The sequence below is a fragment of the Hypanus sabinus genome, assembly GCF_030144855.1.
Source record: "Hypanus sabinus isolate sHypSab1 chromosome X2 unlocalized genomic scaffold, sHypSab1.hap1 SUPER_X2_unloc_28, whole genome shotgun sequence".
Taxonomy (NCBI): Eukaryota; Metazoa; Chordata; class Chondrichthyes; order Myliobatiformes; family Dasyatidae; genus Hypanus; species Hypanus sabinus.
Window position 1 is genome coordinate 8016 of NW_026778999.1, and position 286933 is coordinate 294948.

The window sequence follows — 286933 nt, forward strand, 5'->3', positions numbered from 1 at the left end:
ATATGGTGAAGAAGAATCACAGGATTGTGTACTGCATACATTTTCTGATAATAAAAATAATGAAATGAAGGAATGAAAGAATGATACAAACATGGATTTTTATACTGTCTTGTGTGTGTGAGAGAGAGAGAGAGAGAGAGAGAGAGAGAGAGAGAGAGAGTGAGAGTGAGAGTGAGAGTGAGAGAGAGAGAGAGAGAGAGAGAGAGAGAGAGAGAGAGAGAGAGAGAGAGAGAGAGAGAGAGAGAGAGAGAGAGAGAGAGAGAGAGAGAGAGAGAGAGAGAGAGAGAGAGAGAGAGAGAGAGAGAGAGAGAGAGAGAGAGAGAGAGAGAGAGAGAGAGAGAGAGAGAGAGAGAGAGAGAGAGAGAGAGAGAGAGAGAGAGAGAGAGAGAGTGAGTTTCGTTGTGTTTCCTTATTTGTTTTCCATGTAATTGATATTAAAGACACCCGAATTCCACACTGGCAATGTGAAATCCTGGTTGAGCAGATGGAAATCCGTGCATCTGTATTCGGAGATAGATGCCTACATTTCAGGAGAATATTACTCGTTGGTGTACCGTTACGTTTGGGAATTTGAAATTAACTATTTTGTTAAGACTGGAATAATTTGAGAGCAATCCTAAAAATTGCTTAACTAACAAGATATTTTTCTTTTATAGAACAGAAAAGATGTTCAAGACTTTTGACATCTTGGTTAGAGTCCCCCAAACACAAACTAATCCAAGAGTTCATACTCTCGAGGAGAATGATAACAGTAGGTGATTCAATACAATTTGACAAGCTACAATGACATAATTTACTTCAGTATTATGTTTCTCAAATGGCTCCATTGAAGTACATATTTAGAGTGGGAGAATATTGAATTGATAAGAAACCACTGAAGGTTCAGTCACCTTTGTTGGGACAAACTAATTCACATAAACAGTCCACACATTGCACTAGTTAATTATTCAATCGCAATCTGTCACCACGGGGATTGCATCTGCCTGACGTAATTGGTTTGTAAATAATTTTAAAACAGCTATTTTTAAATGTGTTATAATGTGTCCCTGTGGAGTCGCTAAATGGTATTAAAAACCGCAGGCATGGGCTGCCTTTACATTTCATTCCAAGAGATCGCCTGTAGGACAGTGCGGACAGGTCACTGGACAGAGAAAATGCCTGCATTGTTGGATAGGTACTGTAGTGTGGAGAAAATATTGTACGTGTTCATCGCCGTCATTGGAGTTCCTGGTGAGTGAGCAGAGCAATTCATGTTTGGTATTTCTGTGTGTTAACCATGTGAATCTGACAAGCTTCTAACTTGATGATCATTGTAGAAATATCCGTTAGAGATTTTGATCCTGTCAGTTCAACACTCTGACTTTTCATATTTAAGGACAAGCGGAACTAAACTCCTGTCTCTCATCAAACTCACGGGATCGACTCGAACGTTGTTCTTACCTTCAATGACACCTTGTCCGGAGTTGTCCCAGTGTGGGGTCAGGCAGCTCTCCCGCAAGCTGTGACTGGGATGGGTTTACATTGTAAAGTTCACTGTTTCTGAGTTATTGATCAGAGAGAACCCCTGGTCCTGTGTTTCATATCTCCCTGTGGAGTCTGTCACAGTCGGATCCCACTGCCTGTCGGTCAATAATTGGGTCTGATCATCTGAACCAGTGCCAACGGATCTGCTGACGAGAGTTATCGAATTGAACTGCGCTGTGGAATTAATCCATTAACGGAGCCGCTCAGCCTCAGGTTGCTCAGTTGTTCCTGCTTTCCTTCTGAGACGCGTCGTAAATTTTCACCAGGACACCTCTTCGTCCTGGAGAAAAGTCTCGGCCCAATACCAAAGTTTGTTCAATTCCATGTACAGAATGCTGCCTGACCTGCTGAGTCCCTCCAGTGTTTTGTGTGTGTTCCTCTCCTCTGCATGCCTTATCGGCCCCATCATTTACGAGTTTCCAGGGGCCAGGTCAGTCACGATTAAATCAGTGATACCGGCCAGGTCAGGGACAGGAATCGGGATCAGCACCGACCTATGTTGTTCATGAAGATCGCTTTTATCGCCGACGATTGTCCACACATTGTCTCATCTCCACACTGAAGAAGGCAGGTCAGAGACAGTGTGACCAGTGTCCCAGGTTAGGTTAGCAGCCGTGCACTGACTCCACAACGCCTGGTCTTCAGCTGAAACCCGATCCCTTGAGGAATGCGTTCAGTAATGCCCTCTGTCTGTTATCTCTCTCTCCCTCACTCTCTCTGCTCCCTCGCCCTCCCACCTCCCCTCTCCCTGTCTCCCTCCCCCTCACCCTCCTCTTCTCCCCCTTTCCCACACGCAGTGAATTTATTGGCGATTGTGATCCTGTCTCGGGGAAAGTGCGGCCTCTCTACCTGCACCACTCGCTACCTGGTGGCCATGGCAGCGGCGGATCTACTGACCATTTTCACCGCGGTCATTCTGGGGCGAATCAAATCCTATTACTTCAGGTGGAGTTTTCTGAGCATCACTCCTGTGTACAGTGTTATCGATGTACTGAGCTTCACAGCCACACACTGTTCTGTCTGGTTCACCGTCGCTTTCACCTTTGACCGGTTTGTCGCCATTTGCTGTCAGAAGCTGAAAACAAAATATTGCACCGGGAAAACTGCGGCTGTGGTTCTAACAACAATCGGCGCACTGTTCTATCTGGAAAATGTTCCCCGATACTTCACACGGCAACCCGGGGTGTTCATCGACAATGTACCGTGGTTCTGTGATCTCAGGGACAATGTTTTCACTGACCCCGGGTGGATAGGATATGACTGGGTCGATACGATTTTAGTTCCATTCCTCCCTTTCGCTGGGATCCTGCTGCTCAACGCTCTGACAGTCAGACACATTTTAGTGGCCAGTCGGGTCCGTAAGGGGCTGAAGGGTCAGAGCAAGGGGGAGAACTGCAGTGACCCGGAGATGGAGAACAGGAGGAGGTCTGTGATTTTACTCTTCACCATCTCCGGCAGCTTCATCCTCCTGTGGATGACAACTGTTGTAAATTTCATATATTATCAGGTCTCAGGGGAAGGATTCAGTTTCAATGATTCTGAATGGATCTTTATCTACGTCGGGGTTTTGCTGAGTGATTTCAGCTGCTGCACCAACACGTTTATTTACGCGGTGACTCAGTCAAAATTCAGGGAACAGATAATTAGGACGGTGAAATATTCTGTCCCCTCGGTGCTTCATTTTATTAATAAAGCTGCGTCCTGAGCCCAAGCCGGACGCGACCACAATTTCTCCAGTCCGGAGGCAAACTTCTCACATTCACCGCCTGATCTCGCAGTTGTTATTCCGGGGCCGACTGACCGACTGACCAGCAGGTCTGGGACATTAGGATAGTGTGTTTCTGGGGAGGGGCAAAGCACTGTCCTGGTCTCGCCAGATGTCAGTCAACGAACTACTCTGAAATGCCAGCCATCCATTGGTCTGGGAATATGTCCATTTATCCCTATTCCCGCCCTCCAACCTCACAGACCGACTTTCCCACAAGACAGCTGGTGTTCTAGTCTGATGCTGGTAGGATAATCACATGTCAAACACACCAGTTTCCGCCTTCCGCTTGATTGATTGGCTAACGTGCATATAAATAGGGCGGGTATTGGATACATTGTGGTTGGCACTCCAAATTAATCCACGTTCCCGCCACTAACTGGACGGGAATATTGTGTAGAGGATAGGGAAATAAAACCCTTGCTGCTTCTTTGTTCTAATGAAAACTGAATTACACTCCAAAAATCCTACAGATTGTACCACGTGAAGCCCAATAGAGAGAATCAAATTAAACTCATTCCCACGACTGAAATGAAAGATATCCGCCCCCAACGATTGTAATGAAATCTGTATTTCATTTCTGTCTACCTGATCACCTTCACCCTGAAATAGTGTGTTTTCAAGTGCTTCATAATGACAAGAACTACATGACCCAGTATGGAGTTTTCCAACACGACATAAGGAATAATTCGTTATCGTCGGGCTAATTCAGGTCGTATCAATATAATTCCTTCCCTTCTTGTTTTTACCCGGTTCTCCCATGAACGGAACACAGGTGTTCTCTAAAGGTGCCTCCCCTTGTGCCCAGTATCCCACTAGATTTACCATAAGCCCCTAATTCTTAACCCTGCAAACTTCTGATTTGCAAAGTGGAAGGTCTTTATCTACAGTTGAATCTTCAACAGCTTTTGCAGCGAAATAGTCAACCCGTTCATTCACACCCAATTCTGAATGGACGCCCAATCCAAGTGAACCACAACATTCGACAAATGAACCACAATTGCTCACATCCGCAAATCGGTGTGTACCCCGTATATGGCAAATTACATCAGCAAATTACTGTGCATCCCATATTGGCCGACGCATTCCGTAATCTGTGTACATCCCAAATCCATGTTCAACCCCAAATCTGTGTGCCCCTCCAAATGCGCAAGCAACCCGCAAATCAGTGTGAACACCCAAATCCGTGTGCACCCACAAATCTGCGCACATTCTGAAACAGGAGCGCACTCCATAATCATTTTGCACACCAACCAGGTGAAAGCTCCACATGCAGATCATCTAATCCCAAAGCATCATTTTCAAACAGTACACAAAACGGCTGACTCGATAATAAGCACTCGCACGCAACCCACAATTCTTGTGTAAATCCAAATCCGCTGGCGTACGCTGATCCCATATTCGACAACACAGAAATAAGAGAGCACCACAAAATCTATGTGCAACCGTTGAAAGGACCAAGTACAGGGGTTATAAACGTATCGGAAATTAAAACCCGTCACAACTCCAAATCCGCAGTCTCCAAAAAATCTGTGAGAACACCGAAATCGGTAAACATCGCCATAAAGCCCGAAAGTAATGAAAATCTGTGCCAGCCCCAAATCAGTGCGCACCCCAAACACCTCACATGCATAATATCTTGTCTCAGAGCAAGAATCATTTCAAACAGTTTAGAAAATGGCTGTATCAACATTAAAAAAAAATCCCCAGCCACCCAGTTGTTTGTTTGCACCTCCAGATCGGCCGAAACCCCAAATCTGGATGCAACCTTAAATCCGTGTGCAGTCCTACCTCCGACAGCACAACCCTAAATCTGCGTGCACCCCCAAATCCAAATCCCCCCACCCAAAGCCGTGTGCCCTCCATAGTTGCCGACAAACCGCTAAATCTGGTCCCCAGGTAAGTGCGCCCCCACATGTTCGGGAATACAGCCATGAACTCGTGCGCATCCCTAAACGCATGCGCACCACCAAGGACCACGATGGTCGTTCCAAATCAGTCCCCACAACAGACCTGCTGACAACCCCATATGTGCATGAGATTATCTCAGAACAAAAAATGAGTCGCATTGAAAATCTGCCTCGACGTAAAAAATCCGAACCCAGTCCAAAACCCGTGTGGAAATCTTGATGTGCAAGACCATCACGTGCTGCCACGTATGCACCCCGATATTTGCAAGCGGACATCACTAAATCCGCGTGTGTTCCCATGTTCGACAACGCACACTAAATCTGCGAACATTTGGGTGCGCACCCTCAAATATGTGCACATCACCAAGAGGGCACCACAAACCCGCTAAAAATCTGACACGCACATTAGAATGGTTTCAAGCAGTTCTCAGAATAGCCTCCACCACCTTCAAAAAGCTGTGTACATTCATTATCAACGTACAGGAAACAACCTTTATATTTGTTACTCAACCAAATCTACCGACACCCCTAAATTCATTTACATGCACGTCCTGAACTGGGGCTCTGCCAGCGAGATGTTTCCTGAGACGCCCGGGCAGAAAGGGGGCGCTTCACGCAAAAATTAGAGTTTCTGACATTGAGATAGTCTGTGAAGCCGATCTATTGACTTACATCCTGACCTTGGCAAAGTTGGATGCCAAAGTTCATCGTTGGTTCGTCGCGTTGTCTGCCTATGATTTCAGCCTGAAGTACCGGCCGGGCGGCCGGAACATTGATCCAGTTGTTTTCTCCCATGTGTGCATGAAGGTCTGGAAATGGACTGAGAGTGGATGGGCGTTCCCGAGCCTGGATCTAAAGCAAAGTGCCTGTTTTCCATCACGGGGCAGGTTTGAGCGGTGGGTCATTTGGGAACTTCTGGTTGCGCCATTCCACAAGCCTGACCACTCTGGATGCAAAGCAGTTCTCTGAGCTGCTTCCAGAGGGAGTGACCTCCGCTCAGCGAGATGACCCTTGTGTAATCACCATTTGGTCGGCTGCTGCGGAAGCGGATATGGCCCAAGCTGAAATGAAGAAACACCCTGCAGTATCTCTACTGCGGAGAGACTGGCCGAAACGGCAGTTGAGGAACCAGATTCTATGCCGGGTCACGTCTGCTCCAGAAAGCTCTCCGCGTTCCCAGTTGATTCTGTCTGGGAAGTATCGAGGATTGTATTGAAGTCATTTGATGATAGTTCAGGTTATTTGGGGGTTGAAAAGATCTAGGGATTGGATCGTTTCTACTGACCCCGAATGAAAACTATGGTCGAAGAGAACTGTAAACCGTGACTGCGTAAAGACTGTGTAACCCGCGCATTCGATGTGTTCGGAGGAAGACGCTGCCTACAAGGCCCATTCCGTTATCTCATTTGCAGAGAGTGGGGCCACTTGTTCTGGTGTGTATGGATTTCCTATCAATAGAGTCTGGTTGCAGCAACACAGCGATCTTGTTTATTACTGAACACCACACCGGATGTGCTCAAACCTTCCATACAAAGGATCAGAGGGCATCGACCATGGTCAGTGTTATGCTCATTCTGGCCGCCCCAGACGGATACATAGCGATCAGGCCCAATTAAGGAGGTAGTAGCAAGATGGGGAATTACCCGAAGGAACAATGACAGTACCCTTCCCCTCAACGGAAGCCTCGAGGCAAGATCCTCCATGATTGTCCAGATGGTCCCGGTGAAAGTGTTGGATGAGGGAAGTGTCCAAGATAAAGGAACTGGAAACCTAGGAACACTGGGCCCAGTTTCACATCTAGTAGCCGCCGGATGGTTAGCAATGATCCGGGATCGTGTAGGGGTTTCAGTCGGAGGACACAAGGGGCTGACGGAAAGTGGATTTAACTGGGAAACGTGCATAGATCTTGGTAGTTTAAGTCGGACCGCTGTGGGGTTGATGATACTTTAGACTTCTAAAGGTTCCAGGAAGCGAGGGGCGAGTTTCTTCTGCTCGATTTTGAGAGGGATGTCTTTGGATGAAAGCCACACCATCTGCCCAGGTCGATACTCAGGCGTAGGAGTCCGGTATCGATCGGCAATCGTCCCATTGCGATCAGCTGATCTGGGCAGGGTCGTGCGTGTGTCCTCCCAAAGTCGCGGCACCTATAGATATGGGCCTGAACAGACGGCTCTTCTTGCTCGGGAACAGCGGGGGTCGGTGCCCAAAGGAGCACGCGAAGGGAGATCTTCCGAAGGCCGCATTAACCAGAGAGTCGCATTAACCCACGCGAGGTGGTCACTCCTGGTAGATTGGTTGTTGGTTTTTATACAACGTAGCGTCGCCTTCAAGTTTGACATGACCATGGTTCCTGCCTTGGACCAGATTGTCATTGCACTCTTTCCTCCTACTTTGCCCAGAAAAGACCCAAGGCTTGAGCTTCAACACTCCGGCCTTCGCGATCTGCTCCACATTTGCCGTAATGGATTTTAGCTGGTCAAGGTTGTCGTGGGATGTGAGAATGTCATTGACGTATCTGTCGTGTTGGAGCACCTGCCGGTCCTCCTTGAGGTGGGTGAAAGGAGGGAGGTTAGCAGTTTCGCGCATTGCTAGCTGCGCAATGCCCCCTGCTGGTTTGTCTCCGATGTTCACTCTTGTGATCGCATATTCTCCCAGCTCCTCGTCTTCGGAGTCTCGCCAGAGGAATCTATGCAGGTGCACTTCCCGGTCTTCCAACCAAATCGAATTGTACATCTTTTTAATGTCACCCAGAGCAGCGTATATTCCAGCCCTAAATCCGAGTCGGACAGATCGAATCTGGTTGAGGACATCTGGACCTTTCATTAGCAGGTCGTCCAAGCTCACGCCTCTGAACGTTTGGCTGCTGTTCCACACGAGTCTCACTGGGGTCGTGACAGAGGGCGGGATCGGAGCAATAAGGTGACTGGAACTGGCCCGTTCCAGTTGAACACCGTGTCCTCGGACAATTTCATTTCAACCCTTCGACCAACCATGTCGCTCACTTGAGCAGTGTAGGCAGCTTTCCACTCGGTTCTTTGGCTCGTCGCTTTTCCGTCCGGAGAAACGTAGCCTCGACTGTTCTTTTATTGTTTGGCAAGGAAGCTGGATCTTCTAACCAAGGATACCTGGCGTGGCAATGTGGTTCCTTGCTGTGGCGGTCACTTGTGACGTAGGTGAAGCCTCTTCTTACAACTTCAGGTTCCCTCTCTTCAGCAAGAGTCATTCATTCCTTTGCCGCCCGGCTGGCAGTTTCCGCAGCGGCAACCCCGGCATCTTGGCTCGGATGCTGCGCCAATACGATCCCACTTCCTCCACTCCAGGAAGTCCCGGTTGGTGGTTGAAGTACCTGACTCCTGGAGCTTGATGCCATCCTGTCTGTTTGGTGGAAGTTGCTCTGAGACTCTGCTGGTGAGCTCTTCGTACTGGAGAGCAGCCGCTCTCATTGACCTTGCAAACCGTGACTTGGACATGGGGACCGACACAGACAGCTCCTCAAAGAGGTCAGGATGTGCTCCTCTGGCCATCTTCCCCAGGGGTCCGTCCCACAGCACGAGGTCCCCAACAGCTCTGACTCTCTGAGACGCCAGCTGTCCTTCTCTATGGCTTATTAGTAAATCTATTTCTCTGGGTCGCACAAGTTCATCAGGCGGTATGTCTGGGAAGAATGTCTGCAGTTGCTTCGGAGTCACATGTTTGTGGATGTTTGTGGAGTCTAGACAATAACAAACCGATTGCTGTGATTTGAGAGTGACCTTGGGAGTGACGTTTAGAAGGTACCGCTTTGTCTCGACCTGAAACTTCATCCCCGCAACCCCATGGACGACGAGAGTGATTTCCTCACTCCTGAGGTTCAGTCTACTTGCAGCCTTCTGGGTTGTATAATTGCTGTCTGAAGCCAAGTCAATTAACGTCCCGATTTTTTTTCCAGCATTAGCTGTGACTTCGAGAAGCATCATATTCACTGGCATCTCTTACAATCCACTTTCCACCGGAAAGCCCGGCTTATCTTTCACAGTGCTGAAGGCTCAGGATGCGGTGTTTGAAAATACATCACAACACTGTTTGGCCAATTCCGGTGCAAGTTTGCTGAAGAACTCCTCTTGATCCTCTCTATATTTCTTCCTGCCTTTATCTTCCTCTGGACCGAATCTGCTCTTTTTATGACCTGCGCTGCTTTTCTTCATTTCAGCATTGGGGCACAGATAGTAATGATGCTCGGGAGTACGCTCATCCTTGCAGTCTTGGTCTTTACACAGACAGGCGGGTTTGCAGTATGAACAGTCATCATGAACCTCGAGACACCTCTTGCATGCCGCCACCTTTCTTACTGCAGCCTTTTTCTCTCGTAGCTTTGGCGCTCGAAACCGTTTGCAAAAGTGGAGCTTCCTTTTGTGCTTTCCATCACCGCAGACGACACACCGTGCATGGTCGTCGCCCGACTTGGTAGACTTGGCTCTGGCATGTCTTGGCTCAGCCCTGGTTCCTCTTCTACACGGCTCTTCAACCCTCAGTTGCTCGAGCAGCTCATATACGCTCTCTTGCTCTTTGAGGAATCCCAAGAGACTGTTAAACCGATTATCTGGTGCCACAGCATTCCCCCTGTCAGCGACATAGACCAGCCATTCCTTTTTGAGAGTTTCTGTAAGTTTACTTTCAATTGAACTTGTCACCAGCGGATTTTTGATAGCACCCGTGTCTCCAAGGCCACTCAAGTCTTGACGTGCCTTCTCCACTGTTTGAATTAATTCCAATATTTTCCGTGGCTGACGATTTCTGGCATTTTCTGTATCTCCTCCACAATTTCAAAAGCAATGCTCGTTCGATTCCCATAGCGGTTTTCGAGAACACGGAAGATGTCATCTGCAGTGTGAGAAGTAGAGAAGCGAAGGTCTCTTCTGATTTTGTGGTCAAGACTGTCCGGTGGTTGAATCTCTATCACCTCTCTTGGACAGGTCGGCTCTCCCTGCCTCTGGAGTGCTTCCCAGCCCTTTCTCCATCTGTGAAAATCATGTTTTCTCCCAGTAAACTTGGAAAGGGCCGTCGGTTTCAGTCTGATGGCTGGCGTGGGAAAATAGGAGGAAAGGCCCAACGCCGTTGGGGTTAGTCTTTCAGCATACTCCTTTCTTTCTTGGAAAACTCCTTGGGGATGTGGAGTTCGAGCCCCTTTAGGCGACTCAGAAGGTGCTTCCGATCACCTGGCGGGATCCATCATTTCCACCGACCATGCACCTCCTTCGCTGTCTGTACCAGTCCTTGCAGGTGGTTAAGCATGAAGTCATACGCCTCCTGGTGGACATCGGGTTGTACAACAGCGACGTTTTCAGATTCATCCTCTCCAGCTCAACATTTCCAAAGTTGTTCCAAAGAGTCTCCTGGATTAGGCTTCTGATCTCCTTCAGTTTCAACTCACACTCATTTGCCGTCTTTGCCAGGTCGGCTTTTTGCTGTTCAGTGAACACGGCTACTATCTCTGCGTTCAGCTCCGCCTCCCGTTCCGCAATGAATCCGGCCTCCACATCATCATTGGGTTCCATGACTTTCTCGGCTTCTGTTGTGAGTTTATTGAAACTGACTCTGAGATCCTCTTCAGACATGTTTTGATCGACCCTGGTAATACTGTTGGCCAGACGAGAAAGTAATCATTTTGCTGTCGTTCGCTTTACCTCGAGTTGTTCAACTGATTTCCCAATAGCCTGATCAGCCATGTTTGATTCCGCCTACAGGCTGTTCACAGGTGAAAGGGCAAGTACAACTTTTTAATGGTGCTTTGATGTTGTTTTATCTTAATATAATTTTCTTCCTTTTTAAGGATTCCAAGTTATTGCTCCTACTGCTCCAGCTCAAGGCTCCCAGATTTCTGTTTCCTGGTCCTCCAGTTTCCCGGTCAAAAAGGTTTTTTTCCGCCACTGTCAAGCAGCATTTTCACTGTAAAGCAGTGTTTTCACCGTCAACACACACAAAACGCTGGTGGAACGCAGCAGGCCTGGCAGCAACTATAAGGAGAAGCGTTGTGTGTGTTGCTTAAATTTCCAGCATCTGGGGATTTCCTCGAGTTTGCCTTTTCACTGTCAACCAGTTTTTCACTGTCAAGTCGGAGTTCTTGTTCTGTTGTTTGAACATGTGCAGCCTCCCCACTTGAAAGAGATTGAATGCGCCTACCTAAAGGTTTTTAACCGGATTCCACTCAATGACCAAACAACTTTTCCTTATATTTTTCGCAACTGCGGCAGTTTTATAGTTCCGTTTGTACTTAGTCATAAGTCATAAAAAATATCATAAGTAATCAGTCATAAGTTGTAATTAGGTTAAGGTTAAGGTGAAGGTGAAAAACTGGCTGCCTCTCGGATTTTGAAGACGAATTCGGACCTGCACCTCGGTTTCTCTACTGAACCGTTATGGATGGCCTCCGACCGGGCGAACTCTCTCGAAGGTTCGCGAGCTCTTAAGCCCCACGTCATCTCCAAGAAGCGCCTGCGCGCGGTGGGCCCCGTATCGGAGTTACCTCAAACGCAGTGACAGCGGTGCTCTTCTCCATGAAACGGGCTCAAGTTATTTAAAGTTCGGCATCTTACCGCAGATTCCAACGCTGCTCTCGGACTGCCGGCGTGATGATGCAGGGTCCGCCAAACTGTTTCAGGCAGTAGGTTATGTCTGGTCTATCAGTAAATTCTTGTTCTTGCTTTTAACCATATAAATATTATTTTCTTTTGCCTCTGGGTCCCAATGCTTTCTAGCAACTCAAGTTTGACTTGACACTCACCTTACTCCCCACCGCTTCGCCATCTCACCACAATACCACAAGTCATAGGAACTGAAATACTCATTCTGTCCATTGAGTCTTCTCCACCATTCGATCACGACTGTTGGATTATCCCTCTAAATCCCATTCTGCTGCCTTTGCCCCGTCACCTTTGACACTCTTATTAATCAACAACCCACCATTTATTTACTTAAAGCCCATTACTCCGCTGGGTTTAGGACAGCAATGAAGAGGTTCACCAGGATGTTGTCTGGATTAGAGACATGAGCTGCTGTGTAAGGAGAGTTCGGACAAACTTGGGCTGCTTCTCTGACGTGGAGGAGGCTCAGGGTGACCTGATACGGCTTGATAAGATTAAAAGAGATATAGATAGAGTAGATAGCTGCCATTTTAAATATTCGGGTCAAAATACCCGATACCAGACAGCATGCATTTAAGTAGATGAGGGGCCTGTGGAATTTTTTGCCAGTGACGGCACAGATGCCAAGTCATTATTTAAAGCAGAGGTTGATCGGTGCTTGATTAGTAAAGGCATCAAAGGTCATGGGGAGAGGGCAGGGAATGGGGTTGAGAAGGGAAATAAAAGACATTCGGACAGACTCATTTAGGGGCTCTTGTCTGGCACGGAGCAGTGGGGCTGAACACCGGTTCGTTTTCCACTCTCGGACCTTCACTGAGACCATTTCCCATCAGTACATGTTTTACCAACAGTACATTTCAATGTTCAAGTTCAATGTAAATTCGTTATCAAAACGTGTTAAGCAGAAGTTATCGAACAATTCCTTTTCTTGTTGGCAAGGTAACTCAATGCTCACCCCCAGCCTGGGGGAGGGAATGGGACCAATTCCAGAGGGGGAGGGTTGGGTGAGTGTGAGACTTTGTGAAGGAGTCCTAACTCCATCCTCCTCATTCCCATTCCCCTTCTCACTCCCCTCCCTCCCACTCCACTGATGTGTTTGTGAGAGACAGAGAGACCTGTGTGCCCAGTCACATTCCGTTAGTGATGTGCTGTCCCTACTCACACTCCTCACTCCTCTGTACACAGCAATCCTCACAAGCTCAAATGATCCAAAAATCTTATCCCCTCCCTCCTGAACCAACTCTTTAGCAACGTGTTAAACTGTATAATCTTCTGATCCCTGCCACATCACACTGATGGCAGTCCTGAAATCACTGGCCTGGAGGAGCTGCCCTTTCAATTAGCAACTCACTCCCTCAACTCCCTTTACAGAACCTCGTTACTCTACCAGACCATATCATTGTTACCCACATGGACCGCGACCTTCACTGTCCACCCTCCTGAGGAATGCTGAGCACTCAACCTGAGATGACCCAGATGCCAGCATGCAGGAGGGAACACACCATCCTGGAATTTCATTCTCACCTACAGTACATCCTGTCAGTTCCCTGAGCTAACAAGCCACGTATCAACACAGCTCGCCTCTTCTCCTCCCTTCCCTTCTCAGTCTCAGAGTCATGCTCAGTGCCAGAGACCCTATTGCTGTGACTTTTCTTTGCCAGGTCATCCCACCATCCCCGACTGTACCTAAAGTGATACCTGTGTTGTTCAGAGGGATGGGCACAGGGGGAAACAGAGAGTCCAGTTTCTTCCTCACTGTCACCCAGTTCCCTGTGCCGTGCACCTTGGGTGCAAATACCTCTCAAATGTCCTACCTATCACCCCTTCAGCCTCCTGAATGATCTGGAGTTCATCCAGTTCCAGCTGCAACTCCGTAATGTGGATTGTTCGGAGCTGAAGCTGGATGCCCTTCTCACAGGTGTAGTTATCAGGGACACAGGAGGGTCCCCGGCCTTCCCACATCCCACAAAGCAGCTTTCCAGCACCCTGCCTGTCATCTCCACTGTTTCAACTAAGAAAATGTAAAGGGGCAAAAATAATTCTACCTCCATCATGATTTTGCCTTCTCTGACTGACTGCTCTCCCCACTGAATTAAAGAATTAAAGCCTCAAAGTCTCCGCTCCAACTCTGTCCACTCCATCAGTGACCGCTCCACTTGCTCCTGCTAATAAAGGTTTCCTTGATAATCCATCCTGACTGTGGAGTGGCCACTGTTGAAAGCTCAAAAATAACCTGCCCTGAACCACTGCCTTTAATACACCATTGGTGAACCTGAGTGAATTGCGTCCTCTCAAGCTTCTGATCTCTCCAATTCACGTTGGGTCAAAGCTCGGTACGGGGACACAAGGATGAATGACTGATTGAAACCCATCCCAGTCAGAGCAGGTGACCACCCTCACCACAGTGTGAACCCACCACTGTCTCTGCAGTGTGGATCAGTGTGTGAATGCCTTCCCACAGTCTGAGCAGGTGACCACCCTCCCCACAGTGTGAACCCACCACTGTCTCTGCAGTGTGGATCAGTGTGTGAATGCCTTCCCACACTCTGAGCAGTTGATGTTCAGTCAGTTGAGATGTCTGAGCGAATTCATTCCCACAATCAGAACAGGTGACTGGCATCGCCCAGTGTGAACTCGCTGATGGACTTTGAAGCCTGATGACCGAGTGAATCCCTTTCCACAATCTGAGCAGGTGAACGGTTTCTCCCCAGTGTGAGTTCGGCAGTGCCTCACCAGGTTGGATGACGCAGTGAACCCCTTCCCACATTCACAGCACGTGAATGGCTTCTCCCCAGTGTGAATTCAGCAGTGCTTCACAAGGGAGTATGAATCAGCGAATCCCTTCCTACATTCAGAGCAGCTGAACGGTTTCTCCCCAGTGTGAATTCGCTGATGTACATTCAGATGAGACGACTGAGTGAATCCCTTCCCACATTCAGAGCATGTGAATGGCTTCTCCCCAGTGTAAATTCGGCAGTGCTTCACAAGGTGGGATGAGTCAGTGAATCCCTTCCCACATTCAGAGCATGTGAATGGCTTCTCCCCAGTGTGAATTCGGCAGTGCTTCACAAGGTGGGATGAGTCAGTGAATCCCTTCCCACATTCACAGCACGTGAATGGCTTCTCCCCAGTGTGAATACGGCAGTGCTTCACAAGGGAGAATGAATCAGTGAATCCCTTCCCACATTCAGAGCATGTGAATGGCTTCTCCCCAGTGTGAATTCGGCAGTGCTTCACAAGGTGGGATGAATCAGTGAATCCCTTCCCACATTCAGAGCAGCTGAACGGTTTCTCCACAGTGTGAATTCGCTGATGTACTTTCAGATGAGTTGATTGGGTGAACCCCTTGCCACATTGAAAGCAGCTGAACGGTTTCTCCCCAGTGTGAACTCGCTGATGTTCAGTCAGTTGAGATGACCGAGCAAATCCTTTCCCACATTCAGAGCAAGTGAACGGCCTCTCCCCAGTGTGAACTCGGTAGTGTCTCACAAGTTTGGATGAGTCACTGAATCCCTTCCCACATTCAGAGCAAGTGAATGGCCTCTCCCCGGTGTGAACTCGCTGGTGTCTCTGTAGTGTGGATGAACGAGTGAATCCCTTCCCACAGTCTAAGCAGGTGAACAACATCTTTTCAGTGTGAACTCACTGGTGTTCATTCAGTTGAGATGATTCAGTGAATCCTTTCGCACACAGAGCAGGTGATTGGCCTCTCCCCGTTATGAACTTGCTGGTGTCACTGTGGCATGGTTTAGTGTGTGAATACCTTCCCACCATGTAAACAGGTTACTGTCTTCTCACTGGGGAATTTTCAGATGTATATTTAGCACCGACGACAGAATGAATTGCTTCCTGCTGTCAGAACAGGTGGAGCATCTCACTGTGGTGTGAACTTGCTGATGTATCTTCAGGCTGGTTGACTGAGTAGTTCCCCTCCCTCACACAGAGCAGGTGAATGGCCTCTCCCCACTGTGAACTCACTGGCGAGTCTGCGGGTAGGCTGTGAGTGAATCCCCTCCCTCACACAGAGCAGGTGAATGGCCTCTCCTCACTGTGAACTCACTGGCGAGTCTGTGGGTAGGCTGTGAGTGAATCCCCTCCCTCACACAGAGCAGGTGAATGGCCTCTCCCCACTGTGAACTCACTGGCGTGTCTGTGGGTAGGCTGTGAGTGAATCCCCTCCCTCACACAGAGCAGGTGAATGGCCTCTCCCCACTGTGAACTCACTGGCGTGTCTGTGGGTAGGCTGTGAGTGAATCCCTTCCCTCACACAGAGCAGGTGAATGGCCTCTCCCCACTGTGAACTCACTGGCGTGTCTGTGGGTAGGCTGTCAGTGAATCCCCTCCCACACTGAGAGAAGGAGAATGATATCTCACTGCGATCAATCATCTGGCAATTCAGACAGTCAGATGTTTGAATCCCTTCTACAATCAATGGGTTGAAGAACTGATCTCCAGTGAGCAAATGCTGGTGTGTTCTCAGCACCCCGGTTCCTGTGGATAACACTGAGTTACAACAGAAAACTTCATTTCAGACACAAAACACATTTCCAGCTGGGATGAGATAATTCTTCATCTCCAAGGATTGACAATAGATGTGTCCGTCTTGCAAAGAAAATATTTGGCCAATCCTTATATATCCGTAAATAGACAGCCCATGCACAAGTGTTCTGCCATTTCAAACCTGTAAAAATATTTGAAAGGACATCAATAGGTGAAGGACAGTTTTTCAGGTGAGATTTTGGTCTGTGGTGAGAACATAAGAAAAAGGAGCAGGAGAACATCATCTGGCCCGTCTCCACCAACCTGCCTTTTCCCCATCGCCCTTCATTCCCCTTCTTTGCAAACATCTATCCAACCTCGTCTCAAATGCATTTACTGAGGTAGCCTCCACTGCTTTATTGGGCGGAGAAATCTATAGATTCCCAACTCTTGGGGGAAATCTTCATCTCCATCCCAAATGCCCCGAAAGTTAAAGTGATGTCCTCTAGTTCTACTCTCAACTACCAGTGGAAACAACTTTTCTACCTCTACCTTAACTATCTGAATCATAATTTTGCATGTTTCTATAAGATCATCTCTCAATGTGAGCTCTGGCATCAGAATATCACCCAGTTCATCTCATGTTGAGATATACCACAGGTGACTGTGGGAAGCAGATGGAGTTCAACCTGGTGGTTCATTTCGGTAGGTCCAATTTGAAGACAGAATACAATATTAATGATAGGACTCTTGGCAGTTTCGAGGAGCAGCTAGATCGTGGGATCTGTGTCAATAGTTCATGCAAAGCTGCTACGCAGCTGGACAATGTTTTTAAGAAGGCCTTCATCAGCCATGGGACTGAATTCAAAAGTGGTGAGGTACTACTACAGATATAAAAGGCCTTCGTTAGGCCCTACTTTTAGCACTGTGTTCAATTCTGATTACCTCACTACAGGAAAAAACACTCTAAATAGGGTGCAGAGGAGTTTGACAAGGATGTTGCTTGAATTGGAGAGCATGCCTTACAGGAGTAGGCTGAGTAAACTTTGGAGCGATGGAAGATGAGAGGGGACCTGAGAGAGTTGTATAAGATGATGAGAGGCATTGATCGTGTGGATAGCCAGAGGTTTCTCCCCAGGGCTGAACGAGCCAACATGAGGGGGCATAGTTTTAAGGTGCTTGGAAGTAGGTACAAGGGGGATACCAGAGGTAAGCTTTTTTTTCACTCTCTTTTCACACAGAGAGTGTCAGGTACATGGAATGCACTGCCAGCGACGGTGGAAAAGGTGGATACAATAAGGGTCTTTTCAGAGACTGTTCAGTAGGTACGTGGAGCTGGGAATAATAGAGGGATATTTGGTAGTGAAACTCTAGGCAGATTCTAGATGTTGGTTATATCGTCGGCATGAGGTTGTCATCCGAAGGGCCTGTAATGAATTGCAGACTTATGTTTCTGTGTTTCTATGTGAACTCCCCATCTTCTAACAAGGCATGGATCAAGTATCTTGACTGACCAACAAAATCTCTGATTGTATTCCTGTCTGTATGAGAAAGGGCTCTACTTCTGCCTTCAATCAACCTATGACTTGGCTCAGTCTGTCTCTGTCCTTTGGTATTATTTCAAGTTCATGTTCCACAACACGACAAAGTGAACTTGTTACTACATGTCTGATCCTGGAGATTTTCTAATTACTGGGATCCCCTCCCCCCAGCTGAGTGACAGTGATGAACCCATCGATGGCAATGCCAATGACTATGAAGGGGTGGGCAGTAGTTACTCTCATTGGAGTGTGGCACTTTTGTGATGTGAAAGCTACAAGTCACCTGTCATCGAGGACAAAGGTGTTTCATATCGTTATTTACCCAGAGAGAACTAAAGCTGACCGGTGGATTTTTTATGCTATACAATAGTAATTGACATTCTCACTGACTGGGAGGTAGACTCTTTAGAGAGTAACTGGACACTAAATTTTTGTTCCGAGGTTCTGATCCTCGGATTTGCATGGCTGGAAGTCGCTGCGTTAGGGACAATCTCTATGGGGACAACGCTGGCCTGTCAACCATGGCTGCCTCCTTACCCAGAAGACACCACGGCGGAGAAACCTGTCCATCAGCCATCGAAGGACCCAGCGATGCGCATGCGCCGGAGAAATGGCGGCGCCGCCAGCTCTCAACCGCCGTAAACTCCCCGTGGCTCGGGTAAATCGTGGGGCTGAGAGAGACGGAAAGGACTGGGACTGTCCTGAGGTGCGGGACCAGTGTGGACGGAGCTTATAGTAATTTTCCTTTAATCGCGGTTCAGACGCCGGTGATTAAGCTCCCACCCGCGGCCCCGCTCCTACCTGCGTCCGATCCCCGAGAGCCTCTCGTCTGCTCAGCGCATGCGCAACGTTCATGACGGGCTGTGCCGCCCACGCATGCGCATTTGTTTAAACCGGATAAAAAATCTGCAGACGCGGAAATCCAAAGCAACACCTGGAGGAACTCAGGGGGGCAGAAAGCAACTATGGAGAGGAGAGAACAGTCGGCGTTTCAGACCCACACCCTTCTTCAGGACTGGAAAGGAAGGGAGGGAGTCAGAATGTGGGGGGAGATGAAGTGATCGGGTAAACCGGGAGACGGGGAGAGTAAAGAGCTGAGAAGTTAATGAGTGAGAGAGATAAAGGGCTGGAAAATAATAATATTTTATTGACCCTGAGTGGGAAATTCATTCCGTTACAGCAGCAACATTTAGAAATACACTTAACAGTGAGCAGACTTTACTAATAAGAAAGTAGAGAATAGTAATATATACAGTAATACTGTACCAATGTGCAATAATATTGCATAAAATAATAATGCAGGGATTATTGAACTAAGATGTGTGTTCACCTATCGCAGAAAGATGAACTCTTGCATTTGGTAAGAAACAATTTCTCTAACTATGCTTGAGAGGGCGGGAATGAGTGAGTCTGTTGGAAAGAGGGATGGGGACTCTGCTGCCTGTCGGGTAAGTCAAGGAGAGGATATGACCGATTGTCCATAATCGGTAAGTTTATCAAAGAATGGATCCAGGTCTCCTGATGAGTTTATTTTGTCTTTTTGCACCGATGCTGCTCCCCCAACATAAAGCAGCAAAGAAGACTGCACTCGCTACAACAGACTTGTAAACGATCTGCACCAACCTGCCTCACACATTCAAGCATCTCGGCTTCATAGAAGACAAAGTCTACTCATCCCCTTCTTGAAAACAACCTTTCTGTTGGTTTTTCAGTCATGTCTTTACCCGAGGTGAACACCCAACTAATTGTCCTCCACCACAGTGACCTCTTCTCCCAGAATGTGTACAGGACTCATCACTGTCCTCTTCCCCCTAAAATCAATCACCATTTCCCTGGTTTCGGCCACATTCAGGAGCAGATGATTCCTCCCTCACTATTCCACAATCCTGTCCACCAGTCCTCTGTATCCCGACTCCTGCCCATCTCTAATGCACCCAACTACCGCAGAGTCATCAAAGAACTTCTGCAACTGGCCAGACTCAGAGTTGGACTGAAAGTCTGAGGAGTACAGTGTGTACAGAAACGGAGACAGGACAGTCCCTTGTGGGGCTCCAGTGACACTCACCTCCACCTCAGGCACAGAACCACCCGGCGGTACAAACTGGTCTCTATCAGTCAGGAAGGCGGTGATCCAGGAGAGAGTGGATTTGTCTGCACCCATTCTTTGCAATTTCTTGCTCAGAAGACTGGATGGATTACACTGAAGGCACTAGAGCGATTTAAAATTATGATTCTCACAATGCCACCAGCATCATTCCGGTAGGGGTAAGCTCGCAGCAACAGGTGGATGATAGATCACAGAAGCAAAGAGAATCTGCAGCACAACACAGGCCCTCCGGCCCACAAAGCTGAGCCCAACATGTCCTAGGCTTGCCCATAGCTCCATGTACCGGTCCAGGAGTCTCTGAAAAGACCCTACCGTTTCCACCTCCACCACGGTCGCCGGCAGCCCATTCCACGCACTCACCACTCTCTGCGTAAAAACACACAGGTCCCTGACATCTCCTCTGTATCTACTTCCAAGCACCTTCAGAATACCTCCATTCGTGCTCGCCAGTTCAGCCCTGGGAAAAAGCCTCTGACTATCCACATGATCAATGCCTCTCATTATCTTGTACACCTCCATCAGGTCACCTCTCATCCTCCGTCGCTCCAAGGAGAAAAGCCAGGTTCACTCAACCGATTCTCATAAGGCATGCTCCCCAATCCAGGCAACATCCTTGTAAATCTCCTCTGCACCCTTTCTATGGTTTTCACATCCTTCCTGTAGTGAGGCGACCAGAAATGAGCAGAGTAATCAGAGTGAGGTCTGACCAGGGTCATATATAGGTGCAACATTACCTCTCAGCTCTTAAACCCATGCACCGCGTGCCTTCTTTACCACAAATACAACCTGTGTAGCAGCTTTGAGTGTCCTGTGAACCCGGACCCCAAGATCCCTCTGATCCTCCACACTACCTAGAGTCTTACCATTGATACTACGTTCTGCCATCATGTTTGACCTACCAGATGAACTACCTCACACTTCTCTGGGTTGAACTTCATCTGCCTCTTCTCAGCCCAGTTTTGCATCCGATCAATGTCCCATTGTAAGCTGTGACATTCCTGGGCGATCTCTACTCTCTTTCTTGGAAAAGGGAACAGCATCTGCATCCCTCCAATCGTCTGAAACGTCTCCCGTCCTCATTGATGATGTAAAGATCATCGCCAGAGGCTCAGCAATCTGCTCCCTCACTTCCCACAGTGTCCTGGGGTACATCCCATTGGGTGCCGGTGGCTTGTCCAACAGATGCTTTCCAAAAGCTCCAGCACATGGGATTGTCCACTCCTGACACACAGTAATCCAGAATGACACACAGAACACAGAAAAAAACGGCGAAACGTAGGAGCTGCAGCAACAAGCTGTCACAAGCGCAGCACCATCTTAGAGTGTGAGTAGCCTGGAGTGTCCCGTCTGACAGTGACTGGTCAGGGTAGGAGACAGCCGGAGAGTCTACATCTGCTGACCCGTCTGACAGTGACTGGTCAGGGTAGGAGACAGCCGGAGAGACGACATCTGCTGACCCGTCTGACAGTGACTGGTCAGGGTAGGAGACAGCCGGAGAGACTACATCTGCTGACCCGTCTGACAGTGACTGGTCAGGGTAGGAGACAGCCGGAGAGACTACATCTGCTGACCCGTCTGACAGTGACTGGTCAGGGTAGGAGACAGCCGGAGAGACTACATCTGCTGACCCGTCTGACAGTGACTGGTCAGGGTAGGAGACAGCCGGAGAGACTACATCTGCTGACCCGTCTGACAGTGACTGGTCAGGGTAGGAGACAGCCGGAGAGAATACATCTGCTGACATGTCTGACAGTGACTGGTCAGGGTAGGAGACAGCCGGAGAGACCACATCTGCTGACCCGTCTGACAGTGACTGGTCAGGGTAGGAGACAGCCGGAGAGACCACATCTGCTGACCCGTCTGACAGTGACTGGTCAGGGTAGGAGACAGCCAGAGAGACTACATCTGCTGACCCGTCTGACAGTGACTGGTCAGGGTAGGAGACAGCCGGAGAGACCACATCTGCTGACCCGTCTGACAGTGACTGGTCAGGGTAGGAGACAGCCAGAGAGACTACATCTGCTGACCCGTCTGACAGTGACTGGTCAGGGTAGGAGACAGCCGGAGAGACCACATCTGCTGACCCGTCTGACAGTGACTGGTCAGGGTAGGAGACAGCCGGAGAGACTACATCTGCTGTCCTGTCTGACAGTGACTGGTCAGGGTAGGAGACAGCCGGAGAGACCACATCTGCTGACCCGTCTGACAGTGACTGGTCAGGGTGGGAGACAGCCGGAGAGACTACATCTGCTGACCCGACTGACAGTGACTGGTCAGGGTAGGAGACAGCCGGAGAGACCACATCTGCTGACCCGTCTGACAGTGACCGCAGGTCAGGGTAGGAGACAGCCGGAGAGACTTCATCTGCTGACCCGTCTGACAGTGACCGCAGTTCAGGGTAGGAGATGTCGTGGTTTCTCCTGCCCCAGAAATGACCAAGAGACGCAGAAGATTCTTCAAGAAGGGTTAAACTTTAATTTGCAAATCAAAGCTGAGACAGTCATTGAGCTAGTCTCTGATTGCCCACCGATCCTTGTACATAACATTTTTATAGCAATCTCTTGGTTTAGTTGCATTAGCATATCCGATCGGTCTACAGTTGCGTATCACAAGTACGTCCACCACTATTGTTTCTACCCATTGATTTAATCATGTTCTAAGCTACATCTCTTCGCTCGCCTCTCATTAACACACCATTGTCTTCTACATTCTTAAGATTTCATTCTCCTACTAAATTGGGTACATGTACTCAGCTCCGATGTCACTATTGGAGTATAAAAGTATAAATTTTGCTGTGTAACCAAAACTATGAAGTCAGTTTTGAAACTTGCTATTTGCTATTCTCCTAGTAGAATGAAATCTTAAGAATGTAGAAGACAATGGTGTGTTAATGAGAAGTAGCTAAAGAGATGTAGATTCGAACATAATTAAGTCACATAATCCTAGGACGACTAATTGCTATGCATGTATCCTAAAAATGCAGAAGACAATGGTGTGTTAATGAGAGGTAGCTAAAGAGATGTAGATTAGAACATTGGTCCGTTCTGAGTTTGCTATTTGCTACACATGTACCCAATTTAGTAGGAGAATGAAATCTTAAGAATGTAGAAGACAATGGTGTGTTAACGAGAGGCAGCTAAGAGATGTAGATTAGAACACGATTGGGTCAATGGGACGTACGTTTAGTACGTGTGAAACTGGACCAGGGGATTGATATAAAAATGCTGTGTCCGGGGATCGGTGGGCAATCAGCGACTAGCTCAATGACTGTCTCAGCTTTGATTTGCAAATTAAAGTTTAACCCTTCTTGAAGAATCTTCTGCGTCTCCTGGTCACTTGTGAGGCACGAAAAACCACGACATCACAAGGATTGTTACAGAAACTCTTTCCCACCAAATGTAATCAGAATACAACCGTTCATTTACTGCAACAGGAGAACACACATCGTAGTTCAATAGTCTCTGCGTTATTATTTAATATATAATTATTGTGTATATTGTAAATCTTTATTTTTAGTAAAGTCTGCACAGTGCTAAGTATGTTTTTAAATGTTGCTGCTGTAACGAAAGAATTCCCCACTCTGGATTAATAGTATTTAATAATAATAATTCTCCACCCCTTTATCACTCTCACCAATCAACTTCTCAGCTCTTCACTCCTCCCCGTCTCCCTGTTTACCCTATCACCTCACCTTCCCCCAGATTCTTACTCCCTCCCTTCCTTTCCAGTCCTGAAGAAGGGTCTCGGTCTGAAACGCCGACTGTTCTCTCCTCTCCATAGTTGCTGCCGGCCCCTTTTAATTTCCTCCAGCATTTCCCCTCTTTTGCTTTGGATTTCCGCATCTGCAGATTTTCTCGTTTGCTCAAATGCGCATGCGCAGAGGTCTGAGGCGGTACTACCTATCGCGCATGCGCTCAGTCGGCGTGAGGCTCACAAGGACCGGCTGCAGGTAGGAGGGGTCTCCGGGAGGGAATTAATCTCCGGTGTCTGAGACGCGATTGAAGGGCTATTACTGTGAGCTCTTGCCGCACTGGTCCTGCATCCCAGGACAGCCCAGGTCCGGTGCCTCTTCCTCAGCCCCACGAACCGTCCCGGGCCTCGGGGAGCTGACGAGCGCTGGAGCCGCCGCCATTTCTGCGGCGCATGCGCATCGCGAGAACGTTCGGTGGCTGACAGACCGGTTTCTCGTTCGTGCGGCCTTCTGGGTAAAGCGGCAGCCATGCGTGACTCTGCCAGCGTTGTCCCTACAGTCGGAGGAAATGAGAGCGAATGTCTCTCTCAAACTCTGCCGAGGTCCAGCTGTATACATGCAAGGATTAGTAATTCGGAACAAAAATATATTTTCTAGTTAATCTTGGATGAAAAGCCTGCCTTCCAATCAATTAAATTGTCAATTAGTGCTGTATGGCAAAAAAAATCCTTCCGTCAGATTTAGTTCCCGCTGGGTAAGTAACCCCTTTGTCCTCGAGGACAAGTGACTTGTGGCTTTCACATCACAAAAGTGCCACATTCCAATGAGAATAACTGCTGCCCTCCCATTCAGGATTGCTGGCATTGACATTAATGGATTCATCACTATCAATCAGCTGGGGTGGGGATCCGAGTAATTAGGTAATCTCTGGGATTCTATATGTTGTGACAAGTGATCTTGGTAGTGTTGTGGAGCATGGCCAGGACTTGAAATAATCCCAAAGGACAGAGACAAATTGAGCCAAGTCATAGGTTGATTGAACGCAGAAACATCCTCATACAGACAGGAATACAGAGAATTTAATGGTCAGCCAGGATAACTGATCCATGCCTTGTTAGAAGATGAGGAGTTCATATAGAGACAGAAATCCACAGTGTAATTACAATTTCCCTACCACATAGCCCATGTACCTATCTAAAAGTCTCTGAAAAGTTCCTATTGTACCCACCCTTTGTGTGAAAAACATACCTCTGACATCACCCTTGTACCTACTTCCAAGCACCATAAAACTATGCCCCCCACCCATCTCAGCCATTTCACTCTTGGGAAAAAGCTTCTTGCTATCCACACGATCAATGCCCCTCATCATCTTATTCACCTCTATCAGGTCACCTCTCATCTTCCTTCGCTCCGAAGTTCACTCAACCTATTCACATGAGGCATATTCTTCAATCCATGCAACATCCTTGTAAATCTCCTCTGCACTCTGTCTATAGTATCCACATCCTTCCTGTATTGAGGGGACCAGAACTGAACACAGTACCAAAGGTGAGGTCTAACTCAGTCCTTATATCTGTAAATCTCCTCTGCCCTCTGTCTATAGTATCAACATCCTTTCTGTATTGAGGGACCAGAACTGAACACGGTACCAAAAGTCAGGTCTAACTCAGTCCTTATTTCTGTAAATCTCCTCTGCCCTCTGTCTCTAGTATCCACGTCCTTCCTGTATTGAGGGGACCAGAACTGAACACAGTACCAAAAGTGAGGTCTAACTAAGGCCTTATATCTGTAAAGTTACCTCTGGCATTTGAACTCGGTCCCATTGTTGATGAAGGCCTTCTTAACAACACTGTCAACCTGCCCAGCAGCTTTGTGTGCACGATTGAGACGGACCCCAAGATCTCACTGATCCTCCACCCTGTCAAGAGTCCTAACATTATTGTTGTATTCTGTCTTCAAATGTCACCTACTGAAAGGAACCACTGGGTTGAACTCCATCTGTCACTTCCCAGCCCAGTTCTGCATCCTATTGATGTCCGGCTGTAACCTCCAGACTATCCACAACAACCCCAACATTTGTGTAATCGACAAACTTACAAACCCACCCTTCTAGAAACATAGGAAACTACAACAAGATACAGGCCTTTCGGCCCACTTAGCCCTCTATTTTACTAAGCTCCATGTACCTATCCAAAAGTCTCTTAAAAGACACTATCATATCTGCCTCCACCACCGGCGCCAGCAGCCCATTCCACTCACTCACCACTCTCTGAGTAAAAGACTTATGACTGACAAACTCCTCTGTTCCTACTCCCCAGCACCTTAGACCTGTGTCCTCTTGTGGCAACCATTTCCGACCTGGGAAAAAGCCTCTGACTATCCACACTATCATGCCTCTCATCATCTTATACACTACTTCCTCATCAAGGTCATTTGTAAAAGTTACAAAGAGGAGGGGTCCCGGAAAAGATCCCTGCTGAACTGCACTGGTCACCGTCCTTCATACAGCATCTACATCCACCCTTTGCCTTCTGTGGGCAAGCCAATTCTGGATCCACAAAGCAAGGTCACCTTGGATCCTTGCCTCATTCATTTCTCAATGAGCTTTGCTTGAGGAACCCTATCAAAAGTCTTACTGAAAGCCACGTCCACTACATCCAATGCTCTACCTTCATCACTGTGCTTTGTTGCATCTTCAAAGAATTCAATCCGGTTCGGAAGGCATGACCTGCCCTTAACAAAGCCATGCTGACTATCCGTGATCGGATTATGTCTCTCCAAATGTTTGAAGTCCTGCCTCCCCGGATCTTCTCCAACCACTTGCCCACCACTGAAGCAAGACTTCATAAGACCATAAGATACAGGAGCAGAAGTAGGCCATTTGGCCCATCGAGACTGCACCGCCATTCAATCATGGGCTGATCCAATTCTTCCAGTCATCCGCATTCCCCTGCTTTCACTCAATACCCTTCGATGCCCTGGCTAATCAAGAAACTATCTATCTCTGCCTTAAAAACACCCAATGACTAGGCCTCCACAGCCACTTGTGGCAACAAATTCCACAGATTTACAACCCTCAGACTAAAGTAATTTCTCCGCATCTCAGTTCCGAAAGGTCGTCCTTCAATCCTGAAGTCGTGCCCTCTTGTCCTAGACTCCCCTACCATGGGAAATAACTTTTCCATATCTCATCTGTTCAGGCCTTTTAATGTTCGGAGTGTTTCTATGAGAACTCCGTCATTCTCCTGAACTCCAGGGAATACAGCTCAAGAGCTGCCGGACGTTCCTCATGCGGTAACTGTTACGAACACAAAAGTCTCAGCAGCAGTGGAATGCCTGGAGTCTGGTTTTGCTGTTAACAAAACGCTATTTTATTAGTAACTACGTCATTTAGTAACTTAAACCAGGTAAATCAAGAGGTAATGCTGTTATGCATATATAGGTATAAATGCATAAATCCCCGAACTTCTTCAAGCTTAGGTGGTAAATGATACAGTCTTACGATGGTGTGGTAAGGAAATTCAATTTGGTCCACGGGATTGAAGTGAGAGAGAGAGAGAGAGATGTGTAATCCAAGTAAACAGATGTTGTCAATCCTCCTCGATGTCCTCCAAATCTTCCAAGTTAGCCAAACGTGACCAGCTTAAGAGCGCCATCTTCAAGTGATAATCTACCAACCCAGGCAAGGGTTAGACACACCGGTAGATTCCACAGGGTTGTCCTCAAACGCACTAATAATCATGGGTCGATTCTTCTAATCGATCCTCAGCCCCATCCTTGTGGGCACTTAAAAATTCAGTGGCAATTACGCCACCAACCTTTGTGCATCTGCGTGTACCACGAAAGAGACAGTTACACTTGTTTAAATGCTGGTGTACTGAACAACAGCTGTGTATCATGTAGTGTTCTCGTTCTTTCCCTCTCTCTCTCTCTCTCCCCTTTCCCCCTCTCTCTCCCCCCTCACTCCCTCTACTTGCACTGAACTTCTCTCTCTCTCTTACAGGCATGATTCTTAAAGGCACAGTCCATAATGAATAAAACTTAAGATTTCATCGCAATAACCATTTCATACCTGGGATCATTCTCGTGAATCTTCGCTGAGCATTCACCCAAAGTGAGGAGCCCAATCCTGTACACAATACTCCAAGTGTGGTCTCCCGAGTGCCTTATAAAGCCACAACATCACATCACTGCTCTTATATCCTATACCTCTAGAATTTTGCCTTATTCACAACCGGCTCAACCTGGAGGTTCACCTTTAGTGCATCTAGCACAAGGATTCCCAAGTCTCTTTGCATTTCTGCATTTTGAATTCTCTCCCCATTGAAATCATAGTCTGTCCATTTATTTCTTCCACCAAAGTGCATGACCACACACTTTCCAACATCGTATTACATTTACCACTTCTTTGCTATTCCCCTAAACTATCTATGTCTCTTTGCAGGCTCTCTGTTTCCTCAACACTACCCGCTCCTCCACCTATCTTTTTATCATCGGCAAATTTAGCCATAAATCCTTTCATATCATAGTCAAAATCATTGACATGTATCGTAAAAAGCAGTGGTCCCAACTCTGACCCCTGTGGAACTCCACTGGTAACAGAAGCCAGCCAGAATAGGATCCCTTTATTCCCACTCTCTGTTTTCTGCCGACCAGCCAATGCTCCACCCACTTTAATAACTTCCCTGTCATACCATGGGCTTTTATCTTGCTCAGCAGCCTCATGTGCAGCACATTGTCAAAGGCCTTCTGAACATCCAAGTACACCACGTCTACTGCATCTCCTTTGTCTACCCTGCTTGTAATTTCCTCAAAGAATTGCAGTAGTTTTGCCAGGCAGGATTTTCCTTTCAAGAAACCATGCTGGCTTTGGCCTATCTTGTCATGCGCCTCCAGGTACTCCATAATCTCATCCCTAACAATCGATTCCATCAACTGCCAACCATTGATGTCATGCTAACAGGTCTATAGTTCCCTTTCTGTTGCCTCTGACCCTTCTTAAATAGCGGAGTAACATTTGCTATTTTCCAGTCATCTGGTACAATGCCAGAATTTATTGATTCTTCAAAGATCATTGTTAATGCCTCCACAATCTTTCCAGCTATTTTCTTCAGAACCGGAGGGTGCATTGCATCAGGTCCTGGAGATTTATCCACCCTCAGACCATTAAACTTCCAGAGCACCTTCTGAGTCGTAATTGTCAGTGCACAAACTTCACTTCCCTGATACCCTTGAATGTCTGCTACGCATTCAGTTCCTCTTACTTCTCAGCAACTCTCATTACAATAAGTCCAGCGATATATTGTATTGGTCCTAAATCTACCCTCGACTCTTTTTACCCTTTATATATATATATATTTAAAAAAGCTTTCAGTATCTTCTTTGATATTAGTCACCAGCTTCCTCTCATAATTCATCTTTTCCTTCCGAATGACCTTCTGAGTTTTCTTTTGCAAGTTTTAAAAAGCTGGTGAAGCTGTCTTCCCACTAGCTCGAACTTCCTTGTTTGCCCTCTCTTTTGCTTTTACTTTGGCTCTGACTTCACTTGTCAGCCACAGTAGTGTCCTTCTTCCCTTTGAAAATTTCTTCTTATTTGGAATATATCTGTCTTGTATTTCCCTCATTATTTGCAGAAAATCCACCCATTCTGCTCTGCTGTCCTTCCTGCAAATGTCCCTTTTCAGTCGACTTCAGCCAGTTCCCCTCCCATCCATTGCAATTTCCTTTATTCCACTGAAATACTGACACATTGGTTTTATTTTTTCCCTCTCAAATTTCAATGTGAATTTGATCATATTGGGATCACCCAGTCCAGCATAGCCGATCCCCTCGTGGGCTCAACAACCAGCTGTTCTAAAAAGAAATCCCTTAGATATTCTACAAATTCTTTCTCTCGAGGTCCTCCCAATTCACTTTCATGTTAAAATTGCCAATGATTATCAATGTTATCATTGCCTTTCTGACAGGCCTTTTCTATCTCCTGCTGTAATTTGTAATCCACATCCCGACTGCTGTATGGAGATCTGTATACAACTGCCATTCCCCTCCCCATTTCGTAACTCAACCCGTAGAGACCCATGACCCCATCATGTGGATAGGGTGGTGAAGAAAGCTTTTGTTATGCTGGCCTTTATAAATAAGAGCATTGAGTTGGGATGTAGTGTTAAAACTGTACATGGCATTCGTAAGGCTGAATTTGGAGTATTGTGAACAGTTCCGGTCACTGAATTATAGGAACGATATCAACAAAATAGAGAGAGTACAGAGAAGATTTACTAGAATGTTACCTGGGTTTCAGCACCTAAGTCATAGGGAAAGGCTGAACAAGTTAGGTCTTTATTCTTTGGAGCATAGAAGGTTGAGGGGGGACTTGATAGAGGTATTTAAAATAATGAGGGGGATATATTGAGTTGACGTGGATAGGCTTTTTCCATTGTGAATAGGGGAGATTCAAACAAGTGGACATGATTTGAGAGTTGGGGGCAAAAGCTTAAGGAGGGAAATTCTTTACTCAGAGAGTGGTAGCTGTATGGAATGAGCTTCCAGTAGAAGTGGTAGAGGTAGGTTCGGTATTGTCATTTAAAGTAAAATTGGATAGGTATATGGACAGGAAAGGAATGGAGGGTTATGGGCTGAGTGCGGGCCAGTGGGACTAGGTGAGTGTAAGCGTTCGCATGGACTAGAAGGGCCGAGATGGCCTGTTTCCGTGCTGTAATTGTTATATGGTTAGACGGTCACACCTTACAATCCTATGTCATCTCTTTCCAATGATTTAATATTTTTTTATCCAGAGAGCCACACCACCCTCTCTGCCCAGTCACCTATCATTCTGATACACCGTGTATTCTTGGACATTCAACTCCCATCGGCAGCCACCTTTTATCCAAGTTTCAGAGATTGACCAATTTGCCAATTTGCAGCTGAATTTCAAGATCGTCCATTTTAATCCTCATGCTCTGTACATTCAAATAACACTCTCAGCCCAGGATTTGTTGCTTTCTATTTTCACTGCCCCACATCTCTGTTGCCCTGTTGCACACTATCTTCGATTTATTTCTGTTTCCCGTTTCCTCAGCCCCATCACTCTGATTCCCATCCCCACGCCAAATCAGTTTAAACCCTCCCTAACAGCTCTATTAAATGTGCTGGCTAGGATATTGGACCCCTTTGGGTTCAGGTGTAACCCGTCCTTTTTGTACAGGTCATACCTCCCCCAGAGGAGATCCCAATGATCCAGGAATCTAAAGCCCTGCCCCCTACACCAGTCCCTCAGCCACACATTAATATACCTAATCATGCTAGTATTGCTCTCACCAGCACGTGGCACAGGCAGCAATCCCGAGGTTACTACCCTAGATGTCCTGCCTTTCAGCTTCCTACCGAACTCCCTGAATTCTCTCCTCACGCCCTCCTCTCTTTGTCTACCTGTGTCATATATACCAACGTGTACCAAGACTTCTGGCTGGTCACCCGCTCCCTTCAGAATACCTTGCACCCGATCTGAGAGATCCCGTACCCTGCCACCTGGGAGGCAACACACCACACACGTATCTCTATCAGGCGTGCAGAACCTCCTGTCCATTCCCCTCACTATTGAATCCTATGACTACTGCATTCCTCAACTTCCTCTTTCCCTTCTGCACCACAGAACCAGGGTCAGTGCCAGAGACCCGATCGTCGTGGTCGTCCTCTGTCAGGTCATCCCCTCAACCGCATCCAAAGTGAGGTAACAATTACTGAGGGAGATGGCCACTGGGGCACTCTCCACTCACTGGTCTATAATTCCTGGGTTCCCTCTACTCCATTCCCTAACAAGGGGACAAGGTCTTCCAATCCTCTGGTACATCTCCCTTCCTGAGTGGTAATACAAAGGTCATCGCCAGAGGCTCAGCAATCTCCTCCCTCGCTTCCTACTGTATATCTCAGGTTGTGTTGCTCCAGCTTGAGTTGAATTGGGTAAAATTGTGATTCCAGCGCTCACATTGAGAGGAGATCTTACAGAAACATGTAAAGTTATGAAAGGGGTAGATAAGCCAGAGGCAGGAAAGTTGCTTCCACTGGTAGGTGAGGCTTAGTTCGAGAGGACATTGCCTCAAGATTAGGGGATGTGGGACGGAGATGAAGAGGAACTGCTTTTCCCTGAGCGTGGTGAATCTGTGGATTTCTCTGCCTAATGAAGCAGTGAAGGCGACCTCAGTAAATGTGTTTGAGATAAGGTCAGATGGATATTGTCCTTCTCCCATTGATGTATTTTGCATTGTTGTTGATCCAGTTGGAGTTGTATCTGTGTCTGAAGGGAAATTTTCTTTTGTAACTCCGTGTTATCCACAGGAACCGGGGTGCTGAGAACACACCAGCATTTGCTCACTGGAGATCAGTTCTTCAACTCATTGATTGTACAAGGGATTCAAACATCTGACTGTCTGAATTGCCAGATGATTGATCGCAGTGAGATATCATTCTCCTTCTCTCAGTGTGGGAAAGGATTCACTCACAGCCTACCCGCAGACACGCCAGTGAGTTCACAGTGGGGAGAGGCCATTCACCTGCTCTGTGTGAGGGAGGGGATTCTCTCACAGCCTACCCGCAGACACGCCAGTGAGTTCACAGTGGGGAGAGGCCATTCACCTGCTCTGTGTGAGGGAGGGGATTCTCTCACAGCCTACCCGCAGACACGCCAGTGAGTTCACAGTGGGGAGAGGCCATTCACCTGCTCTGTGTGAGGGAGGGGATTCACTCACAGCCTACCCGCAGACACGCCAGTGAGTTCACAGTGAGGAGAGGCCATTCACCTGCTCTGTGTGAGGGAGGGGAACTACTCAGTCAACCAGCCTGAAGATACATCAGCAAGTTCACACCACAGTGAGATGCTCCACCTGTTCTGACAGCGGGAAGCAATTCATTCTGTCATTGATGCTGAAGATATATCCAAAAATTCACCAGTGAGGAGACGTTTCTCAGAGTGCAGGAAGGCACTGACACAATCAACCACACTACAGAGACACCAGCAAATTCACATGGTGCCATGGCCTTTCCCCACCTCTGAATGTCGAAACAGATTCATTTAGTCATCTCAAATGAACGAACGTCACCAGTTCACACTGAGAAGATGCCGCTCACCTGCTCAGACTGTGGGAAGGAGTTCACTTCGTCATCTCAACTGAGGGTACATCGGCGAGTTCACACTGGGGAGAGGCCGTTCACCTGCTCAGACTGTGGGAAGGAGTTCACTTCATCATCTCAATTGAAGGTACATCGGCGAGTTCACACTGGGGAGAGGCTGTTCACCTGCTCAGAATGTGGAGAGGCATTCACTCGGTCATCTCACCTACTGAGACACCAGCTGGTTCACACTGGGGAGAAACCGTTCACCTGCTCAGACTGTGGGAAGCGATTCACTTGGTCATCTCACCTACTGAGACACCAGCTGGTTCACACTGGGGAGAAACCGTTCACCTGCTCAGACTGTGGGAAGCGATTCACTTGGTCATCTCACCTACTGAGACATCAGCTGGTTCACACTGGGGAGAAACCGTTCAGCTGCTCAGAATGTGGGAAGGCATTCACTCGGTCATCTCAACTACAGGAACATCAGCAAACTCACACTGGGGAGAAACCGTTCAGCTGCTCAGAATGTGGGAAGGGATTCACTCGGTCATCTGACCTGAAGGTACATCAGCAAGTTCATTCTGGGGTGAGTCCGTTCACCTGCTCTGAATGTGGGAAAGGTTTCATGCACTCATCCAAACTACGGAGACACTTGCTGGTTCACACTGAGGAGAGGCCATTCACCTGCTCTGAGTGTGGGAAGGGATTCACTCAGTCATCCAAACTACAGACACACTGGCTGGTTCACACTGGGGAGAAACCGTTTGCCTGCTCAGTATGTGAGAAGGGATTCACACGGTCATCTCAACTGAAGGAACATCAGCGAGTTCACACTGGGGAGAAACCGTTCACCTGCTCAGACTGTGGGAAGGAGTTCGCTCGTGCATCTCAGCTGAGCGTCCATCAACGATTTCACACTGGGGAGAAACCATTCAGCTGCTCTGAATGTGGGAAGAGATTCACTCTGTCATCTGCCTTGAAAGTACATCAGCGAGTTCACACTGGGGAGAGGCCATTCACCTGCTCGGACTGTGGGAAGCGATTCATTCGGTCATCTCAACTGAACACACATCAGTGCTTTCACACTGGGGAGAAACCGTTCATTTGCTCAGACTGTGGGAAAAGATTCACTCTGTCATTTCGCCTACTGAGGCACCAGTTAGTTCACACTGGGGAGAAACCGTTCATCTGCTCAGACTGTGGAAAGGAGTTCGCTCGATCATCTGGCTTGAAAATACATCAGCGAGTTCACACTGGGGAGAGGCCGTTCACCTGCTCAGACTGTGGAAAGGAGTTTGCTGGGTCATCGGATTTGAAAATACATCTGCGAGTTCACATTGGGGAGAGGCCGTTCACCTGCTCTGTGTGTGGGAAGGGATTCACTCACTCATCCACCCTACAGAGACACCAGCTGGTTCACACTGGGGAGAGGCCATTCACTTGTTCTGAATGTGGGAAGGGATTCACTCAGTCATCCAACCTTTTGTCACACCAGCGAATCCACACTGGGGAGAGGCCATTCACCTGCCCTGAATGTGGGAAGGGATTCACTCGGTCATCCAAGCTACAGAGACACCAGTTAGTTCATACTGGGGAGAAACCATTCACTTTCTCAGATTGTGGGAAGGGATTCACTTAGTCATCTGACTTGAAGCTACATCAGCGAGTTCACACTGGGGACAGACCGTCAGACTATAAGACTTAAGACCAGAATGAGGCTGTTTACCCCATTGAGTCTGTTCTGTCATTTTATCATGGCTGATCCAAATTTGCTCTCCACTCCAATCTCCTGTCTTGTCCCTGTATCACTTCATGCCCGGATCAATCAAGATTCTATCCACCTCTGCCCTAAATGTACATAAAGAATTGGCCTCCACAGCTGCCTGTGGCACGGAATTCCCCAGATTCACCACTCTCAGTCCGTTCTCTGTCATCTCCGTTCTAAAAGGACACCCCTCTATTCTGAAGCTCTGTTCCCTGGTCGCAGACTCTTCCACCACAGGAAGCATCCTTTCCACATCCACTCTATCAAGCCCTTCCACAGTTTGATAAGTTTCCATGAGGTCAGCCCTAATTCCTCTGCTGATCCAGGCTCAGGCCCATTGAACGCTCTTCATATGACAATCCATTCAATCCTGGAATCTGTTTTCGTGAACATACTCTGAACCTTCTCCAGTTTCGGCACGTCCTTTCCAAGATCAGGGGCCCAGACCTGCCCTCCAAGTGAGGCCTCACCAGTGACGACCAACTTCCCGAATTACATCCTCGCTGATAGATTGTAGATCTCTCGAAATGAATGCTGACGTTGCGTTTGCCTTCCACACCACAGACTCGACCTGCAAATTAACCTTCAGGGAATCCTGAACATGGACTCCCCGTGACCCTTTGCACCTCAGTTGTTCGGTATTTTCTGTCCATTTCGAAGAAGTTAACACTTTCATTTCTTCTACCAAAATGCATGAACATACACTTCCCGGCACTGTATCCCATCTGCTGTTTTTTTTTCCCATTCTCTAAATCTATCTCAGTCCTTCTGCACCCTCTCTACCGAAAACTACCTGCCCCTCCTCATGTCTTCATATCGTCTGCAAACCTTGTAACAAAGCCAGCAATTCTGTCTTCCAAACTATTGGAATATTACAAAAATCACCAGTCCGAACACAGAGCCCTGAGGAACACCACTAGTAACTGGCAGCCAACCAGAGATGGCTCCCTTTATTCCCAGTCTTTGCCTCCTACCATTCAGCTTGTCATGGTCCTGTCCATGACGTCTGCGTTCCAGTTCACGGTCCGGTCCATGGACTCTGGACTCTGGGTCTTCAGGCTGTCCATTGTTTCAGTTGGGCTGAATCACAGGCACCTGATTCTCAAATTGGGGCTGGAATATCAGTGGCCCTGGGTTCGAGTGTAGGTGCGGGTTGGTCTTGTCAGTATCCTGTCCTTGCCACTGTGGGGTAGGTCAGGCCGTCTTTGCCATTGCCCTGCGGTTGATTCTGTCCCTCCCTGTCCTCGCCTCCATTGGGTAAGACAGGTCGGCTTTGCCGTTACCCTTCCCTGGACTGTTCCCTTCCCTTCCCTTACATCCCTTCCCCTTCTTTCAGCAACCCACGCCTGAAGCCTTGCCTGCAACCTCGCCTGTGTCATCGCCTGAATCACCATCAAGTTTAACCGCTAGAGTGAGACTGGAGCCTTGTCATGCCAACAGAAGGAACTGTTTATCGATGAGCTTGGAACTGTCTCTTTGTGTCCCCGTGTTAAGTGTCCGTGTATGAGTCCCGGTCCTACGTCCTGTCCCCAAGCCTGACTCTCTGTAAAGCCCCGGCCCTACGTCCTGTCCCCAAGGAGGGGTCCTGACACTATGTAAAGCCCCGGCCCTACGTCCTGTCCCCAAGGAGGGGTCCTGACACTATGTAAAGCCCCGGCCCTACGTCCTGTCCCCAAGGAGGGGTCCTGACTCTGTGTAAATCCCCGGCCCTACGTCCTGTCCCCAAGGAGGGGTCCTCTATGTAAAGCCCTGGCCCTACGTCCTGTCACCAAGGAGGGGTCCTGACTCTATGTAAAGCCCCGGCCCTACGTCCTGTCCCCAAGGAGGGGTCCTGACTCTATGTAAAGCCCCGGCCCTACGTCCTGTCCCCAAGGAGGGGTCCTGGCTCTATGTAAAGCCCCGGCCCTACGTCCTGTCCCCAAGGAGGGGTCCTGACTCTATGTAAAGCCCCGGCCCTACGTCCTGTCTCCAAGGAGGGGTCCTGGCTCTGTGTTCAGTGTTCCAGTGCTCGAGTCCAATGCTCAGTAGGAAGACTGTTTGCCGCTACTCGAGTGGACTGTCGTTGTTTGTCGTTCCGTGTCCAAGTCCAGTCCAAGTCTCAGGCTTCGAGTCAAGTCCAGTCCGGGTCAAAGTCTCCGAGGAGGTTTCCACTCCATGTTCAAGGCTCCGAGGAGTTTCCCAGTCCTGTTACCTTGCCACGTCCAGTCCTCGTCTGGATCCGGAGTCCGAGCCCAAGTCAAGACCCAGGTTCCGGGGCCCTGTCCAGTCTAGTCTCCAGATTCCAGCTGGTGTCCAGCAAGTGATGATAAAAAGCAGCTCTGCTGAGACACAGGCAGACACACCACGGGACACTGAAAGAGCGTTGTGCACCCATGTGAAGGTGGGGGTTTGTAGGATCGATCAGGGGCTCACAGTGTGTGAAAGGTGCGACCGGTGGGGGCTTGTTTGTGTGTCCACCCTTGCCTGCGTGACAGGTCCACCACTGAAGAACGGTCGTACATGGTCATGGTCGATGACTACAACAGGACAGGAAGCCAACGGACAGTTCGATGGTAACGTGTGTGTGTCTCTCTCCCCCCTCCTCCCTCCACCTGAACTGAACTGAACTCTTCACCATCGTAAAACTAACCATTTACATCTAGACTTTGAAAGAGCTAGGTTTTGATTCCTATTTCCACACTTCTGTACATATCATTGCTAACCTGTTTCACATATTTGCATTTTATAGTACTGTATTGCTTAGTTTACTAATAAACACTATTAGCTACAGTAATACCAGACTCCAAAGTGTTTTTCATTTCCGCTGGTTCGGTAACCCGGTCACGGGGTACGTGACAAACCGATGACTTGGCCTCCGAGCCGGCCATGACAATGAATTTCACAGGATCACTGCCTGCAAATCATTGTGGGCAGGTGTTTTCAGGGAAATGCACGGCAGAAATGTCGCAAATGTTCAGGGAACACTGGCATGGCGTTCTGCACAGGTATGTTCCATTGAGGCAGGGAGCACACGGTGGGGTAGAAGAACCACAGTGTACAAAGGATGTAGAAAATTCAGTTAAGAAGAACAGAAAAGCTTACGGAAGCTCCTATAATCTGAGTACAGATGGATTTCTAGAGAATTACAAGGTTACCTGGAAGGAGTGTAAGTGTGAATTAGAGCCAGAAGGGGCCATGAGAAACCCTTGGTGAGCAGGATTAAGGAAAACACGAAGGCATTCTCCAAGTTTGTGAAGAGCAAGAGGATGAGCAATGTGATCACAGGACCAAAAGGATGCGATACCCGAGTTAGATCAGGTAGCGTTGGAACTGAATGAATAGTTTGCTTCAGTATTCACCAGGGAAGGGGACCTTCACAATTGTGGGGATGACTTACAGCGGATTGAAATGCTTGAGCATATAGACATTAAGAAGGAGGACGTGCTGGAGCACTGGAAAGATATAAATTAGACAAGTCGCTGGGGCCAGGTGAGATATACCCCAAGCTACTGTGGGAAGAGAGGGAGAAAATTGCAGAGCCTCCGGCGATGATCTTTGCATTATCAACCAGGACTTGAGAAGTACCAGAGGACTGCAAGTTAGCAAATTCTGTCTTCAAATTTTTACCAACCAAATATTAATGGTGAAACTCTTGGCAGTGTCGAGGATCTGTGTCCAATAGGAGCTCAAAGCTGCTCCGCAGTTTGAACGTGTTGTTAGAAAGGTGTATAGTGTGCTGGACTTCATCAACAGTGGGATTGAATTCCAGAGCCATGAGGCAATGTTCCAGGTATATGAAACCTTAGTTCCACACCACTTGGAGCACTCTGTCATTTCTGGACACCTCACTGCAGGAAGGATGTGGACACTATAGAGAGAGGGCAGAGCACTGTAACAAAGATCTTGCCTGGATTGGACAGCATGCCTAATGAGAGTAGACTGAGTGAACTTGGCCTTTCCTTCTTGGAGCGACGGCGGACGAGAGGTGACCTGACAGAGGTGTATAAGATTATGAGGGGTTTGATAGTGTGGATAGCCAGAGGCTTTTTCCCAGTGTTGAAATGGCTAACATGAGGGGGCATCATTTTAAAGGGCTTGGAAATAGGTACAAGGGGAGATGTTAGAGTTAAGTTTTTCACACAGAAGGGAGCACGGGACGCATTTCCAGTGAAGGTGGTAGAGGCGGATACAATAGGCTCTGTTAAGAGACTCTCATATAGGTACCGGACACGAAGCTTAAAAATAGAGGGCGATAAGGTAGGGAAATTCTGAATTAGGATACATGGTCGGCACAACATTGTGGGCAGAAGCGCCTGTAATGAGCTGAGGATTACTAGGTTCTATGGTCACTCTCCGCTGCTATCAGATTTTTCTTCTCCAGCCCTTGACCTTTACCACCCGCCTGGCTTCAACTATCACATTCTAGATAATCCCTTTCCCCTCTGATTATACTGCACACCATTTGATTCTGGCATTTCCCCCGTCCTTCTCAGTGCTGAAGAAGGGACTCGTCCCGAACCGCTGGCAGTTTATTCTTTTGCACAGATGCTGCCTGAGCTGCTGAGTTCCTTCAGCGTTTTGAGTGAGTGGCTTTGGATTTCCATCATTCACAGACTCTCTCGTGTTCGCTCCAGGATTCACCGTGACCAGGAGATCATATAGGCAAGCGTAAGGGTCGAAACCTTCCGGAAAATCATGCCTGCTCTCGGTAAACGGAAGGCTCATTGACTTGGCAGCATGTCGGAGCGGCGCTACGGGCGGAGATTTCCCGCGACTGAGGGACAATTACTGTGAGATGCCGACGCACCATGGATCCGCATCCCGGGACAGTCCGGGTCCTTTCCCTCTCTCTCGGCCCCACGATCCGGATGAATGAATGGACTTTATTTCTTACATCCTTCTCATACATGAGGAGTAAAATTCTTTTTGTTACAGTAATAATAATAATAAATGAAATAAAAATAATAGTAATGAACAAATAAACCAATTACAATATGCTTATCTTGAATAGATTTTAAAAACGTGCAAAAACAGAAATACATTATGTTAAAAAAGTGAGGTGGTGTCCAAGGGCACAATGTCCATTGAGGAATCGGACGGCAGAAGGGAAGAAGCTGTTGCTGAATCGCCTAGTGTGTGCCTTCAGGCTCCTGTACCTCCTACCTGACAGTGACAGTAAGAAAAGGACATGCCCTGGGTGCTGGATGTACCCAGAAGAAGCCAGAATAAAAATATGGGGAGGGGAAAGAGGCTAGCTGGAAGGTGGCAGGTGGGTGGGAACGGTCAAGGGTTGGAGAAGAAATAATCTGGTCGGTGAGGAGAGTGCACATGAGGGGAGAGAGGAGGAGGGGTCCCGGCGGATGTAATAGGCAGGTGAGAAGTAAGAGTGTGGAATAGAGGAAGACGGGGGTGGGGGTGGGTTTGGTCTATCAGAAGGCGAGATCAATATTCACGCATCAGGTTGGAGTACTCAGACCGAATATAAGATGTCGCACCTCCACCCTGACGGGGGAATTCATCCCGGCACAAGAGGAGGCCATCGATCAACATGTCAGAACAGGGATGGGAATCAGTATTGAAATGTTTGGCACTGGGAGGTTCTGCTCGGGACGGATGGTGCGAAGCTGCCCCACGAATTGTTCCCCTAATTGATGAGCTGATGCTCAGGAGGGAGGAGCAACACCTGATATTCCTGGTTCCCTCCAACCTGATGAGCTGAACCATAGCACCGGTCTTGTCTGGTGAATCCAGAGACCCAAGGGAAGCTGTCTCTCCATCTGAATGATGGTCTTTTTGACCTCCTGAAGACCTGTACTTGAGTAACAGTCATGTTCCGCTGCCCACTTCCCCAGCTGTTCTCCATCTCACTGTAACCTCAGACAACCCTCACTTCCCCCACACACCAGTTCCGGTGCCATCCAGAATCTCACTAATTGTTCGATCTGCATTCCCTTACAAATCATTCACACCCGTGACCAGCACCAGTTCACTGCAAGGTGACAGAAAGAAGTGAGAGTAGAGCTCAGCTCAAACAAATAATACAAGTGAAACAAAGAGCAGGAGAGTGGTGGTGGAGGGGAACTCGTTGGGTCTGGTGTCCAGAAGGAAACGGAGAGCTCTGTGACTTTCCTGGTAGGAGGGGGAGGTGTAAATGGACGGGGTATCCACAGTGATAGTAAGATGATCGTGGCCAGGGAACTTGAAATCATTGAATAATTTCTCCTGTGTTGCTTGGACTTCCAGCATCTGCAGAGTTTCACCTGTTTGTGACCGGGAAATTCCGTTTGTTGTGGACAGAGCAAAGGTACTTGACAAAGTGGACTCCCGATCTACATTGGGCCTCACTGACGTAGCGGAGGCTGAACCAGCAGCATCAGGTAGAGTAGATCAACCTGACAGACTCGCAGGTGAAGTGTTGCCCCACCTGGAAGGACGTATGGAGCTGAGAGGGAAAGAAAATGGGAAAGTGTAGAACTTCCCTCGCTTGCAAGGATATGGTCCAGGAAGGAGATTACTGGGAAGAGACGAATGGAATCATTGTGGAAAGCAGAAAGTGGAGGAGGAAAGTTAAGATGGGAAGGTAGGAAGTTTAGTGAAGATCACCATGAAAATCGGTAGGTTTATTCAAAAAATCAGCCAGTGTGAATGTGTTTTGTGACCCCTGCCACCTGCCACGGTCGGAGTCTTTCTCGGGTCAGCTTTCACCTGAATGCGCCGGGGTGGACGGTGGAAGGTTTTACAGAGATGGCGAGTGGCGTAGGGGTGAGGCGGGTTTACAGAATGGTGATGGGTGATGGGTCAGAAAGGTTTTCACAGATGGTGAGGGCTGCAAGGATCGGAGGTGCTAACAAAAATGGGGAGTGGTGTGAGGGTTGGAAGGGTTTTCAGAGGGGGTGTTAACAGGAATGGAGAGTGGTGTGGGGGTTGGAAGGGTTTTCACAGGGGATGTTAACAGAAATGGGGAGTGGTGTGGGGGTTGGAAGGGTTTTCAGAGGGGGTGTTAACAGAAATGGGGAGTGGTGTAGGGGTTGAAAGGGCTTTCACAGGGGGTGTTAACAGAAATGGGGAGTGGTGTAGGGGTTGAAAGGGTTTTCACAGAGGGTGTTAACAGAAATGGGGAGTGGTGTAGGGGTTGAAAGGGTTTTCACAGGGGGTGTTAACAGAAATGGGGAGTGGTGTAGGGGTTGAAAGGGTTTTCACAGAGGGTGTTAACAGAAATGGGGAGTGGTGTAGGGGTTGAAAGGGTTTTCACAGAGGGTGTTAACAGAAATGGGGAGTGGTGTAGGGGTTGGAAGGGTTTTCACAGGGGGTGTTAACAGAAATGGGGAGTGGTGTGAGGGTTGGAAGGTTTTTCACAGGGGGTGTTAACAGAAATGGGGAGTGGTGTAGGGGTTGGAAGGGTTTTCACAGGGGGTGTTAACAGAAATGTGAAGTGGTGTAGGGGTTGGGAGGGTTTTCACAGAGGGTGTTAACAGAAATGGGGAGTGGTGTAGGGGTTGGAAGGGTTTTCACAGGGGGTGTTAACAGAAATGGGGAGTGGTGTAGGGGTTGGAAGGGTTTTCACAGGGGGTGTTAACAGAAATGGGGAGTGGTGTAGGGGTTGGAAGGGTTTTCACAGGGGTGTTAACAGAAATGGGGAGTGGTGTAGGGGTTGGAAGGGTTTTCACAGGGGTGTTAACAGAAATGGGGAGTGGTGTAGGGGTTGGAAGGGTTTTCACAGGGGTGTTAACAGAAATGGGGAGTGGTGTGAGGGTTGGAAGGGTTTTCAGAGGGGGTGTTAACAGAAATGGGGAGTGGTGTAGGGGTTGGAAGGGTTTTCACAGGGGGTGTTAACAGAAATCGGGAGTGGTGTCGGGGTTGGAAGGGTTTTCACAGGGGGTGTTAACAGAAATGGGGAGTGGTGTAGGGGTTGGAAGGGTTTTCACAGGGGGTGTTAACAGAAATGGGGAGTGGTGTAGGGGTTGGAAGGGTTTTCACAGGGGTGTTAACAGAAATGGGGAGTGGTGTAGGGGTTGGAAGGGTTTTCACAGGGGTGTTAACAGAAATGGGGAGTGGTGTGAGGGTTGGAAGGGTTTTCAGAGGGGGTGTTAACAGAAATGGGGAGTGGTGTAGGGGTTGGAAGGGTTTTCACAGGGGGTGTTAACAGAAATGGGGAGTGGTGTCGGGGTTGGAGGGGTTTTCACAGGGGGTGTTAACAGAAATGGGGAGTGGTGTAGGGGTTGGAAGGGTTTTCACAGAGGGTGTTAACGGAAATGGGGAGTGGTGTAGGGGTTGGAAGGGTTTTCACAGAGGGTGTTAACAGAAATGGGGAGTGGTGTAGGGGTTGGAAGGGTTTTCACAGGGGTGTTAACAGAAATGGGGAGTGGTGTAGGGGTTGGAAGGGTTTTCACAGGGGGTGTTAACAGAAATGGGGAGTGGTGTGAGGGATGGAAGGGTTTTCACAGGGGGTGTTAACAGAAATGGGGAGTGGTGTAGGGGTTGGAAGGGTTTTCTCAGAGGGTGTTAACAGAAATGGGGAGTGGTGTAGGGGTTGGAAGGGTTTTCACAGAGGGTGTTAACAGAAATGGGGAGTGGTGTAGGGGTTGGAAGGGTTTTCACAGGGGGTGTTAACAGAAATGGGGAGTGGTGTAGGGGTTGGAAGGGTTTTCACAGGGGGTGTTAACAGAAATGGGGAGTGGTGTAGGGGTTGGAAGGGTTTTCACAGGGGTGTTAACAGAAATGGGGAGTGGTGTAGGGGTTGGAAGGGTTTTCACAGGGGTGTTAACAGAAATGGGGAGTGGTGTAGGGGTTGGAAGGGTTTTCACAGGGGTGTTAACAGAAATGGGGAGTGGTGTGAGGGTTGGAAGGGTTTTCAGAGGGGGTGTTAACAGAAATGGGGAGTGGTGTAGGGGTTGGAAGGGTTTTCACAGGGGGTGTTAACAGAAATCGGGAGTGGTGTCGGGGTTGGAAGGGTTTTCACAGGGGGTGTTAACAGAAATGGGGAGTGGTGTAGGGGTTGGAAGGGTTTTCACAGGGGGTGTTAACAGAAATGGGGAGTGGTGTAGGGGTTGGAAGGGTTTTCACAGGGGTGTTAACAGAAATGGGGAGTGGTGTAGGGGTTGGAAGGGTTTTCACAGGGGTGTTAACAGAAATGGGGAGTGGTGTGAGGGTTGGAAGGGTTTTCAGAGGGGGTGTTAACAGAAATGGGGAGTGGTGTAGGGGTTGGAAGGGTTTTCACAGGGGGTGTTAACAGAAATGGGGAGTGGTGTCGGGGTTGGAGGGGTTTTCACAGGGGGTGTTAACAGAAATGGGGAGTGGTGTAGGGGTTGGAAGGGTTTTCACAGAGGGTGTTAACAGAAATGGGGAGTGGTGTAGGGGTTGGAAGGGTTTTCACAGAGGGTGTTAACAGAAATGGGGAGTGGTGTAGGGGTTGGAAGGGTTTTCACAGGGGTGTTAACAGAAATGGGGAGTGGTGTAGGGGTTGGAAGGGTTTTCACAGGGGGTGTTAACAGAAATGGGGAGTGGTGTGAGGGATGGAAGGGTTTTCACAGGGGGTGTTAACAGAAATGGGGAGTGGTGTAGGGGTTGGAAGGGTTTTCTCAGAGGGTGTTAACAGAAATGGGGAGTGGTGTAGGGGTTGGAAGGGTTTTCACAGGGGGTGTTAACAGAAATGGGGAGTGGAGTAGGGGTTGCAAGGATTTTCACAGGGGGTGTTAACAGAAATGGGGAGTGGTGTAGGGGTTGGAAGGGTTTTCACAGGGGGTGTTAACAGAAATGGGGAGTGGTGTAGGGGTTGGAAGGGTTTTCTCAGAGGGTGTTAACAGAAATGGGGAGTGGTGTAGGGGTTGGAAGGGTTTTCCCAGAGGGTGTTAACAGAAATGGGGAGTGGTGTAGGGGTTGGAAGGGTTTTCTCAGAGGGTGTTAACAGAAATGGGGAGTGGTGTAGGGGTTGGAAGGGTTTTCACAGGGGGTGTTAACAGAAATGGGGAGTGGTGTAGGGGTTGCAAGGATTTTCACAGGGGGTGTTAACAGAAATGGGGAGTGGTGTAGGGGTTGGAAGGGTTTTCACAGGGGGTGTTAACAGAAATGGGGAGTGGTGTAGGGGTTGGAAGGGATTTCACAGAGGGTGTTAACAGAAATGGGGAGTGGTGTAGGGGTTGGAAGGTTTTCACAGGGGGTGTTAACAGAAATGGGGAGTGGTGTGAGGGTTGGAAGGGTTTTCACAGGGGGTGTTAACAGGAATGGAGAGTGGTGTAGGGGTTGGAAGGGTTTTATCAGAGGGTGTTAACAGAAATGGGGAGTGGTGTAGGGTTTGGAAGGGTTTTCACAGAGGGTGTTAACAGAAATGGGGAGTGGTGTAGGGGTTGGAAGGGTTTTCACAGGGGGTGTTAACAGAAATGGAGAGTGGTGTAGGGGTTGGAAGGGTTTTCACAGGGGGTGTTAACAGAAATGGGGAATGTTGTAGGGGTTGGAAGGGTTTTCACAGGGGGTGTTAACAGAAATGTGGAGTGGTGTAGGGGTTGGAAGGATTTTCACAGAGGGTGTTAACAGAAATGGGGAGTGGTATAGGGGTTGGAAGGGTTTTCACAGAGGGTGTTAACAGAAATGGGGAGTGGTATAGGGGTTGGAAGGGTTTTCACAGAGGGAGTTAACAGAAATGGGGAGTGGTATAGGGGTTGGAAGGGTTTTCACAGAGGGTGTTAACAGAAATGGGGAGTGGTGTAGGGGTTGGAAGGGTTTTCACAGGGGGTGTTAACAGAAATGGGGAGTGGTGTCGGGGTTGGAAGGGTTTTCACAGGGGGTGTTAACAGAAATGGGGAGTGGTGTAGGGGTTGAAAGGGCTTTCACAGGGGGTGTTAACAGAAATGGGGAGTGGTGTGAGGGTTGGAAGGTTTTTCACAGGGGGTGTTAACAGAAATGGGGAGAGGTGTGAGGGTTGGAAGGTTTTTCACAGGGGGTGTTAACAGAAATGGGGAGTGGTGTAGGGGTTGGAAGGGTTTTCACAGAGGGTGTTAACAGAAATGGGGAGTGGTGTTGGGGTTGGAAGGGTTTTCACAGAGGGTGTTAACAGAAATGGGGAGTGGTGTGAGGGTTGGAAGGGTTTTCACAGGGGATGTTAACAGAAATGGGGAGTGGTGTAGGGGTTGGAAGGGTTTTCACAGAGGGTGTTAACAGAAATGGGGAGTGGTGTAGGGGTTGGAAGGGTTTTCACAGGGGTGTTAACAGAAATGGGGAGTGGTGTAGGGGTTGGAAGGGTTTTCTCAGAGGGTTTTAACAGAAATGGGGAGTGGTGTAGGGGTTGGAAGGTTTTCACAGGGGGTGTTAACAGAAATGGGGAGTGGTGTAGGGGTTGGAGGGGTTTTCACAGGGGGTGTTAACAGAAATGGGGAGTGGTGTAGGGGTTGGAAGGGTTTTCACAGGGGGTGTTAACAGAAATGGGGAGTGGTGTAGGGGTTGGAGGGGTTTTCACAGAGGGTGTTAACAGAAATGGGGAGTGGTGTAGGGGTTGGAGGGGTTTTCACAGGGGGTATTAACAGAAATGGGGAGTGGTGTAGGGGTTGGAGGGGTTTTCACAGGGGGTGTTAACAGAAATGGGGAGTGGTGTGAGGGTTGGAAGGGTTTTCTCAGAGGGTGTTAACAGGAATGGAGAGAGGTGTAGGGGTTGGAAGGGTTTTCTCAGAGGGTGTTAACAGAAATGGGGAATGTTGTAGGGTTTGGAAGGGTTTTCACAGGGGGTGTTAACAGAAATTGGTAATGTTGTAGGGTTTGGAAGGGTTTTCACAGGGGGTGTTAACAGAAATGGGGAGTGGTGTAGAGGTTGGAAGGGTTTTCTCAGAGGGTGTTAACAGAAATGGGGAGTGGTGTAGGGGTTGGAAGGGTTTTCACAGGGGGTGTTAACAGGAATGGAGAGTGGTGTAGGGGTTGGAAGGGATTTCACAGGAGGTGTTAACAGAAATGGGGAGTGGTATAGGGGTTGGAAGGATTTCACAGGGGGTGTTAACAGAAATGGGGAGTGGTGTAGGGGTTGGAAGGGTTTTATCAGAGGGTGTTAACAGAAATGGGGAGTGGTGTAGGGGTTGGAGGGGTTTTCACAGGGGGTGTTAACAGAAATGGGGAGTGGTGTGAGGGTTGGAAGGGTTTTCACAGGGGGTGTTAACAGAAATGGGGAGTGGTGTAGGGGTTGGAAGGGTTTTCACAGGGGGTGTTAACAGAAATGGGGAGTGGTGTAGGGGTTGGAAGGGTTTTCACAGGGGGTGTTAACAGAAATGGGGAGTGGTGTAGGGGTTGGAAGGGTTTTCACAGGGGGTGTTAACAGAAATGGGGAGTGGTGTAGGGGTTGGAAGGTTTTCACAGGGGGTGTTAACAGAAATGGGGAGTGGTGTAGGGGTTGGAAGGGTTTTCACAGGGGGTGTTAACAGAAATGGGGAGTGGTGTCGGGGTTGGAAGGGTTTTCACAGGGGGTGTTAACAGAAATGGGGAGTGGTGTAGGGGTTGGAAGGGTTTTCACAGGGGGTGGTAACAGAAATGGGGAGTGGTGTAGGGGTTGGAGGGGTTTTCACAGGGGGTGTTAACAGAAATGGGGAGTGGTGTAGGGGTTGGAGGGGTTTTCACAGGGGCTGTTAACAGAAATTTGGAGTGGTGTGAGGGTTGGAAGGGTTTTCACAGGGTGTTAACAGAAATGGGGAGTGGTATAGGGGTTGGAAGGGTTTTCACAGGGGGTGTTAACAGAAATGGGGAGTGGTGTAGGGGTTGGAAGGGTTTTCACAGGGGGTGTTAACAGAAATGGGGAGTGGTGTAGGGGTTGGAGGGGTTTTCACAGAGGGTGTTAACAGAAATGGGGAGTGGTGTATGGATTGGAAGGGTTTTCACAGGGGGTGTTAACAGAAATGGGGAGTGGTGTGAGGGTTGGAAGGGTTTTCTCAGAGGGTGTTAACAGAAATGGGGAGTGGTGTAGGGGTTGGAAGGGTTTTCACAGAGGGCGTTATCAGAAATGGGGAGTGGTGTAGGGCTTGGAAGGTTTTCACAGAGGGTGTTAACAGAAATGGGGAGTGGTGTGATGGATGGAAGGGTTTTCACAGGGGGTGTTAACAGAAATGGGGAGTGGTGTAGGGGTTGGAAGGGTTTTCTCACAGGGTGTTAACAGAAATGGGGAGTGGTGTAGGGGTTGGAAGGGTTTTCACAGGGGGTGTTAACAGAAATGGGGAGTGGTGTAGGGGTTGGAAGGGTTTTCACAGGGGGTGTTAACAGAAATGGGGAGTGGTGTGAGGGATGGAAGGGTTTTCACAGGGGGTGTTAACAGAAATGGGGAGTGGTGTAGGGGTTGGAAGGGTTTTCACAGGGGGTGTTAACAGAAATGGGGAGTGGTGTAGGGGTTGGAAGGGTTTTCACAGGGGGTGTTAACAGAAATGGGGAGTGGTGTGAGGGATGGAAGGGTTTTCACAGGGGGTGTTAACAGAAATGGGGAGTGGTGTAGGGGTTGGAAGGGTTTTCTCAGAGGGTGTTAACAGAAATGGGGAGTGGTGTAGGGGTTGGAAGGGTTTTCTCAGAGGGTGTTAACAGAAATGGGGAGTGGTGTAGGGGTTGGAAGGGTTTTCCCAGAGGGTGTTAACAGAAATGGGGAGTGGTGTAGGGGTTGGAAGGGTTTTCTCAGAGGGTGTTAACAGAAATGGGGAGTGGTGTAGGGGTTGGAAGGGTTTTCACAGGGGGTGTTAACAGAAATGGGGAGTGGTGTAGGGGTTGCAAGGATTTTCACAGGGGGTGTTAACAGAAATGGGGAGTGGTGTAGGGGTTGGAAGGGTTTTCACAGGGGGTGTTAACAGAAATGGGGAGTGGTGTAGGGGTTGGAAGGGATTTCACAGAGGGTGTTAACAGAAATGGGGAGTGGTGTAGGGGTTGGAAGGTTTTCACAGGGGGTGTTAACAGAAATGGGGAGTGGTGTGAGGGTTGGAAGGGTTTTCACAGGGGGTGTTAACAGGAATGGAGAGTGGTGTAGGGGTTGGAAGGGTTTTATCAGAGGGTGTTAACAGAAATGGGGAGTGGTGTAGGGTTTGGAAGGGTTTTCACAGAGGGTGTTAACAGAAATGGGGAGTGGTGTAGGGGTTGGAAGGGTTTTCACAGGGGGTGTTAACAGAAATGGAGAGTGGTGTAGGGGTTGGAAGGGTTTTCACAGGGGGTGTTAACAGAAATGGGGAATGTTGTAGGGGTTGGAAGGGTTTTCACAGGGGGTGTTAACAGAAATGTGGAGTGGTGTAGGGGTTGGAAGGATTTTCACAGAGGGTGTTAACAGAAATGGGGAGTGGTATAGGGGTTGGAAGGGTTTTCACAGAGGGTGTTAACAGAAATGGGGAGTGGTATAGGGGTTGGAAGGGTTTTCACAGAGGGAGTTAACAGAAATGGGGAGTGGTATAGGGGTTGGAAGGGTTTTCACAGAGGGTGTTAACAGAAATGGGGAGTGGTGTAGGGGTTGGAAGGGTTTTCACAGGGGGTGTTAACAGAAATGGGGAGTGGTGTCGGGGTTGGAAGGGTTTTCACAGGGGGTGTTAACAGAAATGGGGAGTGGTGTAGGGGTTGAAAGGGCTTTCACAGGGGGTGTTAACAGAAATGGGGAGTGGTGTGAGGGTTGGAAGGTTTTTCACAGGGGATGTTAACAGAAATGGGGAGTGGTGTAGGGGTTGGAAGGGTTTTCACAGAGGGTGTTAACAGAAATGGGGAGTGGTGTAGGGGTTGGAAGGGTTTTCACAGGGGTGTTAACAGAAATGGGGAGTGGTGTACGGGTTGGAAGGGTTTTCTCAGAGGGTTTTAACAGAAATGGGGAGTGGTGTAGGGGTTGGAAGGTTTTCACAGGGGGTGTTAACAGAAATGGGGAGTGGTGTAGGGGTTGGAGGGGTTTTCACAGGGGGTGTTAACAGAAATGGGGAATGTTGTAGGGGTTGGAAGGGTTTTCACAGGGGGTGTTAACAGAAATGTGGAGTGGTGTAGGGGTTGGAAGGATTTTCACAGAGGGTGTTAACAGAAATGGGGAGTGGTATAGGGGTTGGAAGGGTTTTCACAGAGGGTGTTAACAGAAATGGGGAGTGGTATAGGGGTTGGAAGGGTTTTCACAGAGGGAGTTAACAGAAATGGGGAGTGGTATAGGGGTTGGAAGGGTTTTCACAGAGGGTGTTAACAGAAATGGGGAGTGGTGTAGGGGTTGGAAGGGTTTTCACAGGGGGTGTTAACAGAAATGGGGAGTGGTGTCGGGGTTGGAAGGGTTTTCACAGGGGGTGTTAACAGAAATGGGGAGTGGTGTAGGGGTTGAAAGGGCTTTCACAGGGGGTGTTAACAGAAATGGGGAGTGGTGTGAGGGTTGGAAGGTTTTTCACAGGGGGTGTTAACAGAAATGGGGAGAGGTGTGAGGGTTGGAAGGTTTTTCACAGGGGGTGTTAACAGAAATGGGGAGTGGTGTAGGGGTTGGAAGGGTTTTCACAGAGGGTGTTAACAGAAATGGGGAGTGGTGTTGGGGTTGGAAGGGTTTTCACAGAGGTTGTTAACAGAAATGGGGAGTGGTGTGAGGGTTGGAAGGGTTTTCACAGGGGATGTTAACAGAAATGGGGAGTGGTGTAGGGGTTGGAAGGGTTTTCACAGAGGGTGTTAACAGAAATGGGGAGTGGTGTAGGGGTTGGAAGGGTTTTCACAGGGGTGTTAACAGAAATGGGGAGTGGTGTACGGGTTGGAAGGGTTTTCTCAGAGGGTTTTAACAGAAATGGGGAGTGGTGTAGGGGTTGGAAGGTTTTCACAGGGGGTGTTAACAGAAATGGGGAGTGGTGTAGGGGTTGGAGGGGTTTTCACAGGGGGTGTTAACAGAAATGGGGAGTGGTGTAGGGGTTGGAAGGGTTTTCACAGGGGGTGTTAACAGAAATGGGGAGTGGTGTAGGGGTTGGAGGGGTTTTCACAGAGGGTGTTAACAGAAATGGGGAGTGGTGTAGGGGTTGGAGGGGTTTTCACAGGGGGTATTAACAGAAATGGGGAGTGGTGTAGGGGTTGGAGGGGTTTTCACAGGGGGTGTTAACAGAAATGGGGAGTGGTGTGAGGGTTGGAAGGGTTTTCTCAGAGGGTGTTAACAGGAATGGAGAGAGGTGTAGGGGTTGGAAGGGTTTTCTCAGAGGGTGTTAACAGAAATGGGGAATGTTGTAGGGTTTGGAAGGGTTTTCACAGGGGGTGTTAACAGGAATGGAGAGTGGTGTAGGGGTTGGAAGGGTTTTATCAGAGGGTGTTAACAGAAATGGGGAGTGGTGTAGGGTTTGGAAGGGTTTTCACAGAGGGTGTTAACAGAAATGGGGAGTGGTGTAGGGGTTGGAAGGGTTTTCACAGGGGGTGTTAACAGAAATGGAGAGTGGTGTAGGGGTTGGAAGGGTTTTCACAGGGGGTGTTAACAGAAATGGGGAATGTTGTAGGGGTTGGAAGGGTTTTCACAGGGGGTGTTAACAGAAATGTGGAGTGGTGTAGGGGTTGGAAGGATTTTCACAGAGGGTGTTAACAGAAATGGGGAGTGGTATAGGGGTTGGAAGGGTTTTCACAGAGGGTGTTAACAGAAATGGGGAGTGGTATAGGGGTTGGAAGGGTTTTCACAGAGGGAGTTAACAGAAATGGGGAGTGGTATAGGGGTTGGAAGGGTTTTCACAGAGGGTGTTAACAGAAATGGGGAGTGGTGTAGGGGTTGGAAGGGTTTTCACAGGGGGTGTTAACAGAAATGGGGAGTGGTGTCGGGGTTGGAAGGGTTTTCACAGGGGGTGTTAACAGAAATGGGGAGTGGTGTAGGGGTTGAAAGGGCTTTCACAGGGGGTGTTAACAGAAATGGGGAGTGGTGTGAGGGTTGGAAGGTTTTTCACAGGGGGTGTTAACAGAAATGGGGAGAGGTGTGAGGGTTGGAAGGTTTTTCACAGGGGGTGTTAACAGAAATGGGGAGTGGTGTAGGGGTTGGAAGGGTTTTCACAGAGGGTGTTAACAGAAATGGGGAGTGGTGTTGGGGTTGGAAGGGTTTTCACAGAGGTTGTTAACAGAAATGGGGAGTGGTGTGAGGGTTGGAAGGGTTTTCACAGGGGATGTTAACAGAAATGGGGAGTGGTGTAGGGGTTGGAAGGGTTTTCACAGAGGGTGTTAACAGAAATGGGGAGTGGTGTAGGGGTTGGAAGGGTTTTCACAGGGGTGTTAACAGAAATGGGGAGTGGTGTACGGGTTGGAAGGGTTTTCTCAGAGGGTTTTAACAGAAATGGGGAGTGGTGTAGGGGTTGGAAGGTTTTCACAGGGGGTGTTAACAGAAATGGGGAGTGGTGTAGGGGTTGGAGGGGTTTTCACAGGGGGTGTTAACAGAAATGGGGAGTGGTGTAGGGGTTGGAAGGGTTTTCACAGGGGGTGTTAACAGAAATGGGGAGTGGTGTAGGGGTTGGAGGGGTTTTCACAGAGGGTGTTAACAGAAATGGGGAGTGGTGTAGGGGTTGGAGGGGTTTTCACAGGGGGTATTAACAGAAATGGGGAGTGGTGTAGGGGTTGGAGGGGTTTTCACAGGGGGTGTTAACAGAAATGGGGAGTGGTGTGAGGGTTGGAAGGGTTTTCTCAGAGGGTGTTAACAGGAATGGAGAGAGGTGTAGGGGTTGAAAGGGTTTTCTCAGAGGGTGTTAACAGAAATGGGGAATGTTGTAGGGTTTGGAAGGGTTTTCACAGGGGGTGTTAACAGAAATGGGTAATGTTGTAGGGTTTGGAAGGGTTTTCACAGGGGGTGTTAACAGAAATGGGGAGTGGTGTAGGGGTTGGAAGGGTTTTCTCAGAGGGTGTTAACAGAAATGGGGAGTGGTGTAGGGGTTGGAAGGGTTTTCACAGGGGGTGTTAACCGGAATGGAGAGTGGTGTAGGGGTTGGAAGGGATTTCACAGGAGGTGTTAACAGAAATGGGGAGTGGTATAGGGGTTGGAAGGATTTCACAGGGGGTGTTAACAGAAATGGGGAGTGGTGTAGGGGTTGGAAGGGTTTTATCAGAGGGTGTTAACAGAAATGGGGAGTGGTGTAGGGGTTGGAGGGGTTTTCACAGGGGGTGTTAACAGAAATGGGGAGTGGTGTGAGGGTTGGAAGGGTTTTCACAGGGGGTGTTAACAGAAATGGGGAGTGGTGTAGGGGTTGGAAGGGTTTTCACAGGGGGTGTTAACAGAAATGGGGAGTGGTGTAGGGGTTGGAAGGGTTTTCACAGGGGGTGTTAACAGAAATGGGGAGTGGTGTAGGGGTTGGAAGGGTTTTCACAGGGGGTGTTAACAGAAATGGGGAGTGGTGTAGGGGTTGGAAGGTTTTCACAGGGGGTGTTAACAGAAATGGGGAGTGGTGTAGGGGTTGGAAGGGTTTTCACAGGGGGTGTTAACAGAAATGGGGAGTGGTGTCGGGGTTGGAAGGGTTTTCACAGGGGGTGTTAACAGAAATGGGGAGTGGTGTAGGGGTTGGAAGGGTTTTCACAGGGGGTGGTAACAGAAATGGGGAGTGGTGTAGGGGTTGGAAGGGTTTTCACAGGGGGTGTTAACAGAAATGGGGAGTGGTGTAGGGGTTGGAAGGTTTTCACAGGGGGTGTTAACAGAAATGGGGAGTGGTGTAGGGGTTGGAAGGGTTTTCACAGGGGGTGTTAACAGAAATGGGGAGTGGTGTCGGGGTTGGAAGGGTTTTCACAGGGGGTGTTAACAGAAATGGGGAGTGGTGTAGGGGTTGGAAGGGTTTTCACAGGGGGTGGTAACAGAAATGGGGAGTGGTGTAGGGGTTGGAGGGGTTTTCACAGGGGGTGTTAACAGAAATGGGGAGTGGTGTAGGGGTTGGAGGGGTTTTCACAGGGGGTGTTAACAGAAATTTGGAGTGGTGTGAGGGTTGGAAGGGTTTTCACAGGGTGTTAACAGAAATGGGGAGTGGTATAGGGGTTGGAAGGGTTTTCACAGGGGGTGTTAACAGAAATGGGGAGTGGTGTAGGGGTTGGAAGGGTTTTCACAGGGGGTGTTAACAGAAATGGGGAGTGGTGTAGGGGTTGGAGGGGTTTTCACAGAGGGTGTTAACAGAAATGGGGAGTGGTGTATGGATTGGAAGGGTTTTCACAGGGGGTGTTAACAGAAATGGGGAGTGGTGTGAGGGTTGGAAGGGTTTTCTCAGAGGGTGTTAACAGAAATGGGGAGTGGTGTAGGGGTTGGAAGGGTTTTCACAGAGGGCGTTATCAGAAATGGGGAGTGGTGTAGGGGTTGGAAGGTTTTCACAGAGGGTGTTAACAGAAATGGGGAGTGGTGTGATGGATGGAAGGGTTTTCACAGGGGGTGTTAACAGAAATGGGGAGTGGTGTAGGGGTTGGAAGGGTTTTCTCACAGGGTGTTAACAGAAATGGGGAGTGGTGTAGGGGTTGGAAGGGTTTTCACAGGGGGTGTTAACAGAAATGGGGAGTGGTGTAGGGGTTGGAAGGGTTTTCACAGGGGGTGTTAACAGAAATGGGGAGTGGTGTGAGGGATGGAAGGGTTTTCACAGGGGGTGTTAACAGAAATGGGGAGTGGTGTAGGGGTTGGAAGGGTTTTCTCAGAGGGTGTTAACAGAAATGGGGAGTGGTGTAGGGGTTGGAAGGGTTTTCACAGGCGGTGTTAACAGAAATGGGGAGTGGTGTTGGGGTTGGAAGGGTTTTCACAGAGGGTGTTAACAGAAATGGGGAGTGGTGTGAGGGTTGGAAGGGTTTTCACAGGGGATGTTAACAGAAATGGGGAGTGGTGTAGGGGTTGGAAGGGTTTTCACAGAGGGTGTTAACAGAAATGGGGAGTGGTGTAGGGGTTGGAAGGGTTTTCACAGGGGTGTTAACAGAAATGGGGAGTGGTGTAGGGGTTGGAAGGGTTTTCTCAGAGGGTTTTAACAGAAATGGGGAGTGGTGTAGGGGTTGGAAGGGTTTCACAGGGGGTGTTAACAGAAATGGGGAGTGGTGTAGGGGTTGGAGGGGTTTTCACAGGGGGTGTTAACAGAAATGGGGAGTGGTGTAGGGGTTGGAAGGGTTTTCACAGGGGGTGTTAACAGAAATGGGGAGTGGTGTAGGGGTTGGAGGGTTTCACAGAGGGTGTTAACAGAAATGGGGAGTGGTGTAGGGGTTGGAGGGGTTTTCACAGGGGGTATTAACAGAAATGGGGAGTGGTGTAGGGGTTGGAGGGGTTTTCACAGGGGGTGTTAACAGAAATGGGGAGTGGTGTGAGGGTTGGAAGGGTTTTCTCAGAGGGTGTTAACAGGAATGGAGAGAGGTGTAGGGGTTGGAAGGGTTTTCTCAGAGGGTGTTAACAGAAATGGGGAATGTTGTAGGGTTTGGAAGGGTTTTCACAGGGGGTGTTAACAGAAATGGGTAATGTTGTAGGGTTTGGAAGGGTTTTCACAGGGGGTGTTAACAGAAATGGGGAGTGGTGTAGGGGTTGGAAGGGTTTTCTCAGAGGGTGTTAACAGAAATGGGGAGTGGTGTAGGGGTTGGAAGGGTTTTCACAGGGGGTGTTAACAGGAATGGAGAGTGGTGTAGGGGTTGGAAGGGATTTCACAGGAGGTGTTAACAGAAATGGGGAGTGGTATAGGGGTTGGAAGGATTTCACAGGGGGTGTTAACAGAAATGGGGAGTGGTGTAGGGGTTGGAAGGGTTTTATCAGAGGGTGTCAACAGAAATGGGGAGTGGTGTAGGGGTTGGAGGGGTTTTCACAGGGGGTGTTAACAGAAATGGGGAGTGGTGTGAGGGTTGGAAGGGTTTTCACAGGGGGTGTTAACAGAAATGGGGAGTGGTGTAGGGGTTGGAGGGGTTTTCACAGAGGGTGTTAACAGAAATGGGGAGTGGTGTATGGATTGGAAGGGTTTTCACAGGGGGTGTTAACAGAAATGGGGAGTGGTGTGAGGGTTGGAAGGGTTTTCTCAGAGGGTGTTAACAGAAATGGGGAGTGGTGTAGGGGTTGGAAGGGTTTTCACAGAGGGCGTTATCAGAAATGGGGAGTGGTGTAGGGGTTGGAAGGTTTTCACAGAGGGTGTTAACAGAAATGGGGAGTGGTGTGATGGATGGAAGGGTTTTCACAGGGGGTGTTAACAGAAATGGGGAGTGGTGTAGGGGTTGGAAGGGTTTTCTCACAGGGTGTTAACAGAAATGGGGAGTGGTGTAGGGGTTGGAAGGGTTTTCACAGGGGGTGTTAACAGAAATGGGGAGTGGTGTAGGGGTTGGAAGGGTTTTCACAGGGGGTGTTAACAGAAATGGGGAGTGGTGTGAGGGATGGAAGGGTTTTCACAGGGGGTGTTAACAGAAATGGGGAGTGGTGTAGGGGTTGGAAGGGTTTTCTCAGAGGGTGTTAACAGAAATGGGGAGTGGTGTAGGGGTTGGAAGGGTTTTCACAGGCGGTGTTAACAGAAATGGGGAGTGGTGTTGGGGTTGGAAGGGTTTTCACAGAGGGTGTTAACAGAAATGGGGAGTGGTGTGAGGGTTGGAAGGGTTTTCACAGGGGATGTTAACAGAAATGGGGAGTGGTGTAGGGGTTGGAAGGGTTTTCACAGAGGGTGTTAACAGAAATGGGGAGTGGTGTAGGGGTTGGAAGGGTTTTCACAGGGGTGTTAACAGAAATGGGGAGTGGTGTAGGGGTTGGAAGGGTTTTCTCAGAGGGTTTTAACAGAAATGGGGAGTGGTGTAGGGGTGGGAAGGTTTTCACAGGGGGTGTTAACAGAAATGGGGAGTGGTGTAGGGGTTGGAGGGGTTTTCACAGGGGGTGTTAACAGAAATGGGGAGTGGTGTAGGGGTTGGAAGGGTTTTCACAGGGGGTGTTAACAGAAATGGGGAGTGGTGTAGGGGTTGGAGGGGTTTTCACAGAGGGTGTTAACAGAAATGGGGAGTGGTGTAGGGGTTGGAGGGGTTTTCACAGGGGGTATTAGCAGAAATGGGGAGTGGTGTAGGGGTTGGAGGGGTTTTCACAGGGGGTGTTAACAGAAATGGGGAGTGGTGTGAGGGTTGGAAGGGTTTTCTCAGAGGGTGTTAACAGGAATGGAGAGAGGTGTAGGGGTTGGAAGGGTTTTCTCAGAGGGTGTTAACAGAAATGGGGAATGTTGTAGGGTTTGGAAGGGTTTTCACAGGGGGTGTTAACAGAAATGGGTAATGTTGTAGGGTTTGGAAGGGTTTTCACAGGGGGTGTTAACAGAAATGGGGAGTGGTGTAGGGGTTGGAAGGGTTTTCTCAGAGGGTGTTAACAGAAATGGGGAGTGGTGTAGGGGTTGGAAGGGTTTTCACAGGGGGTGTTAACAGGAATGGAGAGTGGTGTAGGGGTTGGAAGGGATTTCACAGGAGGTGTTAACAGAAATGGGGAGTGGTATAGGGGTTGGAAGGATTTCACAGGGGGTGTTAACAGAAATGGGGAGTGGTGTAGGGGTTGGAAGGGTTTTATCAGAGGGTGTCAACAGAAATGGGGAGTGGTGTAGGGGTTGGAGGGGTTTTCACAGGGGGTGTTAACAGAAATGGGGAGTGGTGTGAGGGTTGGAAGGGTTTTCACAGGGGGTGTTAACAGAAATGGGGAGTGGTGTAGGGGTTGGAAGGGTTTTCACAGGGGGTGTTAACAGAAATGGGGAGTGGTGTAGGGGTTGGAAGGGTTTTCACAGGGGGTGTTAACAGAAATGGGGAGTGGTGTAGGGGTTGGAAGGGTTTTCACAGGGGGTGTTAACAGAAATGGGGAGTGGTGTAGGGGTTGGAAGGTTTTCACAGGGGGTGTTAACAGAAATGGGGAGTGGTGTAGGGGTTGGAAGGGTTTTCACAGGGGGTGTTAACAGAAATGGGGAGTGGTGTCGGGGTTGGAAGGGTTTTCACAGGGGGTGTTAACAGAAATGGGGAGTGGTGTAGGGGTTGGAAGGGTTTTCACAGGGGGTGGTAACAGAAATGGGGAGTGGTGTAGGGGTTGGAGGGGTTTTCACAGGGGGTGTTAACAGAAATGGGGAGTGGTGTAGGGGTTGGAGGGGTTTTCACAGGGGGTGTTAACAGAAATTTGGAGTGGTGTGAGGGTTGGAAGGGTTTTCACAGGGTGTTAACAGAAATGGGGAGTGGTATAGGGGTTGGAAGGGTTTTCACAGGGGGTGTTAACAGAAATGGGGAGTGGTGTAGGGGTTGGAAGGGTTTTCACAGGGGGTGTTAACAGAAATGGGGAGTGGTGTAGGGGTTGGAGGGGTTTTCACAGAGGGTGTTAACAGAAATGGGGAGTGGTGTATGGATTGGAAGGGTTTTCACAGGGGGTGTTAACAGAAATGGGGAGTGGTGTGAGGGTTGGAAGGGTTTTCTCAGAGGGTGTTAACAGAAATGGGGAGTGGTGTAGGGGTTGGAAGGGTTTTCACAGAGGGCGTTATCAGAAATGGGGAGTGGTGTAGGGGTTGGAAGGTTTTCACAGAGGGTGTTAACAGAAATGGGGAGTGGTGTGATGGATGGAAGGGTTTTCACAGGGGGTGTTAACAGAAATGGGGAGTGGTGTAGGGGTTGGAAGGGTTTTCTCACAGGGTGTTAACAGAAATGGGGAGTGGTGTAGGGGTTGGAAGGGTTTTCACAGGGGGTGTTAACAGAAATGGGGAGTGGTGTAGGGGTTGGAAGGGTTTTCACAGGGGGTGTTAACAGAAATGGGGAGTGATGTGAGGGATGGAAGGGTTTTCACAGGGGGTGTTAACAGAAATGGGGAGTGGTGTAGGGGTTGGAAGGGTTTTCTCAGAGGGTGTTAACAGAAATGGGGAGTGGTGTAGGGGTTGGAAGGGTTTTCACAGGCGGTGTTAACAGAAATGGGGAGTGGTGTAGGGGTTGGAAGGGTTTTCACAGGGGGTGTTAACAGAAATGGGGAGTGGTGTAGGGGTTGGAAGGGTTTTCACAGGGGGTGTTAACAGAAATGGGGAGTGGTGTAGGGGTTGGAAGGGATTTCACAGAGGGTGTTAACAGAAATGGGGAGTGGTGTAGGGGTTGGAAGGTTTTCACAGGGGGTGTTAACAGAAATGGGGAGTGGTGTAGGGGTTGGAGGGGTTTTCACAGGGGGTGTTAACAGAAATGGGGAGTGGTGTGAGGGTTGGAAGGGTTTTCACAGAGGGTGTTAACAGGAATGGAGAGTGGTGTAGGGGTTGGAAGGGTTTTATCAGAGGGTGTTAACAGAAATGGGGAGTGGTGTAGGGTTTGGAAGGGTTTTCACAGAGGGTGTTAACAGAAATGGGGAGTGGTGTAGGGGTTGGAAGGGTTTTCACAGGGGGTGTTAACAGAAATGGAGAGTGGTGTAGGGGTTGGAAGGGTTTTCACAGGGGGTGTTAACAGAAATGGGGAGTGGTGTAGGGGTTGGAAGGGTTTTCACAGGGGGTGTTAACAGAAATGGGGAATGTTGTAGGGGTTGGAAGGGTTTTCACAGGGGGTGTTAACAGAAATGTGGAGTGGTGTAGGGGTTGGAAGGATTTTCACAGAGGGTGTTAACAGAAATGGGGAGTGGTATAGGGGTTGGAAGGGTTTTCACAGAGGGTGTTAACAGAAATGGGGAGTGGTATAGGGGTTGGAAGGGTTTTCACAGAGGGTGTTAACAGAAATGGGGAGTGGTGTAGGGGTTGGAAGGGTTTTCACAGGGGGTGTTAACAGAAATGGGGAGTGGTATAGGGGTTGGAAGGGTTTTCACAGGGGGTGTTAACAGAAATGTGGAGTGGTGTAGGGGTTGGAAGGATTTTCACAGAGGGTGTTAACAGAAATGGGGAGTGGTATAGGGGTTGGAAGGGTTTTCACAGAGGGTGTTAACAGAAATGGGGAGTGGTATAGGGGTTGGAAGGGTTTTCACAGAGGGTGTTAACAGAAATGGGGAGTGGTATAGGGGTTGGAAGGGTTTTCACAGAGGGTGTTAACAGAAATGGGGAGTGGTGTCGGGGTTGGAAGGGTTTTCACAGGGGGTGTTAACAGAAATGGGGAGTGGTGTAGGGGTTGAAAGGGCTTTCATAGGGGGTTTTAACAGAAATGGGGAGTGGTGTGAGGGTTGGAAGGTTTTTCACAGGGGGTGTTAACAGAAATGGGGAGTGGTGTTGGGGTTGGAAGGGTTTTCACAGGGGTGTTAACAGAAATGGGGAGTGGTGTGAGGGTTGGAAGGGTTTTCACAGGGGATGTTAACAGAAATGGGGAGTGGTGTAGGGGTTGAAAGGGCTTTCACAGGGGGTGTTAACAGAAATGGGGAGTGGTGTAGGGGTTGGAAGGGTTTTCACAGGGGGTGTTAACAGAAATGGGGAGTGGTGTAGGAGTTGGAAGGGTTTTCACAGAGGGTGTTAACAAAAATGGGGAGTGGTGTAGGGGTTGGAAGGGTTTTCACAGGGGTGTTAACAGAAATGGGGAGTGGTGTAGGGGTTGAAAGGGCTTTCACAGGGGGTGTTAACAGAAATGGGGAGTGGTGTAGGGGTTGGAAGGGTTTTCACAGGGGGTGTTAACAGAAATGGGGAGTGGTGTGAGGGTTGGAAAGGTTTTCTCAGAGGGTGTTAACAGAAATGGGGAGTGGTGTAGGGGTTGGAAGGGTTTTCACAGAGGGTGTTAACAGAAGTGGGGAGTGGTATAGGGGTTGGAAGGGTTTTCACAGGGGGTGTTAACAGAAATGGGGAGTGGAATAGGGGTTGGAAGGGTTTTCACAGGGGGTGTTAACAGAAATGGGGAGTGGTGTAGGGGTTGGAAGGGTTTTCACAGAGGGTGTTAACAGAAATGGGGAGTGGTGTAGGGGTTGGAAGGGTTTTCACAGGGGGTGTTAACAGAAATGGGGAGTGGTGTAGGGGTTGGAAGTGTTTTCACAGAGGGTGTTAACAGAAATGCGGAGTGGTGTAGGGGTTGGAAGGGTTTTCACAGAGGGTGTTAACAGAAATGGGGAGTGGTGTAGGGGTTGGAGGGGTTTTCACAGAGTGTGTTAACAGAAATGGGGAGTGGTGTATGGATTGGAAGGGTTTTCACAGGGGGTGTTAACAGAAATGGGGAGTGGTGTGAGGGTTGGAAGGGTTTTCTCAGAGGGTGTTAACAGAAATGGGGAGTGGTGTAGGGGTTGGAAGGGTTTTCACAGGGGGTGTTAACAGAAATGGGGAGTGGTGTAGGGGTTGGAAGGGATTTCACAGAGGGTGTTAACAGAAATGGGGAGTGGTGTAGGGGTTGGAAGGTTTTCACAGGGGGTGTTAACAGAAATGGGGAGTGGTGTAGGGGTTGGAGGGGTTTTCACAGGGGGTGTTAACAGAAATGGGGAGTGGTGTGAGGGTTGGAAGGGTTTTCACAGAGGGTGTTAACAGGAATGGAGAGTGGTGTAGGGGTTGGAAGGGTTTTATCAGAGGGTGTTAACAGAAATGGGGAGTGGTGTAGGGTTTGGAAGGGTTTTCACAGAGGGTGTTAACAGAAATGGGGAGTGGTGTAGGGGTTGGAAGGTTTTTCACAGGGGGTGTTAACAGAAATGGAGAGTGGTGTAGGGGTTGGAAGGGTTTTCACAGGGGGTGTTAACAGAAATGGGGAGTGGTGTAGGGGTTGGAAGGGTTTTCACAGGGGGTGTTAACAGAAATGGGGAATGTTGTAGGGGTTGGAAGGGTTTTCACAGGGGGTGTTAACAGAAATGTGGAGTGGTGTAGGGGTTGGAAGGATTTTCACGGAGGGTGTTAACAGAAATGGGGAGTGGTATAGGGGTTGGAAGGGTTTTCACAGAGGGTGTTAACAGAAATGGGGAGTGGTATAGGGGTTGGAAGGGTTTTCACAGAGGGTGTTAACAGAAATGGGGAGTGGTGTAGGGGTTGGAAGGGTTTTCACAGGGGGTGTTAACAGAAATGGGGAGTGGTATAGGGGTTGGAAGGGTTTTCACAGAGGGTGTTAACAGAAATGTGGAGTGGTGTTGGGGTTGGAAGGGTTTTCACAGGGGTGTTAACAGAAATGGGGAGTGGTGTGAGGGTTGGAAGGGTTTTCACAGGGGATGTTAACAGAAATGGGGAGTGGTGTAGGGGTTGAAAGGGCTTTCACAGGGGGTGTTAACAGAAATGGGGAGTGGTGTAGGGGTTGGAAGGGTTTTCACAGGGGTGTTAACAGAAATGGGGAGTGGTGTGAGGGTTGGAAGGGTTTTCACAGGGGATGTTAACAGAAATGGGGAGTGGTGTAGGGGTTGAAAGGGCTTTCACAGGGGGTGTTAACAGAAATGGGGAGTGGTGTAGGGGTTGGAAGGGTTTTCACAGGGGGTGTTAACAGAAATGGGGAGTGGTGTAGGAGTTGGAAGGGTTTTCACAGAGGGTGTAAACAAAAATGGGGAGTGGTGTAGGGGTTGGAAGGGTTTTCACAGGGGTGTTAACAGAAATGGGGAGTGGTGTAGGGGTTGAAAGGGCTTTCACAGGGGGTGTTAACAGAAATGGGGAGTGGTGTAGGGGTTGGAAGGGTTTTCACAGGGGGTGTTAACAGAAATGGGGAGTGGTGTGAGGGTTGGAAGGGTTTTCACAGGGGGTGTTAACAGAAATGGGGAGTGGTGTAGGGTTTGGAAGGGTTTTCACAGAGGGTGTTAACAGAAATGGGGAGCGGTGTAGGGGTTGGAAGGGTTTTCACAGAGGGTGTTAACAGAAATGGGGAGTGGTATAGGGGTTGGAAGTGTTTTCACAGAGGGTGTTAACAGAAATGGGGAGTGGTATAGGGGTTGGAAGGGTTTTCACAGATGGTGTTAACAGAAATGGGGAGTGGTATAGGGGTTGGAAGGGTTTTCACAGAGGGTGTTAACAGAAATGGGGAGTGGTGTATGGATTGGAAGGGTTTTCACAGAGGGTGTTAACAGAAATGGGGAGTGGTATAGGGGTTGGAAGGGTTTTCACAGGGGGTGTTAACAGAAATGTGAAGTGGTGTAGGGGTTGGAAGGGTTTTCACAGAGGGTGTTAACAGAAATGGGGAGTGGTATAGGGGTTGGAAGGGTTTTCACAGGGGGTGTTATCAGAAATGGGGAGTGGTGTAGGGGTTGGAAGGGTTTTCACAGGGGGTGTTAACAGAAATGGGTAGTGGTGTGAGGGATGGAAGGGTTTTCACAGGGGGTGTTAACAGAAATGGGGAGTGGTGTAGGGGTTGGAAGGGTTTTCTCAGAGGGTGTTAACAGAAATGGGGAGTGGTGTAGGGGTTGGAAGGGTTTTCACAGGGGGTGTTAACAGAAATGGGGAGTGGTGTATGGGTTGGAAGGGTTTTCTCAGAGGGTGTTAACAGAAATGGGGAGTGGTGTAGGGGTTGGAAGGGTTTTCACAGGGGGTGTTAACAGAAATGGGGAGTGGTGTAGGGGTTGGAAGGGTTTTCACAGGGGGTGTTAACAGAAATGGGGAGTGGTGTAGGGGTTGGAAGGGTTTTCACAGGGGGTGTTAACAGAAATGGGGAGTGGTGTAGGGGTTGGAAGGGATGTGTTAACAGAAATGGGGAGTGGTGTAGGGGTTGGAAGGTTTTCACAGGGGGTGTTAACAGAAATGGGGAGTGGTGTAGGGGTTGGAGGGGTTTTCACAGGGGGTGTTAACAGAAATGGGGAGTGGTGTGAGGGTTGGAAGGGTTTTCACAGAGGGTGTTAACAGGAATGGAGAGTGGTGTAGGGGTTGTAAGGGTTTTATCAGAGGGTGTTAACAGAAATGGGGAGTGGTGTAGGGTTTGGAAGGGTTTTCACAGGGGGTGTTAACAGAAATGGAGAGTGGTGTAGGGGTTGGAAGGGTTTTCACAGGGGGTGTTAACAGAAATGGGGAATGTTGTAGGGGTTGGAAGGGTTTTCACAGGGGGTGTTAACAGAAATGTGGAGTGGTGTAGGGGTTGGAAGGATTTTCACAGAGGGTGTTAACAGAAATGGGGAGTGGTATAGGGGTTGGAAGGGTTTTCTCAGAGGGTGTTAACAGAAATGGGGAGTGGTGTAGGGGTTGGAAGGGTTTTCACAGGGGGTGTTAACAGAAATGGGGAGTGGTGTAGGGGTTGGAAGGGTTTTCACAGGGGGTGTTAACAGAAATGGGGAATGTTGTAGGGGTTGGAAGGGTTTTCACAGGGGGTGTTAACAGAAATGTGGAGTGGTGTAGGGGTTGGAAGGATTTTCACAGAGGGTGTTAACAGAAATGGGGAGTGGTATAGGGGTTGGAAGGGTTTTCACAGAGGGTGTTAACAGAAATGGGGAGTGGTATAGGGGTTGGAAGGGTTTTCACAGAGGGTGTTAACAGAAATGGGGAGTGGTATAGGGGTTGGAAGGGTTTTCACAGAGGGTGTTAACAGAAATGGGGAGTGGTGTAGGGGTTGGAAGGGTTTTCACAGGGGGTGTTAACAGAAATGGGGAGTGGTATAGGGGTTGGAAGGGTTTTCACAGGGGGTGTTAACAGAAATGTGGAGTGGTGTAGGGGTTGGAAGGATTTTCACAGAGGGTGTTAACAGAAATGGGGAGTGGTATAGGGGTTGGAAGGGTTTTCACAGAGGGTGTTAACAGAAATGGGGAGTGGTATAGGGGTTGGAAGGGTTTTCACAGAGGGTGTTAACAGAAATGGGGAGTGGTATAGGGGTTGGAAGGGTTTTCACAGAGGGTGTTAACAGAAATGGGGAGTGGTGTCGGGGTTGGAAGGGTTTTCACAGGGGGTGTTAACAGAAATGGGGAGTGGTGTAGGGGTTGAAAGGGCTTTCACAGGGGGTGTTAACAGAAATGGGGAGTGGTGTGAGGGTTGGAAGGTTTTTCACAGGGGGTGTTAACAGAAATGGGGAGTGGTGTTGGGGTTGGAAGGGTTTTCACAGAGGGTGTTAACAGAAATGGGGAGTGGTGTAGGGTTGGAAGGGCTTTCACAGGGGGTGTTAACAGAAATGGGGAGTGGTGTAGGGGTTGGAAGGGTTTTCACAGGGGGTGTTAACAGAAATGGGGAGTGGTGTAGGAGTTGGAAGGGTTTTCACAGAGGGTGTTAACAGAAATGGGGAGTGGTGTAGGGGTTGGAAGGGTTTTCACAGGGGTGTTAACAGAAATGGGGAGTGGTGTAGGGGTTGAAAGGGCTTTCACAGGGGGTGTTAACAGAAATGGGGAGTGGTGTAGGGGTTGGAAGGGTTTTCACAGGGGGTGTTAACAGAAATGGGGAGTGGTGTAGGAGTTGGAAGGGTTTTCACAGAGGGTGTTAACAGAAATGGGGAGTGGTGTAGGGGTTGGAAGGGTTTTCTCAGAGGGTTTTAACAGAAATGGGGAGTGGTGTAGGGGTTGGAAGGTTTTCACAGGGGGTGTTAACAGAAATGGGGAGTGGTGTAGGGGTTGGAGGGGTTTTCACAGGGGGTGTTAACAGAAATGGGGAGTGGTGTAGGGGTTGGAAGGGTTTTCACAGGGGGTGTTAACAGAAATGGGGAGTGGTGTAGGGGTTGGAGGGGTTTTCACAGAGGGTGTTAACAGAAATGGGGAGTGGTGTAGGGGTTGGAGGGGTTTTCACAGGGGGTGTTAACAGAAATGGGGAGTGGTGTAGGGGTTGGAGGGGTTTTCACAGGGGGTGTTAACAGAAATGGGTAGTGGTGTGAGGGATGGAAGGGTTTTCACAGGGGGTGTTAACAGAAATGGGGAGTGGTGTAGGGGTTGGAAGGGTTTTCTCAGAGGGTGTTAACAGAAATGGGGAGTGGTGTAGGGGTTGGAAGGGTTTTCACAGGGGGTGTTAACAGAAATGGGGAGTGGTGTATGGGTTGGAAGGGTTTTCTCAGAGGGTGTTAACAGAAATGGGGAGTGGTGTAGGGGTTGGAAGGGTTTTCACAGGGGGTGTTAACAGAAATGGGGAGTGGTGTAGGGGTTGGAAGGGTTTTCACAGGGGGTGTTAACAGAAATGGGGAGTGGTGTAGGGGTTGGAAGGGTTTTCACAGGGGGTGTTAACAGAAATGGGGAGTGGTGTAGGGGTTGGAAGGGATTTCACAGAGGGTGTTAACAGAAATGGGGAGTGGTGTAGGGGTTGGAGGGGTTTTCACAGGGGGTGTTAACAGAAATGGGGAGTGGTGTGAGGGTTGGAAGGGTTTTCACAGAGGGTGTTAACAGGAATGGAGAGTGGTGTAGGGGTTGGAAGGGTTTTATCAGAGGGTGTTAACAGAAATGGGGAGTGGTGTAGGGTTTGGAAGGGTTTTCACAGGGGGTGTTAACAGAAATGGAGAGTGGTGTAGGGGTTGGAAGTGTTTTCACAGGGGGTGTTAACAGAAATGTGGAATGTTGTAGGGGTTGGAAGGGTTTTCACAGGGGGTGTTAACAGAAATGTGGAGTGGTGTAGGGGTTGGAAGGATTTTCACAGAGGGTGTTAACAGAAATGGGGAGTGGTATAGGGGTTGGAAGGGTTTTCTCAGAGGGTGTTAACAGAAATGGGGAGTGGTGTAGGGGTTGGAAGGGTTTTCACAGGGGGTGTTAACAGAAATGGGGAGTGGTGTAGGGGTTGGAAGGGTTTTCACAGGGGGTGTTAACAGAAATGGGGAATGTTGTAGGGGTTGGAAGGGTTTTCACAGGGGGTGTTAACAGAAATGTGGAGTGGTGTAGGGGTTGGAAGGATTTTCACAGAGGGTGTTAACAGAAATGGGGAGTGGTATAGGGGTTGGAAGGGTTTTCACAGAGGGTGTTAACAGAAATGGGGAGTGGTATAGGGGTTGGAAGGGTTTTCACAGAGGGTGTTAACAGCAATGGGGAGTGGTATAGGGGTTGGAAGGGTTTTCACAGAGGGTGTTAACAGAAATGGGGAGTGGTGTAGGGGTTGGAAGGGTTTTCACAGGGGGTGTTAACAGAAATGGGGAGTGGTATAGGGGTTGGAAGGGTTTTCACAGGGGGTGTTAACAGAAATGTGGAGTGGTGTAGGGGTTAGAAGGATTTTCACAGAGGGTGTTAACAGAAATGGGGAGTGGTATAGGGGTTGGAAGGGTTTTCACAGAGGGTGTTAACAGAAATGGGGAGTGGTATAGGGGTTGGAAGGGTTTTCACAGAGGGTGTTAACAGAAATGGGGAGTGGTATAGGGGTTGGAAGGGTTTTCACAGAGGGTTTTAACAGAAATGGGGAGTGGTGTCGGGGTTGGAAGGGTTTTCACAGGGGGTGTTAACAGAAATGGGGAGTGGTGTAGGGGTTGAAAGGGCTTTCACAGGGGGTGTTAACAGAAATGGGGCGTGGTGTGAGGGTTGGAAGGTTTTTCACAGGGGGTGTTAACAGAAATGGGGAGTGGTGTTGGGGTTGGAAGGGTTTTCACAGAGGGTGTTAACAGAAATGGGGAGTGGTGTAGGGTTGGAAGGGCTTTCACAGGGGGTGTTAACAGAAATGGGGAGTGGTGTAGGGGTTGGAAGGGTTTTCACAGGGGGTGTTAACAGAAATGGGGAGTGGTGTAGGAGTTGGAAGGGTTTTCACAGAGGGTGTTAACAGAAATGGGGAGTGGTGTAGGGGTTGGAAGGGTTTTCACAGGGGTGTTAACAGAAATGGGGAGTGGTGTAGGGGTTGAAAGGGCTTTCACAGGGGGTGTTAACAGAAATGGGGAGTGGTGTAGGGGTTGGAAGGGTTTTCACAGGGGGTGTTAACAGAAATGGGGAGTGGTGTAGGAGTTGGAAGGGTTTTCACAGAGGGTGTTAACAGAAATGGGGAGTGGTGTAGGGGTTGGAAGGGTTTTCTCAGAGGGTTTTAACAGAAATGGGGAGTGGTGTAGGGGTTGGAAGGTTTTCACAGGGGGTGTTAACAGAAATGGGGAGTGGTGTAGGGGTTGGAGGGGTTTTCACAGGGGGTGTTAACAGAAATGGGGAGTGGTGTAGGGGTTGGAAGGGTTTTCACAGGGGGTGTTAACAGAAATGGGGAGTGGTGTAGGGGTTGGAGGGGTTTTCACAGAGGGTGTTAACAGAAATAGGGAGTGGTGTAGGGGTTGGAGGGGTTTTCACAGGGGGTGTTAACAGAAATGGGGAGTGGTGTAGGGGTTGGAGGGGTTTTCACAGGGGGTGTTAACAGAAATGGGGAGTGGTGTAGGGGTTGGAAGGGTTTTCTCAGAGGGTGTTAACAGAAATGGGGAATGTTGTAGGGGTTGGAAGGGTTTTCACAGAGGGTGTTAACAGAAATGGAGAGTGGTATAGGGGTTGGAAGGGTTTTCACAGAGGGTGTTAACAGAAATGGGGAGTGGTATAGGGGTTGGAAGGGTTTTCACAGAGGGTGGTAACAGAAATGGGGAGTGGTATAGGGGTTGGAAGGGTTTTCACAGATGGTGTTAACAGAAATGGGGAGTGGTATAGGGGTTGGAAGGGTTTTCACAGGGGGTGTTAACAGAAATGTGAAGTGGTGTAGGGGTTGGAAGGGTTTTCACAGAGGGTGTTAACAGAAATGGGGAGTGGTATAGGGGTTGGAAGGGTTTTCACAGGGGGTGTTAACAGAAATGGGGAGTGGTATAGGGGTTGGAAGGGTTTTCACAGAGGGTGGTAACAGAAATGGGGAGTGGTATAGGGGTTGGAAGGGTTTTCACAGATGGTGTTAACAGAAATGGGGAGTGGTATAGGGGTTGGAAGGGTTTTCACAGGGGGTGTTAACAGAAATGTGAAGTGGTATAGGGGTTGGAAGGGTTTTCACAGAGGGTGTTAACAGAAATGGGGAGTGGTATAGGGGTTGGAAGGGTTTTCACAGAGGGTGGTAACAGAAATGGGGAGTGGTATAGGGGTTGGAAGGGTTTTCACAGATGGTGTTAACAGAAATGGGGAGTGGTGTAGGGGTTGGAAGGGTTTTCTCAGAGGGTGTTAACAGAAATGGGGAATGTTGTAGGGGTTGGAAGGGTTTTCACAGAGGGTGTTAACAGAAATGGAGAGTGGTATAGGGGTTGGAAGGGTTTTCACAGAGGGTGTTAACAGAAATGGGGAGTGGTATAGGGGTTGGAAGGGTTTTCACAGAGGGTGGTAACAGAAATGGGGAGTGGTATAGGGGTTGGAAGGGTTTTCACAGATGGTGTTAACAGAAATGGGGAGTGGTATAGGGGTTGGAAGGGTTTTCACAGGGGGTGTTAACAGAAATGTGAAGTGGTGTAGGGGTTGGAAGGGTTTTCACAGAGGGTGTTAACAGAAATGGGGAGTGGTATAGGGGTTGGAAGGGTTTTCACAGGGGGTGTTATCAGAAATGGGGAGTGGTGTAGGGGTTGGAAGGGTTTTCACAGGGGGTGTTAACAGAAATGGGTAGTGGTGTGAGGGATGGAAGGGTTTTCACAGGGGGTGTTAACAGAAATGGGGAGTGGTGTAGGGGTTGGAAGGGTTTTCTCAGAGGGTGTTAACAGAAATGGGGAGTGGTGTAGGGGTTGGAAGGGTTTTCACAGGGGGTGTTAACAGAAATGGGGAGTGGTGTAGGGGTTGGAAGGGTTTTCACAGAGGGTGTTAACAGAAATGGGGAGTGGTGTAGGGGTTGGAAGGTTTTTCACAGAGGGTGTTAACAGAAATGGGGAGTGGTGTAGGGGTTGGAAGGGTTTTCACAGATGGTGTTAACAGAAATGGGAAGTGGTATAGGGGTTGGAAGGGATTTCACAGGAGGTGTTAACAGAAATGGGGAGTGGTGTAGGGGTTGGAAGGGTTTTCACAGAGGGTGTTAACAGAAATGGGGAGTGGTATAGGGGTTGGAAGGGATTTCACAGGAGGTGTTAACAGAAATGCGGAGTGGTGTAGGGGTTGGAAGGGTTTTCACAGGGGGTGTTAACAGAAATGGGGAGTGGTGTATGGATTGGAAGGGTTTTCACAGAGGGTGTTATCAGAAATGGGGAGTGGTGTGAGGGATGGAAGGGTTTTCACAGGGGGTGTTAACAGAAATGGGGAGTGGTGTAGGGTTTGGAAGGGTTTTCACAGGGGGTGTTAACAGAAATGGGGAGTGGTGTAGGGGTTGGAAGGGTTTTCACAGGGGGTGTTAACAGAAATGGGGAATGTTGTAGGGTTTGGAAGGGTTTTCACAGGGGGTGTTAACAGAAATGGGGAGTGGTGTGAGGGTTGGAAGGGTTTTCTCAGAGGGTGTTAACAGAAATGGAGAGTGGTGTCGGGGTTGGAAGGGTTTTCTCAGAGGATGTTAACAGAAATGGGGAATGGTGTAGGGGTTGGAAGGGTTTTCACAGGGGGTGTTAACAGGAATGGAGAGTGGTGTAGGGGTTGGAAGGGTTTTATCAGAGGGTGTTAACAGAAATGGGGAGTGGTGTAGGGGTTGGAAGGTTTTCACAGGGGGTGTTAACAGAAATGGGGAGTGGTGTAGGGGTTGGAAGGGTTTTCACAGGGGGTGTTAACAGAAATGGGGAGTGGTGTCGGGGTTGGAAGGGTTTTCACAGGGGGTGTTAACAGAAATGGGGAGTGGTGTGAGGGTTGGAAGGGTTTTCACAGGGTGTTAACAGAAATGGGGAGTGGTATAGGGGTTGGAAGGGTTTTCACAGGGGGTGTTAACAGAAATGGGGAGTGGTGTAGGGGTTGGAAGGGTTTTCACAGGGGGTGTTAACAGAAATGGGGAGTGGTGTAGGGGTTGGAAGGGTTTTCACAGAGGGTGTTAACAGAAATGGGGAGTGGTGTAGGGGTTGGAAGGGTTTTCACAGAGGGTGTTAACAGAAATGGGGAGTGGTGTATGGATTGGAAGGGTTTTCACAGAGGGTGTTAACAGAAATGGGGAGTGGTGTATGGATTGGAAGGCTTTTCACAGAGGGTGTTAACAGAAATGGGGAGTGGTGTAGGGGTTGGAAGGGTTTTCACAGAGGGTGTTAACAGAAATGGGGAGTGGTGTAGGGGTTGGAAGGGTTTTCTCAGAGGGTGTTAACAGAAATGGGGAGTGGTGTAGGGGTTGGAAGGTTTTTCACAGAGGGTGTTAACAGAAATGGGGAGTGGTGTGAGGGATGGAAGGGTTTTCACAGGGGGTGTTAACAGAAATGGGGAGTGGTGTAGGGGTTGGAAGGGTTTTCTCAGAGGGTGTTAACAGAAATGGGGAGTGGTGTAGGGGTTGGAAGGTTTTCACAGGGGGTGTTATCAGAAATGGGGAGTGGTGTAGGGGTTGGAGGGGTTTTCACAGGGGGTGTTAACAGAAATGGGGAGTGGTGTAGGGTTTGGAAGGGTTTTCACAGGGGGTGTTAACAGAAATGGGGAGTGGTGTAGGGGTTGGAAGGGTTTTCACAGGGGATGTTAACAGAAATGGGGAATGGTGTAGGGGTTGGAAGGGTTTTCACAGGGGGTGTTAACAGAAATGGGGAGTGGTGTAGGGGTTGGAAGGGTTTTCACAGAGGGTGTTAACAGAAATGGGGAGTGGTATAGGGGTTGGAAGGGTTTTCACAGCGGGTGTTAACAGAAATGGGGAGTGGTATAGGGGTTGGAAGGGTTTTCACAGAGGGTGGTAACAGAAATGGGGAGTGGTATAGGGGTTGGAAGGGTTTTCACAGATGGTGTTAACAGAAATGGGGAGTGGTATAGGGGTTGGAAGGGTTTTCACAGAGGGTGTTAACAGAAATGGGGAGTGGTGTATGGATAGGAAGGGTTTTCACAGAGGGTGTTAACAGAAATGGGGAGTGGTATAGGGGTTGGAAGGGTTTTCACAGCGGGTGTTAACAGAAATGGGGAGTGGTATAGGGGTTGGAAGGGTTTTCACAGAGGGTGGTAACAGAAATGGGGAGTGGTGTAGGGGTTGGAAGGTTTTCACAGGGGGTGTTATCAGAAATGGGGAGTGGTGTAGGGGTTGGAGGGGTTTTCACAGGGGGTGTTAACAGAAATGGGGAGTGGTGTGATGGTTGGAAGGGTTTTCACAGAGGGTGTTAACAGGAATGGAGAGTGGTGTAGGGGTTGGAAGGGTTTTATCAGAGGGTGTTAACAGAAATGGGGAGTGGTGTAGGGGTTGGAAGGGTTTTCTCAGAGGGTGTTAACAGAAATGGGGAGTGGTGTAGGGTTTGGAAGGGTTTTCACAGAGGGTGTTAACAGAAATGGGGAGTGGTGTAGGGTTTGGACGGGTTTTCACAGGGGGTGTTAACAGAAATGGGGAGTGGTGTAGGGTTTGGAAGGGTTTTCACAGGGGGTGTTAACAGAAATGGGGAGTGGTGTAGGGGTTGGAAGGGTTTTCACAGGGGATGTTAACAGAAATGGGGAATGGTGTAGGGGTTGGAAGGGTTTTCACAGGGGGTGTTAACAGAAATGGGGAGTGGTGTAGGGGTTGGAAGGGTTTTCACAGAGGGTGTTAACAGAAATGGGGAGTGGTATAGGGGTTGGAAGGGTTTTCACAGCGGGTGTTAACAGAAATGGGGAGTGGTATAGGGGTTGGAAGGGTTTTCACAGAGGGTGGTAACAGAAATGGGGAGTGGTATAGGGGTTGGAAGGGTTTTCACAGATGGTGTTAACAGAAATGGGGAGTGGTATAGGGGTTGGAAGGGTTTTCACAGAGGGTGTTAACAGAAATGGGGAGTGGTGTATGGATAGGAAGGGTTTTCACAGAGGGTGTTAACAGAAATGGGGAGTGGTATAGGGGTTGGAAGGGTTTTCACAGGGGGTGTTAACAGAAATGTGAAGTGGTGTAGGGGTTGGAAGGGTTTTCACAGAGGGTGTTAACAGAAATGGGGAGTGGTGTATGGATAGGAAGGGTTTTCACAGGGGGTGTTATCAGAAATGGGGAGTGGTGTAGGGGTTGGAAGGGTTTTCACAGGGGGTGTTAACAGAAATGGGTAGTGGTGTGAGGGATGGAAGGGTTTTCACAGGGGGTGTTAACAGAAATGGGGAGTGATGTAGGGGTTGGAAGGGTTTTCTCAGAGGGTGTTAACAGAAATGGGGAGTGGTGTAGGGGTTGGAAGGGTTTTCACAGGGGGTGTTAACAGAAATGGGGAGTGGTATAGGGGTTGGAAGGGATTTCACAGGAGGTGTTAACAGAAATGGGGAGTGGTGTAGGGGTTGGAAGGGTTTTCACAGAGGGTGTTAACAGAAATGGGGTGTGGTATAGGGGTTGGAAGGGATTTCACAGGAGGTGTTAACAGAAATGGGGAGTGGTGTAGGGGTTGGAAGGGTTTTCACAGAGGGTGTTAACTGAAATGGGGAGTGGTATAGGGGTTGGAAGGGATTTCACAGGAGGTGTTAACAGAAATGGGGAGTGGTGTAGGGGTTGGAAGGGTTTTCACAGGGGGTGTTAACAGAAATGGGGAGTGGTGTATGGATTGGAAGGGTTTTCACAGAGGGTGTTATCAGAAATGGGGAGTGGTGTGAGGGATGGAAGGGTTTTCACAGGGGGTGTTAACAGAAATGGGGAGTGGTGTAGGGGTTGGAAGGGTTTTCACAGATGGTGTTAACAGAAATGGGGAGTGGTATAGGGGTGGGAAGGGATTTCACAGGAGGTGTTAACAGAAATGGGGAGTGGTGTAGGGGTTGGAAGGGTTTTCACAGGGGGTGTTAACAGAAATGGGGAGTGGTGTAGGGGTTGGAAGTGTTTTCACAGGGGGTGTTAACAGAAATGGGGAGTGGTGTGAGGGTTGGAAGGGTTTTCACAGGGGGTGTTAACAGAAATGGGGAGTGGAGTAGGGGTTGGAAGGGTTTTCACAGAGGGTGTTAACAGAAATGGGGAGTGGTGGAGGGGTTGGAAGGGTTTTCACAGGGGGTGTTAACAGAAATGGGGAGTGGTGTAGGGGTTGGAAGGGTTTTCACAGGGGGTGTTAACGGAAATGGGGAGTGGTGTAGGAGTTGGAAGGGTTTTCACAGGGTGTTAACAGAAATGGGGAGTGGTGTAGGGGTGGGAAGGGTTTTCACAGGGGGTGTTAACGGAAATGGGGAGTGGTGTAGGAGTTGGAAGGGTTTTCACAGGGGGTGTTAACAGAAATGGGGAGTGGTGTAGGGGTTGGAAGGGTTTTCACAGAGGGCGTTAACAGAAATGGGGAGTGGTGTAGGGATTGGAAGGGTTTTCACAGGGGGTGTTAACAGAAATGGGGAGTGGTGTAGGTGTTGGAAGGGTTTTCACAGGGGGTGTTAACAGAAATGGGGAGTGGTGTAGGGGTTGGAAGGGTTTTCACAGAGGGTGTTAACAGAAATGGGGAGTGGTGTAGGGGTTGGAAGGGTTTTCACAGATGGTGTTAACAGAAATGGGGAGTGGTGTGAGGGTTGGAAGGGATTTCACAGGGGGTGTTAACAGAAATGGGGAGTGGTGTAGGGGTTGGAAGGGTTTTCTCAGAGGGTGTTAACAGAAATGGGGAGTGGTGTAGGGGTTGGAAGGGTTTTCACAGGGGGTGTTAACAGAAATGGGGAGTGGTGTAGGGGTTGGAAGGGTTTTCACAGAGGGTGTTAACAGAAATGGGGAGTGGTGTAGGGGTTGGAAGGGATTTCACAGGGGGTGTTAACAGAAATGGGGAGTGGTGTAGGGGTTGGAAGGGTTTTCACAGGGGGTGTTAACAGAAATGGGGAGTGGTGTAGGGGTTGGAAGGGATTTCACAGAGGGTGTTAACAGAAATGGGGAGAGGTGTAGGGGTTGGAAGGTTTTTCACAGAGGGTGTTAACAGAAATGGGGAGTGGTGTAGGGGTTGGAAGGGTTTTCACAGATGGTGTTAACAGAAATGGGGAGTGGTATAGGGGTTGGAAGGGATTTCACAGGGGATGTTAACAGAAATGGGGAGTGGTGTAGGGGTTGGAAGGGTTTTCACAGGGGGTGTTAACAGAAATGGGGAGTGGTGTAGGGGTTGGAAGGGTTTTCACAGAGGGTGTTAACAGAAATGGGGAGTGGTATAGGGGTTGGAAGGGTTTTCACAGAGGGTGTTAACAGAAATGGGGAGTGGTATAGGGGTTGGAAGGGTTTTCACAGAGGGTGTTAACAGAAATGGGGAGTGGTATAGGGGTTGGAAGGGTTTTCACAGATGGTGTTAACAGAAATGGGGAGTGGTATAGGGGTTGGAAGGGTTTTCACAGAGGGTGTTAACAGAAATGGGGAGTGGTGTATGGATTGGAAGGGTTTTCACAGAGGGTGTTAACAGAAATGGGGAGTGGTATAGGGGTTGGAAGGGTTTTCACAGGGGGTGTTAACAGAAATGTGAAGTGGTGTAGGGGTTGGAAGGGTTTTCACAGAGGGTGTTAACAGAAATGGGGAGTGGTATAGGGGTTGGAAGGGTTTTCACAGGGGGTGTTATCAGAAATGGGGAGTGGTGTAGGGGTTGGAAGGGTTTTCACAGGGGGTGTTAACAGAAATGGGTAGTGGTGTGAGGGATGGAAGGGTTTTCACAGGGGGTGTTAACAGAAATGGGGAGTGGTGTAGGGGTTGGAAGGGTTTTCTCAGAGGGTGTTAACAGAAATGGGGAGTGGTGTAGGGGTTGGAAGGGTTTTCACAGGGGGTGTTAACAGAAATGGGGAGTGGTGTAGGGGTTGGAAGGGTTTTCACAGAGGGTGTTAACAGAAATGGGGAGTGGTGTAGGGGTTGGAAGGTTTTTCACAGAGGGTGTTAACAGAAATGGGGAGTGGTGTAGGGGTTGGAAGGGTTTTCACAGATGGTGTTAACAGAAATGGGAAGTGGTATAGGGGTTGGAAGGGATTTCACAGGAGGTGTTAACAGAAATGGGGAGTGGTGTAGGGGTTGGAAGGGTTTTCACAGAGGGTGTTAACAGAAATGGGGAGTGGTATAGGGGTTGGAAGGGATTTCACAGGATGTGTTAACAGAAATGGGGAGTGGTGTAGGGGTTGGAAGGGTTTTCACAGGGGGTGTTAACAGAAATGGGGAGTGGTGTATGGATTGGAAGGGTTTTCACAGAGGGTGTTATCAGAAATGGGGAGTGGTGTGAGGGATGGAAGGGTTTTCACAGGGGGTGTTAACAGAAATGGGGAGTGGTGTAGGGGTTGGAAGGGTTTTCACAGATGGTGTTAACAGAAATGGGGAGTGGTATAGGGGTTGGAAGGGATTTCACAGGAGGTGTTAACAGAAATGGGGAGTGGTGTAGGGGTTGGAAGGGTTTTCACAGAGGGTGTTAACAGAAATGGGGAGTGGTATAGGGGTTGGAAGGGATTTCACAGGAGGTGTTAACAGAAATGGGGAGTGGTGTAGGGGTTGGAAGGGTTTTCACAGGGGGTGTTAACAGAAATGGGGAGTGGTGTATGGATTGGAAGGGTTTTCACAGAGGGTGTTATCAGAAATGGGGAGTGGTGTGAGGGATGGAAGGGTTTTCACAGGGGGTGTTAACAGAAATGGGGAGTGGTGTAGGGGTTGGAAGGGTTTTCACAGATGGTGTTAACAGAAATGGGGAGTGGTATAGGGGTGGGAAGGGATTTCACAGGAGGTGTTAACAGAAATGGGGAGTGGTGTAGGGGTTGGAAGGGTTTTCACAGGGGGTGTTAACAGAAATGGGGAGTGGTGTATGGATTGGAAGGGTTTTCACAGAGGGTGTTATCAGAAATGGGGAGTGGTGTGAGGGTTGGAAGGGTTTTCACAGAGGGTGTTAACAGAAATGGGGAGTGGTATAGGGGTTGGAAGGGTTTTCACAGATGGTGTTAACAGAAATGGGGAGTGGTGTAGGGGTTGGAAGGGTTTTCACAGGTGGTGTTAACAGAAATGGGGAGTGGTGTAGGGGTTGGAAGTGTTTTCACAGAGGGTGTTAACAGAAATGGGGAGTGGTGTAGCGGTTGGAAGGGTTTTCACAGGGGGTGTTAACAGAAATGGGGAGTGGTGTAGGGGTTGGAAGGGTTTTCACAGGGGGTGTTAACGGAAATGGGGAGTGGTGTAGGAGTTGGAAGGGTTTTCACAGGGGGTGTTAACAGAAATGGGGAGTGGTGTAGGGGTTGGAAGGGTTTTCACCGAGGGTGTTAACAGAAATGGGGAGTGGTGTAGGGATTGGAAGGGTTTTCACAGGGGGTGTTAACAGAAATGGGGAGTGGTGTAGGTGTTGGAAGGGTTTTCACAGGGGGTGTTAACAGAAATGGGGAGTGGTGTAGGGGTTGGAAGGGTTTTCACAGAGGGTGTTAACAGAAATGGGGAGTGGTGTAGGGGTTGGAAGGGTTTTCACAGATGGTGTTAACAGAAATGGGGAGTGGTGTGAGGGTTGGAAGGGATTTCACAGGGGGTGTTAACAGAAATGGGGAGTGGTGTAGGGGTTGGAAGGGTTTTCTCAGAGGGTGTTAACAGAAATGGGGAGTGGTGTAGGGGTTGGAAGGGTTTTCACAGGGGGTGTTAACAGAAATGGGGAGTGGTGTAGGGGTTGGAAGGGTTTTCACAGAGGGTGTTAACAGAAATGGGGAGTGGTGTAGGGGTTGCAAGGGATTTCACAGGGGGTGTTAACAGAAATGGGGAGTGGTGTAGGGGTTGGAAGGGTTTTCACAGGGGGTGTTAACAGAAATGGGGAGTGGTGTAGGGGTTGGAAGGGATTTCACAGAGGGTGTTAACAGAAATGGGGAGTGGTGTAGGGGTTGGAAGGGTTTTCACAGATGGTGTTAACAGAAATGGGGAGTGGTGTAGGGGTTGGAAGGGTTTTCACAGGGGGTGTTATCAGAAATGGGGAGTGGTGTAGGGGTTGGAAGGGTTTTCACAGGGGGTGTTAACAGAAATGGGTAGTGGTGTGAGGGATGGAAGGGTTTTCACAGGGGGTGTTAACAGAAATGGGGAGTGGTGTAGGGGTTGGAAGGGTTTTCTCAGAGGGTGTTAACAGAAATGGGGAGTGGTATAGGGGTGGGAAGGGATTTCACAGGAGGTGTTAACAGAAATGGGGAGTGGTGTAGGGGTTGGAAGGGTTTTCACAGGGGGTGTTAACAGAAATGGGGAGTGGTGTATGGATTGGAAGGGTTTTCACAGAGGGTGTTATCAGAAATGGGGAGTGGTGTGAGGGTTGGAAGGGTTTTCACAGAGGGTGTTAACAGAAATGGGGAGTGGTATAGGGGTTGGAAGGGTTTTCACAGATGGTGTTAACAGAAATGGGGAGTGGTGTAGGGGTTGGAAGGGTTTTCACAGGTGGTGTTAACAGAAATGGGGAGTGGTGTAGGGGTTGGAAGTGTTTTCACAGAGGGTGTTAACAGAAATGGGGAGTGGTGTAGGGGTTGGAAGGGTTTTCACAGGGGGTGTTAACAGAAATGGGGAGTGGTGTAGGGGTTGGAAGGGTTTTCACAGGGGGTGTTAACGGAAATGGGGAGTGGTGTAGGAGTTGGAAGGGTTTTCACAGGGGGTGTTAACAGAAATGGGGAGTGGTGTAGGGGTTGGAAGGGTTTTCACCGAGGGTGTTAACAGAAATGGGGAGTGGTGTAGGGATTGGAAGGGTTTTCACAGGGGGTGTTAACAGAAATGGGGAGTGGTGTAGGTGTTGGAAGGGTTTTCACAGGGGGTGTTAACAGAAATGGGGAGTGGTGTAGGGGTTGGAAGGGTTTTCACAGAGGGTGTTAACAGAAATGGGGAGTGGTGTAGGGGTTGGAAGGGTTTTCACAGATGGTGTTAACAGAAATGGGGAGTGGTGTGAGGGTTGGAAGGGATTTCACAGGGGGTGTTAACAGAAATGGGGAGTGGTGTAGGGGTTGGAAGGGTTTTCTCAGAGGGTGTTAACAGAAATGGGGAGTGGTGTAGGGGTTGGAAGGGTTTTCACAGGGGGTGTTAACAGAAATGGGGAGTGGTGTAGGGGTTGGAAGGGTTTTCACAGAGGGTGTTAACAGAAATGGGGAGTGGTGTAGGGGTTGGAAGGGATTTCACAGGGGGTGTTAACAGAAATGGGGACTGGTGTAGGGGTTGGAAGGGTTTTCACAGGGGGTGTTAACAGAAATGGGGAGTGGTGTAGGGGTTGGAAGGGATTTCACAGGGGGTGTTAACAGAAATGGGGAGTGGTGTAGGGGTTGGAAGGGTTTTCACAGATGGTGTTAACAGAAATGGGGAGTGGTGTAGGGGTTGGAAGGGTTTTCACAGAGGGTGTTAACAGAAATGGGGAGTGGTGTAGGGGTTGGAAGGTTTTTCACAGAGGGTGTTAACAGAAATGGGGAGTGGTATAGGGGTTGGAAGGGTTTTCACAGATGGTGTTAACAGAAATGGGAAGTGGTATAGGGGTTGGAAGGGATTTCACAGGAGGTGTTAACAGAAATGGGGAGTGGTGTAGGGGTTGGAAGGGTTTTCACAGAGGGTGTTAACAGAAATGGGGAGTGGTATAGGGGTTGGAAGGGATTTCACAGGAGGTGTTAACAGAAATGGGGAGTGGTGTAGGGGTTGGAAGGGTTTTCACAGGGGGTGTTAACAGAAATGGGGAGTGGTGTATGGATTGGAAGGGTTTTCACAGAGGGTGTTATCAGAAATGGGGAGTGGTGTGAGGGATGGAAGGGTTTTCACAGGGGGTGTTAACAGAAATGGGGAGTGGTGTAGGGGTTGGAAGGGTTTTCACAGATGGTGTTAACAGAAATGGGGAGTGGTATAGGGGTTGGAAGGGATTTCACAGGAGGTGTTAACAGAAATGGGGAGTGGTGTAGGGGTTGGAAGGGTTTTCACAGAGGGTGTTAACAGAAATGGGGAGTTGTATAGGGGTTGGAAGGGATTTCACAGGAGGTGTTAACAGAAATGGGGAGTGGTGTAGGGGTTGGAAGGGTTTTCACAGGGGGTGTTAACAGAAATGGGGAGTGGTGTATGGATTGGAAGGGTTTTCACAGAGGGTGTTATCAGAAATGGGGAGTGGTGTGAGGGATGGAAGGGTTTTCACAGGGGGTGTTAACAGAAATGGGGAGTGGTGTAGGGGTTGGAAGGGTTTTCACAGATGGTGTTAACAGAAATGGGGAGTGGTATAGGGGTGGGAAGGGATTTCACAGGAGGTGTTAACAGAAATGGGGAGTGGTGTAGGGGTTGGAAGGGTTTTCACAGGGGGTGTTAACAGAAATGGGGAGTGGTGTATGGATTGGAAGGGTTTTCACAGAGGGTGTTATCAGAAATGGGGAGTGGTGTGAGGGTTGGAAGGGTTTTCACAGAGGGTGTTAACAGAAATGGGGAGTGGTATAGGGGTTGGAAGGGTTTTCACAGATGGTGTTAACAGAAATGGGGAGTGGTGTAGGGGTTGGAAGGGTTTTCACAGGTGGTGTTAACAGAAATGGGGAGTGGTGTAGGGGTTGGAAGTGTTTTCACAGAGGGTGTTAACAGAAATGGGGAGTGGTGTAGGGGTTGGAAGGGTTTTCACAGGGGGTGTTAACAGAAATGGGGAGTGGTGTAGGGGTTGGAAGGGTTTTCACAGGGGGTGTTAACGGAAATGGGGAGTGGTGTAGGAGTTGGAAGGGTTTTCACAGGGGGTGTTAACAGAAATGGGGAGTGGTGTAGGGGTTGGAAGGGTTTTCACCGAGGGTGTTAACAGAAATGGGGAGTGGTGTAGGGATTGGAAGGGTTTTCACAGGGGGTGTTAACAGAAATGGGGAGTGGTGTAGGTGTTGGAAGGGTTTTCACAGGGGGTGTTAACAGAAATGGGGAGTGGTGTAGGGGTTGGAAGGGTTTTCACAGAGGGTGTTAACAGAAATGGGGAGTGGTGTAGGGGTTGGAAGGGTTTTCACAGATGGTGTTAACAGAAATGGGGAGTGGTGTGAGGGTTGGAAGGGATTTCACAGGGGGTGTTAACAGAAATGGGGAGTGGTGTAGGGGTTGGAAGGGTTTTCTCAGAGGGTGTTAACAGAAATGGGGAGTGGTGTAGGGGTTGGAAGGGTTTTCACAGGGGGTGTTAACAGAAATGGGGAGTGGTGTAGGGGTTGGAAGGGTTTTCACAGAGGGTGTTAACAGAAATGGGGAGTGGTGTAGGGGTTGGAAGGGATTTCACAGGGGGTGTTAACAGAAATGGGGAGTGGTGTAGGGGTTGGAAGGGTTTTCACAGGGGGTGTTAACAGAAATGGGGAGTGGTGTAGGGGTTGGAAGGGATTTCACAGAGGGTGTTAACAGAAATGGGGAGTGGTGTAGGGGTTGGAAGGGTTTTCACAGATGGTGTTAACAGAAATGGGGAGTGGTATAGGGGTTGGAAGGGATTTCACAGGAGGTGTTAACAGAAATGGGGAGTGGTGTAGGGGTTGGAAGGGTTTTCACAGAGGGTGTTAACAGAAATGGGGAGTGGTATAGGGGTTGGAAGGGTTTTCACAGATGGTGTTAACAGAAATGGGGAGTGGTATAGGGGTTGGAAGGGATTTCACAGGAGGTGTTAACAGAAATGGGGAGTGGTGTAGGGGTTGGAAGGGTTTTCACAGAGGGTGTTAACAGAAATGGGGAGTGGTATAGGGGTTGGAAGGGATTTCACAGGAGGTGTTAACAGAAATGGGGAGTGGTGTAGGGGTTGGAAGGGTTTTCACAGAGGGTGTTAACTGAAATGGGGAGTGGTATAGTGGTTGGAAGGGATTTCACAGGAGGTGTTAACAGAAATGGGGAGTGGTGTAGGGGTTGGAAGGGTTTTCACAGGGGGTGTTAACAGAAATGGGGAGTGGTGTATGGATTGGAAGGGTTTTCACAGAGGGTGTTATCAGAAATGGGGAGTGGTGTGAGGGATGGAAGGGTTTTCACAGGGGGTGTTAACAGAAATGGGGAGTGGTGTAGGGGTTGGAAGGGTTTTCACAGATGGTGTTAACAGAAATGGGGGTGGTATAGGGGTGGGAAGGGATTTCACAGGAGGTGTTAACAGAAATGGGGAGTGGTGTAGGGGTTGGAAGGGTTTTCACAGGGGGTGTTAACAGAAATGGGGAGTGGTGTAGGGGTTGGAAGTGTTTTCACAGGGGGTGTTAACAGAAATGGGGAGTGGTGTGAGGGTTGGAAGGGTTTTCACAGGGGGTGTTAACAGAAATGGGGAGTGGTGTAGGGGTTGGAAGGGTTTTCACAGAGGGTGTTAACAGAAATGGGGAGTGGTGTAGGGGTTGGAAGGGTTTTCACAGGGGGTGTTAACAGAAATGGGGAGTGGTGTAGGGGTTGGAAGGGTTTTCACAGGGGGTGTTAACGGAAATGGGGAGTGGTGTAGGAGTTGGAAGGGTTTTCACAGGGGGTGTTAACAGAAATGGGGAGTGGTGTAGGGGTGGGAAGGGTTTTCACAGGGGGTGTTAACGGAAATGGGGAGTGGTGTAGGAGTTGGAAGGGTTTTCACAGGGGGTGTTAACAGAAATGGGGAGTGGTGTAGGGGTTGGAAGGGTTTTCACAGAGGGCGTTAACAGAAATGGGGAGTGGTGTAGGGATTGGAAGGGTTTTCACAGGGGGTGTTAACAGAAATGGGGAGTGGTGTAGGTGTTGGAAGGGTTTTCACAGGGGGTGTTAACAGAAATGGGGAGTGGTGTAGGGGTTGGAAGGGTTTTCACAGAGGGTGTTAACAGAAATGGGGAGTGGTGTAGGGGTTGGAAGGGTTTTCACAGATGGTGTTAACAGAAATGGGGAGTGGTGTGAGGGTTGGAAGGGATTTCACAGGGGGTGTTAACAGAAATGGGGAGTGGTGTAGGGGTTGGAAGGGTTTTCTCAGAGGGTGTTAACAGAAATGGGGAGTGGTGTAGGGGTTGGAAGGGTTTTCACAGGGGGTGTTAACAGAAATGGGGAGTGGTGTAGGGGTTGGAAGGGTTTTCACAGAGGGTGTTAACAGAAATGGGGAGTGGTGTAGGGGTTGGAAGGGATTTCACAGGGGGTGTTAACAGAAATGGGGAGTGGTGTAGGGGTTGGAAGGGTTTTCACAGGGGGTGTTAACAGAAATGGGGAGTGGTGTAGGGGTTGGAAGGGATTTCACAGAGGGTGTTAACAGAAATGGGGAGAGGTGTAGGGGTTGGAAGGTTTTTCACAGAGGGTGTTAACAGAAATGGGGAGTGGTGTAGGGGTTGGAAGGGTTTTCACAGATGGTGTTAACAGAAATGGGGAGTGGTATAGGGGTTGGAAGGGATTTCACAGGGGATGTTAACAGAAATGGGGAGTGGTGTAGGGGTTGGAAGGGTTTTCACAGGGGGTGTTAACAGAAATGGGGAGTGGTGTAGGGGTTGGAAGGGTTTTCACAGAGGGTGTTAACAGAAATGGGGAGTGGTATAGGGGTTGGAAGGGTTTTCACAGAGGGTGTTAACAGAAATGGGGAGTGGTATAGGGGTTGGAAGGGTTTTCACAGAGGGTGTTAACAGAAATGGGGAGTGGTATAGGGGTTGGAAGGGTTTTCACAGATGGTGTTAACAGAAATGGGGAGTGGTATAGGGGTTGGAAGGGTTTTCACAGAGGGTGTTAACAGAAATGGGGAGTGGTGTATGGATTGGAAGGGTTTTCACAGAGGGTGTTAACAGAAATGGGGAGTGGTATAGGGGTTGGAAGGGTTTTCACAGGGGGTGTTAACAGAAATGTGAAGTGGTGTAGGGGTTGGAAGGGTTTTCACAGAGGGTGTTAACAGAAATGGGGAGTGGTATAGGGGTTGGAAGGGTTTTCACAGGGGGTGTTATCAGAAATGGGGAGTGGTGTAGGGGTTGGAAGGGTTTTCACAGGGGGTGTTAACAGAAATGGGTAGTGGTGTGAGGGATGGAAGGGTTTTCACAGGGGGTGTTAACAGAAATGGGGAGTGGTGTAGGGGTTGGAAGGGTTTTCTCAGAGGGTGTTAACAGAAATGGGGAGTGGTGTAGGGGTTGGAAGGGTTTTCACAGGGGGTGTTAACAGAAATGGGGAGTGGTGTAGGGGTTGGAAGGGTTTTCACAGAGGGTGTTAACAGAAATGGGGAGTGGTGTAGGGGTTGGAAGGTTTTTCACAGAGGGTGTTAACAGAAATGGGGAGTGGTGTAGGGGTTGGAAGGGTTTTCACAGATGGTGTTAACAGAAATGGGGAGTGGTATAGGGGTTGGAAGGGATTTCACAGGAGGTGTTAACAGAAATGGGGAGTGGTGTAGGGGTTGGAAGGGTTTTCACAGGGGGTGTTAACAGAAATGGGGAGTGGTGTATGGATTGGAAGGGTTTTCACAGAGGGTGTTATCAGAAATGGGGAGTGGTGTGAGGGATGGAAGGGTTTTCACAGGGGGTGTTAACAGAAATGGGGAGTGGTGTAGGGGTTGGAAGGGTTTTCACAGATGGTGTTAACAGAAATGGGGAGTGGTATAGGGGTTGGAAGGGATTTCACAGGAGGTGTTAACAGAAATGGGGAGTGGTGTAGGGGTTGGAAGGGTTTTCACAGAGGGTGTTAACAGAAATGGGGAGTGGTATAGGGGTTGGAAGGGATTTCACAGGAGGTGTTAACAGAAATGGGGAGTGGTGTAGGGGTTGGAAGGGTTTTCACAGGGGGTGTTAACAGAAATGGGGAGTGGTGTATGGATTGGAAGGGTTTTCACAGAGGGTGTTATCAGAAATGGGGAGTGGTGTGAGGGATGGAAGGGTTTTCACAGGGGGTGTTAACAGAAATGGGGAGTGGTGTAGGGGTTGGAAGGGTTTTCACAGATGGTGTTAACAGAAATGGGGAGTGGTATAGGGGTGGGAAGGGATTTCACAGGAGGTGTTAACAGAAATGGGGAGTGGTGTAGGGGTTGGAAGGGTTTTCACAGGGGGTGTTAACAGAAATGGGGAGTGGTGTATGGATTGGAAGGGTTTTCACAGAGGGTGTTATCAGAAATGGGGAGTGGTGTGAGGGTTGGAAGGGTTTTCACAGAGGGTGTTAACAGAAATGGGGAGTGGTATAGGGGTTGGAAGGGTTTTCACAGATGGTGTTAACAGAAATGGGGAGTGGTGTAGGGGTTGGAAGGGTTTTCACAGGTGGTGTTAACAGAAATGGGGAGTGGTGTAGGGGTTGGAAGTGTTTTCACAGAGGGTGTTAACAGAAATGGGGAGTGGTATAGGGGTTGGAAGGGTTTTCACAGGGGGTGTTATCAGAAATGGGGAGTGGTGTAGGGGTTGGAAGGGTTTTCACAGGGGGTGTTAACAGAAATGGGTAGTGGTGTGAGGGATGGAAGGGTTTTCACAGGGGGTGTTAACAGAAATGGGGAGTGGTGTAGGGGTTGGAAGGGTTTTCTCAGAGGGTGTTAACAGAAATGGGGAGTGGTGTAGGGGTTGGAAGGGTTTTCACAGGGGGTGTTAACAGAAATGGGGAGTGGTGTAGGGGTTGGAAGGGTTTTCACAGAGGGTGTTAACAGAAATGGGGAGTGGTGTAGGGGTTGGAAGGTTTTTCACAGAGGGTGTTAACAGAAATGGGGAGTGGTGTAGGGGTTGGAAGGGTTTTCACAGATGGTGTTAACAGAAATGGGAAGTGGTATAGGGGTTGGAAGGGATTTCACAGGAGGTGTTAACAGAAATGGGGAGTGGTGTAGGGGTTGGAAGGGTTTTCACAGAGGGTGTTAACAGAAATGGGGAGTGGTATAGGGGTTGGAAGGGATTTCACAGGAGGTGTTAACAGAAATGGGGAGTGGTGTAGGGGTTGGAAGGGTTTTCACAGGGGGTGTTAACAGAAATGGGGAGTGGTGTATGGATTGGAAGGGTTTTCACAGAGGGTGTTATCAGAAATGGGGAGTGGTGTGAGGGATGGAAGGGTTTTCACAGGGGGTGTTAACAGAAATGGGGAGTGGTGTAGGGGTTGGAAGGGTTTTCACAGATGGTGTTAACAGAAATGGGGAGTGGTATAGGGGTTGGAAGGGATTTCACAGGAGGTGTTAACAGAAATGGGGAGTGGTGTAGGGGTTGGAAGGGTTTTCACAGAGGGTGTTAACAGAAATGGGGAGTGGTATAGGGGTTGGAAGGGATTTCACAGGAGGTGTTAACAGAAATGGGGAGTGGTGTAGGGGTTGGAAGGGTTTTCACAGGGGGTGTTAACAGAAATGGGGAGTGGTGTATGGATTGGAAGGGTTTTCACAGAGGGTGTTATCAGAAATGGGGAGTGGTGTGAGGGATGGAAGGGTTTTCACAGGGGGTGTTAACAGAAATGGGGAGTGGTGTAGGGGTTGGAAGGGTTTTCACAGATGGTGTTAACAGAAATGGGGAGTGGTATAGGGGTGGGAAGGGATTTCACAGGAGGTGTTAACAGAAATGGGGAGTGGTGTAGGGGTTGGAAGGGTTTTCACAGGGGGTGTTAACAGAAATGGGGAGTGGTGTATGGATTGGAAGGGTTTTCACAGAGGGTGTTATCAGAAATGGGGAGTGGTGTGAGGGTTGGAAGGGTTTTCACAGAGGGTGTTAACAGAAATGGGGAGTGGTATAGGGGTTGGAAGGGTTTTCACAGATGGTGTTAACAGAAATGGGGAGTGGTGTAGGGGTTGGAAGGGTTTTCACAGGTGGTGTTAACAGAAATGGGGAGTGGTGTAGGGGTTGGAAGTGTTTTCACAGAGGGTGTTAACAGAAATGGGGAGTGGTGTAGGGGTTGGAAGGGTTTTCACAGGGGGTGTTAACAGAAATGGGGAGTGGTGTAGGGGTTGGAAGGGTTTTTACAGGGGGTGTTAACGGAAATGGGGAGTGGTGTAGGAGTTGGAAGGGTTTTCACAGGGGGTGTTAACAGAAATGGGGAGTGGTGTAGGGGTTGGAAGGGTTTTCACCGAGGGTGTTAACAGAAATGGGGAGTGGTGTAGGGATTGGAAGGGTTTTCACAGGGGGTGTTAACAGAAATGGGGAGTGGTGTAGGTGTTGGAAGGGTTTTCACAGGGGGTGTTAACAGAAATGGGGAGTGGTGTAGGGGTTGGAAGGGTTTTCACAGAGGGTGTTAACAGAAATGGGGAGTGGTGTAGGGGTTGGAAGGGTTTTCACAGATGGTGTTAACAGAAATGGGGAGTGGTGTGAGGGTTGGAAGGGATTTCACAGGGGGTGTTAACAGAAATGGGGAGTGGTGTAGGGGTTGGAAGGGTTTTCACAGATGGTGTTAACAGAAATGGGGAGTGGTGTGAGGGTTGGAAGGGATTTCACAGGGGGTGTTAACAGAAATGGGGAGTGGTGTAGGGGTTGGAAGGGTTTTCTCAGAGGGTGTTAACAGAAATGGGGAGTGGTGTAGGGGTTGGAAGGGTTTTCACAGGGGGTGTTAACAGAAATGGGGAGTGGTGTAGGGGTTGGAAGGGTTTTCACAGAGGGTGTTAACAGAAATGGGGAGTGGTGTAGGGGTTGGAAGGGATTTCACAGGGGGTGTTAACAGAAATGGGGAGTGGTGTAGGGGTTGGAAGGGTTTTCACAGGGGGGGTTAACAGAAATGGGGAGTGGTGTAGGGGTTGGAAGGGATTTCACAGAGGGTGTTAACAGAAATGGGGAGTGGTATAGGGGTTGGAAGGGATTTCACAGGAGGTGTTAACAGAAATGGGGAGTGGTGTAGGGGTTGGAAGGGTTTTCACAGGGGGTGTTAACAGAAATGGGGAGTGGTGTATGGATTGGAAGGGTTTTCACAGAGGGTGTTATCAGAAATGGGGAGTGGTGTGAGGGATGGAAGGGTTTTCACAGGGGGTGTTAACAGAAATGGGGAGTGGTGTAGGGGTTGGAAGGGTTTTCACAGATGGTGTTAACAGAAATGGGGAGTGGTATAGGGGTGGGAAGGGATTTCACAGGAGGTGTTAACAGAAATGGGGAGTGGTGTAGGGGTTGGAAGGGTTTTCACAGAGGGTGTTAACAGAAATGGGGAGTGGTATAGGGGTTGGAAGGGATTTCACAGGAGGTGTTAACAGAAATGGGGAGTGGTGTAGGGGTTGGAAGGGTTTTCACAGGGGGTGTTAACAGAAATGGGGAGTGGTGTATGGATTGGAAGGGTTTTCACAGAGGGTGTTATCAGAAATGTGGAGTGGTGTGAGGGATGGAAGGGTTTTCACAGGGGGTGTTAACAGAAATGGGGAGTGGTGTAGGGGTTGGAAGGGTTTTCACAGATGGTGTTAACAGAAATGGGGAGTGGTATAGGGGTTGGAAGGGATTTCACAGGAGGTGTTAACAGAAATGGGGAGTGGTGTAGGGGTTGGAAGGGTTTTCACAGAGGGTGTTAACAGAAATGGGGAGTGGTATAGGGGTTGGAAGGGTTTTCACAGATGGTGTTAACAGAAATGGGGAGTGGTATAGGGGTTGGAAGGGATTTCACAGGAGGTGTTAACAGAAATGGGGAGTGGTGTAGGGGTTGGAAGGGTTTTCACAGAGGGTGTTAACAGAAATGGGGAGTGGTATAGGGGTTGGAAGGGATTTCACAGGAGGTGTTAACAGAAATGGGGAGTGGTGTAGGGGTTGGAAGGGTTTTCACAGAGGGTGTTAACTGAAATGGGGAGTGGTATAGTGGTTGGAAGGGATTTCACAGGAGGTGTTAACAGAAATGGGGAGTGGTGTAGGGGTTGGAAGGGTTTTCACAGGGGGTGTTAACAGAAATGGGGAGTGGTGTATGGATTGGAAGGGTTTTCACAGAGGGTGTTATCAGAAATGGGGAGTGGTGTGAGGGATGGAAGGGTTTTCACAGGGGGTGTTAACAGAAATGGGGAGTGGTGTAGGGGTTGGAAGGGTTTTCACAGATGGTGTTAACAGAAATGGGGGTGGTATAGGGGTGGGAAGGGATTTCACAGGAGGTGTTAACAGAAATGGGGAGTGGTGTAGGGGTTGGAAGGGTTTTCACAGGGGGTGTTAACAGAAATGGGGAGTGGTGTAGGGGTTGGAAGTGTTTTCACAGGGGGTGTTAACAGAAATGGGGAGTGGTGTGAGGGTTGGAAGGGTTTTCACAGGGGGTGTTAACAGAAATGGGGAGTGGTGTAGGGGTTGGAAGGGTTTTCACAGAGGGTGTTAACAGAAATGGGGAGTGGTGTAGGGGTTGGAAGGGTTTTCACAGGGGGTGTTAACAGAAATGGGGAGTGGTGTAGGGGTTGGAAGGGTTTTCACAGGGGGTGTTAACGGAAATGGGGAGTGGTGTAGGAGTTGGAAGGGTTTTCACAGGGGGTGTTAACAGAAATGGGGAGTGGTGTAGGGGTGGGAAGGGTTTTCACAGGGGGTGTTAACGGAAATGGGGAGTGGTGTAGGAGTTGGAAGGGTTTTCACAGGGGGTGTTAACAGAAATGGGGAGTGGTGTAGGGGTTGGAAGGGTTTTCACAGTGGGCGTTAACAGAAATGGGGAGTGGTGTAGGGATTGGAAGGGTTTTCACAGGGGGTGTTAACAGAAATGGGGAGTGGTGTAGGTGTTGGAAGGGTTTTCACAGGGGGTGTTAACAGAAATGGGGAGTGGTGTAGGGGTTGGAAGGGTTTTCACAGAGGGTGTTAACAGAAATGGGGAGTGGTGTAGGGGTTGGAAGGGTTTTCACAGATGGTGTTAACAGAAATGGGGAGTGGTGTGAGGGTTGGAAGGGATTTCACAGGGGGTGTTAACAGAAATGGGGAGTGGTGTAGGGGTTGGAAGGGTTTTCTCAGAGGGTGTTAACAGAAATGGGGAGTGGTGTAGGGGTTGGAAGGGTTTTCACAGGGGGTGTTAACAGAAATGGGGAGTGGTGTAGGGGTTGGAAGGGTTTTCACAGAGGGTGTTAACAGAAATGGGGAGTGGTGTAGGGGTTGGAAGGGATTTCACAGGGGGTGTTAACAGAAATGGGGAGTGGTGTAGGGGTTGGAAGGGTTTTCACAGGGGGTGTTAACAGAAATGGGGAGTGGTGTAGGGGTTGGAAGGGATTTCACAGAGGGTGTTAACAGAAATGGGGAGAGGTGTAGGGGTTGGAAGGTTTTTCACAGAGGGTGTTAACAGAAATGGGGAGTGGTGTAGGGGTTGGAAGGGTTTTCACAGATGGTGTTAACAGAAATGGGGAGTGGTATAGGGGTTGGAAGGGATTTCACAGGGGATGTTAACAGAAATGGGGAGTGGTGTAGGGGTTGGAAGGGTTTTCACAGGGGGTGTTAACAGAAATGGGGAGTGGTGTAGGGGTTGGAAGGGTTTTCACAGAGGGTGTTAACAGAAATGGGGAGTGGTATAGGGGTTGGAAGGGTTTTCACAGAGGGTGTTAACAGAAATGGGGAGTGGTATAGGGGTTGGAAGGGTTTTCACAGAGGGTGTTAACAGAAATGGGGAGTGGTATAGGGGTTGGAAGGGTTTTCACAGATGGTGTTAACAGAAATGGGGAGTGGTATAGGGGTTGGAAGGGTTTTCACAGAGGGTGTTAACAGAAATGGGGAGTGGTGTATGGATTGGAAGGGTTTTCACAGAGGGTGTTAACAGAAATGGGGAGTGGTATAGGGGTTGGAAGGGTTTTCACAGGGGGTGTTAACAGAAATGTGAAGTGGTGTAGGGGTTGGAAGGGTTTTCACAGAGGGTGTTAACAGAAATGGGGAGTGGTATAGGGGTTGGAAGGGTTTTCACAGGGGGTGTTATCAGAAATGGGGAGTGGTGTAGGGGTTGGAAGGGTTTTCACAGGGGGTGTTAACAGAAATGGGTAGTGGTGTGAGGGATGGAAGGGTTTTCACAGGGGGTGTTAACAGAAATGGGGAGTGGTGTAGGGGTTGGAAGGGTTTTCTCAGAGGGTGTTAACAGAAATGGGGAGTGGTGTAGGGGTTGGAAGGGTTTTCACAGGGGGTGTTAACAGAAATGGGGAGTGGTGTAGGGGTTGGAAGGGTTTTCACAGAGGGTGTTAACAGAAATGGGGAGTGGTGTAGGGGTTGGAAGGTTTTTCACAGAGGGTGTTAACAGAAATGGGGAGTGGTGTAGGGGTTGGAAGGGTTTTCACAGATGGTGTTAACAGAAATGGGGAGTGGTATAGGGGTTGGAAGGGATTTCACAGGAGGTGTTAACAGAAATGGGGAGTGGTGTAGGGGTTGGAAGGGTTTTCACAGGGGGTGTTAACAGAAATGGGGAGTGGTGTATGGATTGGAAGGGTTTTCACAGAGGGTGTTATCAGAAATGGGGAGTGGTGTGAGGGATGGAAGGGTTTTCACAGGGGGTGTTAACAGAAATGGGGAGTGGTGTAGGGGTTGGAAGGGTTTTCACAGATGGTGTTAACAGAAATGGGGAGTGGTATAGGGGTTGGAAGGGATTTCACAGGAGGTGTTAACAGAAATGGGGAGTGGTGTAGGGGTTGGAAGGGTTTTCACAGAGGGTGTTAACAGAAATGGGGAGTGGTATAGGGGTTGGAAGGGATTTCACAGGAGGTGTTAACAGAAATGGGGAGTGGTGTAGGGGTTGGAAGGGTTTTCACAGGGGGTGTTAACAGAAATGGGGAGTGGTGTATGGATTGGAAGGGTTTTCACAGAGGGTGTTATCAGAAATGGGGAGTGGTGTGAGGGATGGAAGGGTTTTCACAGGGGGTGTTAACAGAAATGGGGAGTGGTGTAGGGGTTGGAAGGGTTTTCACAGATGGTGTTAACAGAAATGGGGAGTGGTATAGGGGTGGGAAGGGATTTCACAGGAGGTGTTAACAGAAATGGGGAGTGGTGTAGGGGTTGGAAGGGTTTTCACAGGGGGTGTTAACAGAAATGGGGAGTGGTGTATGGATTGGAAGGGTTTTCACAGAGGGTGTTATCAGAAATGGGGAGTGGTGTGAGGGTTGGAAGGGTTTTCACAGAGGGTGTTAACAGAAATGGGGAGTGGTATAGGGGTTGGAAGGGTTTTCACAGATGGTGTTAACAGAAATGGGGAGTGGTGTAGGGGTTGGAAGGGTTTTCACAGGTGGTGTTAACAGAAATGGGGAGTGGTGTAGGGGTTGGAAGTGTTTTCACAGAGGGTGTTAACAGAAATGGGGAGTGGTATAGGGGTTGGAAGGGTTTTCACAGGGGGTGTTATCAGAAATGGGGAGTGGTGTAGGGGTTGGAAGGGTTTTCACAGGGGGTGTTAACAGAAATGGGTAGTGGTGTGAGGGATGGAAGGGTTTTCACAGGGGGTGTTAACAGAAATGGGGAGTGGTGTAGGGGTTGGAAGGGTTTTCTCAGAGGGTGTTAACAGAAATGGGGAGTGGTGTAGGGGTTGGAAGGGTTTTCACAGGGGGTGTTAACAGAAATGGGGAGTGGTGTAGGGGTTGGAAGGGTTTTCACAGAGGGTGTTAACAGAAATGGGGAGTGGTGTAGGGGTTGGAAGGTTTTTCACAGAGGGTGTTAACAGAAATGGGGAGTGGTGTAGGGGTTGGAAGGGTTTTCACAGATGGTGTTAACAGAAATGGGAAGTGGTATAGGGGTTGGAAGGGATTTCACAGGAGGTGTTAACAGAAATGGGGAGTGGTGTAGGGGTTGGAAGGGTTTTCACAGAGGGTGTTAACAGAAATGGGGAGTGGTATAGGGGTTGGAAGGGATTTCACAGGAGGTGTTAACAGAAATGGGGAGTGGTGTAGGGGTTGGAAGGGTTTTCACAGGGGGTGTTAACAGAAATGGGGAGTGGTGTATGGATTGGAAGGGTTTTCACAGAGGGTGTTATCAGAAATGGGGAGTGGTGTGAGGGATGGAAGGGTTTTCACAGGGGGTGTTAACAGAAATGGGGAGTGGTGTAGGGGTTGGAAGGGTTTTCACAGATGGTGTTAACAGAAATGGGGAGTGGTATAGGGGTTGGAAGGGATTTCACAGGAGGTGTTAACAGAAATGGGGAGTGGTGTAGGGGTTGGAAGGGTTTTCACAGAGGGTGTTAACAGAAATGGGGAGTGGTATAGGGGTTGGAAGGGATTTCACAGGAGGTGTTAACAGAAATGGGGAGTGGTGTAGGGGTTGGAAGGGTTTTCACAGGGGGTGTTAACAGAAATGGGGAGTGGTGTATGGATTGGAAGGGTTTTCACAGAGGGTGTTATCAGAAATGGGGAGTGGTGTGAGGGATGGAAGGGTTTTCACAGGGGGTGTTAACAGAAATGGGGAGTGGTGTAGGGGTTGGAAGGGTTTTCACAGATGGTGTTAACAGAAATGGGGAGTGGTATAGGGGTGGGAAGGGATTTCACAGGAGGTGTTAACAGAAATGGGGAGTGGTGTAGGGGTTGGAAGGGTTTTCACAGGGGGTGTTAACAGAAATGGGGAGTGGTGTATGGATTGGAAGGGTTTTCACAGAGGGTGTTATCAGAAATGGGGAGTGGTGTGAGGGTTGGAAGGGTTTTCACAGAGGGTGTTAACAGAAATGGGGAGTGGTATAGGGGTTGGAAGGGTTTTCACAGATGGTGTTAACAGAAATGGGGAGTGGTGTAGGGGTTGGAAGGGTTTTCACAGGTGGTGTTAACAGAAATGGGGAGTGGTGTAGGGGTTGGAAGTGTTTTCACAGAGGGTGTTAACAGAAATGGGGAGTGGTGTAGGGGTTGGAAGGGTTTTCACAGGGGGTGTTAACAGAAATGGGGAGTGGTGTAGGGGTTGGAAGGGTTTTTACAGGGGGTGTTAACGGAAATGGGGAGTGGTGTAGGAGTTGGAAGGGTTTTCACAGGGGGTGTTAACAGAAATGGGGAGTGGTGTAGGGGTTGGAAGGGTTTTCACCGAGGGTGTTAACAGAAATGGGGAGTGGTGTAGGGATTGGAAGGGTTTTCACAGGGGGTGTTAACAGAAATGGGGAGTGGTGTAGGTGTTGGAAGGGTTTTCACAGGGGGTGTTAACAGAAATGGGGAGTGGTGTAGGGGTTGGAAGGGTTTTCACAGAGGGTGTTAACAGAAATGGGGAGTGGTGTAGGGGTTGGAAGGGTTTTCACAGATGGTGTTAACAGAAATGGGGAGTGGTGTGAGGGTTGGAAGGGATTTCACAGGGGGTGTTAACAGAAATGGGGAGTGGTGTAGGGGTTGGAAGGGTTTTCACAGATGGTGTTAACAGAAATGGGGAGTGGTGTGAGGGTTGGAAGGGATTTCACAGGGGGTGTTAACAGAAATGGGGAGTGGTGTAGGGGTTGGAAGGGTTTTCTCAGAGGGTGTTAACAGAAATGGGGAGTGGTGTAGGGGTTGGAAGGGTTTTCACAGGGGGTGTTAACAGAAATGGGGAGTGGTGTAGGGGTTGGAAGGGTTTTCACAGAGGGTGTTAACAGAAATGGGGAGTGGTGTAGGGGTTGGAAGGGATTTCACAGGGGGTGTTAACAGAAATGGGGAGTGGTGTAGGGGTTGGAAGGGTTTTCACAGGGGGGGTTAACAGAAATGGGGAGTGGTGTAGGGGTTGGAAGGGATTTCACAGAGGGTGTTAACAGAAATGGGGAGTGGTATAGGGGTTGGAAGGGATTTCACAGGAGGTGTTAACAGAAATGGGGAGTGGTGTAGGGGTTGGAAGGGTTTTCACAGGGGGTGTTAACAGAAATGGGGAGTGGTGTATGGATTGGAAGGGTTTTCACAGAGGGTGTTATCAGAAATGGGGAGTGGTGTGAGGGATGGAAGGGTTTTCACAGGGGGTGTTAACAGAAATGGGGAGTGGTGTAGGGGTTGGAAGGGTTTTCACAGATGGTGTTAACAGAAATGGGGAGTGGTATAGGGGTGGGAAGGGATTTCACAGGAGGTGTTAACAGAAATGGGGAGTGGTGTAGGGGTTGGAAGGGTTTTCACAGAGGGTGTTAACAGAAATGGGGAGTGGTATAGGGGTTGGAAGGGATTTCACAGGAGGTGTTAACAGAAATGGGGAGTGGTGTAGGGGTTGGAAGGGTTTTCACAGGGGGTGTTAACAGAAATGGGGAGTGGTGTATGGATTGGAAGGGTTTTCACAGAGGGTGTTATCAGAAATGGGGAGTGGTGTGAGGGATGGAAGGGTTTTCACAGGGGGTGTTAACAGAAATGGGGAGTGGTGTAGGGGTTGGAAGGGTTTTCACAGATGGTGTTAACAGAAATGGGGAGTGGTATAGGGGTTGGAAGGGATTTCACAGGAGGTGTTAACAGAAATGGGGAGTGGTGTAGGGGTTGGAAGGGTTTTCACAGAGGGTGTTAACAGAAATGGGGAGTGGTATAGGGGTTGGAAGGGATTTCACAGGAGGTGTTAACAGAAATGGGGAGTGGTGTAGGGGTTGGAAGGGTTTTCACAGGGGGTGTTAACAGAAATGGGGAGTGGTGTATGGATTGGAAGGGTTTTCACAGAGGGTGTTATCAGAAATGGGGAGTGGTGTGAGGGATGGAAGGGTTTTCACAGGGGGTGTTAACAGAAATGGGGAGTGGTGTAGGGGTTGGAAGGGTTTTCACAGATGGTGTTAACAGAAATGGGGAGTGGTATAGGGGTGGGAAGGGATTTCACAGGAGGTGTTAACAGAAATGGGGAGTGGTGTAGGGGTTGGAAGGGTTTTCACAGGGGGTGTTAACAGAAATGGGGAGTGGTGTATGGATTGGAAGGGTTTTCACAGAGGGTGTTATCAGAAATGGGGAGTGGTGTAGGGGTTGGAAGGGTTTTCACAGGGGGTGTTAACAGAAATGGGGAGTGGTGTAGGGGTTGGAAGGGTTTTCACAGGGGGTGTTAACAGAAATGGGGAGTGGTGTAGGGGTTGGAAGGGTTTTCACAGGGGGTGTTAACAGAAATGGGGAGTGGTGTAGGGGTTGGAAGGGTTTTCACAGGGGGTGTTGACGGAAATGGGGAGTGGTGTAGGAGTTGGAAGGGTTTTCACAGGGGGTGTTAACAGAAATGGGGAGTGGTGTAGGGGTTGGAAGGGTTTTCACCGAGGGTGTTAACAGAAATGGGGAGTGGTGTAGGGATTGGAAGGGTTTTCACAGGGGGTGTTAACAGAAATGGGGAGTGGTGTAGGTGTTGGAAGGGTTTTCACAGGGGGTGTTAACAGAAATGGGGAGTGGTGTAGGGGTTGGAAGGGTTTTCACAGAGGGTGTTAACAGAAATGGGGAGTGGTGTAGGGGTTGGAAGGGTTTTCACAGATGGTGTTAACAGAAATGGGGAGTGGTGTGAGGGTTGGAAGGGATTTCACAGGGGGTGTTAACAGAAATGGGGAGTGGTGTAGGGGTTGGAAGGGTTTTCTCAGAGGGTGTTAACAGAAATGGGGAGTGGTGTAGGGGTTGGAAGGGTTTTCACAGGGGGTGTTAACAGAAATGGGGAGTGGTGTAGGGGTTGGAAGGGTTTTCACAGAGGGTGTTAACAGAAATGGGGAGTGGTGTAGGGGTTGGAAGGGATTTCACAGGGGGTGTTAACAGAAATGGGGAGTGGTGTAGGGGTTGGAAGGGTTTTCACAGGGGGTGTTAACAGAAATGGGGAGTGGTGTAGGGGTTGGAAGGGATTTCACAGAGGGTGTTAACAGAAATGGGGAGTGGTGTAGGGGTTGGAAGGGTTTTCACAGATGGTGTTAACAGAAATGGGGAGTGGTATAGGGGTTGGAAGGGATTTCACAGGAGGTGTTAACAGAAATGGGGAGTGGTGTAGGGGTTGGAAGGGTTTTCACAGAGGGTGTTAACAGAAATGGGGAGTGGTATAGGGGTTGGAAGGGTTTTCACAGATGGTGTTAACAGAAATGGGGAGTGGTATAGGGGTTGGAAGGGATTTCACAGGAGGTGTTAACAGAAATGGGGAGTGGTGTAGGGGTTGGAAGGGTTTTCACAGAGGGTGTTAACAGAAATGGGGAGTGGTATAGGGGTTGGAAGGGATTTCACAGGAGGTGTTAACAGAAATGGGGAGTGGTGTAGGGGTTGGAAGGGTTTTCACAGAGGGTGTTAACTGAAATGGGGAGTGGTATAGGGGTTGGAAGGGATTTCACAGGAGGTGTTAACAGAAATGGGGAGTGGTGTAGGGGTTGGAAGGGTTTTCACAGGGGGTGTTAACAGCAATGGGGAGTGGTGTATGGATTGGAAGGGTTTTCACAGAGGGTGTTATCAGAAATGGGGAGTGGTGTGAGGGATGGAAGGGTTTTCACAGGGGGTGTTAACAGAAATGGGGAGTGGTGTAGGGGTTGGAAGGGTTTTCACAGATGGTGTTAACAGAAATGGGGAGTGGTATAGGGGTGGGAAGGGATTTCACAGGAGGTGTTAACAGAAATGGGGAGTGGTGTTTTGGGTTGGAAGGGTTTTCACAGGGGGTGTTAACAGAAATGGGGAGTGGTGTAGGGGTTGGAAGTGTTTTCACAGGGGGTGTTAACAGAAATGGGGAGTGGTGTGAGGGTTGGAAGGGTTTTCACAGGGGGTGTTAACAGAAATGGGGAGTGGTGTAGGGGTTGGAAGGGTTTTCACAGAGGGTGTTAACAGAAATGGGGAGTGGTGTAGGGGTTGGAAGGGTTTTCACAGGGGGTGTTAACAGAAATGGGGAGTGGTGTAGGGGTTGGAAGGGTTTTCACAGGGGGTGTTAACGGAAATGGGGAGTGGTGTAGGAGTTGGAAGGGTTTTCACAGGGGGTGTTAACAGAAATGGGGAGTGGTGTAGGGGTGGGAAGGGATTTCACAGGAGGTGTTAACAGAAATGGGGAGTGGTGTAGGGGTTGGAAGGGTTTTCACAGGGGGTGTTAACAGAAATGGGGAGTGGTGTATGGATTGGAAGGGTTTTCACAGAGGGTGTTATCAGAAATGGGGAGTGGTGTGAGGGTTGGAAGGGTTTTCACAGAGGGTGTTAACAGAAATGGGGAGTGGTATAGGGGTTGGAAGGGTTTTCACAGATGGTGTTAACAGAAATGGGGAGTGGTGTAGGGGTTGGAAGGGTTTTCACAGGGGGTGTTAACAGAAATGGGGAGTGGTGTAGGGGTTGGAAGTGTTTTCACAGAGGGTGTTAACAGAAATGGGGAGTGGTGTAGGGGTTGGAAGGGTTTTCACAGGGGGTGTTAACAGAAATGGGGAGTGGTGTAGGGGTTGGAAGGGTTTTCACAGGGGGTGTTAACGGAAATGGGGAGTGGTGTAGGAGTTGGAAGGGTTTTCACAGGGGGTGTTAACAGAAATGGGGAGTGGTGTAGGGGTTGGAAGGGTTTTCACAGAGGGTGTTAACAGAAATGGGAAGTGGTGTAGGGGTTTGGAAGGGTTTTCACAGGGGGTGTTAACAGAAATGGGGAGTGGTGTAGGAGTTGGAAGGGTTTTCACAGGGGGTGTTAACAGAAATGGGGAGTGGTGTAGGGGTTGGAAGGGTTTTCACAGAGGGTGTTAACAGAAATGGGGAGTGGTGTAGGGGTTTGGAAGGGTTTTCACAGGTGGTGTTAACAGAAATGGGGAGTGGTGTAGGGGTTGGAAGGCTTTTCACAGGGGGTGTTAACAGAAATGGGGTGTGGTGTAGGGGTTGGAAGGGTTTTCTCAGAGGGTGTTAACAGAAATGGCGAGTGTTGTAGGGGTTGGAAGGGTTTTCACAGGGGGTGTTAACAGAAATGGGGAGTGGTGTAGGGGTTGGAAGGGTTTTCACAGAGGGTGTTAACAGAAATGGGGAGTGGTGTAGGGGTTGGAAGGGATTTCACAGAGGGTGTTAACAGAAATGGGGAGAGGTGTAGGGGTTGGAAGGTTTTTCACAGAGGGTGCTAACAGAAATGGGGAGTGGTGTAGGGGTTGGAAGGGTTTTCACAGATGGTGTTAACAGAAATGGGGAGTGGTGTGAGGGTTGGAAGGGATTTCACAGGAGGTGTTAACAGAAATGGGGAGTGGTATAGGGGTTGGAAGGGATTTCACAGGAGGTGTTAACAGAAATGGGGAGTGGTGTAGGGGTTGGAAGGGTTTTCACAGAGGGTGTTAACAGAAATGGGGAGTGGTATAGGGGTTGGAAGGGATTTCACAGGAGGTGTTAACAGAAATGGGGAGTGGTGTAGGGGTTGGAAGGGATTTCACAGGAGGTGTTAACAGAAATGGGGAGTGGTGTAGGGGTTGGAAGGGTTTTCACAGGGGGTGTTAACAGAAATGGGTAGTGGTGTATGGATTGGAAGGGTTTTCACAGAGGGTGTTATCAGAAATGGGGAGTGGTGTGAGGGATGGAAGGGTTTTCACAGGGGGTGTTAACAGAAATGGGGAGTGGTGTAGGGGTTGGAAGGGTTTTCACAGATGGTGTTAACAGAAATGGGGAGTGGTATAGGGGTGGGAAGGGATTTCACAGGAGGTGTTAACAGAAATGGGGAGCGGTGTAGGGGTTGGAAGGTTTTTCACAGGGGGTGTTAACAGAAATGGGGAGTGGTGTAGGGGTTGGAAGGGTTTTCACAGGGGGTGTTAACAGAAATGGGGAGTGGTGTGAGGGTTGGAAGGGTTTTCACAGGGGGTGTTAACAGAAATGGGGAGTGGTGTAGGGGTTGGAAGGGTTTTCACAGAGGGTGTTAACAGAAATGGGGAGTGGTGTAGGGGTTGGAAGGGTTTTCACAGAGGGTGTTAACAGAAATGGGGAGTGGTGTAGGGGTTGGAAGGGTTTTCACAGGGGGTGTTAACAGAAATGGGGAGTGGTGTAGGGGTTGGAAGGGTTTTCACAGGGGGTGTTAACGGAAATGGGGAGTGGTGTAGGAGTTGGAAGGGTTTTCACAGGGGGTGTTAACAGAAATGGGGAGTGGTGTAGGGGTTGGAAGGGTTTTCACAGGGGGTGTTAACAGAAATGGGAAGTGGTGTAGGGGTTGGAAGGGTTTTCACAGGGGGTGTTAACAGAAATGGGGAGTGGTGTAGGGGTTGGAAGGGTTTTCACAGAGGGTGTTAACAGAAATGGGGAGTGGTGTAGGGGTTGGAAGGGTTTTCACAGATGGTGTTAACAGAAATGGGGAGTGGTGTGAGGGTTGGAAGGGATTTCACAGGGGGTGTTAACAGAAATGGGGAGTGGTGTAGGGGTTGGAAGGGTTTTCTCAGAGGGTGTTAACAGAAATGGGGAGTGGTGTAGGGGTTGGAAGGGTTTTCACAGGGGGTGTTAACAGAAATGGGGAGTGGTGTAGGGGTTGGAAGGGTTTTCACAGAGGGTGTTAACAGAAATGGGGAGTGGTGTAGGGGTTGGAAGGGATTTCACAGAGGGTGTTAACAGAAATGGGGAGAGGTGTAGGGGTTGGAAGGTTTTTCACAGAGGGTGTTAACAGAAATGGGGAGTGGTGTAGGGGTTGGAAGGGTTTTCACAGATGGTGTTAACAGAAATGGGGAGTGGTATAGGGGTTGGAAGGGATTTCACAGGAGGTGTTAACAGAAATGGGGAGTGGTGTAGGGGTTGGAAGGGTTTTCACCGAGGGTGTTAACAGAAATGGGGAGTGGTATAGGGGTTGGAAGGGATTTCACAGGAGGTGTTAACAGAAATGGGGAGTGGTGTAGGGGTTGGAAGGGTTTTCACAGAGGGTGTTAACTGAAATGGGGAGTGGTATAGGGGTTGGAAGGGATTTCACAGGAGGTGTTAACAGAAATGGGGAGTGGTGTAGGGGTTGGAAGGGTTTTCACAGGGGGTGTTAACAGAAATGGGGAGTGGTGTATGGATTGGAAGGGTTTTCACAGAGGGTGTTATCAGAAATGGGGAGTGGTGTGAGGGATGGAAGGGTTTTCACAGGGGGTGTTAACAGAAATGGGGAGTGGTGTAGGGGTTGGAAGGGTTTTCACAGATGGTGTTAACAGAAATGGGGAGTGGTATAGGGGTGGGAAGGGATTTCACAGGAGGTGTTAACAGAAATGGGGAGTGGTGTAGGGGTTGGAAGGGTTTTCACAGGGGGTGTTAACAGAAATGGGGAGTGGTGTAGGGGTTGGAAGGGTTTTCACAGGGGGTGTTAACAGAAATGGGGAGTGGTGTAGGGGGTTGGAAGGGTTTTCACAGAGGGTGTTAACAGAAATGGGGAGTGGTGTAGGGGTTGGAAGGGTTTTCACAGGGGGTGTTAACAGAAATGGGGAGTGGTGCAGGGGTTGGAAGGGTTTTCACAGATGGTGTTAACAGAAATGGGGAGTGGTATAGGGGTTGGAAGGGTTTTCACAGGAGGTGTTAACAGAAATGGGGAGTGGTGTAGGGGTTGGAAGGGATTTCACAGAGGGTGTTAACAGAAATGGGGAGAGGTGTAGGGGTTGGAAGGTTTTTCACAGAGGGTGTTAACAGAAATGGGGAGTGGTGTAGGGGTTGGAAGGGTTTTCACAGATGGTGTTAACAGAAATGGGGAGTGGTGTGAGGGTTGGAAGGGATTTCACAGGAGGTGTTAACAGAAATGGGGAGTGGTATAGGGGTTGGAAGGGATTTCACAGGAGGTGTTAACAGAAATGGGGAGTGGTGTAGGGGTTGGAAGGGTTTTCACAGAGGGTGTTAACAGAAATGGGGAGTGGTATAGGGGTTGGAAGGGTTTTCACAGGAGGTGTTAACAGAAATGGGGAGTGGTGTAGGGGTTGGAAGGGTTTTCACAGAGGGTGTTAACAGAAATGGGGAGTGGTATAGGGGTTGGAAGGGATTTCACAGGGGGTGTTAACAGAAATGGGTAGTGGTGTATGGATTGGAAGGGTTTTCACAGAGGGTGTTATCAGAAATGGGGAGTGGTGTGAGGGATGGAAGGGTTTTCACAGATGGTGTTAACAGCAATGGGGAGTGGTGTGAGGGTTGGAAGGGATTTCACAGGAGGTGTTAACAGAAATGGGGAGTGGTATAGGGGTTGGAAGGGATTTCACAGGAGGTGTTAACAGAAATGGGGAGTGGTGTAGGGGTTGGAAGGGTTTTCACAGAGGGTGTTAACAGAAATGGGGAGTGGTATAGGGGTTGGAAGGGATTTCATAGGAGGTGTTAACAGAAATGGGGAGTGGTGTAGGGGTTGGAAGGGATTTCACAGGAGGTGTTAACAGAAATGGGGAGTGGTGTAGGGGTTGGAAGGGTTTTCACAGGGGGTGTTAACAGAAATGGGTAGTGGTGTATGGATTGGAAGGGTTTTCACAGAGGGTGTTATCAGAAATGGGGAGTGGTGTGAGGGATGGAAGGGTTTTCACAGGGGGTGTTAACAGAAATGGGGAGTGGTGTAGGGGTTGGAAGGGTTTTCACAGATGGTGTTAACAGAAATGGGGAGTGGTATAGGGGTGGGAAGGGATTTCACAGGAGGTGTTAACAGAAATGGGGAGCGGTGTAGGGGTTGGAAGGTTTTTCACAGGGGGTGTTAACAGAAATGGGGAGTGGTGTAGGGGTTGGAAGGGTTTTCACAGGGGGTGTTAACAGAAATGGGGAGTGGTGTGAGGGTTGGAAGGGTTTTCACAGGGGGTGTTAACAGAAATGGGGAGTGGTGTAGGGGTTGGAAGGGTTTTCACAGAGGGTGTTAACAGAAATGGGGAGTGGTGTAGGGGTTGGAAGGGTTTTCACAGAGGGTGTTAACAGAAATGGGGAGTGGTGTAGGGGTTGGAAGGGTTTTCACAGGGGGTGTTAACAGAAATGGGGAGTGGTGTAGGGTTTGGAAGGGTTTTCACAGGGGGTGTTAACGGAAATGGGGAGTGGTGTAGGAGTTGGAAGGGTTTTCACAGGGGGTGTTAACAGAAATGGGGAGTGGTGTAGGGGTTGGAAGGGTTTTCACAGGGGGTGTTAACAGAAATGGGGAGTGGTGTAGGGGTTGGAAGGGTTTTCACAGGGGGTGTTAACAGAAATGGGGAGTGGTGTAGGGGTTGGAAGGGTTTTCACAGAGGGTGTTAACAGAAATGGGGAGTGGTGTAGGGGTTGGAAGGGTTTTCACAGATGGTGTTAACAGAAATGGGGAGTGGTGTGAGGGTTGGAAGGGATTTCACAGAGGGTGTTAACAGAAATGGGGAGAGGTGTAGGGGTTGGAAGGTTTTTCACAGAGGGTGTTAACAGAAATGGGGAGTGGTGTAGGGGTTGGAAGGGTTTTCACAGATGGTGTTAACAGAAATGGGGAGTGGTATAGGGGTTGGAAAGGATTTCACAGGAGGTGTTAACAGAAATGGGGAGTGGTGTAGGGGTTGGAAGGGTTTTCACCGAGGGTGTTAACAGAAATGGGGAGTGGTATAGGGGTTGGAAGGGATTTCACAGGAGGTGTTAACAGAAATGGGGAGTGGTGTAGGGGTTGGAAGGGTTTTCACAGAGGGTGTTAACTGAAATGGGGAGTGGTATAGGGGTTGGAAGGGATTTCACAGGAGGTGTTAACAGAAATGGGGAGTGGTGTAGGGGTTGGAAGGGTTTTCACAGGGGGTGTTAACAGAAATGGGGAGTGGTGTATGGATTGGAAGGGTTTTCACAGAGGGTGTTATCAGAAATGGGGAGTGGTGTGAGGGATGGAAGGGTTTTCACAGGGGGTGTTAACAGAAATGGGGAGTGGTGTAGGGGTTGGAAGGGTTTTCACAGATGGTGTTAACAGAAATGGGGAGTGGTATAGGGGTGGGAAGGGATTTCACAGGAGGTGTTAACAGAAATGGGGAGTGGTGTAGGGGTTGGAAGGGTTTTCACAGGGGGTGTTAACAGAAATGGGGAGTGGTGTAGGGGTTGGAAGGGTTTTCACAGGGGGTGTTAACAGAAATGGGGAGTGGTGTAGGGGGTTGGAAGGGTTTTCACAGAGGGTGTTAACAGAAATGGGGAGTGGTGTAGGGGTTGGAAGGGTTTTCACAGGGGGTGTTAACAGAAATGGGGAGTGGTGTAGGGGTTGGAAGGGTTTTCACAGATGGTGTTAACAGAAATGGGGAGTGGTAGAGGGGTTGGAAGGGTTTTCACAGGAGGTGTTAACAGAAATGGGGAGTGGTGTAGGGGTTGGAAGGGATTTCACAGAGGGTGTTAACAGAAATGGGGAGAGGTGTAGGGGTTGGAAGGTTTTTCACAGAGGGTGTTAACAGAAATGGGGAGTGGTGTAGGGGTTGGAAGGGTTTTCACAGATGGTGTTAACAGAAATGGGGAGTGGTGTGAGGGTTGGAAGGGATTTCACAGGAGGTGTTAACAGAAATGGGGAGTGGTATAGGGGTTGGAAGGGATTTCACAGGAGGTGTTAACAGAAATGGGGAGTGGTGTAGGGGTTGGAAGGGTTTTCACAGAGGGTGTTAACAGAAATGGGGAGTGGTATAGGGGTTGGAAGGGTTTTCACAGGAGGTGTTAACAGAAATGGGGAGTGGTGTAGGGGTTGGAAGGGTTTTCACAGAGGGTGTTAACAGAAATGGGGAGTGGTATAGGGGTTGGAAGGGATTTCACAGGGGGTGTTAACAGAAATGGGTAGTGGTGTATGGATTGGAAGGGTTTTCACAGAGGGTGTTATCAGAAATGGGGAGTGGTGTGAGGGATGGAAGGGTTTTCACAGATGGTGTTAACAGAAATGGGGAGTGGTGTGAGGGTTGGAAGGGATTTCACAGGAGGTGTTAACAGAAATGGGGAGTGGTATAGGGGTTGGAAGGGATTTCACAGGAGGTGTTAACAGAAATGGGGAGTGGTGTAGGGGTTGGAAGGGTTTTCACAGAGGGTGTTAACAGAAATGGGGAGTGGTGTAGGGGTTGGAAGGGTTTTCACAGAGGGTGTTAACAGAAATGGGGAGTGGTGTAGGGGTTGGAAGGGTTTTCACAGGGGGTGTTAACAGAAATGGGGAGTGGTGTAGGGGTTGGAAGGGTTTTCACAGGGGGTGTTAACGGAAATGGGGAGTGGTGTAGGAGTTGGAAGGGTTTTCACAGGGGGTGTTAACAGAAATGGGGAGTGGTGTAGGGGTGGGAAGGGATTTCACAGGAGGTGTTAACAGAAATGGGGAGTGGTGTAGGGGTTGGAAGGGTTTTCACAGGGGGTGTTAACAGAAATGGGGAGTGGTGTATGGATTGGAAGGGTTTTCACAGAGGGTGTTATCAGAAATGGGGAGTGGTGTGAGGGTTGGAAGGGTTTTCACAGAGGGTGTTAACAGAAATGGGGAGTGGTATAGGGGTTGGAAGGGTTTTCACAGATGGTGTTAACAGAAATGGGGAGTGGTGTAGGGGTTGGAAGGGTTTTCACAGGGGGTGTTAACAGAAATGGGGAGTGGTGTAGGGGTTGGAAGTGTTTTCACAGAGGGTGTTAACAGAAATGGGGAGTGGTGTAGGGGTTGGAAGGGTTTTCACAGGGGGTGTTAACAGAAATGGGGAGTGGTGTAGGGGTTGGAAGGGTTTTCACAGGGGGTGTTAACGGAAATGGGGAGTGGTGTAGGAGTTGGAAGGGTTTTCACAGGGGGTGTTAACAGAAATGGGGAGTGGTGTAGGGGTTGGAAGGGTTTTCACAGAGGGTGTTAACAGAAATGGGAAGTGGTGTAGGGGTTTGGAAGGGTTTTCACAGGGGGTGTTAACAGAAATGGGGAGTGGTGTAGGAGTTGGAAGGGTTTTCACAGGGGGTTTTAACAGAAATGGGGAGTGGTGTAGGGGTTGGAAGGGTTTTCACAGAGGGTGTTAACAGAAATGGGGAGTGGTGTAGGGGTTTGGAAGGGTTTTCACAGGGGGTGTTAACAGAAATGGGGAGTGGTGTAGGGGTTGGAAGGCTTTTCACAGGGGGTGTTAACAGAAATGGGGTGTGGTGTAGGGGTTGGAAGGGTTTTCTCAGAGGGTGTTAACAGAAATGGCGAGTGGTGTAGGGGTTGGAAGGGTTTTCACAGGGGGTGTTAACAGAAATGGGGAGTGGTGTAGGGGTTGGAAGGGTTTTCACAGAGGGTGTTAACAGAAATGGGGAGTGGTGTAGGGGTTGGAAGGGATTTCACAGAGGGTGTTAACAGAAATGGGGAGAGGTGTAGGGGTTGGAAGGTTTTTCACAGAGGGTGCTAACAGAAATGGGGAGTGGTGTAGGGGTTGGAAGGGTTTTCACAGATGGTGTTAACAGAAATGGGGAGTGGTGTGAGGGTTGGAAGGGATTTCACAGGAGGTGTTAACAGAAATGGGGAGTGGTATAGGGGTTGGAAGGGATTTCACAGGAGGTGTTAACAGAAATGGGGCGTGGTGTAGGGGTTGGAAGGGTTTTCACAGAGGGTGTTAACAGAAATGGGGAGTGGTATAGGGGTTGGAAGGGATTTCACAGGAGGTGTTAACAGAAATGGGGAGTGGTGTAGGGGTTGGAAGGGATTTCACAGGAGGTGTTAACAGAAATGGGGAGTGGTGTAGGGGTTGGAAGGGTTTTCACAGGGGGTGTTAACAGAAATGGGTAGTGGTGTATGGATTGGAAGGGTTTTCACAGAGGGTGTTATCAGAAATGGGGAGTGGTGTGAGGGATGGAAGGGTTTTCACAGGGGGTGTTAACAGAAATGGGGAGTGGTGTAGGGGTTGGAAGGGTTTTCACAGATGGTGTTAACAGAAATGGGGAGTGGTATAGGGGTGGGAAGGGATTTCACAGGAGGTGTTAACAGAAATGGGGAGCGGTGTAGGGGTTGGAAGGTTTTTCACAGGGGGTGTTAACAGAAATGGGGAGTGGTGTAGGGGTTGGAAGGGTTTTCACAGGGGGTGTTAACAGAAATGGGGAGTGGTGTGAGGGTTGGAAGGGTTTTCACAGGGGGTGTTAACAGAAATGGGGAGTGGTGTAGGGGTTGGAAGGGTTTTCACAGAGGGTGTTAACAGAAATGGGGAGTGGTGTAGGGGTTGGAAGGGTTTTCACAGAGGGTGTTAACAGAAATGGGGAGTGGTGTAGGGGTTGGAAGGGTTTTCACAGGGGGTGTTAACAGAAATGGGGAGTGGTGTAGGGGTTGGAAGGGTTTTCACAGGGGGTGTTAACGGAAATGGGGAGTGGTGTAGGAGTTGGAAGGGTTTTCACAGGGGGTGTTAACAGAAATGGGGAGTGGTGTAGGGGTTGGAAGGGTTTTCACAGGGGGTGTTAACAGAAATGGGAAGTGGTGTAGGGGTTGGAAGGGTTTTCACAGGGGGTGTTAACAGAAATGGGGAGTGGTGTAGGGGTTGGAAGGGTTTTCACAGAGGGTGTTAACAGAAATGGGGAGTGGTGTAGGGGTTGGAAGGGTTTTCACAGATGGTGTTAACAGAAATGGGGAGTGGTGTGAGGGTTGGAAGGGATTTCACAGGGGGTGTTAACAGAAATGGGGAGTGGTGTAGGGGTTGTAAGGGTTTTCTCAGAGGGTGTTAACAGAAATGGGGAGTGGTGTAGGGGTTGGAAGGGTTTTCACAGGGGGTGTTAACAGAAATGGGGAGTGGTGTAGGGGTTGGAAGGGTTTTCACAGAGGGTGTTAACAGAAATGGGGAGTGGTGTAGGGGTTGGAAGGGATTTCACAGAGGGTGTTAACAGAAATGGGGAGAGGTGTAGGGGTTGGAAGGTTTTTCACAGAGGGTGTTAACAGAAATGGGGAGTGGTGTAGGGGTTGGAAGGGTTTTCACAGATGGTGTTAACAGAAATGGGGAGTGGTATAGGGGTTGGAAGGGATTTCACAGGAGGTGTTAACAGAAATGGGGAGTGGTGTAGGGGTTGGAAGGGTTTTCACCGAGGGTGTTAACAGAAATGGGGAGTGGTATAGGGGTTGGAAGGGATTTCACAGGAGGTGTTAACAGAAATGGGGAGTGGTGTAGGGGTTGGAAGGGTTTTCACAGAGGGTGTTAACTGAAATGGGGAGTGGTATAGGGGTTGGAAGGGATTTCACAGGAGGTGTTAACAGAAATGGGGAGTGGTGTAGGGGTTGGAAGGGTTTTCACAGGGGGTGTTAACAGAAATGGGGAGTGGTGTATGGATTGGAAGGGTTTTCACAGAGGGTGTTATCAGAAATGGGGAGTGGTGTGAGGGATGGAAGGGTTTTCACAGGGGGTGTTAACAGAAATGGGGAGTGGTGTAGGGGTTGGAAGGGTTTTCACAGATGGTGTTAACAGAAATGGGGAGTGGTATAGGGGTGGGAAGGGATTTCACAGGAGGTGTTAACAGAAATGGGGAGTGGTGTAGGGGTTGGAAGGGTTTTCACAGGGGGTGTTAACAGAAATGGGGAGTGGTGTAGGGGTTGGAAGGGTTTTCACAGGGGGTGTTAACAGAAATGGGGAGTGGTGTAGGGGGTTGGAAGGGTTTTCACAGAGGGTGTTAACAGAAATGGGGAGTGGTGTAGGGGTTGGAAGGGTTTTCACAGGGGGTGTTAACAGAAATGGGGAGTGGTGCAGGGGTTGGAAGGGTTTTCACAGATGGTGTTAACAGAAATGGGGAGTGGTATAGGGGTTGGAAGGGTTTTCACAGGAGGTGTTAACAGAAATGGGGAGTTGTGTAGGGGTTGGAAGGGATTTCACAGAGGGTGTTAACAGAAATGGGGAGAGGTGTAGGGGTTGGAAGGTTTTTCACAGAGGGTGTTAACAGAAATGGGGAGTGGTGTAGGGGTTGGAAGGGTTTTCACAGATGGTGTTAACAGAAATGGGGAGTGGTGTAGGGGTTGGAAGGGTTTTCACAGAGGGTGTTAACAGAAATGGGGAGTGGTATAGGGGTTGGAAGGGATTTCACAGGGGGTGTTAACAGAAATGGGGAGTGGTGTGAGGGTTGGAAGGGATTTCACAGGAGGTGTTAACAGAAATGGGGAGTGGTATAGGGGTTGGAAGGGATTTCACAGGAGGTGTTAACAGAAATGGGGAGTGGTGTAGGGGTTGGAAGGGTTTTCACAGAGGGTGTTAACAGAAATGGGGAGTGGTATAGGGGTTGGAAGGGTTTTCACAGGAGGTGTTAACAGAAATGGGGAGTGGTGTAGGGGTTGGAAGGGTTTTCACAGAGGGTGTTAACAGAAATGGGGAGTGGTATAGGGGTTGGAAGGGATTTCACAGGGGGTGTTAACAGAAATGGGTAGTGGTGTATGGATTGGAAGGGTTTTCACAGAGGGTGTTATCAGAAATGGGGAGTGGTGTGAGGGATGGAAGGGTTTTCACAGGGGGTGTTAACAGAAATGGGGAGTGGTGTAGGGGTTGGAAGGGTTTTCACAGATGGTGTTAACAGAAATGGGGAGTGGTATAGGGGTGGGAAGGGATTTCACAGGAGGTGTTAACAGAAATGGGGAGCGGTGTAGGGGTTGGAAGGTTTTTCACAGGGGGTGTTAACAGAAATGGGGAGTGGTGTAGGGGTTGGAAGGGTTTTCACAGGGGGTGTTAACAGAAATGGGGAGTGGTGTGAGGGTTGGAAGGGTTTTCACAGGGGGTGTTAACAGAAATGGGGAGTGGTGTAGGGGTTGGAAGGGTTTTCACAGAGGGTGTTAACAGAAATGGGGAGTGGTGTAGGGGTTGGAAGGGTTTTCACAGAGGGTGTTAACAGAAATGGGGAGTGGTGTAGGGGTTGGAAGGGTTTTCACAGGGGGTGTTAACAGAAATGGGGAGTGGTGTAGGGTTTGGAAGGGTTTTCACAGGGGGTGTTAACGGAAATGGGGAGTGGTGTAGGAGTTGGAAGGGTTTTCACAGGGGGTGTTAACAGAAATGGGGAGTGGTGTAGGGGTTGGAAGGGTTTTCACAGGGGGTGTTAACAGAAATGGGGAGTGGTGTAGGGGTTGGAAGGGTTTTCGCAGGGGGTGTTAACAGACATGGGGAGTGGTGTAGGGGTTGGAAGGGTTTTCACAGAGGGTGTTAACAGAAATGGGGAGTGGTGTAGGGGTTGGAAGGGTTTTCACAGATGGTGTTAACAGAAATGGGGAGTGGTGTGAGGGTTGGAAGGGATTTCACAGAGGGTGTTAACAGAAATGGGGAGAGGTGTAGGGGTTGGAAGGTTTTTCACAGAGGGTGTTAACAGAAATGGGGAGTGGTGTAGGGGTTGGAAGGGTTTTCACAGATGGTGTTAACAGAAATGGGGAGTGGTATAGGGGTTGGAAGGGATTTCACAGGAGGTGTTAACAGAAATGGGGAGTGGTGTAGGGGTTGGAAGGGTTTTCACCGAGGGTGTTAACAGAAATGGGGAGTGGTATAGGGGTTGGAAGGGATTTCACAGGAGGTGTTAACAGAAATGGGGAGTGGTGTAGGGGTTGGAAGGGTTTTCACAGAGGGTGTTAACTGAAATGGGGAGTGGTATAGGGGTTGGAAGGGATTTCACAGGAGGTGTTAACAGAAATGGGGAGTGGTGTAGGGGTTGGAAGGGTTTTCACAGGGGGTGTTAACAGAAATGGGGAGTGGTGTATGGATTGGAAGGGTTTTCACAGAGGGTGTTATCAGAAATGGGGAGTGGTGTGAGGGATGGAAGGGTTTTCACAGGGGGTGTTAACAGAAATGGGGAGTGGTGTAGGGGTTGGAAGGGTTTTCACAGATGGTGTTAACAGAAATGGGGAGTGGTATAGGGGTGGGAAGGGATTTCACAGGAGGTGTTAACAGAAATGGGGAGTGGTGTAGGGGTTGGAAGGGTTTTCACAGGGGGTGTTAACAGAAATGGGGAGTGGTGTAGGGGTTGGAAGGGTTTTCACAGGGGGTGTTAACAGAAATGGGGAGTGGTGTAGGGGGTTGGAAGGGTTTTCACAGAGGGTGTTAACAGAAATGGGGAGTGGTGTAGGGGTTGGAAGGGTTTTCACAGGGGGTGTTAACAGAAATGGGGAGTGGTGTAGGGGTTGGAAGGGTTTTCACAGATGGTGTTAACAGAAATGGGGAGTGGTAGAGGGGTTGGAAGGGTTTTCACAGGAGGTGTTAACAGAAATGGGGAGTGGTGTAGGGGTTGGAAGGGATTTCACAGAGGGTGTTAACAGAAATGGGGAGAGGTGTAGGGGTTGGAAGGTTTTTCACAGAGGGTGTTAACAGAAATGGGGAGTGGTGTAGGGGTTGGAAGGGTTTTCACAGATGGTGTTAACAGAAATGGGGAGTGGTGTGAGGGTTGGAAGGGATTTCACAGGAGGTGTTAACAGAAATGGGGAGTGGTATAGGGGTTGGAAGGGATTTCACAGGAGGTGTTAACAGAAATGGGGAGTGGTGTAGGGGTTGGAAGGGTTTTCACAGAGGGTGTTAACAGAAATGGGGAGTGGTATAGGGGTTGGAAGGGTTTTCACAGGAGGTGTTAACAGAAATGGGGAGTGGTGTAGGGGTTGGAAGGGTTTTCACAGAGGGTGTTAACAGAAATGGGGAGTGGTATAGGGGTTGGAAGGGATTTCACAGGGGGTGTTAACAGAAATGGGTAGTGGTGTATGGATTGGAAGGGTTTTCACAGAGGGTGTTATCAGAAATGGGGAGTGGTGTGAGGGATGGAAGGGTTTTCACAGATGGTGTTAACAGAAATGGGGAGTGGTGTGAGGGTTGGAAGGGATTTCACAGGAGGTGTTAACAGAAATGGGGAGTGGTATAGGGGTTGGAAGGGATTTCACAGGAGGTGTTAACAGAAATGGGGAGTGGTGTAGGGGTTGGAAGGGTTTTCACAGAGGGTGTTAACAGAAATGGGGAGTGGTATAGGGGTTGGAAGGGATTTCACAGGAGGTGTTAACAGAAATGGGGAGTGGTGTAGGGGTTGGAAGGGATTTCACAGGAGGTGTTAACAGAAATGGGGAGTGGTGTAGGGGTTGGAAGGGTTTTCACAGGGGGTGTTAACAGAAATGGGTAGTGGTGTATGGATTGGAAGGGTTTTCACAGAGGGTGTTATCAGAAATGGGGAGTGGTGTGAGGGATGGAAGGGATTTCACAGGGGGTGTTAACAGAAATGGGGAGTGGTGTAGGGGTTGGAAGGGTTTTCACAGATGGTGTTAACAGAAATGGGGAGTGGTATAGGGGTGGGAAGGGATTTCACAGGAGGTGTTAACAGAAATGGGGAGCGGTGTAGGGGTTGGAAGGTTTTTCACAGGGGGTGTTAACAGAAATGGGGAGTGGTGTAGGGGTTGGAAGGGTTTTCACAGGGGGTGTTAACAGAAATGGGGAGTGGTGTGAGGGTTGGAAGGGTTTTCACAGGGGGTGTTAACAGAAATGGGGAGTGGTGTAGGGGTTGGAAGGGTTTTCACAGAGGGTGTTAACAGAAATGGGGAGTGGTGTAGGGGTTGGAAGGGTTTTCACAGAGGGTGTTAACAGAAATGGGGAGTGGTGTAGGGGTTGGAAGGGTTTTCACAGGGGGTGTTAACAGAAATGGGGAGTGGTGTAGGGGTTGGAAGGGTTTTCACAGGGGGTGTTAACGGAAATGGGGAGTGGTGTAGGAGTTGGAAGGGTTTTCACAGGGGGTGTTAACAGAAATGGGGAGTGGTGTAGGGGTTGGAAGGGTTTTCACAGGGGGTGTTAACAAAAATGGGGAGTGGTGTAGGGGTTGGAAGGGTTTTCACAGGGGGTGTTAACAGAAATGGGGAGTGGTGTGAGGGTTGGAAGGGATTTCACAGGGGGTGTTAACAGAAATGGGGAGTGGTGTAGTGGTTGGAAGGGTTTTCTCAGAGGGTGTTAACAGAAATGGGGAGTGGTGTAGGGGTTGGAAGGGTTTTCACATGGGGTGTTAACAGAAATGGGGAGTGGTGTAGGGGTTGGAAGGGTTTTCACAGAGGGTGTTAACAGAAATGGGGAGTGGTGTAGGGGTTGGAAGGGATTTCACAGAGGGTGTTAACAGAAATGGGGAGAGGTGTAGGGGTTGGAAGGTTTTTCACAGAGGGTGTTAACAGAAATGGGGAGTGGTGTAGGGGTTGGAAGGGTTTTCACAGATGGTGTTAACAGAAATGGGGAGTGGTATAGGGGTTGGAAGGGATTTCACAGGAGGTGTTAACAGAAATGGGGAGTGGTGTAGGGGTTGGAAGGGTTTTCACAGGGGGTGTTAACAGAAATGGGGAGTGGTGTATGGATTGGAAGGGTTTTCACAGAGGGTGTTATCAGAAATGGGGAGTGGTGTGAGGGATGGAAGGGTTTTCACAGGGGGTGTTAACAGAAATGGGGAGTGGTATAGGGGTTGGAAGGGATTTCACAGGAGGTGTTAACAGAAATGGGGAGTGGTGTAGGGGTTGGAAGGGTTTTCACAGAGGGTGTTAACAGAAATGGGGAGTGGTATAGGGGTTGGAAGGGTTTTCACAGGAGGTGTTAACAGAAATGGGGAGTGGTGTAGGGGTTGGAAGGGTTTTCACAGAGGGTGTTAACAGAAATGGGGAGTGGTATAGGGGTTGGAAGGGATTTCACAGGGGGTGTTAACAGAAATGGGTAGTGGTGTATGGATTGGAAGGGTTTTCACAGAGGGTGTTATCAGAAATGGGGAGTGGTGTGAGGGATGGAAGGGTTTTCACAGATGGTGTTAACAGAAATGGGGAGTGGTGTGAGGGTTGGAAGGGATTTCACAGGAGGTGTTAACAGAAATGGGGAGTGGTATAGGGGTTGGAAGGGATTTCACAGGAGGTGTTAACAGAAATGGGGAGTGGTGTAGGGGTTGGAAGGGTTTTCACAGAGGGTGTTAACAGAAATGGGGAGTGGTATAGGGGTTGGAAGGGATTTCACAGGAGGTGTTAACAGAAATGGGGAGTGGTGTAGGGGTTGGAAGGGATTTCACAGGAGGTGTTAACAGAAATGGGGAGTGGTGTAGGGGTTGGAAGGGTTTTCACAGGGGGTGTTAACAGAAATGGGTAGTGGTGTATGGATTGGAAGGGTTTTCACAGAGGGTGTTATCAGAAATGGGGAGTGGTGTGAGGGATGGAAGGGATTTCACAGGGGGTGTTAACAGAAATGGGGAGTGGTGTAGGGGTTGGAAGGGTTTTCACAGATGGTGTTAACAGAAATGGGGAGTGGTATAGGGGTGGGAAGGGATTTCACAGGAGGTGTTAACAGAAATGGGGAGCGGTGTAGGGGTTGGAAGGTTTTTCACAGGGGGTGTTAACAGAAATGGGGAGTGGTGTAGGGGTTGGAAGGGTTTTCACAGGGGGTGTTAACAGAAATGGGGAGTGGTGTAGGGGTTGGAGGGGTTTTCACAGAGGGTGTTAACAGAAATGGGGAGTGGTGTAGGGGTTGGAAGGGTTTTCACAGAGGGTGTTAACAGAAATGGGGAGTGGTGTAGGGGTTGGAAGGGTTTTCACAGGGGGTGTTAACAGAAATGGGGAGTGGTGTAGGGGTTGGAAGGGTTTTCACAGGGGGTGTTAACGGAAATGGGGAGTGGTGTAGGAGTTGGAAGGGTTTTCACAGGGGGTGTTAACAGAAATGGGGAGTGGTGTAGGGGTTGGAAGGGTTTTCACAGGGGGTGTTAACAAAAATGGGGAGTGGTGTAGGGGTTGGAAGGGTTTTCACAGGGGGTGTTAACAGAAATGGGGAGTGGTGTGAGGGTTGGAAGGGATTTCACAGGGGGTGTTAACAGAAATGGGGAGTGGTGTAGTGGTTGGAAGGGTTTTCTCAGAGGGTGTTAACAGAAATGGGGAGTGGTGTAGGGGTTGGAAGGGTTTTCACATGGGGTGTTAACAGAAATGGGGAGTGGTGTAGGGGTTGGAAGGGTTTTCACAGAGGGTGTTAACAGAAATGGGGAGTGGTGTAGGGGTTGGAAGGGATTTCACAGAGGGTGTTAACAGAAATGGGGAGAGGTGTAGGGGTTGGAAGGTTTTTCACAGAGGGTGTTAACAGAAATGGGGAGTGGTGTAGGGGTTGGAAGGGTTTTCACAGATGGTGTTAACAGAAATGGGGAGTGGTATAGGGGTTGGAAGGGATTTCACAGGAGGTGTTAACAGAAATGGGGAGTGGTGTAGGGGTTGGAAGGGTTTTCACCGAGGGTGTTAACAGAAATGGGGAGTGGTATAGGGATTGGAAGGGATTTCACAGGAGGTGTTAACAGAAATGGGGAGTGGTGTAGGGGTTGGAAGGGTTTTCACAGAGGGTGTTAACAGAAATGGGGAGTGGTATAGGGGTTGGAAGGGATTTCACAGGAGGTGTTAACAGAAATGGGGAGTGGTGTAGGGGTTGGAAGGGTTTTCACAGGGGGTGTTAACAGAAATGGGGAGTGGTGTATGGATTGGAAGGGTTTTCACAGAGGGTGTTATCAGAAATGGGGAGTGGTGTGAGGGATGGAAGGGTTTTCACAGGGGGTGTTAACAGAAATGGGGAGTGGTGTAGGGGTTGGAAGGGTTTTCACAGATGGTGTTAACAGAAATGGGGAGTGGTATAGGGGTGGGAAGGGATTTCACAGGAGGTGTTAACAGAAATGGGGAGTGGTGTAGGGGTTGGAAGGGTTTTCACAGGGGGTGTTAACAGAAATGGGGAGTGGTGTAGGGGTTGGAAGGGTTTTCACAGGGGGTGTTAACAGAAATGGGGAGTGGTGTAGGGGGTTGGAAGGGTTTTCACAGAGGGTGTTAACAGAAATGGGGAGTGGTGTAGGGGTTGGAAGGGTTTTCACAGGGGGTGTTAACAGAAATGGGGAGTGGTGTAGGGGTTGGAAGGGTTTTCACAGATGGTGTTAACAGAAATGGGGAGTGGTATAGGGGTTGGAAGGGTTTTCACAGGAGGTGTTAACAGAAATGGGGAGTGGTGTAGGGGTTGGAAGGGATTTCACAGAGGGTGTTAACAGAAATGGGGAGAGGTGTAGGGGTTGGAAGGTTTTTCACAGAGGGTGTTAACAGAAATGGGGAGTGGTGTAGGGGTTGGAAGGGTTTTCACAGATGGTGTTAACAGAAATGGGGAGTGGTGTGAGGGTTGGAAGGGATTTCACAGGAGGTGTTAACAGAAATGGGGAGTGGTATAGGGGTTGGAAGGGATTTCACAGGAGGTGTTAACAGAAATGGGGAGTGGTGTAGGGGTTGGAAGGGTTTTCACAGAGGGTGTTAACAGAAATGGGGAGTGGTATAGGGGTTGGAAGGGTTTTCACAGGAGGTGTTAACAGAAATGGGGAGTGGTGTAGGGGTTGGAAGGGTTTTCACAGAGGGTGTTAACAGAAATGGGGAGTGGTATAGGGGTTGCAAGGGATTTCACAGGAGGTGTTAACAGAAATGGGGAGTGGTGTAGGGGTTGGAAGGGATTTCACAGGAGGTGTTAACAGAAATGGGGAGTGGTGTAGGGGTTGGAAGGGTTTTCACAGGGGGTGTTAACAGAAATGGGGAGTGGTGTATGGATTGGAAGGGTTTTCACAGAGGGTGTTATCAGAAATGGGGAGTGGTGTGAGGGATGGAAGGGTTTTCACAGGGGGTGTTAACAGAAATGGGGAGTGGTGTAGGGGTTGGAAGGGTTTTCACAGATGGTGTTAACAGAAATGGGGAGTGGTATAGGGGTGGGAAGGGATTTCACAGGAGGTGTTAACAGAAATGGGGAGTGGTGTAGGGGTTGGAAGGGTTTTCACAGGGGGTGTTAACAGAAATGGGGAGTGGTGTAGGGGTTGGAAGGGTTTTCACAGGGGGTGTTAACAGAAATGGGGAGTGGTGTAGGGGGTTGGAAGGGTTTTCACAGAGGGTGTTAACAGAAATGGGGAGTGGTGTAGGGGTTGGAAGGGTTTTCACAGGGGGTGTTAACAGAAATGGGGAGTGGTGCAGGGGTTGGAAGGGTTTTCACAGATGGTGTTAACAGAAATGGGGAGTGGTATAGGGGTTGGAAGGGTTTTCACAGGAGGTGTTAACAGAAATGGGGAGTGGTGTAGGGGTTGGAAGGGATTTCACAGAGGGTGTTAACAGAAATGGGGAGAGGTGTAGGGGTTGGAAGGTTTTTCACAGAGGGTGTTAACAGAAATGGGGAGTGGTGTAGGGGTTGGAAGGGTTTTCACAGATGGTGTTAACAGAAATGGGGAGTGGTGTGAGGGTTGGAAGGGATTTCACAGGAGGTGTTAACAGAAATGGGGAGTGGTATAGGGGTTGGAAGGGATTTCACAGGAGGTGTTAACAGAAATGGGGAGTGGTGTAGGGGTTGGAAGGGTTTTCACAGAGGGTGTTAACAGAAATGGGGAGTGGTATAGGGGTTGGAAGGGTTTTCACAGGAGGTGTTAACAGAAATGGGGAGTGGTGTAGGGGTTGGAAGGGTTTTCACAGAGGGTGTTAACAGAAATGGGGAGTGGTATAGGGGTTGGAAGGGATTTCACAGGGGGTGTTAACAGAAATGGGTAGTGGTGTATGGATTGGAAGGGTTTTCACAGAGGGTGTTATCAGAAATGGGGAGTGGTGTGAGGGATGGAAGGGTTTTCACAGATGGTGTTAACAGCAATGGGGAGTGGTGTGAGGGTTGGAAGGGATTTCACAGGAGGTGTTAACAGAAATGGGGAGTGGTATAGGGGTTGGAAGGGATTTCACAGGAGGTGTTAACAGAAATGGGGAGTGGTGTAGGGGTTGGAAGGGTTTTCACAGAGGGTGTTAACAGAAATGGGGAGTGGTATAGGGGTTGGAAGGGATTTCACAGGAGGTGTTAACAGAAATGGGGAGTGGTGTAGGGGTTGGAAGGGATTTCACAGGAGGTGTTAACAGAAATGGGGAGTGGTGTAGGGGTTGGAAGGGTTTTCACAGGGGGTGTTAACAGAAATGGGTAGTGGTGTATGGATTGGAAGGGTTTTCACAGAGGGTGTTATCAGAAATGGGGAGTGGTGTGAGGGATGGAAGGGTTTTCACAGGGGGTGTTAACAGAAATGGGGAGTGGTGTAGGGGTTGGAAGGGTTTTCACAGATGGTGTTAACAGAAATGGGGTGTGGTATAGGGGTGGGAAGGGATTTCACAGGAGGTGTTAACAGAAATGGGGAGCGGTGTAGGGGTTGGAAGGTTTTTCACAGGGGGTGTTAACAGAAATGGGGAGTGGTGTAGGGGTTGGAAGGGTTTTCACAGGGGGTGTTAACAGAAATGGGGAGTGGTGTGAGGGTTGGAAGGGTTTTCACAGGGGGTGTTAACAGAAATGGGGAGTGGTGTAGGGGTTGGAAGGGTTTTCACAGAGGGTGTTAACAGAAATGGGGAGTGGTGTAGGGGTTGGAAGGGTTTTCACAGAGGGTGTTAACAGAAATGGGGAGTGGTGTAGGGGTTGGAAGGGTTTTCACAGGGGGTGTTAACAGAAATGGGGAGTGGTGTAGGGTTTGGAAGGGTTTTCACAGGGGGTGTTAACGGAAATGGGGAGTGGTGTAGGAGTTGGAAGGGTTTTCACAGGGGGTGTTAACAGAAATGGGGAGTGGTGTAGGGGTTGGAAGGGTTTTCACAGGGGGTGTTAACAGAAATGGGGAGTGGTGTAGGGGTTGGAAGGGTTTTCGCAGGGGGTGTTAACAGAAATGGGGAGTGGTGTAGGGGTTGGAAGGGTTTTCACAGAGGGTGTTAACAGAAATGGGGAGTGGTGTAGGGGTTGGAAGGGTTTTCACAGATGGTGTTAACAGAAATGGGGAGTGGTGTGAGGGTTGGAAGGGATTTCACAGAGGGTGTTAACAGAAATGGGGAGAGGTGTAGGGGTTGGAAGGTTTTTCACAGAGGGTGTTAACAGAAATGGGGAGTGGTGTAGGGGTTGGAAGGGTTTTCACAGATGGTGTTAACAGAAATGGGGAGTGGTATAGGGGTTGGAAGGGATTTCACAGGAGGTGTTAACAGAAATGGGGAGTGGTGTAGGGGTTGGAAGGGTTTTCACCGAGGGTGTTAACAGAAATGGGGAGTGGTATAGGGGTTGGAAGGGATTTCACAGGAGGTGTTAACAGAAATGGGGAGTGGTGTAGGGGTTGGAAGGGTTTTCACAGAGGGTGTTAACTGAAATGGGGAGTGGTATAGGGGTTGGAAGGGATTTCACAGGAGGTGTTAACAGAAATGGGGAGTGGTGTAGGGGTTGGAAGGGTTTTCACAGGGGGTGTTAACAGAAATGGGGAGTGGTGTATGGATTGGAAGGGTTTTCACAGAGGGTGTTATCAGAAATGGGGAGTGGTGTGAGGGATGGAAGGGTTTTCACAGGGGGTGTTAACAGAAATGGGGAGTGGTGTAGGGGTTGGAAGGGTTTTCACAGATGGTGTTAACAGAAATGGGGAGTGGTATAGGGGTGGGAAGGGATTTCACAGGAGGTGTTAACAGAAATGGGGAGTGGTGTAGGGGTTGGAAGGGTTTTCACAGGGGGTGTTAACAGAAATGGGGAGTGGTGTAGGGGTTGGAAGGGTTTTCACAGGGGGTGTTAACAGAAATGGGGAGTGGTGTAGGGGGTTGGAAGGGTTTTCACAGAGGGTGTTAACAGAAATGGGGAGTGGTGTAGGGGTTGGAAGGGTTTTCACAGGGGGTGTTAACAGAAATGGGGAGTGGTGTAGGGGTTGGAAGGGTTTTCACAGATGGTGTTAACAGAAATGGGGAGTGGTAGAGGGGTTGGAAGGGTTTTCACAGGAGGTGTTAACAGAAATGGGGAGTGGTGTAGGGGTTGGAAGGGATTTCACAGAGGGTGTTAACAGAAATGGGGAGAGGTGTAGGGGTTGGAAGGTTTTTCACAGAGGGTGTTAACAGAAATGGGGAGTGGTGTAGGGGTTGGAAGGGTTTTCACAGATGGTGTTAACAGAAATGGGGAGTGGTGTGAGGGTTGGAAGGGATTTCACAGGAGGTGTTAACAGAAATGGGGAGTGGTATAGGGGTTGGAAGGGATTTCACAGGAGGTGTTAACAGAAATGGGGAGTGGTGTAGGGGTTGGAAGGGTTTTCACAGAGGGTGTTAACAGAAATGGGGAGTGGTATAGGGGTTGGAAGGGTTTTCACAGGAGGTGTTAACAGAAATGGGGAGTGGTGTAGGGGTTGGAAGGGTTTTCACAGAGGGTGTTAACAGAAATGGGGAGTGGTATAGGGGTTGGAAGGGATTTCACAGGGGGTGTTAACAGAAATGGGTAGTGGTGTATGGATTGGAAGGGTTTTCACAGAGGGTGTTATCAGAAATGGGGAGTGGTGTGAGGGATGGAAGGGTTTTCACAGATGGTGTTAACAGAAATGGGGAGTGGTGTGAGGGTTGGAAGGGATTTCACAGGAGGTGTTAACAGAAATGGGGAGTGGTATAGGGGTTGGAAGGGATTTCACAGGAGGTGTTAACAGAAATGGGGAGTGGTGTAGGGGTTGGAAGGGTTTTCACAGAGGGTGTTAACAGAAATGGGGAGTGGTATAGGGGTTGGAAGGGATTTCACAGGAGGTGTTAACAGAAATGGGGAGTGGTGTAGGGGTTGGAAGGGATTTCACAGGAGGTGTTAACAGAAATGGGGAGTGGTGTAGGGGTTGGAAGGGTTTTCACAGGGGGTGTTAACAGAAATGGGTAGTGGTGTATGGATTGGAAGGGTTTTCACAGAGGGTGTTATCAGAAATGGGGAGTGGTGTGAGGGATGGAAGGGATTTCACAGGGGGTGTTAACAGAAATGGGGAGTGGTGTAGGGGTTGGAAGGGTTTTCACAGATGGTGTTAACAGAAATGGGGAGTGGTATAGGGGTGGGAAGGGATTTCACAGGAGGTGTTAACAGAAATGGGGAGCGGTGTAGGGGTTGGAAGGTTTTTCACAGGGGGTGTTAACAGAAATGGGGAGTGGTGTAGGGGTTGGAAGGGTTTTCACAGGGGGTGTTAACAGAAATGGGGAGTGGTGTGAGGGTTGGAAGGGTTTTCACAGGGGGTGTTAACAGAAATGGGGAGTGGTGTAGGGGTTGGAAGGGTTTTCACAGAGGGTGTTAACAGAAATGGGGAGTGGTGTAGGGGTTGGAAGGGTTTTCACAGAGGGTGTTAACAGAAATGGGGAGTGGTGTAGGGGTTGGAAGGGTTTTCACAGAGGGTGTTAACAGAAATGGGGAGTGGTGTAGGGGTTGGAAGGGTTTTCACAGGGGGTGTTAACAGAAATGGGGAGTGGTGTAGGGGTTGGACGGGTTTTCACAGGGGGTGTTAACGGAAATGGGGAGTGGTGTAGGAGTTGGAAGGGTTTTCACAGGGGGTGTTAACAGAAATGGGGAGTGGTGTAGGGGTTGGAAGGGTTTTCACAGGGGGTGTTAACAAAAATGGGGAGTGGTGTAGGGGTTGGAAGGGTTTTCACAGGGGGTGTTAACAGAAATGGGGAGTGGTGTGAGGGTTGGAAGGGATTTCACAGGGGGTGTTAACAGAAATGGGGAGTGGTGTAGTGGTTGGAAGGGTTTTCTCAGAGGGTGTTAACAGAAATGGGGAGTGGTGTAGGGGTTGGAAGGGTTTTCACATGGGGTGTTAACAGAAATGGGGAGTGGTGTAGGGGTTGGAAGGGTTTTCACAGAGGGTGTTAACAGAAATGGGGAGTGGTGTAGGGGTTGGAAGGGATTTCACAGAGGGTGTTAACAGAAATGGGGAGAGGTGTAGGGGTTGGAAGGTTTTTCACAGAGGGTGTTAACAGAAATGGGGAGTGGTGTAGGGGTTGGAAGGGTTTTCACAGATGGTGTTAACAGAAATGGGGAGTGGTATAGGGGTTGGAAGGGATTTCACAGGAGGTGTTAACAGAAATGGGGAGTGGTGTAGGGGTTGGAAGGGTTTTCACCGAGGGTGTTAACAGAAATGGGGAGTGGTATAGGGATTGGAAGGGATTTCACAGGAGGTGTTAACAGAAATGGGGAGTGGTGTAGGGGTTGGAAGGGTTTTCACAGAGGGTGTTAACAGAAATGGGGAGTGGTATAGGGGTTGGAAGGGATTTCACAGGAGGTGTTAACAGAAATGGGGAGTGGTGTAGGGGTTGGAAGGGTTTTCACAGGGGGTGTTAACAGAAATGGGGAGTGGTGTATGGATTGGAAGGGTTTTCACAGAGGGTGTTATCAGAAATGGGGAGTGGTGTGAGGGATGGAAGGGTTTTCACAGGGGGTGTTAACAGAAATGGGGAGTGGTATAGGGGTTGGAAGGGATTTCACAGGAGGTGTTAACAGAAATGGGGAGTGGTGTAGGGGTTGGAAGGGTTTTCACAGAGGGTGTTAACAGAAATGGGGAGTGGTATAGGGGTTGGAAGGGTTTTCACAGGAGGTGTTAACAGAAATGGGGAGTGGTGTAGGGGTTGGAAGGGTTTTCACAGAGGGTGTTAACAGAAATGGGGAGTGGTATAGGGGTTGGAAGGGATTTCACAGGGGGTGTTAACAGAAATGGGTAGTGGTGTATGGATTGGAAGGGTTTTCACAGAGGGTGTTATCAGAAATGGGGAGTGGTGTGAGGGATGGAAGGGTTTTCACAGATGGTGTTAACAGAAATGGGGAGTGGTGTGAGGGTTGGAAGGGATTTCACAGGAGGTGTTAACAGAAATGGGGAGTGGTATAGGGGTTGGAAGGGATTTCACAGGAGGTGTTAACAGAAATGGGGAGTGGTGTAGGGGTTGGAAGGGTTTTCACAGAGGGTGTTAACAGAAATGGGGAGTGGTATAGGGGTTGGAAGGGATTTCACAGGAGGTGTTAACAGAAATGGGGAGTGGTGTAGGGGTTGGAAGGGATTTCACAGGAGGTGTTAACAGAAATGGGGAGTGGTGTAGGGGTTGGAAGGGTTTTCACAGGGGGTGTTAACAGAAATGGGTAGTGGTGTATGGATTGGAAGGGTTTTCACAGAGGGTGTTATCAGAAATGGGGAGTGGTGTGAGGGATGGAAGGGATTTCACAGGGGGTGTTAACAGAAATGGGGAGTGGTGTAGGGGTTGGAAGGGTTTTCACAGATGGTGTTAACAGAAATGGGGAGTGGTATAGGGGTGGGAAGGGATTTCACAGGAGGTGTTAACAGAAATGGGGAGCGGTGTAGGGGTTGGAAGGTTTTTCACAGGGGGTGTTAACAGAAATGGGGAGTGGTGTAGGGGTTGGAAGGGTTTTCACAGGGGGTGTTAACAGAAATGGGGAGTGGTGTGAGGGTTGGAAGGGTTTTCACAGGGGGTGTTAACAGAAATGGGGAGTGGTGTAGGGGTTGGAAGGGTTTTCACAGAGGGTGTTAACAGAAATGGGGAGTGGTATAGGGGTTGGAAGGGTTTTCACAGAGGGTGTTAACGGAAATGGGGAGTGGTGTAGGGGTTGGAGGGGTTTTCACAGAGGGTGTTAACAGAAATGGGGAGTGGTATAGGGGTTGGAAGGGATTTCACAGGAGGTGTTAACAGAAATGGGGAGTGGTGTAGGGGTTGGAAGGGTTTTCACAGAGGGTGTTAACAGAAATGGGGAGTGGTGTAGGGGTTGGAAGGGTTTTCACAGGGGGTGTTAACAGAAATGGGGAGTGGTGTAGGGGTTGGAAGGGTTTTCACAGGGGGTGTTAACGGAAATGGGGAGTGGTGTAGGAGTTGGAAGGGTTTTCACAGGGGGTGTTAACAGAAATGGGGAGTGGTGTAGGGGTTGGAAGGGTTTTCACAGGGGGTGTTAACAAAAATGGGGAGTGGTGTAGGGGTTGGAAGGGTTTTCACAGGGGGTGTTAACAGAAATGGGGAGTGGTGTGAGGGTTGGAAGGGATTTCACAGGGGGTGTTAACAGAAATGGGGAGTGGTGTAGTGGTTGGAAGGGTTTTCTCAGAGGGTGTTAACAGAAATGGGGAGTGGTGTAGGGGTTGGAAGGGTTTTCACATGGGGTGTTAACAGAAATGGGGAGTGGTATAGGGGTTGGAAGGGTTTTCACAGAGGGTGTTAACAGAAATGGGGAGTGGTGTAGGGGTTGGAAGGGATTTCACAGAGGGTGTTAACAGAAATGGGGAGAGGTGTAGGGGTTGGAAGGTTTTTCACAGAGGGTGTTAACAGAAATGGGGAGTGGTGTAGGGGTTGGAAGGGTTTTCACAGAGGGTGTTAACAGAAATGGGGAGTGGTATAGGGGTTGGAAGGGATTTCACAGGGGGTGTTAACAGAAATGGGTAGTGGTGTATGGATTGGAAGGGTTTTCACAGAGGGTGTTATCAGAAATGGGGAGTGGTGTGAGGGATGGAAGGGTTTTCACAGATGGTGTTAACAGAAATGGGGAGTGGTGTGAGGGTTGGAAGGGATTTCACAGGAGGTGTTAACAGAAATGGGGAGTGGTATAGGGGTTGGAAGGGATTTCACAGGAGGTGTTAACAGAAATGGGGAGTGGTGTAGGGGTTGGAAGGGTTTTCACAGAGGGTGTTAACAGAAATGGGGAGTGGTATAGGGGTTGGAAGGGATTTCACAGGAGGTGTTAACAGAAATGGGGAGTGGTGTAGGGGTTGGAAGGGATTTCACAGGAGGTGTTAACAGAAATGGGGAGTGGTGTAGGGGTTGGAAGGGTTTTCACAGGGGGTGTTAACAGAAATGGGTAGTGGTGTATGGATTGGAAGGGTTTTCACAGAGGGTGTTATCAGAAATGGGGAGTGGTGTGAGGGATGGAAGGGATTTCACAGGGGGTGTTAACAGAAATGGGGAGTGGTGTAGGGGTTGGAAGGGTTTTCACAGATGGTGTTAACAGAAATGGGGAGTGGTATAGGGGTGGGAAGGGATTTCACAGGAGGTGTTAACAGAAATGGGGAGCGGTGTAGGGGTTGGAAGGTTTTTCACAGGGGGTGTTAACAGAAATGGGGAGTGGTGTAGGGGTTGGAAGGGTTTTCACAGGGGGTGTTAACAGAAATGGGGAGTGGTGTGAGGGTTGGAAGGGTTTTCACAGGGGGTGTTAACAGAAATGGGGAGTGGTGTAGGGGTTGGAAGGGTTTTCACAGAGGGTGTTAACAGAAATGGGGAGTGGTGTAGGGGTTGGAAGGGTTTTCACAGAGGGTGTTAACAGAAATGGGGAGTGGTGTAGGGGTTGGAAGGGTTTTCACAGGGGGTGTTAACAGAAATGGGGAGTGGTGTAGGGGTTGGAAGGGTTTTCACAGGGGGTGTTAACGGAAATGGGGAGTGGTGTAGGAGTTGGAAGGGTTTTCACAGGGGGTGTTAACAGAAATGGGGAGTGGTGTAGGGGTTGGAAGGGTTTTCACAGGGGGTGTTAACAAAAATGGGGAGTGGTGTAGGGGTTGGAAGGGTTTTCACAGGGGGTGTTAACAGAAATGGGGAGTGGTGTGAGGGTTGGAAGGGATTTCACAGGGGGTGTTAACAGAAATGGGGAGTGGTGTAGTGGTTGGAAGGGTTTTCTCAGAGGGTGTTAACAGAAATGGGGAGTGGTGTAGGGGTTGGAAGGGTTTTCACATGGGGTGTTAACAGAAATGGGGAGTGGTGTAGGGGTTGGAAGGGTTTTCACAGAGGGTGTTAACAGAAATGGGGAGTGGTGTAGGGGTTGGAAGGGATTTCACAGAGGGTGTTAACAGAAATGGGGAGAGGTGTAGGGGTTGGAAGGTTTTTCACAGAGGGTGTTAACAGAAATGGGGAGTGGTGTAGGGGTTGGAAGGGTTTTCACAGATGGTGTTAACAGAAATGGGGAGTGGTATAGGGGTTGGAAGGGATTTCACAGGAGGTGTTAACAGAAATGGGGAGTGGTGTAGGGGTTGGAAGGGTTTTCACCGAGGGTGTTAACAGAAATGGGGAGTGGTATAGGGATTGGAAGGGATTTCACAGGAGGTGTTAACAGAAATGGGGAGTGGTGTAGGGGTTGGAAGGGTTTTCACAGAGGGTGTTAACAGAAATGGGGAGTGGTATAGGGGTTGGAAGGGATTTCACAGGAGGTGTTAACAGAAATGGGGAGTGGTGTAGGGGTTGGAAGGGTTTTCACAGGGGGTGTTAACAGAAATGGGGAGTGGTGTATGGATTGGAAGGGTTTTCACAGAGGGTGTTATCAGAAATGGGGAGTGGTGTGAGGGATGGAAGGGTTTTCACAGGGGGTGTTAACAGAAATGGGGAGTGGTGTAGGGGTTGGAAGGGTTTTCACAGATGGTGTTAACAGAAATGGGGAGTGGTATAGGGGTGGGAAGGGATTTCACAGGAGGTGTTAACAGAAATGGGGAGTGGTGTAGGGGTTGGAAGGGTTTTCACAGGGGGTGTTAACAGAAATGGGGAGTGGTGTAGGGGTTGGAAGGGTTTTCACAGGGGGTGTTAACAGAAATGGGGAGTGGTGTAGGGGGTTGGAAGTGTTTTCACAGAGGGTGTTAACAGAAATGGGGAGTGGTGTAGGGGTTGGAAGGGTTTTCACAGGGGGTGTTAACAGAAATGGGGAGTGGTGTAGGGGTTGGAAGGGTTTTCACAGATGGTGTTAACAGAAATGGGGAGTGGTATAGGGGTTGGAAGGGTTTTCACAGGAGGTGTTAACAGAAATGGGGAGTGGTGTAGGGGTTGGAAGGGATTTCACAGAGGGTGTTAACAGAAATGGGGAGAGGTGTAGGGGTTGGAAGGTTTTTCACAGAGGGTGTTAACAGAAATGGGGAGTGGTGTAGGGGTTGGAAGGGTTTTCACAGATGGTGTTAACAGAAATGGGGAGTGGTGTGAGGGTTGGAAGGGATTTCACAGGAGGTGTTAACAGAAATGGGGAGTGGTATAGGGGTTGGAAGGGATTTCACAGGAGGTGTTAACAGAAATGGGGAGTGGTGTAGGGGTTGGAAGGGTTTTCACAGAGGGTGTTAACAGAAATGGGGAGTGGTATAGGGGTTGGAAGGGTTTTCACAGGAGGTGTTAACAGAAATGGGGAGTGGTGTAGGGGTTGGAAGGGTTTTCACAGAGGGTGTTAACAGAAATGGGGAGTGGTATAGGGGTTGCAAGGGATTTCACAGGAGGTGTTAACAGAAATGGGGAGTGGTGTAGGGGTTGGAAGGGATTTCACAGGAGGTGTTAACAGAAATGGGGAGTGGTGTAGGGGTTGGAAGGGTTTTCACAGGGGGTGTTAACAGAAATGGGTAGTGGTGTATGGATTGGAAGGGTTTTCACAGAGGGTGTTATCAGAAATGGGGAGTGGTGTGAGGGATGGAAGGGTTTTCACAGATGGTGTTAACAGAAATGGGGAGTGGTGTAGGGGTTGGAAGGGTTTTCTCAGAGGGTGTTAACAGAAATGGGGAGTGGTGTAGGGGTTGGAAGGGTTTTCACAGGGGGTGTTAACAGAAATGGGGAGTGGTGTGAGGGTTGGAAGGGATTTCACAGGAGGTGTTAACAGAAATGGGGAGTGGTATAGGGGTTGGAAGGGATTTCACAGGAGGTGTTAACAGAAATGGGGAGTGGTGTAGGGGTTGGAAGGGTTTTCACAGAGGGTGTTAACAGAAATGGGGAGTGGTATAGGGGTTGGAAGGGATTTCACAGGAGGTGTTAACAGAAATGGGGAGTGGTGTAGGGGTTGGAAGGGATTTCACAGGAGGTGTTAACAGAAATGGGGAGTGGTGTAGGGGTTGGAAGGGTTTTCACAGGGGGTGTTAACAGAAATGGGTAGTGGTGTATGGATTGGAAGGGTTTTCACAGAGGGTGTTATCAGAAATGGGGAGTGGTGTGAGGGATGGAAGGGTTTTCACAGGGGGTGTTAACAGAAATGGGGAGTGGTGTAGGGGTTGGAAGGGTTTTCACAGATGGTGTTAACAGAAATGGGGAGTGGTATAGGGGTGGGAAGGGATTTCACAGGAGGTGTTAACAGAAATGGGGAGTGGTGTAGGGGTTGGAAGGGTTTTCACAGGGGGTGTTAACAGAAATGGGGAGTGGTGTAGGGGTTGGAAGGGTTTTCACAGGGGGTGTTAACAGAAATGGGGAGTGGTGTGAGGGTTGGAAGGGTTTTCACAGGGGGTGTTAACAGAAATGGGGAGTGGTGTAGGGGTTGGAAGGGTTTTCACAGATGGTGTTAACAGAAATGGGGAGTGGTATAGGGGTGGGAAGGGATTTCACAGGAGGTGTTAACAGAAATGGGGAGTGGTGTAGGGGTTGGAAGGGTTTTCACAGGGGGTGTTAACAGAAATGGGGAGTGGTGTAGGGGTTGGAAGGGTTTTCACAGGGGGTGTTAACAGAAATGGGGAGTGGTGTAGGGGGTTGGAAGGGTTTTCACAGAGGGTGTTAACAGAAATGGGGAGTGGTGTAGGGGTTGGAAGGGTTTTCACAGGGGGTGTTAACAGAAATGGGGAGTGGTGTAGGGGTTGGAAGGGTTTTCACAGATGGTGTTAACAGAAATGGGGAGTGGTATAGGGGTTGGAAGGGTTTTCACAGGAGGTGTTAACAGAAATGGGGAGTGGTGTAGGGGTTGGAAGGGATTTCACAGAGGGTGTTAACAGAAATGGGGAGAGGTGTAGGGGTTGGAAGGTTTTTCACAGAGGGTGTTAACAGAAATGGGGAGTGGTGTAGGGGTTGGAAGGGTTTTCACAGATGGTGTTAACAGAAATGGGGAGTGGTGTGAGGGTTGGAAGGGATTTCACAGGAGGTGTTAACAGAAATGGGGAGTGGTATAGGGGTTGGAATGGATTTCACAGGAGGTGTTAACAGAAATGGGGAGTGGTGTAGGGGTTGGAAGGGTTTTCACAGAGGGTGTTAACAGAAATGGGGAGTGGTATAGGGGTTGGAAGGGTTTTCACAGGAGGTGTTAACACAAATGGGGAGTGGTGTAGGGGTTGGAAGGGTTTTCACAGAGGGTGTTAACAGAAATGGGGAGTGGTATAGGGGTTGCAAGGGATTTCACAGGAGGTGTTAACAGAAATGGGGAGTGGTGTAGGGGTTGGAAGGGATTTCACAGGAGGTGTTAACAGAAATGGGGAGTGGTGTAGGGGTTGGAAGGGTTTTCACAGGGGGTGTTAACAGAAATGGGTAGTGGTGTATGGATTGGAAGGGTTTTCACAGAGGGTGTTATCAGAAATGGGGAGTGGTGTGAGGGATGGAAGGGTTTTCACAGATGGTGTTAACAGAAATGGGGAGTGGTGTAGGGGTTGGAAGGGTTTTCTCAGAGGGTGTTAACAGAAATGGGGAGTGGTGTAGGGGTTGGAAGGGTTTTCACAGGGGGTGTTAACAGAAATGGGGAGTGGTGTAGGGGTTGGAAGGGTTTTCTCAGGAGGTGTTAACAGAAATGGGGAGTGGTGTAGGGGTTGGAAGGGTTTTCACAGTTGGTGTTAACAGAAATGGGGAGTGGTGTGAGGGTTGGAAGGGATTTCACAGGAGGTGTTAACAGAAATGGGGAGTGGTGTAGGGGTTGGAAGGGTTTTCACAGAGGGTGTTAACAGAAATGGGGAGTGGTATAGGGGTTGGAAGGGATTTCACAGGAGGTGTTAACAGAAATGGGGAGTGGTGTAGGGGTTGGAAGGGATTTCACAGGAGGTGTTAACAGAAATGGGGAGTGGTGTAGGGGTTGGAAGGGTTTTCACAGGGGGTGTTAACAGAAATGGGTAGTGGTGTATGGATTGGAAGGGTTTTCACAGAGGGTGTTATCAGAAATGGGGAGTGGTGTGAGGGATGGAAGGGTTTTCACAGGGGGTGTTAACAGAAATGGGGAGTGGTGTAGGGGTTGGAAGGGTTTTCACAGATGGTGTTAACAGAAATGGGGAGTGGTATAGGGGTGGGAAGGGATTTCACAGGAGGTGTTAACAGAAATGGGGAGTGGTGTAGGGGTTGGAAGGGTTTTCACAGGGGGTGTTAACAGAAATGGGGAGTGGTGTAGGGGTTGGAAGGGTTTTCACAGGGGGTGTTAACAGAAATGGGGAGTGGTGTGAGGGTTGGAAGGGTTTTCACAGGGGGTGTTAACAGAAATGGGGAGTGGTGTAGGGGTTGGAAGGGTTTTCACAGAGGGTGTTAACAGAAATGGGGAGTGGTGTAGGGGTTGGAAGGGTTTTCACAGAGGGTGTTAACAGAAATGGGGAGTGGTGTAGGGGTTGGAAGGGTTTTCACAGGGGGTGTTAACAGAAATGGGGAGTGGTGTAGGGGTTGGAAGGGTTTTCACAGGGGGTGTTAACGGAAATGGGGAGTGGTGTAGGAGTTGGAAGGGTTTTCACAGGGGGTGTTAACAGAAATGGGGAGTGGTGTAGGGGTTGGAAGGGTTTTCACAGGGGGTGTTAACAGAAATGGGGAGTGGTGTAGGGGTTGGAAGGGTTTTCACAGAGGGTGTTAACAGAAATGGGGAGTGGTGTAGGGGTTGGAAGGGATTTCACAGAGGGTGTTAACAGAAATGGGGAGAGGTGTAGGGGTTGGAAGGTTTTTCACAGAGGGTGTTAACAGAAATGGGGAGTGGTGTAGGGGTTGGAAGGGTTTTCACAGATGGTGTTAACAGAAATGGGGAGTGGTATAGGGGTTGGAAGGGATTTCACAGGAGGTGTTAACAGAAATGGGGAGTGGTGTAGGGGTTGGAAGGGTTTTCACCGAGGGTGTTAACAGAAATGGGGAGTGGTATAGGGATTGGAAGGGATTTCACAGGAGGTGTTAACAGAAATGGGGAGTGGTGTAGGGGTTGGAAGGGTTTTCACAGAGGGTGTTAACAGAAATGGGGAGTGGTATAGGGGTTGGAAGGGATTTCACAGGAGGTGTTAACAGAAATGGGGAGTGGTGTAGGGGTTGGAAGGGTTTTCACAGGGGGTGTTAACAGAAATGGGGAGTGGTGTATGGATTGGAAGGGTTTTCACAGAGGGTGTTATCAGAAATGGGGAGTGGTGTGAGGGATGGAAGGGTTTTCACAGGGGGTGTTAACAGAAATGGGGAGTGGTGTAGGGGTTGGAAGGGTTTTCACAGATGGTGTTAACAGAAATGGGGAGTGGTATAGGGGTGGGAAGGGATTTCACAGGAGGTGTTAACAGAAATGGGGAGTGGTGTACGGGTTGGAAGGGTTTTCACAGGGGGTGTTAACAGAAATGGGGAGTGGTGTAGGGGTTGGAAGGGTTTTCACAGGGGGTGTTAACAGAAATGGGGAGTGGTGTAGGGGGTTGGAAGGGTTTTCACAGAGGGTGTTAACAGAAATGGGGAGTGGTGTAGGGGTTGCAAGGGATTTCACAGGAGGTGTTAACAGAAATGGGGAGTGGTGTAGGGGTTGGAAGGGTTTTCACAGGGGGTGTTAACAGAAATGGGTAGTGGTGTATGGATTGGAAGGGTTTTCACAGAGGGTGTTATCAGAAATGGGGAGTGGTGTGAGGGATGGAAGGGTTTTCACAGATGGTGTTAACAGAAATGGGGAGTGGTGTAGGGGTTGGAAGGGTTTTCTCAGAGGGTGTTAACAGAAATGGGGAGTGGTGTAGGGGTTGGAAGGGTTTTCACAGGGGGTGTTAACAGAAATGGGGAGTGGTGTAGGGGTTGGAAGGGTTTTCTCAGGAGGTGTTAACAGAAATGGGGAGTGGTGTAGGGGTTGGAAGGGTTTTCACAGAGGGTGTTAACAGAAATGGGGAGTGGTGTGAGGGTTGGAAGGGATTTCACAGGAGGTGTTAACAGAAATGGGGAGTGGTGTAGGGGTTGGAAGGGTTTTCACAGAGGGTGTTAACAGAAATGGGGAGTGGTATAGGGGTTGGAAGGGATTTCACAGGAGGTGTTAACAGAAATGGGGAGTGGTGTAGGGGTTGGAAGGGATTTCACAGGAGGTGTTAACAGAAATGGGGAGTGGTGTAGGGGTTGGAAGGGTTTTCACAGGGGGTGTTAACAGAAATGGGTAGTGGTGTATGGATTGGAAGGGTTTTCACAGAGGGTGTTATCAGAAATGGGGAGTGGTGTGAGGGATGGAAGGGTTTTCACAGGGGGTGTTAACAGAAATGGGGAGTGGTGTAGGGGTTGGAAGGGTTTTCACAGATGGTGTTAACAGAAATGGGGAGTGGTATAGGGGTGGGAAGGGATTTCACAGGAGGTGTTAACAGAAATGGGGAGTGGTGTAGGGGTTGGAAGGGTTTTCACAGGGGGTGTTAACAGAAATGGGGAGTGGTGTAGGGGTTGGAAGGGTTTTCACAGGGGGTGTTAACAGAAATGGGGAGTGGTGTGAGGGTTGGAAGGGTTTTCACAGGGGGTGTTAACAGAAATGGGGAGTGGTGTAGGGGTTGGAAGGGTTTTCACAGAGGGTGTTAACAGAAATGGGGAGTGGTGTAGGGGTTGGAAGGGTTTTCACAGAGGGTGTTAACAGAAATGGGGAGTGGTGTAGGGGTTGGAAGGGTTTTCACAGGGGGTGTTAACAGAAATGGGGAGTGGTGTAGGGGTTGGAAGGGTTTTCACAGGGGGTGTTAACGGAAATGGGGAGTGGTGTAGGAGTTGGAAGGGTTTTCACAGGGGGTGTTAACAGAAATGGGGAGTGGTGTAGGGGTTGGAAGGGTTTTCACAGGGGGTGTTAACAGAAATGGGGAGTGGTGTAGGGGTTGGAAGGGTTTTCACAGAGGGTGTTAACAGAAATGGGGAGTGGTGTAGGGGTTGGAAGGGATTTCACAGAGGGTGTTAACAGAAATGGGGAGAGGTGTAGGGGTTGGAAGGTTTTTCACAGAGGGTGTTAACAGAAATGGGGAGTGGTGTAGGGGTTGGAAGGGTTTTCACAGATGGTGTTAACAGAAATGGGGAGTGGTATAGGGGTTGGAAGGGATTTCACAGGAGGTGTTAACAGAAATGGGGAGTGGTGTAGGGGTTGGAAGGGTTTTCACCGAGGGTGTTAACAGAAATGGGGAGTGGTATAGGGATTGGAAGGGATTTCACAGGAGGTGTTAACAGAAATGGGGAGTGGTGTAGGGGTTGGAAGGGTTTTCACAGAGGGTGTTAACAGAAATGGGGAGTGGTATAGGGGTTGGAAGGGATTTCACAGGAGGTGTTAACAGAAATGGGGAGTGGTGTAGGGGTTGGAAGGGTTTTCACAGGGGGTGTTAACAGAAATGGGGAGTGGTGTATGGATTGGAAGGGTTTTCACAGAGGGTGTTATCAGAAATGGGGAGTGGTGTGTGGGATGGAAGGGTTTTCACAGGGGGTGTTAACAGAAATGGGGAGTGGTGTAGGGGTTGGAAGGGTTTTCACAGATGGTGTTAACAGAAATGGGGAGTGGTATAGGGGTGGGAAGGGATTTCACAGGAGGTGTTAACAGAAATGGGGAGTGGTGTACGGGTTGGAAGGGTTTTCACAGGGGGTGTTAACAGAAATGGGGAGTGGTGTAGGGGTTGGAAGGGTTTTCACAGGGGGTGTTAACAGAAATGGGGAGTGGTGTAGGGGGTTGGAAGGGTTTTCACAGAGGGTGTTAACAGAAATGGGGAGTGGTGTAGGGGTTGGAAGGGTTTTCACAGGGGGTGTTAACAGAAATGGGGAGTGGTGTAGGGGTTGGAAGGGTTTTCACAGATGGTGTTAACAGAAATGGGGAGTGGTATAGGGGTTGGAAGGGTTTTCACAGGAGGTGTTAACAGAAATGGGGAGTGGTGTAGGGGTTGGAAGGGATTTCACAGAGGGTGTTAACAGAAATGGGGAGAGGTGTAGGGGTTGGAAGGTTTTTCACAGAGGGTGTTAACAGAAATGGGGAGTGGTGTAGGGGTTGGAAGGGTTTTCACAGATGGTGTTAACAGAAATGGGGAGTGGTGTGAGGGTTGGAAGGGATTTCACAGGAGGTGTTAACAGAAATGGGGAGTGGTATAGGGGTTGGAAGGGATTTCACAGGAGGTGTTAACAGAAATGGGGAGTGGTGTAGGGGTTGGAAGGGTTTTCACAGAGGGTGTTAACAGAAATGGGGAGTGGTATAGGGGTTGGAAGGGTTTTCACAGGAGGTGTTAACAGAAATGGGGAGTGGTGTAGGGGTTGGAAGGGTTTTCACAGAGGGTGTTAACAGAAATGGGGAGTGGTATAGGGGTTGCAAGGGATTTCACAGGAGGTGTTAACAGAAATGGGGAGTGGTGTAGGGGTTGGAAGGGATTTCACAGGAGGTGTTAACAGAAATGGGGAGTGGTGTAGGGGTTGGAAGGGTTTTCACAGGGGGTGTTAACAGAAATGGGTAGTGGTGTATGGATTGGAAGGGTTTTCACAGAGGGTGTTATCAGAAATGGGGAGTGGTGTGAGGGATGGAAGGGTTTTCACAGATGGTGTTAACAGAAATGGGGAGTGGTGTAGGGGTTGGAAGGGTTTTCTCAGAGGGTGTTAACAGAAATGGGGAGTGGTGTAGGGGTTGGAAGGGTTTTCACAGGGGGTGTTAACAGAAATGGGGAGTGGTGTGAGGGTTGGAAGGGATTTCACAGGAGGTGTTAACAGAAATGGGGAGTGGTATAGGGCTTGGAAGGGATTTCACAGGAGGTGTTAACAGAAATGGGGAGTGGTGTAGGGGTTGGAAGGGTTTTCACAGAGGGTGTTAACAGAAATGGGGAGTGGTATAGGGGTTGGAAGGGATTTCACAGGAGGTGTTAACAGAAATGGGGAGTGGTGTAGGGGTTGGAAGGGATTTCACAGGAGGTGTTAACAGAAATGGGGAGTGGTGTAGGGGTTGGAAGGGTTTTCACAGGGGGTGTTAACAGAAATGGGTAGTGGTGTATGGATTGGAAGGGTTTTCACAGAGGGTGTTATCAGAAATGGGGAGTGGTGTGAGGGATGGAAGGGTTTTCACAGGGGGTGTTAACAGAAATGGGGAGTGGTGTAGGGGTTGGAAGGGTTTTCACAGATGGTGTTAACAGAAATGGGGAGTGGTATAGGGGTGGGAAGGGATTTCACAGGAGGTGTTAACAGAAATGGGGAGTGGTGTAGGGGTTGGAAGGGTTTTCACAGGGGGTGTTAACAGAAATGGGGAGTGGTGTAGGGGTTGGAAGGGTTTTCACAGGGGGTGTTAACAGAAATGGGGAGTGGTGTGAGGGTTGGAAGGGTTTTCACAGGGGGTGTTAACAGAAATGGGGAGTGGTGTAGGGGTTGGAAGGGTTTTCACAGAGGGTGTTAACAGAAATGGGGAGTGGTGTAGGGGTTGGAAGGGTTTTCACAGAGGGTGTTAACAGAAATGGGGAGTGGTGTAGGGGTTGGAAGGGTTTTCACAGGGGGTGTTAACAGAAATGGGGAGTGGTGTAGGGGTTGGAAGGGTTTTCACAGGGGGTGTTAACGGAAATGGGGAGTGGTGTAGGAGTTGGAAGGGTTTTCACAGGGGGTGTTAACAGAAATGGGGAGTGGTGTAGGGGTTGGAAGGGTTTTCACAGGGGGTGTTAACAGAAATGGGGAGTGGTGTAGGGGTTGGAAGGGTTTTCACAGGGGGTGTTAACAGAAATGGGGAGTGGTGTAGGGGTTGGAAGGGTTTTCACAGAGGGTGTTAACAGAAATGGGGAGTGGTGTAGGGGTTGGAAGGGTTTTCACAGATGGTGTTAACAGAAATGGGGAGTGGTGTGAGGGTTGGAAGGGATTTCACAGGGGGTGTTAACAGAAATGGGGAGTGGTGTAGGGGTTGGAAGGGTTTTCTCAGAGGGTGTTAACAGAAATGGGGAGTGGTGTAGGGGTTGGAAGGGTTTTCACAGGGGGTTTTAACAGAAATGGGGAGTGGTGTAGGGGTTGGAAGGGTTTTCACAGAGGGTGTTAACAGAAATGGGGAGTGGTGTAGGGGTTGGAAGGGATTTCACAGAGGGTGTTAACAGAAATGGGGAGAGGTGTAGGGGTTGGAAGGTTTTTCACAGAGGGTGTTAACAGAAATGGGGAGTGGTGTAGGGGTTGGAAGGGTTTTCACAGATGGTGTTAACAGAAATGGGGAGTGGTATAGGGGTTGGAAGGGATTTCACAGGAGGTGTTAACAGAAATGGGGAGTGGTGTAGGGGTTGGAAGGGTTTTCACCGAGGGTGTTAACAGAAATGGGCAGTGGTATAGGGGTTGGAAGGGATTTCACAGGAGGTGTTAACAGAAATGGGGAGTGGTGTAGGGGTTGGAAGGGTTTTCACAGAGGGTGTTAACTGAAATGGGGAGTGGTATAGGGGTTGGAAGGGATTTCACAGGAGGTGTTAACAGAAATGGGGAGTGGTGTAGGGGTTGGAAGGGTTTTCACAGGGGGTGTTAACAGAAATGGGGAGTGGTGTATGGATTGGAAGGGTTTTCACAGAGGGTGTTATCAGAAATGGGGAGTGGTGTGAGGGATGGAAGGGTTTTCACAGGGGGTGTTAACAGAAATGGGGAGTGGTGTAGTGGTTGGAAGGGTTTTCACAGATGGTGTTAACAGAAATGGGGAGTGGTATAGGGGTGGGAAGGGATTTCACAGGAGGTGTTAACAGAAATGGGGAGTGGTGTAGGGGTTGGAAGGGTTTTCACAGGGGGTGTTAACAGAAATGGGGAGTGGTGTAGGGGTTGGAAGGGTTTTCACAGGGGGTGTTAACAGAAATGGGGAGTGGTGTAGGGGGTTGGAAGGGTTTTCACAGAGGGTGTTAACAGAAATGGGGAGTGGTGTAGGGGTTGGAAGGGTTTTCACAGGGGGTGTTAACAGAAATGGGGAGTGGTGTAGGGGTTGGAAGGGTTTTCACAGATGGTGTTAACAGAAATGGGGAGTGGTATAGGGGTTGGAAGGGTTTTCACAGGAGGTGTTAACAGAAATGGGGAGTGGTGTAGGGGTTGGAAGGGTTTTCACAGGGGGTGTTAACAGAAATGGGGAGTGGTGTAGGGGTTGGAAGGGTTTTCACAGGGGGTGTTAACAGAAATGGGGAGTGGTGTGAGGGTTGGAAGGGTTTTCACAGGGGGTGTTAACAGAAATGGGGAGTGGTGTAGGGGTTGGAAGGGTTTTCACAGGGGGTGTTAACAGAAATGGGGAGTGGTGTAGGGGTTTGGAAGGGTTTTCACAGGGGGTGTTAACAGAAATGGGGAGTGGTGTTGGGGTTGGAAGGGTTTTCACAGGGGGTGTTAACAGAAATGGGGAGTGGTGTAGGGGTTGGAAGGGTTTTCACAGATGGTGTTAACAGAAATGGGGAGTGGTGTAGGGGTTGGAAGGGTTTTCACAGATGGTGTTAACAGAAATGGGGAGTGGTGTGAGGGTTGGAAGGGATTTCACAGGGGGTGTTAACAGAAATGGGGAGTGGTGTAGGGGTTGGAAGGGTTTTCACAGGGGGTGAGGGGTGTCGGAATGCTTCTCCACCACTGTGGAAATGTACTTCACTTGTTGCACCAAAATGGCCTGTAACCAGCTGGAACCTGTGTTGCATCAGACAGCTTTGCTAATAATGTTCGTGCAACATGGTACCTGAGCACTTGAGTGCAGACCCGCAGCTGTGATTCAGCAGACAACGGAGTGCACCCTGTCCGTGAACTTGAGTCCATCGCAGTGACTGGACTGTCTGTGTTTTGTTTTCGGACAAAGCTATTACCAGCTCTTCTGCATTGCTCATCGTCCCTCTGCAAGTAAATATAAAAGCAGTTATGATCGATCCACTCGGAGTGAATTGTTGTTGGTTGGAAGAAGCAGTGAAAAGCTGCTGAACACCATCTCCTACCTGGACACTCACTCTTACCTGCACCCGCAGCTTCCTCCACATCGCTTCGCCATCCCACCTCTGTACCGCTCGTCGTAGGAACTGAAATACTCATCCCGTCCATCGAGTCTTCTCCACCATTCGAATTTCCCTCTCAACTCCATACTGCTGCTTTCTCCACGTCAGCTCCGACACCTTTATTGATCAACAACCCACCCGGTTCCTTCTCAAAGCCCGTTACGCCGCTGGTGTTCAGGGCAGCAACGAAGAGGTTCACCGGGATGTTGTCTGAGCTGCTGTGGAAGGAGAGTACTGAACCTGTTCACAGCTCTCTGCAGTGTTTCCGGTGCTGGCCAGTGCTGTTGCCGTGACAACACGACTAGTTTCCGCAAAGGATGTGTTCTGTAAAAACAGATGATGGTCGTCCAGGAGGCGCCGATTTTCTTCAGCCTCTGGAAGAAGCAGAGATGCCGCTGAGCTTTCTTGGCGATAGTGTCCTTGTGGCTGGACAAGGACAGGCTGTTAGTGGTGTTCACTCTCAGGAGATTGGAGCTCTCAACCCCCTTATCCTCTGCCGTTGATGTAAACAGGAATGTCTGCATCGCCCCGGCTGACTTCCTGTTGTCAGTAACCAGCTCTACTGTGTTGGTGATATGGAGGGGGTGGGGAGCTGGGAGGCTAAGGGATGATGAGATGTGTGTAGAACGAGGAGAGAGAGAACGGGTAAAGAGCTCGGGGGAAGTTGAGAAGCTGAAGATACTGGGAAAATGGAGAAACAAGACTAAATGGAACCAGACAGGAGAGGAATTTCACTCTCTCCCTCTCCATCTCCCTCTCCCTATCCGTCCCCCTCTCTCTCTCCCCCTCCTCTTTCTCTGTCTCACTCTCTCTCTTTCTCTCTCTCCCCCTCTCTGTCTCCCTCTCACTCTCTCCATCACTCTCTCACTCACTCTCTCTCTCTCTGTCTGTCTGTCTCTCACTCTCTCCACACCCTCTCTCACTTCCTCTCTCTGCCTGTCTGCCTCTCACTCTCAATCTCTCAATCCCTCTCCCTATCTCTGATTGCGAGAGTAACAGAGGGGAGAGGTTTGTGTGTGTGTGAGAGAGAGAGACCGAGAGAGAGTGCAATGAACTGTCGAGGTAAGAGAGGGACAGAGGGAGTGAGAGCGCTTGGGAGAGATGGGTAAGTATGGAGGAAGGGAGAGAGGTGCAGCAAATGGGAAAAGAAAGGGGCGGAGAGGAGGAGGTGTAACGGAGAACAACACACACAAAATGTTGGAGGAACTCAGCAGGTCAGGCAACCTCTATGGAAAATAATAAAGAGTGGATGTGGCGGACCGAGATCAGCAAGATGAGAGGATTCGATCAGTGGGGAGTGGGAACTTCCCGAGGATGCTGCGGGATTGTTTGTTGGATTACAGTAAGTGAGAAGTACAATATATAATGAAAAACACAATCCCAAGTCTAAAACAAAGAGTGAAGGAATTGATGAAAGAACAAGTGATATGAACAATCTACTAAACAAGTGTAAACAGAGCACAGAATCATTGATCTTAGAGAGGGGGTGTAGAGGGGGAGATAGGGGACAGGGGGTGAGGGGGAGAGTGGGGGAGACTGGAGAGGGGTGGAGAAGGGAAAAGGGAAGGGGAGACAGAGGGAAGAGAGGGATGAGAGTGAAAGAAAGAGAACGTGGGGAGAGAGGGTTCAAGAGTAGGAGAATGGGGTATACTGGGGAGGAAAGAGTGAAGCAGAGAAGGGGAAGTGTGGGGAGAGAGTGTGGAAGAGGGGAGGAGAGTGTGAGAGAGAGGAGAGAGTTGAGAGAGGGGTGGGAGCGAGAGAGAAGGGAATGGTAAGAATGAAAGCGAGGTTTGTAGGCAAGAGAGTGAGGAGGGGAGGGACAGAAATGGATGGGTATGGAGTGGGAGGTGCCTCATCTCATCTTGCCCTGATGACGGATGCTGCTTTTCCTTTTGCTAAGGCAGAGGTTGATGGACTTTCGATCGGTCAGGGCATGAAAGGATATGCGGCGAAGGCAGGAAATTGGGGCTGGGAGGAAAAATGGATTGACCAAGTGGCAGAGCAGTTTTGATGGGCCAAATGGCCTAATTCTGCTTCTGTCTCTCATGGTCTTATGGTCCAAGAGCAGCCTCTCATTCAATGAGAGCAAGAGCAATGAACTGGTTCTGGACTTTGGAGGAGGAAACAGGAACCCATGAGGCAATCCTCATCAGGGCTCAAAGGTGGAGACGTTCAGCAACTTTAAATTCCACAGTGTGAACATTTCAGAGGATCTGTCCCGAGCCCGGGACACAAGTGCAATTACAAGAAAGCAGGAACTGTCTGTCCTCAGTAGAATGGCCCAGCACATCATAGTGGATATGGCCCAGTACATCACGGGTAAAACTCTCCTCACAACCGAGCACATCTCTGCGGAGTGCTGTCGCAGGAAATCAGCATCCGTCATCAAGGACCCCCACCACCCAGGCCATGCTCTCTTCTCAATGCTGCCATCAGGAAGAAGGTGCATGAGCCTCAGGAGCCTCAACCCCAGGTTCAGGAACAGTTATTACACTCAACCAACAGGCCCTTTCTTTTTACAATATTTTTACTCAGAGAAAAAAAAGTTACACAGTGTAGTACATAGATACATTTCAACATAACTTGTGTACATTCAAATATTGTAATAAAATTGATCAAAATGTTATAGCATAACACATAAAGGTATACCTCTCTGTAATCAAAAATTTAAAGATAGGTCATACATCATAAAATGACTTTTTTATATATATAAAAAAGTCAACCCCCTACCAACTACTAAAGAAAAAAGCTTATGGATGACAATGGATAATTAGAAAAAAAAACATTTTCATTTAAGAAGAGAAGATAAAAAATATTCATAAAAGTCTGTGCACTGTTAAACTTTACAAATTGGAAAAGTAATTTAGGAAAGGTCCCCAAATATCATAAAAAGATTGTTTCGAATTTAAGACTGAACAGCAGATCTTTTCTAAATTTAAATACGACATAATATCACGTAGCCTTTGAAGATGTGTAGGAGGGGTAGACTCCTTCCATTTAAGCAGGATTGCTCTCCTTGCTAAAAGAGAGGTAAAAACTAAAACCTGTAGGTTAGGAGTATTTAAAGTTATATTTTCATTTGCAATAATACCAAACAAGGCAGTAAGGGGATTTGGGTCAAATTGGACCTAAAAAGTTGAGAGAAGGTATGAAATATTTCCCGCCAAAACTTTCCAATTGGAGGGCAAAACCAAAACATATGAATTAAAGAGGCATCAGCAGAGTTGCATTTATTACAAAGTGGAGAAACATTCGGGTAAAAACTGGAGAGCTTCTATTTAGAAATATAAGCTCGATGAACCACTTTAAATTGTAGAAGAGAATGACGAGCACAGAAAGATGATTTATTAACCCATTTAAAAATTTTATTCCATCTATCATCAGAAATCTGACAATTTAGGTCATCCTCCCAAGCTTTTTTTTATTTTATCTAAAAAGTCTTGTCTAGAATCAATCAACAAGTTATAGATACCTGTAATAGAACCATTAACAAAAGGTTTTAAATTTAAAAGATCGTCCAGTAAATTTTTATCAGGACCTATAGGAAAAGTAGCTAATTGGAAACGTAGAAATTCTCTAATTTGAAGGTATCTATAAAAGTGAGATTTTGGGACTGCAAATTTATTTGACAATTGGTCAAACGATGCAAGAGATCCTGAGATAAACAAGTCCCAAAAACACTTAATAACTAGTTCTTCCCAATCCTTAAAGACTTTGTCAGTCATGGAAGGGATTAAAAAAAATTAAGGAGAATGGGAGATGACAATGAAAAATTCACTGAACCAAACAATTTTCTATGTTGAGACCAGATCCTTAAACTTTGCTATTCCCACAACCAATGGACACAATCAACAGCTCTTCATCTCATGTTCTTGAAGTTTATTTCTGGGTTATTTATTAGTTTTATTTCTTTTGTATTTGAATTTTGTTGTCTTTGGCACATGGTTGTTTTGTTTGTCCTGTTGTGGGCGATCTTTCATTCACCTTATAATGGTTCTTGAGTTTACTGAATTTACAATATAATCAAATCCCAGGATTATACATGGTGACATGCGTATACTTTGATAATAAATTTACTTTGCACATTTTAAATTGGACATTTCAATTTGTAAATAACTCTGAAACACAAGAGCGGGTTGTGAGCTCAGTCTGCTGGGTAAATTATTTCGTTCTGATCTGAATGGTCGGCCCAACATTGTGACCCATCTTTCGAGGCACACCAATTACTGGAAATATTCCTGCATCGAACTGCAAAGCCTCAAATACTCTGTCTCTCTGCTCAAGCGTGCAAACACACACACACATTTAAAAACGTCGACAATCATACCAGGGCCCAAAAATACCAGGGTGACCTGCCTCACCAACTATCGCTCAGAGTCCCTCACTATTGTGATGAAGTGCTTTGAGGGGTTGGTCATGGTCAATCAACTCCTGTCTGTGTGCAGGGACCCACTGCAATTTGCCAATCGCCACAATCTGTCAACAATTCTCACTGGCTCATACTCGGCATTAGATCACCAGGTCAATAGCAATACACAAGTCAGGCTGCTGATTACAGCTCAGCGTTCAACACAATCAGATCCTCAATTGTAATCAACAAGCTCCAAAACCTGGGCCTCTGTACCTCCTTCTGCAACTGGATCCTCACCAGGAGACCCCAGTCTGTGTGGATCAGAAATAACATCTCCTCCTTGCTGACAATCAACACCGGCACACCTCAACGATGCGTGCTCAGTCCACTGCTCTACTCTCTCTACACCACATCTGTGTGTCTAGGCTCATCTATAAACTTGCCGACAACACAACTATTGTTGCTGGAATTTCAGACGGTGACGAGGAGGAGTACAGGAGTGAGATAGATCAGCAAGTTGAGTGGTGTCACAGCAACAATCTTGCACTCAGCATCATGAATTGATTGTGGATTCAGGAAGGGGAAGTCGAGGGAACGCACACCAGACCTCATTGAGGGATCAGAAGTGAAAAGGGTGAGCAGTTTCCATTTCCTGCCTGTCAACATCTCTGAGGAACTATCCTGGGCCCAACATATTGATGCGGTTACAATGAAGGCACAACATCAGCTATATTTCATTCGGAGATTGAGGGGAATCGGTCTGTCACTAAAGACACTTGCAAATTTCTACAGATGTACTGTGGAGAGCATTCTAACTGGTTGCATCACTGCCTGGTGTGGAGAGGCCACTGCACAGGATCGGAAAATGCTGCAGAAAGTTGTAAACTCAGCCAGCTCCTTCATGGGCACTGGACTCCACAGCATCCAGGACACATTCAAAAGATGATGCAACAAGAAGGTGACATCCATCATTCAGGACCCCCATCACCCAGGACATGACCTCTTCTCATTTCTACCATCAAGGAGGATGTACAGGACCCTGGAGACACTCTCACCAGTTCAGGAACAGCTTCTTCCCCACCATCAGATTTCTGAATGGACAATGAACTCAAGAACATTTCCTCAGTATTTTCCCTCCGGCTTTGCACTACGTTTTGAATTTACTTTTATAAATACTTATTGTGATTATACTTCTTATTACTATGTATTGCAATGTACTGCTGTCACAAAGCAACAAATGTCACCACATATGCCGGTGATATTAAACCTGATTCTGATACACAAACACACACAGCTGGGCTCAGACATACAACACTCCCACATTCCTCCCTTTGTGACACCCTGCTTGCTCCGTGGCCCCCGGTATGAAGCTCAAACTGTTGCAACACCTACCCTTTAAATTCATGGCTGAGGCTGTGTTGTGTCTGTTCACTGTTTTGAGTTCGATATTAAATGAAGAGCATTGAATGGGAAGGAAGGTTTGAATAGAAGAATAAAGATCTCCTCTGAAGGTATATGGGGTCCTGGTGAGAGCGTACATGGAACACTGTGCACAGGTCTGGTCTCCCTCCCGGAGTCAGCCTGTGGGATGAAGGGAATGAAGAGAAGTTTTCAGAGATTGATTTGTGGGGTGCGTTAGTGTCCTCAGTGAGATTACACTGACTGAGCCTGTCTCAAAATTGGAGAAATAAGAGGTGGTCTGACTGAGTCTCACAGGGTATTGACAGGGTGGGGCAGGAATGGCGTGTTTCCTCACTGGGTGTTGAATAAGGTCACAGACTCAGAATCCGATGTCATCTGACAGGACTCAGATGAGGAGTGCGGCGAATCTTTGGATCTTTTCCCCACAAGGTTTCTAAATTCACAAGGAATTGAAGGGCTGAGCGAAGATGGGACGTTGCAGGAAAGTGTCGCTGAGGTCAAAAATCAGCCATGATCGGAGTGAAAGGCTGAACTGGCGCAAGGGGCCTGCGGCTGTTTCTTATTTTTTCCAAAGCGCGAGTTTACCTTTGCGCCTTGTTCTCCCTTGGCCTTCAGCCCGTCCGATTGCACGGGGGAGCGGTGAGAGCTCCGGAGATCCATCGGCTGCCGTTGCGGGTCAGATCCGGGCTCCCAGCAGCAGGAAGGGACGGGTCTGGGAGGGAACTCCGGACAACAGGCCCCTGATTCTCGGCAGGAAAAGACCGGACACCCTCCGTGCAGCTGAAACATCTCACGGAATCTCTGCCACGGGAAGGATTCACCCGGCCGGTGTTGCAGCCTTTACCCGAAGTGTCGCTCCCGATCTCCGGCCTCACTCGCTCTCAGCTCCAATCCTCGGACCGATATGCAGCATCCCGCCCACTGACACCCCTCAACCAATAGGAGCAAGACTCTCCCAGCAGTGCCGCTGATTGGCTGTAAGTGTGACTGACGGGCTGCTACCGGGAGCTGGAGATGTCAGTCACAGTTTGTTCTCGGAATCGAAGGAATTTCCCCGAAACTTAAACTCCAGGGTAACTTTTATTATCAGAGCCCGGATAACTCACCACATACAACCCCGAGAAGCATTTTGCTGCGGACACAGAGAAGATCGACAGAATAGTAACTATAACTGGATCAGTGAAAGATCAGCCAGAGTGCGGAAGACAACAAACTGTGCAAATACAAATATAAATAATTAGCAATAAATAACAGGAACATGAAATAACCGCAGCGGCTGCTGACTGATCTCCGGAGCTCACACCGCTCCCCTGTGCAATCCACCGGCAGAAGGCCAAGAGAGAACAAGGCGCAAAGCGGAACTCGTGTTTTATAAAATAAGAAACAGGAGGCGTGGATATTCGGCCCATTGCACCTGTTCTGCCCTTCACTCAGAACATAAAACCATAAGACACAGGAGCAGAATTAAGCCGCCTGGCCCATCGAGTCTGCTCCGCCATTCAATCATGGATGATTCTTTTTCTCTCCTGAACCCCAGTTCCCGGCTTCTCCCCGTAGCCTTTGCTGTCATGTCCAATCAAGAACCTATCATCTCCTCCTTAATGACACCCAACGACCCGGCCTCCACAGCTGCATGTGGCTATGAATTCACCACGCCTTATCTAAACATTTCTCCGCATCTCCGTTTTGAAAGGGCGACCCCTACCCTGAGGCTGTGCAACAAATTCCACAGATTCACCACCTTCTGGCTAATAAAAATTCTTCGCATCTCAGTTCTGAATCGGCGCCCTTCAATCCTCAAGTCACGTCCTCTCGTACTAGACTCCCCCACCATGGGAAACAACTTTGCCACATCCACTCTGTCCATGCCTTTCAACATTCGAAATGTTTCTGTGAGGTTCCCCCTCATTCTAAACTCCACAGAGTTCAGTCCAAGAGCGGTCAAACATTCCTCACATGTTAACCCTCTCATTCCCGGAATCATTCTCGTGAACCTTCTCTGAACCTTCTCCAACGTCAGCACGTCCTTTCTTAAATAAGGAGCCCAAAACTGAACACAGTACTCCAAGTGATGTCATACCAGTTCCTTATAGAGCCTCAACATCACATCCCTGCTCCTATACTCTATTCCTCTGGAAATGAATGCCAACATTGCATTCGCCTTCTTCACCACCGACTCAACCTGGAGGTTAACCTTAAGGGTATCCTGCACGAGCACTCCCAAGTCCCATTGCATCTCAGAACTTTGAATTCTCTCTCCATTTAAATAATAGTCTGCCCGTTTATTTCTTCTACCAACGTGCATGACCATACACTTTTCAACATTGTATTTCATTTGCCACTTCTTTGACCATTCTCCTAATCTATCCAAGTCTCTCTGCAGACTCTCTGTTTCCTCAGCACTACCGTCCCCTCCGCTTATCTTTGTATCATCAGCAAACTTAGCCACAAAGCCATCTATTCCATAATCCAAATCGTTGATATACAACGTAAAAAGAAGCCGCCCCAACACGGACCCCTGTGGAACACCACTGGTAACTGGCAGACAACCAGAATGGGATCCTTTATTCCCACTCTCCGTTTCCTGCCAATCAGCCAACGCTTTATCCACATATGTATCCGCAGTGCCATGGGCTCTTATCTTGTTTAGCAGCCTCATATGCGGCACCTTATCAAAGTCCTTCTGAAAATCCAAATACACAACATCTACTGCATCTCCCTTGTCTAGCCTACTTGTAATCTCCTCAAAAAATTGCACTAGGTTTGTCGGGCAGGATTTTCCTTCAAGGAAACCATGCCGAGTTCTGCCTATCTTGTCATATGCTTCCAGATACTCCGTAACCTCATCCTTGACAATCGACTCCAACAACTTCCCAACCACCGATGTCAATCTAACAGGTCTATGATTTTCTTTTTGCTTCCTTGCCCCCTTCTTAAATAGCGGAGTGACATTTGCAATCTTCCAGTTCTCCGAAACCAGGTCAGAATCTAGTGATTTTTAAAAGATCATTGCTAATGCCTCCGCGATCTCCACAGCTACTTCCTTCAAAACACAGGGGTGCATTCCATCTGGTCCTGGAGATTTATCTACCCTGAGACTATTCAGCATCCTGAGTACTTTCTCTGTCGTAATTGTGACTGCGCACACTTCTCTTCCCTGACACCCTTGAGTGTCCGGTATACTGCTGATATCTTCCTCAGTGAGGACTGATGAAAATACTCATTCAGTTCCTCAGCCATCTCCTTATCTCCCAATACACTTTCTCCAGCATCATTTCCTATCTGTCCTGTATCTGCTCTCACCTGTATTTTTATATACTTGAACAAGTCCTGCTGTTCCTGCCTCAAACCTGTAAATATCCTGTGAGATTGAGCCTGTCCCTTTTACTTCTCTAATTCTGAGACAGGCCCAATGCGATCAGTCTCAGTCAGACCACCTGCGATTTCACTCATTTTGTTACGATGATTTGTTGTGGGAGCATCTCAATGGACGGTAAGTGAGTGTAGTCATCCTGTGTTGTTCCCGAGCCTGATGGTTGAGGGGTAGTAACTGTTCCTGAACCTGGTGGTGGGAGTCCCGAGGCTCTTGTACCTTCTACCTAATTGCAGCAGCGAGAAAAGAGCCTGGCCTGGGTGGTGAGCATCTCTGATGATGGACGCTGCTCTACTCCGACAGCTTTCATGTCGATGTGCTCAGTGGTTGGGAGGATCCATCCGGGATGTACCTGGGCCGAATCCAAAACCTTGTGTCTGTTCATCAACAGAGTGATGAACGACTTTGATCATCGTGCCAAACCTTACCTGGGGAGAGGGAAATTGCTAATGCCTCCGCAAACTCCACAGCTACTTCTTTCAGAACAGGAGGGTGCATTCCATCTGGTCCGGGAGATTTATCTACCCTTAGACTGAGGGAAATGGCAATCGAGATTTCGAGTTCAGACAGTCCAGCTGAAGGATCTCGACCTGAAAGTCGATTTTACATTTCTCTCCACAGATGCTGCCTGACCCGCTCAGTCCCTCGAGTTTGTTACTCGAAATTGCAGCATCTGCAGTCTCCTGTGCCCCTCTTTTCAGAACTTGTCCCTTTCAGTCCGGCCTCAGACTGAACCAGGCTCTTCTCTCCGGATTTATTTCGGTTCTGCTTCTTCTTCAGCCCATCACACCTACCGGGACACAGGCCGTCAACAGCAGCTCGTCAGAGACCCATGTCCAGGGCGAAGGTTACCGGCCCTGTGGATTCTCCTTTCACCGCAGGACTTCAATCGTCTTCCAGGGGAAGGACCTTCCGATCTCAGGGATGAGGCCTTTGGAGGTTCATTTGACATTTCTGTGCACTGCCACTTTTCGGGACCAGGTTGCAAACCCCAGGCCCAGGGCTCCGACAGTCCACGGCCAAATTTTCATTTATGTTCTGATCTGTTTAACGTGTTGCTGATCCCACCCTGCGATGGAAATTACCACCATTACTTCCCATTGAACACAACCAGCAGCAGAATGTTCATTCCCCGAGTCTGCAGCGCGCGCAGTGGACAATCGCGGTACTGCAGGGGATCAGCAACTCCCCGAAAGTGAAAGCATTCTGAATCAGGAAGTGGCGAGAGTTATGGCTTCGAAAGGACTGGTCGAGAGTTGGACCGAGGAGGTAATTTGTCCCATCTGCCTGGATTTCTTCACCGATCCGGTGTCACTGGAGTGTGGACACAACTTCTGTCGCTCTTGTATCACACAGTGTTGGGAAAGGGAGCAGAGAAACTCCTGCCCGGAATGTAGAGAGGTGTTAGCCGACCGCACCCTCAGGGTGAATCGGGCCTTAGCAAATCTGGCTGAAAAAGCTCGAAATCTAAACCTGAATCCGAAAGGGAAGGAAAGTAAACTTCACTGCGAGGAACATGAGGAAGAACTGAAGCTGTTTTGTGAAACGGACAAGACACTGATCTGTGTGATCTGTGCAGTGGCGGAGGAACACAGAGAGCACCGCTTCCGGCCGATTAAAGAAGCTGTTAACATCTACAAGGTAAAACTAACCCGAATTTGATACTCACCCCATCGTCCACTATCCACGACACAAGCCTCCATAAACAACACATCATCCCCCCCACCGTTCGCCATCTCCAATGGGATTCTGCCACGAAGCACATCTTTCGCTTCGTAAAAGGTGTATGTAAAAGCCCACTCCCACCCTCCACCACTGCAACTCTCCGCTCTCTACTTAACTCCCTTTTATCCACTCGCTCCTCCCCACTGATCTCCCTCCCGACACCGATACCTGCAAACGGGACAAGTGCTACACCTGACTCCTACCGACCCCGCCCTCGTCACGATTCATGGCCCCACACAGCCCCAAATCACTCCGTTTCCTCCATGGTCGATTGTCCTCTCGTATTAGATTCCATTTTCTCCAGCTCTTTACCTCTTCCCACCTGTCCCCTCTCAGCTTCTCACTTCATCACCCTCCCCCACGTTCCCCCTCACGTTGTCTCACCCGTCACCTGTCAGCTGGTTCTCATCCCCAAACTTATTATTCTGTCTTCTGTCCCATTCCTTCCCAGTCCTGATGAAGGGTCTCATCCCGAAACACCGACTGTTTATTTCCCCTGAATAGATGCTGCCTGACTCACTGAGTTCCTCCGGCATTTTGTGTGATAATCGGGTTTGATCACCTGTTTCTTTTGATGCATCTTTGTTTCTATTTCCTTCACTCTCGGACTTCCAGGATCAGCTAAAATCTTCCTTAGACTCTCTCACAAAAAAGAAATCAGACTTCCAGGAAAAGGAGCAGCAACAGAAAGAGAAGATTTCCGGAGTTAGGGTGAGGCTTCCTGAGCGGAATTTCTGATATTACTGTCGAGTTTTGCTCCATTTAATGCAGAATAGCCGAGTATCGCAGCTCCAGTGACCTGGGTTCGATCCTGACCTCTGCTGCTGTCTGTGTGGAGTTTGCATGTTCTCCCTGTGGCCATGGCAGTTTCAGACACATTCCAAGGACCTGCTGGATGAATGGTTAATTACAATTAACCCTATGAAGGATGTATGTGGAGGAGGGTGTATGTGAATCAGGTGGGAGTTAAAGGGGAGAATACGTTTCAGGAAAACGTGAGTGAATGGGTATGTTTCAGAGCTAGCATGGACACTAATGGACCAAATGGTCTCCTTAATGTCATCAGGAAATACAACACAGCAATACAGTGAATTAGTCTTCACCTTTCATTCGACAGGAACAGTCACACAGCCTTCAGTCCCACATCACATCCCAGTTTGCTGAACTGCGTCGGATTATCACTGAGAAAGAGCAGAGCTTACTCAGGGATCTCAGGGAAGAAGAGGAGAGGATTCTCAACCCAATGGAGAAAAATCTTCTGGCTCTTCAAGAGAATATAAGGATTATTCAGGAGGAAATCTCAAAGTTAAAGGAACAGATGGATCAAAAAGATGGTGTGATATTTCTCAAGGTGAGGGATTATTTTTCAATTTGTTCCTGTCAAAGGGCACTAAATGAACAGTGGTATATTTGAAATAACCACAGCAGAGCGGCCAATTCTAACAAATCAGTTGCCGCTGCTGGTGTCCTCACACAGAGTGTTAGTCATGTATGACGAGCCTCCAATCACATGGATAATGACCTTCCAAAATGTCAAAGATATGTATTCGATCCTTTATCTGCAACATACAATCATGAAGCAATTAAATCAAGTCGCAAATTAATCAGCAACTAAGTGGTTAACAAACAATATGATATCCATCCGTCCTCAGCACAAAACTGCCCAGAACAAAGCACGAATATGTAACCTATTCCCTTCACTATTACCACACCCCACACGCGTGACTAGTTACCATAACAATCACGTGACACGGAATACAATGCAGACTGGGCTATCAAAGACAGAAAACAGATGTGTTGCTGCTAGACACAGCATTTACAAATGGCAGTAAACTGTTTTTCACCAGACAATTGATACAACTATTCAGGGTTGTTGTTGTCCTAAAATTGGTCTTAAAACAACTCCTGTACATCGTAGGACAGAATGTAATCATTTCTGAAATGATTTACTCTGATTATAACACAGGGCTGCTGATTATCTCATTCAATATCCTCTAAAACTCCCATTAACACCCATATCCAGTCACAGGCTGTGAGTGTGTCTGGTGCGGTGGGTGTGAGGGTCTCTCTGTCAATCTCTGAGAACAAAGAATATGACCCACACATCAAACTTATCTTCTGTATCCGGTTTCAGTCAGATTAGGGAAACTTTCACTGTTTCTTTAATTTTTCAGATAAATTTCACATTAGAAACGTAGAAATATAAACATTGAAAACAATACAGGCCCTTACTGTGCCGAAGATGTCCTCACTTTAGAAACTACCCTGGGTTACCCATAGCCCTCTATCTTTCTGAGCTCCATGTACCTCTCCAGGAGTCTCTTAAAATTCCCTATTGTATCCACATCCACTGCCGTTTCCGGCAGCCCATTCCACGCACTCAGCACTATCTGCGTAAAAATGTTACCCTGACATCTTCTCTGTACATTCTTCCAAGCACATTAAAACTGTGTCCTCTCGTGTTAGCCGCTTCAGCCCTGGGAAAAAAGCCTCTGACTCTGATCAATGCCTCTCACCATCTTAAGCATCACCTCTCATCCTCCATCGCTTCAAGGAGGAAAGGTCGAGTTCACTCGACTTACTCTCATAAGGAACTCTCCCCAATCCAGGAAACATCCTTGTAAATCTCCTCTGCACCCTTTCTATGGCTTCCACATCCTTCCTGTAGTGAGGTGACCAGAACTGAGCACAGTGCACCAAGTGGGGTTTGACCAGGGTCCGATATAGCTGCAACATTACCTCTCGGCTCCATAACTCACTCCCATGATTGATGAAGGCCAATGCACCGTATGCCTTCTTAACCACAGAGTCAATTTGTGTAGCAGATTTGAGTGTCCTATGGACTTGGACCTCAAGATCCCTCTGATCCTCCACACTGCCAAGAGTCTTACCATTAATACCATAGTCTGCCATCATATTTGTCCTACCAAGTGAACCACCTCACACTTATCTGGGTTAAACTCCATCTGCTACTTCTCAGCCCAGTTTTGCATCCTATCAATGTCCTGCTGTAAACTCTGACAGCCCCCCACACTATCCACAACATCCCCAGCATTTGTGTCATCGGCAAATTTACTAACGCATCCCTCCATTTCCTCATCCAGGTCATTTATAAAAATCACAAAGAGAAGGGGTCCCAGAACAGGGCCCTGAGGCAGACCACTGGTCACCAACCTCCATGCAGAACATGACTCGTCTACAACCACACTTTGTCTTCTGTGGGCAAGCCAGTTAGAACCATAGAACACTACGGCACAGTACAGGCCCTTCAACCCTCCATGTTGTGCCGACCTATATAATCCTTTAAAAAAAAGTTCTAAACCCACACTACCCCATAACCCTCCATTTTTCTTTCATCAATATGCCTGTCCAAGGGGCTCTTAAATACCCCTGTTTTAGCCTCCACCACAATCCCTGGAAAGTCATTCCAAGCACTCACAACCCGCAGTGTAAAAAAAAACTTACCCCTGATGTCTCCCCTAAACATTCCTCCCTTAATTTTGTACATATGCCCTCTGGTGTTTGCTATTGGTGCCCTGGGAAACAGGTACTGACCATCCACCCTATCTATGCCTCTCATAAACTTGTAGACGTCTATCAAGTCCGCTCTCATTCTTCTATGCTCCAAAGAGAAAAGTCCCAGCTCTGCTAACCTTGCTTCATACGACTTGTTCTCCAAACCAGGCAACATCCTGGTAAATCTCCTCTGCACCCTCTCCATAGCTTCCACATCCTTGCTATAATGAGGTGACCAGAATTAAACACAATATTCTAAGTGCGGTCTCACCAGAGATTTGTAGAGTTGCAACATGACCTCTCTACTCTTGAACTCAATCGCCCTCTTAATGAAGCCTAGCAAACCATAGGCCTCCTTAACTACCCTATCAACCTGTGCAGCGATCTTGAGGGATGTATGGATTTGAACCCCAAGGTCCCTTTATTCATCCACACTCTTAAGTAACTGACCATTAATCCTGTACTCAAGTCTTCTGGTTTGTCCTTCCAAAATGCATCACCTCACACTTGTCCAGATTGAACTTCATCAGCCATTTTTCTGCCCAGCTCTGCAGCCTGTCTATATCCTCTTGTAACCTTCGACCACCTACAGCTCCATCCACAACTCCTCCAATCTTTGTGTCATCCGTAAACTCATTCACCCATCCTTCCGCCTGTACATCCAAGGCATTTATAAAAATCACAAATAGCAGGGGTCCCAGGACAGATCCCTATGACAGGTGTGGTTGAACAAATCAATGTCCCCTTGGATCCCTTGCTGAAATCCATATACACTATATCTACTGCTCTACCTTCGTCAATGTGTTTTCTCAAGTCCTCAAAAATTCAATCACGGTCGTAAGAAATGACCTGCCTTTGACAAAGCCATGATGACTATTTCTAATCATTTTATGCCTCTCCAAATGTTCATAAATCCTGCCTCTCAGGATCTTCTCCATCAACTCACCAACAGCTGAAGTAACACTAAGTGGTCTATAATATCCTGGGCTATCTTGACTCCCTTTCTTCAATAAGGGAATGACATCCGCATCCTTACAATCCTCTGGAACGTCTCCCCATTGATGATGCAAAGATAATCGCCAGAGGCTCAACAATCTCCTGCCTCACCTCCCACAATTTCCTGGGGTACATCTTGTCAGGTCTCCATCAGAAAGAGGCCGTTCGGTCCATCATTTTCTATCAATTTCCCTGCTTCAGAATTCTCCTCCCACTTACTGACCACACCCAGCCACAGAGCCCCGAACTTGATGGTCCCTCACGTGTTTATCTAGTTTTCCCATTACATTCAATCTCTGCTGTTCCACTTCAACCACTCCTGTGGCAGCGAGTTCCACTTCACTAAATTTCTTATGGGATTTATTAAAATCCATCTGGAATTTCATCTCCCACAATTCTTCCCGTAAAGAGAGGTACATCCCCCGCCCTCCCGCTCACAAATAAATCCATCACTGATCATAAATTCCTACATCTTATCACTCTTGACGTCTTATTCAGATGATAATGCACAGCCTGTCCTGTCTTCCCTGGAAGTTTCATCCTCTCAGTAATGGACTGACATTCAGAAACTTTCCCTGTAATTTACCCCGTGGTTCCGTATTGTCCGTGAGTGCGAGTGATTGTGGGAGTGGGAATTTTCATCACCTGGTAATGATTTGGATGAAATTCAGGATGTGGACAGTAAGTCCAAGTCTAATCAGATTTGTGTTTGATTTATTTCAGGAGGAAGCTCATCGGAACAGGAGGTAGGACATACTCTTTATTGAAAACCTGTATAGTTCAAAGTTTCAGTTTATAACCAGCAGTTTAATATTTACAGGATTAATGATGACGTCCAGGAATTGTCAGTGACAGATGAGGCCCAACCGTTTGAAAAATTCGATCACCCCTATTTGTTGAACACTGCGCTGAGGGAAACAGTTGATGCCATTAATCAAGGTAAAACTTACAAAGGCTCATTTCTCTTTGTTCAATTAAGTTCCAACTTGAAGCAAGGATTGGCTGTGATAATGGACTGAAGGGGAACTGAATATTCCACATGAACCCCACCGACTGGGAGGCATCACTGTCACATGGTCAGCTGGAGATGTCAGACCCCTGAACACACCAGCACAGGGTCACAATACAACCAATACTCGGGACTGGCAGATGAACCACTGTGTCCTGATCCCAGGCACACTGTACTAACACACGAAGACATGAATTTGAATCCTACCACAGGAGCTGGGAATTTAATACTGACGATGATATTGTAGAGAATAAAAGCGGTTATCAGTGTGGTGACCGGGCTTGTCAGGGAAATACACAAGTCCTTTATGTGCGCTGTGAGTGCAGACTCTGACTGACACAGGTCTTCACCCCACCCCGACCTGAACCCACAACTCTCACTGATGTTAGATGGAGAAGTGGGGAGCTGTAGTGACGGGGACTTAATCGTCAGGGGAGCAGATACTGGAGAATCTGTGGATGTGAACGGGACACCCGAATGGTATGTTACCTCCCAGGTGCCAGGGTCAGGGACGTCTCGTATCATGTCCGCAGCATTTCAGAGAGGAAGAGAAAAATTACACAGGACGTAAAAGCAAACTGGTCCTGAAGATAGAATTTAGAGAGCTCAGTATAAAACTGAGAAGCAGTACCTCCAGGGTTGTAATTTCTGGAATGTTGTCTGTGCCACGTGCCGGCGTGGGTAGGAACAGGATGTTTTGGCAGATAAATGTGTGGCTGAGAAGCTGGTGCAGGGGGCAGGGCTTCAGCTTCTTGGATCATTGGGATCTCTTCTGGGGGAAGTATGACCTGTTCAAAAGTGACGGGTTGCACCTGAAACCGAGGGGGAACAATATTCTCTCAGAGAGGTTCGATAGAGCTGTTAGGGAGGGTTTCAACTAATTTGGCGGAGGGGTGGGAACGAGAGTGAAGTGACTCTGGATAGGACTGATGGTAAAAATACAAAGGTAGCATGCAGTCAGTCTGTCAGATAGGGCGGACAGATGCGAGTACAGAATTGCAGCCAGCAGGGTGAGTATCAGTGCATTAGGGACACAGAATCAAAAAGGGTAGCAAATACAGAACTCAAAGTGTTAGATCTCAATGCATGGAGTATAAAAAATAAGGTTACAGATTGTCGGGTGTGATGTTGTAGCCATCGCTGAATCGTGACTGAAGGATGGTTGCAGTTGGGAGCTGAATGACCAAGGTTACACAATGTATCGGTGGTATAGGAAAGTAGGCAGAGGGGTGACATGGCTCTGCTGGTAAATCAGTAGAAAGTTGTGACATAAGATCCGAAGATGTTGAATTCTTGTGGGTTGAGTTATGAAAACTACAAACGTAAAAGGACCCTGATGACAGTTATATACAGTCACCCCAACAGTAGCTGGGATGTGGAGCACAGATTACAACTGGAAATAGAAAAGGCATGTCAAAAGGACAAATGTTATGTTAGTCATGGGAGATTTGAACATGCAGGTGAATTGGGAAAATCAGGTTGGTAATGGATCTCAAGAGAGTGAATTTGTTCAATGCCTAAGAGATGGCTTTTTAGAGCAGTTTGTCCCTGAGCCGGCTGGGAAATCAGCTCTACTGGATTGGGTGTTATGTATTGAACCGGAGGTGATTAGGAAACTCGGCACGAGTTAATCAGTCTGATGGCCTGGTTGAAGAAGCTGTCCCGGAGCCTGTTGCTCCTGGCTTTTATGCTGCGGTACCGTATCCCGGATGGTAGCAACTGGTACAGTTTGTGGTTGGGGTGACTCTGGTCTCCAAAAATCCTTCAGGCCCTTTTTACACACCTGTCTTTGTAAAACAAGCGAGCAAACAATATCAAATTGTTTCGTATTGTAAAAAATAGAGATGAGAGTGGATACAGGCTCGCTAGAAAATGAGGCTGGATATATACTAACGGGGACAAAGAGATGACAGGTGAACTAAATGAGTACTTTGCATCATCTTCACTGTGGAAGACACTAGCACTGTGCCAGTTGTTGAAGGGTTTGAGGGGAGAGAAGCGAGTGCAGTTACTGTTACAAGGGAGAAGGAGCTTCATAGCTCACCTGGACCAAGTGAACTGCACCCTAGTGTTCTGAAAGAGGTTGCAGTAGACATTGTGGAGGCATTTCAAATGATCTTTCAAAAATCATTGGCGCCAAAGGACTGGACAATTGAAAATGTCACTCTACTCTTTTAGTAAGGAGGAAGGCAGCAGAATGGATATTATAGACCAGTTGGCCTCACCTCTGTGGTTGGGAAGAGGTTAGTGTCAATTGTTAAGTCTGAGGTTATGGAATACTTGGTGACACTGGATGATAGGACAAGTCAGCCAGGATTTCTTAAGGGAATATCTTGCCTGACAAACCTGTTGGAATTCTTTGAGGAGATTACAAGTAGGATGGATAAAGGGGATGCAGTGGATGTTGTATATTTGGAATCGCAGAAGGCCGCTGACAAGGTGCCACACATGAAGCTGCTTACCAAGTTAAGAGCTCATGGTATTACAGAATGTTAATGGCTTAGTTAGAGCATTGGCTGACTGGTAGGAAAGAGCAAATGAGAGTAAAGGGATGCTTTTCAGGTTGGCTGCCAGTGACTAATGGTATTCTACAGGGGTCATCATTTTATGATGTATATTCGTATACCACCCTCTCTCTCTCTCTGGGAATGTTATCCTATAGATCCCTCATAAAAACGTTCTGTCCCACTTTCAATCTGAGCTCTCTGGTTCTGTCCTCCCATTTCTCGGAAAAAGACTCACTTTATGAATGTGTTCAGGGGTCATCGCTCAACATCCTACACTCCAGCTAAATAGCCCAAGCTTATCCACTCTCTGCTTTTAACCCAAGCCCCCAGTCCTGGTAACATCCTCCTGAAGCCTCCTGTCCAGTGTAATGACATCCCCCGATAGTCGGGAACCGGAAATGCAGACAATACTCCAAGTGTGGTCTATCATCGACATCAAAGACCTTACTTCAGTTCATGTGGACAGTGTGGAATAGGGTGACGAATACAGGACTGAAGGTGTTGTGTTTGAATGCACCAGTATACGGAATAAGGTAGATGATGTTGTAGCACAGGTAGAGATTGGCAGGGACAACGTTGTTGGCATCACTGAGTTGTGCTGGAAAGGAGATCCTGGCTTGAAGCTCAACACTCAAGGATACACCTTGTATTCAAAGGACAGGCAGGTAGGCAGAGAGGCCGGGGAGGCTCTGTTGGTAAAGAATGAAATGAGATCTTTAGAGAGAGGTGAGATAGTATTGGAAGATGTCGAATCATTATGGGTAAAGTTCAAAAACTGCAAGGGTAAAAAGACCCTGATGAGAGTGATGTACAGGCCTCCAAACAGTAGCCATGAATAGAAATGGGATACAAATTACAGCAGAAAATAGAGAAAAGGACAAGGAGTTAAATTGGGAAATTCATGAAGATGCTGCATTCGAAGAGAAAGAATTTGTACAATGCCTCCATGATGGCTTTTTAGAACTGCTTGTGGTTGAGCCCAATGGGAGAAAGGCAATTCCAGAGTGGGATTTGTATAATGAACCAGATATGATTTGGGAGATTATGGTAAAAGAACATTTAGGAACCAGTGATGATAAAATGATAGAATTCACCCCAGAGTTTGAGAGGGAGATAACGTCAGATGTATCAGTATCAGAGTGGAGTAAAGTTAGTTACGGAGGCATGAGGGAGGAGCTGACCAAAGTAGATTGGAAGGGGACACGAGCAGGGATGATTGCAGAACAACAAAGACTGGAGCTCCAGGGGCAATTTGGATAAATAAAACCCAAAGATGAAGAAGTATTATACAGGGAGGATGAGGTAACCGTGTTTGACAAGGAAAGTCAAAGATAGCATAAAAGCAGAAGAGCAAAAATCAGCCGGATGTTGGAGTATCAAGAAGATTCTGTTCATCAACAGAAAGGAATTACAAAGCCAGAAGGAGTGAAATTGAGATATGAGGGAAAGCTGGCCAACAATACTCAAGAGGACACAAAATGTAAAGAGTAAAAGAGAGGTGAGAGTGGATATTGGACCCCTAGAAAATGACACTAGAGAGGAGAAATGTGAGATAGACATGGCAGAGGTACTTATTTAGTATTATGTGTCACTGTGGAAGATACCAACTGTATGTCAGAAATGTGAGAGTGTCAGGGGACAGAAATGAGTATTGTTGCTGTTACTGAGGAGAAAGTATGTGGGATGATTGAAGGTCTGAAGGTCCTGGACCAGATGGACTACACCCCAGTGTTTGGAAAGAGTTAGCTGAAGGGAATATAGGGACATTAGTGATGATCTTTCAAGAATCACTAGATATTTGGTCATTCAAGATGACTGGAAATTGCAACGGTCACTTCACTCTTTAAGAAGGGAGAGCAGTTGGGGAAATAAAATTATAGGTGGGTTGTCTGGATGTGGTGTGCTTGGGAAGATGTTGGAGTCCAGTGTAAAGGACAAGCTTTCGGGTACATGGAGGCACATGATAAAATAGAGCAAAGACAGCATGCCTTCCCTGAGGGAGAAATCTTGCCTGACAAATCCGTTGGAATTCTTCGAGGAACACAAAGCCAAGAGAGACAAAGAATGATTTGGATGACAGAATTGTTGCCTTTGTGGCAAAGCTTGCAGATGATATGAAGATAGGTGAAGGGGCAAGTAGTGCTGCAGAAGCTCGGAATCTGGGGAAGGACAGAGACAGATCAGGAAAAGGGCAAATACGTGATAGATGGATTATCGAGTAGGGAAGTCGTGCATGCACTTTGGTAGAAAGAATAAATGCATAGACAATTCTGTAAACAGGAGAACATTCAAAAATCTGAAGTGCAAAGGGACTTGGGTGTCCTTGTGCAGGATTCCCGTAAGGTTAACTTGCAATTTGTGTCAGTGGTAAGATCGGCAAACTCAATGTTTGCTTTCATTTTGAGGAGATTAGAATACAAGTGGAAGGATGTAATTCTGAGGTTTTATAAGGCATTGGTCGGACCACACTTGCAGTATTGAGAGCAGTTTCTGGTTGCGTATATCAGAAAAGATGTGCTGGCATCGGAGAGGGTCCAGGAGGTTCACAAGAATGATTCCTGAAATGAAAAAGTTAACATATGATGAGTTAATATGATGTTTCTGACGGTAATATGATGGTTCTGGGCCTGTACTCATGGGAGTTTAGAAGATTGGTTGATTTATTAACCCCCTCAACCCACTCTCCCGCCTCCTCCCGATAAATTTTGAGACTCTGACTGATCAGGAAGTTTACTTACCAACTTCTGCTTTAAAAATCAAACAGGAGAAAATCTGCAGAAGCTGGTAATCCAAGCTACACAGGTCCTGATGAAGGGTCTCGCCGGATCTCTCTGACACCTGTCTGGAGAGAGTTGATGTTGGGAGGATGTGGGTGGGTCGAGAACGGTGAGCACAGCCTCCGACTATAGGGATGTCCATTTAGGACAGAGATGGGGAGGAATTCCTTTATCCACAGGATAGTGAATCTGCCACAGGCAGCTGTGGAGGCCAAATAATTGAGTATATTTAAAGCAGAGTAACACACACAAATTGCTGGGGGAACAGCAGGCCGGGAAGTTTCTATGGAAAAGAGTAAATAGTCAATGGTTCAGACTGAAACACTTCATCAGGACCTGTGTTGCTTAAGGGTTCCTGCAAATTCATCCACCTGTCCTAATGAGGGGCTGCGGGGGATGGGGTTGTGGGAAAATGGACAAAGTTATCCTCATCTGCCATCTTTGCCCCCTCCAGCTTCTCATTCCGTGTACACACACAGTTCACCCACGGGGTTTCCACCCCTCTCCCTCCTGGTTCAATCTGCCATCTATCTCTCCCCTACTGGTTCCCATTGTCACCTCCTTTACTGTCTCAAACCATCACACTCCCCCACTTCACACTCACAAATGAATATGAACATTGAATGACGGGCCTGTTCCTGTGCTCTACTGCTCTATGTTCTCTGTTCCCAGTTTAGAAGAATGAGAGGAGATCTGAGGGAAACATGAAATTCTTCCAGGGGTCAACAGGTTGGAGCCGGGGAGGATGTTTCCCCTATCTGAGGAGTTCAGGGTCAGGGGCCACTGTGTTTGGAATTCTCAGTACCCTTGAGGGGTGAGGGGGTTTGGGGTTCTTAGCCATTCAGTTCGCTGAGCCATCGCCGTACAGCATAGAAATGTGCCCTTCGACCCATCACCTCTGTGCTGACCTATTTACCCATCCACATTCATCCCATTGGCCGGCATTAGGTCAGTCTCCCTCTGTGTCTTGCCTGTTGAAGTGTCTGTCCGAGTGTCTCTGAAACACAGAGGACTGGAGGCCTGTGACCTGCAGAGGTCGGTACTGGGGACACGGTTGTTTGTCATTCATATCAGTGATTTGGATGAGAATGTAAGTGACATAGTAGGTTTGTGAGAGACACTAAAATTCATGGTATAGTTGACAGGGAAGAGGATTATCGCTGTTTACACGTGGCCGTTGATCAACTGTAGAGATGGGTACAGGGAGAATGTTTTAAAATACATCTTGCCAGGGCGGTGGAATAAGAAAGGTTGGAAGGAAAAATGGGCTTTTGTCGAGTCAAAGGTTCGTGTCGGCCACCCGACCGCGCCTGAGACCCAGCGGCCTTTCCCCGGTCCCGGGGCCGCGCTGCCCGAGTCTCCCCCGCCCCCCCATCCCCGGGGCCGCGCTGCCCGAGTCTCCCCCCGATCCCCGGGGCCGCGCTGCCCGAGTCTCCCCCCGATCCCCGGGGCCGCGCTGCCCGAGTCTCCCCCCGATCCCCGGGGCCGCGCTGCCCGAGTCTCCCCCCGATCCCCCGCTGCCCGAGTCTCCCCCCGATCCCCGGGGCCGCGCTGTCCGAGTCTCCCCCCGATCCCCGGGGCCGCGCTGCCCGAGTCTCCCCCCGATCACCGGGGCCGCGCTGTCCGAGTCTCCCCCCGATCCCCGGGGCCGCGCTGTCCGAGTCTCCCCCCGATCCCCGGGGCCGCGCTGTCCGAGTCTCCCCCCGATCCCCGGGGCCGCGCTGTCCGAGTCTCCCCCCGATCCCCGGGGCCGCGCTGCCCGAGTCTCCCCCCGATCACCGGGGTCCCGCTGCCCGAGTCTCCCCCCGATCCCCGGGGCCGCGCTGTCCGAGTCTCCCCCCGATCCCCGGGGCCGCGCTGTCCGAGTCTCCCCCGATCCCCGGGGCCGCGCTGTCCGAGTCTCCCCCCGATCCCCGGGGCCGCGCTGTCCGAGTCTCCCCCCGATCCCCGGGGCCGCGCTGCCCGAGTCTCCCCCCGATCCCCGGGGCCGCGCTGTCCGAGTCTCCCCCCGATCCCCGGGGCCCCGCTGTCCGAGTCTCCCCCCGATCACCGGGGTCCCGCTGCCCGAGTCTCCCCCCGATCCCCGGGGCCGCGCCGTCCGAGTCTCCCCCCGATCCCCGGGGCCGCGCTGTCCGAGTCTCCCCCGATCCCCGGGGTCGCGCTGTCCGAGTCTCCGCCCCGATCCCCGGGGCCGCGCAGTCCGAGTCTCCCCCCGATCCCCGGGGCCCCGCTGTCCGAGTCTCCCCCCGATCCCCGGGGCCGCGCTGTCCGAGTCTCCCCCGGATCCCCGGGGCCCCGCTGTCCGAGTGTCCCCCCCGATCCCCGGGGCCGCGCTGTCCGAGTCTCCCCCCCGATCCCCGGGGTCCCGCTGCCCGAGTCTCCCCCCGATCCCCGGGGCCCCGCTGTCCGTGTCTCTCCCCGATCCCCGGGGCCGCGCTGTCCGAGTCTCCCCCCGATCCCCGGGACCCCGCTGTCCGAGTCTCCCCCCGATACCCGGGGCCGCGCTGTCCGAGTCTCCCCCCCGATCCCCGGGGTCCCGCTGCCCGAGTCTCCCCCCGATCCCCGGGGCCCCGCTGTCCGTGTCTCTCCCCGATCCCCGGGGCCGCGCTGTCCGAGTCTCCCCCCGATCCCCGGGACCCCGCTGTCCGAGTCTCCCCCCGATACCCGGGGCCGCGCTGTCCGAGTCTCCCCCCGATCCCCGAGGCCGCGCTGTCCGAGTCTCCCCCCGATCCCCGGGGCCGCGCTGTCCGAGTCTCCCCCCGATCCCCGGGGCCGCGCTGTCCGAGTCTCCCCCCGATCCCCGGGGCCGCGCTGTCCGAGTCTCCCCCCGATCCCCGGGGCCGCGCTGTCCGAGTCTCCCCCCGATCCCCGGGGCCGCGCTGTCCGAGTCTCCCCCCGATCCCCGGGGCCGCGCTGTCCGAGTCTCCCCCCGATCCCCGGGGTCCCGCTGTCCGAGTCTCCCCCCGATCCCCGGGGCAGCGCTGTCCGAGTCTCCCCCCGATCCCCGGGGCCGCGCTGTCCGAGTCTCCCCCCGATCCCCGGGGTCCCGCTGTCCGAGTCTCCCCCCCGATCCCCGGGGCCGCGCTGTCCGAGTCTCCCCCCGATCCCCGGGGCCGCGCTGTCCGAGTCTCCCCCCCCGATCCCCGGGGCTGCGCTGTCCGAGTCTCCCCCCAATCCCCGGGACCGCGCTGTCCGAGTCTCCCCCCGATCACCGGGGTCCCGCTGTCCGAGTCTCCCCCCGATCCCCGGGGTCCCGCTGTCCGAGTCTCCCCCCGATCCCCGGGGCCCCGCTGTCCGAGTCTCCCCCCGATCCCCGTGGCCGCGCTGTCCGAGTCTCCCCCCGATCCCCGGGGCCGCGCTGTCCGAGTCTCCCCCCGATCCCCGGGGCCCCGCTGTCCGAGTCTCCCCCCGATCCCCGGGGCCGCGCTGCCCGAGTCTCCCCCCGATCCCCGGGACCCCGCTGTCCGAGTCTCCCCCCGATCCCCGGGACCCCGCTGTCCGAGTCTCCCCCCGATCCCCGGGGCCGCGCTGTCCGAGTCTCCCCCCGATCCCCGGGACCGCGCTGTCCGAGTCTCCCCCCCGATCCCCGGGGCCGCGCTGTCCGAGTCTCCCCCGATCCCCGGGGCCGCGCCGTCCGAGTCTCCCCCCGATCCCCGGGGCCCCGCTGTCCGAGTCTCCCCCCGATCCCCGGGGCCGCGCTGTCCGAGACTCCCCCCGATACCCGGGGCCCCGCTGCCCGAGTCTCCCCCGATCCCCGGGGCCGCGCTGTCCGAGTCTCCCCCGATCCCCGGGGCCGCGCTGTCCGAGTCTCCCCCGATCCCCGGGGCCGCGCTGTCCGAGTCTCCCCCCGATCCCCGGGACCGCGCTGTCCGAGTCTCCCCCCGATCCCCGGGACCGCGCTGTCCGAGTCTCCCCCCGATCCCCGGGACCGCGCTGTCCGAGTCTCCCCCCGATCCCCGGGGCCGCGCTGTCCGAGTCTCCCCCCGATCCCCGGGGCCGCGCTGTCCGAGTCTCCCCCCGATCCCCGGGGCCGCGCTGTCCGAGTCTCCCCCCGATCCCCGGGGCCGCGCTGTCCGAGACTCCCCCCGATACCCGGGACCCCGCTGTCCGAGTCTCCCCCGATCCCCGGGGCCCCGCTGTCCGAGTCTCCCCCCGATACCCGGGGCCGCGCTGTCCGAGTCTCCCCCCGATCCCCGGGACCGCGCTGTCCGAGTCTCCCCCCGATCCCCGGGGCCGCGCTGTCCGAGTCTCCCCCCGATCCCCGGGGCCCCGCTGTCCGAGTCTCCCCCGATCCCCGGGGCCCCGCTGTCCGAGTCTCCCCCCGATACCCGGGGCCGCGCTGTCCGAGTCTCCCCCCGATCCCCGGGACCGCGCTGTCCGAGTCTCCCCCCGATCCCCGGGGCCGCGCTGTCCGAGTCTCCCCCCGATCCCCGGGGCCGCGCTGTCCGAGTCTCCCCCCGATCCCCGGGGCCGCGCTGCCCGAGTCTCCCCCCGATCCCCGGGGCCGCGCTGTCCGAGTCTCCCCCGATCCCCGGGGTCGCGCTGTCCGAGTCCGCCCCCCGATCCCCGGGACCGCGCTGTCCGAGTCTCCCCCCGATCCCCGGGGACTCTCTAATTCTCTGCTTCTCCCCCCAGTCTCTGTCACCCTGGATGTGGACACGGCGAATCCGGAGCTCGAGGTGTCTGAGGATCGGAAGAGTGTGAGACGGACCCGGACCTGGAGAGATCTCCCTGACACCAGGAAGAGATTCACAAACCGGTCTTGTGTGCTGGGATCGGAGGGATTCCCATCGGGGAGACATTACTGGGAGGTGGAGGTGACGGGGATTCGGGTCTGGGGTCTGGGAGTCGCCGCAGAGTCTGTGGAGAGGAAGGGAGGGGTCAGACTGAGTCCGGAGACCGGATTCTGGGTCATCGGGCGGGATGGTGACGTGTTATATCGGGATTATGACGTGTCCGGTGGTTCCATCTCCCCCGAGTCCCGTCTCGCTGCCGGTCCCATCCCCGGGAGGGTGGGAGTTTATCTCAGTTACGAGTCCGGGACAGTTTCATTTTACAACGCGGAGACCAAGTCCCATCTCCACACCTTCACTGGGAATAAATTCACGGGGAAACATTATCCTTTCTTCGCGACCTGGGATGAAAACCAGTGGCTGAGAATCTGCTCCGGTTCCGCTCCGGGTCTGTAAACGGGTCGGGTCCCGGGACCGGCGTCAGGAGTAAAGTCCCTGTAAATATAAATGTGCGGAGAGTGCAGCTAAATACGTGGCTAAGGGGATGGTGCAGGAGGGAGGGCTTCATGTTTCTGGACAATTGGGCTTTGTTCCCGGGAAGGTGGGGCTTGTTCCGACGGGACGGTTTGCCCCTAAACTGGGCGGGGGTGGGGGGGGGGAATAACATTCTTGCGGGTAGATTTGCCAGTGCTGCTCCGGGGAATTTAATCTAGATTTGCAGAGGGAGGGGAACCAGAGTGTTAGAGCAGATAGTGAGGTGCAGGAGGATAAGGAACATGAGAGGACTGCATGTAAAAAAGAAATGAAAAAAAAAAGCAGATGATATACATATTTTCAGGTACATCTATTTCAATGCACGGAGTATTGTCGGTAAAACAGATGAGTTTAGGGCTTGGGTTGACACGTGGGATAACGACATTACTGCTATCAGTGAGGGGCAGAACTGGCAGCTTAATGTTCTGGTAAAATTGGAGAACGGCCAATTTTGTGGAAATGAAAAAGGATCTAGGAAGAGTGGATTGGGATAAGTTTTTTTTCTGGCAAGGATGTGTTCAGTAAGTTCACAGGCATAAGAAATTAAATAGAGATTGGGTTGGAAATGTTATAGCAACTTCATTTAATTCAAAATCGAGAGGAGTTGCAATTTCGGTTAATAAATCTTTACCAATTAAAATACAAAATGTAATAATTGATTCTGTGGGGAGATATGTGATTATACATTGTCAAATTTTTTCAGAATTATGGAATTTTATGAACATTTATGCACCAAATGAAAATGATGCAAAATTCATACAAGAAGATTTTTTGAACTTGGCTGACGCAAATGATAAAATATTAATAGGCAGAGATTTTAATTTTTGTTTAGATCCAGTTTTGGAAAGGTCAACTACAGTTGTTACAAAATTAAAAGTAATAAAACTAACTTTATCATTAATGAAAGATTTAAACCTGATTGATATATGGAGGAAAATTAATCCAAGAGAAAGAGATTATTCATTTTATTCAAATAGACATAAAGCTTAGATGGAGATTTAATACAATTTTATTAAAACGTCAAGATTTTTGTGATTTTATGAAAAAACAGATTCAATTTTTTTTGGATACAAATTTACATTCAGTTGAGGGTAAAAATGTATTATAGGAAGCGATGAAAGCATATTTAAGGGGTCAGATTATAAGTTATACATCTAAAATTAAGAAGGAAAATTGGGAAAAGATATAAAGTTAGAAAAAGAATCTCAAAGATATATGACAGAACAAAAACAAAGACAACTTGTTAATAAAAAACTACAATATAATATCGTACATATCGTACAGAAAAAGTAATTATGAGAACTAAACAGAAATATTACGAATTAGGTGAAAGATCACATAAAATTCTTGCTTGGCAGTTGAAAACAGAACAGGCTTTTAAAACAATAAATGCAATTAGAACAAGTGTAAATAAGGTTGCTGATAAACCTTTGGAAATTCATGAAACTTTATTTTTTTTTTATATACTGAACTATATCAATCAGAATCACAAAATAAGATTACTGAGATGGATAAATTTTTATCACAAATAACCCTTCCGAAATTTAATTTGGAAGAACAGAAAGGATTAGATATGCCCTTTACATTAAAAGAGGTTGAAGAAGCTGTAGGATCACTTGAGAGTAACAAATCCCCAGAAGAAGATGGTTTTCCTCCTGAATTTTATAAAAAAAAAATTAAAGATATATTAATTCCTCCCTCTATGGAATTAATATACCAAGTGGAAAGAATGCATAAACTCCCACAATCTTTTTAACAGCGATCATAACTGTATTGCCAAAAAAAGAGATCCTCTAAAACCAACATCATATAGGCCTATTTCTTTGTTGAATACAGATTATAAGATAATAGCAAAAATTTTATCTAATAGAATATCTAAATATTTACCAAAATTAATGCATATGGATCAAACAGATTTTATTACAATCAATGGATAATCTAACCTGGTTACTTAGTATAATTCATCTGGCACAAAAAAGAGAGGAAATGAGTGTGGCATTTGCTTTGGATGCAGAAAAAGCATTTGATAGATTGGAATGGGATTTTTTTGTTTAAGGTATTGGAAAAATATGAGCGAGGAAAATCTTTTATACAATGGATTAAAACCTTAAATACTAATCCTCAAGCTGAAGTAGTTACAAATGCTCAGATTTCAACACCATTTTGCTTAACGAGGTCAACTGGACAAGGCTGCCCGTTATCACCTGCTTTATTTGTATTGGCAAAAGAACCATTAGCTGAATTAATTAGAACAGATTCAGATATTGGCGGTTTTAGAGTTAATCAAGAAGAATATAAAATTAATTTATTTGCTGATGATGTTTTGATTTATTTTACAAACCTATTATAATCTTTGCAAAGATTATCTTTTAAATTGGAAGAATACGGGAAAGTATCAGGGTATAAATTAAATTGGAATAAAAGTGAAATTTTACCCCTTACAAAAGGAAATTATAATCAATGTCGATTAGTAACTCAATTTCGATGGTCAATAAATGGGATAAAATATTTAGGTATCAGAGTTGACAATGATGTAAAAAATTTATATAAACAAAATTATTTGCCATGATTAAAAAAAAATAAAAGAGGATCTTGATAAATGGATGATGTTACCAATAACATTAATAGGTAGAGTTAATGCTGTAAAAATGAATATATTCCATAGATTGCAATATATATTCCAAACTTTACCAATACAATTACCGCAGAAGTTTTTTCAAGAACTAAATAAATATGTAAGGAAATTTCTTTGGAAAGGAAAGATGTCAAGAATATCATTGGAAAAATTGAGATGTAAATTTGATTTAGGAGGGTTACAACTTCCAAATTTTAACAATTATGATAAAGCAATTCAACTTAGATTTATTGCATCTTTTTTTGATGAAAAAAAAACCCGGCATGGATTAGAATAAAATTAGATAAGATAGGAGAAAACATACCAGAAGATTTTACATATAAATGGGAATCCAAATTGATACGGGAAAAAAAAAGAATCTCCTATATTAAGACACTTGAATGATTTATGGAATAAGGTAAATATGGACGATAAGATAAAGAAATCTTTATTAGCAAAAATAAACTTTAATTCAAAATAGGCTTATTCCTTTTACAATGGATAATAAACTTTTACATAATTGGTTCCAAAAGGGGATTAAATATATATGTAATTGTATTGATGTCGTTTGAGCAATGAAAAAATAAATATAAAATATCAAACAACACTCTTTTCTCTTATTTTCAATTAAAGGACAATTACGAGAAAAGCTGGGTCAAACAATGTTGATGCCAAAACTTAGTGAAATAGAAATATTAATTCAAAAAGGAAAAATTTAAAAAATTACATCTTGTATGTACAATTTGATTCAAAAACAGACTGAATCTGGAATTCATAAATCAAGACAAAAATGGGAAACTGATTTGAATGTTAAAATTGTTGGAAAAAGTTGGTCAAGATTATGTTCTGATAGTATGATAAATACAATAAATGTTCAAATTAGATTAATACAATATAATTTTTACATCAATTATATATAACACCACAGAAAATAAATAGATTAAATTCAAATATGTCTGACCAATGCTTTCGATGTAATCAAGAAATTGGTACTTTTTTACATACTACTTGGTCTTGTTTTAAAATTCAACCATTTTCGATATATCTGACTTTTATTGGAACAAAGTACTGGAGTTCAACTCCCAAATAGTCCAATATTATTTTTATTAGGAGATATTGAAGGGACAATACCGAAAATTAAATTGAATATGTATCAGAAAAAAATTATAAATATTGATTGGCAGTAGCTAAAAAAGTTATCGCAATTACTTGGAAATCTGAGTTATATTTAACTATGGATTATTGGAATAATGAAATATATAGTTGTATTCCACTTGAAAAAATTACATATAATCTAAGAAATGAATATGATATATTTTTCAAAATTTGGCTCCCATACCTACAAAAGATAGGATTAAATATATAGGTCCTTTGAAGATAAAATTATAATGTAATTGGGGAAAGTAAGAATAAATATTAAAATTATTTTGAACTCCATGGAGCATGTGGGTATCCTCCAATATCGAGGCAATCTTTTTCTTCTTTATTTCTTTCTTTAGATAAGGGTTAAGGTGGGGATGGGGAGGAGGACAAATATTATTTTTCTTTTTCTTACTAATTTTTCATTACATTTATTCTTTGTAATTTTCTAAAAATTTAATAAATAAATAAAAAGAGCATCTCAGTAATCCAACAGCCCACTCACCTTTGCTACCCTTTATGTTATTTCCTTACGTTTAACACAATTATTACGTGCCTTTTCCAGCTCAAACTGTGAATTGATTTAAAGTCAGTCCCATAATTTAATAGCTTTTATTTGAAAACTATCTACCCTCGCAAAGATTGTACTGAAGACTGCATTTGATTTTTCTTCAGCCTTGTACGCTTCACATTGAAATAGTATGTGTTTCGACGGTTTCATAATGACAAAATGTACACGACACAGAATGAAGTTTTCCAATTAGTTACAAGGCATAATTAAGCATAGTGTGGATATTTCTGTCATGTGAATATCATTCCTTCCCTTGTTTTAAGCCCTTCTTCTATAAACCCAACAGGTTTATGTATTCTGGAAAGGTATCTGTCTTTACGTCCATTATCCTACGTCTTGCCATAAGCCCCTAATTCTTAACACTACCAACCCTTTAGCTTCTAATTTGCTAAGTGGAAGGTCTATATCCACAGCTTAACATTTAACAGCTTTTGGTGCTAAACAGTCAACATCATCATTTCCCTCAACAGTGTGATATGCAGGCCCCATAATGTGCAGACATATAAATCAAACTTTATATATGAAATACCGTTTGACAAGTTTCCAACAGTCAATCTGACCTACTGCCAGAATGACCTGTTTAAGACTCATCAAAACTGAAATGTATTCTGAGCAAATTATAAGGACCAATTTCCTCCATCCACTGTAAGCCTAAACTGTTGGCAAAGAATTCTGCTTTCTATGCTGATAAATGGCTATAAGTCATTTCTTTATCATTACCTGCTATTCAGGCACACAAAAACAGCCACACCAACATCCCCAATTAAATTATCTTTTGATTCATCTGTAAAAATGGTTACTGTATGATAATAACTTTCATTAATATACTGATGACCAACAGACTCTCAGGCAGAACCGAATCCGATCGTGTAAAAAGTAAAATCACCTGAAGTCAATGGAAAAAACAATGTGGGGTTACAGAGAACGCTACCGTGGGACATACTGTGTCATCAAATACACCCATATTCGCAGCATGGTAAGAACCCAGCCACCCAAAACAAAAAACACTCTTCTAGTGATGTTCCCAACCGTCCTCTAGCACAACTTTAACAGGATGATCATTTCCTTGACCCGCAAATTAATCCAGTATGTTGACATCAACTTGAACCTCTGTTACTTTGAGGGCAATTGTCCCATTGCAATCAGTAAAGCCAAAGCAGGAGACAACATTACCGCACCAGAACACAATTAAAAGTCTGTAATTGTATCACATACAAACACTTTTAATTTGAAGATGAAGGTGATCCACAAGCCACACAGACATAATCATGAACAGATCAAATTAAACAAATATAATTGGTCAACAAAGATTTTCATGTTGCACCCAAGAATACCCACATAGATGTCTGAGGAGATTTAAAGCTCCTTTATATTTATCAATTATTTTACTGACAGGTGCTTCCCCATCAGCTTATTATTCATCCACATACTGAGAAATCTTACCACTGACACTTCCTCGAGACATTAATCCCATAAGTTAAAATCAAGTGCAAGTCTATTAATGCTGTTTGTAAACCACGTAATGTGTTTTAACGACTGAAAGCTTACAATCCTCATCAATCTGCCCACTGTTTGATCTATTAATTGTAAATTGCAGTTAATACCTCAAATCCATAAAGCTAAGTCATCTGTATATTGTGATTTACCCAGGGAATCCCATTTTCCCATCTCACAGAAAATATCATTAATCATAATATTAAATAATGAAGGGCTACAAATACTGCCTTGTGGGATTCCATTCTCTATCTCATAGACACAAACATGCCGACCGTTACTTGGACTGTCCATACAAAAAAAAACTCAGAAAAAAATACAATGACCCCCTTACTCCTAATTTAATCAAAAGTCCTTTCTTCCATATCATTTCCCTTTTCAGTCTCAATACTGCTATTACAACATCTTTATTTAATTGTGCTTTCCGAATATCATCCTCCAAACCTAAAACTGAATCTAATGTCATTTCACACTTCCAAAATCCACTCTAATAAAACACTTTATCACCACTCTTTCCAAAATATAACTCAAGCGCTTGATTACCATACATTCCATAAGTTTACATAAATGAGACTTTCACGATATAGGCCCTTAACTAGAAGGATCAAATGGGGATCTACCAGGTTTTCAGGCACTACTATTTCCATTTTCCATGAGGAAAGTGGATGCACAATTCAAATATTTAATATTTTACAAATGCAAATTATATACAATTACAATTTCAAATATCACTCTTTCCTGGAGACACCTGACCTGCATTATTAATAGACTTCTTAAATTCATACAAAGAAATCTCTCCATCTGTGATACTATCATTGCTGCAGCAGACTTCCAACACATCAGGGTATTCACTGAAAAAACATATCCCTATATTGTTTAATTTCTTCACTTAAATTATCCTGATTATGAATCTCATCAAATGACCCAGCCAGTAACCCAACCTTCCCTGTTTCAGTAACAATCATTTTGCCCTCAATAATCAACACTGGAATATTATGATCCCCACAAATCCCCCCATTTTCTAAATCATATCCTAAACAATTCCAAGTTTGATATCCCTTCCAATATTATCTCCATATAACCTCCAGTAAATCACCTCCTTCCTCACCACGGCCTTTGCCCTTTTATTGTTAATAATGTAACTCGGAGACAGATGCACCATCACATAAAAACTCACATTTCTCCCAATTTGCTTCCTGTCCCGTTATAAATCCAAATCCAAACTCATAAAGACAGGAAGGCTGACTGACGTTCACATAAACTAATCACCCTCCGAGTTCCCATTTGAGCGACAGGCACTGCAGCCAATGACAGCAGGCGTCAGTGTTAGGTCTGAGCTGCGATAGGCTGGAGGAAATCGCCACATGACCAGCCCCTCCTCTTCCGCTCCGTCGCCATGGCGGAGATCAGCGAGTCGCTTCTGTCGGTGTCGCCGGCCTCGGCGCCCACAAGGACGGGTGTGATTCCCCTTCGCGCCTCGGTGGGTCTGTTTCGGTGCCGTCTGTGGTGGCTGACGAAACATGCTTTGACAGGGAGCGAGCGAGGTCCAATGACTACAACTCCCAGAAGGCCCCACTGATGACGTTGTGGTGTTGTTTAGGGGTAAGGTATAAAAGCAAAATGGAGGAAAATGTAATGCATTACGTTTTCTGGACTGTGTCGTGCCTTCAATAAACAATTAAACTAAAAGAGAGATTCCAGCGAGAAATAGATAGAACATAGAACAATACCGCACAGTACAGGCCCTTCGGCCCACAATGTTGTGCCGACCCTTAAACTCTGCCTCCCAATCTTAACTTCCTCCATATACCTGTCTAGTTGGCACTTAAACTTCACTAGTGTATCTGCCTCCACCACTGTCTCGGGCAGTGCATTCCACGCACCAACCACTCTCTGTGTATAAAATCTTCCCCCTTGAACTTCCCTCCCCTTACCTTAAAGCCATGTCCTCTTGTATTGAGAGTGGCGCCCTGGGGAAGAGGCGCTGGCTCTCCACTCTATCTATTCCCCTTAATATCAACTATACCTCTATCATTTCTCCTCTCATCAGCCTTCTCTCCAGAGAGTAAAGCCTTAGCTCCCTTAATCTCTGATCATAATCCATACTCTCTAAACCACACAGCATTCTGGTAAATCTCCTCTGTACCCTTCCACAACATTCTTATAGTGAGGTGACCAGAACTGGACAGAGTACTCCAAGTGTGGCCCAACCAGAGTTTTACAGAGCTGCATCATTACATCGCGACTCTTAAACTCTATCCCTCGACTTATAAACGTTAACACCCCATAAGCTTTCTCAACTACTTTGTCTACATGTAGCCCCAGATCCCTCTGCTCCTCCACACTTCCAAGTATCCTGCCATTTACTTTGTACTCTGCCTTGGAGTTTGTACTTCCAAAGTGTACCACCTCACACTTCTCCAGGTTGAACTCTATCTGCCTCTTCTCAGCCCACTTCTGCATCCTATCAATGTTTTTCTGCAATCTTTGACAATCCTCTTCTCTATCTGCAACATCACCAACCTTTGTGTCTTCTGCAAACTTGCCAACCCATCCTTCTACTCCCACATCCCGGTCGTTAGTAAAAATCACAAAAATTAGGGATCCCAGAATTGAAACTTGTGGGACACCACTAGTCACAACCCTCCAATCCGAGTGTACACCCTCCACCACAACTCTCTTTCTGCCGGCAAGCCAATACTGAATCCACCTGGTCAAACATTCCTGGGTCCCAGACCTTCTGATTTTATGAATAAGCCTACCGTGTGGAACCTTGTCAAATGCATTACTAAAATCCATGTAGATCACATCCACTGCACTACCCTCATCTATATGCCTGGTCACCTCTTAAAAAATCTCCATCAGGCTTGTTAGACACGATCTGCCCTTCAGAAAGCCATGCTGACTGTCACTGATCAGACCATGGTTCTCTAAATACCATCCACCTCTGCGTGTTTCCCATTCCCCAGTGTACTACGTCAGGTATATGTAGCCTCAGGTCCCCCGGGCGGGAGGGGGCAAGAGAGCAAATGCTCCGGGGGCCCTGGCCTTCATCCTATGGGGGGGGGGGGGAGAAGGTCTGCCACCCCTGTGGTGAGGCGCCTTGGTGGCTGAGGTGGGGCATTTCCTGTCTCAGGAAATCTCTGAGTTCTGCCCTCAGGCAGTTTCAGGTAAGGGAGGTGCAGAGGGTGGGTTGGTGTGGGCATGGTCTGGCTGGGTGGGGCGGTCTGGGTGGTCTTGTTGCAGCTAGATTTGCCCCTGTAATGCAGAGAACGAAGTGAGATTGGGGAGAAAGACGGGGGAGTGGGGAGAGGAAAGAAGGGGGAGTGGGGCCTGTGAGAGAGAGGGCAATAGAAGGGAGTGTGGGGACCGGGAGAGAGACGGGGAGTGGATATGAAGAGACGGGGTAGTAAAAGAGAAAAGGGATTGTAGGGGGAAAGAGAGAGAGAGAGAAGGGAGAGTGTGGATTGAAAGAGGTAGAAGTCCGAGTGGGGAGATGAAGAGAGATGAGGAAGAATAGGGAATAAGTGACGAGTAAGGGCAAGTGTGTTGTGGAAGAGGGATTCCGGAGAAAGGGGAGTACAACAGTGTCACTCCACTCTTCAGGAAGCGAGAGAGGCAGAGGGAAGGAAACTGAAGGCCAGTTGGTCTGACCTCAGTGTTTGGGAAATGTTGGATTCGATTGTTAAGGATGATGTCTCAGTGCTCTTTGGGCAAATGATAAAAAGGGCCGTAGTCAGCATAGTTTCCTGACAAATCTGTTGAAATTCATTGAAGAAATAACAAGCGGGATAGACAAAAGACAATCGGTTGATGTTGTGTGTTTTGAATTTCAGGCCTTTGAAAAGGTGGCAGACATGAGGCTGTTTAACACGCTACGAGCCCATGGTATTACAGAAAGAGTCTAGCACAGATAAAGCAGTGGCTGATTGACAGGAGGCAGAACGTGTGAATAAATGGAGCGTTTTCTGTCTGGCTGCAGATGTCCAATGGCATTCCACAGGGGTCTGTGATGGGACCGATTATTCTCTGCTATATGGCAATGACTTGGATGATGTATTTGATGGTTTTGCTGCAAAATCTGCAGAGGAACAGAGATGGAGGGAAAGGTAGTTCTGAGGACGTAGAGAGGCCACAGAAGGAGCTAGACAGATGGAAACGGCAGATGGTATTCAGAGCATTCATTTCATGAGGACTGAAAGGTAAAAGCAAGGACGAAATGTTGGAACATTAAAAAGCTCTGGTGAGGCCTCACTTGTATTTTGAGCAGGTTTGAGCTCCTTGTCTTAGAAAGGATGTGCTGAATCTTGAGGGGGTTCAGAGGAGGGGCATGAAAATGGTTCCAGTATTGAATAGGTTGTCATATCACCATTGATGTCTCTGGGCCAGAATTCAGAAAAATAAGGGGTGAACTCGTTGAAGGAGGAGCCTTGATAGAGTGGATGTGGGCAGGGTTTTTCCTGTGATTGGTGGGTCTAAGACCGGATGAGACATGAGGGCATCCTGTTAGAACGGAAATGAGGAGGAGTTTCTTTAGCCAGAGTGGAGAATCTATGGGATTCTTTGCCACAGGCAGCGGTGGAGGCCGAGTCTCTCTGTACATTTACTACAGAAGGTCATATATTACTGATTGTTCAGGGTGTTAAAGGATACGGGGAGAAGACAGGAGATTGGGTCTGTTGCGAAATTGGATCAACCAGGATGATATGCTGATATATTGAAACAGAGTGGATGGGCCGAATGTCCTAACCTGCTCCAGCACCTCATGGTCTTATGGACTTTCTGCCTTTTGAACACTTCTGTCTCTTTGGGATGTGTTTATCCTGCGCTTTCTGAATTGCTTCCCGAAATTCCACCCATTCTTGCTTTGACGTTATCGGTGCCAAAGGTCTTTTCCAATCACTTTTGGCCAGCTCCTCTCTCACGCCTCTGCAATTTCCTTCATTTCACTGCAACACTGCATCTACGTTGTGCTTCCCCTTCTCAAATTGCAAATTCAATCCCGGTTCATTGCATCACGCCCTAACCAGAATAGCAGATCCCTTAGTGCAGTGGTCCCCAGCCACCAGGCCGCAATGTATATTCTACTGGGCCGCGAGGAACCGAAATGATTTGGCGATAGTGGGTTTAACCACGAGCTGCTCTCTGAAGCCACCTCGCAGGCATTCTAGAAATCCTCCCTCGGGGCATCCAGCACTAACCGGGTTTTCCCAATCGATTTGTGTACTGAAATCCCACATGACTATTGTAACGTTGACCTGCTGACTTGCATTTTCTATCTCCCGTTGTGGTTTGTAGACTACGTCCTTACTACTGTTTGGGGGTCTGCACATACCTTCCACCAGGGTTTCTTTGCACTTGCAGTTCCTCAGCTCTCCCCACAGCGACTCAGCACCTTCCGACCCTATGCCGGCTCTTTCTGATGGTTTGATTTTGTTAAGTTTACCAACAGGGCCACGCTGTCAGTGTATGCCAGTCTGTCGCTCCTCCTCCACGTCAGTCTGTACAATGCGCGCATTCAAATGTAATACCTTCAGCCTTTTAGATTCTGTGCGTCTTTTCCATTGCAACTCATCCTGTCGACTGCCAGGTTGCCCGATCAGCAGCCTCTCATTGCCAGCAGTCTCACAACATACTGTCTCTGTCTACAAACCAACCACCTCATTCTCGTCAGTAGCACATCGGTTCCCAAACCCCTTACCTAACTCCCAAAATATCTTTTCAGGGCCTGCTGACATTTTCTACCTGTCATTGGTGCCAATATTTACCAACAAGTCTGGTTGCTCGCCCTCCCCCTTTAGAATGCCAGGGACCTGATCGGAGTCATCCCTGTCCCTGGCACCTGGACACATCTCACCATCCGGGTGACTCTATCGCCAGCACAGAACCGCTGGCCGTTGGTTGACAACAGAAGGAACTCTCACTCTGTTACGGCGGAGGGAGTATCGGGTGAGAGTTAATGTTCTGGAAATGGTTTCCCTCATGAATCAGAGGGAATGAAAGGTTGGAGAGGCTTCAGTTGTTTCCTCTGTAGCCATGGGGGCTGAGGGGAGACCAGAGGCAGACTGAGGCTGAGTAGAGATCTGAGAGAAGAGAACCGGCATCGTTTGTTCACCAGGTGAATATCTCAATTACCAGAGGATGTGATTTCAAGGTGAGTGTGGGACAGTTCAAAGATGATGTTTACCTGTGTCCCGGTACTCCACTCTGCTCCACAGTCCTCTCTCTCTCCCTTTCTCCCTCTCTCTATCCCCCTTCATTTTCTTATCTCCGTCTCTCTCTCTCTCTCTCTCTCTCTCTCTCTCTCTCTCTCTCTCTCTCTCTCTCTCTCTCTCTCTCTCTCTCTCTCTCTCTCTCTCTCTCTATACATATACAATTCCTCAATTTCTCTATCTCCTCTTTTCCTCATCCGTACTCTTTTACACCCTCCCACTCTTTCCTCCAAACATTCTTCCCTACACAGTCACTAACCTGCATCTTTCTCTTATTGTCTCTTACTCCGTTTTTGCCTAACCTTTCGCTTGCTGCTCTTTCTCCCTAATTCCCCCTTTCCTGTAGCTTGCTGTCTCCGCCACCCACCCGTCCAGACCAGCACCCCTCCCTCACCCCGCACTGTGATGACGGTTTTACACACTCAGTGGATTACAGATGTTGTATAATTTCTCGTCGGTTGGAAAGATTCAATGTTCTCTCAGAAGATAAAGGCTTGTGGTTTGCGGGAGAGGCCTGTTTGTTTCCGTTTAGTGTGCTACAGAACAGTCGGTGGAGGAGTGTGGAGAAGGGAGGAGAGAGATTGTAAGTGAGGACGTAAGAGAGGGGGAAGAAGAGGGGAAAGCAGAGGGGTAGAGAGAAGGGGAAGAAGAGGGGAAAGGAGAGGGGTAGAGAGAAGGGAAAGAGAGAGAGGGAGAGAGAGAGCGAGAGAGAGAGAGAGGACAGGCAGAGAGAATGAGAGAGGGGGGAGAGAGAAGAGGAGAGGAGAGGTGAGGAGAGGACAGTTGCTTTCAATGAATCAAAGTACAGTGATAACCTTTGATTCGCAAGCCGCCCATAAAGATTAATTCTTCACCTCGAGACTGGGAGTGCGGGGTCGCGAAATGTGAGGGGCCAATTAATTACATCCAAGATGTACTGAACTTGTTCACAGCTCTCTGCAGTGTTTCCGGTGGTGGCCAGTGCTGTTGCCGTGACAACACGACTAGTTTCCGCAAAGGATGTGTTCTGTAAAAACAGATGATGGTCGCCCAGGAGGCGCCGATTTTCTTCAGCCTCTCAAAGAAGCAGAGATGCTGCTGAGCTTTCTTGGCGATAGTGTCCTTGTGGCTGGACAAGGACAGGCTGTCAGTGGTGTTCACTCTCAGGAGATTGGAGCTCTCAACCCCCTTATCCTCTGCCGTTGATGTAAACAGGAATGTCGGCATCGCCCCGGCTGACTTCCTGTTGTCAGTAACCAGCTCTATTGTGTTGGTGAAATGGAGGGGGTGGGGAGTGTTTATACCAGGTCACAAAGCTCTCCAGCTCCGACCCGACACGCGGGTGAAGAAGGTTTACTGGAGTAAATTCCAACCGTGTGAAAACAGCACTGGCTCTGTGAACACGGGTGGAACTGTCCAGACGGACTGAGGGATCTATTTCCGCGCTTTCCCCGAAACTCGTCCTTCTCTCTCACTTTTCTCCCTTTCACCTTCCTCTCTCTAGTCTCTCTCCGCTTCTCCTCTCTCATCCCAAACTCTACTATCCCTCCCCTCACTCTCCTCCATTACTCCCCACTCCCTCCGCCTTACACCACTCTCACTCTGACCCCTCACCCTCTGCTTACTCCCAACCTTCCTGAATCCTGCATCACTTATCTGCTGTCGCTTCCGCAGGACACGGATTTACTCAACTTCCGGTGACTCTGATTCACTATCAAAGATAGAACGGGTAAAGTGCCAGGGGGAAGTTGAGAAGCAGGAGATACTGGGAAGATGGAGAAACAGGACTGAATGGAACCAGACAGGAGAGGAATTTCACTCTCACCCTCTCCATCTCCCTATACGTCTCCAACTCTCTCTGCCTCTCACTCTTTCTCTCTCTCTCTCTTTCTGTCACCCTCCCTCTCTCTATCACCCACTCTCACACTGTCTCTCTCTCTCTTTTCCTCTCCCTCTGTCTGTCTCCCTCTCTTTCTCTCTCCATCTCTCCCACTCTATCTCTCTCCCTCTCTCCCTCTCTCTGTTCTCTCTCTCCCCCTCTCTTGCTCTCCCTCTCTCTCTCACTCTGTTCCTCTCTCTCTCACTCTCTGTTCCTCTGTCTCTCTCTCACTCTCTGTTCCTCTGTCTGCCTCTCTCCCGCTCTCTGTCTCTTGCTCTCCCTCTCTGTCTCTCACTCTCTGTTCCTCTCTCACTCTCAATTCCTCTCTCTCTTCCACTCCATCCCACCCCCTCTCTCTCCCTCTCTCTCACTCACTCTGTTTCTCTCTGCCTCTCTCCCCCCTCTGTCTCACTCTCTCTCCCCCTCTGTCTATCTCCCTCTCTCTCTCTCTCACACTCTCCCCTCCCTCTCACTCTCTCACTTCCCACCCTCCTCTCTCTCCCTCTCAATCTCTCCCTCTCTCTCTGTCTCTCTCCCTCTCTCTCCCGCTGTCTTTCTCCCTCACTCTCTCCCCACCCTCTCTCTGTCTGTTTCTCTCCCTCTCTCTCTGTTCCACTCTCTCTCCCTCTCTCTCTCCCCCTCTCTCCCTCCCTCCCTCCCTCTCTGTCTTTCTCTCTCACTCTGATACTCTCTGCCTCTCCCCCTCTCTCTCTGTCTCTCTTTCTGTCTCTCTCACTCTGTCTCTCTCCCCCTCAGTCTCCCTCTCTCTCTGTCTCTCACACAACCTCCCCACCCACTCTCTCTCCCTCTCCCTCTCTCACTCCCTTCCCAACCTCCCTCTCTCTCCCTCTGTCTTTGTCTCTCCCCCTCTCCATCTCTCTCTCTCTTTCAGTATCCCTCTTTTTCTGTCTCTCTCCCTCTCTCTCTATCTCTCCCACTGTCTCTCTCCCCCTCTCTCTCTGTCTCTCACTCTCGGTACCTCTTTCTCTTTCTGTCTTTCTCCCTCTCTCTCTCTCTCACTCTCTGCCCGCGCTCTCTCTCTGTCTGTCTCTCTCCCTCTCCGCCCCTTTCTCTGTCTCACTCTCTCCCCACCCACTCTCTCTCCCTCTCTCCCCACCCACTCTCTCTCCCTCTCTCCCCACCCACTCTCTCTCCCTCTCTCTCCCTCTCTGTTCTTCTCTCTCTCCTCTCTCTCTCTTGCTCTCCCTCTCTCCCCTCTCTCTCTCTTCCTCCCTCTCTCTGTCTTTCTCTCTCTGCCTCGCTCTTTCTGTCTCTCTCTCACTCGCTCTCTACCCCTCTGTCTATCTCCCTCTATGTCTAACTCTCTCCCCACACTCTCGCTCTCTGCCTCTCTGTCTCTCCTTCTCTCTCTCTCTCTGTCTCTCCCTCTCCAACTCTCCCTCTCTGTCTCTCACTTTCTGTTCCTCTCTGCCTCGCTCCCCCTCTATCTCTCACTCTCTCTGTCTCTCTCCCTCTCTCTGTCTCTCTCTTTCTAACTCTCTCCCTCTCACTCTCGGTCTATCTCCCTCTCTCTCTGTCTCTCTCCCCCTCAGTCTATCTCCCTTTCTCTGTCTCACACAATCTCCCTAGCCACTCTCTCTCCCTCTCTCACTCCCTTCCCACCCTCCCTCTCTTTGTCTCTCCCCCTCTCCATCTCTCCCTCTGTCTCTCTTTCTCAGTCTCTATCCCTCTTTCTGTCTCTCTCCCTCTCTCTCTGTCACTCCCACTCTCTCCTCCTCTCTCTGTCTCTTTCACTCTCGGTACCTCTCTTTCTCTTTCTGTCTCTCTTCCTCTCTCTCTCTGTCTCTCTCCCTCTCTCCCGCTGTCTTTCTCCCTCTCTCTCTCTCTCTCTCTGCCCGCCCTCTCTCTCTCTGCCTCTTGTCTCTCTCTGTTCCTCTCTCTCTCTCTCTCTCTCTCTCTCCCTGTCTCCCTCTCTCCCCCGCTCTTTTCCTCTCCCTCTGCCTGTCTGTCTCTTGCTCCCTCTCTCTTTGTCTCTCTCTCCCCTCTCTCTCTGTCTCTCTCCCACTGTCTCCCTCTCTCTCTTTTCCTCACCCTCTGCCTGTCTCTGTCTCTTGCTCCCTCTCTCTCTCCCTCTGTCTCCCTCTCTCCCCCTCTCTCTTTTCCTCTCCCTCTGCCTTTGTATCTGTCTCTTGCTCTCCCTCTCTGTCTGTCTCTCTCTCACTGTCTGTTCCTCTTTCTCCCTCTCTCTCCGTCTCTCTCTCACTCTCTCTAAACATATACAATTCCTCAATTTCTCTATCTCCTCTTTTCCTCTTCCGTATTCTTTTGCACCCTCCCACTCTTTCCTCCAAACATTCTTCCCTACACAGTCACTAACCTGCATCTTTCCCTTATTGTCTCTTACTCCGTTTTTGCCTAACCTTTCGCTTGCCTCTCGTTTTCTCCCCAATTCCCCCTTTCCTGTAGCTTGCTGTCTCCACCACCCACCCGTCCAGACCAGCATCCCTCCCTCACCCCGCACTGTGATGACGGTTTTACACACTCAGTGCATTACAGATGTTGTATAATATCTCGTCGGTTGGAAATATTCAATGTTCTCTCAGAAGATAAAGGCTTCTGGTTTCCAGGAGAGGCCTGTTTGTTTCCGTTTAGTGTGCTACAGAACAGGCGGCGGAGGAGTGTGGAGAAGGGAGGAGAGAGAGGGTAAGTGAGGAGGTAAGAGAGGGGGAAGGAGAGGGGTAAAGAGACGTGAAAGAGAGGGGGAAGAGAGAGATGAGAGAGAGAGAGAAAGAGACAGTGACAGGCAGAGAATGAGAGAGGGGGAGAGATGAGAGAGACAGTGTACGAGAGAGTGACAGGCGGGGGGTGGGAGAGAAGAGGGGAGCAGAGGTGAGCGTAAATTGGGACATTTGCTTTCAATTAATCAAGGTACAGAGCTAACTTTTGATTCGCATCCCGTCCATAGAGATCAATTCATCTTCTCGAGACTGGGAGTTCGGGGTCACGAAATGTGAGGGGACAATTAATTAATTTAACGAATCATACAGACCATTTAATCACAACACTGCATTAGGGAGATTGTGAAGTTAGTGGTCCATCTCTCAGGAAGTCAGAATGTTCGACGTGTGTGGGGTCTTTGATAATGTGGACTGTTTTATTGAGGCAGAGAGATGTGTAAACAGTGTCCACAGTTTCCATGATGTACTGAACTTGTTCACAGCTCTCTGCAGTGTTTCCGGTGGTGGCCAGTGCTGTTGCCGTGACAACACGACTAGTTTCCGCACAGGATGTGTTCTGTAAAAACAGATGATGGTCGTCCAGGAGGCGCCGATTTTCTTCAGCCTCTCAAAGAAGCAGAGAGGCCGCTGAGCTTTCTTGGCGATAGTGTCCTTGTGGCTGGACAAGGACAGGCTGTCAGTGATGTTCACTCTCAGGAGATTGGAGCTCTCAACCCCCTTATCCTCTGCCGTTGATGTAAACAGGAATGTCTGCATCGCCCCGGCTGACTTCTTGTTGTCAGTAACCAGCTCTATTGTGTTGGTGAAATGGAGGGGGTGGGGAGGAGGGAGACTAAGGGATAATAAGATGTGGGGAGAAGTAAGTGTGTAGAAGGAGAGATAGAACAGATAATGAGCTCGGTGGAAGTTGAGAAGCAGGAGATACCGGGAAGATGGAAAAACAAGACTAAATGGAACCAGACAGGAGAGGAATTTCACTCTCACCCTCTCCATCTCCCTCTCCCTATCCGTCCCCCTCTTCTCTCTTTCTCTCTCCCTCTCACTCTCTCTCTCTCACTCTCCTCTCTCCCCCTCTCTGTCTCCCTCTCATGCTCTCTCTCACTCTCTCTCTCTTTCTCTCTCTCTGTCTGTCTGTCTCTCACTCTCCACACCCTCTCTCTCTTCCCTTCTCTGTCTGTCTCCCTCTCCCTCTATCTCAATCTCTCACTCCCTCTCTTTCTCTGTCTGTCTCTCTGTCTCTCTTTCCCTCTCTCGCTCACTCTCCCCACCCTCTCTCTCTCTCTCTCTCTGCCTCTCTGTCTCTTTCCCTCTCTCTGTCTGTCTCTCACTCTGTTTCTCTCTCTTTCTCTGTCTCTCTCCCTCTGTCTGCCTCTCTGTCTTTCTCCCTCTCTCTCTGTCTCTCCCTCTCACTCTCTCCCCACCCTCTGTCTGTCTCTCTCTCTCTGTTCTCTCTGCCTGTCTCTCTCCATCTTTCCCTCTCTCTCTGTCTCTGTCTGTCCCTCTCACTCTCTGTTCCTCTCTCTCTCTCTCTCTCCCTCCCTCACTCTCTCCCCACCCTCTCTGTCTCTCTCATTCTCTCCCTCTGCGTGTCTCTGTCTCTTTCCCACTCTCTGTCTGTCTCTCTTGCACTCTCTCTTTCTGTCTCTGTCTCTCTCCCTCGGTCTGCCTCTCTCTCTGTCTCTCCCCACCCTCTGACTGTCTCTCTCCCTCTGTTCCTCTCTCTGCCTGTCTCTCTCCCTCTGTTCCTCTCTCTGCCTGTCTCTCTCCATCTCTCCCTCTCTCTCTGTCTCTCTCGCTCCCTCTCTCTCTCTGCCTGTCTGTTTCCCTTTCTCCATCTCTCCCTCTCCCTCTTTCTGCCTGTCTCTCTGTCTCTCACTCTCCCTCCCTCTTTCTGTTTCTCTCTCCCTCTCACTCTCTCTCTTTCTCTCCCTCTCCCTCTCCCTCTCTTTGTCTCTCTCCCTCTCCTCTCTCTTTGTCTCTTTCTCTCTCAGTGTACTATAAAGGCATGGAGGAAGGATATGCAGTCTGGGGGAAAGGCGGAGCTGGGGTCACTGAACGAAGCCAATGCCGATACAATCAATACGAACAATCTACTAAACAAGTGTAAACAGAGCACAGAATCATTGATCTGTGAGAGGGAGTGTAGAGGGGGAGATAGGGGGTGAGGGGGAGAGTGGGGGAGACTGGAGAGGGGTGGAGAAAGGGGAAAAGGGAAGGGGGAGAGAGAGAGAAGAGAATGGTAAGCAGTGAAAGTGAGGTTTGTAGGCTAGAGAGTGGGGAGAGGGGGAGGGACAGAAATGGATGGGTGGTGCCTCACCTCATCTTGCCTTGATGACGGATGCTGCTTTTCCTTTTGCTAAGGCAGACATTGATGGACTTTCGATCGGTCAGGGCATGAAAGGATACGCGGCGAAGGCAGGAAATTGGGGCTGGGAGGAAAAATGGATTTACCATGATGAAGCGGCAGAGCAGTTTTGATGGGCCAAATGGCCTAATTCTGCTTCTGTCTCTCATGGTCTTATGGTCCAAGAGCAGCCTCTCATTCAATGACAGCAAGTGCAATGAGCTGGTTCTGGACTTTGGAGGAGGAAACAGGAACCCATGAGGCAATCCTCATCAGGGCTCAAAGGTGGAGACGTTCAGCAACTTTAAATTCCACAGTGTGAACATTTCAGAGGATCTGTCCCGAGCCCGGGACACAAGTGCAATTACAAGAAAGCAGGAACTGTCTGTCCTCAGTAGTATGGTTCAGCACATCATATTGGATTTGGCCCAGCACATCATAGTGGATATGGCCCAGCACATCACGGGTAAAACTCCCCTCACAACCGAGCACATCTCTGCGGAGTGCTGTCGCAGGAAATCAGCATCCATCATCAAGGACCCCCACCACCCAGGCCATGCTCTCTTCTCAATGCTGCCATCAGGAAGAAGGTGCATGAGCCTCGGGAGCCTCAACCCCAGGTTCAGGAACAGTGATTACACTCAACCAACAGGTCCTTCTTTCTTTTTACAATGTTTTTATTCAGAAGAAAAAAAAATTTACAGAGTGCAACACATGGATACATTTCAACATAACTTGTGTACATTTATATCTTGTAATAAAATTGTTATAGCATAATACATAAAGGTATACCACTCTGTAATCAAAAACTTAAAGATAGGTCATACATCATAAAAGAAATTTTATATATATATAAAAAAATCAACACCCTACCAACTACCAAAGAAAAAAGCTGATGGATGACAATGGATAATTAGAAAAAAAACATATTCACTTAAGAAGAGAAAAATATACGTAAAAGTATATTTATAAATTGGAAAACGTAATTTAGGAAAGGTCCCCAAATATCATTAAAAGATTGTTTCAAATTTCAGACTGAGCAGCAGATCTTTTCTAAATTTAAATACTACATAATATCATGTAGCTATTGAAGATGTGTAGGAGGGGTAGACTCCTTACATTTAAGCAAGAATGCTCTTCTTGCTAAAAGGGAGGTAAAAACTAAAACCTGTAGGTTAGGAGTATTTAAAGTTATGTCTTCATTTGCAATAATACCACACAAGGTAGTAAGCGGATTTGGGTCAAATTGGACCCTAAAAAGTTGAGAGAAGGTATGAAATACTACCTGCCAAAACTTTTCAATTCTAGGGCAAAACCAAAACATATGAATTAAAGAGGCATCAGCAGAGTTGCATTTATTACAAAGTGGAGAAACATTCGGGTAAAAACCGGAGAGCTTCTGTTCAGAAATGTAAGCTCTATGAACCACTTTAAATTGTAGAAGAGAATGACGAGCACAGAAAGATGATTTATTTACCCATTTAAGAATTTTATTCCATCTATCATCAGTAATCTGACATTATAGGTCATTCTCCCAAGCTTTTTTAAGTTTATTTTAAAAGTCTTGCCTAGAATCAATCAACAAGTTATAGATACCGAAAATAGAACCTTTAAGAAAAGGTTTTAAATTTAAAAGATCGTCCAGTAAATTTTTATCAGGACCTATAGGAAAAGTAGCTAATTGGAAATGTAGAAAATCTCTAACTTGAAGGTATCTGTAAAAATATGATTTTGGGAGTGCTAATTTATTTGACAATTGGTCAAATGACGCAAGAGATCCTGAGATAAACATGTCCCAAAAACACTTAATACCTAGTTCATCCCAATCCTTAAAGACTTTGTCAGTCATGGAAGGGATAAAAAATAATTAAGGAGAATGGGAGACGATAATGAAAAATTCGCCAAACCAAAACATTTCCTATTTTGACAAATTTTCTAAAATTATCAATTTTCTAAATTGAGACCAGATCACTAAACTTTGCTATTCCCATAACCAATGGACACAATCAACAGCTCATCTCATGTTCTTGATATTTATTTCTGGGTTATTTATTAGTTTTATTTCTTTAGTATTTGAATTTTGTTGTCTTTTGCACATGGTTTTGCTTGTCCTGTTGGGAGGCAATCTTTCATTCATTTTATAATGGTTCTTGAGTTTACTGAATTTACAACATATTCAAATCCCAGGATTATACATGGTGATGTGCCTATACTTTGATAATAAATTTACTTTGCACATTTTAAGTTCTACATTTCAATTTGTAAATAACTGAAACACAAGAGCTCAGTCAGCTGGGTAAATGATTTTGTTCTGATCTGAATGGTCGGCCCAACACTGTGTCCCGTCTTTCGAGGCACACCAATTACTGGAAATATTCCTGCATCGAACTGGAAAGCCTCAAATACTCTGTCTCTCTGCTCAAGCTTGCGAACACACGTAGACACACACACACACACACACACACACGTTTCAAAACGCCGACAATCATACCAGTGCCCAAAAATACCAGGGTGACCTGCCTCAACGACTATCGCCCAGTGACGCTCACTACTGTGATGAAGTGCTTTGACGGGATGGTCATGGTCAATCAAATTCTGTCTGTGTGCAGGGACCCACTGCAATTTCCCAATCTCTACAATCTGTCAACAATCCTCACTGGCTCACACTCGGCCTGGATAAAAGCAAGTCAGGCTGCTCATTACAGCTCAGCATTCAACACAATCAGACCCTCAATTGTAATCAACAAGCTCCAAAACCTGGGCCTCTGTACCTCCTTCTGCAACTGGTCCTCACCAGGAGACCCCAGTCTGTGTGGATCAGAAATAACATCTCCTCCTTGCTGACAATCAACACCGGCACACCTCAACGATGCGTGCTCAGTCCACTGCTCTACTCTCTCTACACCCACGTCTGTGTGTCTAGGCTCATCTATAAACTTGCTGATGACACAACTATTGTTGGTGGAATTTCAGATGGTGACGAGGAGGAGTACAGGAGTGAGATAGATCAGCAAGTTGAGTGGTGTCGCAGCAACAATCTTGCACTCAGCATCATGAAGACAAAGGAATTGATTGTGGATTCAGGAAGGGGAAGTCGAGGGAACACACACCAGTCCTCATCGTGGGATCGGAAGTGAAAAGGGTGAGCAGTTTCCATTTCCTGCCTGTCATCATCTCTGAGGAACTATCCTGGGCCCAACATATTGATACAGTTAGAATGAAGGCACAACATCGGCTATATTTCATTCGGAGATTGAGGGGATTCGGTCTGTCACTAAAGACAGTTGCAAATTTCTACAGATGTACTGTGGAGAGCATTCGAACTGGTTGCATCACTGCCTGGTGTGGAGAGGCCAGTGCACAGGATCAGAAATTGCTGCAGAAAGTTGTAAACTCAGCCAGCTCCTTCATGGGCACTGGACTCCACAGCATCCAGGACACATTCAAAAGATGATGCCACAAAAAGGTGACATCCATCATTAAGGACCCCCATCACCTAGGACGTGACCTCTTCTCATTTCTACTATCAAGGAGGATGTACAGGACCCTGGAGACACACTCACCAGTTCAGGAACAGCTTCTTCCCCACAATCAGATTTCTAAATGGACAATGTACCGATAAACACTTCCTCAGAATTTTCCCTCCCTTTTTGCACTTCATTTTAAATATAATTTCACATACTAATTGTAATCTGTAGTTTTTATTACTAAATATTGCAATCTACTGCTGACAAATTTCACCACAAACGCGTGTGATATTAAACCTGATTCTGATAAGCAAACACACACAGCTGGGCTCAGACATACAACACTCCCACATTCCTCCCTTTGTGACACCCTGCTTGCTCCGTGGCCCCCTGTATGAAGCTCAAACTGTTGCAACACCTGCCCTTTAAATTCATGGCTGAGGCTGTGTTGTACCTGTTCACTGTTTGAGTTTGATATTAAATGAAGAGCATTGAATGGGAAGGAAGGTTTGAATAGAAGAATAAAGATCTCCTCTGAAGGTATATGGGGTCCTGGTGAGAGCGTACATGGAACACTGTGCACAGGTCTGGTCTCCCTCCCGGAGTCAGCCTGTGGGATGAAGGGAATGAAGAGATTTCCCAGATTGATTTAGGAGGTGAGGTAGTGTCCTTGGAGAGATTATACTGACCGGGCCTGTCTCAGAATTAGAGAAATAAAAGGCCGTCTGACTGAGACAGACACAGTCTCACAGGGTAGACGCAGGAATGATGTTTCCTTTGGCTGTGGTGAGGAATGGGGGTCACAGAATCCGAGTTCACCTCAGCAGGACTGAGATGAGGAGAAATTTCCTCACCCAGAGGGCAGGGAATCTTTGGAATTTTCTCCACAAGGTTTCTAAAATCGAAGGACAAGTTTTAGGGCTCTGCGATGCTGGGAACGTTGCGCGAAAATGGCGCTGAGGTCAAAGATCAGACATGTTCCGAGTGAAAGGCAGAACGGACGCAAGCGGCCGAATGGCCTGCTCCTGTTACGTATTTTCTAAAGTCCGAGTTTACCTTTGCACCTGGTTCTCCCTGGGCCTTCAGCCTGTCCTTTTGCACAGGGGAGCGCTCACACACCGGAGCTCCATCGGCAGCCGCTGCGGGCCAGCTCCCGGATCCCAGCAGCAGGAGACAGGACCGGGAGGAAACTCCGGACAACAGGCCCCGATCCACGGCGGGGAAAGACCGGGCACCCCCTGTGTGGCTGAAACATCTCACGGAATCTCCGCCCGAAACTTCACCTCCGCCATCGGAAGGATTCAAAACTCCGGCCGCTGTTGCAGCCTTTACCCGGGGAGCTGCTCCCGATCTCGGGTCTCTCACCGGGTCCACTCGTTCCCGGTTCCAAACTTCGGTCCGCCCAGCGTCCCGCCCACTGACACTCCTCAGCCAATGGAGGCCAGAGTCTCCCAGCGGTGGTCTCTGATTGGCTGTGAGTGTGTCCGAGGGGAGACTGTTACCGGGAGCTGGAGATGTCAGTCACAGTTTGTTCTCAGAATCAAAGCAAGTTCCCCGGGGCTCAAAGTTCAAAGTAAATTTTATTATTATTTTTTAATATTTTAACGTTTTATTGAAAACAAACAAAAACAGAAACATTAAACATATGCTAACAAAGTCAGGGAAGCACACAAAAGCAGCAACGAATATATAACCATTAACTTTAAATATACAAATAAACAAGGAAAGCCGCTCTAAATATTTGTGACAGAGAAATGATCCCCATGAGATTTGGTGTTATTAGTAAACCCAGATAAGACATTTTCAAAACTAAAAGTAAAATCTACATTAATATATTGATCTTTAAATTGACAAACATCAACCTAAAATGTTTTAACATATTCACAATCCCAAAACAGATGAAATAAATCCTCTGGATATAAACCACAGAAAAGAACAGTTAGTTTCAATATCTGAATTAACCCGTCAAATAAACATTGGTTGGATAATATCTATGTATAATTTTAAATAAGCCCCAAGTACTCCTCCACCTCAGATTCCCCAAGCAACTATTCCAAAAACTAACAGAGTACGTATAAGTCGCCACATACAACTCCTACAAACATACAGAGAAAAGCTACAGAATGGTAACTATATCTGGATCACTGAAAGATCAACCAGAGTGCAGAAGACAACAAACTTCGCCAATGCAAATAAACAATGAGAAGATGAAATAACCGCAGCAGCTGCCAATAGATGTCCGGTGCTCTCAGCTCTCCCTGTTCAATCTGACAGGACAATAAACGGTGAGGCGCAAAGGTAAACTCTTGGTTGAGAAGATAAGAAACAGAGAAGGCGTGGCCATTCGGCCCCTTGCACCTCTTCTACCCTTCACTCAGAACATGCTTGACTTTTGACCTCAGCACCACTTTCCTGCAACTTTCCATCACCTGCGAGCCCCAGGATATGTCTATTCAATTTAGAAACCTTGTGGAGATAACTGCAATAATTCACTGCACTCTGGGTGAGGAAATTTCTCATCTCAGTCCTGCTGAGTTGTCCTCGGATTTTGAGTCTGTGAGCGCTGGTTCCACACCTTATGGGAAACATCATACCAGCCCTTGCGCTGTAAATATCCTGTGAGATTGTATTTCTCAAATTCTGAGACAGGAAATCGATCTGTCTCAGTCAAACCACCTCTTATTTCACTCATTTTGAGACAGTCCCAGTACGATGATTTGTTGTGGGAGCATCTCTATGGGCTGCATGTGGGTACAGTTATCCTGTGTTGTTCCACAGCCTGTTGTTTGAGGGGTAGTAACTGTTCCTGACCCTGGTGGGGAGAGTCCTGAGGCTCTCGTAACTTCTACCTGATTACAGCAGTGAGAAAAGAGGCTGCCTGTGTGGTGAGCCTGATCACAGCCGCCTGTATCACCGTCCCCTCTGGCCTGTCCTATCCGGGACCAAAGGGATTGTGGAGAGTAAATGTGGTACTCTGTCGAGTATCACTTGTGATCCGTCCCCTCTGGCCTGTCCTATCCGGGACCAAAGGGATTGTGGAGAGTAAATGTGGTACTCTGTCGAGTATCACTGTGATCCGTCCCCTCTGGCCTGCCCTATCCGGGACCAAAGGGATTGTGGAGAGTAAATGTAGTACTCTGTCGAATATTACTGTGATCTCGGCTCCCTTCCTGGCCTTTATTGTTCTTGTCTTTGATTCAGTGCGATAATCTCTGGTCCAATGTCCCCTCTTTCTACAAACCCCGTTTCTGTCCTTAGCCAAGTGTCCTCTTCATCTGCACCGTCCGCACGATTCTGCCACCCTTTCTGCGTCGGGACTGGAACTCCATCTCCTCACTACCGATTCTCTGTGCACACTCTCTCTTTTACCCAGTCCCTTTAAAGAGTCAATTGCTCTCCCTATTCATCAGAATTTATGTCACCTTGGGGCCAGATCTGACACAGCAAATTGAGATTAGTTAACTTAAAGGAGTGGGCAGGATTGGGCCTGAGACAGTTTAGGAAAGTCTGCACTGGCAGCTGGACACACTGATCTGTCCAGGGGTTTGCCGGCATTGGACTCTCACGTATCCTTAAAACGAGCTATAAAGTACGCAAGGGATTCTCCTTTTTTCTGTAGCTATCGGTTAAATTCACCAAAATCCGTGTGCAGTCGGGCTGTCATTCAAATGGGTTCCCTTACCTCAGTGACCCACCGTGCCAGGGCTTGTATTACATCAGCCCCTCTGGTGGCTCCCGGTCACCTTCAGGCGTCTGCCTGGGAAAGGGGAACCCACTCCCTGTCCCTGCCCGAGAGATTCCATATATAACCCTGAGGAGTGGCACGTCCCCGAGCAGGGTCTGGAAAGGGGAACCCACTCCCTGTCCCTGTCTGAGAGGTTCCATATACAACCCTGAGGAGAGGCACAAGTCCCCGAGCAGGGTCTGGAAAGGGGAACCCACTCCCTTTTTCAATGAATTCAGGTAAAGCCCCTGGTCCGGATGGTTAAACTGCTGTATGTTTAAAGTCCTTTTCTTCTATACTCGCTCCTAAGCTTTGTAAACTTTTTAAAAATAACCACAATCTTTTTATGATGCCTCCATTAATCCAATTCTTAAAAAAGATAAAGACCCCACTGAATTTGCATCCTATCGGCCAATATCCTTGCTGAATACGGATTCTAAGATTTTTACCAAAATTTTGGCCTCTCCATGAGAAAATGTATTACCTCAAATTATCTCTGAAGATCAGACCGGATTTATTAAAATCTGTTATACATCTTTAAACATTAGAAAATAAATTAATATAATTTATACTTCTTCATCTAAAATACTAGAATGTCATTTCTTTAGGTGCTGAAAAAGCATTTGATAGAGTTGAATGGCTATATTTATTTAATACATTGCAGAATTTTAATTTTAGCTTGAAATTTAGCCGTTGCCATTCGTGAATCACCTAATATTTTTGGTATTACCCGTGGGTAAGGGACTTATAAGATATCATTATATGCTGATGATTTGCTACTATACATATCTGACCCTGAGAGATCTATTCCTGCTATTTCATCCTTGCTTGCTCAGCTTAGTAGCTTTTCTGGCTACAAGCTGAATTTTAATAAGAGTGAATTATTTCCATTAAATATGTAAGTTCCAATTTATAAACACTTACCGTTTAAAGTTGTCACAGATTATTTTACTTATTTGGGTATTAAAATTACCAAGAAACATAAGGGCTTATTTAAAGTTAATTTTTTACCTTTAATTGAACAAATCAAGCAACTTGTTACCAGGTGGTCCCCATTATCTCTATCATTGGTTGGTCAAATTAATACTATCAAGATGATAGTATTACCCATATTTTTATATTTAATCGAAGCATTACCAATTTTTATTCTTAAATCTTTTTTTGATATTATTGATTGCAAAATATCTTCATACATGTGGCAGAATATAAATCCTAGATTAAGTAAGAAATATTTACAGAAGCCTAAGTAGGAAGGTGGTTTGGCTTTGCCAAACCCAAGATTTTACTACTGGGCAGTTAACATCCGATAGTTAATATCTTGGACACGAGAATTGGTCGTAGTACCTTGCCCACAATGGGTAAATTTGGAGTGTAAATCTGTACAAGACTTCTCATTATTTTCTATTTTAGGATCTTTGCCTCCTTTTGCTTTATCTAAACCAAATAAACAATTAACTAATCCTATAGTTAAACATACATTAAGAATATGGTTTCAATTTCGTAAATTCTGCAGCTTGAATAAGTTTATCTTATCAACACTTAATATATCTAACTTTTTGTCCAGCCCTCTTTTATGGACTAAGCCTTTGTGTTATGGAAAGCAAAAGATATAACATGTTTTTGTGATCTATTTTTAGATAACAGTTTTATGTCCTTTGAACAGCTATCCAGCCTAAAACTCATTTTTTAAAGATACTTGCAAGTTAAAAATTTCTTGAATGTTAGTCTTTTCTGAAATTATGTCCAATGGACATTACAGAAAAAAATCTGGCTCTGAATCCTTGCCAGAAGTGTTAAGTAGCCATCATTTATCGTATGATCATGAAAATACAGCCAGGAGTATCAGAAATAATTAAGAAGGAATGGGAAAAAGAACTTCACTGTCTTATACACACAGGGCAGTGGGAGAACATTTTACAATTAATCAATTCTTCTTCTATTTGTGCTAAACATGCCTAATACAATTTAAGGTTGTTCATAGGGCTCACATGTCCAAGGATAAACTCGCTAGATTTTATTCTTATGTTAATCCAGCCAGTGACAGATGTCATTCTGAAGTCGCTTTATTGACCCACATGTTCTGGTCTTGCCCATGTTTGCAAAATTATTGGAAAGATATTTTTGGTATTATTTCAAAAGTTCTGAATATCAAATTGCAACCACATGCTTTTACTGCAATTTTCAGTTTACCAATGGTGGATAATAGTCGTTTATCCCCCCCCCCCCCCCGCAGCTTGGCGGATAATTGCATTTGTTACATTAATGGCTGGAGGATCTATCCTATTGAATTGGAAAGAAATTAATCCTCCAACGATATTTCAGTGGTTTTCTCAAACAATTTCTTGTTCAAGTTTAGAAAAAATTACAAGTGTTGTCTTTGACCCTTCAGTTAAATATGAAGAAACTTGAAGACCATGTATTCAACATTTTCATATAAACTAAACTGACTTTTCCTAAACCTTACTTTTATTATCCTTAATTATTTGGATGGAGGTGCGGAGTTATTGACGCTACTGTGACATTGACATGCAATGGCCCATGTCGGTTAGGATTTTTTCCATTTTTTTGGGGGGGAGGGTTTCTTATTTTCTCCATTTTTTGTAACCACTATGAGTTTGGGAGGTTGTTTTCATCTATTTGTATTTATACCTTAACCTATTAATTATGTACTCTCAAGCTCTTTGTATTCATGTTTCATTTGTGTTTGTTTAAAATCTAGAAAAAGATTTAAAAAGGACTATTCTGAGGAAAGGGTAGAATAGGCGCAACGGGCCGAATGGCCAGACATGCTCCTGTTGGTTATTTTCTAAAGCACGAGTTTACCTTTGCGCCTTGTTCTCCCTTGGTTTTCAGCCGTTCGGATTGCACAGGGGAGCGGTGAGAGCTCCGGAGATCCACCGGCAGCCGCTGCGGGGCAGCTCCCGTCTCCCAGCAGGAAGGGACGGGTCTGGGAGACAACTCCAGACAACTGGCCCCGATCCTCGGCGGGGAAAGGACGGGCGCCCTCCGTGCAGCTGAAACATCTCACGGAATCTCCGCCGGTCGCTTCAGCTCTGCCTTCGAAAGGATTCACGACCCGCCGGTGGTGCAGCCGAAACCCGAGGCGCAGCTCCCGGTCTCCGGCCCACTCGGTCCCGGTCCAAACAGCGTCCCGCCCACTGACACCCCTCAGCCAACGGCAGCATCCCTCTCCGAGCAGTGATCGCTGATTGGCTGTATGTGTGTGAGAACGGGCTGCTACTGGGAGCTGGAGATGTCAGTCACAGTTTGTTCCCAGAATTAAAGGAAAATCCCCGAAACTCAAATTTCAAAAATAAATTTTATTATCAGAGTCCAGATAAGTCACCACATTCAACCCCGAGAAGCATTTTCCTGCGGACATACTTAGAAAAAGTATAGAATAGTAACCATAACAGAAGCAGGCAGTGAAAGATCAGCCAGAGTGCTTAAGGTAACAAACTGTGCAAAAACAGAGAAACAGCGATAAATAACAACAGCATGAAATAACCGCAGCGGCTGCTGGTGGATCTCCGGAGCTCTCACCGCTCCCCTGTGCAATCCGACAGGCGGAAGGCCAAGGGAGAACAAGGCGCAAAGGTAAACTCGTGATTTAGGAAATAAGAAACAGGAGCAGGGGTTGCCTTTCGGCCCGTTGCGCCAGTTCGGCCTTTCACTCCGATAATGGCTGATCTTTGACCTCAGGGACACTTTCTTGCAATGTTCCCATCTTCGCTCCGCCCTTCAATATTCCTTGTGAATTTAGAAACCTTGTGGGGAAAAAATCCAAAGATTCGCTGCACTCCTCATCTGCGACCTGTCAGACGACATCGGATTCTGAGTCTGTGACCTTATTCAACACCCAGTGAAGAAAAACGCCATTCCTGCCCCACCCTGTCAATACCCTGTCAGACTGTGTCTGTCTCACTCAGACCACCTCTTATTTCTCCAATTTTGAGACAGGCCCAGTCAATGTAATCTCTCTGAGGACACTACCGCACCCCCCAAATCAATCTCTGAAACTTCTCCTCATTCCCTTCATCCCACAGGCTGACTCCAGGAGGGAGACCAGACCTGTGTACAGTGTTCCATGTACGCTCTCACCAGGACCCCATATACCTTCAGAGGAGATCTTTATTCTTCTATTCAAACCTTCCTTCCCATTCAATGCTCTTCATTTAATATCAAACTCAAACAGTGAACAGACACAACACAGCCTCAGCCATGAATTTAAAGGGCAGGTTTGCAACAGTTTGAGCTTCATACCGGGGGCTACGGAGCAAGTAGTGTGTCACAAAGGGAGGAATGTGAGAGTGATGTATGTCTGAGCCCAGCTGTGTGTGTTTGTGTGTGACAGAAGGCTCACTGATCCTCGGGCTGTTCCCAGGATGCTCTGGAAATAGACAGCGATTGCTGCTGGAAGATCATCAACTCGGGGAAAGACGCCCGAAACTTGTTGGCCTGCCATCACATCGAGATGTCTGGAGAGCAGCGGTTCCCAACCTGAGATCCACGGTTACTGGTATTGGTCCTTGGCATTAAAAAAAGTTTGCGAAGCCCAGTCGTACAGGAATGCTGCCTACTGACACATTCCAGACGACAGGGACACCATTGGAACTACAGGGGTCCTCTACACTGGACAGGGAGAGGCCGGGTTGGCTGAGGAAGCCTCACAGTTATGGTAGTAGTGAACCACCCCAGGGGGCACATGGCTTCTCCTTTCATCTCAGGACTTCAATCGTCTTCCAGGGGAATGTCCTTCCGACCGCATGGATGAGGCCTTTGGAGATTCAGCTGACGTTTTTGTCGCACTGGAATTTTACAAGATGGGGTTGCCAGCCATACGGCCAACCGTCCTCCGCTCGTAGCCGGGCTTAGACAGTCCATGGATGCGTTTTCGTATCTGTTGTCTCTTTAATGTGTGTTTGATCCCACACTCAACATAGAAAAGGCCAGAATTTCCACTGAACACATCCAGCAAAACCACTTTGATTCCCTGAGCAAACACGAGGAAATCTGCAGATGCTGAAATTCAAGCAACACACACAAAATCCTGGTGGAACACAGCAGGCCAGGCAGCATCTATAGGAAGAAGAACTGTCGACGTTTCGGGCCGAGACATTTCGTCAAGACTAACCGAAAGGAAAGATATTAAGAGATTTGAAAGTAGGAGGGGGAGGCGGAAATGCGAAATGATAGGAGAAGACCGGAGGGGGTGGGATGAAGCTAAGAGCTGGAAAGGTGATTGGCCACAGGGATACAGAGCTGGGGAAGGGAAAGGATCATGGGACGGGAGGCTTCGGCAGAACGAAAGGGGAAGGGAGCACCGGAAAGAGATGGAGAACAGGCAGTGATGGGGAGAGGGAGAGAGAAAAAAAAAGACGAACAACTAAATATGTCAGGGATGGGGTAAGAAGGGGAGAAGGGGCATTAACAGAAATGAGAGAAGTCAATGTTCATGCCATCAGGTTGGAGGCTACCCATGTGTTGTTCCTCCAACCTGAATGCGGCTTCATCTTGACAGTAGAGGAGTCCATGGATAGACATATCAGAATGGGAATGGGACGTGGAATTAAAATGTGTGGCCACTGGGAGATCTGCTTTCTCTGGTGGGCAGAGCGTAGGTGTTCAGCGAAACGGTCTCCCAGTCTGCGTCGGGTCTCACCAATATATAAAAGGCCACACCGGGAAGACCGGACACAGTATACCACACCAGCTGTCCTGACGAAGGGTCTCGGCCCGAAACGTCGACAGTGCTTCTCCCTACAGATGCTGCCTGGCCTGCTGTGTTCCACCAGCATTGTGTGTGTGTTGTGTGATTCCCGAGTCTGCAGCGCGCGTAGTGGACAATCGCGGTACTGCAGGGGATCAGCAGCTCCCCGAAAGTGAAAGCATTCTGAATCAGGAAGTGCCGGGAGTTAACATGGCTTCGAAAGGAGAGACCGAGAGTTTGAGCGAGGAGGTAATTTGTCCCGTCTGCCTGGATTTCTTCACCGATCCGATTATACTGGAGTGTGGACACAACTTCTGTCGCTCTTGTATCACACAGTATTGGGAAAGGGAGGAGAGAAACTCCTGCCCGGAATGTAGAGAGGAGTTTGCTGACCGCACCCTCAGGGTGAATCGGGCCTTAGCAAATCTGACACAGAAAGTTCGGAATCTAAGCCTGAATCTGAAAGGGAAGGAAAGTAAACGTCACTGCGAGGAACATGAGGAAGAACTGAAGCTGTTTTGTGAAACAGACAAGACACTGATCTGTATGATCTGTGCAGTGGCGGAGGAACACCGAGAGCACCGCTTCCGGCCGATTAAAGAAGCTGTTAAAAAATACATGGTAAAAACTAACGTTAGTTCAATACTTCACACATTTCCTTTGTCCTACATAGCATCACACGAGACTCCATAACCAACACATCAATCTTTGCAACTTTCACCGACACCTGCAAGCGGGACAAGTGCTACACCTGACTCCTAACCTCCTCCCTCGTCACCATTGAGGGCCGCAAACAGCTCAGTTCCTCCCGTTTCTTCCATGGTCGATTGTCTTCTCTTATTAGATTCCTTCTTCTCCAGCTCTTTACCTCTTCCACCTGTCCCCTCTCAGCTTCTCACTTCATCAGCCTCCCCCACGTTCCCCCTCACGTTGTCTCACCCGTCACCTGTCAGCTGGTTCTTGTCCCCAACCTTTTTATTCTGGCTTCTGTCCATTCCTTCCCAGTGCTAATGAACGGTCTCATCCCGAAACACCGGCTGTTTATTTCCCCTGAATAGATGCTGCCTGACTCACTGAGTTCCTCCGGCATTTTGTGTGATAATCGGGTTTGATCACCTGTTTCTTTTGAAGCATCTTTGTCTCAATTTCCTTCACTCTCTGACTTCCAGGATCAGCTAAAATCTTCCTTAGACTCTCTCACAAAAAAGGAATCAGACTTCCAGGAAAAGGAGCAGCAACAGAAAGAGAAGATTTCCGGAGTTCGGGTGAGGCTTCCTGAGCGGAATTTCTGATTTTACTGTCGAGTTTTGCTCCATTTAATGCAGAACAGCCGAGTATCGCAGCTCCAGTGACCTGGGTTCGATCCTGACCTCTGGTGCTGTCTGTGTGGAGTTTGCATGCTCCCCCTGTGACCACGAGAGAATCCTACACATCTCAAGGACATTCCGGATGAGTGGCTAATTACCGTTAACCCTGAAAAGGTGGGGAGGGTGTGCGTGAATCAGATGGGAGTTTATGTGTCAATAAGTGAGAGTAGGTTTCAGGAAAACGTGAGGGAGTGGTGTTGACGGGAATGCTCTCAGAAGTAGCATGGACTCCAATAGACCGAACTGAACGACAAAAGGAAACAGAGCACAGCAATGCAGTATATTAATCTTCACCTTTCATTCGACAGGAACAGTCACACAGCCTTCAGTCCCACATCACATCGCAGTTTGCTGAACTGCGCCAGATTATCACTGAGAAAGAGCAGAGCTTACTCAGGGATCTCAGGGAAGAAGAGAAGAGGATTCTCAACCCAATGGAGAAAAATCTTCTAGCTCTTCAAGAGAATATAAGGATTATTCAGGAGGAAATCACTAAGTTAAAGGAACAGATGGATCAAAAAGACAGTGTGATATTTCTCAAGGTGAGGAATTATATTTCAATTTGTTTCTGTCAAAGGGCACTGAATGAACAGTGGTATATTTGAAATAAACACAGCACCGAGGCCAATTCTAACAAATCAATTGCCACTGCTGGAGACCTCACACAAGCTGTTATACCTGCATGATGTGCCCTCCAATCACTCCAATAATGACATTTCAAAATGTCCAAGATACGCTTTCAGTCCTTCATTAAAAAAACACAATCTTGAAGCAATGAAGCTTCAGGGTAATTCATTGTAAAGTAAGCTGCAACACAGCGGTCAAGAACAGAATGACATCCGCACGTCCCCAGCTCAAAACTGCCCAGAACAAAGTACAGATACGTAACCTTTTCCCTTCAGTTTTACCACGTCCCCACTCACGTGACGAGTTACCATAATAAACACGTAACACAGAATACAATGCAGACAGAAAACAGACGTGTTGCTCCTACACACAGCATTTACAAATGGCAGCAAACTGTTTCTCACCAGACCATTGATGCATCTATTCAGGGTTGTTATTGTCTTATAATAATAAGATTATTAAGGGTTTGGACACGCTGAAGGCAGGAAGCATGTTCCCGCTGATGGGTGAGTCCAGAACTAGAGGCCACAGTTTAAGAATAAGGGGTAGGCCATTTAGAACAGAGATGCAGAAAACTTTTTCACCCAGAGAGTGCTGGATATGTGGATTGCTCTGCCCCAGAAGGCAGTGGAGGCTAAGTCTCTGGATGCATTCAAGGGAGAGTTAGATAGAGCTCATATAGATCGTGGGGTCAAGGGATTTGGGGAGAGGGCAGGAACAGGGTACTGATTGTGTATGATCAGCCATGATCACAGTGAATGGCTGTGCTGGCTAGAAGGGCCGAATGGCCTACTCCTGCACCAATTGTCTATTGTCCCAAAACTCAGCTTCCACAACTTCTGTACATCCCAGGACAGAATGCAAACTCTCTGAAATTATTTACTCCGGTCATAACACAGAGCTGCTGACTGTTTCCTTAATTACCGCATTAAATATCCTCTGAAACTCCCATTAACACCCGGTTCCAGTCACAGGCTGTGAGTGTGTCTGGTGCGGAGGGTGTGAGGGTCTCTCTGTCAATCACTGAGAACAAAGAATTTGACCCACACGTTAGACTTATCCTCCATATCCGGTTTCCATCAGATTATGGAAACTTTCACTGTCTCTTTATTTTTTGGATATATTTCGCATGGGATTATATCCCATTCTCTATCATAAACAGGCCATTAGGTCCATCTTCTATCAGTTTCCCTGCTTCACAAGCCCCCTGCCACCTACTCACCACACCCAGCAACAGTGCCCCGAACTCCCTGGTCCCTCACGTGTTTATCCAGCCTCCCCATTACAGTCACTCTGCTGTTCCATTTCATCCACTCCTGTGGCAGCAAGTTTCACATCCTCCTCTCTAAATTTCTTTTGGAATTTGTTAAAATCCATCTGGAATTACATCTCCCCACGAGTCTCCCCATAAATAGAGGAACTTCCTCCACCTGCACACAATCACATACATCACTGATCTTAAAATCCTCCATCCTATCACACTGACGTCATATCCAGATGATAATGCACAGCCTGTCCTGTCTTCCCTGTAAGTTTCTTCCTCTCAGTAATGGTCTGACATTCAGAAACTTTCCCTGTCATTTACCCCATGGTTCTGTATTGTCCGTGTGTCTGAGTGATTGTGGGAGTGGGAATTTTCAACACTTTGTAATGATTTGGATGAAATTCAGGATGTGGACAGTAAGTCCAAGTCTAATCAGATTTGTGTTTTATTTATTTCAGGAGGAAGCTCGTCGGAACAGAAGGTAGGACAGGCTCTTTACTGAAACACTGAATGGATTTGAAAATAGTTCAGAATAGCAATTTATAACCAGCAGTTTAATATTTACAGGATTAATGACGATGTCCAGGAATTGTCAGTGACAGATGAGACCCTACCGGTTGAAAAATTCGATCACCTCTATTTGTTGAACACAGTGCTGAGAGAAACGCTTGATGCTATTAATCGAGGTAAAACTTACAAAGATTCATTTCTCCTTGTTTATGAAGATCAATTTAGTTCCAATTTGAGGCAAAGATTGTCTGTAATACTGGGCTGAAGGGGAACTGAAGTTTATTCCACATCAACCCCACTGACTGGGAGGCATCACTGTCACATGGTCAGCTGGAGATGTCCGACCCCTGGACACACCAGCACAGGGTCACAATACAATCAATACACGGGACTGGTGGATGAACCACTGTGTTCCAATCCCAGGCGAATGCACTAACACACCAGTGCATAAGTTTGGATCCAACCAGAGGAACTGGTGTTGTGATGTTGTTGTGACCATCACGGAATCATGGTTGTAGTTGGGATCTGAATGTCCAAGGTTACACAATGTATTGGTGGTATAGGAAGGTCGGGTGAGGGGGTGGTGTGGCTCTGCTGGTAAATCAGTAGCAAGATGTGAAATAGGATTGGAAGATGTTGAATCTTGTGGGTTGAGGTAAGGAACTGCAAAAGTAAAAATGACACTGACACCAGTCATATACAGGCCTCCCAACAGTCAGTGGGTTGGCACCCACAGATTACAACTGGAAATAGAAAAGGCTGATGAAAAGGACATTGTTATGATAATCATGGGAAATTTAAACATGCAGGGCAATTGGGAAAATCAGGTTGGTAAAGGATCTCAAGAGAGTGAGTTTGTTGAATGCAATGTGATGGCTTTCTAGAGCAGTTTGTCGTTGAGCCTACTCGGGGAACAGCTCTACTGGATTGGGTGTTATGTATCGAACCAGAGGTGAGTAGTGAAAAGAAACCTTAGGAGGCAGAGCTCACAACATGACCGAGTTCAACTTGAAATCTGATAAGGAGACAGTAAAGCCTGACATTGTAGTATTTCAGAGGAGTAAAAGAAATTACAGTGGTCTGAGAGAGGAGTTGGCCAAAGCAAATTGGAAGGAGATGCTGCCAGGGATGAGAGCAGAGCAGAAATGGTGTCAGTTTCTGGGAAAATGAGGATAGATGTACTCCAAAAATAAATAAATACTCAAATGGCGAAATAGTACAACCATGGCTGACAAGGGAAGAAAAGTTAATGTAAAGGCAAAGGAGAGGGCATACAACTAAACAAAAATTATTCGGAAGGGAGAGGATTGGGAAGCTTTTAAATATCTACAGAGGGGAACTAAAAGGATGATTGGGTGGGAAAAAATAAACAAGAAATTGATTTGAATTGAACTGGCCTGGTTGAAGAAGCTGTCCCGGAGCCTGTTGCTCCCGGCTTTTATGCTGCGGTACCGTATCCCGGATGGTAGCAACTGGTACAGTTTGTGGTTGGAGTGACTCTGGTATCCAATGATCCTTCAGGCCCTTTTTACACACCTATCTTTGGAAAACAAGATAGCAAACAATATCAAATTATTTTTCAAGTATTGTAAAAAAATAAAACAGAGATGAGAGTGGATATAGGACAGCTAGAAAATGAGGCTGGATGCATAATAACAGAGGATAAAGAGATGGCAGATAAGCCAAATATTTTGCACCAGTATTCACCGTGGAAGACACCAGCACTGTGCCCGGTGTTGAAGAGTGCGAGGGAAGAGAAGTGAGTGCAGTTACTGTTACAAGGGAGAAGCTGCTCAAAAAGCTGAAAGCCCTAAAGGTACATAAGTCACCCAGACCAGATGAACTGCACCCCAGTGTTCTGAAAGAGGTTGCAGTAGAAATTATGGAGGCATTCCAAATGATCTTTCAAAATCATTGGACCCTGGCATGGTGCCAGAGGACTGGAAAATGGCAAATGTCACTTGACTCTTTAAGTAAGGAGGAAGGCAGCAGAAAGGAAATTATTGACCAGTTTGCCTCACCTCTGTGGTTGGGAAGAAATTGGAGTCAGTTGTTAAGTCTGAGGCTATGGAATACTTGGTGACCCTGGACAAGATAGGACAAGTCAGCATGGCTTCGTTAGGGAATATCCTGCCTGACAAACCTGTTGGGATTCTTTGAGGAGATTACAAGCAGGATCGATAAAGGGGAAGCAGTGGATGTTGTATATTTGGAATCTCGGAAGGCCTTTGACAAAGTGCCACGCATGAAGGTGGTAACCAGGTTAAGAGGCCATGGTATTACAGAAAAGTTACAGGCATGGTTGGAACATTGGCTGATTGGTAGGAAGCAGTGAATGAAAGTAAAGGGATCCTTTTCTGGTTGGCTGCCAGTGAGTCGTGTTCCACAGGGGTCAGTGTTAGGACACCTTCATTTTATGCTGTATATCAAGATTTAGCTGATGGAATAGACAATAAGATGTAGGAGCAGAAATAGGCCATTCGGCCCATTGAGTTTGCTCCAATATTCAGTCATGGGAAGACCCAATTCTTCCAGACATCCCCACTCCCCTGCTTTCACCCCATACCATTTGATGCCCTGGCTAAATGAGAACCGGTACATCTCTGCCTTAAATATGCCTTGGCCTCCACAGCCACATGTCGCAACAAATTCCACAGATTCTCCACACACACTGACTAAAGTAATTTCTCCACATCTCAGTTCTAAAAGGACGTCCTTCAATCATGAAGTCACACCCTCTTGTCCTAGAGTAGATGGCTTTGTTTCCAGGTTTTGCAGATGATACGAAGATTGGCGGAGGGGCCAGTAGTGTTGAGGAAACAGTTAGGCTGGACAAGGACATGGATGAGGAGAATGGGAAAGAAATTGGCAAATTATATACAATGTTGGAAAATACATGGTCCTGCACTTTGGTCGTAGAAATAATGTGCAGATTTTTTTTTCAAATGGGGAAAAAATCAAAAAATCTGAGACGAAATTGGACTTAGCAGTCATTCTGCAGAACTCTCTAAAGGTTAACTTGAAGGTAGAGTCACTGGTGAGGAAGGCAAATCCAATGTTAGCATTGAATTCAATCGGTTCAAATAGCATTCAGTTCAAGAGCAGGGATGTGATGCTGAGGATTTATAAGGCACTGGTGAAGACTCACCTTGAGTATTGTGAACAATTTTGGGCTCCTCGTCTAAGAAAAGATGTGCTGGCATTGCAGAAGGTTCATTTCATAAGGATGATTCCAGGAATGAAAGGGTTATCATACGAGGAAAGTTTGATAGCTCTGTGTCTGTACTCGCTGGAATTTAGAAAGATGAGGGGGAATCTCATTGGAACCTTTCAAATGTTGAAAGTCCTAGAAACCTTTCGAATGTTGAAAGTCCTAGACAGAGTAGATGTGGAAAGGATGTTTCCCATGGTGGTGGAGTTTAGGACAAGAGGGCACAGCCTCAAGACAGAGGGGGAATCTATTTAAAACATGTGGAGAAATTTGTGCCAGCAGCTGTTGAATTTGTGGAACCTGTTGGGTGTATTTAAGGCAGAGCTTGATAGGTTCTAGATTGGACACAGCATCAAAGGTTACGGGGAGAAGACCAGGTAGTGGGGCTGAGGAGGGAAAAAATGATCAGCAATTATTGAATGGCGGAGCAGACTCGATAGGAAAATGGCCTAATTCTGCTCCTATGTCTTATGGTGATCAGACCACTACATTGAAGCATTGTGAGAATGAGCTCGGACACACCAACAAGCATTGACATGGGTCAAGATTTCATCTCGGGAGAAGCACACACAGCATAACCGGCCTGGCGAAGCTCCCTCACACACATACACAGGAAGGACTGGCAGATTGTAGTCAGAGCCTCAGCAATGTACGTTGTTATTTCCCTCAGTAACCTGGAAACCAGACTCTTCAGAGACAGTCATTTATTGATTTAAACAACTCAATCACGTGTGACACATTGTCAACACACACCAGACATGTGATGACACACTGTAACATAAAAATTCTTCAATGTGCATACTCTCCTTCAATGTGTATACACTCCACACGGATATTTACCATAATCAACACACACACACACACACACACACACACACACACACACGCGCGCGCGCGCGATATACTATCAGAGTGTGACACACAGCCACAGAAATAGGCATAAATTCCCATTTAGGATTGAAATCTGCCGTCCTTACCCAGTCTGTCTGTTCTGTGGCACTGAGCTGCCATCTGACGTGACGTCACATCAACACTTCACAGACAGACTCCGGGGTGAGATTCCTCAGGAGGATGATCTGGGAGGGTTTGATGGATGTTGAACTCACAGCCCACTTCATCAATCTGCAAGACTAAGATGTCTTCTTGAGCCTGTCCCATTTGTGTGTGTTTGCCCCCCCCCCATCCCTCTAACCATTTCCCATCTGTGTATTTATTTTAAAATATGTTATTTTTTACCTGTTTCGACAGCGTCTGAGGGCAAATTCCGTTCACCAACCTCCCTCTCTCTGAGAATGTTACCCAATTTCCCATCTCACTTTCAATCGGAGGCCTTTGGTTCTGTACTCCCATTTCTTGGAAAAAGAACGTTATTTAAGCTCCTTAGAATTATTTACCTTGATAAGGGGTCACACCTGAACATCCTACACTACAGCTGAATAGCCCACGCTTACTCACTCTTTGCTTTTAACCCAAGCCCCCAGTCCTGGTAACATCCTCCTGAAGCCTCCTGTCCAGTGTAATGACATCGTCCCCATATTCGGGAACCGGAAATGCAGACAATGCTCCAAGTGTGGTCTATCATCGACATCAAAGGCCTTGCTGAATTTCATGTGGACAGTGTGGAATAGGCTGATGAATACACGACTGAAGGTGGTTTTTTAGATTGGGACAAGAAGGGCAGCGTGGGAGCTAAATTCTGAAGGAAGGCAGTGTAAAAAAAAAACTTTGCGTACTAGAACGGCGAGACTGCGCAGGACAGCACGGAGAGTTTAAAAAGATGACCACCCTATACAGCGGGCAGCGGAGTGGGTGGCAGCAGAGTGTAGGGCTTTGGCTCAACGGGCTCAGGCGGTAACGGGAAGAGCCGAGAGCGAGGCACCAACTCTTTTTCTCCCCTTGGCAAATCGGCCTGGACGGACGGGGGAACAGCAGGGCACATTAGCTAATGCTTTAAAAAGTTCATGTGCTTGGTGAAGTAAGTGGGTGAGTAGACCTATCTTTCTTTGTTTCATTCCTGTAGAATTAGGTAGCATGTCTGCAGGGTTAGTGCTTTGTTCAGGGTGTCAGATGTGGGAATCCTGGGAGACCTCCAGCCTCCCTGATAGCCACATCTGCACCAGGTGAACCGAGATTCAGCTCCTCGGAGACCGTGTTAGGGATCTGGAGCAGCAGCTTGATGACCTACTGCTTATTAGAGAAAACAAAGAGGTGATAGACAGGAGCTACAGGGAGGTAGTCATCCCTAGGCTAAAGAGGTCAAAAAACTGGGTGACTGTCAGGAGAGGGAAGGGAAATGCCAGGGTAGTGGAGAGCACCACTGTGTCTGCCCCCCTCAGCAACAAGTATATCGTTTTGGATGCTGTTGAGGTGGATGACCTGACAGGGGACGGCCACGGTGAGCGGGTCTCTGGCACTGAGCCTGGCGCTGTTGTGCAGGAGGGAAGGAGGGAGAAGAGGAATGCGGTAGTCATAGGGGATTCCATAGTCAGGGTAACAGACAGGAGATTCTGTGAGCCTGATAGAGATACCCGCATGGTGGGCTGCCTCCCAGGTGCCAGGGTACGGGATCCAGGGTATGGGTCCAGAATATCCTGAAGGGAGAGGGCGAGCAGCCAGCTGTCTTGGTACATGATGGTAACAATGACATAGAGAGGAAAAGGGAGGAGGTCCTGAAGAGAGATTTCTGGGAGTTAAGAATGAAGCTGAGAAGCAGGACCTCCAGGGTAGTAATCTCAGGATTGCTACCTGTGCCACGTGCTAGCGAGGGCAAGAATAGTAGGATCAGGCTGATGAATGTGTGGCTGAGAGACTGGTGCAGGGGGCAGGGCTTCAGATTCTTGGATCATTGGGATCTCTTTTGGGGGAAGTATTAACTGTTCAAAAAGGATGGGTTACACCTGAACCCGAAGGGGATATATATCATAGCAGAAATGTTTAATAGAGCTGTTAGGGAGGGTTTAAACTAATTTGGCAGGGGGATGGGAAAGAGGTGACATAGGATTGGAAGGTGCAGAATCTTTATGGGTTGAGCTAAGAAATCGCAGGGGTAAAAGGACCCTGATGGCAGTTATCTACCGGCCTCCTAACAGCTGCAGCGATGTGGACTACAAATTACAACAGGAAATAGAAAAGGCTTGCCAGAGGGGCAGTGTTATGATAATTGAGAGGATTTTAACATGCGAGTGGATTGGGAAAATCAGGTCGACACTGGATCTCAAGAGAGAGAATTTGTAGAATGTCTACGAGATGCTTTTTCAGAACAGCTTGTTGTTGAGCCCACTAGGGGATCAGAGGTACTGGATTGGATATTGTGTAATGACCCAGAGGTGATTAGAGAGATTGAGGTGAAGGAACTGTTAGGTGACAGTGATCTTAACATGATTGACTTCACTGTGAAATTTGAGAAAGAGAAGCAGAAATCTGATGTGTCGGTATTGCAGTGGAGTAAAGGAAATTCCAGTGGCCGAGAGAGGAACTGGCCAAATTTGACTGGGAAGGGACACTAGCGGGAGGACAGCAGAGCAGCAGTGGCTGGAGTTTATGCGAGAAGTGAGGAATATGCAAGACAGATATATTCCAAAAAAGAAGAAATTTTCGAATGGAAAAAGATGCAACCGTGGCTGACAAGAGAAGTGAAAGCCAAAGTAAAAGCAAAGGAGAGGGAATTCAAGGAAGCAAAAATTACTGGGAAGACAGAGTATTGGAAAGTTTTTAAAAGCTTACAAAAGGAAACTAAGAAGGCCATTAAGAGGGAAAAGATGAACTATGAAAGAAAGCTAGCAAATAATATCAAAGAAGATACCAAAAGCTTTTTCAAGTATATAAAGAGTAAAAAACCAGTGAGAGTGGATATAGGACTGATAGAAAATGATGCTGGAGAAATTGTAATGGGAGATAAGGAGATGGCTGAGGAACTGAACGAGTATTTTCATCAGTCCTCACTGAGGAAGATATCAGCAGTATACCGGACACTCAAGGGTGTCAGGGAAGAGAAGTGTGCGCTGTCATAATTACGACAGAGAAAGTACTCAGGAAGCTGAATAGTCTCAGGGTAGATAAATCTCCAGGACCAGGCGGAATGCACCCTTGTGTTTTGAAGGAAGTAGCTGTGGAGATCGCGGAGGCATTAGCAATGATCTTTCAAAAGTCAATAGATTCTGACATGGTTCCGGAGGAGTGGAAGATTGTAAATGCCACTCTGGTATTTAAGAAAGGGGCAAGGAAGCAAAAAGTGAATTATAGACCTGTTAGCTTGACATCGGTGGGAGTCAATTGTCAAGAATGAGGTTACGGAGTACCTGGAGGCATATGACAAGATAGGCCAAACTCAGCATGGTTGCCTTAAAGGAAAATCCTGCCTGACAAACCCATTGAAATCTCTTGAGGAGATTACAAGTAGGCTGGACAAGGGAGATGCAGTGGATGTTGTGTATTTGGATTTTCAGAAGGCCTTTGACAAGGTGCCACACATGAGGTTGCTCAACAAGATAAGAGCCCATGGAATTACGGGAAAGTTACATCTGTCGATAGAGCGTTGGCTGATTGGGAGGAAACAGAGAGTGGGAATAAAGGATCCCATTCTGGTTGTCTGCCAGTTACCAGTGGTGTTCCACAGGGGTCCATGTTGGGGCCGCTTCTTTTTACGTTGTATATCAACGATTTGGATTATGGAAAAGATGGCTTTGTGGCTAAGTTTGCTGATGATACAAAGGTAGGTGGAAACTCCCCCACCTGAGGAAACAGAGAGTCTGCAGAGAGACTTGGATAGATTTGGAGAATGGTCAAAGAAGTGGCAAATGAAATACAATGTTGAAAAGTGTATGGCCATGCACGTTGTCAGATTATTATTTAAGTGGAGAGAGAATTCAAAGTTCTGAGATGCAACGGGACTTGAGGGTGCTCGTGCAGGATACCCTTAAGGTTAGTCTCCAGGTTGAGTCGGTGGTGAAGAAGGTTGACATTCATTTCTAGAGGAATAAAATATAAGAGCAGGGATGTGATGTTGAGGCTCTATAAGGCAGTGGTAAGACCTCACTTGGAATACTGTGTGCAGTTTTGGGCTCCTTATTTAAGAAAGGATGTTCTGACATTGGAGAGGGTTCAGAGCAGATTCACCAGAATGATTCTGGGAATGAGAGGGTTAACATCTGAGGAACATTTGATCACTCTTGGACTGAACTCCGTGCAGTTTAGAAGAATGAGGAGGAACCTCAGAGAAACATGTTGAATTTTAAAAGGCATGGACAGAGTGGATGTGGCAAAGTTGTTTCCCATGGTGGGGGAGTCTAGTACGAGAGAGCATGACTTAAGGATTGAAGGGCGCCCACTCAGAACGGAGATGCAAAGAAATTTTTTTAGCCAGTGGGTGGTGAATCTGTGAATTTGTTGCGGCAGTGGAGTCCAGGTCATTGGGTGTATTTAAGGCAGAGATTGATCAGTCTCTGAGTAGCCAGGGCATCAAAGGTCATGGTGAGAGGGTGGGGGAGTGGCACTAAATGGGAGAATGGATCAGCTTATGATAAAATGGCGGAGCAGATTCGAAGGGCCGAAGGGCCGGCTTCTGCTGCTTTGTCTTATGGTCTTATTTGAATGCACCAGTATATGGAATAGGGATCTTGTAGTACAGGTAGAGTTTGACAGGTACAAACTTAGGCAGGTACGACTTTGATCGAAGGAATAAAGACATAGACAATTCTGTAAACAGGGCGAAATTCAAAAATCAGAGGTGCAAACGGACATGGGTGTCCTTGTGCAGGATTCCCTGAAGGTTAACTTGCTGTTTGTGTCAGTGGTAAGATTGGCAAACTCAATGTTTGCTTTCATTTCGAGAGGATTAGAGTACAAGAGCAAGGGTGTAATTCTGAGGTTTTATAAGGCATTGGTCAGACCACACGGAGTATTGTGAGCAGTTTTGGGTCCCTTCCATCGGAAATCATGTGCTGACATTGGAGGGGGTGCAGATGATTCACAAGAATAATTCCGGGAATGAAAGAGTTAACATATGAGGAGTGTTTGATGGTTCTGGGCCTGTACTCACTGGAGTTCAGAAGAATGGCTGATTTATCATCCCTCTCAACCCTATTCTCCAGTCTCCTCCCCATAACTTTTGAGACTCTGGCCAATCAAGAAGTTTACTTACCAACTTCTGCTTTAAAAATCAAACAGGAGAAAATCTGCAGATGCTGGTAATCCAAGCTGCACAGGTCCTGATGAAGGGTCTCGCCAGATCTCTCTGACACCTGTCTGGAGAGAGTTGATGTTGGGAGGATGTGGGTGGGTCGAGAACGGTGAGCACAGCCTCCGACTATAGGGATGTCCATTTAGGACAGAGATGAGGAGGAATTCCTTTATCCACAGGATAGTGAATCTGCCACAGGCAGCTGTGGGGGCCAAATAATTGAGTATATTTAAAGCAGAGTAACACAAACAAATTGTTGGGGGAACAGCAGGCCGGTAAGTTTCTATGGAAACGAGTAAACAGTCTACGGTTCAGACTGAAACAATTCATCAATACCTGTGTTGCTTAAGGGTTCCTGTAAATTCATCCCCTGTCCTAATGAGGGGCTGCGGGGGATGGGGTTGTGGGAAAGGGGACAAAGTCATCCTGATCTGCCATCTTTGCCCCCTCTAGCTTCTCATTACGCCTACACACACAGATCACCCACAGGGTTTCCACCCCTCCCCCTCCTGGTTCAATCTGCCATTCATCTCTCCCCTACCGGTTCCCATCATCACCTCCTTTACTGTTTCAAACCATCACACTGCCCCACTTCCCACTCACAAATGAAAGTGAACATTGTATGACGGGCCTGTTCCTGTGCTGTACTGCTCTATGTTCTCTTTTCCCAGTTTCGGAGAATGAGAGGAGATCTCATGGAAACACAAAATTCTTTCAGGGGTCAACAGGCAGGAGTGAGCGAGGATGTTTCCCCTGTTCAGCGGAAAACCCTTGTGGAGACATCTGCTTTTGTCGAATCAAAGGTTCGTGTCGGCCACCCGACCGCGCCTGAGATCTCCACCACCCCCCGATCCCCGGGTCCCACTGCCCGAGTCTCCCCCCGATCACCGGGACCGCGCTGTCCGAGTCTCCCCCCGATCCCCGGGTCGCGCTGTCCGAGTCTCCCTCCGATCCCCGGGGCCGCGCTGTCCGAGTCACCCCCCGATCCCCGGGGCCGCGCTGTCCGAGTCACCCCCCGATCCCCGGGGCCGCGCTGTCCGAGTCTGCCCCCGATCCCCGGGTCCCCGCTGTCCGAGTCTCCCCCCGATCCCCGGGGCCCCGCTGTCCGAGTCTCCCCCCCGATCCCCGGGTCCGCGCTGTCCGAGTCTCCCCCCGATCCCCGGGGCCGCGCTGTCCGAGTCTCCCCCCGATCCCCGGGACCCCGCTGTCCGAGTCTCCCCCCGATCCCCGGGACCCCGCTGCCCGAGTCTCCCCCCGATACCCGGGGCCGCGCAGTCCGAGTCTCCCCCCGATCCCCGGGACCCCGCTGTCCGAGTCTCCCCCAGATACCCGGGGCCCCGCTGTCCGAGTCTCCCCCGATCCCCGGGGCCGCGCTGTCGGAGTCTGCCCCCGATCCCCGGGTCCCCGCTGTCCGAGTCTCCCTCCGATCCCCGGGGCCGCGCTGTCCGAGTCACCCCCCGATCCCCGGGGCCGCGCTGTCGGAGTCACCCCCCCGATCCCCGGGACCCCGCTGCCCGAGTCTCCCCCCGATCCCCGGGGCCGCGCTGTCCGAGTCTGCCCCCGATCCCCGGGTCCCCGCTGTCCGAGTCTCCCCCCGATCCCCGGGGCCGCGCAGTCCGAGTCTCCCCCCGATCCCCGGGGCCGCGCTGTCCGAGTCTCCCCCCGATCCCCGGGACCCCGCTGTCCGAGTCTCCCCCAGATACCCGGGGCCCCGCTGTCCGAGTCTCCCCCGATCCCCGGGGCCCCGCTGTCCGAGTCTCCCCCCCGATCCCCGGGGCCGCGCTGTCGGAGTCTCCCCCCGATCCCCGGGGCCGCGCTGTCCGAGTCTCCCCCCCGATCCCCGGGGCCGCGCTGTCGGAGTCTGCCCCCGATCCCCGGGACCGCGCTGTCCGAGTCTCCCCCCCGATCCCCGGGGCCGCGCTGTCCGAGTCTCCCCCCCGATCCCCGGGGCCGCGCTGTCCGAGTCTCCCCCCGATCCCCGGGACCGCGCTGTCCGAGTCTCCCCCCGATTCCCGGGGCCGCGCTGTCCGAGTCTCCCCCCGATCCCCGGGGTCGCGCTGTCCGAGTCTCCCCCCGATCCCCGGGGCTCCGCTGCCCGAGTCTCCCCCCGATCCCCGGGGCCCCGCTGTCCGAGTCTCCCCCCGATCCCCGGGGCCGCTCTGTCCGAGTCTCCCCCGATCCCCGGGGCCCCGCTGTCCGAGTCTCCCCCCGATCCCCAGGACCCCGCTGTCCGAGTCTCCCCCCGATCCCCGGGGCCGCGCCGTCCGAGTCTCCCCCCCGATCCCCGGGGTCGCGCTGTCCGAGTCTCCCCCCGATCCCCGGGGCTCCGCTGCCCGAGTCTCCCCCCGATCCCCGGGGCCGCGCTGTCCGAGTCTCCCCCCGATCCCCGGGGCCCCGCTGTCCGAGTCTCCCCCGATCCCCGGGGCCGCGCTGTCCGAGTCTCCCCCCGATCCCCGGGGCCCCGCTGTCCGAGTCTCCCCCCGATCCCCGGGGCCGCGCTGTCCGAGTCTCCCCCCGATCCCCGGGGCCGCGCTGTCCGAGTCTCCCCCGATCCCCGGGGCCGCGCTGTCCGAGTCTCCCCCCGATCCCCGGGGCCGCGCTGTCCGAGTCTCCCCCCGATCCCCGGGGCCGCGCTGTCCGAGTCTCCCCCCGATCCCCGGGGCCCCGCTGTCCGAGTCTCCCCCCGATCCCCGGGACCGCGCTGTCCGAGTCTCCTCCCGATCCCCGGGGCCGCGCTGTCCGAGTCAGCCCCCACCCCCGATCCCCGGGGCCGCGCTGTCCGAGTCTCCTCCCGATCCCCGGGGCCCCGCTGTCCGAGTCTCCCCCCGATCCCCGGGGCCGCGCTGTCCGAGTCTCCCCCCGATCCCCGGGGCCGCGCTGTCCGAGTCTCCCCCCGATCCCCGGGGCCCCGCTGTCCGAGTCTCCCCCCGATTCCCGGGACCGCGCAGTCCGAGTCTCCCCCCGATACCCGGGGCCGCGCTGTCCGAGTCTCCCCCCCGATCCCCGGGACCCCGCTGTCCGAGTCTCCCCCCGATCCCCGGGGCCGCGCTGTCCGAGTCTCCCCCCGATCCCCGGGGCCCCGCTGTCCGAGTCTCCCCCGATACCCGGGGCCGCGCTGTCCGAGTCTCCCCCCGATCCCCGGGGCCGCGCTGTCCGAGTCTCCCCCCGATCACCGGGGCCGCGCTGTCCGAGTCTCCCCCCGATCCCCGGGGCCCCGCTGTCCGAGTCTCCCCCCGATCCCCGGGGTCCCGCTGTCCGAGTCTCCCCCCGATCCCCGGGGCCCCGCTGTCCGAGTCTCCCCGGATCCCCGGGGCCGCGCTGTCCGAGTCTCCCCCCGATCCCCGGGGCCCCGCTGTCCGAGTCTCCCCCCGATCCCCGGGGCCCCGCTGTCCGAGTCTCCCCCCGATCCCCGGGGCCCCGCTGTCCGAGTCTCCCCGGATCCCCGGGGCCGCGCTGTCCGAGTCTCCCCCCGATCCCCGGGGCCCCGCTGTCCGAGTCTCCCCCCGATCACCGGGACCGCGCGGACCGAGTCTCCCCCCGATCCCCGGGGCCGCGCTGTCCGAGTCTCCCCCCGATCCCCGGGGCCCCGCTGTCCGAGTCTCCCCCCGATCCCCGGGGTCGCGCTGTCCGAGTCTCCCCCCGATCCCCGGGGACTCTCTAATTCTCTGCTTCTCCCCCCAGTCTCTGTCACCCTGGATGTGGAAACGGCGAGTCCGTATCTCGAGGTGTCTGAGGATCGGAAGAGTGTGAGACGGACCCGGACCTGGAGAGATCTCCCTGACACCGGGAAGAGATTCACAGACCGGGCTTGTGTGCTGGGATCGGAGGGATTCACATCGGGGAGACATCACTGGGAGGTGGAGGTGACGGGGATTCGGGACTGGTGGCTGGGAGTCGCCGCAGAGTCTGTGGAGAGGAAGGGAGGGGTCAGTCTGAGTCCGGAGACCGGATTCTGGGTCATCAGGCGGGATGGTGACGTGTTACATCGGGATTATGACGTGTTCGGTCCCACCTCCCCCGAGTCCCGTCTCCCTGCCGGTCCCATCCCCGGGAGGGTGGGAGTTTATCTCAGTTACGAGTCCGGGACAGTTTCATTTTACAACGCGGAGACCAAGTCCCATCTCCACAGCTTCACTGGGAATAAATTCACGGGGAAACTTTATCCTCTCTTCCGGACCTGGGATGTGAACCAGTGGCTGAGAATCTGCTCCGGTTCCGCTCCGGGTCTGTAAACGGGTCGGGTCCCGGGACCGGCGTCAGGAGTAAAGTCCCTGTAAATATAAATGTGCGGAGAGTGCAGCTAAATACGTGGCTAAGGAGATGGTGCAGGAGGGAGGGCTTCATGTTTCTGGACAATTGGGCTTTGTTCCCGGGAAGGTGGGGCCTGTTCCGACGGGACGGTTTGCCCCTAAACTGGGCGGGGGGGGGGGGAATAAAATTCTTGCGGGTAGATTTGCCAGTGCTGCTCCGGGGAATTTAATCTAGATTTGCAGAGGGAGGGGAACCAGAGTGTTAGAGCAGATAGTGAGGTGCAGGAGGATAAGGAACATGAGAGGACTGCATGTAAAAAAGAAATGAAAAAAAAAGTGGATGATATACATATTCTCAGGTACATCTATTTCAATGCACGGAGTATTGTCGGTAAAACAGATGAGTTTAGGGCTTGGGTTGACACGTGGGATAACGTCATTACTGCTATTAGTGAGGGGCAGAACTGGCAGCTCAATGTTCTGGTAAAATTGGAGAACGGCCAATTTTGTGGAAATGAAAAAGGATCCAGGAAGAGTGGATTGGGATAAGTTTTTTTTCTGGCAAGGATGTGTTCAGTAAGTTCACAGGCATAAGAAATTAAATAGAGATTGGGTTGGAAATGTTATAGCAACTTCATTTAATTCAAAATCGAGAGGAGTTGCAATTTCGGTTAATAAATCTTTACCAATTAAAATACAAAATGTAATAATTGATTCTGTGGGGAGATATGTGATTATACATTGTGAATTTTTTTCAGAATTATGGACTTTTATGAATATTGATGCACCAAATGAAAATGATGCAAAATTCATACAAGAAGATTTTTTGAACTTGGCTGACGCAAATGATAAAATATTAATAGGCGGAGATTTTAATTTTTGTTAAGATCCAGTTTTGGAAAGGTCAACTACAGATGTTACAAAATTAAAAGTAATAAAACTAACTTTATCATTAATGAAAGATTTAAACCTGATTGATATATGGAGAAAAATTAATCCAAGAGAAAGAGATTATTCATTTTATTCAAATAGACATAAAACTTAGATGGAGATTTAATACAATTTTATTAAAACGTCAAGATTTTTGTGATTTTATGAAAAAACAGATTCAATTTTTTTTGGATACAAATTTACATTCAGTTGAGGATAAAATTGTATTATAGGAAGCGATGAAAGCATATTTAAGGGGTCAGATTATAAGTTATACATCTAAAATTAAGAAGGAAAATTGGGAAAAGATATCATAAAGTTAGAAAAAGAATCTCAAAGATATATGACAGAAGAAAAACAAAGACAACTTGTTAATAAAAAACTACAATATAATACCCTCCAGACGTATCGTACAAAAATGTAATTATGAGAACTAAACAGAAATATTACGAATTAGGTGAAAGATCACATAAAATTCTTGCTTGGCAGTTGAAAACAGAACAGGCTTTTAAAACAATAAATGCAATTAGAACAAGTGTAAATAAGGTTGCTGATAAACCTTTAGAAATTAATGAAACTTTAATTTTTTTTATACTGAACTATATCAATCAGAATCACAAAATAAGATTACTGAGATAGATAAATTTTTATCACAAATAACCCTTCCAAAATTTAATTTGGAAGAACAGAAAGGATTAGATATGCCCCTTACATTAAAAGAGGTTGAAGAAGCTTTAGGATCACTTCAGAGTAACAAATCCCCAGAAGAAGATGGTTTTCCTCCTGAATTTTATAAAAAAAATTTAAAGATATATTAATTCCTCGCTTTATGGAATTAATATACCAAGTGGAAAGAATGCATAAACTCCCACAATCTTTTTTAACAGCGATCATAACTGTATTGCCAAAAAAAGAGATCCTCTAAAACCAACATCATATAGGCCTATTTCTTTGTTGAATACAGATTATAAGATAATAGCAAAAATTTTATCTAATAGAATATCTAAATGTTTACCAAAATTAATACATATGGATCAAACAGATTTTATTAAAAACAGACAATCAATGGATAATCTAACCTGCTTACTTAGTATAATTCATCTGGCACAAAAAAGAGAGGAAATGAGTGTGGCATTTGCTTTGGATGCAGAAAAAGCATTTGATAAATTGGAATGGGATTTTTTGTTTAAGGTATTGGAAAAATATGAGCTGGGAAAATCTTTTATACAATGGATTAAAACCTTAAATACTAATCCTCAAGCTAAAGTAGTTACAAATGCTCAGATTTCAACACCATTTTGCTTAACGAGGTCAACTAGACAAGGCTGCCCGTTATCACCTGCTTTATTTGTATTGGCAAAAGAACCATTAGCTGAATTAATTAGAACAGATTCAGATATTGGCGGTTTTAGAGTTAATCAAGAAGTATATAAGATTAATTTATTTGCTGATGATGTTTTGATTTATTTAACAAACCCATTACAATCTTTGCAAAGATTATCTTTTAAATTGGAAGAATACGGGAAAGTATCAGGGTATAAATTAAATTGGGATAAAAGTGAAATTTTACCCCTTACCAAAGGAAATTATAATCAATGTCGATTAGTAACTCAATTTCGATGCTCAATAAATGGGATAAAATATTTAGGTATCAGAGTTGACAATGATGTAAAAAATTTATATAAATAACATTATTTGCCCTTATTAAAAAAAATAAAAGAGGATCTTGATAAATGGATGATGTTACCAATAACATTAATAGGTAGAGTTAATGCTTTAAAAATGAATATATTCCATAGATTGCAATATTTATTCCAAACCTAACCAATACAATTACCGCAGAAGTTTTTTCAAGAACTAAATAAATATGTAAGGAAATTTCTTTGGAAAGGAAAGATGTCAAGAATATCATTGGAAAAATTGAGATGTAAATTTGATTTAGGAGGGTTACAACTTCCAAATTTTAGGAATTATGATAAAGCAAATGAACTTAGATTTATTGCATCTTTTTTTGATGAAAAAAAAACTGGCATGGATTAGAATAAAATTAGATAAGATAGGAGAAAACATACCAGAAGATTTTACATATAAATGGGAATCCAAATTGATACGGGAAAAAAAAAGAATCTCCTATATTAAGACACGATTGATTTATGGAATAAGGTAAATATGGATGATAAGATAAAGAGATCTTTATTAGCAAAAACAAACTTTAATTTAAAATAGGCTTATTCCTTTTACAATGGATAATAAACTTTTACATAATTGGTTCCAAAAGGGGATTAAATATATACGTAATTGTTTTGAAGGAGGTATATTGATGTCGTTTGATCAATGAAAAAATAAATATAAAATATCAAACAACACTCTTTTCTCTTATTTTCAATTAAAGGTCAATTTACGAGAAAAGCTGGGTCAAACAATGTTGATGCCAAAACCAAGTGAAATAGAAATATTAATTCAAAAAGGAAAAATTTTAAAAATTACATCTTGTATGTACAATTTGATTCAAAAACAGACTGAATCTGGAATTCATAAATCAAGACAAAAATGGGAAACCGATTTGAATGTTAAAATTGTTGGAAAAAGTTGGTCAAGATTATGTTCTGATAGTATGATAAATACAATAAATGTTCTAATTAGATTAATACAATATAATTTTTACATCAATTATATATAACACCACAGAAAATAAATAGATTAAATTCAAATATGTCTGACCAATGCTTTCGATGTAATCAAGAAATTGGTACTTTTTTACATTCTACTTGGTCTTGTTTTAAAATTCAACCATTTTCGATATATCTGACTTTTATTGGAACAAAGTACTGGAGTTCAACTCCCAAATAGTCCAATATTATTTTTATTAGGAGATATTGAAGGGACAATACCGAAAATTAAATTGAATAAGTATCAGAAAAAGTTTATAAATATTGCATTGGCAGTAGCTAAAAAAGTTATCGCAATTGCTTGGAAATCTGAGTTATATTTAACTATGGATTATTGGAATAATGAAATATAGTTGTATTCCACTTGAAAAAATTACATATAATCTAAGAAATGAATATGATATATTTTTCAAAATTTGGCTCCCATACCTACAAAAGATGGGATTAAATATATAGGTCCTTTGAAGATAAAATTATAATGCAATTGGGGAAAGTAAGAATAAATATTAAAATTATTTTGAACTCCATGGATCATGAGGGTATCCTCCAATATCGAGACAATTTTCTTCTTTATTTCTTTCTTTAGATAAGGGTTAAGGTGGGGAGGGGGAGGATTAATATTATTTTTCTTTTACTTACTAATTTTTCATTACGTTTATTCTTTGTAATTTTCTAAAAAAATAATAAATAAATAAAAAGAGCATCTCAGTAATCCAACAGCCCACTCACCTTTGCTACCCTTTGTTATTTCCTTACGTTTAACACAATTATTACGTGCCTTTTCCAGCTCAAACTGTGAATTGATTTAAAGTCAGTCCCATAATTTAATAGCTTTTATTTGAAAACTATCTACCCTCGCAAAGATTGTACTGAAGACTGCATTTGATTTTTCTTCAGCCTTGTACGCTTCACATTGAAATAGTATGTGTTTCGACGGTTTCATAATGACAAAATGTACACGACACAGAATGAAGTTTTCCAATTAGTTACAAGGCATAAGTAAGCATAGTGTGGATATTTCTGTCATGTGAATATCATTCCTTCACTTGTTTTAAGCCCTTCTTCTATAAACCCAACAGGTTTATGTATTCTGGAAAGGTGTCTGTCTTTACGTCCATTATCCTACGTCTTGCCATAAGCCCCTAATTCTTAACACTACCAACCTTTTAGCTTCTAATTTGCTATGTGGAAGGTCTATATCCACAGCTTAACATTTAACAGCTTTTGGAGCTAAACAGTCAACATCATCATTTCCCTCAACAGTGTGATATGAAGGGCCCATCATGTGCAGACATATAAATCAAACTTTATATATGAAATACCGTTTGACAAGTTTCCAACAGTCAATCTGACCTACTGCCAGAATGACCTGTTTAAGACTCATCAAAACCAAAATATATTCTGAGCAAATTATAAGGACCAATTTCTTCCATCCACTGTAAGCCTAAACTGTTGGCAAAGAATTCAGCCTTCTATGCTGATAAATGGCTATAAGTAATTTCTTTATCATTACCTGCAATTCAGGCACACAAAAACAGCCACACCAACATCCCCAATTAAATTATCTTTTGATTCATCTGTAAAAATGGTTACTGTATGATAATAACTTTCATTAATATACTGATGACCAACAGACTCTCAGGCAGAACCGAATCTGATCGTGTAAAAACTAAAATCAACTGAAGTCATTGGAAAAAGCAATGTGGGGTTACAGAGTACGCTACAGTGGGACATGTTGTATCATCAAATACACCCATATTCGCAGCGTGGTAAGAACCCAGCCACCCAAAACAAAAAACACTCTTCTAGTGATGGCCCCAACCGTCCTCCAGCGCACCTTTAACAGGATGATCATTTCCTTGACCCGCAAATTAATCCAGTATGTTGACAACAACTTGAACCTCTGTTACTTTGAGGGCAATTGTCCCATTGCAATCAGTAACGCCAAAACAGGAGACAACATTACCGCACCAGAAGACAATCTAAAAGTCTGTAATTGTATCACATACAAACACTTTTAATTTGAAGATGAAGGTGATCCACAAGCCACACAGACATAATCAAGAACAGATCAAATTAAACAAATATAATTTGTCAACAAAGATTTTCGTTCTGCACCCAAGAATACCCACATAGATATCTGAGGGGATTTAAAGCTCCTTTACATTTATCAATTATTTTACTGATGGGTGCTTCCCCGTCAGCTTATTATCCATCCACATACTGAGAAATCTTACCACTGACACTTCCTCGAGACATTAATCCTATAAGTTAAAATCAAGCGCAAGTCTATTAATGCTGTTTGTAAACCACGTAGGGTGTTTTAACGACTGAAAGCTTGCAATCCTCATCAATCTGCCAACTGTTTGATCTATTAATTGTAAATTGCAGTTAATACCTCTAATCCATAAAGCTAAGTCATCTGTATATTGTGATTTACCCAGGGAATCCCATTTTCCCATCTCAGAGAAAATATCATTAATCATAATATTAAATAATGAAGGGCTACAAATACTGCCTTGTGGGATTCCATTCTCTATCTCATAGACACAAACATGCCAACCGTTACTTGGACAGTCTATACAAAACAAAAACTCAGAAAAATTATACAATGTCCCCCTTACTCCTAATTTAATCAAAAGACCTTTCTTCCATATCATTTCCCTTTTCAGTCTCAAGAAATATTGCTATTACAACATCTTTATTTAATTGTGCTTTCCGAATATCATCTTCCAAACCTAAAATTGAATCTAATGTCATTTCACACTTCCAAAATCCACTCCAATAAAACACTTTATCACCACTCTTTCCAAAATATAACTCAAGCGCTTGATTACTATACATTCCATAAGGTTACATAAATGAGACTTTTACGATATAGGCCCTTAACTAGAAGGATCAAATGGGGATCTGCCAGGTTTTCAGGCACTACTATTTCCATTTTCCATGAGGAACGTAGATGCACAATTCAAATATTTAATATTTTACAAATGCAAATTATATACAATTACAATTTCAAATATCACTCTTTCCTGGAGACAGCAGACCTGCATTATTAATACACTTCTTAAATTCATACAAAGAAATCTCTCCATCAGTGATACTATCATTGCTGCAGCTGACTTCCAGCACATCAGAGTATTCACTGAAAAACATATCCCTACATTGTTTAATTTCTTCACTTAAATTATCCTGATTATGAATCTCAGCAAATGACCCAGCCAGTAACACAACCTTCCATGTTTCAGTAACAATCATTTTGCCCTCAATAATCAACACTGGAATATTATGATCCCCACAAATCCCATTTTCTAAATCATATCCCAAACAATTCCAAGTTTGATATCCCTTCATATAACCTCCAATAAATCACCTACTTCCTCACCACGGCCTTTGCCCTTTTATTGTTAATAATGTAACTCGGAGACTGATGCACCATCACATAAAAACTCACATTTCTCCCAATTTGCTTCCTGTCCCGTTATAAATCCAAATCCAAACTCATAAAGACAGGAAGGCTGACTGACGTTCACATAAACTAATCACCCTCCGAGTTCTCATTTGAGCGACAGGCACTGCAGCCAATGACAGCAGGGGTCAGTGTTAAGTCTGAGCTACGATAGGCTGAAGGAAATCGGCCCATGACCAGCCCCTCCTCTTCCGCTCCATCGCCATGGCGGAGATCAGCGAGTCGCTTCTGTCGGTGTCGCCGGCCTCGGCGCCCACAAGGACGGGTGTGATTCCCCTTCGCGCCTCGGTGGGTCTGTTTCGGTGCCGTCTGTGGTGGCTGACGAAACATGCTTTGACAGGGAGCGAGCGAGGTCCAATGACTACAACTCCCAGAAGGCCCCACTGATGACGTTGTGGTGTTGTTTCGGGGTAAGGTATCAAAGCAAAATGGAGGAAAATGTAATGCATTACGTTTTCTGGACTGTGTCGTGCCTTCAATAAACAATTAAACTAAAAGAGAGATTCCAGCGAGAAATAGAGAGAAAACAGAACAATACAACACAGTACAGGCCCTTCGGCCCACAATGTTGTGCCGACCCTTAAACTCTGCCTCCCTAAGCTTAAATTCCTCCATATATCTGTCTAGTAGGCACTTAAACTTCACCTGTGTATCTGCCTCCACCAGTGACTCGGGCAGTGCATTCCACGCACCAACCACTCTCTGAGTATAAAATCTTCCTCTAATATCCCCCTTGAACTTCCCTCCCCTTACCTTAAAGCCATGTCCTCTTGTATTGAGCAGTGGTGCCCTGGGGAAGAGGCGCTGGCTGTCCACTCTGTCTATTCCCCTTAATATCAACTATACCTCTATCATTTCTCCTCTCATCCTCCTTCTCTCCAGAGAGTAAAGCCTTAGCTCCCTTAATCTCTGATCATAATCCATACTCTCTAAACCAGGCAGCATTCTGGTAAATCTCCTCTGTACCCTTTCCAGTGCTTCCACAACCTTCTTATAGTGAGGTGACCAGAACTGGACAGAGTACTCCCTGTGGCCCAACCAGAGTTTTACAGAACTGCATCATTACATCGCGACTTTTAAACTCAATCCCTCGAGTTATGAAAGCTAACACCGCATAAGCTTTCTTAACTACTTTGTCTACCTGTGATGCAACTTTCAGGGATCTGTGTACATGTAGCCCCAGATCCCTCTGCTCCTCTGCACTGCGAAGTATCCTGCCATTTACTTTGTACTCTGCCTTGGAGTTTGTCGTTCCAAAGTGTACCACCTCACACTTCTCTGGGTTGAACTCCATCTGCCAATTCTCAGCCCACTCCACTCCTGCATCCTATCAATGTCTCTCTGCAATCTTTGACAATCCTCTTCATTATCCACAACACCACCAATCTTTGTGTCTTCTACAAACTTGCCAACCCATTCTTCTACCCCCACATCCAGGTCGTTAATAAAAATCACAAAAAGTAGGGGTCCCAGAACTGACCCTTGTGGGATACCACTAGTCACAACCCTCCAATCCAAATGTACTCCCTCCACCAGAACTCTCTGCTTTCTGCAGGCAAGCCAATTCTGAATCCACCTGGTCAAACATTCCTGGTTCCCATGCCTTCTGACTTTATGAATAAGCCTACTGCGTGTAACTTTATCAAATGCATTACTAAAATCCATGTAGATCACATCCACTGTACTACCCTCATCTATATGCCTGGTCACCTCTTAAAAGAACTCCATCAGGCTTTTTAGACACGATCTGTCCTTCAGAAAGCCGTACTGACTGTCACTGATCAGACCATGATTCTTTAAATGCCAATAAATCCTATCTTTCTGAATCTTTTCCAACAGCTTTCCCACCACAGATGTAAGGCTCAATGGTCTATAATTATCGGGACTATCCCTACTACCCTTTTTGAACAAGGGGACAACATTCGCCTCCCTCCAATACTCCGGTACCATTCCCGTGGACAATGAGGAGATAATGATCTTCGCCAGAGGCTCAGCAATCTATTTCCTTGCCTCGGATGCAGAACTGGGAAGCGCAGATGGAGTTCAACACAGATGAAGAGGTTCATTTCTGCAGGTCAAATTTGAACAAAGAATATAATATTAATGGTAAGACTCTTGGCAGTGTGGAGGGTCAGAGAGATCTTGCGGTCCATGTCCATACGACACTCAAAGCTGCTGTGGAGGTTGGCAGTGTTGTTAGGAAGGGGTCTGGTGTGATGGCCTTCATCAACCGTGGGATTGAGTTCAAGAGCTGTGAGGTGATGTTGAAGCGATATTTCTCCTAACCTGTACATAAGTAATTGTACCCCAACACGGCAGGGCTGTGGGCATAGTTGGACCCCGCTTGGGAGTCCTGTGTTCAGTTCTGGTGGCCTCACTAAAGGAAGGATGTGGATACTATAGAGAGTGTAGAGTAGATTTACAAGGATGTTGCTCTTGGATTGGAGAGCATGCTTTATGAGAATAGATTGAGTGAACTTAGCCTTTCCTTCTTGGAGCGACGGAGGATGAGAGGTGACCTGATAGGTGTAAGATGGTGAGAGGCTTTGACCATGTGGATAGCCAGAGGCATTTTCCAAGGCTTGAAGTGCCTAACACGTGGGGACGTAGTTTTAGCTGCTTAGAAGTCGGTACTGAGGGAATGTCAGGGGTAAGTTTCTTACACACAGAGTGGTGGGTGCGTGGAATGCACTGCCGGCAGCGATGGTGGAGGTGGATACAACAGGATATTTTAATAGACTCTTAGAAAGCGTCATGGAGGTTAGAAACTCAGAGGGCTATATGATCGGGAAATCCTAGGCAGTCTCTAGAGTAGGTTACATGGTCGGTACAACATTGTGGGCTGAAGAGCCTGTAATGTGCTGTAGATTTCTGTGTTCTGTGTCAAAGACAGGCAGAGGGATTAGTTTAAATGGACAGGAGGACAGCATGAAAAGGTTGGGCCGAAAGGCCTGTGTTAGTGCCGTAAGTGACGGGTTCTGTCCCAACCATCGACTCTAATCCCCTCAGCAGATGCTGCCTGACATGATAACGTTCTTGAAAAGTTGCATTCAGTTCCACTTAGCATTCTGTACAAAGGATGTTTTGTGCTGGAAGAGTGCAGAGGAGATTCATCATGATTGAGGGGGCTTCTGTTCATAAGTCCATAAGGCATAGGAACAGCATTAGGCCATTCAGCCCATTGAGTCAGCCACCTTTCCATCACGGCTGATCCCAGATCGCACTCAATTCCAGATATCTGACCTCCCCCCATATCCATTGATGCCCTGACCGATCAGGAAACGATCAACTTCCGCCTTGAATATACCCACACACTCGGCCTCCACCGCAGTCTGTGGCAGAGCACTCAACAGATCCAATACACTTTGGCTAATAAAAAAAATAAGCTGCTTACCTCCGTTTGAAAAGGTGGCCCCTCAACTTTGTGGCTGTGCCCCACCACAGGAAATACCTTCTCCACATCCACCTTATCCAGTCCTTTCAACATTCGGTAGGTTTCAATGAGATGCCCCGCATTTTTCTGAGTTCCAGTGAGCACAGGGTCAAAGCTGCCAAGTGCTCCTCATATTTTAACCCCTTCATTCCCGAAATCATCTTTCTGAACTTCCTCTGGACTCTCTCCAATGACAACACATCCTGTCTGAGATGTGGGGCCCAACACTGTTGACAATACTCCAAGTGTGGCCTGACTAGAGTCTTATAAAGCCTCAGCATTATCTTGTTGCTGTTATATTCATGGGGTGAGATTGGACTGTGTTGATCTACAGGGGGATCTTGGAATCCGAGATCATAACTCCCAGATAGTGGTTCCATTGTCAGGCAGTAATGTTGCAGTTGTATAAATCTCTAGTTTATCCACATCTGGAGAATTGCATTTGAAGACAGGAATAATGCGGAGGTTTTGGATGGTGAGTGGAAGAGGCTTAACAGGATGCTGCCTGAATAAAGAGACACCGGACAATCTCGGGGAATTTTCTCCGGAGTGGCAGAGGCTGAGGGAGATCTGACAGACGTTTACAGGAATGTGAGAGACACAGACAGAGTGGAGAGCTGGGATTTTTTCTCTAAGGTGGAAATGTCCAATGCCAGGACAAAGGGGGAACACATCCTCATTGGTCCTTTTTGCACTATTGAAGTATTTTGTGATTTAGTGTAATTTTGTTTTTTCTCTGCATAGCTGCTGTTGGAAAAAAAAACAATTAGAAAAGACAATGATGTTAAAAACTTGACTCAGAATGTTTAAAGAAGATTTGCGGTTCAAGTTTTGTTTTTCATTCCCAGAGTGGTGGGTGTCTGGAGTGCATACCGGGTGGTGGTGGAGGCAGATGTGATAGAGGCTATTGGATACCACGTGGATGAGAGGAGAATGGAGGGATGTGTTCCTTGTGTTGGCAGAAGGGATTGGTTTAGTAAGGCATGAAGTGACCAGTTCAATTGGTTCAGAACAACACAGTGAGCAGAAGGGCCTGTTCAAGGACAAGTACAGCAAGCAGAGCAGGTAAACTGGATAAAGTGATCCCACTCAGAGAACAGACTGTGACGTCAGTGGATATATGCCGGCATCACAGTTCTCTCACCAAAGATACTTCACTGCTGGATAAAATGAAGTTTGTGAAGTTTATAACCAATCGGGTGAATTGTACTGATCAGGCATCTCATCCTACTGAGGAAATTAAAATTATTGTGAAAGCTGCAGAAAGGTATCTTGGTGTAACTGGTGCTTTGTGGGAAGCTGTAAATGAAGCTCTGAGTTGTGGGGGTTTCTGCATCCCAGTCTACTTGTGAAGATATGTAATGGGATTGAAATATTGAAGTGAAATGCAAGAAGCCTGATTTTACATGGTCAACACTTTCAGCAGTTTATTTCTGATTTGTCAGATTTTTCCGATGTTATATCTGTTCAGGAAACCTGCACATTTTAAGTTTTATTCCTGTGCAGGATTATATTGTCGTTTGGCTTGACAGGTCAGTTGGTAGAGGGGTGGTGTTGTCAGTTTTATAAGGAAAGGGGCAGAGTATAGTGTTGCGAATGGGAATAAAATGCATCATGAACTTGTCGAAAATCTTGATTCAACAGGTATGTGTGTAATTTTCTTTTGAAAAATATTAGCTTTCTGAATCGTATTTGGAGGTTTGGCCATCCACTTTTCTCATGGAAAATGGTTGTAGTAGTTCCCATTCTAAAACCTGGATCTCCCCGTCTGATCCTCCTTGTAGGCCAATATCATTAAAGTCTCATTTATGTAAACTTGTAGAATGTATGGTAATTTAATGTTTGAATTATATTTTCGATAAAAGAGGTAAATTCACGTTTTATCAGAGGAGAATTTGGAACGGTAGAATAAGACCATAAGACAAAGGAGCAGAAGTCGGTCATTCAGCCCATCGACTCTGTTCTGCCAATTCATCATGAGCTGATCCATTCTCCCATTTAGTCCCACTCCCCCACCTTCTCACCATAACCGTTGATACCCTGGCTACTCAGATACCTAGCAATCTCTGCCTTAAATAACATTGGAATCAGTTTGGGTTTGGAAGATCATAATAGGAAAGTACAGTTAAATAAAGATGTTGTAATAGCAATATTTTTGATATTGAAAAGGCAAATGATATTTATTGAAGGATGGACTTTTGATTAATTTTTGGAAATGCAAATGAGAGGGCTATTGTACAATTTTTTCTGATTGTTTCTATTTGTACGTCTTGTAAAGGTCTGGATGGGCAAGTATGACATTGAATTCATGTTTATATTTGGAAGATGGTATTAGTAAAGCCAGTTAAATATAGATGTTGTAACAGCAGTATTTTTACTATTCAAAAGGCAGATGGTATTTCTGTAAGGAAAGAATTTTTATGAAATTGTGGAAATGGGGATGGAGGGGCTATTATCTAACTTTGAGTTGTTTTAATTGAACGTTTTGTGTCAGGTATGGGTGGGAAAGTTATATTCAGGTTGTTATGAGATAGAGACTGGGATCCCACAGGCAGTATTTATTATTTTATATTGTTATGAATCCCGTAACTGGAGAACTTACCAGCAGAGATAGAGAGGTCCGTTGAAGTCTGATGTCACTATTTTCAAACGTTTTACTCGTAAAGGGACACAAAAGTAGGGTTAATACATACATTTAGATAGTGCACATTGTCAACATTCAATCTAAAGCGCGGGTATTGTAATCATCATCATTAAGAAGTGAGCTCTGCTGGTGTCTGGGGGTTAATAGATTGTCCGTTGGAAATATAAAAGTCAGTCTGAAAGTCTGCAGGCCGCAGCCCTTTGAAAATCGCTGGGTTTTGCGTGGGGCGACCGAGAGAGAGAGATTGGGCGGGGGAGAAGAGAAAGAACTTGCCGAGTCTTGATGAATCTTCCGTGAAATCGGGGAAGCGTTGGTTCCCTCTCCCCGATGTTAGTTAAAAGCGGTTTCCTGTGATTCCAGCCACAAATTCCAATCCCGGAATCTAACGCACGTGGCTTCCTTCAGAATGGCATCCCGCTACTGCGGGATCGCTCTCTCGTGTCTTCTGGGTGCGTCTAAGGGGCTGTCCCCCTGAGACTCTCCTTTATACTTCCTCACGGGGTCGCAGGTGTCAATCAGGTTGAGATGATGCAATCTCTCTCTCAACCAGCCCACCTTGCCCGAGGGCTTGTCACGTGGTCTCCATGAGACAATAGTTGCTGGCATCTTATTCTGTGTCCCTGGTGGGACGTGCAATTTTTCACGTTCCTCTCTCTCTCACTTCCTGGGTCTACTGACCCCCCCCCTCCTCAACGGGTGCTCTTGCGATTCTCACAAAGGAGGGGGCTGGGATCATAACAATATTATAATTAATAATATTTTTCTCTGAGACAGGTTTTTCATTGTGTAAATCTCTATGTGCAGATGATGGAGGTTTATGGATTAGAGGTAGAAATTTCACTTTTACTGTATATAGGACGCTTTAGCAATTAGTAAGGTCGAACAGTCGGCGACTAGATGGGATTTAAGCTTTCAGTAGCAAAAACACAAGTTATGTGCTCTACAAACAGGATTAATGGACCTGCACTTGATTGGAAATGATCTGGTCAAACTCCTTAAAAGGTGTCAATGGTGAGATTTCCAGGCATGTGGACGGATAATAAGCTGACATTGAAGCACCGGATCAGAAAATAATTGATAAATGTAAAGAAACATTAAATACTCTTCGTTATCCCTGTGAGTATTCTTGGGTGTGACATGAAAATATTTGATGACCAATCTCGTTTGTTTAATTGGATCTGTTCTTGATTATGTTTGTGGTTTATAGATCACCTTCCTCTTCAACTTTATTATGTTTGGGTGTGATTCATTTCGTGCTTTAAGATTGTGTTGTTGTTAAGTCAGGTCGTCCCCTATTTCGGCTTTACTGGTTGAACTGGGACAATTGCCCTTCCAGGGACAGAGGTGGAAGTTGACGTAAACAAATTGGATTGAACATCCTGTGCTAAAGGGTGGTGGGGAACATCACAAGAAGAATGCTTTTATTTCTGGGTGGCTGGGTTCTTATCACGCTGGGAATATGGGTGTATTGGATGATACAATATGTCCCACTGTAGCTTTCTCAGTTGTTTCTCAGTTGTTTTTCCCAATGACTGTAGTTAATTTTAGGTTACACAATTGGATTCCGTTCTGCCTGAGAGTCTATTGGTTCACGAGTATATTAATGAAAGTTATTATCATACGGTCAGCATTTTTACAGATGGGTTAAAACGTAATTTAACTGGGAATGTTAGTGTGTCTGTTCTCATTTTTTGTGTGTGCCTGAGATGCAGGTAATGATAAAGAAATCACTTACCAGCCATTTGTGGGTATATGAAGCAGAATTCTTTGCTTTGATTTTAGGGTTACAGTGTGTGGAGGAAATTGGTCCTTGCAAACTTGTAATTTGTTCAGATTCTCTTTCGGTTTTGATGAGCCTTAAAACAGGACATTCTAGCAGTAGGTCAGATTGACTGTTGGAAACTCATCAAGCATTATTTCATTTACAAAGTTCGGTTCATATGTCTGCACCTTATGGGCCCTGCACATCGCACTGTTGAGGGAAATGATGGAGTTGACTGTTTAGCAACAAAACCTGTTAGAAGTTCAACTGTGGATATAGACATTCCACTTCGCAAATCAGAAGCTAAGGGGATGGTAGGGTTAAGAATTCAGGACTTATGGCAAGATCTGAAGGAAAATTGCCATAAGGACTGATGCCTTTACAGAATACATAAACAAGTTGGGTTTTTGGAAGAAGGGCTTAAAACAGGAAGGGAAGGAATGATATTGACACGACTTAGAATTGCCAACACTATGCTTAATTATGCCTTGTATCTAATTAGAAAACTTCATTCTGTGTCACAGGACCATTGAACACTACAGCACAGAACAGGCCCTTCAGCCCTTCATGTTGTGCCGACACATATAATCCTTAAAAAAAGTACTAAACCCACCCTACCCCATAACCCTCTAATTTTCTTTCATCCGTGTGTCTGTCCAAGAGGTTCTTAAATACCCCTAATGTTTTAGCCTCCACCACCAACCCTGGCAAGTCATTCCAGGCACTCACAACCCTCTGTGTAAAAAAAAACTTACCCCTAATGTCTCCCCTAAACTTCCATCCCTTAATTTTGTACCTATGTCCTCTGGTGTTTGTTATTGGTGCCCTGGGGAACAGGTACTGACTATCCACCCTATCTATGCCTCTCATAATCTTCTAGACCTCTATCAAGTCCCCTCTCATTCTTCTACGTTTCAAAGAGAAAAGTCCCAGCTCTGCTAATCTTGCTTCATATGACTGTTGTGTACATTTTGTCATTATGAAACTTTTAAACACATACTATTTCAGTGTGAAGCAGATATGGGCGAAAAAAATCAAATGCAGTCTTCAGTACAATCTTTGAGGGGTTGATAGTTTTCAGATTAAAAACTTTATTAAGTTATAGGACTGACGTTAAATTAATTCACAGTATTGAACATGCAGAGGCATATAATAATGGAATCGTCCCAATTGTATCGGGACGTTACTCTGGGGATGACGGCTTAGCAGAGGTGGCTGACGGATGTGGGAATACCAGGAGAGACATGTCCCACCGAAGAAGTTCTCCAATGGCGGGGGTGGGAATCCGTCGCTGACAAGTGAAGTTAACGACTGTGTTAACTCTAAGGAAATGACATATAAGGTAGCAAAGTTGAGTGGGATGTTGGATTATTGGGATGGTCTTAAAATCCAACAAAAGGCAATGAAAAAAGCCATAAGAATGGTCAGGACGAAATATGAGGGCAAACTAGCCAATAATATAAATCAGGGTAATAAAAGTTTAGTTTTCAGTTACATGAAGAGTGAAAGGGAGATGAGAGTTGATACTGGACCACTGGAAAATGATGCTGGTGAAGTAGTAATGGGGGACAAAGAAATGGCAGATGAACAATGAACAATCTTCACTGTCTTTTCCGGTCAGCACCACCCCCACTGTCCCGGACTCGTAACTGAGATAAACACCCACCCTCCTGGGGATGGGACTCGGGGGAGGGGGGAACCACCAAACACGTCACAATCCCGATGTAACACATCATAATACCGCCCGATGACCCAGAATCCGGTGTCCGGACTCAGACTGACCCGTCTCTTCCACTTCACAGACTCTGCGGCGACTCCCAGACCCCAGCCCCGATTCCCCGTCACCTCCACCTCCCAGTAATGTCTCCCCGATGTGAATCCCTCCGATCCCAGCATACACGCCCGATTTGTGAATCTCTTCCCAGTGTCAGGGAGATCTCTCCGGGTCCGGGTACATCTCACACTCTTCCGATCCTCAGACACCTCGATCCATGGATTTGCCGTTTCCACATCCAGGGTGACAGAGACTGGGAGGGGAAGCAGAGAATTAGAGAGTCCCCGGGCATTGTGGGGAGACTCAGGCAGCACTGCCCCAGAGATTGGGGGAACACTCGGGCAAAGCGTCCCCAGGACCAGTGGAAAGCCCGTGGGCCTTCGGCGCAGTCGGGTTGCCGACAGGGAAGCGTGTGGGCAACTAATATCTCTCCAATATCTTTCCGCTGGACGGAGAGCAGAGATTTACCGATCAAACAGACACAAAATGCTGTAGGAACCGAGCGGGTCAGGTGGCATGTGTGGAGAGAGATGGACAATCAACGTTTCAGATCGACATCTTCTCTGAAGAACAAAAATGAATAGGGGAGAGAGACAGCAGAAACGAGTGCGGGAAAGGGGTGGATTAAGATGGGAAGGGGGTGAGTGAATGGATTTAAACAAGAGGTCACAGAGGCTCTTCTAAACTTTTAGTATCCTGATTTATATTATTGGCCAGTTTGCCCTCATATTTCGTCTTGACCATTCTTATGGCTTTTTTCGTTGCCTTTTGTTGGATTTTAAGAGCATCCCAATAATCCAACATCCCACTCACCTTTGCTACCTTCTATGCCATTTCCTTAGGTTTAACACAATTAATACATGCCTTTTCCAGCTCAAACTGTAAATTGATTTAAAGTCAATCCCATAATTTAATAAAGTTTTTACCTGAAAACTATCTACCCTCGCAAAGATTGTACTGAAGACTGCAGTTGATTTCTCTTCAGCCTTATATGCTTCATATTGAAATAGTATGTATTTCGACAGTTTCATAATGACAAAATGTACACGACACAGAATGAAATTTTCCAATTAGTTACAAGGCATAATTAAGCATAGTGTGGGCATTTCTAAGTCGAGTCAATATCATTCCTTCCCTTGTTTTAAGACCTTCTTCTATAAACACTGCAAGATTATGTATTCTGTAAAGGTGTCTGTCCTTATGTCCATTATCCTACGTCTTGCCATAAGCCCCTAATTCTTAACAGTACCAACCCTTTAGCTTCTAATTTGCTAAGTGGAAGGTCTATATCCGCAGCTTAACATTTAACAGCTTTTGGTGCTAAACAGTCAACATCATCATTTCCCTCATCATTGTGATCTGCGGCCCATAATGTGTAGGCTTATAAATCAAACTTTAGATATGAAATACCGTTTGAGGAGTTTCCAACAGTCAATCTGACCTACTGCCAGAATGACCTGTATAAGAGTCATCAAAACCGAAATGTATTCTGAACAAATTATAAGGACTAATTTCCTTCACCCACTGTAAACCTATCATCAAATACACCCGTATTCCCAGTGTGGTAAGAACCCAGCCACACAAAACAAAAAACACTCTTCTTGTGATGTCCCCAACCATCCTCCAGCACACCTTTAACAGGATGATCATTTCATTGCCCTCTGAAATTAATCCAGAATGTTAACGTCAACTTGAACCTCCAGCAACACACACAAAATGCTGGTGGAACACAGCAGGCCAGGCAGCATCTGTAGGGAGAAGCACTGTCGACGTTTCAGGCCGAGTCCCTCCGTCAGGACAGGTATAGATGTTGCCTGGCCTGCTGCGTTCCAGCAGCATTTTGTGTGTGTTGCTTGAATTTCCAGCATCTGCAGATTTCCTGGAGTTTGAACTTGAACCTCTGTTACTTTGAGGGCAATTGTTCCATTGTAATCAGTAAAGCCAAAACAGGAGACAACATTACTGCACCTGAACACAATCTTAAAGCCTGTAATTGTATCACATACAAACATTGTTAATTTGAAGATGGATCCCATTCTCCATCTCATAGAAACACAAACATAACATGCTGACCGGTACTTGGACAGTCCATCCAAAAAAAAAACTCAGAAAAATTATACAATGTCCCCCTCACTCCTAATTTAATCAGAAGTCCTTTCTTCCATATCATTTCCCTTTTCAGTATCAAGAAATACTGCTATTACGACATCTTTATGAATTGTGCTTTCCGAATATCATCTTCCAAACCTAAAACTGAATCTAATGTCATTTTACCCTTCGAAATCCACTCTAATAAAACACTATATCAACACTCTTTCCAAAATATAACGCAAGTGCTTAATTAATTACTCCAGAGAGTAAAGCCCGAGCTCCCTTCATATCTGATCATAATCCATACTGTCAAAACCAGACAGAATTCTGGTAAATCTCCTCTGTACCCTTTCCAATGCTTCCACATCCTTCTTATAGTGAGGTGACCAGAACTGGACAGAGTACTCCAAGTGTGGCCCAACCAGAGTTTTACAGAGCTGCATTATTACATCGCGACTCTTAAACTCTATCCCTCGACTTAGGAAAGCTAACACCCCATAAGCTTTCTTAACTACTCTGTCTACCTGTGAGGCATCTGGACATGTAGCCCCAGATCCCTCTGCTCCTCCACACTTCCAAGTATCCTACCATTTACTTTGTACTCTGCCTTGAAATTTGTCCTTCCAAAGTGTACCACCTCACACTTCTCCAGGTTGAACTCTATCTGCCACTTCTCAGCCCTCTCCTGCATCCTATCAATGCCTCTCCGCAATCTTTGACATTCCTTAGCACTATCCACAACACCACCAACCTTTGTGTCTTCTGCAAACTTGGCAACCCATCCTTCTACCCCCACATCCAGGTCGTTAATAAAACTCACGAAAAATAGGGATCCCAGAATTGATCCTGGTGGGACACCACTAGTCACAATCCGAATGTACACCGTCCAGCACAACTCTCTGCTTTCTGCAGGCAAGCCAATTCTGAATCCACCTGGTCAAACATCCCTGGATCCCATGCCTTCTGACTTCTGTATAAGCCTGCCATGTGGAACCTTATCAAATGCATTACTAAAATCCATGTAGATCACATCCACTGCACAACCCTCATCTATATGGCTGGTCACCTCCTAAAAGAACTCCATCAGGCTTGTTAGACACGATCTGCCCTTCAGAAAGCCATGCTGACTGTCACTGATCAGACCATGATTCTTTAAATGCCAATAAATCCTATCTTTGTGAATCTTTTCCAACAGCTTTCCCACCACAGATGGAAGGCTCAATGGTCTATAATTATCGGGACTATCCCTACTACCCTTTTTGTACAAGGGGACAACATTTGCCTCCCTCCAGTCCTCCGGTACCATTCCCGTGGACAATAAGGACATAGTGATCCTAGCCAGAGGCTCAGCAATCTATCTCCTCGCCTCGGATGCAGAACCGGAAAGTGGCAGAGGGAGTTCAACACAGCTGAAGAAGTTCATTTCTGCAGGTCAAATTTGAACACAGAATATAATATTAATGGTAAGACTCTTGGCAGTGTGGAGAGTCAGAGAGATCTTGGGGTCCATGTCCATACGACACTCAAAGCTTCTCTGGAGGTTGGCAGTGTTGTTAGGAAGGGGTCTGGTGTGATGGCCTTCATCAACCGTGGGATTGAGTTCAAGAGCTGTGAGGTGATGTTGAAGCGATATTTCTCCTAACCTGTACATAAGTAATTGTACCCCGACACGGCAGGGCTGTGGACTTAGTTGGACCCCACTTGGGAGTCCTGTGTTCAGTTCTGGTGGCCTCACTACAGGAAAGATGTGGATACTATAGAGAGTGTAGAGTAGATTTACAAGGATGTTGCTCTTGGATTGGAGAGCATGCCTTATGAGAATAGATTGAGTGAACTTAGCCTTTCCTTCTTGTAGTGACGGAGGATGAGAGGTGACCTGATAGAGGTGTATAAGATGATGAGAGGCTTTGACCATGTGGATAACCAGAGGCATTTTCCCAGAGACTCTTAGATAGATTCATGGAGCTTAGAAACATAGAGGGTTATACGATCAGGAAATCCGAGGCAGTCTCTAGAGTAGGTTACAACATTGTGGGCTGAAGAGCCTGTAATGTGCTGTAGATTTCTGTGTTCTGTGTCAAAGACAGGCAGAGGGATTAGTTTAAATGGACAGGAAGACAGCATGAGAAGGTTGGGCCGAAAGGCCTGTGTTAGCGCCGTAAGTGACGGGTTCTGTCCCAACCATCAGATGCTATTCCCCTCAACAGATGCTGCCTGACTTGACAACGTTCTTGAAAAGTTGCATTCAGTTCCACTTAGCATTCTGTACAGAGGATGTTTTGTGCTGGAAGAGTGCAGAGGAGATTCATCATGATTGAGGGGGCTTGTATTCATAAGTCCATAAGGCATAGGAACAGAATTAGGCCATTCAGCCCATTGAGTCAGACCCCTTTCCTTCATGGCTGATCCCAGATCGCACTCAATTCCAGATATCTGACCTCCCCCCATATCCATCGATGCCCTGACCGATCAGGAAACGATCAACTTCCGCCTTGAATATACCCACACACTCGACCTCCACCGCAGTCTGTGGCAGAGCACTCAACAGATCCAATACACTTTGGCTAATAAAAAAATAAGCTGCTTACCTCTGTTTGAAAAGGTGGCCCCTCTGCTTTGTGGCTGTGCCCCACCACAGGAAATACCTTCTCCACAACCACCTTATCCAGGCCTTTCAACATTCGTTAGGTTTCAATGAGATGCCCCGCATTTTTCTGAGTTCCAGTGAGCACAGGGTCAGAGCTGCCAAGTGCTCCTCATATTTTAACCCCTTCATTCCCGAAATCATCTTTCTGAACTTCCTCTGGACTCTCTCCAATGACAACACAACCTGTCTGAGATTTGGGGCCCAACAGTGTCAACAATACTCCAAGTGTGGCCTGACTAGTGTCTTTTAAAGCCTCAGCATTATATCTTTGCTGTTATATTAATGGGGTGAGATTGGACTGTGTTGATCTGCAGGGGGATCTTGGAATCCATTTTCATAACTCCCAGATAGTGGTTCCATTGTCAGGCAGTAATGTTGCAGTTGTATAAATCTCTAGTTTAACCACATCTGGAGAATTGCATTGGAAGACAGGAATAATGAGGAGGTTTTGGATGGTGAGTGGAAGAGGCTTAACAGGATGCTGCCTGAATAAAGAGACACCGGACAATCTCGGGTAATTTCCTCCGGAGTGGCAGAGGCTGAGGGAGGTCTGACAGACGTTTACAGGAATGTGAGAGACACAGACAGTGGAGAGCCGGGATTTTTTCTCTCAGGAGGAAATGTCCAATGCCAGTGGGCATGCACTTCAGGGGAAAGGGGTAACACATCCTCATTGGACCTTTTTGCACTATTGAAGTATTTTGTAATTTAGTGCATTTTGTATCTTTTCTATGCATAGCTGCTGTTGAAAAAAAAGAATTGAAAAGGCAATGATTTAAAGGAGATTTGTGTTTCAAGTTTGGTTTTTCATTCCCATAGTGGTGGGTGTCTGGAGTGAATATCGGGTGGTGGTGGAGGCAGATGTGATAGGGGCTATTAGATACCACCTGGATGTGAGGCGATTGGAGGGATGTGTTCCTTGTGTAGGCAGAAGGGATTGGTTTAGTAAGGCATGAAGTGACCAGTTCAATTGGTTCAGAACAACACAGTGAGCAGAAGGGCCTGTTCAAGGACAAGTACAGCAAGCAGAACAGGTAAACTGGATAAAGTGATCCCACTCAGAGAACAGACTGTGACGTCAGTGGATGGATAGATAGATAGATAGATAGATAGATAGATAGATAGATAGATAGATACTTTATTCATCCCCAAGGGGAAATTCAACATTTTTCCAGTGTCCCATACACTTATTGTAGCAAAACTAATTACATACAGTATTTAACTCAGTACAAATATGATATGCATCTAAAATCACCCTCCCAAAAAGCATTAATAAATAGCTTTTAAAAAGTTCTTAAATAGTTTACTGAAGTGCATTGAGTGGTATCTTAAGCTCAGTCCTAACCCCGGCACTTTAACATGTCTTGCCCCTGGTAGTTGAATTGTAGAGCCGAAAGGCATTGGGGAGTAATGATCTCTTCATCCTGTCTGAGGAGCATTGCATTGACAGTAACCTGCCGCTGAAGCTGCTTCTCCATCTCTGGATGGTGCTGTGCAGAGGATGTTCAGGGTTTTCCATGATTGACCGTAGCCTACTCAGCGTCCTCCGCTCTGCCACCGATGTCATACTCTCCAGTTCTGTGCCCATGACAGAACCCGCCTTCCTTACCAGCTTATTAAGACGTGAGGCGTCCCTCTTCTTAATGCTGCCTCCCCAGCACGCCACCACAAAGAAGAGGGCGCTCTCCACAACTGACCGATAGAACATCTTCAGCATCTCACTACAAACATTGAATGGCGCCAGCCTTCTGAGGAAGTACAGTCGACTCTGCGCTTTCCTGCACAGGGCATCTGTGCTGGCAGTCCAGTCTAGCTTCTCGTCTAACTGCACTCCCAGATACTTGTAGGTCTTAACCTGCTCCACACATTCTCCATTAATAATCACTGGCTCCATATGAGGCCTAGGTCTCCTAAAGTCCACCACCATCTCCTTGGTCTTGGTGAAATTGAGACACAGGTAGTTTGAGCTGCACCATATCACAAAGTCCTGTATCAGTTTCCTATACTCTTCCTCCTGACCATTCCTGACACACCCCACTATGGCCATATCATCAGCGAACTTCTGCACATGGCAGGACTCCGAGTTATATTGGAAGTCTGATGTGTACAGGGTGAACCGGACCGGAGAGAGCACGGTCCCCTGAGCCGCTCCTGTGCTGCTGACCACGGTGTCAGACCTACAGTCTCCCAACCGCACATACTGAGGTCTGTCTGTCAAGGATATATGCCAGCATCACTGTTCTCTCACCAAAGACACTTCACTGCTGGATAAAATGAAGTTTGTGATGTTTATAACCGATGAGATGAATTGTCCTGCTCAGACATCTCATCCTGCTGGAGAAATTAAGATTATTGTGAAAGCTGCAGAAAGGTATCTTGGTGTAACTGGTGTTATGTGGGAAGCTGTAAATGAAGCTCTGAGTTGTGGGGGTTTCTGCATCCCAGTCTACTTGTGAAGATATGTAATGGGATTGAAATATTGAAGTGAAATGCAAGAAGCCTGATTTTACATGGTCAACACTTTCAGCAGTTTATTTCTGATTGGTCAGATTCTTCCGATGTTATATCTGTTCAGGAAACCTGCACATTTTAATTTTTATTCCTGTGCAGGATTATATTGTCATTTGGCTTGACAGGTTAGTTGGTAGAGGGGTGGTGTTGTCAGTTGTATAAGGAAAGGGGCAGAGTATAGAGTTGTGAATGGGAATAAAATGTATCATGAACTTGTAGAATATCTTGATTCAACAGATATGTGTAATTTTCTTTTGTGAAAATATTAACTTTATGAATCGTATTTGGAGGTTTGGCCATCTACTTTTCTCATGGAAAATGGTTGTAGTAGTTTCCATTCTAAAACCTGGATCTCCCCGTCTGATCCACCTTGTAGGCCAATATCATTAAAGTCTCATTTATGTAAACTTGTGGAATGTATGGTAATCGAGTGTTTGAATTATATTTTCGATAAAAGAGGTAATTTCATGTTTTATCAGAGGCAATCTGGAACGGTAGAATAAGACCATAAGATAAAGGAGCAGAAGACGGTCATTTGGCCCATCGAGTCAGCTCTGCCATTTTATCATGAGCTGATCCATTCTCCCATTGAGTCCCATGCCCCCGCCTTCACACCATAACCTTTGATACCCTGGCTACTCAGAAACCTAGCAATCTCTGCCTTAAATAACATTGGAATCAGTTTGGGTTTGGAAGATCATATTAGGAAAGTAAAGTTAAATAAAGATGTTGTAATAGCAATATTTTTGATATTGAAAAGGCAAATAATATTTCTTGAAGGATGGACTTGATTAATTTTTGGAAATGCAATTGAGAGTGCTATTGTACAATTTTTTTCTGATTGTTTCTATTTGTATGTCTTGTAAAGGTATGTGTGGGCAAGTATGACATTGAATTCATTTTTATGTTTGGAAGATGGTATTAGTAAAGTCAGTTAAATATAGATGTTGTAACAGCAGTATTTTTACTATCCAAAAGGCAGATGGTATTTATGGAAGGAAAGAAATTTTATGAAATTGTGGAAATGAGGATGGAGGGGCGATTATCTAACTTTGAGTTGTTTTAATTGAACGTTTTGTGTCAGGTATGGGTGGGAAAGTTATATTCAGTTTGTTATGAGATAAAGACTGTGATCCCACAGGCAGTATTTATTATTTTATATGATAATTAATATTTTTTTCTGAGATAGGTTTTTCATTGTGTAAATCCCTATATGCAGATGATGGAGGTTTATGGATTAGAGGTAGAAATTTCAATTTTACTGTATATAGGATGCTTTAGCAATTAGTAAGGTCGAACAGTCGGCAAATAGATGGGACAAGTTATGTGTTTTAAAGACAGCATTAATGAACCTGCACTTGATTGGAAATGATTGGAACTGATATGGTCAAACTCCTTAAAAGGTGTCAGTGGTAAGATTTCCAGGCATGTGGACGGATAATAAGCTGACATGGAAGCACCGGATCAGAAAATAATTGATAAATGTAAAGAAACATTAAATATTCTCAGTTATCCCTGCGGGTATTCTAGGGTGTTACATGAAAGTATTTGTTGACCAATCTCGTTTGTTCAATTGGATCTGTTCTTGATTATAGTTGTGGTTTATAGATCAGCTTCAGCTTTAACTTTATTATGTTTGGGTGTGATACAAGAAGAGGCTTTGAGATTGTGTTGTGGTGCAGTAAAGTTATCCCCTGTTTCGGCTTTACTGCATTGGTCAGGCCTAATCTGGAGTATTGTGTGTAGTTTTTGTTACTGGCCTGAAGGAAAGTTATCAACAACATTGAAAGAGTGCAGAGAAAAATTACAATACGTTTGCTGGGACTTGAGGACTCGAGCTTTAGGAAAAGTTGAGGACTTTATTGCCTTTAGTGTTGGAAAATGAAGGGGGATTTTGCAGATTTATACAAAATTTTGAGTGTTGTTGACAGGGTAAATGCAGACAGGATTTTTCCTCTGAGTTTGGGTGAGATGGGAACTGGAGATCACAGTTTAAGGGTGAAAGGTGAAATATTTATGAGGAACCTGAGTGGGAATTCCTTCACTCAGAGGGTGTTGAGGGTGTGGGAAGAGCTGTCAGTGGAAGTTATGGATTTCATTGCAGAAAAGTTTGGATCAGTACATGGACGGGAGGGGTATTGAGGGCCATGGTGCAGCTGCGGTTATTGGACTCAGCAGAATAACAATTCGGTACGAACTAAATGGGAAAAAGGGTTTGTTTGTGATGCACCATCAATAACTCATTCTAAGACGTAAAGGCGAGATATCGGCTTTTATTTACTGGAAGAAGGAACAAGCAGTGAGTGACCACCATACTACATCCTGGTGACTGAGAGGCCGGGCCCAGGCTCTGATCGCCTTTATACAGGGGTCTGTGGGAGGAGCCACAGGAGCAGTCAGCATGGGGCGTGTCCAGACAGGCACACGTAGTTCACCACAGTTTGTCATGGTGCTCTCTGACTCAGAATAAAGTGTCGATGAAGGGAAATTGGTTGGGGCTGTTGTCGGGAAGCAGACGATGTGCTTTCAGGATTTCCTGCTGGGGATAGAAGTGAATTGATACTGGACATCCATGGTCAAAGAGTGGCGATCAGAGCCAAGGATTGTAAAGTTGTTGAAAACAAACAAAGACACCCCCCCACACACACACTCACACACACACACACACACACACACACACACACACACACACACACACACACACACACACACACACACACTCACACACACACTCTCTCTCTCTCACTCTCACACACACTCACTCACTCACACACACACACACACTCCCTTCAACTTCACATTGGCGTTCACACCACTTCCCAAAAATATCTCATTCCTCCTCTTTGGCTCAAACTCTCCCCACTCTCCTGCCCCCATCTTCACCCCTTCCCACTTTTGCCACCTCTGCTTCCCCGTTCTCTCACTGTATCTTTCTCTCCATCTCTTGTCTCCCACTCCCTCATACTTTCCCTTTCAGCTCTCACCTCACCAATTTCCCTCTCTTCCACACACTATCTCTCTCTCCTCTCTTCATCCGTTACCTTCCCACTGACACACTCTTGTCCTCAGCACACTCTTGTCCTCCCTACCCTACCCACTCACTCCCCTTCTTCTGTCCCTTATTGTCTCTTTCTCCCTTTCTACACAATGCTTCCCCTGCCTCTCACCCTCACCCCAATTCCTCCTTTACTGCAGCTCGTTTTCCGGGCCATCTCCCGTCCCCACATCCCCCACCCCGCACTGTGATAACGGTTGACTCGCACAGTGAATTGTCTGATGTTGCGCAATTCTTCGTTTTTTGGACAGTGACAATGTTTTCTCGGAATATGAAGGCTTGTGGTTTCCGGGAGAGGCCTGTTTGTTCCCTTTTTATGTGCTACAGAATAGGCGGGGGAAGGGAGTGTGGAGGAGAGAGAGAGAGAGACTAAATATGTAGAAGCCTCAATCTCTTTCTCACTGTCCTCCTCCCTTCATCTGTTCTCAGCCACACCACCCCACTCTTTCCTTCACACATTCCACCCTAATCTTCCCCCTTTTCTGTCGCTTGTTTCCCGGCCACCCTCCCGTCCCCACATCCCCCACCCCGCACTGTGATGACGGTTGACTCACACAGTGAATTATAGATGTTCTGCAATTCTTCATAGTTTGGAAAGCACCAATGTTCTCTCAGAGCTAAAGGCTTGTGGTTTCCGGGAGAGGCCAGTTTGTTCCCTTTCCGTGCGCTGCAGAATAGGCGGGGGAGGGGATGTGGAGTGGACGGGAGAGCCATGTGTTCTCAGTAGCTGCGCAGACCGACACAGACACAGACCGACACAGACACACAAAGAGACGGACAGACACATACGATTTCGCATATAAACACACAGAGATTCAGACATACAAAAATACTTTAAAAATGAATGCAGTTTGCATTTTCATCGTTTTAAGATGGAGGCAGCTATTTTGTGAACTGTTTAAAATGATTCTTGCTCTGGGATAATCTAGTGTGCTTGTGGGGATGTCAGCGGGTTTGGGGGTTCACATGGAAATGGGTCTGCACATTGATTTGCGGATGTGCGGAGGTTTCAGGGTATGTTGGTGAATATGGATTTTGGAGTGTCGGTGAATTTGGGGGTGCACACTGCTTTGGGCATTTGAGGGTGCACAGGGATTTGGGAGTATTTAGGGCTGCGCACAGATTTGAGTGTCTCAGCGGATTTGGGGTTGCACACGGATTTGAGGATTGTGCTGACTTAGAAAAGTTTTGGCGAATATTGGGTGCACAGGGATTTGCGCAGGCATAGGGGTTTGTCAGTGAATATGGGGTTGTTGGTGGATTTGTGGGCACCCACTGACTACGGGGTGAGAATGGGTTTGGGGAGGAGCGTAGATTTAAGGGGATGTCAACTAGAATATGGGGACTATGCATGTGAACGTGTGTTTGAAATTTAAACTTTGTTCTTGCTTCTTTTCAGGAGGAGGCAGCTTTTTTCGTGAACACAGTTCATAAATATTCTCTCTCTCTTCGGCTGTCACTCAGAATCCAGCTCCAGCCTCTTAAAGTGACACTCGGAGTTAAGGAAACAGGAGCTGGTAACAGGTGTGTCGGTTGCTTTGGGGTGCACACTGGCTGGAGGGTAGAAGGTGGGTTTTTCGGTGAGCACAGATTTGTGGGTGCACACCGATTTGCAGATATGTGAAGAGTGGGTGTGTTGGCGGATTCGGGGGTGCACACTGACTGGAGGGTTGAATGTGGGGTTTTTTCGGTGAGCACAGATTTGTGGGTGCACACCGATTTGCAGATATGTGCATAGTGGGTGTGTTGGCGGATTCGCGGTGAACACTGACTTGGGGGAACCGGTGGATTTCGAGGTGTTACAAATCTCATGGTTTTTCCCTTTATACGGACTTCAATAATAAATGCAATATGAAATTTGACCTCTGTTTTTGATTTTTTTTTAATGGAGACAGCCATTCCGTGAAATGATTCTTGCACTTAATGTGTATGTGGGGCTGTGTGTAGATTTGGGGCTGTGACGAGTCTCAAGGCAAATTTACACTGGCAGCATATTCAATTGATCCCAACCTTTGTTGAGACAGTTGACTCCCACATATGGTCTAAATATGAATTCAATAATGTAATCACAATCTCTCACCGTGGGCATTGCGCCGGTCAGACGTTATCAGGTGATGAGCCGGTGAAATATCCGGTCACCTTGGGGCTTCAGTTCATTAATAAAGCCGCGTCCTGAGCACACGGCAGAGGCGGCCGCAGTGTCTCCGGTCCGGGCTCCAGATCCTCACATTCACCGCCTCATCTCCCAGGTGTTTCCAAGCTGAGGACATGTTCGGCACAGCACCTCCTGTTTTGTGCCAGAGGTTTCGATGTTTATTCCCGGGCGGATTGTCCCATCGATCGGCAGCTCCGGGCAGTTACCAGAGTGTGCGTGGGGGACGGGGCAAAGCACCGGCCTGGAAACTCGTTACCTCATTGGATCGGTCAGATGGCAGTCACAGAATTACTCCTGAATGCCGCTCGCCCATTGGTCTGCAAATATGCCCATCAGTTCCCATTCCCTCCCACCGAACTCGCAGCCCGACGTTGCCAGAAAGTGGCGGAGATCTAGTCGACACGTACAAACAAGCTGGAGGAACTCAGCAAGTCGGGAAGCAACATTTCGTTCCGAGACCCTTCGTCAGGACCACTTTGATGGCGACGGTCTTGCCGGATGCTGGTTGGCTAATCCATTGTCAATCACCTCAGTCTCCGCCTTCTCCTTGAATAATTGGCTGACATGGAGAACGAGGTTTGTATAAACGGCAGCGGACACTCCAATTTAAAGCCTCATTCCGGACACGAACTGGACATAGTGTGGTGTAGAGAATTGGGACATAAAACCCTCACTGCTTCCTTTTTCAAATGAAACCTAAATTACTCCCCAAAAGTCCTATAGTTTGTACGTAACAAAACACAATAGCTTGAGTTAAATTAAAATTATTGCCATTTTTAAATGAAAACTACATACCCAGAATGATGCTTCCCAACACGAACAAAGGAATACAGTAATTAGGCATAGTGTGTCAAATTCTAAGTCGTGTCAATGTAATTCTTTATCTTCTTGTTTCATCCACAAACTTCCATAAACACAACAAGTATGTATTCTGTAAAGGTGTCTGCATTGATGCCCTTTATCCCACCAATCTTGATTTAATTATTAATCCAACAACCCCTTAGCTTCTGATGTGCTTGTTAGAATTTTAACAGCTTTTGTAACTGATCCGCTGTGTGCAGGGACCCATAAGAAGTGGAAATATAAACCAATACTCTGCGTATGAAATAACGTTTGATGCGTTTGATTTCCAACAGTAAATCTGTTCTACTGCAAGAATACCGGTTTGAAGACTCATCAAAACCGAACAGGCATCTGAACAAATTACAGCTTTGTGTCACACTTAAACAACAGGCTGGTATATGTCTAGGGGAAAAGGAGATCCAGCCACTCACCAACCCCACCTCCCGTACACACAGGTGCTGTGAGAATCAAGTTTATGCCTCGTGCCCGCACACAGTATCAAATTCACACCAGATACCGTTATGAAATACACTTTAAAGAGTTTACTAAAAATAAAAGAGTACTAGGCAATACAACATATATGAAAGAAAAGAAGAAGCAAAAGGCGCCAACTTATCAAAGTTCAGTCGGTTTAGTGCACATCGTTGGAGCTCAACCAACGAAACATTCGACCCCTTGTCGCTTGCCTCCGCCCTCCGCGTCTTCGCACCCGGGACCACCCCGGTGTTCGACCGGGCACGTCCACCTTCCTCGGCGTCTTCCTCCCGACTCTCTGGAAAACCCGCGAAAACACCCCGGCCCCCAAGTTCCCAGCCTCACAAGACAAAATAACAATCCCCATTGGTTACCAAATGAATACAATCCCCATATCAGCAAGTCTAAAGCTAAACAACTGCGAGAGAAACACCTATCAGACAAAGAAGCATTCCTACTCTTAACAAACCAAAGAAGCCATTTTGAGTCACATACACAGGACATTGTACATTTACATGAACAAATTTCCACCACCCACTGTAAGCCAAAAATGATGGAAACAAATTCTACTATATATACTGATAAATGGTTGGTAAATTGTTTCTTTATCGTTACTTGTAATTCATGAACAAAAAACAGCCACACCGTCATCCCGGTTACGTTATCGTTTGATTCTTCTGCAGCAATGTTTAACATATCATAATAATTTTCGAAAATATGCTGACGAATCAAGATTGTCAAGCAGAACAGAATCCGGAGACCTCATTAAATTGTGTATCCTAAAATCAACTAAAGGCATTGAGAAAAACAATGTGGGGTTACTAAGAATGCGACAGTGGGACATATTGCATAATCCAACAAACCCATATTCCCAGCGTGAATAGAACCCAGCCCCTGGACAACAAGCTGTGTGAAATGACAGCCAGTATCTCTCACCAGCGGAAAACAAAATAATATAACGTTTTGTGATTTGCCGAGACCTGGTTGACGGAGGAGACACCGGTCCAGGCCATCGAACCCTCTGGGTTCTCCCTGTTCCCTGTGGACAGGTGGAAACCACTCACGGGGAAGAGTAAAGGAGGTGGGGTATGCTTCATGGTCAACAATGCTTGGTCGAACCCCCAGAATATGCATGTGCTCCAATCCTTTGTTGCCCAGATGTGGAGCCGCTGTTTAGACCCTACTGGCTGCCCAGGGAGTTCACGGTGTTATCATCACGGCAGTGTACATTCCGCCCCAGGCTGATTCTGACCTGGCTCTCAAGGAACTGTACGAAACCCTCAACACGCTGAAGACTGCCCACCCAGAGGCTGCCTTCATTGTCGCCGTGACTTTAATCCAGCATCGCTGACTGAAGTCCCTCCGAAGTGTTGTCAGCACATCCAGGTGAGCGCTCGGGGAGCTGGCACACTCGACCTTTCCATAACGCTTACAAAGTGCTCCTCCGACCACACTTCAACAATCAGATCACTCTCTGATCCGGCTTCTGCCGCTGTACAGGCAAAAGCTGAAACAAGAGGCGGCCATGGGTGTTCCGTCCACTGTTGGTCCGACCAATTGGACTTCATGCTACAGGACCGCTTGGATGACATCAATTGGATTGGCTTCCATGATGAGGATGCGACCAAGTTCACGATGGGGTCACGTGCTTCATCTGAAAGTGCATCGAGAATGTTGTTCTCCAGAAATCGGTCAATGTCGTTTCTTTATCGTTACCTATAATGTGGGCACAATAACAGCCACACTAACAACCCCAGTTAAATTATATTTTGGTCCTTCTGTATTAACACATCACAATAAATTTCCTTAATGTACCAATGAACTAACAGATTTCAAGGCGTAACAAGTCCCGAGACTTTATTAAACCGTGTATCCCAAAATCATTAAAGGCATTTACAAAAACAAGTTGGGGTTGCCGGGAATGCCACAGTGGGACATATTGCATAATTCAACGAACCCACATTCCCAGCGTAATAAGAACCCAAGCACCCTAAACTATAACACTCTTCTTGTGATGTTCCCAACAGTCCTCCGACACACCCCTAACAGGATGATCATTTCTTTGCTCCTTCAAATTAAACCAGTACATTAACATTAAATTCAACCTCCGAAAAATCAATCAGTAAACCTGAAACAACTTTACTGCACCATAACAGAATCTTGTCTCACAGCCAAACATTTGAAAGTTGGAGATGAAGCTGATCCATCAGCCACAGAATCAAGACAAGATCTAATGAAACAAATGTAAATGGTCAGCAGAGATTTTCATGTCGCACCCGAAGAATATCCACAGAGACACCGAGAATATTTATTGCTCCTTTACATTTATCAATTATTTTACTGATACGGTGCTTCGCTGTCAGCTCATTGTGCATCAACCTGTCTGGAAATCTCACCACTTACACGTCTTCAAGAGTTTGATCAGATGATTTCAAATCAAGCGCAGGTCTATTAATCCTGTTTATAAAACATTTGACTTGTGTTTTTTTGCCGCTGAAGGCTTAAGTCCCATCTATTTGCCAACTGATTAATTGCTAATGGCATCCTATATACAGTTAAATTGACATTTCTATCTCAAATTCATAAACCTCCATCATCTGTAAATAGTAATTTACCCACCCCGGCACCTATCTCATAGCAAATATTCTTAATTATAATAAGAATTGATAAATACTGCCTTGTGCTTTCTTGTATCTCAGAAACTTGCGTATAACTTGCACAAGAAATCTAAATAAAAAAATCTCATAAAACTTTACAGTCGAACTTCCAAAAATTAATCAAAAGGCCTGTGTAAAAGCTGAGGAAATGGCATGTAAGTAGCAAAATTGAGTGGGATGTTGGATCATCGGGATGCTTTTAAAGTTCAACAAAAGGCAACTAAGAAGCCATAAGAATGGTAAAGGAGAAACACGAGAGCAAAATCTGTCGTTTTGGAGCGATGTCATGGATTTGAGGGTACACACGGATTTTGAGGAATCTGTCGTTTTGCAGCGATGTCATGGATTTGAGGGTGCACACGGATTTTGAGGAATCTGTCGTTTTGCAGCGATGTCATGGATTTGAGGGTGCACAAGGATTTTGAGGAATCTGTCGTTTTGCAGCGATGTCATTGATTTGAGGGTACACACGGATTTTGAGGAATCTGTCGTTTTGCAGCGATGTCATGGATTTGAGGGTGCACACGGATTTTGAGGAATCTGTCGTTTTGCAGCGATGTCATGGATTTGAGGGTACACACGGATTTTGAGGAATCTGTTGTTTTGGAGCGATGTCATGGATTTGAGGGTACACAGGGATTTTGAGGAATCGGTCGTTTTGGAGCGATGTCATGGATTTGAGGGTGCACACGGATTTTGGGGATCGGTGGTTTTGGAACAATGTCCTGGATTTGGGGGTGCACACGGATTTTGGGGTTGTCAGGATATGGAGGTGTGACAACTCTCGAAGTTGTATTAGTCATAGATCCTTCAATAATAAATGCAGTTTCGAATGAAATTGCTTCTTGCTGTTAACTCAAGCGGACACAGCCGTTCTGTGAACTATTTGAAATGATCCTTGCTCTGGGATAATTCACTGTGCATGTGAGGGTGTCTGCTGAGTTGGAGCTCTGCCGATTCTCAAGATTGTCTCATTCGTTCATACATTGATCATGAAGTTAATTTGAATTATTACCTCTGTTTTTTTTATGGTTCAGGCAGCCATTTTGTGAAGTGTTTGAAATGAGAGTTCGAGAGCATGCGCAGTTTGCGGACACAGATGTGAAGGGACTGAAACGAGGTTATAAAGTGATCTCGAAGTCTACGGACAAATGTTCATTCAGGCAGGGTCAGGCGGAGACAATGGGTTACCCACACATAGCCTCACACACACACACACACACACACACACACACACACACAAACACACACACACACACACACACACACACACACACACACTCTCACACACAACTGCACTGTCTTCACCGTCTAGAGAAGAAACATAGAAAACCCTACCGCACAATACAGACACTTCGGCCCACAAAGCTGTGCCGAACATCTCCTTATCAAAGAAACTACCTAGGGTTACACATAGTCCTCTATCCTTCTAAGCTCTCTGACCCAACCAGGAGAATTTTATGAGACCCTATCGTTTCTGCCTCCACCACCGTCGCCGGTAACCTGTTCCACTCTCTCACAACTCTCTGCGTAAAACAACCTATCCCGGACCTATGCCTTCTTCCAAGCACCTTAACACTGTGTCCTCTCGTGCTAAACATTTCAGCCCAGGAAAAAGACTGATTATCCACACGATCAGTGCCTCTCATCCTCTTAGACACCTCTATCAGGTCATCTCTCATCCTCCGTCGCTCCAAGGAGGAAAGGCCAAGTTCACTCAACCTACCCTCATAAGGAATGATACCCAATCCAGGAAACATCCTTGTAAATCTCCTCTGCACACTTTCTATGGTTTCCACATCCTTCCTGTAGTGAGGCGACCTGAACTGAGCACAGTACTCCAAATGGGGTCTGATCAGGGTCCTATATAGCTGCAACATTACCTCACGGTTCCAAAACTCAATCTCACGGATGATTAATGCACCATATGCCTTCTTGACCACAGAGTCAAACTGCGGAGCAGCTTTGAGTGTCCTATGGACTCGGACGCCAAGATCCCTCTGATCCTCTACACTGTTAATAGTCTTACAATTAATATTCTATCCGCCATCATATTTAACCTACCAAAATGAACCACTTCACACTAATCTGGTTTGAACTCCATCTGCCACTTCTCAGCCCAGTTTCGCATCCAATCAATGTCCCGCTGTAGCATCTGACAGCCCTCCACACTATCCACAGCTCTTTGACACATACGGGGTGAGATGATTAGAACACACTCACCCCTACCACTAGACTGCTGAGTTTGATGGCCATGCATTAGGGTTAGGGGTGGACCTGGACGAGCCCCCGATGTTCTGCCTGTGACTGTCACTGAGGAAACTGGAAGGTTTCTTAAATATGAAAGTGTTTATTCATCACCACAGACGGACATTTTCTTGGGGACCCTCTCATTAGAGTGCACCAAGCACAAACTGGAGGAGAATGGCAACAGTAGGTGATTCAGTACAATTTCACAAGCTACAATGACATAATTTACTTCAATATTCAGTGCCTGACAAATGCTTCTGTCACAACCACGGATTCAGCAGCGCGGCAGATTCGGCAATTGCGCTCGCGAATATGCACGTGGCAGCCAATTATTATTTCATTGTGATCGTATTTAACCACATTCGTCCCATCGTAGTTTTTGTCCGGACTTGAACCTCGGACACAGCAACACTTCCTTTTCCGCCTTGCCTGTGAAATTGGACTGTTGAGTCACCTGAATCTGAAGACTGGCGGTTTTCGTTTAATTCTCACTTGTTCTTTTCAGCCGCGGTGTCGGCTTCGTTTCCCATTTGAGAGTTTTAGTTAACGGCCACTTTGGCCAAGCGTGTTTTTTTTCCCTTTAACATTGTTGGCGTTAAAGTCTGTGTGCTGTCGAACTGCTTCAGTGTCTCTCGCTGCGCACTCTGGCCATGTCCGCACCGCTGTGACAGGTTCCTTAGAAGTTCATATTTACAGTGGAAGCACAAATAATTGATAAGCTACCTGTCAGGTTCAGTCACCTTTGTTTGGACAAACTATCTTCTACAAATGGTTTAAATATTAAATCTTTAATTTAATCACATTCTGTTACCGCGGGGATTTCACGTATCTGACGAAAATAGTTTGTAAATAATTACAACATGTTTATTTTTAAATCTGTTACAACCTCTCCCTGTGGAGTCGCTAAATGGTTTTAAAAACCCCAGGCAAGTGCTGCCTCAACATATCATTACAAGAGATCACCTGTGGCACAGACGGATCATTGGACAGATAAAATGTCTTCAATTATCCACAGGTATCTGAGTGTGCAGAAAATATTATTCGTGTTCATTGCCGTCGTTGGAGTTCCTGGTGAGTGAGCAGAGCAATTCATGTTCGGTATTTCTGAGTGTTTACTGGTGTGAAGCTGTTTGTGATCATTTAACAAGCTTTTAACTTGATGATCATTGAGTACATCTCCGTCAGAGGTATCGATCCTGTCAGTTCCATGTTCTGATATTTATATTTAGTGACAAGCGGAACTAAACCGCTGCCTCTCCTCTCACTCATGGGACCGACTCGAACGTTGTTCTTGCCTTTAACGGGACGTTGCACAGAGTTTCTCCAGCGCTGGGGACAAGCAGCTCTCCGGGAGGGTGTGACGGGGAGGATTTCAGTGGAGCCTTTTCCAGAGCAGTCCCGTTGCTGGGCACAGGCAGCTCCATAGAAAGGTGTGACAGGGTGGGTTTAAATGGGATTTTTCCCAGTGCTGGGGACAGCACCTTCCAGGGAAGTTGTACCTCGGAGGGTTTTACATCGTGAAGTTCCCAGTTCCTGAGTGATTGATCAGACAGAACCCCTGGTCCTGTGTTTTACGTCTCGTTACCAAGTCTGTCACAGTCTGATCCTACTGTCTGTTGGTCAATAATTGGGTCTTATCACCTGAACCAGAGCTCATAGATCTACGGACTTGTGATATCGAACTGAACTGCGCTGTAGAATTAATCCATTAACTCAGCCTCAGGCTACTGGCTTGTTTCTGCTTTCACTCTGCGACCCGTCGGGAATCGGGGCCCCGCTGAGTCCAGACGAATGATCTCGGACCGAATTCAGCGTCTTAACTCCACATTGAAGAGGGCAAGTTAGAGACAGTGTGACCTCTGTTTGATGTTGGATTAGCAACGGTTCACAGACTCTCGCACTCCTGATCTTCAGATGAAAACCGATCCGTTGTAAATTTCCGCAGAATGTGTTCAGTAATGTCCAGTGTCTGTTCTTTCTCTCTTTCTATCCAGTGAATTTATTGGCGATTGTGATCCTGTCCCGGGGAAAGTGCGGCCTCTCTACCTGCACCACTCGCTACCTGGTGGCCATGGCAGCGGCGGATCTACTGACCGTTGTTACCGAGATCATTTTATTTGAAATCAGTTGGTATTACTTCCGGTGGAGTTTTCTGAGCATCACCCCTGTGTGCAGAGTTATCGCTGTATTGAGGTTCACGGCCACACAATGTTCTGTCTTGTTCACCGTCACTTTCACTGTTGATCGTTTTGTCGCCATTTGCTGCCAGAAGCTGAAAACAAAATATTGCACCGAGAAAACTGCGGCTGTGGTTCTGACAACAACCGGCGTACTGACCTGTCTGAGGAACGTTCCTCGATACTTCACACTGGAACCCAAGGTGATCATCGACAATGTACCGTGGTTCTGTATGATTATGGACAATTATTTCACTGACCACGGGTGGGTTGGATATGACTGGTTCGATACGGTTTTAGTTCCATTCCTCCCTTTCGCTGTGATCCTGCTGCTCAATTCTCTGACCGTCCGGCACATTTTAGTGGCCAGTCGGGTCCGTAAGGGGCTAAAGGGTCAGAGCAAGGGGGAGAACCGCAGTGACCCGGAGATGGAGGGCAGGAGAAGGTCTGTGGTTTTACTCTTCACCCTCTCCGGCAGCTTCATCCTCCTGTGGATGACACTGGTTGTAAATTTCATATATTATCATGTCTCAGGAAAAGGATACAATTTCAATGACTCTGAATGGATCTTTACCTACGCCGGTATTTTGCTGAGGAATTTCAGCTGCTGCACGAACTCATTTATTTACGCGGTAACTCAGTCAAAATTCAGGGAGCAGGTGATCAGCGCGGTGAAATATCCGGTCACCTCGGTGCTTCAGTTCCTCAATAAAGCGGAGTCCTGATTACAAGCCGGAGGCGGCCGCAGTGTTTCCAGTCCGTGTCCAGCCCCTCACGTTCACCACCTGATTTCCCAGGTGTTATTCCCAGGCCGATTAACCCATCGTCCGGCAGCTATGGGATATCAGCATAGTTTGTGTATGGGGTGGGACAAAGCAAAGTCCCCGAGGGTCAGTATCTCATTGGTCCGGGAATATGTCAATCGAAGAACTGCTCCGGAAGGCGCGAACCCATTGGTCAGTGGATATTTGGATCTATTTCCATTCCCTTGGACCATCCTCGCATTCCGACGTTGCACCTTGTCGGCGGCGTATAGTACGATGCTAGTTGGCTTTTCCAATATAATCACAGCAGTCTCCGCTGTCCCTTGAATGACTGGCTAACGTGAAGGAATAGGGCGGGATTTGGACTAGCGACGGTCGGCACTCCTACTTCAAGGCGCTGATCCCGCCGCCATCTGGACTGGAGTGTGGTGCGAAGAATTGGGAAATAAAACCTTGGCCGCTTCCATTGTTTTTCCATCTGAAAGGTAATTTACCCCAAAGTCCCAGAGATCGTATGCAATGAAACACAATATTATGAATTAAATTAAAGTCACTCCCATTACTTCAGAAAGTTTTTAGGTAAAATCTAACAACCCCCGAAGATTCTAATGAAGCCTCCATTTGATTTCTTTCTTTCTGATTCGCTTTTCACTGAATGAAAATGTGTTCATCTGTTTCATAATGACTAAACGTACACGAGCCAGAATGATGTTTACGAACACGACATGAGCTATAGTATTACCAATTGGAAGACGACTCGTGTTTTAAGCCCTTTTCCCATAAATCCAACACTTCTATGTATTCTATGTCTCCCCTTGTGACAATTATCGCACCAGTCTTGCCATAAGCCCACAATTATTAACACTAAAACCCCTTACCTGCTAATTTCCTAGGTGGAAGCTCTTTACCGACTGTTAAAGTTTTAACATCTTTGGTAAGTAAACAGTCAACCCGCTCATTCCCCTCCAACCCTCGATGTGCAGAGAGCCTTAAGAATTAGACATATAAACCAATACTTTGAATATGAATACACACAAAATGCAGGTGGAACGCAGCAGGCCAGGTAGTAATTTAGACCTGACGAAGGGTCTTGGCCCGAAACGACGACAGTGCTTCTCCCTATAGATGCTAACTGGCCTGCGGTGTTCCACAAACATTTTGTGTGTGTTGCTTGAATTTCCAGCATCTGCAGATTTTCTCGTCTTCAAGAGTTTGATCATATAATTTCAGATCAATGTCAGGTACATTAGTCCTGTTTGTAAAACACATAACTTGTGTTTAGGTACTGAAAGCTATTTGCCTATTGTGTAAATATATCAATTGCTAAATGCAGTCTCCATACACTTAAATTCAAATCCAGAAACTCTAATCCAGAAAGCTCCTTCAACTGACATAGTAATTTAACCACGCTATCTCAGAGAAAATAGCATTAATCAAAATATTATACAATAAAGAGTTGAAAATACTGCCTTTTGGGATACCGTTCTCGATCCCATAGGAACTAGAAAGTATCTTTCCTACCTTTATTTGCAGAGACCGTCCAAATTAAAATAAACTCAGAAAAGATGATACAATCTCCCCTCTGGATGTCCGTAATTTTATCAAAAGTCATTCTTTCCGTAAATATCAACTGCATTTTCAATATTAAGAACACAGCTATTACAACTTTATTTAACAGCACTTCAACAGTATCAGTATCGTCTTCCAAACATAAAACTCTACTTAATGTCATTCTACCCTTCCTAAACCGACTCTGATAAAACGACACATCACCTCCCTCTTCCAAAATATAATGCAAACGTTCCATAAATTTACTTAAATGAGATGTTAACTAGAAGGATCGGGGAAAGCTATATCGTTAACATCTCATATATGTGCAGAAAATTAAACACTTTAATGCCCCTACACATTGAATGAATTAATTCTGCTACAGATCCCACATACGTTCCACTCACATTCGAAAGTGGGACCTGTGCTGTCGGAGGGGGGAATCAGAGTTTCATCACCCTCCATCTCTATCCAGTCTCCTTCCGATACGAGTCCTCCAGTCCAGGAAAGAAACGTCGATAATCCTTACTGCTCCTTTCCTGGTTAATCACATCCTTCTGCTCACTGCGCTGGTCTGATCCAATTGAACTAGCGTTTCATGTTTTACTAATGTTGTAACACACATCTTGAACCATTCTGAGACATGCCTAACATTGCATAAGTGAATTGTTCTACAGTAGCAGTGTCGGGAAAAGGTAGACAAGTTCAGGAAATTACAAATTAAATAAATAGTACATAAACAAGGACTAATGAGCTCGTGTTCCTCTGTTCACCTTAAATCTACGCCCTCTAGCGTTAGACATTTGCTCCTCAGGCTGTCTTCGCTCTTTGTGCCTCTCATTTTCGTGTAAACCTCGGCCCGCCTCCCTCAGCCTTTACCATTGCCGAGAAAATATCTCTAGATTGCCCAATCTCTCATTACCCTGCCGTGTCCTCGTAAACCTCTTCTAATCACCGTTCAAAACCTCCACATTTTCCCAACCGTGGGATGCAATACTCCAGAAGCTGTTCAACTAGAGATGTATAAAACTGTAAAATAATTACCCGATACTGGAGCTATGTGCTTTCACTACAAAAGACAATGAGGCCTTACATCGCCTTGAACAACCCACCATCGTGTGTACATATTTCAGGGAGTTATAAATTAGGATCCCAAGATCCATTTGTATATCCAGAGAACAATCTCGCCCCATGGCACAAGACCCTCAAACTCTCCCAGCAAACAGTGAATCTCTTATGCAGTTTTCAAGGGTGAAATATAATTTTGTATATAACCCTAACCAGAAATGAACAACTCCTTTCCCTTTCAGAATTGACATATGCCCTTAGGCCCAACTCTTCCATGCCTACCTGGTGCCCACCTAAACTAATTCCACCTGCCGGCGTTTGACCCATCTTCTACGGGACAGGAATTAGCTTGAATGTACGTCGCTGTCACATGGGCTGAAGGATCCTTTCCCTGCTCTAAGTGTCAATGACTAAACCTTTCCCGTCTTGTTCTTATCCACAATGTCTCGTAAATTTGTATAAGTACAGGTCGTGATTAGTCAGTCACCGGGGGATATTTCCGCACAGCCTGGCGGGATATAATTCAGATTATTGGGAGAGGCAGGAAATGAATCACAGTGAACTTTACCAACATGTTTGTGTTGTATCTAGCCGTAATGAAGATACCCGGAGATCGGCAATACATGTTATTCTCTTAGTTAAGAACTGGAATGGATGATGTGGGATAAATGTAGATTGGTGAGTCTCATGTCTGCGGTAGACAAGTTACTGCAGAGGATTCTGAACGACAGACTCATTGAAACCCACAACAATAAACTGTTCCAATTATCTTAAATTACCCTCTGGCACTTCCAATTTTCTGGCATGGTCGCATGGACCTGCACCAGGACCACAGCCTCCCATCCATGTACCTATCCAAATTACTGATTAAAAATACTTACTCAGTTCGCTCGGCATTACCTTTGTCATACCTGTCCAACATCATTTTCCAGTGGTCCGGTATCCGCACCAGCTTCTATTTTAAACATAGAACAGTACAGCACAATATAGGCCCTTCGGCCCACAATGCTTAAACCCTGGCTCCCTTATAACTCCTCACCTTAAATTCCTCTATATACCTGTCTAGTAGACTATTAAATTTCACTAGTGTATCTGCCTCCACCACAGACTCAGGCAGTGCATTCTACGCACCAAAAACCATCTGAGTAAAAAAAACCTTTTTTCCTAATATTTCCCTTGAACTTCCGTCGCTTACCTTAAAGCCATGTCCTCTCGTATTGAGCAGTGGGGCCCTGGGGAAGAGCTGCGTTTTGTCCACTGTATCTATTCGTCTCAATATCTTGTTAACTCTATCATGTCTCCTCTCATCCTCCTTCTCTCCAAAGAGTAAAGCCCAGCTCCCTTAATCTCTGATCATAATGTATACACATAATGTATACATAATGTATAATGGAAAGTAGGCAGTATCCTGGTAAATCTCCTCTGCAGCCTTTCCAGTGCTTCCACATCCTCCCTATAGTGAGGCGACCAGAACTGGACAGAGTACACCAGGTGTGGCCTCACCAGAGTTTTATAGAACTGCATCATTACCCCATGACTCTTAACCTCTGTCCCCCGATTTATGAAAGCTTACACCCTGTAAACTTTCTACGCTATCTACCTGTGAGGCAACTTTCAGGGATCTATGGACTCCGTAATCGTTGTCAACGAATAAGGCAGTGAACACGCACGTGGATGTGTGTTTGGTTTTGAACTTTGATATTGCTAGTTTTACGGTGGAGGTAATTATTTTGTGAAGCGTTTGAAATGCTTCCTGCTCTGGGAGAGACTAACGTGTAGGTGTACCACGGATTTGGAGTGCACTAAGATTTGGGGATGTGCGAATATTTCGGAGTCTCTCAGCGAATGTGTGATTATACGGGGATATCAGTTGGGTTTCAGTTGCTTTGATGTTGCACACTGATTTGAGGTTTGAATGATGGTTTGCCGGTGAGCAGAGATTTATGAGTGTACACTGATTTTCAGATGTATTCAGAGTTGGGTGTGTTGGCGAATTCGGGGGGAACACTGACTTTGAGGAGCTATTGGATTTGCTGGTGTGTCGAACCTCAGGGTTGTTTCGTTTATAGATAAACGCGATATGAACTTTGAACTCTGTTTTTTTTTAAGTGGAAGCGGCCATTCTGTGAATTATTCGAAATAATTCTTGCGCTGGGATAATCTAATATGCATGTGGGAGAATCGGGTTCGGGTGTCCAACGGATTCGGGAGTGCAGACGGATTTGGGAATATGCGATCAATTAGGAGTGCTTTGGGGAATATGGGGGGAGCACAAGGATTGGGGAATGTGGACAGGAATGAGGATTGAGGGCATACATGAGCTTAGATGCAGATGGATTTCGGGGCCAACACGTATTTGTGTGCCAGTGCAAATTTGAGTGCGTGCAGGGATTTAGGACTGTTGGCGGACTTAAGGGTGCATGCGTATTTTAGTGGTTCGTTGGTTCTGGAGCACAAATTGGGGGAGTGTATATATTTCAGAGTTCTGTGGATTTGGAGGTATGACGACTATCAGATTTGTTTTACTTAGAGATAATTTTACAATAAATGCATTTTGAACGTTGAAGTTTGTTCTTGCTATTTTCTAAGGTGGAGGCAGCCGTTTTGTGAACTCTTTGAAATGATTTTGCTCTGAGATGATCCAATGTGCAAGTGTGTCTGCTGATTTGGAGCTCTGCCGAATCTCAGGGTTGTTTCATATGTACATAGATTAATCATGAATGCAATTTAGATTTTGACCTCTGCTCTTGATCTTTATGGTTCAGGCAGCCATTTTGTGAAGTGTTTGAAATGAGAGTTCGAGAGCATGCGCAGTTTGCGGGGACAGATGGGAAGGGACCGAACCGAGGGGATAAATTGAACTCGAGGTTTATGGATACGTGTATAGTCAGGCAGCGTCAGGCAGAGACAATGGGTCGATCCACACGGATACACAGAAACATGCTACACACTTTCTTATCCGCCTCTCCGGCACTCCGCCGTTTTCTTTAACACATACGTGGAGATATGATTGAAACATACTCAACCCCCTACTAGACTTTCTGATGATGTATTAGGCTTAAGGTTGGGCCCTGGCCGAGATCTGAAATGTTCTAACTGTGACTAAGTCACTGAAGATGTTGAAGGGTTCTGTGGATATGAAAGTGTTTATTCACCATCATAAACAGATCTTTTCTTGGCGACGCCCTCGGTAGAGTCCCCCAAACATAAACTAATCCAAATGTTTATGCTCTCGACGAGAATGGTAACAATCGGTGATTCAATACTAATTTACAAGCTACAATGACATAATTTACTTCAATATTCGGTGTCTCTCAATTGGCTCCATTGAAGTACATATTTACAGTGGGAGCACATGGAGTTGATAAGAAACCACTGAAGATTCGGTCACCTTTGCTGGGACAAACTAATTCACACAAACAGTCCAAACATTGCACTAGTTAACTATTTAATCTCATTCTGTCACCACGGAGACTGCACCTGCCTGACATAATTGGTTTGTGAATAATTTTAAAACAGTTATTTTTAAACCTGTTAAAATGTGTCCCTGTGGAGTCGCTAAATGGTATTAAAAACCGCAGGCATGTGCTGCCTTAACATTTCATTCCAAGAGATCGCCTGTAGCACTGGGGGGACTTGTCACTGGACAAAGAAAATGCCTGCATTGTTCGATAGGTACAGTAGTGTGGAGAAAATATTGTACGTGTTCATCGCCGTCATTGGAGTTCCTGGTGAGTGAGCAGAGCAACTCATGTTCGTTATTTCTGTGTGTTAACCATGTGAATCTGTTCATGATCATTTGACAAGCTTCTAATTTGATGATCATTGTACAAATATCCGTCAGAGATATTGATCCTGTCAGTTCAACACTCTGAATTTTCATATTTAACGACAAGCGGAGCTAAACTCCTGTCTCTCATCTAACTCACGTGATCGACTCGAACGTTGTTCTTGCCTTCAATAACACCTTGTCCGGAGTTGTCCCAGTGTGGGGACAGGCAGATCTCCCGCAAGCTGTGACTGGGATGGGTTTACATTGTAAAGTTCACTGTTTCTGAGTTATTGATCAGAGAGAAACCCTGGTCTTGTGTTTCATGTCTCCCTGTGGAGTTTGTCACAATCGGATCTGACTGCCTGTCGGTCAACAATTGGGTCAGATCACCTGAACCAGTGTCCACGGATCTGCTGACGAGAGTTATCGAATTGAACTGCGTTGTGGAATTCATCCATTACCGGAGCCGCTCAGTTTATGGTTACTAAATTGTTCCTGTTTTCCCGTTGAGACGTGTCGTGAATTGGGCACCGCTTCGTCCTGTAGAAAAGTCTCGCCCCAAAACAGAAGTTTGTTCAATTCCACGGTTGCTGCCTGACCTGCTGAGCCCCCCAGTATTTTATGTGTGTTGCTCCTCTCTGTATCCCATCACGGCCCCATCAGATACTGAGTTTCCAGGGGTCTGGTCAGTCACAGTTAAATCAGTGAAACCGGCCAAGTTAGTGACTGGAATCGGGATCAGCATCGATCGTTGTTGTTCATGCAGATCGCTTTCATCGCCAACGATTGTCTACACATTGTCTTATCACCACACTGATGAAGGCAGGTCAGAGACAGTGTGACCAGTGTCTCATGTTAGAGCAGCAGCCGTTCACTGACTCGAGCACTACTGATCTTTAGCTGAAACCCGATCCCTTGAGGAATTGGTTCATAATGCTCGCTCTCTCTCTCTCTGTCTCCCCGGACCTCCTCCCTATCCCCCTTGTCCTCCCCCTCTCTATCCCCCTATCCCCCGTCTCCAACCCCTCCTCTTCTCCCCCCTCCCCCACACACAGTGAATTTTGTGGCGATCGTGATCCTGTCCCGGAGAAAGTGCGGCCTCTCTACCTGCACCACTCGCTACCTGGTGGCCATGGCAGTGGCGGATCTACTGACCGTTGTCACCGGGGTCATTTTGACTCGAATCAGAATGTATTACTTCCCGTGGAGTTTTCTGAGCATCACCCCTGTGTGCAGTGTTATGAATGTATTGAAGTTCACAGCCATACAATGTTCTGTCTGGTTCACCGTCACTTTCACCTTTGATCGGTTTGTCGCCATTTGCTGCCAGAAGCTGAAAACAAAATATTGCACCGGGAAAACTGCGGCTGTGGTTCTAACAACAATCGGCGCACTGTTCTGTCTGAAAAATGTTCCCCGATACTTCACACAGCAACCCAGGGTGATCATCGATAATGTACCATGGGCCTGTAAACTCCCGTACAATGTTTTCACTGACCCCGGGTGGATAGTTTATGACTGGCTTGATACGGTTTTAACTCCGTTCGTCCCTGTCGCTGGGATCCTGCTGCTCAACGCTCTGACAGTCAGACACATTTTAGTGGCCAGTCGGGTCCGTAAGGGGCTGAAGGGTCAGAGCAAGGGGGAGAACCGCTGTGACCCGGAGATGGAGAGCAGGAGGAGGTCTGTGGTTTTACTCTTCACTCTCTCCGGCAGCTTCATCCTCCTGTGGATGACGAACGCTTTAAATGTCGTATATTATCAAAACAGAGGAAAAGGGTTTAATTTCAATGATTCTGAACGGATCTTTCAACAGGTCGGGAAATTACTGAGGAATATCAGCTGCTGCACGAACACATTTATTTACGCGGTGACTCAGTCGAAATTCAGGGAGCAGGTGATCAGCGCGGTGAAATATCCCGTCACCTCGGTGCTTCAGTTCATTAATAAAGCCGCGTCCTAAGCACAAGCCACATGCGGACGCAATGTCTCCGGCCCGGGATCCAGCTCCTCACATTCACCGTCTGATCTCCCATGTGTTATTCCCAGGCGGATTATCCCATCGACGGCAGCTCCGGGACAGAGTGTGTGTGTGGGGAAGGGAGGTCTGGGGGAGGGGGGCGCAAGGCACCGTCCTGGAGTCTCAACACCTCATTGTACTCGCCAGATGACAGTTACAGATCTTCCCCAAATTGCCGCACATGTATTGGTCTGTGCGTTTGTCCATCTACTCCCATTCCCGTCCAACCAATCAGAGACTCCGATATTCCCACAAGACTGAGGCGTCTACTCTGATGCTGTTTGTCTAATCCAATGTCAACCTCACCAGTCTGAGCCTTCCCCTTGGCAGATTTGTTAACGTGCAGAAATTAAGTGGTGTTCAGATAAATAGCGTTTGACACTCCAATTTAAAGGCGCAGTCCCACCTCAAACTGGACTGGAGTGTGGTGTAGAGAACTGGGAAAGAAATCCCTCACTGCTTCTTCTCGTTCTAATGAAAGCTATAGTACCCCAAAAGCCAGATAGTTTATATGTAATGAAACACGTCCGTGAATTAAAGTCACTTGTATAAATTTAGAACGTGTTTAAATTAAAGCAATCAACCCCCAAAGGTGGCAATGAAGCCTATATATGATTTCTTTCTACCTGATGTGCTTCACCCTGAATCAGTTTGTGTTCCATTCTTTCATGATGACAAAAAAACTACATGACCCAGAATTATGTTTTGCAACACAGCATAAGGAATAAGTTAGCATAGTATGGCCAATTCTAATTCGTGTCAATATTATTCTTTCCACTCTTGTTTTACCCCATTCTATTAAGTACTCTGTCAACGTGTCTTCCCATGTGCCCATCATCGCACCGGTCCTACCTTAAGAGTCTAACTGTTAACATTACATTCCCTTAGCTTCTGATTTGCTAAGTGGAATGTCTTTATCCATTTGAATTTTGAACAACTTTTGTAACTAAACAGTCATCCACTCTTCAGGTCTGTCTACAGGGTCCCATAAGTCGAAGACATAAAATATCGGTTGAGATCTGAAATAATGTTAGATGAGTTTTCAACAGTAAATCTAACCAACTGCTGGAATGACCTCTTTGAAGACTCATGCAAGCAGAAAAGTAATATGAACAAATTAAAAGTTTACATCAACAAACATCTTCCACCCACTCTAAGCCGAAAATAATGATATGTAATTCTGCTGAATATACTGATAAATGGCTGGCCAGATGTTTCTTTAACGTTACCTGTAATTCAGGCACAAAAACAGACACGCCAACATCCCAGTTAAGTTTTTTTTTTAATTCCTCTGCAACACTGGTTAACCCATCATAATCATTTTCCTAAATACACGTATGAACCAAGAGACTCTCAGGCATAACTGAATCCTTGGGACTTATTAGAATGTGAGACCTAAAGTCTACTCGTTACAGACAGAACAAGGTTATGTTTCAGAGGATGTGATAGTGGGCCATATTGCATAATCCAACATTCCCATCTTCACAGAGTGATACGATCCCAGCTACCTAAACCTAAACCTAAAGGCACTCTTATTGTGACGTCCCCAATACTCCTCTAACAAAACTTTCAAACGATGATCATCTTTTTGTCCCCCAAATGAATCCAATATGTCAACATCAACTGCATTCTCTGCAATTGTACTTGTCCCATTTTAACCAGTAAAATGGAAACATAGGACGACCTTACTGCAACCTTAACGCCTGCGCCTGCATCGCATCCAAACAGATTAATGTTGAAGATGAAGCCACACAACCATAATCAAGAACAGATCTTAATAAACAAATACAACTGGTCAATGATAAAAAATCCTGTAGCACCCTAAAATCCCCACATATACACACCTGAGAATATTTATTGCCCCTTTATATTTATTAATTATTTTAATTATATGATGTTTCCATGGCAGTTTGCTATCCATGCACAAGCCTGGAAATCTTAGCACTGGCACGTACTCAAGAGTTTGATCATATAATTTCAATTTATTATCTGGTTTATTAATCCTGTCTGTAAAATACATAACTTGTCTTTTAGAGACTGGAAAACTAAATCCCGTCTATTTGCTGACGTTCAATCTTATTAAGTGCTAATTGCATTCAGGACAGAGGAAAATTGAAACTGCCTTGTGAGAGTCCAATCTCAATCTCACAGAAGCCCAAATATATTTTGCCCACCCAAACCTGACACAAGACGTCTGATTAATAAAACTCAGAAAAAATATGCAATTCCCACCCCCAATCGTCATTACTTCTGAAGTCAGTTCTTCGATAAATACCATATGCCTTTTCAATATTAAAAAACAACATGTATATTGAACTGTGCTTTCCTAATATCATCTTCCAACCATAAAACAGAATCCAATGTCATTCTACACATCCGAAATTCCCTCTGATAAAATGCGAAATCGCCTCTTTTAACGAAAATATTATTCAAACGCTCGACTACCTGAAGTTCCTTCAGTTTAGATAAATGAGACTTTAACGATATAGGTTCATAACCAGAAGGATCAAGCGGGGAGCTCCCTGGCTTTAGAATAGGCACTACTACAACCATTTTCCAAATACGATTCAGAAATTTTAATATTATCTCAAGAGAGTTGTCAGTCATATGTCTGACCATACAATTACACCTCATCCTTTCCTGGAGAGTTCTGACCTGCCAATCCCTTCAAATATTATCACATTACGGCCTCCAGAGAAACTTTTTCACAATTTTCATCACTTCCCTCAGAACAGTCCGTGCTCTTTTATACTTAATAATGTCACTCAAAGACTAATAGTTCTTAACTGTCCTAAACGGCTTATTTCTCTACCTTATTGCCTCTTCACGCTCCTCAATCCACCATGGTACAGCCTTTCTGCAATTAATTCCGTTTGTCATGGGAATCACTCACAACGCAGTTTGCTGAATAACGTGACATATACCTTTTCACCTCAAAAATGCAAATCTTCCAAAACATTCTGTACAGTTCCAGAATTACTATGAACATTAAACCTCGTTCCCATTCAGACACACAAGTTGAAAAACACTTCCACAATCAAACCATTACCATCACTAGGCAAAAAACCTCACAATGAACTGTGCGTTAAAAACCCCATACCATACAACACTTAGTGAGCGAGAACTACGTATACTTGCTCAGGAATCCGCAGCAAGTTTTCAACAAGGATTTTAAAAATTAACCACTTTTATACATCTACCTGTGAATCAAGTATTTCTACTGCAAGCTCCTCGTACGGTTCACTCACTTTCACAACTCTGTACCCTGTCCCTTTCCTTCTAAATCTGAAAACAACATCCCTCTACCAACTAACCTGTCACACCTATTAACAATATAACCCTTCACAGAAAATAAAAACAGTTTTAAATGAGCAAATAAGCAGGGTTCCTGAATCCATATAACATTGGGAGAATCTGGCAAATCAGAAATGAAGTTTTTGAAGTTTTGACCATGAGAAATCAGGTTTCTCGCATTCCGCAGCAATATCTTTAATCCCATTATGTACCTTCACAAGTAGACTGTGATACAGATACCCCACCCATCAGAGGTTCATTTACAACTTCCCACAGAACAACGGTTACACCAAGATACCCTTCTGTAGCTTTCACGCTAATTTTAATTTCCTCAGTAGGATGACATGTTCTGAGCAGTACAATTCACCACATCCGTTATAAACATCACAAACATCATTTTATTCTGCAATAAAGTATCTTTAGTGAGAGAGCTATGATGACAGCGTATATCCACTGACTTCTCTGCCTGTTCTCTGACTGGAAATCTTCATCAAGTTTACCTTGCTGCACTTGCATATGAGCTCGTCAATTCATGCCTTACTGATCTACGTAATCCCTTCTACCTACACAAGTTCCACATCCCTCCATTGTCCTCACCTTCACGTGGTATCTAACAACCTGGATCGCATCTGCCTTATGTCTCGGTCCCGACCGTTAATTCCCCATTTTCTCCTAATTTCCTTTGATGGCAACACACCTGATTTTCATCAAGGCATAAGAACACTGGCTTTGCCTCCACTTGTTGCCAGATCGTTGGTTTTGACTGCGTAGTAATTAACGTTCCCCAGCGCTTAGGATTGTGTGTTCTACGTTTTACTTCAGTACCGAGATGTACCTGTAAAAGTCAGTCTCTCCGTGTCAAGAAAAGTTTCTAAGTTTTATTTCAGTTCCGAGGTTAACCTGTGTAACTCTGTCTCTCCGTGTTCATGTATGTTTTGTCTGCCTCTTCCCATTCCCTCTCCATGCCTGCCTCCTGCCTTCCTGCACTATCTCCGGTTTGCCGTTCAAAGCTGACGCCCTCGTCTGCATCTTGACCTATACTCCGGGCTTTTGTCCTGCGCTTGGGTTCGTCTCATTCCTTGTAACAGAACCATCTGCCCTCTATGTACCCAGCGGACACAAATACCCTTGAAGAAGCCCTCGCCAGCCAGAGTTCCCTACTGGAACAGCACGACCAACTCCTCCGGGAGTTCATGGAGAACCTCCGTTCCCTGTCTACACGTCACACAGAGCGGTGACAGCCCAGACAGCCTGCAGCGGCAACCCCCTATCTGTCAGCAACACCCCCGCCAACAGTGCCTCACGTACCTGAACCGTAGCACTACGCTGGTGATCTGGGGAAGTGACTGGCCTTCCTTCTTCAGTGCCCCTTAGTGTTTCAAAAACAGTTGTCCACGTTGTCCACGGGTAAGTCCTGGATTGCTGATATCATGGGGTTGTTGCGGGAAAGTGCATTAGCGTGGGCCACAGCTGTTTGGGATAACCAACCGCATATCTGATCTTCTTTCGCCACCTTTATTGTGGAAATGAGAAAGATCTTTGACCACCCCGTCCAAGGTAAGGATGCCGCCAATCGTCTACTCATTCTCCGCCAGGGCTCCCGCAGTGCTGCCGAATATTCCGTGGAGTTCCGGACATTAGCGGCTGACTCGGGGTGGAATGATGAGCCACTCAAAGGGGTGTTTCGGAATGGTCTCAGCGAGCTGGTGAAAGACGAGTTGGCGGCGAGAGACGACACCGACAGCCTGGATTTCCTGATCTCCCAGGTCGGACAATCGTCTCCGAGACGCCGCAGAGAAAGAACAGTCATCCACCACCGTTGACCACTTCTCAGCACTCGTTACCACCTCCCGCCAGAACAAGCCTCTCTCCTCCTTGAGGGGGGACTTGTTAGAGACATTTAAAATTATGAGGGGGATAGATAGAGTTGATATGAATAGGCATTTTCCATTGAGAGTAGGAGAGATTCGAAAAAGAGGACACGAGTTGAGAGGGAGCAAAACTTAAAGGGTAACACGTGGGGGAATTTCTTTACTCAGAGTGGTAGCTGTGTGGAATGAGCTTCCAGTAGAATGGTGGAGGCAGATCCGGTATTGTCATCTAAAGTAAAATAGGATAGGTATATGGACAGGAACGGAATGGAGGGTTATGGTCTGAGTGCAGGTCAGTGGGACTAGGTGAGAGTAAGCCTTCGGCACGGACTAGAAGGGCCGAGATGTCCTGTTTCCGTGCTGTAATTGTTATATGGTTATATGATGCGGCGGTGGGACAAACCCAAGTGCTGAACACGGGAGAGGAGGTCGAGTCGGGAGGCGTTACGGTCGTAGCGAGCGCGGAGTTGGTGCCAAGGGAGTCTTTACCCGGAGACTTGGTTTTAGTAGAGTATTCAGGAACGATGCTAGACTTAGAAGCGATAGTCCTAAGAACTATCTTAGGAACGAGGTAACTCAAACACGAGTCGACCAAAGAACTGGCACCTTCTATTTGTGGTTTTACGTACCCCGTAACTGGGTCACTTACCAGCAAAGATAGGGAGGCCCGTTGAAGTCTGCTGGTACTATTTTTAACAGTATTTATTGATAAAAATACACAGAATAATAGCAATGCAAACATACAGCTAATATACGTCGTCAATACTAAATCTGAAAGCGCGGATATAATAATAATCAATAAGAGATTGCTCTATCGTTGTCTAGGAGATAATGTATTGTCCGATGGAAATATAAAAGTCACTCAAGTTCATTCAGGCTGCAGCTTTTGGTTGGAGAGAGAGACGATGTTTTTAGAACTTGCCCGTTTTCCTTTTTATGATGTCGATCCTTCGAAATGTCGTCGGTGGTGATCTCTTCTTTAGCTAAGCCGTCTTCCGTGGTAAGGCCTCAATCCCGGGCAACGGGAAAGGACACACGTGGGCCTTCCACCAGCTGTCGCTATTAAACGCCGTCACGGGATTTCTAGCGTTTCGCCTGGTGCGTCTGAAGGGGTTGTTCCCCAGACCCTCTTTTATCCTGACCCACAGGGTCTCAGATGTCAATCAGGTTGGGATGATGCAATCCCTCAACCAACCCCCTCTGATCGTTCTCTGAGGGCTTCCATGAAGTACAGTATTCAATACACAACTCCGTCTCAAAGGACAATGGCCGTTATCCGTGGCTTTGTATTGCGGAGGCTAGGACACATTCCACACGTCTTTCTCTCCTTTCCTGCGTCTCCTGATCTGAATTAATAGCGATCTTGCGATCCTCAAAAAGGAGGGGGCTACTTTGTACCCTTCGGCCCCTCAGAGTTGTGGCACGCTCGTAACAGTGGTCATAGGATTTTTATACTGCATTGGCTGATGGAAAGCAGGTGTTTGTAGTTATTGGAATATGGGAATGATTGGGAACTAAACGAGGTGATTAAATCCCAACTCCCGAGGAAGATAGCCAGGTGCCAGAAGGGATCATGACACTTTTTATCTTATTATCAAGATAATAGACTTAAGAATCACCATCTTTTATTTCTTTGCCTTACAGTTCTTAGCATTAGCATCGATTCTTAGCTCTATATATGGTTCCCTTCCTATTTCTGTGCTTGTCCTCTAAGATAAGCTAAATCTTGAAAATAAGGTCGCACGTTATGTCTGACTCGCTGTGGAACATTGTTTATGTTTGACACGTTATGTTTGACTCGCTGGGAAGTTGAAGAGAGATCCAACAGGAGAAGGAATCAATCAATCACGATGGAACGGCAGGGCAGATTGGACGGGCCGAATGTCCTAATCCTTTGTAGCATGGTCTTTTGTCTACCAACTTCACCAGCTACTTTGAGGGATCTCTGACCATAGACCATAATATATAGGTGCAGAACTCGGCCACTCGGTTTGTGACAGAGAGCGTTCGGTAAACACACTCCTTACACACTCGCCGTCCTGCTGTCGTTCGGCTGAATGGACTCAATTCAATGTGTTCATAAAAGGGTTTTAAACAGAGGGGACACGCTCGGGTTGGCTTTGTGGTGCTTTTCCCAACACACACGGTGGAATATTTGATGTCTCTGGTGATGGGGATGGGTAAGTGTCTAAATGTCGTTTGTATACTGGATACAGACAGATAATTCTGTTTATACAAGAGCTCTTGCATAAAAGTGAGAAGTGATTTAAGCCATTTTTTGTCGAAATGATTAACGGGAAGGTGCGATGGGGAAACTTCACTCAGGTAGTAAGAGTGTGGAACGAGCTGCCAGCGCAAGTGGTGGAAACGGGTTTGATTTCAACGTTTAAGATTAATTTGGATAGGTACATTTATAAGAGGGGTACCGAGTCGATGGGTCTAGGCACAATTTAGATGGGCCGAATAGTCTGTTTCGGTTCTATGATTCTATGTTCAGCACGGTCATCAGTGGCTCTCTGACAGTGGATCCCGCATTTCTGCCCTCTCATGGTGATTTTCCCCAGGTAAAGCGGATATGAACTAGTAACCGACAGGCAGCAGCCATTCAGATATATCTTTATCTGCTATTTACTTTGTGTTTTTGTCATTTAAACATGTTGTGTGGCTCCTACATCACGATGGGAGGATGTCTGCTGATGATCAGCCTTCCACCCTGTGTGTGGCCAGTCTCACAGGTAACAACAATCCAGCTCATCATTCCAGATGATTTTATCCACAGCGTAACCACTGTGGCCCGGTTTTGTACAAAATTCTCAAATGTCTTCTCATTCAGAGGTGTAGGAATCTGCCGCGGGAGAAGGAGGGTTAATGTAGAGCTGGCTGGTCTACAGCGAGGGATGTTTACATTCCAGCAGCCTTTCCCCGACCGCTTCAGGTTCAAGTTCCAGCTTATCGTGATTCAGCCGTACACCAGCACACAGCGAAAACTAAACATGCCCTGGAAAATTTCCTATGCCTCTCGAAAGACATCCACGTCTTTCCTATCAGGAGGAGACGAGACCCAACACAAAATTCTCAGTGTTGTCTAACTAGACTTTTGGAGAGCTGCAACATGGTTCTTGAGATAAATGCCACAACTGATGGCCAACACACAATACGCATTCTGAAACACACCGCCAGCTTCATATTAAGGATGTGACGATGCGGCAGCGCGGAAATATCCCCTTTTTTTTTACCTCCTGGTGGATAAACCGTATCCGTTCACCCTGCCACTTTGAATAGGCTCACGTCCTCATTATGCAGGCACCCAACGTGTCTTTATTGGGATCTTCCACCTCGTTAAACCCGTTTTGACGTTTAAAGTTATGTGTAAGCTCAGTATGGGGTTATTACTCGTGGATTGGGAGAGCCCCCACAGTTACACACTGTCAAGGGAATCTGCTTTTCGCCCCTCAGACGGGCCCCGTTTAAAGTTGGGATTCTGTGCCTACCCCTCCCGAAGTGTTCTGCCCAACCCTCCCTCAGGTGGCTCCGTGTAAACATGAGATTCTGTGCCTCCCCCCCCCCCCCCCCCCCCCCCCCCGGAGTGTTCTGCCCATCCCCCAACAGTCCTCGGCATTGTTTTACCAAACCTGTTTGTCTGCGTCGGCTGGAAGTCCTGACTGTTGCTGGGATACCGGCCTGTGTGTTTGTTTATTCCGCTCGAGGTATGTAAGGGGTTCGGGTTTAGAAATACAATTCGATCGGGTGCTGGTGAGGCGGAATCTTAATATTGATTTTGTTTCAGTAACCCCTGTGTCAGCAAGTGAACAGTGCATTAACATTAAACACGCTCCAACAGAGATTCATTCTTCACAAATAAAACCAACTGGAACAATCTGCTCCTGATTCTTGGTGTCGATTACAAGAATTTTTTCCGATTTTGCCGAGCGGTACAAAATCCCACTGGGACGTGAGTGTGAGTAGACGGAGTGATTCAGGGGCAGAAATGGACACAGTGGAAGCCCCCCCCCCCCTTTCCGAGTGATGGCGGCTACAGTCGATGATCCTCAAATTCATTTTGAAGTATAATTGTCATTCGACCGTACTCCGGTTTACGAGACAGCACGGTAGTGTAGTGGTTCCAATGCTTTACAGTACCGGGTCCATACAGTATGTATAATTGTCATTCGACCGTACCCCGGTTTACGAGACAGCATGGTATCTTTCCCTGAGGACAATCTCACCTGACGGTATCTGTGGTTTTCATAGCATGGCCCCGTTATGGTTCAATGGCAGTATCCTTGGCTGACTCCCAGAAGCTTATGGAGTTCCCGAGCCTGTAATCCCTGTTTCCGAGTCTGCCTCTGACATTCCCAAGTTTTTGACCTGTGATGATCCCGGGAAATTTACCGGGACTATTCCAACTGTTGTCACAAAACTGAACTTGAGGAACCCTTCTGACTTAATTCGGATTCATAAAAGGGATGAGTGGAAGACAGCTTTTAATAACCCGACCGGTCAGTATGAATATTTATGACTAACTATCGCAGATGTGAGGTATTTTATTCCTGCACGACCTCCTGCCATGTTTAAGCAATCTAGTGAAGAGAAAGTGTAGAGAAAAGGGTGGATACAACCCAGTCCATCACAGACAAACCCGTCCACACCATTGTATACATTCCCATGGAACACTTGACAAAAGACGCCCACTATTCAGGACATGCTCTCTTCTCGTCAGTCCATCTGGGAGAGGATATTGGGCCCTTATGGTCCGACGCCACCAGGATCAGGACCAGTTGTTCCCCTACAACCATCGGGCTCCTGAACCACTGTGGCTAACTTAAATCACCAACAAATCTCAACTCGTTCCACAACCTACAGACTCGCATTCAAGGAGTTTACAACTCAATATCATCGTCATATGTTTTTTATTTGCAAATTTATTTTCCTGAACAAGTGAATCTGCAGATGCTGGAAATAAATAAAAAGACAAAGTGCTGGCAGAACTCAGCAGGCCAGACAGCATCTATGGGAGGAGGTAGTGACGAGGTTTCCGGCCGAAACCCTTCATCGGGAGTGATCAGGAGATTTCCCTGTACGTTGGTTGTTTCTCCATCTTTGACTCTCCCTGCATAGAGTTTATTAAATTTTTTTGTGTGTATTTTTCTTCTAAGCAGCTACAAGAAATTGAATCTCCCCATAAGGTATGTGGTAATGAATGCGGGTTTTGATAATAAATTTGCGTGGAACTGTCAAGAAAGTATGTAGGTTTGATTTATTGCTATGAGGATGTGGACGGTGCTGAAGATTTCACTAGAACTGATATAATCAGCCGGATTTGCTGTATCCAGTCCCAGGGTGGAACAACATTCCGATCAACCTCGAACACTGAGCAATGCAGTCCAGAAACATATCATTAATGTATCATTTAATGCCCCCACTAAACTAACGCCATCGGCTAATATAATATCCTCACTTGTCCATTCCCTGCTCATTCAAACACCTATTTAAAAGGGATTTTATCGCCTCTGTCATACTTGCCTCGAGTATCAACCCTGGAAGGGCATTTCATGTACCCACCAAAATATGTGAACAAAAACTTGCCGGGCATATTTCCATTCAAATTAACTCCCCTCAGTGTAAATGCATGCCTGCTAGTCTGTGATATTTCAGTCCCGGGAAAACTAAGCCAATTGTCTCTGTAATCGTACAAAGACTTGTTAAATCTCCCTTCAACCTCCACAATTCCAGAGAAAACAACATGCTTGGCCAAACTCTGCTTATAATCAATGTCAGATCTCAACACGTGCTACAAATGCCTATTCACCTACCCACATACCAAAATTCAAGGTCAGAAACAGTACCCTCAGGAGAGGTGACCCTTCACCTGTGAGATTGTCGGGGACAGGGACACCCCATTCCCATTCCAACATGCCCGTCCCTGGCCGACCCTTCTGCCACGATGACCCTACTCCCCTCCGGCTGCCTACATTACAGCATGAATATTGATTTCCCCAACTTGTGGAAAATTCTCCCCTCCTCCATTTTGTCTCTCCTTTCGCATCCTCCTTCTCCTCACATCTCCAGTACCATCCTCAGATACTTCTCCTTACGTTTCTGCAATTGTCTGCACTCCTCTCCGCTCAGATCCCTTCTTCAGATTTTTATCTCTTCTTCCTATCACCTCCCATCTTCTTACTTCATATCCCTTCCTTCACCCACTTACCTCTTACCTGTCTGCTTGTATTCCTTCCCCTCCCAAACCATTCTAATTCTCCCTTCTGCCTCCTTCCTTTATAGTCCGCAAGAATGGTCTCGACCTGATCCGTAGACTTATCATTCATCTCCATAGATGCTGCCTGATCTGCTGCGATTTCCCATTCCCATTAAAACATGCCTGCCCATGGTCTCCCCATTTGGAAGAGAAACATCATATTCCGGCTGCCAAGACTCCAGCCTTCCAGCATGAACATTGTCTTCCCCAACTTCTGGGAATTTTTCCCCGTCTCCGCCTTCTCCTATTCTCCATTGAGGCTCCACTGTCACTTCCTTTCTTCTGCTCACATCCCCGTTGCCTTCCTCTGGCACACCCGCCCACCACCTTTCCATTCATCCGTTCTAACCTTCTCGCCCAAACAGATATAACCTCTGCCCACTTGTACACCTTCCATACCCACGCCATTCTTATTTTCGCATCTGACCCCTTCCTTTTTCAGTTTGCAAGAAGGGTCTCGACCTTGAAGCATCAACTCATTATTCATAGATGGTGCCTGATCTGATGAGTTCTTTCAGTATTCTGTGTGTATTTGTCTGTTATAAAAATTGCAAAAAATATTTGTTCAGTGCAGATACCTGCAGAACACCACGTCCCTGACCTCGAGGCAGAATACCCTCTGTCTGCACCCACCCTCCGTTTTTTATGTCAATTCTTGGAGCCAAGCCAATTCCGTGTCCACAGTTTTGTCTCCCTGCACCCCATGCCTCCTGGCTCTCTGAACACACCCAACCACTGCTCTAACTTCATTACACTTTTTCACATGCTCAAAAAATGCAATATTAGGATGATAGTTTGAAGGTGAAATGTAAAAAAAAATAAAGGCAATCCTTCACTGAGAGTATGGTGTGTGCGTGGAATGTGCTGCTAGCAGAAGATCAATTTCAACATTGATGAGAGGTTGGGATGACTACATGTGTAGCAGGGGTATGGTCCAGTTCAGGTCGGTGCCACCAGGCGAAATAACAGTTCAATAAGGACTGAATATGGGCTGAATGGGCTTTTGGTGCTGTAGTGCTCAAATAGATGGTACTAGAGTGATGTCAAAGTTCAGGTAACATTATGTTGGAACAGTGACGACCCCCAAGTTTCAGGAAATCCAGTAATGACATTATAGTTACACCAGTTGTTGTCATTCATAGAGAGATTGTTGTACTGTTAGACCTGTGCATAATCAGTTTATTCAATTATCAGGACCTAGACTGTTACTTCATGAATTCTCTCTGCTATCAAAATGGAGCTTTACTGGTAATGTTGTCAACTGGGAACGTAAAACTAACTTCATACTCGGATATATCACTCTTTCACTCTTCTCCTGTTGTGCTATGGTCTGCATGAGGGACCATTCCTACTCCCATCGTACTTCACAAGCTTCCTGTTTTGTACTAACACCATTCCTTACAGTGTTGGCAATTCCATTTACCCGCGCCTGTGTCTCAAGTAAAGTCAAGTCGGTAAGATAATTGTTTTACAAAATCAATTAGTTCACTAGACTATAAGACACAGGAGCAGAATTAGGTCATTTGCTCCATTACTTCTGTTCGGCTGTTCCATCATGGCTGATTCATTAGCCCTCTCAGCCACAGCCTCCTGCCTTCTCCCCATAATTTTCACACATCAAGAAACTATTCACAGTTCGTCGCCCTCCTGCCTGAAGATCTGCGCTGACCAGCTGGCCCCCATCTACACACTGATCACTGGAGCTGTGTGAAGTCCCTCATTGCTTCAAGCGCTCCATTATCATTCCAGTCCCTAAGAAACCCACTATCAAGGGACTAAATGAGGACAGGCCTGTTGCTTTGACATCTGTGGTCATGAAGTTCTTTGAGAGACGAGTGTCGGCTCACCTGAAGGACATCATAGGGCCCCTGCTGGACCCTCTGCAGTTGGCGTATCGGGCAAATATGTCAGTGGATGATGCAGTCAACGTGGGACTGCATTACATTCTACAACTCCTCGACAATCCAGGAACTTCTGTGAGGGTCCTGTTTGTTGACTTCAGCTGGGCATTTAACACCATCGTCCCAGAAATTCTCCACCCCAAACTCACCCAGCTTACTGTCTCCCCCGCCATCTGTGAGTGGATCACAAGCTTCCTGACTTACAGGGTGCAACAAGTGAGGCTGGGGAGCATTATCTCTAGCACACGGACAATCAGTACCGGTGCCCCCCAGTGATGTGTGCTCTCCCCATTGCTCTTCTCCCTTTACACTAATGACTGCACCTCACAGGATCCATCTGTTAAACTCCTGAAGTTTGCAGACGACACAACTGTCATTGACCTTATCCGAGACGGTGATGAGTCTGCATACAGACGGGAGGTGGAACGGCTGACCGTCTGGTGTGGTCAGAACAACCTGGAGCTAAATATGCTCAAGACTGTGGAGATGACAGTGAATTTCAGGAGGAGCCCCCCAATACTCCCCCCCCCACTCACTATACTCAACAGTATTGTGTCTGCTGTGGAGACCTTCAGATTTCTGGGTGTCACAATCTCCCAGGACCTGAAGTGGACACCCAACGCGGACACTCTTATCAAAAAGTCTCAGCAGAGGTTGTATTTCCTCCGTCAACTCAGGAAGTACAACCTGCCTCAGGAGCTGCTGATTCAACTCTATTCTGGAATAATCCAGTCTGTTCTCTGTTCGTCCATCACTGTCTGGTTTGGATCAGCCACCAAACAAGACAAGAATAGACTCAGTGCATATGCATCTAGAGTCAGGAAGCGAGCAAGTAGCATTCATTATTGTAGACCCATCACACACTGGACATTACCTGTTCCAACTCCTTCCTTCTGGTAGGCGCTTTAAATCACTGTATGCCAGGACAAATCAGTACAAGAACAGTTTCTTTCCGTATGCCATCAGTCTTATGAACACTTGAATTTTAGCCTATTATAAATCAAGTCAACCTGTACATTGAATGGAGGACCTCATTGTATATAGTTTATGATTATTTGCACTATTGTTTTGCTTGCTTTTTATTCTGTACAGTGAGAGCTCAGGGAAACCGGCATCAAAATCCCTGTATGTGTCCTCATACTTGCCGATAATAAATGATTCTGATTCTGATTTCCATTGGTATCACTTCCAACCCAGTTTGATGAATAAGGTGACATAATCTTTCATGAGAAAAATCGACATGATCCTCAACATTCAGCCATGACAAATGTTCAGCAAATAAAACCTTAAACTCTTCCCGATTTGCTTTATCAGATATTTCTCCACCTAAATGTTGTCTCCTGTCCCCGTTTCAGAACTATTATGAAAATTTTATCTCGTGGTAACAAGCAGGATTCCTGAATACTTGGAATAGTGGGAGAGTTTGACAAATCAGATATAAACTTCATACAATGTTGTCCATTAGGAATCATGCTTCTCGTATTCCACAGCAATATTTTTAGTCTCATTCACAAGCAGACTGGGATACAGATGCCCCACCCATCAGAGATTCGTTTACAGCTTCCCACATAATACCAGTTATGCCAGGGTACCATTCTGCAGTTTTCACAATAGTTCCAATTTCCGCAGTACAACTTGATGACTGAGACGTACAATTCACCACATCCGTTATAAACATCAGAAACCTCCTTTTATCCGGCAGTACATTTGCTTTAGTGAGAGAACTGTGATGACGAGATATATCCACTGCCGTTACAGTATCTTCTCTGACTGGGAACACTTTATCAACATTTGATTTAACATTTTACACGGCTGACTGACCTTCGTATTAACTAATCATCGTGTCAGTTCTCATTTGACAGGCAGTCATCTCAGCCAATACCAGCAGGGGACGGAGCTGGGTCTGATTCACCATAGGCCCGATGGAAATCTACCTTATGCTCAGCTCCTCTACTTCTGCTGTCACAAATCTATCGCCATGGCGAAGTTCAGCGAGATGTTATTGTGCAGTCTCCAGATTTATCAAGATTCGGAATCTGACAAAGAACAGTATATGCCGGTTATCCTTCTTTCATTAGACATCAACGACTGACCGAACAATATTTCATGATCAGTATGAAAGTCTTCCCAAATAAAGCATTTATCAGGGACAGATTCTGGAATCATCCGACATGATTTATTGGAGATATAACGAAGGTACGGTACTTTACACACACAGGGACAGCGCGAGTAAAATTTATTGTCATTTCAGGCAGCTTCGTTTTGGCGATGATCATGCACTTTCCTTAAATACGAAGTGTCTTAAATCTAGTCGGAAAAAAATAGCAACTAGCATCACGTGTGAATAAGCATATCAGATACAACGCTTCTGCAGAGCGGACATTTTAATTACGAAAACAACTAACGCAGAAACAAAATGCCAGGTTAGCGTTGAAGGTACAAGTAAATTCACAGCTATTTTCCATACCTGGATCGGGGATGGTATTCCACACTGATCATTCCCCCTGGTAAATTGATGAATCGATAACTACAGTTTCCCTCTCTAACGCGATTTTGTGTTCCCATAGACAAAAGGAAACACGTCCGGTGCTGTCATTCTTGCAACACCGTGTCCAGTGATATCTATTCCCCACCTCCTCCATTCTCATTCGGACTCGCTCCTCTTCTTCTGCACAAGCCGCTGCCCTCTGTTTATTCAGTACTTCAGTCATCCTCTCTGCACCACCTGAATTTAGATCTGTCAGGACGCAATTTCTGCCGTAAAGCCACAAGACATCGGGGCAGAATTCGTTCTTTCAGCAGCTCATCTGTTCCGCATTTCCCCACAGCTGATCCAATTTTCCTCTCAGCCCCAATCTCCTGCCTTCTCTCCGTATCCCTTCACGCCCTGAGCAATCAATAATCTATCAACCTCTTCTTTAACTGTACTATAGATAAAAGACTTGGCCTCCACAGCTGCCCGGGGCAAAGAATTACACAGATTCACCAGTCCCTTTCTCAAGAAATCCCTCCTCATCTCCGTTCAGAAAGGACACCCTTCTATTCTGAGGCTGTGTCCTCTGGTCATAGACTCTCTAACCGCAGGGAACGTCCGTTACATGTAAACATCCGTTACAAGGCCTTACGCCATGCGATGGGTTTCAATGAGGTCACCCCTCATTCTTATGAATTCGAGGATACATCAGCCGGAGCCATCAAACGCTATTCTTCAGACAAGCTATTCAATCCTGGAATCTTTAGCGTGAAACCCTTTTTGAAACCTCTCCAAGCTCAGCACACCCTTTCGAAGATAAGGCGCCCGAACCTGCTCACAATACTCCAATGACAACACTGTGGGTGTACAGACACCTCAGGCACTGCATAGCTACAAGAAGGCAGTTCATCGTCACCTTCTCAAGGACAGCTATAAATGGCGGATCAGCTGGCGATGACCACATTCCACAACTGAATACATTTTTAAAAGTGAAGCTTCACCACCCCTTTATAAAGTTTCAACGTTACACCCATGCATCATTCCATTATGTTTGATTTATTGTCCTTCCCAGCCCCATTCTCCCACATTTTCCCTGTAACCTTTGACAACTTCACGCGAGATAGGATGGGGAGAATTGTTTTTCACTCCACAGCTCCATTTACTATCCCATCCCAATTCAGTAAGACTGCTACACATGTTCATTTAGGGGTCAGACTGCGGCGTCGTGTAGTTTTAGACCCACTTTGGAAGGGACAGCGCGCTTTCTGAATGAAAAGACAGTTGTCACATATTTGCCACTGTTACAATTGAAATTGTAGTTACCCTAGCTCACTTTAACTAACACCAGTTTTTGTACACATCAGGGATATTTCTACAGAAATCCCTGGAATAATCCATAGTCCAGTGAATTGGAATAGAATTCCGCCAATGTAAGAAAAATCATACTGACTCAACGGGATTCCTTGGCCCAGATTCCAGCATTCATCTAAAGTGTCAACAGATTTTCTGCTGACGTTGCGATCGCATGAGCGGCTTTTTGTTGTTTCTTGTCCTACATAATTGAGTTAATATTTCTCACATTACTGGAACTGGCAAACGACTAACTGGGCTGCACGAATATAGGCACATTTACCAGACAAATAAATAATACAGGAATGCATTTAAACTCCAGTCAAATCTTACAGTTCGATTTGCATTTTACCTACAGAGCCGACCATTGAACGTAACCAGATATTTGACTCCACGCTTCAGCTCCTCTCTGAATTTCCTCTGTGACAGAGTGTAGATACACGTGTTGGTGCAGGTGGAGAGAAACTGGAACATGAACCCAAACTGTTGTAAGATGTACGTCGGGGTATTAAAATATCTGTCCGTGTAAAAGTAATTCTGAATTTGCCAGCTCATAGTAGATACAATGTAGGGGATCCACAACAATATGAAATTGGCTGACAGAGCGAACAACAAAATTATTGACTTTCTCCGGTTCTCCACCTCTGGATCATTCTTTTTCTCTCTGTTGCTCCTGAGCGCCCGGCGAAATCTGTTTGCCGCGATAATATGACTGACTGTGAAAGCATTAAAAAGTAGAATCAAACCGATCGGCAATAAGGGTGTAGCGATGGTGTTAACCAACTGATATGCTTTCCATCCTGGTAAAGTAAGGAAATCCATTTTGAAAATGCACCGCCATGGCATGTTGTCAATGATAAGGTAAGGATCTATCAGAAAGTACAATGGAACACACTTCGCACAACTTCCTAAACACACAATTACTATCGCAATAGTCGCTGTCCTCTCGGTGCAGTATCGTTCCCGCAGCTTTTGACTGCAGATCGCAATACAGCGATCGAATGTGAAAGCCACCGTGAGCCAAACAGAACAGTCCATGGTTGTGTGCCTCAGGACAAGCGTCACGGCGCAAACCGGAGTAATAAGCAAAGCAGGAGCATAAATATAGATGTTATTTATCTGATCAAATACAACAGCAAAAATAACACCCAGTAAATCAGCGGCTGCCATCCCCACCAGGTAACGGGAGATGCATTTAGAGAGTCCGCAGTTTCTCAGACACAGGGTCACAATCGCCACTAAATTAACTGCAAGGAAACAAACAAGAGTTAGGTTAATGAGCGGAATTCCCGATCGTTTCTACATGATATGCATGCATAAAAATGAGTTGAATCGGATTGAGTGACCCTGGACACTATACCGGGTCCTATATCGGTATAGATCCTATACCGGGTCTGGCAGGCTTCGATAAGGAGAGGGGACCTGCTGTTCGTATGGGCTCCGACACTCGATCGATTGGGTGATAACGATGGAGACGAGTATCAGTCGAGTCGCAGCTTGCCTGTTGACTGCAGACTTTCCAGTGGTCGGCTTATCGACACACTCAGCTTGACAGACCCATCATTGCAGCTGAGAGTGTTGAAGGTTTGAAATGTAGCGGGAGTAACACGGACTCGGGAAGACTGTTTCATCGGAGATAACATTTTGAAGTGCAGGAATGGTGGAGTAAATGCATGTTGCAGCGGCATCTTGTAGATAGCGACGGAGGCATAACATAACGAGTATTAATCCCTCATGTTGTGAGATGGGTGTAAGAAATAAATTAAATCTTATCTAATCGCATCTAAAGTAAATCTGCCCAAAGAGGGAGGGCACGGTAAACTGGAAGAGTGTTGCATGTTATAGTCGCAATTTCAAAGGCATTTAGACAAATGGAGATATAAAAAAAGATTTTGCTTCATGAAGACGGCGAGAAAAAAAAAAATGAAGCAGCGAGTGCCAAAAACCCGGGAGCTGGCAGAGAGGAAGGCAGCGACACTGAAGATTGTGTTTCCCGAAAACCCGGGAGCTGGCAGAGAGAACGGCAGCGACATTGAAGATCGTGTTTCCCGAAAACCCGGGAGCTGCAGAGAGAACGGCAGCGACACTGAAGATTGTGTTTCCCGAAAACCCGGGAGCTGGCAGAGAGGACGGCAGCGACACTGAAGATTGTGTTTCCCGATAACCGGGGAGCTGGCAGAGAGGACTGCAGCGACACTGAAGATTGTGTTTCCCGAAAACCCGGGAGCTGGCAGAGAGAACGGCAGCGACACTGAAGATTGTGTTTCCCGAAAACCCGGGAGCTGGCAGAGAGAACGGCAGCGACATTGAAGATCGTGTTTCCCGAAAACCCGGGAGCTGGCAGAGAGAACGGCAGCGACACTGAAGATTGTGTTTCCCGAAAACCCGGGAGCTGGCAGAGAGGACGGCAGCGACACTGAAGATCGTGTGTCCCGAAAACCGGGGAGCTGGCAGAGAGGACGGCAGCGACACTGAAGATTGTGTTTCCCGAAAACCCGGGAGCTGGCAGAGAGGACGGCGGCGACACTGAAGATCGTGTTTCCCGATAACCCGGGAGCTGGGAGAGAGGACGGCAGCGACACTGAAGATCGTGTGTCCCGAAAACCGGGGAGCTGGCAGAGAGGACGGCAGCGACACTGAAGATTGTGTTTCCCGAAAACCCGGGAGCTGGCAGAGAGAACGGCAGCGACACTGAAGATCGTGTGTCCCGAAAACCGGGGAGCTGGCAGAGAGGACGGCAGCGACACTGAAGATTGTGTTTCCCGAAAACCCGGGAGCTGGCAGAGAGGACGGCGGCGACACTGAAGATTGTGTTTCCCGAAAACCCGGGAGCTGGGAGAGAGGACGGCAGCGACACTGAAGATCGTGTTTCCCGATAACCCGGGAGCTGGCAGAGAGGACGGCAGCGACACTGAAGATCGTGTTTCCCGATAACCCGGGAGCTGGCAGAGAGGACGGCAGCGACACTGAAGATCGTGTTTCCCGAAAACCCGGGAGCTGGCAGAGAGGACGGCGGCGACACTGAAGATCGTGTTTCCCGATAACCCGGGAGCTGGGAGAGAGGACGGCGGCGACTCTGAAGATCGTGTGTCCCTTTCAGTAAAAGCTGCAGTTTCTATATTGATGCAGAATCAGATTTAGAACAATACGTGCTGGTAAAGCTGGACGGTCGAGTAAGGTAAAATGCTGGAACTGTAACAATATTAAGACTCAGTCCATTGTTAACATTGACAAAACGATCTGATATAATAACATGGGAACTATTCCAGAGAAAAATGAAAGAATAAAATAAAACGTGTGCTTAAACCTCAGCGGGTTTAAAGCACAATCTGCAACAAATGCTACTAGAACAAAATACACACATGGAGTTACTGACCAGGGATACCAATCGCTGCCAGTACAGGGTAGTAAGTACGCGCGATGCAGTAAATTGCTGGATATCCCATTTTCCCTGTGGATTAGTGATCATTTGAAAACAATCCAACTGCCGATATCTACTGTTGATTGCTTTGCAAGCTCTTATACAGGAGAAGAAAGTGATCTCTTATAATTAGCCATACCACGTGGTTAGTCACATCAGTGACAGTCCACTAAACAAACACTTCAGGTTTATTTTCAATTATATGAATTGCTTCATCGTGCAATGAAAATCGTTCCTTCGGAAGAATCGGAAAATAACAATTCTTTTCTTTTTTTTTTATTCACACCTGCAAACGAGAACATTCTTCCTCTCACGGAGTTCATGTGTTTCAAATAAAATAATTCTTAGTCTCAGTATTGTGCACTCTCACTCTCAGATAACTATCAAAGGTAACAATATGCGAAGCGCATTAAGATTCATGGATTTGTGGCTAAAATTGCTGATGATACAATGATAGGTGGAGGAGCGGGTAGTGTTGAAGAAACATGGAGCCTGCAGAGCAGCTTAAGTTGTTTTGGGAAATAATTTAGGGGGATGGAAAAGAAGTGGCAATTGAAAATGCAATGTTGCAAAGTGTATGGTCATGTACTTCGGTAGAAGAAATAAATGAACAGTCTATTATTTAGATAGGTAGATAATTCAAAATGCCGAGATGCAAAGGGACTTGGGAGTCTTTGTGCAAGAATCTCTGCAGGTTAATCTGCAGTTAGAGTCTGTTGTGAAGAATGCTAATACAACGTTGGCATTCATTTCCAGAGGTACAGGATATACAAGGACACCGTACGGCCAGTCATGTTGTCCGATGAAAGAAGGATTCCCTTACATAGTTTCCATTCCAGAATCTATTGCGAACTCCCTCGCTTTGACTATATCTACATGAAACACTGCACGGCCAGTCATGTTGTTCAATGAAAGAAGGTTTACCGTATATATTGTCTATGTCGCAGATTTTGTCTTTTAAAAAATAGGACTCTACAACAGCAACAACATCAACATGGTTGCTCTTTCGGTAAACTTTCCAGTTGAGTTTGGACAAACAGCTCCTTCAACCTCACATCAGCGAATGGGAATTAACTCGTGTTTTTTTATCGGCACAAATATCTCTTCATTACCAACAGCAGCGTTGCTGATAATGTGCTGCTTTTCTTTCACAAGTTTCACTTTTAACACCACTGGACCACAAGGTATTAGGCCAATTGGCCAATCGAGTCTGCTCCGCCATTTCAGCAAAGCTGATCCGATTTTGCTCTCAGCTCCGACCGCCTGCTTTCTCCACATATCCCTTCATGCCCTGACCAACCAAGGATCTGTCATAGTGAGCCTTAGATAAACATAACGAATTGGCCTCCACAACTGACTTTGGCAAAGACTTCCGCAGATTTACCATTCTCTGCCTAAAGAAATGCATCCCCATCACCGTTCTAAAAGGAAGCCCCACGAATCAAGCTGTACAGTCTGGCCTCAGTCGCTCCTATAGAAAATCTCATCCCTTGTTTATATCTGCGTGAAATAGCGCACGGCCGCTCACGTTGGCCAAAGAAAGAAGGATTCTGCGTATTTCCTAAGCATTTCATACCCAAAAGTAAAGCTCCCCTCTGTTCCCATTATAAATGTTCCAACGCTGCATTTCAGTAAGCAGACATTTACAACAGAGAATCAAAGGAATTGGAATCATTCTGTCCCGCACAGCGGAATACTCTCGTCCAATGTGAAGCTTTACCTCTGCTGCAATAAATTTTCATTTCTTTGTCGTTAATTTGACGACGATTATGTTGTCTCTGGGTTACATGTGGACTTTCGAACAGCATCCCCCGTACCAGGTGGAAATGGTGAAAGGAGATCTCACGCCAGTTGTCTTCGTTGCGTCCCAATAGAATGTTAAACTATGCTGCACAAGATTTTGAAGTCACTGATTTTTAATTTCTTATTCAAGTGGTTGTAGTCCGTTGCCAGGGGGACCATCTTGTGCGATGCCCGACCGGAGTTATAGTTCGCATGCAAAGCAGGTGTTAGTAAATTATTATTTCTATTATTGAACAACAAGTGTCATTGGTCACCCTTTATATTAACCTAGAATTTCATTGTGACAGTCAGGCCTGTCAACACAGACGAATCCCGTCACGTGACACGTGATCCCCATTATCCATCCTGGTGAATCTCCTCTGCAGTCTTCCAGCACGAAACATCCTTTGCTAATCAAAACCGACTGCAACATTTCAAGAAACTTAGCTTGTCAGCAGCACCTATTGCGGGGGACAGAGTCGACATTTCTGTTGAAACTCCCCCCTTTCAGCATTGACGCAGCCGCTTCGGCCCACCCCTTCCATGCCGACTTGGTGCTCACCAAAATATTCCCATCTGCCTGTCATTGTCCCATCTCTTTTAGGACAGGAATAGCTCGAAAGAACATCTCAGTCACGTGGGCACGTGGAGTGAAGGGTCTTTTCCTGTTCTCAGAGGCGACGACTGAACCTTTCCTACCCGTTACTTGTCCACAATCTCTTTTAAATTTGTTTTGGTAGAGGTCCACGAAGGAGATAGTGTCTGGTCTCTTAAAGGAGAATTTTCCAGAGCCTATCCCAATATACTACAGATTATTAAGAGAGACAGGAGATGCCACCCCGTACATGCGCTTTCGAAGGGATAGAAGCAGGGATCAGCTGATATATCCTGTTACGTATGACTGGATTTTCATGTCTCTCACGATCCATAAGAACAATCGGACCACGAGACAATAACACGCGGGAGCAGAATTAATGCATTCAGCCCTTCGAGTCCACTCCACCTTTCCATCATGTCTGATTCCCGATACCACTGGACCCCATACACCTGCCTTTTCGCCATATTCTTTATGCTCTGACCGATCAGGAAACTATGAACTTCTGAATTAAATATACCCACGGATTATGCCTCCACCGTAGTCTGTGGCAGAGCATTCCACAGATTCAATACTCACTGGCTAAGAAATAAACTCTTCTTTATCTCTGTTCGAAAAGACCGCCCCTCAATCTTGAGGTTGTGCCCTCTAAATCTGGCGACTACACAACAAGAAACAACCTCTCCACATCCACGATATCTATTAGGCAGGTTTCAATGATATCCCACACAATCTTCTAAGTTCCAGAGGGTACAAGTCCAGAGTTACAAAACGCTCCCCATATGTTAACCCTTCATTCCCAGAACCATCCTCGTGAGACATCTCGGCACTGTCGCTCATGACAACACATCCTACTCAGGAATGGAGCCCAAAACTGTTGACAATACTCCATTGGCGGCCTTGACTGGTCTCTTATCTCCTTGTTTTCATATTCTATTCCCGTAGAAATGAATGCCAACATTGCATTTGCTTTCCTTACCACATACCCAACCTGTAAATGAACCATCTGGGAGTCTTGCACCAGGAGTCTCAAGTGCCTCTGTACTTCTGATGTTCGAACCTTCTTCTCATTTATAGTCCGCATTATTGTTCATTATAATTAACTGCATTATTTTACATTTTCTGACTCTGTATTCCATGTGCCTCCTTTTTGCTTCAAATTTGTCGTAGTCCTGCTGCAAACGCCTTGCTTCTTGAGCACCGCCTTTCCCTCCACCTATTCTCGTAGCATCCACCAACGCTGCCACAAAGCCATCAATTCCATTATCCAAATCATTGACAAGAGTAGCGGTCCCAGTACAGTCCCCTGAAGGAACACCTCTAATCACAGGCAGCCAACCAGAAAATGCCCCGTTATCCCCACTCGTTGCCTCCCGCCTGTCCGTCACTCTCTATCCATCCCAATATCTTTCCTGTAACGCTTTTATCTTGTTAAGCGGCCACACGTGCGGCACCTGATCAAATGCCTTCTGAAAATCCAAGCAAATAACATCCGCGGCCTCTTCTTTTTCTACCATACTTGTTACTTCCTCGATGGACTCTAACCGATTTGTCAGCCCCGATGTCCCCTCAGAAACAATGCTGACTTCGACTAATTTGATCATTAGTGTCCAGGCACTCCGATACCCCATCCTAGATAAGAGACTCCAGCACGTTCCCAAACACTGAGCTTGGGCTCACTGGCCTATAGTTTCCTTTCTTTTGTCCTCCTCCCTTCCGGAAGAGTGGAGTGACACTGCCAGTCCTCCGGGTCCATGCCGGAATCAAGTAACTATTGAAATCATGACCAATGCACCTGAATATCTTCGGCAAACACTCTTAAGATTTTGCAATTAAGTCCACATAGTCCATGTGACTTATCGACCTTAAGATCTTTGAGTTTGCCTGGCACCTTTTCTTTTGTAATAGCAAAGGTACTCGGTATTGCTCCTGACACTCATTAACCTCTGGCATACTGCTTGTATCTTCCACAGTGAAGACCGATGCAATGTACTCATTAAGTTTGAGTGCCATTTCATTGTCCTCCATTCTTCCCCACCAGCATTATTCTCCCGTGGTCCAATATGAACTTTCACTTGCCTTTTAGTCTTTATATCAATGGAATGATTGGAACATGGAAGTGGAAAACAAAGTTAAGTAACCTGCTTTATATTATTGTCTAGTTAGCCCTCATAGATAATCTTTTCCCGCAGACCTTAATTCATTGTCTTTTGTTGTATTTTAAGATTCCCAATAAACCAACTTCCCATTCACTTCGGCGACCTTATATGCTCTTTTCTTGGCGTTTGTGCAGTCTTTTATGTCCCTTGCAGCTACAGTTCCCTACCTGCGCCGTTTGAGAACGTCTTCTTCTGTGGATAATATCTACCCTGCGCTTTGTGACATATTCCCAGAACATTCAGCCATCTCTGCCGTGCCTTCATCCCCGCCAGTTTACTCCTACAACCCACCTGGCCACGCTCCTCCTTCATGCCTCTAATTCCCTTCAGTCCATTGCGATACTGACACATGTGACTTGTGCTTCTTCCTCTCAAATGGCAGTATGAATTCAATCATATTATGCTCACTGCCTGCTAGGGGTTCTATTACATTAAAGTGTCTAATAAGATTAGGGTTATTACATAATACTCAATGGACGATATCCTTTCCCGGAGTAGGTTCAAGCACAAGCTTCTCTAAAAAGCTATTTCACTGGCGTTCAACAAATTTCACGTCTTGCGATCCGACACCAACTTGATTTTCCCAATGCCCTTGCATATTGAATTCCCCCATTACAATTGTGACTTTAGCTTTATTACATGCCTTTTCCAGCTCCCATTGGAATCTCAATGCTACATCTTGGCTATTATTTCAAAGCCTATATATGATTCCCATAATGCTTTCTTCCGTTGCGGTTTCTTAACTCCACGCACAAAGAATCAGCATTCTGTCACACTATGTCACCTATTTCTAATGTTATAATTACATCTCTTACTAATAGAGCCACACCACCGCTTATGCCTTCACGCCTGTCTTTTCAATACAAAGTATACAATACAAAGGGACTCTTCTTCAAGGGGGTAGAAGCGGACACACGGCATGAACATGGAGCCGGAACTCCGCCGTCAACTCAGGCACCGAGCCGGGACTCTTCGAGGGGTAGACACGGACAAGGGGCATGAACGTCGACTCAGGACTCCGCCTTCAACTCACCCCAGGCAGATTGACCTTGCCCGGACCCACACTGGAGCAGGAAGGCGAATTGCTGGTACTCCGATGCGGGCTGGATAACTCCAGCTTGTCGTAGCGATGGCGACATGCAAATGCTTCTTAACACTCTCGCCTCGAACGGCTAAAGCCAGGGGCTTATAAGCTGCCGGTTCGGGTTGAGAGTAGATCACCTTAATGGCCAAGCTAAAAGGACATGTGAAACGGAGTTAGAAGGGAACAAAGAATGGTCCGGAACATAACGCAACCTAAGTAAATTTAAAGGGGAACCGATCCGGATCATGACAGAGAGCCTACAGAGGCAAAGTCTGCAGCTGCCGGAACAGGCCACGGCTTCGATCTCAGTTCACCACAGAGACGAGTAAAGATCGCGGAGTATCATGCATGTAGCCTCCGTGCTCCCAGTAGATCCCCGTTCGCCTCGGGTGAACCGCCGTCGCCCAGCCAGCAATACTTCTGTGCAAATACGGTGTAATGACGCCCCCCCCCCCCACCCCAGTACACGCTCACAAGACAAAAACCAGACAATACCCAAAAGCGAGTAAGAAATTGCAACTTTATAGTGATTTCTTAGTGAAGGGTTAGTAGAAACCGCTAACCTAAAGGCGCCAAAGCAATAATGTTTATCAGTTTGTGCGCCAATTTTAATACGCTGAAACTCACGCCTCCGGTTCCATCCGCAACGACCTTCCGAGCCTTCGGCCTCCGTCCGAAACGCCGACGTCCAGAATCCGTCGCCTTGGAAACGCTGTCCGCTCCTCACACGTCAGTCCTCCTCGCTCTCCTCCCGAAAAAGACTGCGAACTCCCGCTCAGCTTACACGGACCAGATAGCATAACAATCTTCCATTGGGTATTTCCCCCTTTTCAGTAGCCATAACGCAAACATAGGAGACATAGAATCCCATTACAGCATTACAGAGAAGCCATGTCATTATAAAATGCAGAGAAGCCATGTCATTATAAAATGCAGAGAAGCCATTTTGTTAGCCTGAACAATTAACACCACTGTTACCGGTACTGAGAACCCTACATGTAGAACCAGCCGTCCCGCACCTCAGGTGTCGACACCCGTCGTTTTCAATCCATCTTACCTAGCAATTAAACTATAGTCCAAACAATGAAAAACTTCCTAACCTGTGGGCAGTAGACAATAAACTGCGCAAATACAATGATGGGACAAGTGAAGATGAGTGAAGTTATCTCCTTTGGTTTAAGTGTCTGATTTTTCAGGATGTTATATCTCTGCTTATTTTCTGAATCTTTGAATTCTTCCGGGAATCAGGAATGGTGACCAGTCTGGATCACAACGATCGTTCACTCTGGAGTACAAACTGCTTTACCGCTTTCCGCCAGTAGGTGGCGATGAAATATAAACTGTGAAATATACAAAATGCTGGCAGAACTCAGCAGGCCAGACAGCATCTATGGGAAGAGGCAGTGTCGTCACTACCTCCTCCCATAGATGCTGTCCGGCCTGGTGAGTTCTGCCAGCATTTTATTTAAAAAAACACACAGTGGTTTCCAGCAAGGGGCGAGAACTCTTCCTGCACTGGTGGTGAGAGTTCTGAAGCTCCTGTACCATCTTCCCGATTTCGGCAGGGCAAAGTTAGTAGGAACTAGGTGGCAGGGTCACAGATGGATGCTGCCCACCCGTGACAATGTTTCATGAAGACGTGCTGACTGGGGGACAGGGAGTTACCCGTGACAGTGTTTCATGTAGATGTGCTGCCTGGGGGAGAGGGATTTACCCGTGACAGTGTTTCATATGGATGTGCTGCCTGGGGGAGAGGGATTTACCCGTGACAGTGTTTCATATAGATGTGCTGACCTGTGGAGAGGGCTTTACCCGTGACAGTGTTTCATGTAGCTGTGCTGCCTGGGGGAGAGGGATTTAGCCGTGACAATGTTTCATGCAGATCTGCTGACTGGGGGAGAGGGATTTACCCGTGACAGTATTTCATGTAGATGTGCTGACTAGGGAAGAGGGATTTATCCGTGACAGTGTTTCATGTAGATCTGCTGACTGGGGGGAGAGGGATTTGCCCGTGACAATGTTTCATATAGATGTGCTGACCTGTGGAGAGGGCTTTACCAGTAACAGTGTTTTATGTAGATGACAGACAGACAGTCAGACAGACATACTTTACTGATTCAGAGGGAA

At 47.3% G+C, this 286933-nt stretch overlaps 4 protein-coding genes and 2 long non-coding RNA genes across 9 annotated transcripts in view; 4 read left to right on the top strand and 2 right to left on the bottom strand.

Annotated features, from left to right (window-relative positions):
• The window catches only part of LOC132385848 (probable G-protein coupled receptor 139), a 6855-nt gene extending 3595 nt beyond the window's left edge, over positions 1–3260 (top strand). Inside the window, exons 2-3 of one of the 2 annotated variants that reach the window (XM_059958077.1) lie at positions 657–751; positions 2322–3260. In XM_059958077.1, coding sequence (XP_059814060.1) covers positions 667–751; positions 2322–3229 — 993 coding nt within the window. In that variant the 5' untranslated portion in view covers positions 657–666 and the 3' untranslated portion in view covers positions 3230–3260. Of the gene's footprint in view, positions 1–656 lie in introns of both variants that reach the window. The other variant, XM_059958076.1, reaches the window with a different exon arrangement.
• Positions 3261–10106: 6846 nt separating this feature from the next.
• LOC132385845 (gastrula zinc finger protein XlCGF8.2DB-like) lies at positions 10107–15827 on the bottom strand. Its single transcript, XM_059958075.1, has one exon. The coding sequence runs from the start codon at positions 15444–15446 to the stop codon at positions 14622–14624; it is 825 nt and encodes a 274-aa protein (XP_059814058.1). The 5' UTR covers positions 15447–15827; the 3' UTR covers positions 10107–14621.
• An 8031-nt stretch (positions 15828–23858) lies between these two features.
• On the top strand, positions 23859–162951 carry LOC132385843 (zinc-binding protein A33-like). Of its 3 annotated transcripts, none has more exons than XM_059958073.1 (8): positions 23859–23895; positions 39124–40866; positions 145651–146511; positions 147211–147306; positions 147713–147946; positions 151831–151853; positions 151928–152046; positions 162036–162951. In XM_059958073.1, exons 3-8 carry the CDS (start codon positions 146101–146103, stop codon positions 162587–162589), a joined length of 1437 nt encoding a protein of 478 aa, XP_059814056.1. In that variant the 5' UTR covers positions 23859–23895; positions 39124–40866; positions 145651–146100; the 3' UTR covers positions 162590–162951. The 3 variants fall into 3 exon arrangements, with proteins under 3 accessions (XP_059814056.1, XP_059814057.1, XP_059814055.1); XM_059958074.1 differs by having other exon boundaries at positions 23868–23895; positions 40733–40866; XM_059958072.1 differs by having other exon boundaries at positions 23869–23895; positions 39103–40866.
• Positions 135033–142214, bottom strand: LOC132385844 (uncharacterized). Its single transcript, XR_009509312.1, has 2 exons — positions 142083–142214; positions 135033–141656 (listed from the first exon to the last, which is right to left on the bottom strand). It is a non-coding gene; the product is annotated as an uncharacterized LOC132385844 (long non-coding RNA).
• A 6721-nt stretch (positions 162952–169672) lies between the features above and the next one.
• Positions 169673–176240, top strand: LOC132385847 (uncharacterized). The gene is made up of 2 exons (XR_009509313.1): positions 169673–170088; positions 175631–176240. It is a non-coding gene; the product is annotated as an uncharacterized LOC132385847 (long non-coding RNA).
• An 18464-nt stretch (positions 176241–194704) lies between these two features.
• Positions 194705–216207, top strand: LOC132385842 (E3 ubiquitin-protein ligase TRIM39-like). Its single transcript, XM_059958071.1, has 7 exons — positions 194705–195121; positions 195670–195765; positions 196176–196409; positions 198217–198239; positions 198326–198444; positions 208329–208460; positions 211339–216207. Exons 1-7 carry the CDS (start codon positions 194711–194713, stop codon positions 211887–211889), a joined length of 1566 nt encoding a protein of 521 aa, XP_059814054.1. The 5' UTR covers positions 194705–194710; the 3' UTR covers positions 211890–216207.
• Positions 216208–286933: the final 70726 nt, after the last annotated feature.

Bases quoted from the DNA above. Each gene is read 5' to 3' on its own strand.
- LOC132385845 (XM_059958075.1), bottom strand. From the start codon at position 15,446: ATGTTGTTCACCTGCTTAGACTGTGGGAAGGGATTCACTCGTTCATCC.
- LOC132385843 (XM_059958073.1), top strand. From the start codon at position 146,101: ATGGCTTCGAAAGGACTGGTCGAGAGTTGGACCGAGGAGGTAATTTGT. The intron at 147,307-147,712 runs GTGAGGCTTCCT...TTCATTCGACAG, and splicing joins AGAAGATTTCCGGAGTTAGG to GAACAGTCACACAGCCTTCA. The intron at 151,854-151,927 runs GTAGGACATACT...TAATATTTACAG, and splicing joins GAAGCTCATCGGAACAGGAG to GATTAATGATGACGTCCAGG.
- LOC132385842 (XM_059958071.1), top strand. From the start codon at position 194,711: ATGGCTTCGAAAGGAGAGACCGAGAGTTTGAGCGAGGAGGTAATTTGT. The intron at 195,122-195,669 runs GTAAAAACTAAC...TCTGACTTCCAG, and splicing joins AAGCTGTTAAAAAATACATG to GATCAGCTAAAATCTTCCTT. The intron at 208,461-211,338 runs GTTCGTGTCGGC...TTCTCCCCCCAG, and splicing joins CTGCTTTTGTCGAATCAAAG to TCTCTGTCACCCTGGATGTG.